The sequence below is a fragment of the Ammospiza nelsoni genome, chromosome 10 (genome assembly GCF_027579445.1).
Source record: "Ammospiza nelsoni isolate bAmmNel1 chromosome 10, bAmmNel1.pri, whole genome shotgun sequence".
Classification (NCBI taxonomy): Eukaryota; Metazoa; Chordata; class Aves; order Passeriformes; family Passerellidae; genus Ammospiza; species Ammospiza nelsoni.
The window spans coordinates 8,609,134-8,860,681 of record NC_080642.1 but is presented as its reverse complement, the minus strand read 5'-3'; the positions used below and the strand labels follow the sequence as shown (position 1 = coordinate 8,860,681).

The 251,548-nt window shown below is 57.1% G+C and overlaps 20 protein-coding genes and 2 non-coding genes across 34 annotated transcripts; 14 read left to right on the top strand and 8 right to left on the bottom strand.

Moving 5' to 3' along the window:
• Positions 1-16,570: 16,570 nt before the first annotated feature.
• EIF2B5 (eukaryotic translation initiation factor 2B subunit epsilon) lies at positions 16,571-34,570 on the top strand. The gene is made up of 16 exons (XM_059479335.1): positions 16,571-16,753; positions 17,822-17,946; positions 18,292-18,477; positions 18,566-18,743; positions 19,940-20,020; positions 20,671-20,748; positions 20,829-21,141; positions 21,602-21,747; positions 22,040-22,175; positions 22,633-22,734; positions 23,375-23,482; positions 24,370-24,460; positions 25,238-25,361; positions 30,052-30,177; positions 31,671-31,781; positions 32,852-34,570. Exons 1-16 carry the CDS (start codon positions 16,601-16,603, stop codon positions 32,915-32,917), a joined length of 2,124 nt encoding a protein of 707 aa, XP_059335318.1. The 5' UTR covers positions 16,571-16,600; the 3' UTR covers positions 32,918-34,570.
• Positions 34,571-38,107: 3,537 nt separating this feature from the next.
• DVL3 (dishevelled segment polarity protein 3) lies at positions 38,108-71,621 on the top strand. 5 transcript variants are annotated; one of them, XM_059479641.1, is made up of 17 exons: positions 38,108-38,329; positions 59,506-59,575; positions 62,909-63,030; positions 63,424-63,530; positions 64,106-64,241; positions 64,506-64,599; positions 64,979-65,048; positions 65,341-65,480; positions 65,678-65,754; positions 66,257-66,324; positions 66,685-66,735; positions 66,857-67,006; positions 67,726-67,857; positions 68,087-68,254; positions 68,866-69,078; positions 69,367-69,765; positions 70,216-71,621. In XM_059479641.1, the coding sequence occupies exons 1-17, from the start codon at positions 38,163-38,165 to the stop codon at positions 70,245-70,247; spliced, it is 2,196 nt and encodes a 731-aa protein (XP_059335624.1). In that variant the 5' UTR covers positions 38,108-38,162; the 3' UTR covers positions 70,248-71,621. The 5 variants fall into 5 exon arrangements, with proteins under 5 accessions (XP_059335624.1, XP_059335626.1, XP_059335625.1 ...); XM_059479643.1 differs by lacking the exon at positions 66,685-66,735; XM_059479642.1 differs by having other exon boundaries at positions 69,367-71,621.
• Positions 71,622-72,219: 598 nt separating this feature from the next.
• AP2M1 (adaptor related protein complex 2 subunit mu 1) lies at positions 72,220-99,067 on the top strand. Its single transcript, XM_059479002.1, has 11 exons — positions 72,220-72,297; positions 82,676-82,788; positions 88,131-88,396; positions 89,779-89,861; positions 93,146-93,281; positions 93,378-93,519; positions 95,835-95,954; positions 96,453-96,588; positions 97,294-97,391; positions 97,535-97,646; positions 97,951-99,067. Exons 2-11 carry the CDS (start codon positions 82,715-82,717, stop codon positions 98,083-98,085), a joined length of 1,302 nt encoding a protein of 433 aa, XP_059334985.1. The 5' UTR covers positions 72,220-72,297; positions 82,676-82,714; the 3' UTR covers positions 98,086-99,067.
• Positions 99,068-99,863: 796 nt separating this feature from the next.
• On the top strand, positions 99,864-110,534 carry ABCF3 (ATP binding cassette subfamily F member 3). 2 transcript variants are annotated; one of them, XM_059479469.1, is made up of 22 exons: positions 99,864-99,985; positions 100,167-100,314; positions 100,388-100,467; positions 100,801-100,856; positions 102,537-102,634; positions 102,750-102,872; positions 103,143-103,409; positions 103,614-103,694; positions 104,245-104,304; positions 104,635-104,691; positions 104,891-104,913; positions 105,479-105,534; positions 105,668-105,868; positions 106,011-106,087; positions 106,330-106,374; positions 106,685-106,817; positions 107,403-107,491; positions 107,633-107,724; positions 108,241-108,373; positions 108,729-108,816; positions 109,619-109,782; positions 109,859-110,534. In XM_059479469.1, the coding sequence occupies exons 1-21, from the start codon at positions 99,913-99,915 to the stop codon at positions 109,775-109,777; spliced, it is 2,139 nt and encodes a 712-aa protein (XP_059335452.1). In that variant the 5' UTR covers positions 99,864-99,912; the 3' UTR covers positions 109,778-109,782; positions 109,859-110,534. The 2 variants fall into 2 exon arrangements, with proteins under 2 accessions (XP_059335452.1, XP_059335451.1); XM_059479468.1 differs by having other exon boundaries at positions 109,619-110,534.
• A 2,245-nt stretch (positions 110,535-112,779) lies between these two features.
• On the top strand, positions 112,780-117,126 carry LOC132077757 (PHD finger protein 13-like). The gene is made up of 5 exons (XM_059479628.1): positions 112,780-112,948; positions 114,470-114,562; positions 114,873-115,485; positions 115,799-115,837; positions 115,954-117,126. The coding sequence occupies exons 1-5, from the start codon at positions 112,847-112,849 to the stop codon at positions 116,178-116,180; spliced, it is 1,074 nt and encodes a 357-aa protein (XP_059335611.1). The 5' UTR covers positions 112,780-112,846; the 3' UTR covers positions 116,181-117,126.
• LOC132077755 (uncharacterized) lies at positions 117,074-120,053 on the bottom strand. 5 transcript variants are annotated; one of them, XM_059479623.1, is made up of 2 exons: positions 119,903-120,053; positions 117,074-118,938 (listed from the first exon to the last, which is right to left on the bottom strand). In XM_059479623.1, exon 2 carries the CDS (start codon positions 118,912-118,914, stop codon positions 117,790-117,792), a length of 1,125 nt encoding a protein of 374 aa, XP_059335606.1. In that variant the 5' UTR covers positions 118,915-118,938; positions 119,903-120,053; the 3' UTR covers positions 117,074-117,789. The 5 variants fall into 5 exon arrangements, with proteins under 5 accessions (XP_059335606.1, XP_059335607.1, XP_059335609.1 ...); XM_059479624.1 differs by having other exon boundaries at positions 119,744-119,932; XM_059479626.1 differs by lacking the exon at positions 119,903-120,053 and adding an exon at positions 119,356-119,380.
• A 6,206-nt stretch (positions 120,054-126,259) lies between these two features.
• On the top strand, positions 126,260-134,538 carry VWA5B2 (von Willebrand factor A domain containing 5B2). The gene is made up of 21 exons (XM_059479481.1): positions 126,260-126,398; positions 126,720-126,887; positions 127,183-127,408; positions 127,513-127,667; positions 128,093-128,224; positions 128,337-128,461; positions 128,655-128,831; positions 128,914-129,024; positions 129,145-129,347; positions 129,616-129,730; positions 129,802-129,987; positions 130,082-130,241; positions 130,317-130,606; positions 131,692-131,917; positions 132,000-132,344; positions 132,413-132,550; positions 132,627-132,746; positions 132,984-133,061; positions 133,261-133,330; positions 133,555-133,663; positions 133,930-134,538. The coding sequence occupies exons 1-21, from the start codon at positions 126,260-126,262 to the stop codon at positions 134,536-134,538; spliced, it is 3,882 nt and encodes a 1,293-aa protein (XP_059335464.1).
• Positions 134,539-134,978: 440 nt separating this feature from the next.
• ALG3 (ALG3 alpha-1,3- mannosyltransferase) lies at positions 134,979-138,003 on the bottom strand. The gene is made up of 9 exons (XM_059479447.1): positions 137,853-138,003; positions 137,340-137,439; positions 137,106-137,253; positions 136,798-136,958; positions 136,543-136,663; positions 136,075-136,280; positions 135,765-135,841; positions 135,436-135,580; positions 134,979-135,337 (listed from the first exon to the last, which is right to left on the bottom strand). The coding sequence occupies exons 1-9, from the start codon at positions 138,001-138,003 to the stop codon at positions 135,148-135,150; spliced, it is 1,299 nt and encodes a 432-aa protein (XP_059335430.1). The 3' UTR covers positions 134,979-135,147.
• A 113-nt stretch (positions 138,004-138,116) lies between these two features.
• On the top strand, positions 138,117-142,146 carry EEF1AKMT4 (EEF1A lysine methyltransferase 4). The gene is made up of 3 exons (XM_059479707.1): positions 138,117-138,288; positions 139,176-139,459; positions 141,844-142,146. Exons 1-3 carry the CDS (start codon positions 138,117-138,119, stop codon positions 142,144-142,146), a joined length of 759 nt encoding a protein of 252 aa, XP_059335690.1.
• Positions 142,147-143,139: 993 nt separating this feature from the next.
• Positions 143,140-147,008, bottom strand: CAMK2N2 (calcium/calmodulin dependent protein kinase II inhibitor 2). The gene is made up of 2 exons (XM_059479246.1): positions 146,765-147,008; positions 143,140-144,465 (listed from the first exon to the last, which is right to left on the bottom strand). Exons 1-2 carry the CDS (start codon positions 146,931-146,933, stop codon positions 144,395-144,397), a joined length of 240 nt encoding a protein of 79 aa, XP_059335229.1. The 5' UTR covers positions 146,934-147,008; the 3' UTR covers positions 143,140-144,394.
• A 5,335-nt stretch (positions 147,009-152,343) lies between these two features.
• LOC132077584 (mitochondrial ubiquitin ligase activator of nfkb 1-A-like) lies at positions 152,344-155,772 on the bottom strand. The gene is made up of 5 exons (XM_059479392.1): positions 155,692-155,772; positions 155,084-155,221; positions 154,768-154,855; positions 154,567-154,687; positions 152,344-153,823 (listed from the first exon to the last, which is right to left on the bottom strand). The coding sequence occupies exons 1-5, from the start codon at positions 155,770-155,772 to the stop codon at positions 153,124-153,126; spliced, it is 1,128 nt and encodes a 375-aa protein (XP_059335375.1). The 3' UTR covers positions 152,344-153,123.
• A 523-nt stretch (positions 155,773-156,295) lies between these two features.
• On the bottom strand, positions 156,296-164,369 carry ECE2 (endothelin converting enzyme 2). The gene is made up of 19 exons (XM_059479152.1): positions 164,328-164,369; positions 162,594-162,680; positions 162,082-162,226; positions 161,688-161,903; positions 161,489-161,613; positions 161,203-161,349; positions 161,061-161,126; positions 160,701-160,889; positions 160,184-160,326; positions 159,953-160,067; positions 159,594-159,704; positions 159,301-159,399; positions 159,136-159,213; positions 158,848-158,951; positions 158,460-158,570; positions 158,098-158,165; positions 157,257-157,447; positions 157,081-157,176; positions 156,296-156,956 (listed from the first exon to the last, which is right to left on the bottom strand). Exons 1-19 carry the CDS (start codon positions 164,367-164,369, stop codon positions 156,780-156,782), a joined length of 2,310 nt encoding a protein of 769 aa, XP_059335135.1. The 3' UTR covers positions 156,296-156,779.
• A 2,067-nt stretch (positions 164,370-166,436) lies between these two features.
• Positions 166,437-173,633, top strand: PSMD2 (proteasome 26S subunit ubiquitin receptor, non-ATPase 2). The gene is made up of 21 exons (XM_059479153.1): positions 166,437-166,594; positions 167,321-167,377; positions 167,747-167,911; positions 168,159-168,280; positions 168,653-168,877; positions 168,980-169,138; positions 169,404-169,548; positions 169,732-169,792; positions 170,052-170,198; positions 170,369-170,475; positions 170,852-170,979; positions 171,059-171,146; positions 171,488-171,650; positions 171,733-171,834; positions 171,922-172,067; positions 172,232-172,315; positions 172,448-172,616; positions 172,714-172,808; positions 172,976-173,102; positions 173,190-173,308; positions 173,389-173,633. The coding sequence occupies exons 1-21, from the start codon at positions 166,460-166,462 to the stop codon at positions 173,569-173,571; spliced, it is 2,727 nt and encodes a 908-aa protein (XP_059335136.1). The 5' UTR covers positions 166,437-166,459; the 3' UTR covers positions 173,572-173,633.
• Positions 173,634-174,863: 1,230 nt separating this feature from the next.
• Positions 174,864-193,045, top strand: EIF4G1 (eukaryotic translation initiation factor 4 gamma 1). 4 transcript variants are annotated; one of them, XM_059478985.1, is made up of 35 exons: positions 174,864-174,930; positions 175,965-176,025; positions 177,305-177,413; positions 177,511-177,597; positions 177,897-177,929; positions 178,512-178,532; positions 179,067-179,240; positions 179,600-179,699; positions 181,415-181,527; positions 182,580-182,672; positions 182,753-182,819; positions 183,192-184,073; positions 185,023-185,111; positions 185,314-185,500; positions 185,867-186,000; positions 186,255-186,392; positions 186,584-186,757; positions 186,837-187,034; positions 187,298-187,444; positions 187,538-187,774; positions 187,855-187,959; positions 188,370-188,523; positions 188,631-188,728; positions 188,836-188,938; positions 189,058-189,160; positions 189,760-190,016; positions 190,109-190,224; positions 190,379-190,551; positions 190,685-190,810; positions 190,894-190,975; positions 191,192-191,290; positions 191,405-191,539; positions 191,628-191,709; positions 191,785-191,925; positions 192,041-193,045. In XM_059478985.1, exons 3-35 carry the CDS (start codon positions 177,339-177,341, stop codon positions 192,220-192,222), a joined length of 4,905 nt encoding a protein of 1,634 aa, XP_059334968.1. In that variant the 5' UTR covers positions 174,864-174,930; positions 175,965-176,025; positions 177,305-177,338; the 3' UTR covers positions 192,223-193,045. The 4 variants fall into 4 exon arrangements, with proteins under 4 accessions (XP_059334968.1, XP_059334967.1, XP_059334970.1 ...); XM_059478984.1 differs by lacking the exons at positions 177,897-177,929; positions 178,512-178,532 and having other exon boundaries at positions 191,628-191,925; XM_059478987.1 differs by lacking the exons at positions 174,864-174,930; positions 175,965-176,025; positions 177,897-177,929; positions 178,512-178,532 and having other exon boundaries at positions 177,309-177,413; positions 186,273-186,392.
• On the top strand, positions 185,156-185,232 carry LOC132077900 (small nucleolar RNA SNORD66). Its single transcript, XR_009419161.1, has one exon. It is a non-coding gene; the product is annotated as a small nucleolar RNA SNORD66 (small nucleolar RNA).
• LOC132077901 (small nucleolar RNA SNORD66) lies at positions 186,435-186,509 on the top strand. The gene has a single exon (XR_009419162.1). It is a non-coding gene; the product is annotated as a small nucleolar RNA SNORD66 (small nucleolar RNA).
• A 1,741-nt stretch (positions 193,046-194,786) lies between the features above and the next one.
• FAM131A (family with sequence similarity 131 member A) lies at positions 194,787-199,575 on the top strand. Its single transcript, XM_059479544.1, has 6 exons — positions 194,787-194,926; positions 196,445-196,569; positions 197,346-197,439; positions 197,701-197,883; positions 198,137-198,265; positions 198,606-199,575. Exons 1-6 carry the CDS (start codon positions 194,896-194,898, stop codon positions 199,046-199,048), a joined length of 1,005 nt encoding a protein of 334 aa, XP_059335527.1. The 5' UTR covers positions 194,787-194,895; the 3' UTR covers positions 199,049-199,575.
• Positions 199,576-201,005: 1,430 nt separating this feature from the next.
• Positions 201,006-202,954, top strand: LOC132077541 (heat shock protein beta-7-like). Its single transcript, XM_059479319.1, has 3 exons — positions 201,006-201,186; positions 201,954-202,105; positions 202,615-202,954. Exons 1-3 carry the CDS (start codon positions 201,045-201,047, stop codon positions 202,801-202,803), a joined length of 483 nt encoding a protein of 160 aa, XP_059335302.1. The 5' UTR covers positions 201,006-201,044; the 3' UTR covers positions 202,804-202,954.
• On the bottom strand, positions 202,936-215,600 carry CLCN2 (chloride voltage-gated channel 2). The gene is given in 25 exon segments (XM_059479318.1): positions 202,936-203,613; positions 203,693-203,779; positions 203,851-203,955; positions 204,212-204,250; positions 204,769-204,819; positions 205,160-205,233; positions 205,298-205,403; positions 205,483-205,634; positions 205,746-205,879; positions 205,977-206,190; positions 206,425-206,535; positions 206,720-206,789; positions 207,233-207,388; positions 207,465-207,549; positions 207,633-207,734; positions 207,852-207,936; positions 208,004-208,129; positions 208,704-208,782; positions 208,889-208,966; positions 209,052-209,185; positions 209,712-209,840; positions 209,969-210,100; positions 210,576-210,720; positions 215,062-215,390; positions 215,393-215,600. Coding segments are annotated over 25 exon segments (3,138 nt in total). The 3' UTR covers positions 202,936-203,406.
• Positions 215,601-217,357: 1,757 nt separating this feature from the next.
• Positions 217,358-227,159, bottom strand: CHRD (chordin). Its single transcript, XM_059479370.1, has 24 exons — positions 227,138-227,159; positions 224,848-225,130; positions 224,410-224,513; positions 223,766-223,892; positions 223,262-223,390; positions 223,064-223,181; positions 222,103-222,199; positions 221,858-221,999; positions 221,646-221,786; positions 221,077-221,159; positions 220,843-220,990; positions 220,639-220,745; positions 220,438-220,554; positions 220,194-220,350; positions 219,863-220,104; positions 219,663-219,776; positions 219,249-219,461; positions 219,073-219,166; positions 218,913-218,969; positions 218,714-218,817; positions 218,483-218,585; positions 218,226-218,380; positions 217,971-218,064; positions 217,358-217,820 (listed from the first exon to the last, which is right to left on the bottom strand). Exons 2-24 carry the CDS (start codon positions 224,975-224,977, stop codon positions 217,753-217,755), a joined length of 2,844 nt encoding a protein of 947 aa, XP_059335353.1. The 5' UTR covers positions 224,978-225,130; positions 227,138-227,159; the 3' UTR covers positions 217,358-217,752.
• A 5,080-nt stretch (positions 227,160-232,239) lies between these two features.
• THPO (thrombopoietin) lies at positions 232,240-234,288 on the top strand. The gene is made up of 5 exons (XM_059479645.1): positions 232,240-232,436; positions 233,185-233,312; positions 233,396-233,482; positions 233,688-233,852; positions 233,950-234,288. Exons 1-5 carry the CDS (start codon positions 232,397-232,399, stop codon positions 234,130-234,132), a joined length of 603 nt encoding a protein of 200 aa, XP_059335628.1. The 5' UTR covers positions 232,240-232,396; the 3' UTR covers positions 234,133-234,288.
• A 369-nt stretch (positions 234,289-234,657) lies between these two features.
• On the bottom strand, positions 234,658-237,034 carry POLR2H (RNA polymerase II, I and III subunit H). Its single transcript, XM_059479390.1, has 5 exons — positions 236,918-237,034; positions 236,482-236,565; positions 235,697-235,790; positions 235,250-235,333; positions 234,658-235,134 (listed from the first exon to the last, which is right to left on the bottom strand). Exons 1-5 carry the CDS (start codon positions 236,988-236,990, stop codon positions 235,017-235,019), a joined length of 453 nt encoding a protein of 150 aa, XP_059335373.1. The 5' UTR covers positions 236,991-237,034; the 3' UTR covers positions 234,658-235,016.
• Positions 237,035-251,548: the final 14,514 nt, after the last annotated feature.

Sequence of the window (251,548 nt, the reverse complement as noted above, 5' to 3'; positions counted from 1 at the left end):
AGAATCGGGGTCCGCTCTGTTCGGACACCGCCCGCAGAGCCGAAGGGCTGGCTCGGTGCTGGAGAGGGCGAGCGGTGTCTCGGTTCCCTCCCGGCAGCGGGGGTGCCGCCGAGCACTGCCCGGTGTGGCGGACACAGCAGCGGCTGCGGCCTCGGTGTCCGCCCCTCCCGGCCGGCCCGCGGCTCGCAGCAGCCTGTCACTCACTGCCGGTTACCTACAGCCCCTCGGCCGGGGAAAGTGCTCCGTGCCCTTATCTGGGGCTTAACCTCGGCCGGGGCCGCGGTCAGCAGCGGCTCCTGTGCGCAGCGGCCGTGCCCCCGCAGCCGCTGCCGCAGGCCTGCGACGCGCTCCCCAAGGAGCCGGGCACGGCTCCCTTGCCAAGCCCCCGCTGCCCTTCCAGCTCCCTCAGACCACCTAAAGGGACGGGGAACTTGTCCCAGGGCTTTCGCAGCCAAGCTTTGGCGGCTGGAAGGGATGGAGGCTGCGGCTGTGTGTCCCGGCGTGGTGGTGGCTGAGGGCCAGCAGCCCTGCTCGCCCCAAAGTGTGACACAGGGCGTCCAGCCCCCGCCTCAGGGGAGCCACTGAAGGAGATGGACACAGCTGCGTTTCCTCTCACAAAGGGCTGTAAATATCCTTAACAAACCCTGAGCTGTAGCTTCTCCCCTGCTGCGTTTAAATACCCTGTCCTCAGCTGACATCCTCCTTCCACCAGCCAGATTTGGCTGATGTCTCATTTAAGTGGTTTATGTAACGAGTGCCTGTTTGCACCGCAGTCCTTGCTCTCCTGTCAGGAATGTTTGTGAGAGTCAGTTTGATAGAAATGCTGAAATGAACTCAGGTGAACGAGGGAGATGGGAATCTGGAAATAAAAGTGGACCAGAATATTCCCTCCAAGCCCCCAAGCCAGAGGTAAAGGTAAAAGGTGTCACTGTCCAAGTAACAAGGACAGCCTTAAGGTACCAAAGAATCCCTGTAGAGCTCCCTGACACACATGGTCACACACCCTGCAGATCTCTGACTCTATTTCTGGAAAAAATTAGAATCAGTTCTATTGCAGGTGCTCTTGACATTTTGGGACAGGGGAACTGACAGACAGACATACCTTGCCCAGATACAGGAGCCAAGAACGAATGTCACTGTAACTACTGCATTTTTCTGCAATCTCTTCCCCAGACAGGGAAATCACGCACAATCACAATCATGCAGTTTCAGGTTGGACTAGCATTTTGTTGGGGAAGACTCTCAAGGTGCACTTCATGCTTTATAATGCTATGTCCCATCAAAATGTGGATTTTAGGATGGAAGCCAGGAGGCAATTTACAGTAAATCCCTGAACAGTCATTAAACTGATGTTTGTTTGCACCAAACACTCTGGAATGTAGGGGTAAATAGATGTCCAGATACTGAGCTGTGTAGTTAAACAGCATAAACAGAAAGGACAAAGAATGAATGATGGGGAAAATTAAGCTGTGTTAAAGCTTTAAGGTGAATCATGGGTATTTTTGGGTGTTGACCTGAAATTGTTCTGAGTGTGAGCATGTCTTTGGGCCCTGAGCTGTGGAGGCAATCAGAGCTGCTTTTTGGAGGTGGCTGGCTGTTTTTTGAGCTGCTGACATGTTGAAGCCCAAAGGCTCTGCATCACATGCCTGTAAAGGAAGAAGAATATAAACCTCCATAATGCCAAAGTCATTACAAAATGAGTTCAGAAGGATGAGCAGACACTGTTGTTTAAGCCAAGGGAGCCAGAGCCCTGCCTACACTTGTTCTGTCCTCTATTTCTCCAGTACTGAAAGAGATCTGAGAATAAAAAGGGAGGACATGAGTGCTAGTAGAACACTGCTGGTAAATAATGATGTGTACACTCAGACTAGCTCTGGGCAATGGGCTGGCAGCAGCATCAGGAGGATTTTCACACCTGTGGTCCTATGAGTACATTCTCCCTGAGTACAGTGGTGGCATGAAATGCTTAAGTAGGCATAACCCACTTTTTAGTGTGTCACAAGTCTCCTCCAGCATTTGTTCTAAAGGCTATAAATGTACTGGTGCTACCAGCCAGAGGAGTTACATCTTTAGCTCCAGTGGCAGCAGCTAATGCTTTTAGTGCTGCGAGTTCTGGATTCATCCCTGAGGGATGGGAGCTGTTACATAAACAAGGCCTGTACAGTATTAAAACTTGCCCTGATTCAAGATCTGGGATTTGCTGTAATCAGACCTGACTGCAAAAGAAAAGCAGAGCCAGACCAAAGAGCCAGCAGCAGCTTCAAAGCCAAGGCCTGCAGACCGGGGTGAGGAGGCAACATCTGACAATTCGTTTTCTTAGAGGTGTCCAGGAGCTGCTCCCCTCCATACCAAAACAACCATCAGCAACAAACCTAAAGCGATGCTTGAAAAAAATTGATTTGAGCCATTTGAGCAGAAAATGGAGCATCTCCAGATTGATCAGGAAAACCAAGGTTCAGTTTGTGGGAGTGTTGGTCTTTGTTCATCTGTCTCTCCTATTACATCTTCCCTGTAGGACCTGAGGACCTGCATCTGCCCTTTGGGGAACTGGAGCAGGTACTGCCCAGGTGAATAAACTGAGCTGAACCCTGGATGAAAACAGACTTCTCAGGACATCTGAGCTTGAGGAGCATGGCTGCACTCAGTGCTCAGTGTTTGGGTTCACATCATTGCAATTAAGACCAGCCATGAAAAACCCTGTTACACACAGGAGTAGGAAGCAGAGAATTTCTTATGTGCTGAAGGAGGTGTCATGCTTTGACACAAATCTGGACACTGGGAAGAGCAGTCCTTCCCCCTCTCCCAAATCCCCTTTCCTATGTACCTCATATGCAGAGGACATCATCTTCTTACTCTTCCCCACTGGGATGCTTGGTGCAGGGTGCTGACACTTGCATTTTCAGCGTGAGTTTCCTGAGTGTGTCCCTCCTGATGAGCACGCTGGCAGTTGTTATGCTTGCTAGTGGTTTTCTACTCTCTTGCTGATCAGAGCTCTTAGCCATGAAGTGCAGAACTCACAGATTAATTGGACAGCTCAAGTAGAAGTCCCATGACCAAATTTAGCCTGTAGCACTGCAAACAGTAACAAGCCCAGAAATAGGGAGGTCTGAATAGACTGCATTATCAGCTTGTTCATGATTCTCTATCCCTGTGCAGTGGCCAATCTTTTATTGTCCATCATGTCCAAGTCTCCCTCCCACACACAGCCTGTTCAGGATTTTGAGCTCCCAGAGCAGTCCGAAAATTTTCCCATTGCACTGCAACTACTTCACGTCACTCTTCTGGAAAGTAATAACTTATCCTCAGCTGGGCCACATGAGCCATCAATCCATGTGGGCAGCTTGGCAGATTAAAACAAGCTGCCCACATAGGTAGGTATAAATTGCCAACAACTGGAGGGCAAAGAGACATTGCTATTCATTTTCCTTTGTATCTTGTATCCACTTTCACAGTTCCAGAGGAAATAAAATTTTTGTAGCAAAAGCATCAACAAGATCACTGAGGATAGTCATTCTTAATCCATCATACTTAGGCTACAGAGTTAATATCCCATTGTGGAGACAGGGAGAGGGGCAGAAGTCAATGTGATACTTGCAGCAGGGCTGTCACAGACTGCTATGGCTTGCTCAATCATTCCCTTCTTCAATCTCACTAGAAAATAAACAATTTGGGGACATCAGCGGGCTGGTTTGTCACGTGAAAACCACAGTCCAGTTTCCTGCAAACAATTATGTTAATAATCATTAATAACATTGCACAATAGGTCATTATTGTTACCACAAGAATTGGGTACTATTGCTTTTAATTCAAGTAAAGTTATGATATCTAATGGGTTTGATCATGTCTTGCAATTGAAGAACTAGAGGCACAAATACTCCCTCGACATATTTAGTGCTGGTAGCATCAGAGTCTTCCTAAATATCCTTCTGCATTGGTCTGAAGAGGATCATGAGCACTGCCCTCCAAGCTGCCTGTAGCAACACCTGGATAGACACAAGTGTCCATAGAAACAACTGTCCATGCTGTGCCAGGCATCTCCCTGTCTGCTGGATGTGGGTACTTGTCTACAATACTATGCACACACCCACCATACACATTCATGCCTACCTGGTTCCATCCAAACACATAGCATGGGGCTGATACCCTCCCTACATGGATGTGGTACCAAAACCTTTCCCCCATCCCCGTCACAGCTGCACAGAGAGAGGTTAGCATGCTTGCAGCACTAAAGACCCAGTGCCACGATCCAAACATTTCCTGGAACTCAGCATTTTCCATGCAACTGCTCTGATTGTCAGGGCATGTGAGGCACACGACTTTGTGGGATGCTCAAGACCTACTCAACACCACAGGCATCTCTCACTTCACAGAATGGGCACTCTCTGAGCTCTCACTTTTTCATTACTGCAGTTTCATTGTGCTTACAGCTCTGCAAATGACTCATCCAGGCATTGAAGTTCATGTGCTTTCTGTTGGTTCAGTGCTGAACAATCTGTGTTGCTGATCAGAAACTGGTGAGAGTGAGGGCCAGCTCACACAGCACACTGGAGAGCTATTATTTCCTCACCCTTTCCCCAGAAAAATTCTCAAGAGGGATATGATGTATTTGGAACTAGAGAAAACAGGAATCTTTCTCTTTCCTTCTGACCTGTTTTAGCAGAAGGAGCTCATTAATATCTTAATATACCTGTGCATTTGGCTTTCCTGGAAACAAACTGTACTTGCCTGATGTTTGTGCAAAGCTGTTGGTAGTGTGGGCGTTCACATTGTGATTATGTTGGAGAGGATGAGGCTCCTAAGCTGATCCAGGCAGAGATACCACTCCAGGCTACAGCAGTACCACCCATGGCCTTCCCATCAGTTCATGTGGGAGGATGAACCCTCCTAGCCAAGCTAATGGTGTTTTACTCTTGTTCTCAATAGCTTCTACAAATAGCCATGTTTTTGCAACAAATATCTCTTGGTGTTATTTTTCTTTTTTCAGGTTTCGATCATCCTGCCCTCTTTCTGCAGCATTTATGCTTGTGAAAATGCAGAAGTAAAAGGTGCAATTCTGTGCTGTATCACACAGATTAAATTTGTTTGTAATTCATCATTCAGGTCAGGAGGAGAAAGCACTGAAAAAGTATCATATTTCATATGCTACTTTCTTTGGGTTTTGGGAGAGCGGGATACAAATAAAACCCTTCCAACACAATTAGCAGCAACTTATTCAGATCTGGTTTTTCTTACAGGGAAAAGCAAGAAGGTTTTAAAGCTGTTGCAACGTCTGAAGTGTAATCCAGTGCAGAAAAAAAACAGTTCAAGGCAGTTCATACGTGGACTGATTGGTCGATTTTTCTTCTGTAAACCTGATAATTCAAAGGACAAGATCAATTCAAGGGCAAAGCACTGCCCAGGGACCAGAAGCTGGTGCAGACCTACATGGGTAGCAAGTTTTGTGATTCCTACGCCTCGCACCACACCCACGGCTAATGAGTAATCGATAGAAGCCGGCAGCTTGGGTCAGGCTGGAACCTGCCTGCTCTCACTGGCACAGCAGACTGTGTTGTGTGGCTGGTTATTTGATGAAATTAGTGGAAAGGACAAACAGTGCTGTGATAAAAAAGCTGTAGATGTGTCTGGATGAGCATTAACGGGCTGGGATGCATTCTAACTGTACCACTCTGGCTTTAGGAGTTAGGTCCTTTCAGCTGGACCCCTGGTTCATTTCCCATAGTCTGCAGATGTGCAGCAGTGGCTTTGGTTAGCCTGAGGCACGCAAGGAAAAGCTCCTCTAACCCCTCTCCAAAAGCAGCCCAGGATTGTCCCCAAGCCAGGGCATGGAAGAGGGAAACAGCCAGATCAGAATGCTATGTTCAGTTCAGTTTGCTTTCTTGAAACAGCTTTTGGGTTGGCCAAGCAGCCATGGCTGGGGCCATACGTAGGCTGTGGCAGGAGGAACTGGTTTCAACAGCACAAAACCCAGAGCTTGTGGCCAGAGCATGACACAGCACGACCTTCCCACTGGCTCCCAGGGACAAGGTCACAGTCTGCTGCCAGGGCAAAGCACCCTCTGTCCACTCCTCCTCTGCCTCTGTGAAAACAAAGCTGTGGGTGCACTGAGGTGAAAGTGTCACTGCTTCCAGCTGCACAGACAGAGCAGAGCCAGGCACAGCCCAAGGTCACTTGGCTAGCCAGTATTGGGATGTGGGTTTCCTTTTGTTCGCTGCTTACGTGGCTGTGCAGAGCTCACTGGACGGGCACCATCAGGATGTACCGTGGAAAAGAGATGTGTGTGGATGCAGCAGTGACAGCCCTGTGTAAAAGTGCAAAGTGCTGCCTCCTGCTGCTCTCTCTGCCAGCACCCACAACAATGCAGCTCCTCTGAGCAGCTCCTGGTTCGTGAGCTGCAAATCAAACGTGGACAGACATCACCTCTTTCACCTTCCAGCAGATGAGGAGCTTGCCACTAGCCATGTCTTCACTCCCATTACCCCAAATCCTCCCCATCTCCTATTTGTTGCCATGTGACCCTGCCAGCAAAGGGTCTTGGGGATGCTGCAGAGCAGTGCCATCCAACACCTTCCTCTGCTGCTCTCTCCTCCCCCAGGACACAGTTCACAGGTGCCATCAGCTCCCTCACCACCCTTTCTCATCCTCTGCTTGTTGATGACAGCTCAGTTGGTCATTACATATGGGAGAAGGTACTACAGGGACTGCCACTACTACTGGAGACAAGGTCTCTGTTTCCTCATGTGTCCTAAAACCCTGGGGCTTTTCCATAGTGGAAATACAGCCAGCTTGTGTTTGCCTCCATGCTCCCAGGTGTCCCTCTGGGATGCATGGGAAGGATGAGCCAGCCTGAGCAAGCACACAGCCAACAGCCTGTAGGGAGAGGGCCACCCTGTCCCATTGGAAGCAGCATAAACAGCATGAACAAAAAAGGCTTCCAAAAAATGAGAAAAATAATTAAAAATCCTGTGAGCCCCTGGCGGTGCATGGAATCCCACGTGGTGGAGAAAAGGCCGTCTGGGATGCCAATTTTGGAGCTCGCCAGTGTGATCAGCCAGTTTTAGAAGCAAATGAGGACAGCCAAGGTCAGAGAGCTTTGGGCCTCTGGGATTGTCGCTGTGCAGCTGAAAACTGGGAAAAAGGGGAAGCTGCAAGTCAAACACAGCTCTGTCCCTGCTGCTGCAGCTGGGGCTGGGCTCTCCCAGCTCTCAGGGTGGCCAAGCCCCAGACTGGCCTGGCTGCACCCTGGGATAATGGGGGCAAGAAGCTGGGGTTTTTTGGAAACTCCTGCTTGGGGTTGCAGGGGAAGGCAGGCAGTTCTGTGTTCAGAAAGCAAGGTGATGGGAACTCCAGGGAGCAGTGAGTAATTGTCTGGGCTTGGGAGACTTGCTCTGTTCTGCTGCTGGGGGAGAAAGCAGAAGAGACAGTTGTCTCCTGCTTTCCCCTCCCAGAAAGAGTACAAGGTTTCATGGGGGTTCCTCAGACAACCTCCCTGAGTACATCTTGTTTTGCTGATCTAATTGCTTTTGCTTCCTCAGGAAGTGCTCCTGAGCCCCAGCAGCCACCCTGCACTGCTGTCACAGCCCCCAGGCTCCTCAGGAGCCCCGTGCTCCCCTTTGTTAGCGTTGCTAACCCCAGCCCCTAGAGGAGTTGTGTGGGACTGGCACGGTGAGGGGTGGATGAGTGTATGGGTCCTGGTGGACTCTTGGCCCCTGAGCTGTGGATTAGAGCCACAGTGCAAGGAAGCTGGGTCTCAGTCTGGATGGCCATGGCACTTGTTCAAACCTCCTCTCATTGCTTCACTTAGTGGGACCATGGGGATGTCCACTGTGGGACACCAAAAAATTTGGGACAAAGCCTAGGCAACAGCCTGGGTTAGCCATGGTGGAGCCTGCAGTGAAGATCCCCCAGAAGGAAATACTGATCAGTCTGAAACTCAGAGGCTGTTGAGGCTGCAGAAATGCCTGAAAAGGAAGGCGTATGTCTCGTGTGCGTTTGTTTTGCCACACAGAGCCATGTCATGTGCCTGTCCCATGTGCTGCAGGCGGGGACAGTCCCCCAGCTGTTCTGAGCTACAAATAGGAAAAGCCCCCTGTGTAATCATGGCTTAGGTCAACTGGAAACAAAGCACTCCAGCTGCTGTGTACTGCTCTCCATCATGACTTGGGAGGACAGGAACCCTCCCAGCAGGGATGAAAACAGTGCTTGAGGAGTGGGAAGCAGCTCAAAGGCTTGCAGCCTGGTTAATTCAAAGCACAGCCTCACAACCCCACAACACTTAGAATAACAGCCTAATGCTGACAACCAGAAAATAGCCCAGCCTCCAGACTCCCTCTGCCCTTTCCCCAGGATTGGGAGTGCAGCACGTGGAAGCTGAGGGATGTAAAGCCCTTGAAGCATCAGGACCTCCTCCTCCAGAATGCAATTACAGGGTGAGAGCAGGGACACAGTGGTGAATTCTTGGGGTGGTCAGCAGCTTGTTATGTGACCACAACTGTACCACATCTCCAAACTGTGGCTCAGTTCCTCCTCCTAAGAAATGTGTGACTGCTGGAAACCATATGATAGAGGCAAAAGAGAGTCAGTGTATGAAAAGCAGAGCAAGGCCTCAAACCACTGCTGGGCAGAAGATCCTCCCCAAGAGGGAGCAGCCTCTGGCTTCTTCTTAAACACAAAAGACTGAATAGTTTGAACTAAAGAAACATGCACTATTCAGACCCAGCTCCTTGTTGAAGTGAGGCACATGTACCATCAATCACCAGCTGCTTCTAACTTGAAAATACAGCAGCTCCTCATGTGGGTGGGAAAAATGGGCTCCAGCATTGTACAGCTTTTGTGAATCCTACTGCTGCCTCCTCTGCCTTTAAAAGAGCCAGAGTCTGCACTCTGCAGTGCACTTAGTGTGGCTACAGTCTGGTCTAAATTAAGTTCAAATCTCAGTGTTCATTTGTCACCTTTCTGTTTCCTCAACGTGTTTGCAGTGATGCACAGAGATGGTGTGAAACAGATTTTACTGCAGGCATTTATCAGATTGATCAGATAACACCCTGATGTCCTGGCTGCAGGCAGAGATAGGATTTAGATAAAGTTTCTGGCTGAACACCTGTGTCACCTGAAGGTAAGAGTAGGCCTGGGTAATGTCTCTGCAGGGAGAATCCCTGCACCATCCAGCTGTGGGGGGAAGAGCTGGGCCCTGCCTGTTCACTTAGAGCTCTGGGCTCTCTTCTTGCATCAGCACGGATAAGTTACTGCAGTCATGGTACCTTGGGCTTACCTTTGCCCTGTTTTGCACTTATGTCATTGCAAACACCCTTTCAAAGTCCAAGCCAGGTTTTCACACATGCCCCTACCCAAGAGATTGTTACTCCCTGAACTGCAGGGGTCAGAGCTGTTGTTATCTCTAAGGACCGGGGATCAAAGCTGAGTATTATGGTCCTGCTAAGTGTGTTTATTCCCATATATAGTATTGGCACTGCAGTCCTGTCTGGAGTCCCTCCTTGGAAGTGGAGGCCCTCCAGTGGGGACAGACAGCCCCAGAGGCAATCCAGACTGGCTCTGACAGCATTCATCAAGTCTGGCTGGGTCAGCAGCTGTCTGAATTCTGAGGAGGGGGCGTATTCCTACCTGGTGGAGATCATAATTTTATTTCATCTCAGGTTTGTGACAAGAAACAATTTAGATAACTATAAGGCAGCAGGTGTCAAAGCTTGTGATTTGTGGTATCACCAGTGTTTCAGATTGTGATTGATTGCAAAAGGGTGAAAAGAAGTAGAAATAACACATCTGTTTAGGGCACCCAAGCCAGCACTGAAACGAGAGAGCTGCAGACAAGGGGAGACTGGGAAGCTGTTCCCAGAGAAAAAACATCCCAGCTGCCTGTGCCTAATACTCCCACTGATGTGACAGAAAAGTGATGGGAGCACTGAGATGAATTCCTCCATGTATCAGGTACAGACTCTCCTCACATGGCTGAGCACATTGTGTTATAGCATTATTAATTGCTTTGACTTGGAAGAAACAGAAAAAAATAATCTTTAATCTAAGATACTTTATCTTTTCCAGTGTATTACCTTTTCTTTGGTATCTACTACAGCTGGAACAACCACATCTACAGTACTAGGAAAAAGGCCATTAATCAGCAACTTCCTTCAACTTTTCTGCAACCATATGCATGTTGCACTGTTGCAGCTCAAAAAAATATATCCCTGACAAATTAAAAGAAGTGTTGGAATGAGTCCATGGGAAACATAAGTTCAGTAACCAGATCTGTAGTATACAACATCTGTCAAGATAACGTGATCTCTCAGCAGCTTTGATGTGGTGGAAGGGGGCCACTGATTTCCCCTGAGAAAGTTTGCCTTCATTCTCTCTATTAATTAGATCTGTAGGCAGCCTCAGCACAAAGATTTTCTAAACCAAAACCCTGGGTGCATGAACAACTGAATGGATCCTTGAAAAGGCAGAGTTAGTAAACATCACTCAGTTCCCAGACTTCCCTAGAAATGTGAGGCCCTTTGGGCTGAAAGTTCTAATAAATGTGCCTCTCTTGTGGAGCTCCAGGCTGGCAGGGAGAGAAGGGTTAAAGGAAATGTGCCCTCTCCTCTGAACAGGGCCTTGCAGGAAAGGCAGCGATCAGAGCACAGATAGTGGTGCCTTGATCAAAGCTCCCCCTGACTTCTGGCAGACCAGGCAGTGGGAAGCAGAGCTGTCTCCTTCCTGAAATGATGCATCTGGGGCCAGCAGCAGGGAGAAGGCTGAGGGATGGACTCCTCCTCACTCAGCATCTTCTGGGGCAGCTTTGAAGGGAATGCTGCAAAAGCCCTTTTCCTCCTCTGGACAAGTTGAGGGATGAGGAATGCACAAGGGAGGAGCAGCCCCATCTCAGAGCAAGGGAGCAGGAACAGAGCAACAATTCTGGCTGGTGCCTGCTCTGTGTTGGGGACATAAGGCCCCAGGTGGGAGGAAGAGGAGGAATGGGCTGGAGTCAGATAAATTGCCCTGGAAATGAGGGCCTGGGTCATACAGTGGCCAGCCAATCTGGATATTTGTCCTGGTTATTTAGAAACAGGGAGTTGCCTCCTTTTCCCTGGCAGCCCTGACTTGGCACCATGGGCTCCCTTCTCGTGATGCAGGTGACACTAGGCCTTGTCCCTGTACTGCTGTGCAATATGGCATTTCTCTGCCCATCTCCACAGTCCCAAGGCTGTGGTTACCCAGCCCCACACCTTTTTTTCTCTCAGCCCATGGATCTCTTCCTTGGACAGATTATTGAAGTGCAAGCCTGTCTGGGCTACCCTGCTATATCTCCTTGGGGAGTGCTCTTCCCAGCTTCTCTTGCTACACATATCCACACATATCAGAGCTGGAAATGGGTTAGCTGGGGAAACAGGAGGCAGCTCTGCTACCTCCCACCTTATGCACCACTGAACTGGGAAAAAGAATCTGCTCAGAGGCTGCCCCCCCACTTCACATGGCTCAGTGCAGAGACAAACAGGAGCACAAGACAGGGGGTAAACCCTGGACTAAGGTAGGGTTTGAAGGCCAGAGACTCCAGGGAAGGAGGTGTTGCTGGTGCAGCAGCAGTGCAAAACATTGTATGTGAATAAGGAATTCAGAAATTGCAGGGGAACTGTGCAGACTGAGGAGCCTTGCTCCAGGGTGTTCCTGCTCAGGCAGTCCCATGTGACTGGGAGTGCCTGTCCCTGTGACTGCTCCAGCACTGTCCCCCACGGGAAATGTGCTTTGCTCTTCTGGCTTAAGCAGCTTCTGGGGTCACACGGGGTGGCTGCCTCCAGGGACTGCTGTCCCTGTGGCTGGAGCACATGCCAAGCTCAGATGGCCGCTGACTCATATTCGTCCCCTGGACAGGGTGTCCTCACTGAGCTCACTGAGGAGCCTGTGCCTGCCATGGCCAAAGCCTCCTCAGTGTCTGAGAGTGACCAGAGGGATGAGTCAGCAGAGGATGGGGCCAGGGCATGAGCAGAGATAGTAGAAGGGCAGCACAGAGATGCTCCTGCATTTGCACCATGGTTACCTGGGCAAGACCATGTCTCTGTGTTGGACATGAGCATCACCATGTCTCATCTCTCTGGGGCTGGTGTTTCTCCTCAGGACAGCTGCTGGTGGGGGATAATGGAAGCAGTGTCCTGAAGGATGAATCACATCACACAGAATTTATCCATGAGCTGCCTAAGAATTCTGGAAGGAACTATTGCTTGTTGAGGCCATGTGAAGGAAGAAAAAACACTGCAAGCAGGAGAAGTTGGAGAAGGCTTGGAATGGAAACTCAGCTAAAATATCCAAGGCAGTATATCCTACTGCTCAGCCTGTGCTATGAGGGCAGAGCCTGGGAACAGGAAAAGTCCCAATTAGAGAGAAGTTTACCCTGGGACCTTGCTGTGCTTTCCCTCTCATTTCAGGTTCCTGAGCTCCAGGCAGGGCTGGTCAGTAGCAGACAGACTGTCACATGGATGTCCCTTCTCTAAGTAAGTAGAGGGGCACTTCTGCTGCCCCCTGCCACTGTGGGGAACCTGCTCAGCTTTACATACCTGTGTGGTATCCAGAGACAGGGATGAACACCCACCAGCAGCACCCCTGTGCTGCAAATGCTTTGCTCCTTGAAAATGGACCCCTCCAGTCCCATCTCCATATTCTGGCAGCTGGGGAAGTGCTGATGCAGCTCCTGTCTCGTGTCAGGTCCCAGCTGGTACAGCAGCAGCTGAGTACAGGGAGTTGTGGTACCCAGAGCTGAGACAGCAGCAATGCATTCTCCCTGCTAGCAGGTGAGGGATGCTGGGCACATGTGGTGGAAAGGAATACCAGGGAGTTCAGCAAGCACTACCCCAGAGGAGCTGGAAACCCAGGGGGATGCAGACAGGGTGGCCTCATGTCTGGTTCACCTTCTCAAGTCTGTCAACCCAGGATCCAAGAGTGGACAAGGCCCAGCAGTTCATCTGGCAGAAACCTTCTGCTGAGAAGCACAGGAGAAGCCCAAATGAGCAAAGAGAAGATGAATAGCCTGTGAGTCAGTATCCCTGCTGTCCCTGCTTGGCCAGAGCCCAGGGCGTGGGAGGGAGGGAGGCAGAAGGGTTGGGGTGTAGAATCTGTCTGGCTTTCATGCTTACTGACTTACTCGTGGTCTGCAGTTTTATTTTTCCCTGCAGAACTTGGTTCAGTGCTCAGGTAAATTTTGTGTCAGGCACAGAGTCATTCAGGTATATAAGAGGACTGGACAATGTCCTTGTCCTGGCCATTGCCTATCCCTTCCCCCACGGCCAGGAGCTCCTCCAAGGGTGCTTGGGGCAGGCAGATCCCTCTCTAGACCTGCCAAGTGAGCATCAGCTGTCCTGGGTGAGTCCAGGACACTGCCCTGAGTGCCCAGGGCTCTGTGTGCCAGGGTTCATGCCCTGCCCCTGTCACCTCTGCCACTGTGTGGGAATAGCCCCAACCAAACCAGGCTCCTTGCCAGCATGCAGTGGGCCAAGAAGAGCTGAGTTTAGGCACTAATTGCATCCCTGACCTGGACCTGAGATGACAGAAGTCTCACAGCTCTGTTGAAGGCACAAAAGGATGTTCTAAGGGCATCAGAGCTGCTGGCACCAGGCAAGACGTGAGAGGAAATGACCCTCGTGTTAGGTACATGGTTCTTCCATGCAGATTTCCTGTGATCCTCCTCATTGCAAGTCTCACCACTCTGGGGACCTCCTGATTCCACTCAGCCCCTGTGGGGCCCTAAAGCTGTCTAAGATAGGACCAGACCCAGAGCTACCTGCCAAGGCTTGGAGGTGCCTCATGGGCCATTGTGTCTGCAGAGAGAAAAACCAGGAAATAACCAAATGCTTAGAACCAAATGAAAAGAAAAAAGGGTTTAAAATGCAGGAGCAGGGACCAGAAAGATGTCCCAGAAAGCAGAGCATCCCCAACAGGCTCATCATTCCCAGAGTTGGTGTATGCTGCCCTGTCCAGGGCATGTGCTCTGTTCCAGGATATCCAAGGATGAGGCAGCAAGGAAAAGTCCCATAGTCTCTGTGTCTTCCCACCACCCTGCCCAGCCACTGTGGGATACCGGGATTGACAGACCTCCAGTCAAACCCAGTTCCATCTCATTTCAATTTGCATGAGGTAATTTTAGTTTTAAAAGCTCCCCTGGAATTACATTGCTTTCAGAAAATATTTGGCCTTGGTGCTGCTGGCCTGCAAGTTCCTGGTGAGTCCAAAGGAAAATGTGTCTGCAAAGCCTGAGGAAAAATTATCAAGCTGGTTTGAGTTTAGTTCATTAGCAATTGCCTTGATTTGTCTTCCCCTGTTCTTGCCAATTTACCAGGGCAACGTCTTGGAAAGTCGCCTCATTTGGAGAGAACAGGATGTAATTAGCCAGATAATCTGCTGATTCCCCTGTCAACCTCTCTGTGCCCGGTCCCAACACACACAGTGGCTGTGCAGGCTGGATCAGACCTGATTTCTGGTGCTGTTTATGCACTTAGTGCCACACAGGCAGGAATTAAGAGGCTGTCCTGCCCTCAGGCAATGACAAATCCACCTCTTGGATCACTCCTCAGGCTGTAACCCCTGGACTGAAACCATCTGGGAGCTTTTGTTCTGGAGTTAGTTCCCCTGCCAGGGCAACAGAATTCCCAAGGGTATGCAGATACCTATTTTTGAAAAGGATGAGATTATTTACTTCCCATGGGCAGCTCATTTCTACTTTCTTGCTGTGTCCATCCTTGCTGCTTTTTTCCAGACCACCAGCTAAGGTCAAGCGACTCAGCCGCAAGTTGCGGCACAGCAAGGGCTCAGTCACAAATCACCGGGCACAGATGGCACCACCTAAGTGATGCCTGAACATTTTAACTGCTCAGGGAAATTTCAGGGAATACCCAATGCTGCAGAGTCCTTCAGGAGACAGAGGAGACTTTGTTTTCTACATCAGTCCTGGACCTGCAATTCAATCAGTGGGGAGGAATACTGCATGTTGTCTGTTACAGCTTTCTTCCCTTTACTAAAGACCTCTCAGCAGTGCCACGGGGGCTGTACAGCACTGCCCATGATATTGGGGCAGTTTTGAGAGCAGTTATTGCTCTAGGTCTGTGGTTAAGTGGTGCCTCCCTTAATTTCCTTGCCTCTGCTCATACTGTGTGCCTTGGCCTGATAAGCACGTGCCACCTTTCGCCCTTGGGAGAGGCCCTGACACAGAGGTGGGGCTGCAAATGCCCTGTGTTTCTCTCAGACCAGAATTGAATTTGAGACTCTGAGTCTTTGGCTTGTCACCCAGTAGCAGATGACAGCAGTGAGGACCAGAGCAGGGTGTCACAGTGGGTCAGTTTGTGGGGACCAAGGGGCACCAAGAGAGGCTGGTGAGATGACAGAGCAGGGGTTGTGACTGCCTGTCCCATGTGGAGAGGGGCAGAAATGTGACAACGGGGCAAGGCAGCGAGCACCAGGTCCTGCAGCAGCCAGCACTGGAAAGGGCTGTCCTGCTGCCAGGCTCAGGGCTCTCCATAGCCCTTCTGCTGCCATCCAGCTAGGAGCTCCCTAGGGAAGTATTTCAGCCTGTTTTCCTGGATTTGAATGTAGGGTTACCACATAGCTTTTCCTCGGTGACAGACGAGCAGGTGATGGTGGTGTGTGGACTGTGCCAGGCAAGTCCTGCAGCCCTGGGACGGGCGACAGGGAAAGGCAGCAGAGGGCCCCGCTGAGGGCAGGTTTTCTGTGCTGAGGGCTGTACATGGCCCATCCCCTTCTGAGGACCAGGACAGTACTGAAGCACAATCAGAGCTGTGTGAGGATGGAGTCTGGGCTGGGGCAGGAATGGCTGCAGGGGATCGGGAATCCTTGGAAGTGACAGTGTCCGAGCAGGGGGACAGACAGCACTGCAGCATCCCAGCTGCTTCACCGAGCTGAGGGGAAGAAAAATGCCGCCCCCACCCTCAGAAACCACATCTCCTTTCATCCCATCCACTGTGGAAAGGTCTCTGAGCGGGCTCCGGGGTTCCCTCAAGGGCTGCGGGTTTTGGGGACAGCTTTGATGGCAGGGGTGAGCTGTGCGGTGACGGGCTGCTTCACATCAAGGCTGTCCTTTGCAGGAGAAGTGTCTGGGCATTTGGGAACGCAGCACAAACACGTAGCTGCTAGGAAGTGTATCAGAAAACTTCACTGTTCCCAAAACCAGACACCACCAGGGTCACATCAAAGTACTACACACAACCCCGAGACCACGTGGGGCTGTCTGTGGGGACATCCAGGCCTCCCCCAGGCCGAGTCCCGACCGTGCCCGGCCATGGCGGGGAGCTGCGCTGCTCTACCTCCGCTCCCTGCTCGGGGGACGGCGATGAAACGCCTCTCCCCGCTCCTCAGGCCGTGCACACGGCGGACCTTCGCTACGGAGGTGATGCCGGGAGGAAGGAGATGACGGGGAGGCAAAGAGCAGCTCTCGCCCCGCTCCCGCCCCGTTCCCGCCCCGCTCCCGCCCCGTTCCCGCCCCGCTCCCGCCCCGTTCCCGCCCCGCTCCCGCCGGGACGCGCCGCCCCGCGCTGTTGTGTCCCCGCCGGGCGCCCGTTGCCGCTCCCGTCGCGAGCGGAAGCGGAAGCGGCGGCGGCCGCGTGCGGCGATGGCGGCCCGCGGTACCGCGCGGCGCGGGGCGGGCGGGGGGTCCGCCCGCGGCCCCGACCCGCAGGAGGAGCCGCCGCCGCCGCTCCAGGCCGTGCTGGTCGCCGACAGCTTCAACCGCCGCTTTTTCCCGATTTCCAAGGACCGGCCGCGGGTGAGAAATCCCCTCTGGGTGCTTCTGCCTGCGCCGCGCCGGTGCCTCCGGGGCCGCCTGTCCGGTGTGCACTGTCCCCGGGAGACCGGGGCGCGCAGGGGTCTGGCGAGAGGCCGGGCTGGGTCGGGAGGGGGAGAGGCTTCTCCCGCGATCCTGCGCTCCGGCAGCTCTCGGCCGCAGGAGTTCGTGTCCCCCGCAGGGGAGGAGGCGAGGATCGATCGCTGCTGTGTCGGGCTCTCCGCTTCTCCATATGGCGTGGGAGCTGCGCTACCGGCTCCTGGTCTGCGGCTGGTGCGGGACCGGCAGCGGGTTTGGACATGCTTGTTTCTGATAAAGGAAAGAAACGAAATCTTGGCCCTTGCCAGCTGTAATGAGTGAAAGAATATGGCCAGAAAAATGGATGGGGGTAGTGCTTTCATCCATCTCAAAAGGCTCTGTGTTAAAAGAACATAAAAGGCTTCTGGAGACTTTAGGTCTTAATAATTGTCTCACCTTATTTGCTGATTAAGTGTTGGTGGTGCTTGTAATTATACACGCAAGCTCAGGCCTGAAATGAAACAGCACGAAAAATGAATTGAGGAATGGTATGCTGTCACTCAGGTGTGACTCAGTAATTCAGTTTAATAAGTATGAGTTGAATCTCAAGTCAAGAGAGTACTCACTTCACTTTAGGTTGGGGTTTTGTTCCCCTTGTTTAATTCTGGACACTCATATTACTATGGCTTCATCATTCATGTCTGACAGGTTTTTCTTGAAGCAGTTGAAGCCGGAGTCAGGGAATCAGCACTTTTCCAGTCTCTGTCATTTATCTGAGTCTTCTTGAACAGTTTTCAGTGATAACTTCATTTTGTATGCCTTCCTTTCTGAACTGAGGATCTGCCCCTAGAAGATCACAAATTAGCTCTTACTGTTTAGATCAACTCCAAAAGATTTTTATAAAACCTGGTGGGGCAGTTACTTGTGTTATGTTTCTGAACATTATATCCCCAAGCTGGAAGGGGCTGTTTCTGATGTTGGGGTACTGAGTGTTTGTTCAACTATCTCTATGGTGTTTTGGTTTTTTTTCAGGCTCTTTTACCTATGGCAAATGTGGCCATGATTGATTATACATTGGAGTTCCTAACAGCAACAGGAGTGGAAGAAACCTTTGTTTTCTGCTGTTGGAAGTCAGCTGAGATAAAAGAACATTTGCAGTAAGAATCTCTTACTCTTTCCAGTTTTATGATGGAACGTATTTGTCTGCCCTCCAACAAGCCTCAGAGGTTTCACTGATTCATATGAAAACTGTAAGAGACACCCTTTCAGCAGTGGTCTCCCAGCATATCTCAGAAAGGACTGTCCCTGCTGCAGTGTTAAAGGGTTGAGTGTTGTGGGACTGCTCCTCAGTTCCCCTTCTGAGCGTACCTGAGCCTGGCAGTAGCAGGCTCTCTGTCACAGCGCTCCCTTATAGGTGTGCCACTCACTGGGGACACTGTCCTAGTGTGTCTGTGGGAACAGCCTCGTTATGCCTTCCTGATGGGTTTTTTCCCTTCTTCCAGAAAATCCAAGTGGTGCCGGCACACGTCTCCTAACAAGGTGCGCTTTGTCACCTCGGACCTGTACCGCTCCCTTGGGGACGTGCTGCGCGACGTGGACGCCAAGTCCCTCGTGCGTTCCGACTTCATCCTGGTCACTGGCGACGTGGTGTCCAACTTCAATATATCCAAAGCCCTGGAGGAGCACAAGTAGGTGCTGGAAGAGTGAATCTTGCCTGGTGTGCTGCAGGAGTAGCTCCCTGAGGAGTGTTCTCATAGCTGTGCCCTCCTTTTTCAGGTTGCGTCGTAAGATGGAAAAGAATGTGTCTGTGATGACGATGATATTCAAGGAGTCCTCGCCTGGCCACCATGCCAGGTGCAAGGAGGATGACATTGTTATTGCTATGGACAGTGCCACAAACCGTGTCCTTCACTACCAGAGAACGCAGGGGCTGAAGCGGTTCCGCTTTCCTATGGTGCGTCTGGAGCCTGGCAGGTGGAAAAGGGCTGTGGTAGTGAGGCAGCCCACCCAGGGAGATCCTCCCTGAGTGAGGGCTGGGGAGCTGTCCTAGCTGCTCCTCCTGGAGGAGCAGATGATAGGACATAAATGGGGGTAAATGGCTTTTTTCCCCCTTGATCTTTATTTGAGGCTTGGTGAAATCATGCTGGGACACGCATGTTTGTGCCTCATTCCAGTTTGAGCACGAGGCAGATGATTTCTCAGAGTTCAGGTTTTGACCTTTATTTCCTTGCCATGATATAAAACAAGGGAGGGAAATGATTTGTGATATCACAGAGACTCCCAGTTTGGGGTGCATATACCACTACCATACAAAGACCATTTTTACCAAATCATTTAGGTTGGAAAAGAGCTCTGAGATCAGAGTCCAGCCTTTGATCACCACATTATCAACTAGACCATGGCACATCCAGTCATTTCTCGAACACCTCCAAGAGTGGGACACCAGCACCTCCCTGGGCAGTCCATTGCAGTGTTTAACAATCCTTTCCTTTTTGAAGTGTTGTTGAGCCTGACATGGAGTGGAATTACACCACCTTTTACCTATTTGTTCACCTAATAATGTAGTAAATGCTCTGTAAATGTCTGTGAAGGCACTTTCTCCATGAGACAGATGGACCAGATTCTTTCTTCAACTCATAACTAAGGCTGTGATTGTACAATATTCTCATCCCCACATCAGTAATCAGGAGGTTATTTCATGTCTTCAAATGGAAGTACAAACCACCATAAAAAAACAAAAAAGGAAAAGCCAGAAGAGACAAAATGCAACAATACAAAACTGACCCCCAGCTGTAAAAATTGTATTTGGATTTATCAGTGGTTTTTTGTACAGTTGTAGCTCCCAGAGACTCCCAGAGGTAAGGAACCTCATCAAAAGTGATTGTTGGAAATACAAGGTGTTTCTGGGAGACCTGCACTGTGTAGGAGCAGGGGCAGTCTCTGCTGGCTGACACTCAGCTCTTTGTGTGGTCAGTCTGTGCCTGCTAAGATTGGGTCTAGTGCAGATTGTAGATTTCTCTGATCCTCAGAGAAATCTACAATTTCAGCTAGTTTAATAATTCAGTCAATACTGCCCCTGGCTTATAGAAGGCTTTTGGAGTTTGATACTGCATGAGGCACTCAGGTCACCTGAATTTTTTCCTCTTTCAGAGTCTGTTCCAGAACTCTATTGAGAACGTTGAGGTGCGCCATGACTTGCTGGATTGTCATATCAGCATCTGCTCTCCACAGGTGAGCCCTGCCCTTCCAAGGGTCCCAAATCCAGTCTGTACTGCTCCCTTGGTACTGCTGATGTGCAGGGTGTGTGTGGCGTGAGTACCAGGTTTGGGAAACAGAACTGGCTGAGCTGATGGCCTGGGTGACCATGTGGTGGAACACATGGGGGGGTCAGTCTGTTTCTGGCATCCACTGCTCAAGCCCAGACAGAACTACATGGTGGGTGCATCCAGAGACTGGCTGGTTTGGCGCAGAATGAAACTATTTCAGAAATAAGTTATTTCCCTTTGGATATAATAACATCTGTGGAGCAGTAGTGGTGGCTGTGCTGTGGAGAAGTGTCAGTACTTTTAAGCTGGTACCATGTTAGGGTTATTCTAGCTAAGGCTCGCTAACATAGATAAAGTTTGTATGCAGCCTTCCTTTGGGGGTGAAACTACAAAGTGAGGCTGGGAAAACTGCTTGGAAATGCTAAAGCAGTGTCTTGCCCCTTTTGAAATCAGAATCTGTTAATTGATTCTGCAGGAGTAGTAGGGGGAGGAGATGGGAGGGTCAATATTCCTAGCAGAAGGAGTCACAGCTTTATTCAAGGCAAGACCATCACTTTCCTGTATTGTATAACTTGGCTCTAACTATAGTATTTCCATGTACTTTACTCCTGGCAGGTGGCTGAACTGTTCACAGACAACTTTGACTACCAGACACGGGATGACTTTGTGCGTGGCCTGTTGGTGAATGAGGAGGTAAGGAGAGGGTTGTTACAAGGGAGATCCTGTTACTTTGCCTTAGAGAACCCTCTGATGTGCCTCTGCCTGTCTGCCAGGTCCTGGGGAACCAGATCCATATGCATGTAACAACAGAAGAGTATGGTGCTCATATATGCAACCTGCTGATGTACGAGGCTGTGTGCTCTGACATCATCCGGCGCTGGGTTTATCCTCTCACTCCAGAGATGAACTTCACTGATGACAAGAACCAGAGTTACACCCACTCTAAACACAACATTTACCGAGGGGTGGATGTGAGCCTCGGCCACGGCAGCGTGCTGGAGGAGAACGTCCTCATCGGGCAGGGAACGGTCATTGGCAGCAACTGCTCCATCACCAACAGCGTTATTGGGCAGAACTGCAGGATAGGTGAGTGCAGGAGTGGGGCATGTGCCAGCCATGCCAGGCCAGGGCACACATTTGCTGGAATTCAGTTTTTAAAGTGCGTTTTGCACTGATAGGTGGGTACTGATTGATTGCTAATGGGGAGAAAAGAGAAAAGCGTGGTTTTCCAGCAGAGGAAATAGATTAAAGTTTCCAGGGTACCATAATGAAGCTGGAAAGTACTTCATGCAAATTAGTTGTTTCAGCAGCAGAGAATGCATGACCTTTACTGATCTAGAGTTATCAACCACCACCATCCTGCAAATGAGGGACATCTGTCCCCATTTTCATGAGCTGTTTCTTCCCCTATCATCTAACATCCATCATGCATCAAGGGGGTTGGGAGTCAGTAAGATGTAAGGCTTAAGTAAGCCAGTAAGACTCAGCAGTGTCAGAGCACCAGACAGCCTTCCTCAACATATTTGTCCTTGGTGGTGTGTAACAGGTGATAAAGTGACTTTGGATGGAGCTGTTCTGTGGGACCGAGTGCACATAGCAGATAATGTGGAGATCCGCCATTCTGTTATCTGTGATGAGGCTGAAGTGAAGGAGAAAGTAAAGCTAAAGCCCCGCTGTGTCCTCTCTTCTCAGGTGAGCTGATTTATGTCTGTTCTGCTTTCTGCCCCTCCTGGCAGGTCACTTATCTTACACTGTACTATTCCAGAACACAGGGCTGCCCCAAGCCTTTTTGCAGAGGTGGAGATTGTGCTACTGCTCCCACCTTTTTCTTCCCTCTGCTTGGCTGGGGCAGTATAATATGGAAAGTGGCAGTGCTGGTGTCTTCAGTTACACTTATTAGTGACAGCTTGTCTGCAGCTGCTGGTGGACGTACAAAGGGGCAGTCACAGTGTTTGTTATTAAGATGTGTTTCACATATTTTCAGGTAGTAGTAGGTCCTGGCATCACCCTTTCTGAGGGCACAGTGATCTCTCTGCACCCCCCAGATGAGGAGGAAGAGGATGATGACCAGTTCAGTGATGATTCTGGTGTGAACAAGGAGAGCAAAGTGAAACTGAAAGGTATGAGAGTCTCTGTCTCCATGCACTAAAGCTGTGCAGAAGGGTTTGTCTTCCATTATTTTCTGGGGTCTTTACCAGCACCATTCCAGACACTGCAGTGCCAGGGTGGAGCTTAGAGCTGCATTCAGCCTGGAACCTATGGGTTTTCATCAGGGCAAGCAAGGATACTCAGCTGAGTCCAAGGGCTTTGTCCTTGTGAAGTGCTGTTGCTACAGTGTGGGTTTGTCAAGGGATCTAAACATGGTCTGCCAAATGTTGCTGCTGTAAGAAGGAGTAAGTCACTTGTCAAGGCATGTGAGGAAATGAAAGCTGAAATCCATGTGCATCTGCAGGAGTCCCAGCTCCCTCTTGATGAAGGTTCTGCAGGGGCAGTAACATGCAGGTTATACAGTCTATTTCATCTTTGCCTGTAAGCAGGTATCTGCTACTTCCACACTGATTCCTGATTCTTTTCCAGGTTACAATAAAAAGGATGTAGGCTCAGAGGGCAGAGGCTATCTCTGGAAAGCAGATGACAAGAATGAAGAGGATGAAGAAGAGCAGAGGCAAAGCCTATGGGGTGAGAAGTTTAGTGTGGTCACCTGGGGCTGAGCAGACAGGTGTGTGTTGGGGAAACCAGCCAAATGGGATGCTGGTGATTGTGTCTAGAGGAAGACCTTGGCTTTGTGAAGCAGACTGGCTCCAGATAACAGCTATGTGTGCAGGGAAGGTGAGAGTTAAAAGCAGGTCGTGGACCAGATTCTCTCTACCTGTGCTCTGTGGAAGGTGGTTGTTAGATATTTGCCTTGCACCAATACACAGAGCTGTCTGTGCTGGCAATGCTGCACCATGGGGCACCAGCCCCTCCCTCAGATGGGAATATGCTTTGGCTATTCCAGGTGCTGCTGGCTTTCTTCCTGCCAGTGGCAGTGTCTGCTGACATTGCTCCATTGTGACTCAGCATTCTGCACAAAATGCAGTTCCTTCTGTCCGTGTCCTTTGTTGTCTGCCTGCAGACTCCCAAAAATCCCATTATCCTCGTGCCAGCTGTAGTGTTCCCTCTGCAGCAAATCTAATCATCTGGGCCTGTAAATAGAAGCTTCCTTGCAAGGACAGATAGTTGCTGACTTGGTTGGGAAGCCCCTGGGACACCTGGTTCCTCGTGGCATATGATGGTTGCAGCTTTTGAGTGCTGAATGCTGCATCTTGTCCTTCCTCAGGCCCAGCTATGCCCTCAGAGGAAGAGAGTGAATCTGACAGTGACCTGAGCATGGGCTCTGAGGAGCCAGACAGTCGGGCAGCTTCCCCTCAGCTGGATGACATCAAAGGTGAGATGGCCTCTGAAGAAGTACAGTGATTCTGTAGATACTGCAGTGTGTGAGGTTTGTGCTGCCTTCTCTGGATGTATTGGAAAATTTGTGCACCTCTGTGATATGTTGTTTCCTGATCTCACTTCCTGCATTTTCTGCAGAGTTCATTAATATTCCCTGTATCACTGCTGGGTTAATCCAGAGCAGTCAAGGATAAGAAACTAGCAAACAGTCTCCATCTTCCTCATTCCTCATCACTGGACCTTCATGAAAGAACCTCCCTGAGTTTTCTGTTTAAATGGCAGTGTCATTGCCCAATTTTAGAGACTATGGAAGGTCCACTAGAGTTTCTCTGTATGGACAGCTTAGTACTGTAATCACTCTGGAGAAGTAAATGTCCTTGTAGGAGTTTCCTCTTTAGGCAGAGATGTTTTGGATTTTTGTTTTGTTGTGTTAAGCTTACCTAGATTTGAAAGAGGTTCAGGCCAAATTGGAAAAACCCAAAAACTCTCTCATGTTGGAATATCGCCTCAAAGGAAATAAATCAATAAATTTTAGATTTGAATTAATACTTTCAGTTATGGGAAATGAGGTTTGTATGAGTAAGAAAGGCTAGATTGTGAAAGTATAATAGAAACTCTGCTCTAAAAGGCTGCAGAGGTAAATAGCTTTGTACTGCTTTCTGTGGATAGATCAGTGACATGTAGTAGGTGGTTTCCTTTGTTTGAATTATATCCCACTATTTATAAGTATAGTTGCTGTGGGTTTGTGTCACTGTACAGAGAACAAATAAACATCTGTGTCAGGATGCCTTTTTTGTGAAGGGCATCATTCCTTCAGTAATGAGCAGTTTGGAAATCTGTGCTTTTCCCTCGTGTCTAACTGCCTGTCCTTTCTTTCATTAGTTTTCCAGAACGAGGTTCTGGGTACGTTACAAAGGGGTGAAGAAGAAAACATTTCCTGTGACAACCTGGTCCTGGAAATCAACTCCCTCAAGTGAGTTGGGGATGTCCTTAGGGATCCTTGGGGTGTCCTTAGGGGTATTGTCCCTTATGCTAAACAGTTGGGATTGACAGCAGGCATGTCAAAAGAAGAGGAGAAACCACGTGAATTCCCATTGTTAGACATTTTATCAGTAAGGAGCATGAGAAATGCAGCTTAGACATCATGACTGAATGACAGCAGGAGTTGATGGGGAGCACCAGCTGCACCTCTAGCATCCTTGGTGGTTAGGCTTTTCCTGCCCCCTCTCTGTAACAAGAGATTTAATTGCTGCTGAATAACTGTGGACTGAAGAGAAAAGGCCAGTTCTTGGCACGACTGCCTGGAAGTTCATGCAGGGTCTGTTGCTCTGGGCATTGCAGCATTCAGCCAGCTGCCTGCAGCTGGGGCTGTGCTGTCGTGTGACTTGTGCAAAGTATTTTTACAGCAGCAAGTCTACAACACATATTTAGAGTGCCTTTTATTTAGTGTTTCTCAAATCCAAACCTGTGTGCTTGCTTTTGTGCAAGAGCATTCCTACAGCACTCTGCTAAATGTGAGGGTGCTGTCCCTGCAGCAGCTTTTTCCAATTGTGATAACAGATTTTCAGGACTTATGGCCTTGTGCAGAGTCTGATGCAATACAAAGTGATTTTATTATCTGAATATTTGGAAAACCAAATAAACAAATAAGAATATGAAAATCAGATTTTCTACTCTATCTCTGTGAATAGCCACAGTCTGCAGAGATCAGACAGTGTGAAATGTTGAAATGTTGCCTTTTTCATTTTAGGTATGCATATAACATTAGCCTGAAGGAGATGATGCAGGTGCTCAGTAAAGTGATCCTGGAGTTCCCACTGCAGCAGCTGGATGCAAACCTGGACTCCCAGAACTATTTCTCAGCATTACTTCCTGTGAGTCCTGCTCCATCTGACTCTTCTTTGGGCTTGTCTCCTAGTGTGTAACAGTCTTTCTGTGTGCCCTAGGTAGTTCCTGCCTGAGAAATCCCTTTTGTTTAACCCTGGAGCCAATTGAACTCCTTGAGTTCATGAGCCTTTTTGTCTTCTATAGAAATAAAAATGAACTGAAACTGTTGTTCCTGTTTGACAGAGCTCAGCTGAGACTGTAGGTGTGGGAGCTCTAGTTCAGTACCTGTGGTTGTTTCTGTTGCCTGTGTGACACAGTAGAAGTGCATAATTTGTAAAAGAGAAAAGAGGAGGTCTGTTAGAAATGCCTTTAGAGGCTTGAATTCCAGCAACCCAGTTCCAATCCATCTCAAGTCCTGTCCCTGGGGCAATGGGGAGCACTCCTCTCCCAATGGGATCCTTTCCAAGGTCTTATTTTACTGCATACCATAATTGGTGCCAATTTTTTTCCAGCCAAATGCCAAGGCACGATATTGTTGTCTTTGTGCAAAGATAAAGTTCTGCTTTATTGCTAGGGACATGGGTTGTATAGTTGGGTGTACCAGTTTCAATTTCCTGCCTTATGGCAGAAAAAATAGGGTAGGACCTGTTTTAAAAAGCAGATAGTCTTCTCTTAATGGTTTTGTTCATCCAAGCTGAAGTCATTGTAGTATCTTTGTCTCCTTGTTACAGTCCATTTATGTATTTGACTTTGCAAACTACAGATTCTGAAAATGCTCTTTCAGAATGAATAGGTCTGACACATGTTTGGGACAGACTACTTCATTTTTTTTAGGACTACTTTTTTTTTTAGGAGATTGAGAGAAACACTAGACTTCCTCATAATCCTTTCTCTGAGGAAGTATGTGCTTTCAATTGATGGGAAAGGGTGGAAAACTAATTCTCCTTTGTGTAGGTGTAAGCATGCTACTTAACTTACCTCTTGGACATGTGGAGATGCCTTCTGCAGAAAACATCCATGTAAACTGATCTGTTCTTCAGATGGCTTAGTGAGGTTTTGCTGCTCACTCTGTTTAAATTCTGCTTGCTTTTGTTCATTTTTCCAGACTGTTTTCTTGAATAGCATGTCCTCTCCTTGAAAAAGAGAATTGAAGGAGGAGGACCAAAGAAGATGTTGGAGCAGGTGTTAGATTCTGAGTGGAAAGCAGTTCATCTAGACAACAGCTTGTGTGGAATTCGTAGCTATATAGGATGGGGTTTTTTAATCCCAGCTGGGATATGACATCTCTTGATCTCTCAGATTAGGCTCTTAACTGTAGCATGAGTGGGAAAGGAGAATTTCACTGCAGCACTCAGTCAGAAGATGTTCTAGTCTGGGATTAAGCATATAAATGCATGAAGTTTTGTGCAATTGCCCCAAACCCCTAGAAGATGAAGACAGTGGTAGTAGGTGAAGAGTTTCTCTGGGTAACTTTGTCCATATCTTTTTCATCAAAGGAAAGTTAATGCTCATGTTTAGCAGCAGAGAGAACAACTTAGCTCACCTTTTGTGAGAAGTAGTAATAATCAAAATGTGATGTTTAGAGTGGCCATGTGTCATGTCATGGGCAGGTGGCATTTGTCTAGGCAGGGAATTGTATTCATTTATGAAAAAATTACCCTTAGATTTATCAAATAGAGCCAGGTGTCAAACCAATTGACCATCATGGCAGCCACTTTCTCCAGATTCTCCCTTGTAAAGAACCACCAGGAAATTTCTTAGAGAATCCTTCACTGTGTTCAGGATTGCTGTGCTGGCTTTCTGCACTGCATTCAGCATGATCACAGTGTCCTGGTGAGCTACAGGTGTGTTCACTTGCACTCATGGTGTTTGTCACTGTTACAATAACCCAGTATTTGGGGTGAGATATACCTCAAATAGATGTAGTGACCCAGCCTTCAAAGGCTTATTAAACACACATCACTGTTCTTCTGAGACAGCAGCTTTGTGTATTACCAGCAGTGCTCTGCAAAGATCAGTTCTTCAGGTAGAAGTTGTACAGCATCTGGAACAGTGGCTTCTCTGCAGCTTGCAATTCCCTGGTTAGAAAAAAGTGCACTCCATTAATTTACTAATTCTTATTTACACTCTGCAAATCCCAAGCACAGTCTTGGAATAGGTTAGTAAATAATGAAAGTAGTTGTTGCTGAAGTTTGCAGCTAAAACTGCCTCAGGCAATAGCAGGTTTGGGCTGAGAGCTGCTCATGATGGAGTAGTTATGGAAAAATGTTATTTTGTGTGAGATGGGGCTACTTGCATTCTGAGAGTGATGGGTATCAGGAGCCCACTGAACCTTACAGACCTCTTTATGTTTCTCACTCTCTTTGTAGCTCAACTCTGACCAAGAGATGCTGAAATAAGATGGGTTGCTTATATAAAACCTATGGTAGAGCAGTCCCAGGCAGCTCAGGAGGGGAAATTGTGGGAATGCCATAGTTGTGATGTATGATTTGACTTGAAACCACACTATGTGGTCTGAAGTGCTGGCCCCTGAGCATGAAGCTCTGAAGTGTTGCAGCAATTTTAGGAAACAAGCATCTGGTAAAGGATATGCCCATGGGTATTTTTTTCAGATGAAACATGGAGGCTTGACAAATAGAGGTATCCAGTTTGATGTGTGTCAGAGATCTCATTCAGCTCTTGTGCAAGTTGTAAAGCAGAGAAGGTGCAGAAATAGACCTTTCCTAGAACTACAGACCTTTCCCAGAACTGGGATTCTGTAATGGAGTGCATGTGAACACACTGTGGGATTGCTTATTTGGAGACCAGATGGATTTCTGCTGTCACTGAAGCCATTTATGGTGATCAGCCCAAATGCTGTTGTGGTCTAACTACCCCCACCAGCACCAGTTACAGTGCAGTGCATGTTCTCAACTCGACATGGTATATTTTTTCTTCTTTCCCTTTTCCAGCAGCAGGCACGCTGAGTTGAGTCCTGGGGTTGTGAGTGTTTTCTGTATAAATAACCTGCTTTCAGAAACTCAGTAGCTTCTGGTTAGGTTTGTGCCTGCTTATGATTTAAAGATGTTAATAGAAAGGTATTACAAAGTGTTTCTTAGCCTGGAATAAACTTTCCAGTAGGATAACTTTCTTATCCAGTAGTAATAAGAATGGGGAGATGGTTGTAGAGGAGGGAAGAGTGTTTAGCATTAAGCATTTTGCTAAAGTACCTCCTGTAAATATGCCACAGAACCCTCAGTTGTTTTATTATCATACCATGATGATCAGGATCATTCTGTGCTGTTACTGTTGTTCCTCAAACCAGTCAATGTACCACTGTACAGATGAGTTTGCTTGGACTAATCCCCTTCTTTGTTTCTGCTTGAGGCATGCAAGTTCCAGGAGGGTTGCAGATCAGATGTGTCTGCAGAGGTGATGGAGTGCAGTACTACAGAGTAGATGAGCCCTGTTACTGTTTCCTAGCTGAGGCTGTCTCTGGTGGCCCACACCAGCCTGGACTATCCCCATAGCCTGGGTTGTAGCTCTGCTGTGTGTCCTGGAGCTCTCCCTCTCCCAGGTCTGCTGCCTGTTAACAGTTATCCTGGACAGTAAAATGCTGATTAACCCCAAATTTACGTGACTCAGAGCTTCATCACACCCCAAGCCCCTGTGAATTGCAGTTTCCCTTCAAAACAGACCAGATTTGTTCTGTAAGGAGACTCTGCTGAAGGCACAGCAGACCTGTGTATCTGTGCAGGCATGCCAGGGGTGTAGTTCCAGGATCACCTGCTGTTGAATTACTCCATTTAAAAAGATGCGGAACTCTCATTTAATTTCCTACAATGCTTTTGTAGGATGGTCAGGTCATGATGTGGCCAAAGAAGAATTTTTGTATCTTATCCAAGTTCTGATACCTTTTAAAATTTTTATGGATTGGGATCTAAGTATTACCTCCTATCCCAGATTCAGGTCAGTCTGTGCTGCTTTGCAGAGCTCCCTGCTGCATATTTCCCAGATATGTACAACAAGGGAAAGAGCTGTGAGGGACTCAGAAATATTGTTTGAAAAGGCAGCACTAAAATCATTAAACTTAAGACTTCAAGACAAATAAGCCTTGGAGGAGAGAACAACTAATAGTGTAACAACTTCTTGTCCTTTATCCTTCCCACTCGTTCCCTGCAGCAGGCTTCAGGATCCAAACAAGCCTCTGGGCACACAGCAAATGTGTGATTTGCACTTAGGGGCTGCTCTGACATGTTCCTGTTTTAGGGGTGGTTGTTTTTCACTGTTCAGTTCTACTCAGCTGGTAATTAACCTGGCATTATCTTTTTCTATGTTTCCTTATTCGTCCTTCTGCTTTGAAGGAAAATTCCACTGAAATGTCAGCTGCTCTGTGGGGGGAGGCTGTGAGTAGCATGTAGGTATCTCTCCTTATCAGTCTGCAGTGAAGAGATTTTGTTTGAACAACAGACTCCATTGAACAACATTCATTGTGATGATCTGGTATTCCATCTAGAGAGGCAAAAACAGGAAAGCTAATAGATATTCTGAAAGCTTAGTAAAACCAGGTTCTCTTCTCACATGTGAGACTCAATATTATCTGTTTCATGGACAGAGAGGGTCAAATACCTGAAGTAGTTAGCTGAATAGCTTCATAAAATGCTTCCCTGGGTCACTTGGTGTAACACAGCTGAGACATGGGGCTGAGTGCACCCATCCATCTCAGCTCAGGAGCTCTTCTGTATTTTCTCCCTGCAGCTGTTGAAGAACTGGACCCCGTTGTTTAAGAACTACATAAAACGAGCATCAGATCACTTGAATGCCTTATGTGCCATTGAGGAATTCTTCTTGGAACATGACAGTCTCTGCACATCGATAGCTAAAGTGAGTATCCTCTCCCAAATCTGTTTTTGCTAGATTCACAGTGGAATGCATCCTATTTATATCATCACCTCTCTGCTTTAAGGGAGAGAATTTTGGAGTCTCAGTGGAGAGGGGTGTGTAGAAAATCCATTTATAACAATTTCTTAAAAAAAAAAAAAATAGTTCTGTGTCTGCCTGTGCCTCTGAGGGAGCACAGCTGAGGGTGAGTATTAATTACCAGCCTGCAGCCTGTGGGGAGCTATTATTTTGCAGCTTCCAACATAGATGCCCTTGTTGTGTGACACTGGAAGAGGCGAGGCCAGAGACTCGCTCTAGGAAGAGCTTCATTTCCTTTATCTCTCCATGGTCCCTGGGATCTCACTGCTAAATGGTTTATCCTACTTTGGAGTGCAAAACACAAAAGCTGGGAATAAAAGTGGAATTTTATTCAGGCTGAGCTAGTTATGAAATAGGGAGTAAAGGAAAGCTGTCATGTGGCTTATTATCTGTCTCCCTACTTCTGAGAATTTTCATATATTCCTCCTCACCATCCTTTACAAATATTTTGTCCCTACATTCTGTCTGCCTTATCACATGGAAAGCATTTGACTTGGATTACAAGGCTCCTTTAGCAGCAACTCAGGAAGCCCCTGTCTGTTTTGGAGGAGCTCTCCTAGAGCCTGCTTAACTCTTGATTCCTCAAAAAAGAGTAATGCTAACTTCTCCTACCAGTGCTTCTGGCTGATGGCAAAGCACTTAGGACTGGAGCCAAAAGCCTTCAGTTTGGTGAGCCAAAATGTCCTTGAATTACAGCAATTGTTTGGCATGTGTCCATTGTTCTAGGGGCCTGAGTTTCCCTAGAGGCTGGGAATTGAAGTGACACTTTATATTTGGAGTTGGCAGCCAGCTTTGTTAGCGCTCTGCTGCAAGGAGGCCGATGCAAAGTGCCTGCTCTGCCTGAGCACAAAGGCACCCTGAGAAAGCCTGATGGCCTCGCTCACAGGGCAGGGGCTTGAGCTGAGCAATGACCAATTGCTTTGACACCTGCCATAAGGCACTGCAGAGAGAGAGCTGGCAGGAGGAGGGGCACAGCTGGACAGGTTCATGCTCCTCTGCACATGTCACTGCTGAATGTGAGCCAGCATCAGTTGCTTGTTGGATCTGCTTTGGGGATGGTGTTTGGGTTGCTTTAAAAAGAGAACTTAGGTCTTGAACTGATGTCCTTTGTGACCCCTCATTGCCCACTGCTCTCAGTCCTACCCAGCATCCTCAGAGCTGATGCTGATGGAGCTTGAACTTTGACTCATTATGTGTCACAATATCTGTCCGGAACATAAGGCTTGGTAGGCGAATCACGGTTATTTTAAACAGCAGAAGGAAAATGAAGCAGACTGAGTGCCTTCTGGTGAAGATAGAGCTGAGAGACACAGATTACGTGCAAACTTTGTACTTGGACATGAGCTAGTCCCAAAAGAGTTTATAGAGAGCCTGTTGCTCTTTTCTAATTGATGCAGGTGTTGATGACATTTTACCAGCTGGAAATTCTGGAAGAAGATGTAATTCTCAATTGGTTCTCTTTGCGGGACACGTCTGACAAAGGAAAGCAGCTTCGTAAAAACCAACGGGTGAGTCCCAAAGGTGTTGGGAGAGGCTGGGCTGGGGGGAGACAGACAGACAACAGGTGCTGAAAGAAACTTCCAGTAAAGTTTGGTGTCACTGTCACCTTCTGTGGAGCAGCTGCCATAACATGGTAGGCCAAGAAACACACCAGTGCACTGAACACTAATCAACACAGATTTGTTCTCCAGAACAGTTTCTGTGCATTCTGCCATAGTCATCCTGTTTGGATAAGGAATGGAGGTAGTGTGAGGATTGTTTCTAGTGGGCTCTCTGTAGCACTCTGAGGCCAGCACTTTCTGGAGTAGCAGCAGGGTTTCTCTAAGCCAACACCCATTTGAAATGGGCTTTAGGCCAATGCCCTGTGTGCTGGCCCCATGCAATGCCTTTGAAGCTTTCATTCCTGGCTCAGCAGTCCCTTCACATATATTTCTAAGCATTTGCTGTACTGAGTAGTTTCATTTGGCTTCTGTTGCAAGGAGCATATAAACTTCCCTCCTCCATCAGGCAGAACTTTGTGCTGCAGTTTGGCTGAGCCCTGTTCCAGTCTTCCTCCCTGGATCTGGAAGAGAAGTAGAGGGAAAAAACCATCTAAAGAGCAACTTTGTTCAAGACCTTTGCAAAGTCAGCTATTAGTATAGGTCAGCAGTGCTTTCAGCTGCTTGTTCAAGCCCAGTTAAAACGTAAAATGAGCTGCCTTTTTAATAGCAGTTTCTGAGGGACAAGTTTTTTTCCCAACAGAGTTTTCCTAACATGTCAGCTAAGGTGCAGCTGCCATCTCTTTGCCCTGAAGCTCTGAAAACCTCTCAAGCTTTTGTCTTTTTGCTGAGTGTTGGAGAGATTGTCTGACTGGAGGAATCTCCTTTAGGAATTTAATCAGTCTGCATTTGTCTGTGGCATCCCAGTGGTTTTTCACCTAATTGTCTCTTGCTCCCTCAAACTGCCTCCATTTCTGTTTCTCCTGGAAATACTTTCTTGTGCATGGTGGTCATGCTCACTCACACAGTGTATTGGTTGAGCATTTCCAGGATCTCCTAGATGTCAGTTGTTACCCAATTATGTTTCATTCTCTCTGCAGCTCCAGAAGTTTATCCAGTGGCTGGAGGAGGCAGAGGAGGAGTCGTCTGACGGCGACCAAGACTGATATGGTGGCTCAGCATGAGAAGAGGCTCTCACTGCCTTTCTGGGCCAAGTGGGCAGGGCAAGATCAATGCCAGTGCATGGTGTATAGATGTGGGGCCTGACATCGAAGTGACTGACAATCCCATCATTAATTCAGTTGTGTGTTCCCGACTTTGCCACTTCCCTCCCTCCCTCCCTCCCTCATTTGCACCTTATGTTGCAACCCAGTATAAAAACAATAAGGGAAAAGCAGGAGGCGGTGATACCTAAAATCCCTCTGGAGCCTGGATATGATGTACTATAAGCTATCTTTTGGGAGGTCCTTGTTACTAATACAAAGGGAGAGAATAGATGCAGATGTATACAATGCCCCTGTAGATCTAACCATCAGGGTTGTGGAAGAATGGTGGTACAGCTGAGGTATTTGGAGTCATTGTTGTTTCTGGAGCTAAGGGAACTCCTGCTGAAGAGACACCGGCAAGGTTGGTGAGTAAGAGCATGTGGATTAGCATCTGGAGTGCAGGACTAGAATTCAGGAGTTCTTGTGCCTAAAGAAGATGCAGCTGTCTGAGGACGCCCAAGGCATTTTGCAGCCTAGAAGGCACTTCTGTGATCTTTCCAAAAGGGAAAATCTCTTGCCATCTGCCATGCTAGGATCTAACACAAATTGCACAGTGGAGTTGGTAAAACCATGTGTTTCCTGTGCTGTAGAACTGGGGGTGGTGTGTGCTCAGCTTCCCCACAGGGTTGGTTGATGGCTGTACCAATCACCATATCCTGCATGTGATCGTTCTTCTGTGCCCCCAGCTTAGCAGACAAGGCTTAGAGAAGTGTCTGTTTCCTAATTTTTTTTATGAAAAGGGAGCAGAGGTGCCTGGCTCCTTGTGCTGCACCAGCTACACTTGTATTTTGCCCTGGGGGCTTTGACTGCACCAGTTGCTTTGAGGAGAATGCAAGTTACTAAGTTCTGCTCCAGTGTGAAAAGGAGTGAGTGGTATTTCCTTCAGCAGCACACAGCCTGTGTATCCACATGATTTCAGTTATATAAGCTTGCTTACTTCATGGCCGTTTATTTATTTGAAACTTCCCTCAGACAGCAGGGAAAGTGCTGCAGACCCACTGTGAGGCTCTGCAGCTGCAGAGCAGCTCGGCAGGCAGCAGGGAGTGAGTGTGCATCTGGCTCACAATGTGTGGCAGCAGCAAGGCTCTTAAGAACAGCTTACTTGGAAGTGTCACTGTGCTGCATTCTCCCTGCTCTCAACAGTGAAAAGGGTACTGCAACCATCAGCTTGTGTTCATAGGTGGGTTATTTGTTGGATGTGCTGACCTAGCCTCTGCCCCTTCAGGAGGAGCATGGGATAAATCCTTTGCAGGGGGAAATGCACTGGAGCTGCCCACTCAGGATATTTACTTGGCCGTTCCGTGGTGCCACAATTGTCAGTGAGGGGACAGCATTGGATGCTGGAGACCAGGGATACTGCCTCTAAAAAGCTGATGTTCAGGCAGGGCCATCTTGTGCACTCACACTATCAGTTGCCAGGATTGTGCATAAATGTCCTTGTTTTCTGACATTGCAAACTCAGTCTTGTAAATGTTGGGGAAATAGTCGGTATCTGAATTTTCTGTATCTGCCAATATTTAATTCAGGGAGCAAATAAAAACTATCCTGGTGTTACCATCTTGTTTGCTTTTTTTGACTTGAAATTGTATGTCTCCAGTTTTACATGCCTGAGCAGGGCTTCATGTGTAAGTTAAATAACTCATCACTGCTTTTTCCTCAGATTTTAAGCACACAATAGCCAGGTAGGAAATCAGCACAGCATTGCATTGGTGAAAGTGTTTGATGGTAACTCATGAGCCCTGTCTGCAGCTAGAGAACAATTCATTAAAACTTCTGAACTTGGAATCCTGGAGTGGGTGAGGTTTGGTTTTATACAGAATTATGTTGCAAAGATGAACCTTAAATCCAAAGAAATCTGTTATCATTTGTCATTATGGGAATTTATAGGAATGTTGGCTGATACGTCATGCATTGTGTCCTCCTGATGCTGGGAAATAAGAACTGGCAGAGGCAGAGAACTGGCAGAGGCAGCTACAGAAAAACCATTTACAAACCAGCTGCAAGACTTGATAATTTTAAAATCTCCTTGGACATCTCAAATATTATTTTTTCCTTTTACAGGGTAAAGATTGGCTTAAGAATAAATTTAACATGTAGTGTTGTAAATGGCTCTTTTTTGCCAGAAGTTCTTGATTATTTCTGCCAAGTAACAATTCCACTTTTGTTTTTTCCACATTCCTTCCTCCTTTGCTCCAACTCTGTGGTATGAGCTGCTTTTTACCTGAGAGTTAAAGTCCAAGGGGAGAATGTTGCTCTATGGCCACATCCTTCAGGCATTGGTGGTGTATGTGGTGGGGTAGTTTTACAGATGCCAAGAATAGAGTAGCAAAAAGAAAACAAATTAGAACACTTGATACTCTCCAAGGTGGAGTTCTGGCATGGTGCAGCATCCTTATGTACTGATACGTGTTGTACTTTTTAAAGGAACACTTATTCCATTGCTGAAATGTAGGGTGGGCTTGGTGCTTTGTTGTTGCTTCAGTCAATATGGGTTTTTGTTTGGAAGACTAGAAATGCCTTTGAGAATAATTTTGAATGTGGAATCATTGCTGCCCATCTCTGAGCAATGTAAGCAGTTAAGTACTTTATTTTCCTAAGGCTATAGTAATCAACTTGTCTGCCTTCCCATATGACAGGAATGGATGGATGGATGGAACCTGGTGTTCCTCTATCAAACCTACAACTTCAGTTAACAATAGTAATCCTTCTAAAAGAAGATAATAATTTGGTTTTGCTTAAAGCCCAACTACATCCACCTCTGCTTTGGGCTGTTCCAAGATGCACTAAAATGTCTGAAGCCTGTGTACTCTGTAAAGAAGCAATTTTATCAATGCTGCAATTTTTAAGTTGCCATAATTGCAAAAATAAGCCACAGGCAGTTCAGAAACTCTTCCTTGTGGACCTTGGAGTGCACAACACAATCCCCTCCTGCTAATTTCTTTGGCACTGTGTTCTTCCATTCAATGAGTCATACAGCACAAGGCCTCTGTGAGTAGTGAAACTGATCTATCATTGAGTCTATTCAGTCACTTGGCTTGTTTTAAAAGAAAAGGCAGCTGTAGCAGTGAGATTTCATCTACTACCACCCCGGGGGTGTAGCACCCCTCCCCTGAGCTGCATGTGCTCCCTTGGGAGCTCAGCACTACTGAAAATTGGTCTTTTGGTAACAAAAGTGTCTGATGTGTACAATACAGGCTCTGAGGTGCATCCACAGCTGTGCTGGAAGGTGGTGAGACAGTGGCCCTGCCAGGGACACACCAGGATTCTTTCACATGCGTCTGCTTTGGGGGCAAGGAGGTGTTGCAAAAGGATTTTAACTCTGTCACGGTAGACACAGGAAGAAGCAACTTAAACTAAACTTTTCCATTCCTGACCTGGATTCTTCATTCCAGGTACACCAGCTTTTACCACAGAGCTCTGAGCATAAGGAAATTACAATCTTCCAAGAGCTGATGGGAGACATGGGAGAGTCTCAGACCTCCTACAACTTCTGCTTACCTGAGGACTTCCTTGGAATTTTTTTTTTTTTTTTCAGTTTAATGTCAGGTTCTTCCCCCAGTCTAGCAGTGCTGCCCAGGTAATTACTAGCAATGCCTGCAGGACTCTTTATTGCATTCGAGGGCTTATTTAGCTCAGCCTGCCTGTTCCCTGCAGGATCTCTCTGGCTCCTTTTCCTACGGCAGGGCAGTCTAGTCTGAGGGCTGATCTAGTCTCATGCCCTGTGCAGGCCCATGGTGTGGTGCTTCCTCCGCGTTTCTTCTTTCTAATACAGGATGGTGCAAGGCAGTTCTTGCCCTTCCTGTTGGTGGGTGTTCCCAAAATTCCATCCACCCCAGCTTTGCACTCAGCCACAACTCCGGGAAGCTGCTGAGGGAGATGGTTCCTTGGTGCCTGCTGGGTGCTGGCAACGTGTGCAGAGGGGAAACCGGACAGCCTGAGACTGCTGTGGGACAGAGGCAAGTCCTAGGGGCTGGGATCACAGTGCTGATGATTGTAGGTGAGAATGTGCTGGGGTCTGGGGAGATGGGATGGGAAGAAACACACAGCCAAAGGGTGCCCAGTTGATGAAGCCATGGTACATGGAACAGAGGAGTCTCATGAAGAGCAGAGGAAAGAGTCTGCGTAGTGAGGAAAAGGTTTGAGCACTGGGGTTAGTTGTTGGATGGTGACAAGGGGTTCAGAGGGAAGCCTTAGCTGGAGAGGAGCTGGGGTGAGTGGTAGTCCCTGTGTGTGGTGGCCATCTGAAACAGTACGGGAGCTCAAAGGGGTCTGTACATGGGAGGATAGGGTAGAGATGGATATGCCTCATGTTTTGTAAGCTGTACTCATGGGGCACATAGCTGGATGAGGAGCATGGAGAAGACTGGGAGGTGTGTGATAAAGGACTAGGGCTGCAGAGATAAAAGGGGAGGCCTGAGGTGTGGACAGAAGCAGAGGTTGTGGGACACAGGAATGACCCTGTGTGTGAAGCAGCATCAGAGGGTGTAAAGGGGGTGTGAAAGCCGAGTGGGGACGGGGAGCCTGGGAGAGGTATATTCCCAGCTGGCCTTGGGAATGTGGGTGCACCGGGAGTACCAGGCTGTGGACAGGAGGATGTGGATGTGCAACATAAATCCCAAGGCACCTACGGGCGATGGGGCTGGGGTGGGGCAGTCCCAGGGGCCGTGCACCCACATGGGCAGAGCAGTGGCGGGGTGGATGGGGGTATGTGGGGGATCCGTTCCGAATCAGAGGGTCAGTGCCCGCCAAGGGGGGTCTCCTATGGATGCGGGACCTGGGCGGGGGCAGGGTGCGGGCCAGCATCATGGCGGGATCCGGGCCCAAACTCGCGGGCTGCCCGCTGAGCCCGGTCCCGGCCCATGGCGGGCCCCGCGCTGGCTCCCGCGCCGCGGCCCCACCGGGCGCCGGTTCCGGTTCCGGCGGGGCCGGGATGGCGGGCGGGGCGGGGCCGGCCGGGGCCGAGCCTGCGCCGTGCAGCCGGGCGGCGCTGCGACCCGGAGAACAAGGGGCGCGGGGGGACCGGGTGTGCGGAGGCCGCAGCCGGGCCGGGGCGCGGGCGGGGGCCGGGCCGGGACTGGGGGTCCGGGCCGGGGCGGAGGAGGCGGCGGAGGCAGAGGCGGAGGCCTGGCGGCCGGGCAGGGGCGCCATGGCGGCGGCCGAGACGAAGATCATTTACCACCTGGACGAGCAGGAGACGCCGTACCTGGTGAAGCTGCCGATCCCGGCCGAGCGCGTCACCCTCGGCGACTTCAAGGGGCTCCTCAACCGTCCCAACTACAAGTTCTACTTCAAGTCTATGGACGACGACTTCGGGTGAGCGCGGGCCCGGGCCCGGTCCCCCGGGGCCACGCGTGGAGCCCGGGCCCCATGGGCCTCCCCGGGGAGCCGGGGGGGGTGGCTGGGGAGCGCCGCCCTCACGGCGAGCTGCTGCCCGCTCGGCCCCGGGAGCGCCCCCGGGACGGTGGGGCCGGGACCCCCGGGATGGGGAGGTGCCCCTCTGTGCCCGGCGCGGGGAGGGGGACCCCGATCCATCCTCCATCCCCGTTGCCTTTCCTTGGCGAGGATGGGGATAATGACCCCCTTGGGTTCTGTGTGGACGGACACACCCTCCGTGCCCCCCAGGACCTTACCTGTGGGGGGCTGGTGGTGATACCCCCTGTTCACATTCTCTGGGTTCGTTGTTCCTGGGTGCTGTCTCCGGGGCAGCCGCACATCCTCGGATCCCGCATCAGCTCTGGGGAAGCTGCGCCATGCTAACTCCTCGGTGAGGGAGCTGGTGATACCCTGCTTCAGCTGCCAGAGGCACCTTGGGGGAGACCATCATCCCCATCTGAGGGTTACGTTCTCCCCCTACTCAGGATGTTTGGCCAACACCTTGCCTGAGGTGGTGTCTCCCATGCAGCCCACATTGGGGTGTCCAGGGTCTCACCCCCAGGTTGTATCCAACTCAGGACTGTCATTCCCCACCAAAAGGGCCTGGGCATCTCCCACTGTGCCTGCCTGGGGAAAGTGCCCCTTTCTCCCTCCTTCAAAAAGGTGTGGAGGTAGTCCCACCTCCATCAGCCCTTTCCATGGAATGGATTTGGGGACAGTTTTGCTCTCCTACCATCCATTTTGGGGAGGGACATCCATTTTGTCAGCTTTGTCCTCTGCATCTCATTTTTTGGAAGAACGTGTAGAGAAGACCAGCTTTCTCCTCCCTTACCTCCATGGAGAAGGAGTGAGAGCTCTGCACGTGCTCTCTGAGCAAGGGGTGTGTGCAAGACCCACTGTACCCATGTACATGTCTCATCCTCAAAGATGTCCCATGCTCAGTCTCTGGTATGGAAGGAGGTGCAGCCCTGCCTCCATATCCCATCTCCTGCAGGGCAGCTGTCTTCTGACACTGGTGTTTCCATCACTTCTTTTGTGATGCCCTTTGATTCCTCCCATCACAGGTAACTCTTTGGAGGTGAGGAGGTGTGTTCTGTCCCTTGTTTGGATGTTGTACTCACCAGTATTCTGGGCAGCCCCCGCTGTCTCCTACTTGCTTAAAGTTGGTTACTGTTCTGGGGAGCAAGTACCATGTGAAGCCAGCTCCCTGTAAGACCCTTTGTCCAGATTTCCTCCAGCTGACTTTCCTTTAGCCTTTTTGAGGATCTCTTTTTCCATCCTGGTGCCCTTTTGGTTTCTACAGCATGCGATCCTTTACCATTCCTAGGACTTTGGTGTTTGAAGGAGTTGTGTGATCCTTCCTCCTTTGAAGATTTAGTGTTTACAGTAGGTCTTGTGTAGAGCTGGGATTGCAAAGTGTTTTTAGTTTTATAGTCTTCCCAGTGTCTTCTCACTGCACCAAATACCTCTCTAGGCTGTGATTTTGGCTTGTACCCCATGTTGAACAGGGCTGGGCCTGTTTGGGGCTTGGATGAGATCTGTGTGGCTGCCTCAGCAGGGGGTGCTCTCCCCTCCTCAGCCAAATTATCCCAATGCCCAGGTTCCCGTTAGTTTGGGAGGTGCCAGCTTTCAGATGAGGCTTGAAATTTGGAGTCAGTCCTTTGACCGCAGTCTGGGACGCTTTGCCTCCCTAAATTCCTCCTGACCCAGTGGAGAGCTTTAATCCTCAGAAGCTTCTCCATTCTCTCCTGGCAAATAGAGGTCTGCAGCCCTCATTTTCCATAAATTTCCTCAGCAATATCAGTTGTCTGTGGATCGTTTCCTGTCCCTCAGCTGTTGAGTAGCGTTGGGTGCTATGAAACAGCTGCCTCTCCCTGTCTCGGAGGGGACCACGTTCATTGGTGGGAGAAGTGAATTCTCCATGCATGCTGTTTGTAAACAAATGCTTTGGGATCCTTTGAAATGTTGTTCTTGAAGTGAATTCAAACTTGTCTTGAATGAAACATTGCCATGTGGGTGGGAGGGTGCGCAGCTATAAACAAAGTTTAGTAATAAATAGCATCTTGTATTGGGAAGAGGGGTCTGGTGGCAGTGAGGTTTTGTGCTGTGCCTTTTCATCCTCTCTAAGGTTCTACAAGAGGAGCTAGATGATAGATTAACAAAACTCAGCGATAAAGCAGCATAGGGAGTTATAGTGGGTGATAGCAGGGAGAGGGGAAAATCATTCAGGAAGTCACCACAAGATCAGAAATGCATGTGATGAGATTTTTGTTGTGACCAGTTTGGGAAGCATAAACTGCTGTGGAAGGGAAGGTGCAGCTGAGAGGGGGTCAGGGGCTGTGTGTGGGCAGCCTGTGCCTTGGAGAAGTCCTGGGCAATGAGTTGAAGCAGCATGTGGAAGACTTGGGGTTTGAGAGACAGAGCAAGACTGTCACCATGGATGCTTCATCAGGAAAGCTGTCTCTGCTGCTTTCCAGAGAGCTGAAGAATGTGCTGGTGGTTGGCTGGAACATGGTGGGAACAACCAGAGCAGTCCAGCCACAGCCTTATCTTTGAGAAGCCCTGAAGCCCCAGGCAGCACACAAAATTTCATGATCCCTGGTAATTGATGTCCATGAGAAAGTGAGCCATTGGCCTGCAGGGAGAGTCAGAGACAGAAGGGCAGGAGGCACCTTGGCTGCTTGACTGCAAATGCATGGGCAATTAGTGAGAGCTACACTGGAGGTTAACAATGGTGGCATTCAGAAGCTGTGTGACAGGGAAAAGCATTTCTCTCTCTCACACACATGTGTTCCTCTCAGCTCCTTCCCAGGGGGGATTCCCTCAGGGTGCCTTCTGTCTGGCTTGTGCTGGGCTGCTGTCTCTCAGCTGGGCAGTGTCCAGGAGTAGGACCCAGGTCAAAGCCCCCTCAGTGAGAGAAGAAGTAGATGGCCTTAGGGCAGCTGATCCATGAGGAGGAGGCCTGCAGGTCCCATGGTTCTGCTTTGGACCTTCTGCTGGATCCCTGTGGCATAAACCAAACTTTTCCTCTCATCTTATTAGGAATGGAGACATCTCATCTTCCAGAGCCAGCTGGAGCAGAATCTCCAATGTTTCCTCTCACCTCTGTAGCCCAGTCTGACTCTTTCTCACTCTTCCACCTTTTATTCCAGGCTGTGGATCTCCAGTCTGGTATTCCCTTCAGCTAACCCCATCCCCAAGGCAGTATTACAGCCTCAGTCTTGGTGTGTGGGATTTTTCATTCTTTTGTTTATCTTGTTAATATTTGTTTGCTCTGAGAATCAGAGTAGTGATGGAGCAGCTTCAGTGTTTACATCTCCTTGGAAATATGAACTGAGGTTCCCCTGGCTGTGGAGTTGTCAGGCTGTGGCAGGAGCTAGTTCTCAGCTTCAAATAATTAAGACCCCATAGTGGTGTCACTTCTGGGTGGCAAGGAGGAGAAATGAGAAGAATTCCTGCACCTGGTCCTGGGGAGAGGAGTTGTGAGCAGCAAGGAAGGCTGCAGGGTTTTGTTCCTGATGCAGCTGCACATAACAGGGTGCAGATATTTGTGCCCTTGTTGGCTTTGTGTGCTGCTGATCCCAGAAGTGGAGGCACGTGAAGGTCAGCTGAGGGATGGTGTGAATATGGCAGTGCACAGGTGTGGTGGACTCTTCTTGGACTGGAGATGCTTTGTGTGGATGTGTCTCACCATGAAGTGTGGAACTACCCTTGGCTGCTAACACTGCACTCATTAGAGAGGGAAGGTTTCTTCCTGCAGCTTGAATCTTTTCATTCAGTGTTTCACAGGTAGGAGCTGTGTGTTGATCAGCAGGAGAGCATCTTAGATCAGTGCAGTGCTGTGACTGCTTTTGAGATCCATATTCTCCATCAGACCTCCCCCAGGTTTTTCATGGGATTTTGAGCAGACTTTTTAATTTCCTTTTTTTGCCTTAATCCATAAAATGAAATCTCCAACTGTGCTTTGTCTTGTCCACTTGACACTGGGAGCTTCTTGGGCAAACATTTGTGTGTCTCTTAGCATGACAGAGCTCTCAGTTCCATAGAGGTGCTGCAAGAACAGAACTGTAAATTCTTTTGGGCACCTGTGCAGTTGGGAGAGGAACAACCCCGCTGATGGTCTGTAGTTTGTTGTTTGCTGGCACGTGGGCTTCAGTCATGTGTAAAGTGTTGTCTCCTACCCAAGTCCATCATGAGAAATGCACCTGGGCAGTGTGGACTTCTCACCAGCCAGGTATTGTGCCTGTTTGCCTCAGCTGAACTACAGATTTGTCTTTTTATCTGGTACAACTCTGAGAATATTCTTATATCAGCTAAAATGTGATTTCTTTTAATTTGTTTTCTGTGTCTTATTGATACTGCTCGTTCTCTATTGATCAAAATGTGTTTCCACAGGGGCATGCTAAAGTTTAAGCTAAACTTCTCAGAGCATTTTAATGAGTGCAAATTGTGTGTCCAGGTAAATCCTTAGCGCCTGGTCTGAAATTCTGCCTTGTCTTTCCATAAATTATGAAGTGCTGAAAGTTGAAATTTCTCTTGCCTGTGAAGAAATCACTTTGGTGATCATTTTGCTTATCTTTACTCGGCCACCTCTCCTCTTCTAGACTGGAGAGCAGAAGGGCCCCCATTCTTCTGCAAGGGGAGCACTCCTCCCTCCCCATCCTACTGGTTCTGCATTGCTGGGAGAACACCAGTGATTTGAGGTACATGGTGGGACGGTACTGCTCCTCCTGCTACTGCTGGTTTCTCCCTCTTGCAGGTCTCCATTCCAATTCTAGTTTCATAGCTGTGGTGATTCCTTGGTCTCAGCTGTGAAGTGAAAATTGGTATCCAGCTAATCACTGGCCCAGTATCTTATCCAGACCTGCTTAATTATCACCTGCTCACCAAAGCTGGGTATGAGGCAGTGATTAGGATGGGGCTCTGGAGGCAGAACAAAGCGGGCGCTGCGGGAATTCCCAGTGCAGGGGTCAGATGCCATTGGTATTTGGCAGCCTCATCTCTGCACATGTGCATGAGGAAACGCGTTGATGCTCTCTGAAAGGCTGAGTGATTTATTTTTATTGCAGGGTCTTTTTGAAATTGATACCAGTGGTGACTGTCCTTCTGGCTGGAAGTGCTGGGAGCTGGGGAAGGGATCCTAAACTTAATAAGCAGTGTCAGTTTCTAAGCAGTGGTGAGCCCTGGCATGGTGCCCCTGCCTTTCCTGCCAGCTCTTTGTAGCATGTGTTGGGGGAGTTGTTTTATTTTGATTTTGGGAACTTTTTAAAATTTATTTTTAATTGGAAACTTTTGCTGTCTCCAGAAGACCTTTGCCTGTCCCATGCCCCCTGATAGAGACTGCTTCCATGTCAGCATGAATTTCATGCTGAGAGAGGTTGGCAAGAATTTTGTGAGTGAAAGGGCCTACAAAACTCCCTTGCATGCTCACATCCTTTGTGGTGGTCTAGTGACAGCACTGGCCCTACTGGAAGGTGGCCATCACTTTTTTCCAGTTTCTAGTCAGTCCCTGTCCATTCCATGTGGAGAGGAGCACTTTACACATGAAAGGCCACAGCAGCCCATCTGTTGTGCTCCAGAGGATGTGTTTCCATGCCTGCTGTGAGGGGAGCTGCCCTGGTTAGCAAGGGCCCACCAGCAGATAGTGCAGACATTTTGCATGTAGGTTAGTGCAGCCTGTGCCTCTGTCTCCTGAGCTGCTGAGGATTTGGCAGAGAGCTGCTAACCACTGTCTGCATTTGTGGTGGGGAGTTCCTGTAATGCTGCCCGTGCCTGGGGTGGCCCATGGACACCAGAGCTGATTCTGGCTGGAGCTGCTGCTGGAGGCCCTTTCCAAGTGTTGTGGTGGTGGGGGCTACAGCAGTGCCAGGGTTGAGGTGAAGATGGAGATGGTTGGTTGACAATATTCCCTGCTTCCCTGGGTTGTATTGTCTGTGCCTGGCCCTGTGTGTCCCGCTGCTCAGACCCAGCTATTGCTGTCTCTGTAGGTGTCCGGCGTCCTCAGTTGTGGTTGGAGCTGTGCTCTGAAGGCCACATGGATGGCAGTCACAGCCTGGTTTCTTTGCCCAGGGGTGGTGTTCAGAAAGCCAAGTTAGCCAAATCAGGCTGCAGACTAATTTCCCTAAGGCCTTGTGTGTCCTATGCAAACAATGAAGCTTTATAACAGCTATTGAACTAGTTTGCAGCCAGAACTGGTCAGAAATTTTTTTTGACTGAATGTATTTTCTCCCAAAATACAGTGTCATGTTGAAGCCAGCATTTTTCTTGGAAAGGCATTGTTTTCAGTTATGTGTTTGATGGGAATGTTTCTTAATTTTTAGCCTCTTTTGTCATTTCTGAAAAAAAGAAAGAAAGGTCAAGAAACCTTTACTCAGCCATGTGAATGCAGCTGTTTTGGTGCAGTTCACTGTTCTGAAATAATGTAGAGGCCTCTGGTCCTCCAAATTCCTGTACAGAGCAAAAACTTACCTTGATGTCTCAGAAATTGCTGCAAAGTAAATCAGTGTGCCCCGGCTCTGGTACAGCTGTGCTCCTGCATGGTTCAGTCTTGGAGATCAAGGCAAAATGCCAAAAAAAATGTGGCTCATAAACCACCATAATTTGGGTCACAACCTGAGCATTTTTTGTTGTTATGATATGATAGTTGTGGCCCCACTGCTCAGTTTTCTGGTTCCTGCTGAGATACATCTTTTTTCTAAAGTGAGCTCTAGAATTTAATCTTTGCCATTTCCAAATCCCAGACATTGGCTCACCCGCAAGGTGGGTACTGGGTCTTTGGGTGGTAGTGTAAGCAGTGATGTTCCTTCCTGCATGGCTGCAGTGAGAGGAGGATGTTGCTGGGGAGGCTGCATTTCATGATGGACTCTGAGAAGGAAGATGCTGGTGTGCAGGGGTGGAGGTAGATGGTCCCTGAGCCCAAGGTCAATGTGCTTGGAGGACTGAGCTTTCAGTAAGTTCCTCTTCTCCATCATGCTCCTGGCTTCTTTCTCCTGTGATTTCTTCACCTGGTCTCCTAGCAGTGTGAATTCTTCAAGGTGGAGGCTGCCACCCAACCCTGTGCAAGTGGGGATGCTCAGGAAAGAAGGGTCTGTGAATATAAGCAAAGAAAATCTGGTTTCTCCTGCAGTTTTCCTGCTGCACACATGGGTTTGGCTTCAGTCCTCTGTCAGGGTGGGCATCAGGCCCTTCATCTACACTTGAAAGCTGTATATGTAGAGGTGTAGGGAGCATAGTTGAAATTCCTGAAGTCCTTTTTGAGCTCAGTGTACTTACAGGGGTGGGAAGCCTCTTCCATGTCTGCATGGCAGTTGCTGAACTGTTCTGAGCTGAGGGTACCTGCTGTAATGAATTGCTACTTCTCCACCCTTGACTGCATCCAAATAGATAGAACAATGTTGTGGTTTAAGATATTTGATCTGTGAAAATGCCCATGAAGAGGAGCTGGGCTTGCAGAGCACAGCAGATACTGAGTCTGCAGGAAATTGCCTTCATGTTGCACCAACTTTGCATCGTGTTGCACATCTGATGAAGCAGCAGTCAGGGCTGTGTGTTTTTGGTGTTTCCTATTGATTTCCTCCTCTCTCCATCCCTTGTTTGTTATTCAGAGCCTGCCCTTCTGACCTGTGCTGGATGGATTGTTGTTTTCCAGAAGGGGGATGTGGCACCACGTGGCTGTGTTACTGTTTGTCCCACTGGTGCTGGCTTGTTAGGCAGCAGCTGGCAAGTTAAGTAAAACTTAATCCCGCTGGTGGCTGCCGTTGGAAATTTTTGGACCAAATCCTTTTGTAAAGGCTTTTTGGAAGGCGTTTCAATAAGGTACAAATAGGGGAATTAGTCTAATCTCTGTGACTTTGTCTGCTTTGTCCATGTGCTTATCTGTGTAATGCCATGGTGGCCTTAGGAGAGAGTGTGAGCTTTTGGGCTGTGGTCTCTGAGGACTGCATTAGCTCACAGAGCTGAAGCATTAGTGTTTCCCTGAGCCCCAAAGCTCTTGGTTTCACTTGTTTCCATTGCTATGTTGTTACTACTGTAGCACTAATATTAAACCCATCCAGGAATGGGCTGGAACTCTCGGGAGGCTTTGGCAGGCAGAGATGCCTGGCGCTGACCTTCCTGTGCTCTGTAATTCTGTATCTCAGTGGAGGGTTGGGACTGCTGTGGTTGTTCTATCAGTTATTTATTAAAGGGGACATACCAGAGGTGTTGTTTTTTCAGTCACAGCTAGCTATGGAAGGCAGCAGAAGCACATTTGGGTACCCTGCTCCAGAAATCCTTTGTGGTGATTATCTCCTCGCTGGGGTATTTGTTCTTGTGTCTTGTTGACTAAAATTTTTTAGGATGTTAGAGATGGGGAAAAGAGGGTGCAGCGTGAGCAGTGACTGAGTTGCTACAGTGGGAGTCTGTCCTTCTGGTCCTGGCTGAAGACAGAAGCTGAAGTGAGAAAGGCTTCCTCACATGACTTGGAGCAAAGCTGTTTCTGGAAGAGCTGTCGCTGGCTGCTGTGTGGGAAGGTCTTTCCTCTGCTGGTTTTTGACCTGCCCCTAGGGTTTGGAGAGGAATTTATTTGCTACGTGGCCCCTCTGATCGCTGGCAGCTGTCTCTGTGATAGGCTGGGAGTTCTGGGTCTGAGTAGCAGAGTTTGTGGACTTTTCCTTGTTTGCTGGTGGCTACAGGCTGGTTCTGGGAACACTGAGAGTCTGCCAGAGGGGTCTGTGTTTCAGGAGCTTTGGCTGTGCATGGATTGTTATAGCAGGGAAGCTGGTGTTAGCACAGTAACCTCCCCTGCCTGGGCTTCAACTCTTTCCCTCAGCATTACTCTGACTACCTGCTCATGGTGTTTTCGTGTCTCATGGCCTGCAAGCAAATAGGCTGTCCCCAGTACAGTGCATTGTGCTGTGCTGCTGTTGTTGACAGCCAGAGCAATGTCAGCAGCAGGTGACAACCTTGGCTTGGTGGCCTGATGCCATCAGGGCAGGGAGAAAGTTGCTGCAGTGCTGATGGCTGCTGCCTGGTTGGCCCCAGGGAGCAGCAGCTTCTCAAACTGAAGCTTTTTCCAGAAGCTGTGATGGATATGCAAACTCCATACTTGTGTTTGCATACAGCTAACCAGCTGTCCCAGTTCATTCAGCCCTGCCTAGCTCAACCAGTATGTTAGTGCCATTCACACAGAGACTTGCCTGTGGGCCCTGATGGGGCTGTGCCATACTGGAAATCCATATAGGGGCTCAATGCATGGAGTCTTGCTCTTGTACTGTGTTCATTTGAGTTCTCTTACTGTTTTTTGTGGCTCTGAGAAGGGTGGATTTTCACGGGTCTGGCTGCAGAGCTAAGTCCCTTATGGCAAACCTGCCTTAGACCTAGAGCTGGTTAATACACCTTTAGATCCTGAAGAGGGTCCTGTGAGGTGGATTTTTCTTCTGGTCATCCTGGAAGTGTCAGGGGATTTTGAGGATGTCAACATCTGCATCAGTTTAGGGTAAGCTCTGGATTTCTTTGGGGCAGTTCCAAACTAACACAAGGTGTGTAACATCTCTGCCAGGGTGCACTTAGCTGTGCCATGTGGAAGGGTTTGTAGATGTGAGGTGGGGACTGTGTCAGGCCATCCTGACTGTGGGGTCCAGCTGTGCTCCTGGTTGATCAACATGCGGTGTTGGTACTAAGTGTTTGTGGTCACTCTACATGTAACTTACAGGAGAGATGCTTCAAGGGAACTTGGTGTCAGTATTGCAGATAATTAGGAAGCTCAAAATCAGGGTGGTCTTGTAACTTGACTTACCACAGCAGATCCACAGACACAGGATGACCCTATTGCAGTAACAACACTTGACGAGTATTTCTGGATTGCCTTTGGGAATAGCTAATGTGTAGAATGACGGGTTCAACACAGTTACTGAGCTCATGGGATATTTACAGACTTGTAGATAGGTTGTGTGTCCTTCCCCTGCACTCTTCTGTCCTTGAAGGACTTGGGAGTTGGCAGCTGTGGCTTTGAGACCCTCCACAAGAGAAACATTCCATGTCCTGTGATGGTGATTTCTGGAGGTCAGTGGCCATTACCCAGCCTTCGGTGCAGTTGTCAGAGACAGCTGGTGGAAGGTTTTGCATGGCATGTGACAGGGTCAGGTCCAGGAGTTCACAGTGTCAAAGAAAAGCAGCAGTTGGACCTGGTGCTACAGTGATCCAAAACACTGTCCTCTTCTAAACTAGAGGAGAGGCTTGCTCTGTTGGAAAGGAAGATGATTCCTGGTGTATAGATGAGTCCTGGTAGGACCTGAACTGAATTCTGTACATGGCAATTGTGAAGACTTTATATTTACAGTAATGTATTGGGTCCTACTGTATGGCTTTCATCTGCTTTTTGGACCTCAAGTTGAGAAAGTTGTGTGCCAGCACATGATTGGTTTGGTTGGGACTGGAGCACCTTTCTTGTCTCTTTCTTCCAGCAGTTGAACAGTGTTTTCTTGCTTGCTGGGTTGTTGGCTGAAGGGCAAGCCTGGCTGGCCTGGTAAAGGATGCTTGGTAGGTTACTTGCTGTATTGTTGCCCTGTGTCTTGAATGGAGTTTGGTGAATAAGTCTGGTGTTAGTGAAATTGATGAAGTGTATTAAAGGCTACTGAAACGTGCTTTATTCGCTGGGAATTTTTTGTGCCATCTGCATGAGACCATCAAAAGCAGATGAGGAAGAAAAACAATTAAGTGTCCCTGGCCTAGCAATGGTCAGAAAAGTTTTTTATGAGTGTTCAGACCCCTCATGCTCTCTTCTGCCTCCTGCATTTTAGGACCAGAGGGATGTAGTATCAGTGTTTGCCCATTTTTCACAGTACTGCAATAGCTTGCAATCTGGGACAGAGTTCTGTCTTTGCCACCATGCAGCTGTTGTGACACTGAAAGGCTCTTCTTTGCGTGAGTCCTTTTCATTGTCTTTGGCACATGTTTTGTGGTGAAAGTTTGTTGTGAGCTTTATTAACAGCCTGTTGGTTTTATGGGGGCTCTCTGTATGTCTTACAGACCCAGTTAGCAGAGCTGTTGCTGATGGCAGCCCAGCTGGATGTGCAGAGTAGGTGCAGCCATCTACAGCCTGTCATGCTTCAAGACCCCTTCCCATCGGATAGGAGGTTGAGTCGGTTTCCTAGGGAGGCTCTTGCAAAATTGTTTATGCAAGGAGAGAGTAATGTGAGCTGGTCAGTGTCTTGAGGACAGGACACATGTGGAGGCTGCTTTGTCATTTCCTCGTGGAGATCTGTCATTACATTAAATTAATTATTAACATGATGGGGGGGAATGAACCTTGCTGCTCTTCCCCACAGACATCTGCCTTGGTCTGTGTGGTCCCAGCTCTGCTCTGGAGGTATCTGGCTGTCAGAAGGGTCCTCCTAGAGAGCTGGTGCTGGGTAGGGCTGTTGTGCTGGCAGCCCGCGAGGAGGAGGTGCTGGTGAGCAGACTGCTCTGTGCTTCCCCAGGTGTGGAAGTCCCAGACTTTGTTTCCCACCCTCCCCCTCTTCCCAATTTCCCCCTGTTCTCCTCTCCTTGGTCTCCCGCTGAGTTGATGCTTTTCCAGGAATGAGCTGTACTGCTGGCCCAGCACATTCCACAGCAGCAGCGCTTTCTTGGCAGGAGCCTCTCTCGCTGTTAGAAAAAGCAGGGCTGACTTGGTGTCCCTCAGCTGAGGGCCAGAAAAGGAAGGCCTGGTCTCACATTCCCCATGGTGCATGCAGAGCCTTCCCAGGCATCACGGCCTTCTCCCTTGCTTGTGGTGTATGTGCCAACTTCATACTGCCCCCTCAGCAGCCCCTGGGGCTCTTTGCAGCTCCTTACAGTCTCTTATCCAGTGTGAAGCCCCTGGACATTGCAGGGCAGGCTGTTGCTTTTCCAGTCAGCCTAGAAAGGGGGAGTGACTTCTCACTCATGGGGAGTTGCAAGGAGCTCCCTGTGGGGTGCAAACACCTCATTCACAAGCTTCTTGATAAGCTGGTGTTGTCCTTTGCTTTGCAACCAGCAGTAGCCAGATAAACCCTTTGTCTATCTCTGCACTATTTTCACCTCTCTCCCTTTCCCTCTGTCGGCAGGAGCTGCTGTTTTGCAGCTCTGCCTTGTGGGCTCTTCCTGTTGTCTGTGTCCAGATGGAGCCGAGTGTCACAGCACACCAAGCCTCCTTCCTCCGGTGTGCTTGCTGTCTCACATCAGTGTGAGCCACAGCAACCACATCAGGATTTTACCCTGTCTCATACACAGCTCTGCCTGGGGCCTCTTTGGGCCTGTTTCCTCTCCCAGCCTGAATACAAGCCCAGCTTTTGGCCACTGTTACTATGTCTGTGGAATTGTCTCCATTCCCTGAAGGTCATTTCTGCAGATGTTTAACCTCAAATCTTTTTTTCTCACCGTGAGTCCCTGCACTTGTCTTGTGTCTTTGTGTTGTGTTGTATTTTTATGCAAGCTTTTTGTTGTATCTTTGTGCAAGCTTTTAGCAGCATGAAGAACCTGACTTGGCTTCTGCTGGAAGTTCCCGTTTGTCCTGATTTCCAATTCAAAGAGACTGAAAGTGTCACTGAACCTTCGGGGGCCTGCAGAATGCTTTCTTTGATGATGTCTGTAAATGTCCTTCTGGAGGTTGGAAGCATGGCTTGGGCAGGGCAGGATTAATTAGCGTGGAGGTGCCTCCTGCAGTCCCTGTGCAGCTTCCTGCTGCCAGCAGGTCGGTGGAGGACAGGCCTGTCGGGCTTGTTTGCAGAGCAGGGCTGCAGCCAGATGGTCACTCTGGGATCAAGGTGGGAGGGGCTGCCAGGGCTCTGCACTCACCGTGAAATCAGTCTGTAGCTTTGCTTTAATAAGTGCTGCTCCTGGGCAGGCCTCTGAGCCTGGGTGGCTCCTTCCTAAATGTCATTCCTTTTCCAGTCTTTGGACTAGGTGAACAGAAGGTCTGATCTCTGTCATCTGCCACCCAGTGATACCTGTAGGGCTGAGCACAGGTCCAGCTGGAGCCAAGCATTGCCCAGACTTAGGGGCTCTGCTTGTCCTGGTGTTTGTCCAGTGGAATGATTGGAAATGTGTTGATGAGGGCTTCTCAGGGAAAACAGTTGGCATCTTGGATGTCTGACTGATCGTGGGGGGAAAGCACAGAAAGCTGGGGATGGTGCATGAGGAGGCTGTGGGGCAGCAGAAGTGAACATGGTTGAGGGAGGCTCTAGGCCCCTAGCAGGGGGACTGGGACTCAATGATCTTTAAGGTCCTTTCCTACTCAAACCATTCTCTGAAAACTAAAGAGCCTATTCTTGAGGAGTGCAGGTAGTAGCTTCAAAGGGAATCACCTTTGAGGAGTCCTCGTGATGCTCCCTGGACTTGTTAGGAGGGCAGGAGTGGCCATTCCTGCACAAGTACAGAGGTGTGTTACTGGTTTGGTAGTAGGACAGCTGTTGATGATTTGTGCTTCTTGATTCTTGAGAAGCACACCAGGTAAAGAGAGTGCTGCAGAGGAGTTCGTGTTCACATGGAGTGCAGGGACAGACAGGACAGCAGGTCTGAGAATGAAACCATCTACAGATCTGCATTTCCCCTTTTACCTTGTGCTGCAGCACAGAGGAGCAGTACAGAACACCCTGTCTGGGGGCTTGGAAGGGAAATTAAATGGGAGAGTGACAGTCTGTTTATGGTCAGAGAACCCTTCTCACTCCAGTGTAATGCAATTTGTACTCCTCTTCTTTGCACAGGAGGTGAAAATACAGTGAGGGAGACCCAAAGAGTGTGTTGGCTTACAGAGACAGACGGCTCAAATCCTCTAATCCTGTTTGATTCATCCTGTTTGCCTGCAAAGCCCGAGGTCTCACTGATACACGAGTGATCACTGCCATGTGTATTCTTTGGTTGGGTCTGTAGCTCTTAGGTAAATTGTATCCCCTTGGGAAATACACACACATCATATCTGGGCTTAATCTAACAGGCACATATTTCCCAACTGAAATCCCAGCACTCACAGAGAATTGCCCTGTCCGGTTTTCTAATCTGGTGAAATGGCTGCAGAGCTCATCCCTGTGGCTTCAGCACTATCTTACAGAATAGATAAGGATTTTGCTCTAGAGCCAGGAGCTGCTCATATTTGAGTAGTAAAGCATCAAGGTGCTTCCTTTTGCTATGCAGTATTATTAATCTATATAATCAATTGGAAACAAGACATCCCTACCCTAAGGGGAGTGTACTAGAGGTCTTGAAAATGAGATCACATTTCTAGTGTGTAAATCCCTGAAGCTTGTGCTGTTGGGCAGAAGTGTTTCCTGATTTTTTTTTGTTTGGTTGGTTTTGGGGTTTTTTTTCTTCCTTTGTGAGCTGTAGGAGATGGGGGCTGTTAAGGTTACAGGAATGACCAACCTAATTGTGCACTTCTGGAATGTTGTAAGAGAAGATTGTTTATAATTTAATTCCTGGACTTTCCACTGTTGGAAAGAACGTTGCTGCTCTGTAAAGGTTTTTCCTCTTAACACTTGAGACATCTTAGTTCTTTAATCTGTTCTACTAACTTTGCATCTTTTCAGTGTGAAATTGTCATTGCTCAGTTGTCTTCTCAATCTCTGCACATCCCCTGTTTTTCGTCCTGGCCATCAAGCTGTCCAACATGCTCGAGAGGTCCCCAGCCCTACCTCCCTTCTTGGTACTGACCCCTCTGATGCCAGATACAGCTTTTGTGTTTGCCACCACGTCTGTGATTTCTTCTCTCTGAGTATCCTCCCTGCAGCAAGCCCTTAGATAGGCAAGCTGTGGGACAGGACTGCCAGAAACAAGCAGTAATGGCTGCTGAGCTCCAAGCCTGCTTCCAAATCTGAGGTTCAAATCCTGTGGAAGCCTTTGTCCGTGCCTCTTGGATTTCTTCTTTCGCTGGGCTTGTATTACTCCGTCAGAGTTCTTCTCAGGGACCTCGCTGTGGCCAGTGGATGCTGCTCAGGAGAGACCAGAGCTGGCTGAAGCTAGAAACTCGCTTGTATCCACAGCCTCAGCCAGTCTGGAGGCCACCGAGGGGAAACGAGGAGGCTGGAGCGGAGCAGCTGCGCTGGCGATGTGTGCGCAACCGGGGGCTGACACGGCGCAGCCGTCTCCGTGGCTTGGGGTTTATGGCCTCCTTTCTCTCCTGTGCACACTCTTGTTCCCCACCTTCCCTTCATTCCTAGGACATGACTCTGTGATATAAAATACCCTCTAATTTCCTGAGCCAGGCTGGAACTCCCCGGAGAAGGCAGCGTCTGCCTGCCTGTCCCTCACCCGCCTCTGCATCCATGTTCCAGGCTGCCAGCTGCTCCTGCCGGCAAGGCAGCGGGAGGGAAACTGGGAGCGTGGCACCTTCCCAGGCCGTGGGGAGAGGGTCTGCTGGCTCCAAAGGAGGAGCTGGTGGGAGGGTAGGGATGGAGCCAGGGTTGGAGCTGAGTTTCCTTTGCTTCCTTCCCTGCTGCCGGGGTTGTCCCTTCCCCTCCCCCAGCTGCATGGGAGCAGATGTGCTGCTTGTGTCAGCCCTGGCAGCCCCCTCCGCACACCCCAGCCGGGCTCCTGCACAGCTAGAGCCTCGTCCCCTCCTCCTCTTCTTCCTCCTCCTCCCCCTGGCTTGGCCCCGTGTCACTGGGGATGGCGGTGGAATCATCCGCCCACTCGGCCTGCCTCCCCTGTAACCCTCCCTCCTTCCTCCCTCCCGCAGGTCTCTTTGTTGGAAAATTCAAGGCAGATGAGTGCCGGGGAGTGCGGGGCCTGCGTGCCAGGCACTCAGCTGCAGCTTGGCCTCAGCATGTCTGCTGGCCCCGGGATGGGAAGGGGGCCGGTGAGTGCCCGGCTGCAGGGCAATTCCCTGGGCAGGGCAGCAGCACCGAGGGTCCTGGACTCGCACTCGCCTGGGCAAGGCTTGGGCTGCTTCCACATGAAAGGGGTTTTTCCTGGCCACCATTCTTAGCCATGTTCTACCCAGCCCCCAGCAGAACATTGGAACATTCAAAACCTGACAGTAAACTCAAAGCAGTCCCTCTGAAATCATCCTTAGGCAGATGTTTTCCCTGGGCTCTGGGAAAAGGAAAGGCTTGGTGAGAACCAGAGAGCCTGAACTCCTTCTGGGTCTGCTCTTTCAGGAATCGCGGGCTCAGACCCCATCAGGTGGGGGCTGTTCCCAGCACATTCAGAGGATGGCTTTCCCTGCCAGCACATCCGCGGGACAGTTTCATCTCATGGCTGCCTCCCCATTCAAGCGCAGAGCAGAAACGTGGCACTGCTCACAGCTCCCCCAGAGGCTGCTCGCTCGGTGGCTTCTGACGAGTGAACTTGCGGTCGTGTCCGTGCGAGAAGTGTGACTGGAAGAGTGGTGAGAGGTGGGAGGAGGAAGGCTGCAGTTCAGGCTGAGGCTGGAAAGGAATGCAGGGCACGAATAGCTGGGATGGTGTGAGGGGTGACAGATGTGAGCAGCGCTGCAGAGATATTCCTGCTCGGCATGTGCCTGACTCCAGCACTATCAGTTTTTGCTCTGTAGAGTCTAAATATATAATCCTTTGTGCTCTGGCATCTGGGCGATAAATAGTGATAAATAATGTAGTGGCTGGAGAAGGAGGCAGAAAACTGCTCTGGGGTGGAGCTGACCCCTGGGATGTCTGGGGCAGCCGCAGGGTAATAAGAGTGAGGAGGGACCAGTTCTCAGGACAGAGGGAGCTTGTTCTCCATCAGGCATTGCAGCTGAGGCTGAATGGGCGTGTCTTGGAGTTGGTTTCCTCTGTCCCCACTGAAAGTGGAATAGTTGACTTGTGCTGAGCAGTTGGTCACCTTGACCCAGCAAATATATCACCCTGTCCCTTCAGCCACAGGCAGGGCTCTGTGTCCCTGAGCAGGCAGCATGTAGCACTGAAAATTGGCTCTGCCTGAAGTTCTCTCTAGGAATTGGATGCAGTCCAGGCTGCTGGCGACAGTATGAATGGATGCTAGTGCAGCCAGGGCAGGGTGCATGTGTGTGCACACTTGGAAGTGAGAAGACGACAACTTGCCTGCATTGGAAAGGGCTGGTGTGGGCAGCAAAGGGGGTGGGTCCCAAGGGGGCTGCCTGTATCTGACATTCATCTGGGCTGCAGGGGCTTTGGGCAGAGGCTGGCACAGAACATGCTGAAGAAGCGTTAAGCTATCAGGGTTTTAATCCATCGTCACTGCTCCTTTCCTGCTTTTCCCGCTTCTCCATCTGTGCAAGAAGAATTAACACACATCCTGGGAGTGGATTAGACTGCTCAAACCGTGACCTCCTCATCTGTGCCTTCTGGGGAAGGGTAGCCTTTGTGCAGTCCCTTTGCTGGCTCTCCAGTTTTGTCAGGGATTGTGAGTGCCAGCTGCCGGGTGACATGCTGCCTTTCAGCCCTGGGACAGCCCTTTGCTGAGCGTGTGTGACACCGGCGCAACCAGTGGGGCTGGCAGGGTGGAGCGGGCCTGCTCCCAGCTGTAGGTTTCCAGCACTGTTCATTTGCCTTTTGCTGATGCCTTGTGAGAGTTGGCAGGCCTTGTCTCCTGTTTCTGGGGACAGCTGGGGCAGCTGTTGGGACACCAGGGAGCACAGCCAGGAGCCCAGAGCGCCTGTTTCTCCAAGCCCCAGCGTGCTGCGACCTGATGGCTCTGGGGCAATGGGTCACAGCTCCGTGTCCCACCTGTGCGTCCTCTTCGATTCCCCGTGAGCTGGGGACTGGCTTGGGGACCTTTCAGATCTGTTTATAGGATTCCACTTCTGAGTAGTGTTAGATACTTATAATCTACTTACTTTTAATACATAATTTCTCTTGGTTTCACATTCTTTGTTCTTTTTTCTTTTTTGTTGGACTCTCTCCCTATCCCCATAATTTATTCACCATCTAGTTACCTCATGTTTTAAGCATAATATGTGTCAAGCTACCTTAAATATAGGTTGGAAGGGGAACACAGTATCACAAGCTAATTGTAATATATCTTTGTATTAAATAAGAGTGCTTAAAATGTTGTCATTGGATAGAAAAGGAAATTAGCTTGTTAAAGCCTATTTTGATATTTGATTTATCAAAGATAGTAGAAATTGAATCTTCTGAATTTGCAAGTTGTTTTGATTGCAGATTCTGTGTGGAAAAAGTATTTAGGGATCCAGTGATATTTAAAATAAAAAAAAACCTAACTTTCTTTCTCCAAAGAAAAGTGATTTTGTTTTTTTACTTCTAGGGAAAAAATAAAGTTAGTGCTTCTTTCACTGTGAAGGCTGATAATGTAGCTGTTTGTGTAATGCAGGGATGTGACATTATGGCACCACTATAAAGCTTGAAATGATGTTGAAATATTATGCATGTAATTAAAAAGCAGCAGTATCATTTAGTAGGCAGCGTGTTTAATGTATTTCACTTTCATCTATTAGAAATCTCTGGCATAGTTTGTGATTCTTTCAGATCATTATAAAGAGGCTTAAATTATGTATTTCTTTAGAAATAAGCAAACTGGTGGAAATATGTCTGCTGGAAATGCAGTACAGCAGGAGCAGGGAGGTTGCTGGAATGTGTGGAAGAACTTCCTGATACAGTGTGTGAGGGAGCCAGCTGGGGAAGGCATGCACTAGACTTGTTTGTGAACAGAGAAGAATTGAGGGGTGACGTGGTGGCTGGAGGCCACCTTGTGCACACCAACCACAACGTGATAAGAGTTTTTGATTCTCAGAGGAGTAAGGAGGAGGATCAGCAGAACTGCTGCCTTGGACTTGCAGAGGGCAGACTTTGGCCTGATTAGGAACTTGTTGACAGAGTCCCTTGAGAGGCAGCCCTGAAGGGCAAAGGAGCCCAAGAAAGCTGATATTCTTCAGTAAGGAAATCTAAAAGATGCAGGAGCAGGCCGTCCCTATTGCTTGAAAGACAAGCCAGTGGGGAGGAAGAATGGCCTGGCTGAGCAGGCAACTTTGCCTCAAACTCAGGAAAAAATAAAATATTTTGCCTTTGGAAGAAGGGGGAGGCAACTCAGGAGTGCTACAAGGATGTTGTGAGGTTATGCAGGAAGAGCTAGAAGGGCCAAAGCCCAACTGGAACTTACCTGGCTACTCCTGTTAAAGACAATTAAAATGTTTTCACAAATAATGTCAGCAACAAAAGGAGGGCCAAGGAGAATGTCCATCCTTTATTGGATGTGGGGGGAAACAGTGACAAAGGGTGAGGAAATGGCTGGAGTACTTAATGTCTTCTTTACCTCAGTCTTTAATAGCAAGATCAGCTGTTCTCAGGGTGCCCAGACCTGTGAGCTGGGGAACAGGGACAGGGAGCAGAATGAAGCTCATGTAATCCAAGAGGAAATGGTCAGCAACCTGCTTAAACACACCAAAGTCTATGGGGTCAGATGGGATCCACCCAAAGATACTGAGGGAGCTGGTGGAAGTGCTGACTGAGTCACTCTGTCATTTACCAGCAGTCCTGGTCAACCAGGGAGGTCCTAGGTGAATAGAAGTTGGCAAATGTGATGCCCATCTACAGGGAGGGCCAGAAAGAGAATCCAAGGGAATTACAAGCCTGTCAGCCCGACCTCAGTGCCAGGGAAGGTCATGGGGCAGATTATCTTGAGTGCCATCATGGGGCAGGTACAGAACAGCCAGGCAATCAGACCCAGCTGGCATGGGTTTTGGAAAGGCAGGTCCTGCTTGACCAGCCTGATCTCCTATGACAGTGTGGCACGGTTAGTGGATGAAGGAAAGGCTGTGGTTGTTACCTACCTGGGCTTCAGTAATGCCTTTGACACTATTTCCCACAGCATTCTCCAGGAGAAACTGGCTGCTCATGGCTTGGACAAGTGAGCTGCTCCCTGTGTAGGAAACTGGCTGGGTGGGCTCAGGAGGGTGTCAGGAATGGAGCTGCATCCATTGGCTGCTCACAGTGGTGTTCCCCAGGACTCAGTGCTGGGGCCAGTCCTGTTTAATATCTTTATCAGTGATCTGGTCATGAGGACTGTGGGCACACTCAGTTCACAGATGACTAAGTTGGGTGGGAGTGTTGATGTGCTGGAGGGTAGGACAGCTCTGCAGAGAGATCTGGACAGTCTGGATTGATGGGCCAAGGCCAGTTGTATGGGGTTGACAAGGCCATGTGCTTGGTCCTGCACCTGGGTCACAACCCCACACAGCTCTGCAGGGTGGGGGAAGGCAGCCTAGAAAGCTGCCTGGTGGGAAAGGACCTGAGGGTGCTGGTTGCCAGTGGCTGAACATGGGGCAGCATGTGCTCAGGTGGCCAAGAAAATCAATGGCATTGTGGGTTGTGTCAGCAGCAGTGTGCACAGCAGGACCAGGGCAGGGACTGTCCCTGTGCTTGGGACCAGTGAGGTCACACCTTGAACCCTGTGTCCAGTTTTGTGCCCCTCACTACAAGACAGACATTGAGGTGCTGGAGTGCATCTAGAAAAGGGCAACTTTTCTTCCCCAGAACTGGGGAAGGGTCTGGAGCACAAGTCCTGTGTGGAGCAGCTGAGGGAGCTGGTGATGTTTAGTCTGGAGAAAAGGAGGCTCAGGCTGGACCATATCACTCTCTACAATTCCCTGAAAGGAGGCTGTATCCAGGTGGGGATTGGTCTCTTCTGCCAATTCTTCTGCTAAAAGGAGGCAACAGGACAAGAGGAAATTGCCTCAAGTTGTGCCAGGGAGGTTTAGATTGGACATTAGGAACATTTCTTCACCAAAAGGGTCAAGCACTGAAACAGACTGCCCAGGGGAGTGGTGGAGTCATCATCCCTGAAGGTATTTAAAAGTTGTGTAAATGTGGCACCTGGGGACATGGTTTGGTGGTGGCCTTGGCAGTGTTTGGGTAATGGTTGGACTTGATGATCTTAAAGGTCTTTTCCAACCTAAACAATTCTATGATGTGCACCTGAATTTTGGCTTTACTGATTAAAATGTGATCTGGGGAATGAAACAGCTGTATGCACATAGAAAGGCTATTCTGTCTTTGGCTTCTCTTCAGGCTGCCAGCCATGGCTGTGGGCATAGGAACCTGTGGCCTAGCAGCAGGAGAGGGCTACCAGTCCTCTCCTGCTCCATCCCCAAGCCTGGGCTGCCTGGTGTTATATGCAAATACCCATCTGGGAGTCTCCTTTTCCTTTGAAGTCCTGAATCCAGCTCTGACTGCCTCCTCTCCCCTCTGCAGGGTGGTGAAAGAAGAGATCTCGGATGACAATGCCAAGCTTCCCTGCTTCAACGGCCGGGTGGTGTCATGGGTAAGCAAACCCCTTGCTTCAGTGTGTCTCAGCCTGTTTATGCCCTCCCTCTCTGAAAAATGTTTGAATGTGGTGTGCCAAGTAAGGCACAGGGGCTGCTCAGTACTGTTGGTGTGCTGGCTGCTCACGAAGCTGATGAGCTGGATCCCCACACTGCAGTCCCTCAGCTGGAGAGGGGGCTCTGTGCCAGGGAAGATGTGGGATACCTCCATGAAGAGCTCATGGTGACTGATGCCTGGCAGAGATTGTGGTCATGGCCTGTCCACAGCGTAACCCCTGTGCCCCTATGGCAGGGTCAGCTTCCCAAGGAAAGTCCCACTCCAGTGACTGGTGCAAAGGGCTTAAGTGACTTTAGTGCTGGTGAAGCGGACTGGATTTGACTGCCCTGAAGACTGAAGGTACTGCCTGGGCAGCTGCAGGACAAGCTTTTCCCTCAGTACCATGCCATGCACATGCTCTGCTCCCTGCTCGCTTGCTTCCCTCTGTCCCCACGGGGACCCTCTGTTAGTGGGGGGAGAGTCTCCACAGCACATCATCCAGTTTTCCCTCTGCTGAGTTGCAGTTTGTGCTGATAAGGGTGTGTGGATCTACACTAAGACTCAAGTGCCTTTTTCCAGAGGCCTCTGAACAGTAAAATCCTCAGCAAATCAAGCCAGGTCACACCTAATTCTGCTTCTATCCCTGCACCAAACAGTGACGGGGCAGGCAGGTACCCCCTGCCGCTGGGATTCCAGCCAGGGGAGCAGGGTGCAGGCTGGAGCAGGAGGAAAGGCTGTGCTGGGCTCTCGCACAAAGAGCCAGGGCCGGACGCCTGCCATCCTCCCTCTAGCGGTTATCCAGGCCCTTCGGAAATCAGCTGTGGCCACCACACATTCCTCTGCATCCATTCCGCTGCTGCTGCTGCATCTGCCCCAAGATGTCCCACCACCCCACCCTTCCAGCTGCTCTTTGCTTTCATCTGCCCTATGTGGAGTTCCAGAGTCTCTGAATCCATTCCAGTGCTCCATTTTTATCTGGTGTGCTTTTCCTTGTGATCCTTGTGTCCATGTAGCTGCTGGCTTTCCTTGCAGGAGCTCTTTGGTTGTTCAGTGTGTGAGATCTGGTGTGTCTGTCTGGTGTGACCACCCTGCTGCTGCTCTGCTGGGCTGGATCCTTACAGTGAACTCGTGCCCAGCGTGAGCATCACTAGCAGCTCTTGTGCATGAAGGGTAATGGCAGTCCCAGAGGCCTTTGTGCATCTGATGATCCCTTTTTCTACCTCTGCTGGGAGTCTCCTAGTTCATGGGTGGTTTGGGGGCTGAGAGGGGAGCACTTGCTTTGCTGCTTCTGACAGAGAGGCTGGGATGATGCTATTTTAGGAATTCAGTACTAATTTTAGCAACAGGGAAAGACAGGGGCTTGAATCCAAGTGAGTATTTCCTGACAGTGTAAGAGGCAGAAAAAGTGCAGGATTGTTATCAAAACCTTCCTGGGAGGAAATCCCAGCCTTGGGAGTGTTAGAGAAAGATAGCATCAATCCTGCCTGCTAGGGAACACCCTCCGCTCTCTTCACTGCTGTTTGACAGCTGCCTGTGGCTAGTTCCCTCTGTCCAGATATATTTGCTTGATGTTGCCTTAAAATTTTCAAACATGAAGTGTTATAAGACTTTTCCCTAGGCAATGCTGGCCACTTCCAGCGTCTTTTCTACCCTGTGTTCCCGGGCAGTGGCTACCAGAATTGAGATGTGGCCCTTAGGGAGGGGGATGTATCCTGGGAAAACAAGTCACCAGGAAGGTGCCAGGAGCAGAGCCAGGCGTGTGCCTGGGCCTTGCTGGAGGGAGGGAAGCTGACCTGAGTGTGAGATGAGCTGCTTAGACAGTTGTGAGAGCAGGAGCCGTTGGGCTTGTCCTGGGGCTTGTGGGACGGGCTCTGCAGCTTTTGACACCTGAGGCTGCTCTCTGCCCTGTCTGCTGCCTTGGCTCTGCCTTTTTCAAGGCTGCCCTGTCTTCCTTGCCCCAGCTACATCCCTTTGTTTCCAGTATCTCTGACAGTAGACCTCCCATCTGCTACTGGGAGGTAATGATGATCTGTGGGGTCCATACCCCCCTTATGAGGGTTTCCCCAATTCCTGAAGGTGGGCAGGGCACAGCTCATTCATCAGTGATGCTGGAAGCACTCAAGACCTGTATAAATTCTATCATCTATGTTGGCATCTGCTCTTGGCTCCATGCAGATGTGGTTCCCTCACCAGCAAGCAGTAGTGCTGCCTCTGAATTTACACTGGGTATTATGGTTTGGACAGGAGCTATCCGCTTTTTTCCAGCTTATGTTTCATATTTTGTCTGTTCTGAGCAACAATGGGTATCCCTCACCTCTGTTAGATCCTTTCTGGGCCCTGTCACCTCTGCTCTGGAGGTCCTGAATGCTTCTGTCAAGGAAGAGGCTTTTTTGTTGCTTACTTGTTTGACCCTATTGGGATTAGCCCAGTTCATTACAGCTTGAAAGTAAGGGAGAGTGCAAATTTGGACAGGGAGCACTATTGGGGAGCAGCTCATTTGGACTGTCCTCTGTTTCATTCCACTGGTGAGCCCATGGCCCCTGGGAGAGTCTCCAGCTCATTTCCTGAGCCCTGAAGTTGATGGTTTATTATGGAGCCAGAATGATGGTGTGCTGGTGTGCCTGAGCTGCTCCACAGCATGGCTGGCATAAAGAGTCTCTAGGGTTTAGCCCTTTCTTGAGTTTCTGCACTGGGGAATCCATTGAGCATCCCAGAGATTGGCTGAAGGTTGTGCTCAAGCTGAACACAGCATGAAAGTTTGTGAAGAACATATGGAAGCCAGAAAAAGCCTGTTTCAAGAGTATTTCAAAGCCAGCCTTGGCCCTGAGCTCTGTTACCCCCAGCTTCTGAGGGTTGTGAAGGTGAAAGTCCTGCTGAGTCCCAGAGCTTGAAGGCAGAAGTGTAGAGGCTGCTAGAGCTGAGGAAAGGAATGACTGGTAACTGCCTTTCCCAGTGTGAGAACTGGGGGAATCCAGTCCCTGCTGCAGGATGTGTGCTGGAGGTTACCTGAGTGTGTGGTGTGGGTGTGCAGGTGATGTCAGTGTCCAAGCTCAGCTGTCACCCTCCCAGGCTTTACTGCTGGGTCAGGAGTTCCTGAGCCATAAATAGCCAGTGTCTGGGAAGGCCTTGGGGGGAAGTGTTGCTACATGCTTGGCCTGTTCCATACCTGCTCCTGGGCATCTGCTGTTGCCAACTGCCAGAAATGAGATTCTGGGCCAGGCAGGCTTCTGGCCAGCTCCTTTGGCCACTCTTATAAATGTTTCTCAGTTTCCTTTTCTGTTTCTCATGCCTCCAGCTGGTGTCTGCCGAGGGCTCCCACTCAGATGCTGGCTCGGTCTGTGCCGATAACCAGACAGAGCTGCCGCCCTCCATGGAGCGCACAGGAGGCATTGGAGACTCCAGGCCCCCCTCTTTCCAGTAAGTTACACAGACATCTGTTCTGGTTTCCAAGGGCCACATGGTGCATTTGCTGTAATCCAGACCAGTATCCCAGACCAGCCTGGGATACTCTTACCCAAACTGTCAGGGATGACAGCCAGCAAGAGGGGAGGAGAGTGGGGCTGAGAGCTGATTTGAAGTGGAGCTGTGTTATTTAACAAACAAGGGCATGCTGAAAATAATGCAGGGAAAGAGCCAGCACAGCATCCCTAGTCCTTTGACCTGCACTTGTAGATGTGCTGTGGTTGTTCCTGTCCCTCAAGAAGGAGACAGCTGATGGCTGGAACCTTGTGTAGGTCAGGCCAGAGGTAGAGACAGCCGTGTCAAGTTGTTCCGTGTTGAACATATTTGTTTGCTTTTATCTCATCACAGTCCTAACACTGGGGGCAGTCGAGAAAACTTGGACAATGAGACAGAGACAGACTCGGTGGTGTCATCACAGAGGGAACGACCTCGTCGGACAGATGGGCCTGAGCATGGTGAGTGTTGGTAACATAGTGAGTGCTCTGCAAGGGCATGGCTGGGGCATGGTGGCAGCTCCAGCTCCAGACTTGGGGCAGCTTTCTCTGCTCTGCAGAACATTTCCAGCTCAAAAGGGCTATTCTGTAGCTTTTAGGAGGGCCATAGCCTCATGTTAGAGGTAGGAACTAATACCTGTGTTACATCAGAGCTTGGTGTTGAACCCTTTGGGGTCAAGGGAGATATTTCCTGTAGAAGCCCCAAGAGCTGGAGACAGTTGTGCCTTTGTCTTCCTAGCTGAGAAGCAGAATGAGCTTTAGCCTTGCCACTTGTGCTGCTTCTTGCTTTACCAAGGAAACAGCTGCAAGTCTTCCACAAGTTTAGCAGCATTGTTCCTACTGGGCCATCAGCCTCTTCCTATCCTAGTTATAGAAGAGGTATCCCATAGGAGGTGGATCTGATCCCAGGGTAGACTGGGAGTTATTTGGCACTAGATGGGATTGACTGATGGCCAGATTTGTTCTGAGGAGATTGATGTGAGCCCTGCATAGGGGAAGGGTTTCTCTCAAGCCCACTGACTCTTGTCTTTTCACAGCACCCAGGGTGAATGGGACAGTGAAGGGAGAGCGGCGCCGAGACCTGGGTGGGTACGAGAGCTCCTCCACACTCATGAGCAGCGAGCTGGAGACCACCAGCTTCTTCGATTCAGATGAAGATGACTCCACTAGCAGGTAGGAGAGCTTGGGTCTTGGGGAAAACACTAATTTCCCCCTGACTCTCAGAATAGAGAGATGCCTTTGCCGGGCTCAGTAGTCCTGGGCTCAGACCTGCTTCCATCTCACCCAGCAGACCCCTCTGCCATTGTCTGTCCCCCATGTGCATGTTCTCCCCTCTGCCCCTGCAGTCCTCTATTCCCTGTGCCATTTCCATGGCTCTCTTTCTGCCAGAGCCACTACTATGGCAGCAGAAGAGCTGACTCTTGCTTTTGCCTGCAGGTTTAGCAGTTCAACAGAGCAAAGCAGTGCTTCCCGTCTAATGAGGAGGCACAAGCGCCGCCGGAGGAAACAGAAGGCTCCACGCATTGAACGGGTACCAGGGAGGGACTGGGTATCCTGGGGAGGGAGGGCACTGCAGGGCAGGGTGGGCTCACAGGGATTCAGCTGGTTTTGCTGTGGGCATGGCTTTGGTCAAGTGTCCAAGTGCTGAGACTTCAAAAAGTGCTGTGAACCTTTTCCAAGTCAATATAGCCTCAAGAGCTGGGACCACAGGCCTTGTCCCAGATGTAGAGAGGTCGTAAGGACCACGGCTGTTCTCTGGATCTGCAAAGCTCCCAGCATAAGACTGGAGTTGTGGGTGGTGGCAGTGGTGGCACAAGGAGAGGCAGGAAGGAAAGGACAAGTGGAGGAAGTTAGGGCTGGGAATGTTACTGAGGCACAGGAGGACAACTCATGTTTTGCTTACATTGCAGTCCTCGTCCTTCAGCAGCATCACAGACTCCACCATGTCCCTGAACATCATCACGGTCACGCTGAATATGGGTGAGTGGGAGGTGTGCATGGAGCCTGCAGTCCTTCCAGAGCAAGACTGGGTCATGGAGAGGGAACTGGGGAGGGGACAAAGAGAGCACATGGGGGAGGAGTGAAAAGATGGATTCTGTAGGAGATTGACTTCTCTTGTAGAAATTGTCTCTCAAGAGTTTGTGTGTCCCAGGACATCTCTCTGGAACAGGGGTGCTAATCACCACCATTAGGATGTAGTTTTACTGAGGTTAGGTCTGCTCATGCTTGATGCATTGGAGTGACTTATTTCTTTCTCTTTTCATCCCTGCAGAGAAATACAACTTTCTGGGCATTTCTATTGTGGGACAGAGCAATGAGCGTGGGGATGGAGGCATTTATATTGGCTCTATCATGAAAGGAGGCGCTGTGGCAGCTGATGGCAGGATTGAGCCAGGAGACATGCTCTTGCAGGTACTTCACACCCACATATCTCCATCTTTGGACCTGGGAAAGCAGTAAGAAAAGACCCAGAAGCCTCCCTGTGAACTTTGGCAGGCTAAACCCAGGAAGTCATGCTTGGAAGAGGGAAGCTGAGTCACTGCTGAGCTGAGTGGGAAGCTCAGCCTCTGGTCACATCTCTGGGACTCACCTTTTTGTGTTTTTTGTAGGTAAATGACATCAACTTTGAGAACATGAGCAACGATGATGCTGTGCGGGTGCTGAGGGAGATCGTGCACAAGCCGGGGTGAGTACTTGGGTTGTTCCTTCCATCCAGAGGTATCTGCCCAGTTTGTGCTTGGAGTGTGTGAGTCGTATCTTTCAGGCACCTCTGCCAGTACCTCTGCACAATCTCAGAACTTAGGTGTTTGGTGTTGCTTTGATTCCTGGGTTTTCATGTCCAATGACATGAAAGAATTGCAGCCAATGGAATTGCAGGGAATTGGGGTCTGTGCCCCTTTTTTTGTGGGGATGCCCTGTTGCTGCTCATTGCAGGGCAGTTGGACTGGATGACCTTTAAAGATCCTTTCCAAAACAAATTTTGCTGTGATTCTCTGATTCTATTTGGGTCATCAGTCACATCATTTTGTTCATGTCGGTAGGGGAAACCCATAGCTGGAGGGGAGCAAAGTCACTATACTAGCAGCTTCTCCCTGTCTCCCAGGAGAGAGCTGGCACACAGCATCCACTCATCATGCAGGGGTTTGTGTTACTGTGCTCTGGTTCTAACTCTCACCTTTTTGTTGCAGGCCCATCACCCTGACAGTGGCCAAGTGCTGGGACCCCAGTCCGCGGGGCTGCTTCTCGTTACCCAGGAGTAAGTGGATAGCTGACCCACCCTTAGTGCTGGTGCCCAGCTCATGTGAGAGCCCTGCCTTAAGCACTTACTTGGTTGTTGTCTCGTTCCTCCCCTGTGTGTGTGACTCCATGGGGCACTGAATTGGGGTTTGATGGGGTTTCAGCTCTCCATTTTGGAGGCTGCTATGTCCTATTTCCAAACCAAAATGCCCATAAGCCCAGCCCTTCTTCCCACATCACGCTGGGGACGCGTTTCACTGGGGCAGGGAGGTCACTTGGCTCGGGGCGCCAGAGGAAAGAGAAACCCCCCTAAAGCCATAGGGGGATCTCTCCCTCTGCACCTCTCCTGCTGACCCTCCCTCTCTTCTTTCTCTCCCAGTTGCTCCCCAGCGGATCTGGGCTGGGCCAGACTCTCCATGCTCCGATCCGGGTGAGTCCCGGCAAATACTGGGGATGGAATGGGCTGTGCTGCGTCCCTGTCCCTCCCTAGAGGTTGTTTTGATGAGCTGATAATTTCTTACAGCTGCTGACAGCCTCTTTCTTCCTTGCAGGTGAGCCCATCCGGCCCATCGACCCGGCAGCCTGGGTGTCTCACACGGCAGCGATGACTGGCACCTACCCAGCGTACGGTATGAGTCCATCCATGAGCACAATCACTTCCACCAGCTCCTCCATCACCAGCTCCATCCCAGAGACCGAACGTAAGTCCTTGTGCCTCCGTGCTGCACCCGCTGCACGGCCCCCTCACCTTCACTCTGCAGTGAAGGGAGCAATACATCTGCCTGGGGACAGCAGGCAGATCTGCCCTGCCAAGGGACTGGGAGGGAGGCAGCTCTTGCTGGGCCGGCACTTTGATCAGTGGAAGTTCTGCCTGGGAGAATTAGCATGTTTTTAAGCCTTCTCTGTGAGGAGAGTAGAGGAGCCTGGCTGCAATCAGGAGCTGTGGCAGGTGTAGAGGAAAGGCTGAGACTAGTTAGGGGTTGGCTGCTGAGAATGTGGAGCCCGAGGGATTCAGCATGTCCCTGGAGCAATTGAGGGCTCCTCCCAGACAGCAGAAAAGAGCCTTGTTGGCAGGGCAGGGTCCTGCTGAACACAGGCTTCTTGGTTGCTTTTTGAAGGTTTGGGATGATTTGGTATGTAGAGCCCTGAAGCAAGGGTCTGCAGAGCTTGGGTGAGGCAACAATGCAAGAGTTTGTTGTAAGTTTGTGACTCTTGCCTGGGCTTTGCCCAAGAGGAAACTGCTAACATGTGAAGGATAACATGGGAAGGCTGGAAGGGAGGTACCACTGCATGTACCCCAAGGCTGTCTGCGATGTATTGTTCCCTAGCCCATTCCTCCCGTGTGTGATGCTTACATGTGGCCCTCTTGTCTCTTCTGCTCTCTCTCACCTCTGCCTGCCTTTCTTCATCCACACCACAGGCCTCGATGACTTTCACCTGTCCATCCACAGTGACATGGCCACCATTGTCAAAGCCATGGCCTCACCAGAGTCAGGCTTGGAGGTGCGTGACCGCATGTGGCTGAAGATCACCATCCCCAATGCCTTCATTGGTAAGAGACTGTGCTGCCTGCAGCAGAGGCAGAGGCTGGGGAATGGGTGGCCAGTTTTCAGGCAGATGTCCAAGGGAGCATCTTTGTCACCATAAACAAACTGTTGACTAGGCAGGAGTCAGAAATTGAACCTTTTGACCCACTTTGTTTTTGCTCCAGCATGGCTTACTGCCTCAAGGGCTGCCATCTTCCTCTCTCTTGCCAAATTTAACTCTGTATTTGGTGGCAGGTTCGGATGTGGTAGATTGGCTCTATCACCATGTGGAGGGCTTTACAGACCGCCGTGAGTCCCGCAAATACGCCAGCAACCTGCTCAAGGCTGGCTACATCCGACACACCGTGAACAAGATCACCTTCTCAGAGCAGTGCTACTACATCTTCGGGGACCTCTGTGGAAGTATGGCTCTTGGTGTGGGTGGGAGGGAGAGGATTGAGGGGTAGTGGTCCTGGAGAGCCCTGCTGGCACCATGGGGACACACCTACGGCCATTGCCATCAGGCTAGGCCCCTTGTTCTACAGAACTCTGTTAAGGGAGTGATTAAGAGTATCCCAGCTCCCTTGTCCTACTGCTGAGGTAGTGAAGTTGGAAGCAGCATTGACAGTGTCACCTACTATGTGATCTTTTCTCCTGGACAGTCATAGCAGAGTCTTAGTCTTTACTGACTGTCTCCAGGCTCTGAATTTTAGTGCTGGCAAGGGGTTGGTGCTGAGGGTTGGCTGCTCAGATAAAATGGGGGAAGGAATTGGCAGGGTGAGCTGTAGCTCTCATGTAGTCCTTTCCTAGCAAGCTGGTCTCTGTATTAGAGTGGCAGCTTGGACTCCCACAGCCTGGCAGTTGTACAGCCAGGAAGCCCAAATGGTGGCATTGACTAGCAGAGAGAGTGCCAAATTCTTGTGTCTCCTTGTGTATCCTGTCCTTGTCCATCAGCAAGAATGGACAGAAATCTGCTTCACCACACATGGTTGTTTTTCTGCTTGGATTAACCCCTGTTTTCTGCTTTCTTGCAGACATGGCTAATCTGTCTCTTCATGATCATGATGGCTCCAGCGGTGCCTCTGATCAGGACACTTTGGCTCCGCTCCCCCACCCAGGAGCCGCACCCTGGCCTATGGCCTTCCCATATCAGTATCCACCACCTCATCCATACAACCCCCATCCTGGCTTCCCTGACCCAGGCTACAGCTACGGAGGGGGCAGTGCAGGCAGTCAGCACAGTGAAGGTGAGTGAAAAGGACTAAAATATGCCTGTAGGTGGGCAGATGTCCTGTTCAGTACAGGGCAGCAGCAGGAAAGGGCTGCTTAGGCAAGGCCCTCTGTGGGGGAAGCCAGGGTAGAAGCCGTCTCACAAGGGTCGTGGGACTCACTGCTGAAGGGAGACAGAGAGCACAGACCGTGCTGGGGCCTGGCTGTGCTGGGGCATGCTGCAGTCCTCCCTTGGCTAGGGAGATCCATCTGTTCTTCCTGACTGGTCCGGGCTCGCACCTAACCTTGCCTCACATGCTTCGCAGGGAGCCGGAGCAGCGGTTCCAATCGCAGTGGCAGCGAGAGGAGGAAGGAGAGAGAGAAGACCGGGGAGTCGAAGTCAGGCGGCAGCGGGAGCGAGTCGGACCACACCACGAGGAGCAGCATGCGGCGCGAGCGTGCGGCCAGCGAGCGCTCGGTGCCGGCCAGCCAGCACAGCCAGCGCAGCCAGCACTCCCTGGCGCACAGCATCCGCAGCCACCACAGCCAGCAGTCGTACGGCCCACCCGGCCTCCCCCCTCTCTTCAGCCCCCCCATGTTGCTGATGCCTCCACCGCCGTCAGCCATGGGGCCCCCCGGGGCGCCGCCGGGCCGTGACCTGGCCTCTGTGCCCCCCGAACTGACAGCCAGTAGACAGTCCTTCCGAATGGCCATGGGCAACCCCAGTGAGTTCTTTGTGGATGTAATGTGAAGCGCCCATCCCCTGTCTGTCTGCTGTCCCTCCTTCCCCCTTCTATCCCTGTCGTTTGTTTCCTAGGACCAGCCCTGGCTTCACCCCTTGTTTTTTTGGGGGTTTTTTTTGTTTCTTTTTTTTGTCTTGATAACGAAAAGAAAAAAGGGAAAAAAAAAAATAAATGGAACTAAACCTTGATTCTAATCCCTCCTCGAGCGGGGTGGACAGGCCTGGCAGGCCTGCTGGGTGCTGTCAGCCCATCCTGCCCCCAGACTTGTGTATTTCCGATGGTAATTCCCTCCTGCCATCCTCTCTAACCCCATTAATCCGCATCCGTCCCAGCACCCTGTGCTGCTTGCCCGTGTGTCACTGCTGCCTCAGTCCTTTCACCCTAAACATCTCTTCTTTCTTTTCACCCTTTTGTGTTTCTTCTATCAAGCAGCAAAGAATTACGGGGTGTTTGACTTTCTCTGAGCCTGCCGCCCGTGGGGGGGAGAGCTGGAGCATGGCGTGGCCCGACAGCAGGACACAGAGCTCCAGGGGCGCTGGGCACGCATGGCGCTGAAGATGGCTTCTTTCCTCTCCCTCGCGGAAGATGCCCTGCCCTTCCCACAGCCCTGAGAGGGGAGCAGGGACCAGCCTTACATATGTATTTTAAATCCCGTTGTAGTTGCCTTTTGGCTAATGCATGAATGTTCCAGGGCTTCAGTGCCTCCAGGGAGTGGAGAGATGCTGCCACTTCCCTCTTGCCTCCCTTCTCTTGCCCACATATTGGGCCAGGTCCAAGCCTGACACTGACCCATGGCAGGACCCTCCTTCACCTTGGCCAGGTCTCAGGGCTGGGGCTGTACCTCAGCCCAGAGAGGCGGTGATTGCCTGTGCACAGTCTCTTGCGTGACTCAGTGCCCTACACCTGCCCTGCGGTTCTTTGGGGGGGATTTAAGGGCAGAGCTCTGCTCCTTCCATCCTGCTCTTTGCCCTGCTGCCTGCAATGTGCTGCTGCCTGTCCTGTTTGTAGGGGCTGTCCTGTGCCTGGGGCTGGCGGTGGCAGCTGTGGCCTTCTCCCTCCTCCTGTCACGCTGCTGCTCAGCTATGTGGTACCTTCAGGACTAAGATAGAAGGTGAGGGCGGGGCACAACTGGTTCACTTTCATGCTTTGGAGAAATGTGGAGGTCCCCTGTATTTGCCCTCTGAAGGGCCTGAGTCTGTCTTCTCCTCTGCCCAGTGCTGCTGGCCTGGCTGCTGGGAGGGACAAACCCCGGGGACAGCCCCACTCCCTCTGGTCTCTGAGCAACACGAGCTCTCCAGGGATGAGACTGCAGCCTGAACCATGGCCTCTGGGCTCAGTGCCCACAGGTGTGCTGGGACAGTTGAGTCTGTTTGCTCCAGTGCTCCCTGCCTTTCTTCCTTCCACTTCTGGGTACGCGGAGACGTGCCTGGGGCTGGGGCAGCCCTTTCCCCATGCCCAGGGCCGAGCACGGTACAGTATGGACACGTCGACCCTGCCGCTGTTGGTGCTGGCGCCCCGGCGCCCTCTCCTCCTGCCACGCCGTGGCTTTCTCTCCTTTGGTCTTTCTTGTGTTCAGTTTTTATACGATGGAGTTGAATTGTATTTTGCTCCCTGGGAGTCTGCATTGCCCCTGCAGCCCCCCTGCCAGCTCTCACACGCCATCCGTTCATCTTCCTGACTCCCTAAAGCCTCTCCTTCCCTCAGCCCGCTGGAGTCAGACTGTCCCCAGTAGCCTCCCCGGCCACTGCGCACCCCTTGCCCTGCCCTGCCCTACCCACTGGGTTTTATAAAACAACACCAATCTCCTTGTTTTTATTTATAAACATAGTTTTATTGGACTTCTGCCTCGTGTCGTTCGTTTATTCTTTTTCCCCCAGCCTCCTCCATCCTCCTGCCTTTCGCTCTACAGCGAGATCCCAGCAGGATGAGGGCAGCCTGTGTCAGTGTGCCGGCTGTCTTTTCCCGGGATGTCGAGGGCGGCTGCGGGCTGAGTTTCTCCGGAGCAGGGTCTGGGCGGGGGCTCTCGGGGTTCCCTGGGTGGGTCCCCGTTTCCAGCGGCAGCACGGCGGGGAGAACCAGGGGCCGGTCCGACCGCGGGCGCTGGCCCTTGACGCAGCAACGCGGGGCGAGGGAGCGGGATGCCTGGGCGCGGGGCCAGCCAGAGCTAGCGGCCCTCTGGAAGGGCGCGGCGAGCTCAGGACTCCGCAGGGCGAGCGCGGCCCCCTGCCGGGGCCTCCTGCCCGGCCCAGCCGCGCTCTGAGCGCGGCTGCCATGCTGTCCCCGCCCAATGAGAGACTACAACTCCCAGTACGCCCTGCGCGGAAATGCAATTCCCGCCCCCGCCGCGCGCCCCCCTCCTACCCCGCGGAGGCGCATGCGCACTGGTGGGGCGCGGGCGGGGCGCGCGCGCGGCGTCTCTGCAGTGCGCGGGGGGGCGCGGGGCGAGGGGGGGCGGCGCCGCCATCTTGGGCGCGGGGCGGCGAGCAGCGGTGGCCGCGGCGGCTGCAGCGGCAGGTGAGGCGCTCCGCTCCCCGCCTGGCTGCGCGGCCCTCGTCCCTTTTCCGGGCGGCTTCCTGCGCTTGGGCTCGCTCTGCGGCCGCGCCCGGGCGGTGGCCGAGCTGCTGCGGGTGACGGCTCCCTGGGCGCTGGTTGGGGGTTGGGGTCTGCAGGCCCAGGGGCGGGGAGGCGGCTGGGTGCGGTGTCCCCCGGCTGCCCTTGGGAGGGACGCGAGAGTGCCCGCGGGGCCGGGAGGGAGCGAGAGAAGCGGGGCCGCCGGCGGGCTTTTCCTCAGCTTCTTCTGAGGGGGTGCCGGGAGACCCCGTCATTCACTCACACTTTGCTTGTGGCTCAGGGGGTTATTAACAGCTGTTAATTTGCTCTCTGGCTGGAATAGCTGTGTGGCAGCCCTGCGGTGCTGCACCGGCCAGGGTGGGGACAGGGGCAGGGTCGGGCTGTGTGTGGCACGGGAAGGCCGGCACCGATGCGTCAGGTCAGCCTGAGCAAAGGTTTTTTCAGTCGGATCGGGCTGGAACTTCACCGAAAATTATTTGTCCGTACTGCTGATCCAACCGTGAATTAGCTGGGTCATGGCTTGCACTCTGCTTCCTCCCCGGAAAACCTGCTGAGGCAGAGCGCAGCGCTGCTGATGCCCAACTGCTGCTTATTCTGAGGCTCAAAGCAGGCTCCTATCCAGCGGCTCTTCTGGATCCTTTTCCACATCCATTCTTCCCAGGACTAGGTTTTTGATTCAGTAAAACTGCAGGAAGCGCAGCCTGTGTTTATCAGCCAGTGCAGTTGACTTCTCTCCCCACTGGGAAACGACTTGCTTTTCATCTAGCGTTCTCTCCATAAGCTGTGTGAGTGCACGATCTGTTTTCTGCTTGCTTTAGTATGACAAAGCTGCTATCAAGTTTTAGCCTCAGGCAGCCAAAATCTGAGCCTGGAACTTGCCCAGATAGGTGAGTCTGGATGGCTTCTGTGGCTTGGAAGTCTCGGTATTGCAGGATTCTAACTGTACATGGGCTCATGGTGGTGTTTGGTTGGGCAACATTAACTTGAATGCTGTCAAAGCTGTAGCTACTGTTTTTTCCCGTAGTAAAAGCTCTGTGTGTCCCTGTGAGTTTTGCTTGGAGGGACAATCTCAAATCTGAAGAGATGCTGCCAAACTGTCTACTTCCATATTTTTCCTGTCAGAAGGGAGGCATCACTCCTCTTCTGTAGAAAATGCCATGTTACTGACATCTAGTGACAAAGATACCTGGTGTTCTTTGGGCTGCACAGTGGCCATGTTCCAGGGAGAGCATTGGGGTGTCTTTGAAGGGTATCATGGCCAGCTGCTTCCTCCTCCCAAAAGAGCCCAGTCCTGGCTTTTGGAGAATTGACTCTCGAGGCTGTGAAGGATTACATCCTGAGTTCTTTGAAAAACAGAGGACTGGACATACATTCTTGTTTGATACAATCTCTTTTTTTTTTTTTTTTTTTTTTGGTGGAACAGCAGCAGTCACCAAACAAAACAGGCTTTATAAAGAAACTTCCTGTAACCCTAGTTAAACTTTTCTTGCCTCATCCCTGCATCAAAAAGGTAAAGTCATGCCTGTCTTTTGCAGCTCAATATCTTGCACTGGTTTTCTAAGCTTATTCTACTGAAGACCATTAGAGTATTTAAAGGCTGTTCCTGGGGCCAACTGGAGGATGGCCTGTGGTGCCAAAAAATAATTGGTTTGTGAGGCAGAGTCTGCTTCTCTCCTTTAGTGAGTGACCTACTGAGTCAGAAGTTACTGGCAAGTCATGTATTATTTTGATCTTGGCAGGAGGTCGGCAGCTCAGCTGAAAGCTTGCAGGCAGAGGCACAGAATGTGAAATGCAGTTATCTGCTCTCCAGTAGGAGTAGTGAGAGAAAAGCTGACACATCAGGGCACCTAGACCATTAGTGGTCTGCAGAATACAAGCTCTTACTCAAACTCCACTCTGTGCCTCGAACCTCTTCTGTAGAAGATGCATAGGAAGCAAATCACTGTAGGTTTCTAGCTCAAGAGTGAAAAGCAAGTAGTTCAAACTGACTTTGGAAATGCTTTGGTAGAATGGGTAGAAGTAGAAAAAGGCAGTGGGCTGTTCACATCAGGTTGGACTCAAAATATTCCTGAGAGATGTGTTAAATGCTGTACCTGTGATGCTTTACTGGAGTAAGGGAGCTTCTTGTGTTTCCCTGTGCCAGTATTTAGCTCTTGTGACTCCTCAGAGTGGCTGCGTGCAGTATGGCACGCAGAGGGGGCTGTGGGAGGAGAGCCTGGTAAGAGAACGTGCTTCTCTTCCTGCCCACTGGTTATGGGGATTTATGGGATTGTGTTTAAAATAGGAACAGTTTCTCTGAAACTGATGGGTTTATCTCAGGAGCTCTTTAGCTCAGGGTATGCCCCTTAAGTAAATTATGCAGCCTGTCTTCCCCAGGATGAAGTGATTGCAGCTACTCTTGTTTGAAACCAAGTGCAGCCCGTGGCCTCCTGGAGAGTGGCTAATGCAGCCAGCTGAGCAAAGCTTAGGTGCTCAGATTAGCTGCTGGGGTAATGGCATTGTTTTGAGCCTCAAGTCTTGGGTTGACGATGGCTAGTGCTAGCTAAATGGATGGGTTTTCTCAACAACTTCAGTTTGCCAGAGCAGCCTGACTGATCCCTCTCCTGCTTCCACTGCTGTCACTTGTCCAAGATCATACTGATTTCTGGAATGCAGAAATGGCTGCAGTTGGTGATTTGCCTTCAGTACCTCTCCTGATTTCTTCCTGGATGAAAACTCAGCAGCTAATGTACCTTGAACTGCTTACTTAGATAAGCTCATTAATGCACAGAAGTCTTACTTACTGTTAAGTCAGAACCCAAACTGTCTTTTAATAGACTGCTAAAGGGGTTGGTTGTTTTACACCAGCTTATTCACTGACTTGTGATTGCTGTTTCCTGGATGTGCTCTGTAGATTACAGAAATCAGCATTCCTGTTTGCATTCGGGCTAAGTGATGTCTGTGCTGTAGGAAACTTTCAGCCCCTTAATGGGAGTGACAAAGTCCAAGTAGCTGAGTCTTGGGCTCACTACTGATCAACGTGTGTTTATTTGTACCCTGTACTGGATGAAGCTCATGGCTTGTCTCACAGTGGGGCTGTGGCCAAAAGGGCTCTGCAGCTTAGCAGCAGTCCTGGCATCTCATCCAGCCTTGGTCAGTGCTGGTTGAAGGCTTTATTTTCCACACTTGTAGGGCCAGACTCTTTTCTGGACAGGTAAAATCTTATCTCTATGGTAAGAGTATCACCCACACAGCTGGCTTGGGAAAATATGGCTGATCCCAAAGCTGCCCCCTAAAATGAGTGGACAGATGTGCTCACTGGTGATGCTGCTGGTGCTCATCAAATCCTGCACAGCTGGGGTGATAATGTGAAACTGTGGTTATGTTGTTACAGGCAGCCTAAGAACTGCTGCAGTCACATTGCTCCTGAGCAGTTATTCTTGAGCTGCTGTGTCACCAGTGCACCTCTGGAGAGAGGACACAGAGGATTTGCTGAGTAGATGCCACGAGAGCAAACAGGCCTGGAAACAAACAGTTCCTCAGCTTTGGCCTGCACTGAACATAGAGAAGCTGGTGTGGAAGGATACAAAGAACTGTATTTGTACTTTCCTTAGGCAGAAATACCAATATACACCAAAAAATTATGGTGACTCTGGTACAGTCAGGCTGTAGGTGCATTACATTACTAGTGACACATTTCTTTCAGACAATTCCTAATTCTTTTGGAGCTGGAGCAAGTACTTCTTGCCTTGCATGTGAAACTGGAATTACTGCAGCTATGTTCCTTTTTCCACTGAAGAAAACTGACTAAAACTTCACTGTTCTTCCTAAGCAACAAATTTGAGCAGATCGGCTTGTTTGTTTTTACTTGTGCAAATAGAGCTACAAAAGGCAGAGAACTGTTTCAAGGTTTACAGTGTAGGTTGAAGCTACCACTGTCTGCTGGTGCAGGGAATGGTTAATGGTCTGTGTGGTGTCGTGTGAAAGACCTCAGGTTGTGGGACAAAGGTATTGGAGAAAATCACTCATTTGAATATCTGTGTATCTGGGATTTAGGCTACAATTCAGCTTAGTCTTTCCTAGGTTAATGAGCAAATGACTGATACTGCAGTTGTGTCTTATTGCTGGTGTAATGCTTTGGCTTCTCAATTAGAGACACCATGGAAGGATGCCCTGAACAGAAACCACATTGGTACTAGCATTGGTACTGTGTGCTGTGTGGTTCTGAAAGAGTTGCTGCAGACAAACAGCTGCAGAGAGAATGAGCTGTGCTGGTTAGTTGATTCCTTACATGTGCCTTGTTTATTCCAGGAAAGTTCCATGCTGTGTGTTGTTCATTTTTCTGCAGCTATTACAAATCAGAATTGATGAAGAGGAAATGGAAGAGGAAGGCTGGGCTCTGACATGCTGCAGGAGGGAGCTGCTGTATCTCCACTTGATAAATGCAGGTTTAGTGCCTCGTCTCACTAGGTAGCTCCCAGTGCAGCCACTTGTTGCACCCCACAATATGTGAAGCTGACAGGTCTAGGTCCAGTCCAGCAACAGGATCCTGCTGCCTGAGCTGGTGCTCCTGGCTTCACCCATGCATTCCATGGGTGGCACACTGAAAGGATGAAGTCTGACTTTTGGAGAGCCACCTGTTTTTAGATCAGACCTGATAAACAGAGCATTTTCCATCTCTGATGGAATCAGTGGACAAAAGGAGTTTTTCAGATACTGTGCTTTATTATGTCTTTATCTTTCTCTTGACTCTTTTAGTCATGGTCTGCAGCTTACCTGCTGCAGACTGACTTTGGGGGCCTCCAGCATCTCCTGGTTGTTTGAGAGAGGGGTGGTTATTGCACATCCCCTGCCCAGTGGGAGCACTGAGATATGATTTGAGGCAAGTATGTGTGATTCTTAGGAAAGTGCATGTTACCATGTCAGTCATTGTAGGCCCAGCTAATCCTGCTGCTTTTCTCTTATGTAACTACTGAAATGCATTAAAATCTTTATCCCAGCCTTTGTTTTTATACATGTACTTTTTTTTTTTTTTTTTTTTGCAATTGGTGGTGTCTGAATGCTGTAACTTTGCCACAATTGCTCTAAAGGTATATTTTAATGCTCTCATCTTCACTTGAGTAAAAAAGCATTCTGAAAAGTCATTTCCATGTAATCTTAACTCCTGGTGGGTTTATAACCATATATAAGTGGGTCTGTCTGTGATGTTCTTTACTTTCCTTTTCTGTTTATGGGTTGAAATGGAAGTATTTAGGAACGTGAACACTTGGCAGGAGGGTAGGAAGCCTACTGGCCTTAGGTATTTGTGGGAGCTGAATTCAGATGTTACATCTACCCTAGTAGCTGCTTGAAGAATGCAGAATGTCTTGGGAGAGGGCTATTGTTCCTAAATTAAGGTGATTAGTCACCAACTGGTGTGAATTCAGCATACATGTGGATTATCCCTGTACCTTAACTAGAATAAATCCATCCACACTGTAAGTAGAAAACAGGGCTGTAGCTACCAGTTTGGAGCAGGTTGCCATATGTTCAAACTAGTGAAACAGAAGGAGTGAAGCTGGAAAGCCCTGAAAATGCAGCTGATGGATCATTAACCCAAAGGTTTCAGCTAGAGTCATCTTGGATTCCAGGCACTTTGTGGTAAACAGTTGAAGAAATGGTAGGCTTTGCCCTTAAGCTGTGTCTGCCAGTGAGATATTAGGCTGAGGAAACTCAGAAGCTCCCTAGGAAAGGCTGGCTGGAGAGGAGCAGAATGAGTCACTGAAAGCTGATTGAGCAATGCTTTCTGAGTCATGTTGCTAATGCACAGGGAGCAGATGAACCCATCTCCTGTGCTGGAGTTTTTATTCTGAGGCCTTCTGATTCCAGCAGCCATGAGTCACACTGAATGTCAGTCTCAAATTAATTTCAACCCTGTTCCCTGCATTTCTTAACCACTGCAAGAACTAGGATCTTTAACTTCCACAGCTGATCTGTAAAGAAAACTATTAATTATTTTAAAATATGTGGAAGATTGTGCTGTGTCTGAACTGTACCACTAAAATCCTCATTCTAGTTGGAATATAACCTTGAAATACTTGAAAGGAGTATCTGTGAAACTTGAAACACAAAGGAGGATCAAAACAAAGCAGGCTTATTTTCACTGCAGCCACTTCAAGAAGAGGCATTGTCATCTTGAAGAGCCATTCTTCTTGCTGAGCTTTAAGCAAATTTCTTTTGCATTCTGCCCTTTGTATAGCTTTCTGCTCTGTTCATAGATCTCTGGGCTACTTACTCCACCTCTTGAGTTTCCAGCTGTGTGCACATGCTTCCATTAGCTGATGGAAATAATTCTGTGTGGAGAGGGAGTGTAGTCATTCTGATCTTGTGTCTTGGAGGGGTGTAATGCAAGCTGTGAACAAAAGACTGGAATGTTGTCCATGTTTCCTGAAGTCCCATCGTGGGCAAGCTTGGTGGAGGCTGAGAGCAGCCCAGCACCAAACTGAACTTGCTGGGGGTTGTGTTGATGCCGTTGTGCTGCCTGTGCTTGTGGTGCCTGGAACTCTTCAAGATGCTGAACTGCAGAAGTTGAGCAGACCAAGGGCAATCTGATTATAAATAATTGTGTTAAATGCCTTGCATAGTTGAGACCTCCTTGTTCTCTGATGCTATTAGAGAGGAGTGCAGCTGGAGGTTTGTACTGCTTGTGTCCTTCAGCTCCTGCAAATAACTGATTGCTGGCTGGTGCAGTTGGGTAGGTCATCTAAAACCCTTTCCTTACAGTCACCATTTTTAGCCCATGTGACTTTGTTGGTACCTGGAAACACTTTACCAATTGTCTGACACATATAATTAGATAAATTGTACTTAAATGTGAATTCAGGTTTCATTTTTAGAGCTGTAGAATTGCGGGTTCTTTCAGACTTGAGATGAATCCTAACTCATTGGAGACATTCTGCTGCTGCATGGGGAATAATGCTCGTGCGTGTCTCAGTATGGGTGGCTGCCCTTTTAAAACAACCTGTCAGAATGATCCTGATCCTGTGGCCAAATCCATAGTAGTAGGGGAAAGTACAAGCTCAGGTGTTAACCAGGGCCTCACATAGCAGCCCCTTTCTGACTTTGAGCAAGTTCATTATCAAGTTGTTTTGCCAGTGTAGTACAGCAAGCACACATCAGCTGGTTGGTGGCAGATCTCTGCAGGCTTCTGGTTTGTACCATACAAGAATTGGCAATAAGAGCACTCCTGGCCAGTAGTCGTGGCAGTGGGATGTGTGTAGATATGAGGGTAATCAGAGTAGATCAAAGACCAGAGAGGTGCAGATGGGAGTACAGAATGGCACCCTAAATCCAAGATACCCAATTGTACAACAGTGCATATAGGAGGTGTGTAGATGAAGTAGCAAGGGCAATTCTGGCTTCACCTGTACCTCTGAATATGAACCAACGTAGCTCTTAAATGTGCCAGTGAAGGTGGAACCAGGAGCTGACTTTACATGGGTGGTCTGAAGCTTGAACTCATCTTCTGGGATATTTTGTATAAGGAAGAAGCCTAGCATTTAATTTCATTGATGAAGAATTTTTGAAGACTAAAAGCCTTTGAATCATAATGTATCTTCTTCATCAAACATGCTTTTACTAGCATGTAAGATGAGGAAGCAGTTGACTCTGCTGCCTTGTACTGTGATACAACTAAAAATACTCTCTTTTTTTGCCTGTAATTTCAGCAAAGCTGTTACAGAATATGTTCTAAACTAACATGAGAAAGCATGGCATCATTATTTCAGACAACATTTAAAGTTTGTAGATCTTCCTTAGAGAAGGATTTTAATTTCCCATGCAAAGCTTCATCAGCAATCTTCTACATGTTTTATAGTAATGCAGTAAATACTCAAATCAAGGCTTTTTCAAAATTGATTGGCTTGTCATGCTGGCAGAGGGCTTTGTCTTGTTTATGCTGCATGTCTGATCCTGTTGCTTATCAAAGCAGACATTTCCTTTGTACTAAAAATAGCAAAACAAATAACTTAAGCAGCATTAAAACCCAGAGGGAGATTATTTTCTTTTTTTTTAAGACTAGGATGTGCTTTCTAGGATTCTTCTGGAAAGGGTTTGTAGGATTCTTATGATCCAGCTTTGACCAGTTGCATAAGCTTTCAGGAAGCTGCTCTATACAATGCAAGTCTTAAAAAGAATGCAAGAACTCTTCATCTTTGATTGCAGTAGTCTGTATCTGAATGTGGAAGCCAGCACTGTAGAATTCTGAAAACACATGCTTGTTTCTTATCTGGAGTGAAAAAACTAGTAAATAGGAAAGAATTTTCGGGAGTGGGCAACAAGTTGTTTTCACTGTCACAATGTTTCTCATTTTTTTCAATGTTTGACCACCGGGAATGACCTTGCAAATGTTAAATGTTTCAGCTTCTGCCTGTCTTGTTGGGCAGCTGGGTTCAATTCTCCATGTTTTGGATTTCAGCCCTGCATGTTACCTCCCTGTGGCCTTTTCATGCCTGTTAGGGCTGTGTGTGCTTTGTGTAAGTAGTTGTGAGTCTGTGGTACAGCCACTTCCTTTAGTCTGAGAAATTGGGGTTGTTTGGTTGACCAGTGGAGTTGTCTTCTGCTGTGGGGATGCTGACATTGCTGCCCCTACAGTTAGTTTATAGCCTTGGTCACAAAACTGAGCAGCCACAAAAGGCTTTTCCCACTCTACATGGGAATCTTGGAACTGCCTATGTTTTAATAGATTTGGTTACAGAGCCTTAGAAGTAAATTAGTACTTGTATCCCAAAGTTATGAAGTGTTATGGTGGGGAATAGAAGAAAAACATATTTGGAAAGCTTTTCTGTGCTAATTGGAGTCTCAGACATGAAAATATGTTGGTGACAGTGCCACAAGAAGCCACTGAAAAGTGGCAGAAGGCAGCCCATTAGTAGCCAGAGATACTTGACCAGAATAAAAGCCAGAAAGCTTACTACTGAGCTTTGGGAAAACTGCTTGTTTCTTTCTATTTTGACTTAACTAACTTTTGTGCTCTTTTTTTCTATTAATAAGCAGAAGCACCCATCTGGAAGCTGAAGACCTGTAGCAGAGAAGTATGAATAGTGTTATTCTTTGAGGATTCACTAGATGTAGCTAAAACTGTTGGTGTAAAGGCTTAGGAAATTTAAAGTTTCTTTTTTGTCTTGCTGAAATTAAAAGCACAGAACTCACATCTGCAGTACTTCCTTCAGATGGCCAATTACTGTAGTTTCTTGGGTGTAACTTCTAGAGGATACATTACTTTTGATAATCCAAAAGTCCTTTAGTCCCTCTGATGTGTGCATTGTTTTTGTATTCTCTTTTTTCCCTGACATTTGAAGTGGTCCCAGGCTGGGTCACTTCAGCTTTGTCATTGCAGTGTTCCTGAGCAGGCACTTATCGGTTCTCTGCCAGCATCTGTCTCTAGGTTGGCCTCTCCCTATCCTGTTCAGCCAGCCCATACTAGTGGATGTAGGCTAACCCACCCAAGGAGCAGTGTGGAGATGGTTGTTATCGAATGCTCTGCAGTGCCCCGGCTAAGCTGTTCTGTGGGATCACCCCAAGGCCTGCCCTGTCAGGGTTGCACTTCTCTTCTTGCGACTGAGCCAACCAAGCAGGGTGTTATGACTTTGACCTAATGAATAGGAGTGCGTAAGACTCCAGGAATGGGGTCTGGTGAAGCAGCTGTATATTTTAAAATGTCTTCTCTATCAATAATATCTAATGTCTTTGGAGAGAGCTTTGTAGCTTCCTCCAAAGCAATCTTCCTTTGAATCAAGAGAAAATTAGCAGTTTAGGAGGGCAACTTCTGAGGGACTATCTCCCCTTTCAAATGGATCATGATTGTGACCACTCCAGTGGTACCTTGTAGCCAAATGGCTCTCAGTTTGAATTCTGAAGTGTGACTTGATATGGCGTCTAGGGATTATCAAAGGCTCTTACTCTGATGTGCAAAAACTATGTAAAAGTGGTAATAAACAGAGGTGTATTTGCTGCTAGGAACCCTGTGTCATGTGGTGATAGGCTTGGTGACATGTCAGACATTTGTGTGAACCTCATGTAAAAAGACTTAGGAATTTTGTCTGATTTGTATCTCAGTCTTTAGGGAGATAGACACTTTATAGTAAAGTAAGGGGTCTTTGATTTTCTTGTAGTTCCAGGCCTGTGTTTTTTCTCACATTCAAGAGGTATGTTTTGGATACTTGTCCTTGAGGCTTAATCTGTCCGTGCTGATTTTTGGAATGAGAAGTAAGGCAGCTTCTATTTCAGTGCCAACTTTAAGCTTTAGTCCTGGCTACAAATTGTTTCTGTACAGCCTACTTAAATATGCTCTTTTCTGCTTCAGGTATTAAGCAACATGGGAAGTGAAGACTAAAGTTCCATCATGATCGGAGGCTTGTTCATCTATAATCACAAAGGAGAGGTTTTAATCTCTCGCGTCTACCGGGATGACATCGGGTAAGTGCTTCTGTTGCATCCCCAGTTTTTGCATTTTTGTCTCATTTTGGTGCAGTAAACAATCCAGAGCTGCTTTGTTCTGCATTAGCTGTGCATGCATGTGAGACTGCAACTCAACTTGCTGCTCTAGGCTTAGCTTAGAATAAAGAAGTTTAAGCCCTGGTCACCTACAGTGAAGGATGGCCTGCAGCCAAACCTGGGACTATATTTTGGATGGTGGGATCTGGCCATTATTCCAAATGCTTCAGCAGCATGGACTGCCACTGTGGGAGCCTACCTCACTGTAATTGCTAAAACTTTACAGGAGCAGTAATGTGAGAACTGTCTGCCACACACTATAGCCAGGGTTCTGAATTAGTTACAGGCCCTGATGTCTAACATCAAGTACAGGCGTGTAGGAGACTGGTCTTGGAAAGTTTTATCTGCAAGCAGTCTCATGGCTGTACTGCTACAGCTGGCTTTCTGTCCCCCAGCTTTGTATGGCAGCCTAGTATGAAAAGCTTACATTCATTGGGTAGTTAAAGTTGTGGGAAGCCTTGAAAACCTTCAGTAGATTATAAGTGTCTTGTTGCACTTTTCTGAACTGTTATGATGCTCACTTAGGCTGGATCTGTGCAACCCTTAGGCTGCTAGTTTCCAGAAGGCATCTTACTAAAAATACAGTGCCTTGTAGGCAGTGGATAGTGCTGTAGGGAACTGTAAGTGATGGTGCTGCTTGAGCTGAAAACCTTAAATTCAAGGGGTTTGTGCACAACAGTACTCTTTCTAGTGTGTTTTCATAGTGTCAGGCATTGGGTGGAAGTTAGTAATTAAGTTGGCAGAGTTAAGACAGAGCTAACAGAGGCAGAGCTGTGGTAGGTGCTAATTCAGAGTTCAGTGCGAGAGAGCCTTCAGGCCAATTTAGGAAAAAGTAGTTTGTACCAGGTCTCCACAATGACTAGTGGTAAGATGTGCTTCAAAATAACTTGTTCCCATAAATTACAAAAAACAGTCAAGCCAGTCTGCCTTCAGATTGCTCTGGTCTGAAGAGTATGTCCCTTCTGGTTATGGATTGTCTAGTGGAGGTTAAAAGTTGAGGTAGAACTAGTGGCTAGTCAAGGCTTGTACTGTTTCATCGAGGGAGTAATCAACACAGTGTCTGTAATGAGGCTTCACCTAATGAGCTTTTCAGTCTCTTGCCTTGTTCTAGGTCAGCTAAGGTGAAGTAGCTGTTCTAAGGTTGACTGAGTTATTCCAGGACTTCCATACATAGCTGAGCCAAGGAAGCATTGTATTTCTCAAGCAGAAAGCCAGTGGCTGTGATGCTTTGCCTCTTTTCTACTGTACAAACTCTTAATCAGTCTTCAGTATTTGTTAGCTGAAGCCCTTCAGAGCAACTCATTTGACAGGACTGACTTTGTAGAGCTGGTATCACAGTGGCTGAGCCAAGCCAGTCTGGATTATAGGTAACTTTGGTGAATATTTCAGGTGGGGGCTAGAATCACTTTCACTGCTGTTTCTGGCAAAAATATTTTGTTGTTTGCAAACTTGAAACACATACAAGATTGTTCTCAAACTGATGTTTATTCAAGAAGGTCTCTTGATTTAAATGGCATTATGGCTGTGGAGATGCAAACTAGGGAGCAAAGTAGGTATTTTTAATATGCTCTTCTACTGCTTTTTATCTTGGCTCATTTCTCTTACAGAGTGAGTGCCTTATGTTCAGTACGTGATAAAGTACTTCCTGCTGGCTGGCCAGACAAAGCTAGAAAATGGGATTTCCTGCCTGATCCTATCTTAACTTTTTCATTTGGAAGAGTGCCAAAATATTCCAGTGTTTTCTCTAGTACTTAAGGAGCTGGTGTTCCTTTCAGTGAAATCATCCATTCAGTTCTTGTGAAGGTGTCAGTCTTGTGACTTAGGTGGAGCTGGTGTTGGCTTTTGACAGAGCTTGCTCCCTAGGTGCTGGATTTTTTTTCTCAAACAGGCCTTCAGTTTGGACTTTTTTTAAACATGTAGCCTTACACAAAAAGTTTTTATGAAATGACTGTGTCTCATCTTGTGTAATCAAGAAACTGAGAGTCTTTCCATTTCCTAGTCTGAACATTAGCATTAATGCCAGATCTATTTAAAATTTTTAATATTCTAACCCTCAGTGGGAGGTAAGGAAAGGAATAACTATGATACTGTAGCTTGTACTCAACTTTATAGGAATTCTGTCTCTAACCACACAGCTGAATGATGAACTTCTAGCATACCATACAGTGCTTAGATCTTAAGCAGTAGGTCTGAAGTGCTGAGGGCTGAACCCACCCTGCTTGTTGGGAGGTAATTGAATAGGAAAAGAGCAAAACTGCTCCCTGTCTTCATGAGTGATTGACCCACAGGACTCCTTAGTCTTGGCCATTGCCTTTGGCATTCTGAAGCCTCATTTTCTGAGCTGGGAGATAAAGGTCATCTGTGGTTATGAGAACATCTCCCCTTGCAGTTTAAGGGCCTTAAGCACATGGCTCAGATATAATGACCAGAGTGACAAACAACGAGGATATCCTTCTTATGACTTTGTTAAAGGCAGAAGTACCACTAAACTTGAACTTTGTTTGCTTGCAACTTAGAATGGCTTTGGTGCATGTAGCGCATCTGTCCATACAGCAGCTAGCTGCATGTATAAGCAGCCTTATTAAAAACAAAAAAAAAAAAGGCAAAACACCATGCATATAATTCAGGACACCATGGAGGGTTCTGCTGTAATTTTTGAGTGCCTTGTTCTTCAGTGACTTAGTCGTTGGGGAACCTACCTGCATTTAAGAATGCAGCTCTGTAATAAAACTTCAGCTATTTGAACCGGGGCAGCTTACATGACAAACTGCATGCACTTTAAATGTAATAGATATTGGGTTTCTGAGCTTCTAATACATCATATCAGCTTCGTGGCTCTTGATCCTTAAGGAAAAAGTGCAAGCTGGATAGAGCAGTGTCTGAATCTGCAGGATGTGCCCTATCTCTCCAGATGTGCTCCAGCTCTATCAAACTTGCTGTATTTCCTGTTGGCTGGACCAAACCAGAAAGCATCGACCCAAACACCTTCAAATGAGAAGCACTCTCACAGAAATTCCCACCCAGACTTGTAGCCCTGTCCTGAGGCAGACTGGGAAGAAGATGCTTGATACTCTGCAGTCCCCAGGTGATGCCTCTGACTGAGGCTTTGGGGTTTTTCCACACCAAGGCCTGCTACCTCTATTAGCAGAGCAGACTGGGTATCACTGTTGTGATACAGGTGCAGTTCACCTGGACTAAATGCCCAGTTATCCCTAAAGTTCAGCCAAACACAAATCTGTCCATGCTGACAGCCTGACCATGGCATGTCAGTGTTGTACCTTGTGAGGGCTTCGTTGCTGCTGTAGCTTGTTACTGTCCATCCAATACTACCTTGGCCTTCTGTGCCAAGGAGCAGGGGGAGGGGGTGCTGTTTGGTCTCTTCTTATCTCTTTGGATTCATTGTGCCTTGTGTGTGTGTTTCTAACCCTTTCTCTTGTTGCTGTCACTCCTCCTTTCTCCGCTGGCGCCATTTCTGTCCATCCCATCTCATTGGCTGCTGTAGCAATAGGTAAGAGACGCGTGGTAGGCCACGACTGGCACTGCACAGTGGGCACCTGGTGTGCTAGCAAAGCCTCCCTGACCTGAGGCTTCTCCTCTAGTGTGCACCAGTCTGGTGACTGCTTCTGGTGCTACTTTTAGCGGGTTAGAACCTGAGGCTGGGAGGGCTAATGCTCCAGAACAAGCTGAACTTTCTTTGCAAGGCTTACTGGAGGGGAGGATTTGGGTTTCAGCTATTATTTTATAGTAGATTAAATTACTTTCTTATGGAAAAACTAAAGTAGGAATGAAATATTAATTTAACTCCAGCTTGCAAACTTTCTGGAGCAATAAAACCTGAGAAGTATTTAAAAGCCAGAATTATGCTTATGGGGGAGCGTGTTTACTGATGAAACTTCTACATATGTCCCCAGACCTTCAAGGAGCAAACACCTGCTGTGGTAGCATATGTTCCTTGGAATATCCTTTGTTTTCTAACTTGGAACTCTGTGTTGGATTGTTGACAACCCTCAGTGCCTACAAGCATTTGTATGCCTGTATCCTTGCTTGCAAGGATGATTTTACTGTCTGCTCTCAAACGTGTTTCTGCGTAATCAGTACCATGGCCTTGATGCTGCAGTCAAACCCCCTGTTCTACAGAGTGCCTGAGAGTATGAGTAATAAAGCACGACTAAATGAGTCTTGGCTTTGTGTGTAGACTGTTGCTTGAAGTTTTGGTCTTGTCATATAAAGCACTTGGGCTTCCTTCCTATATTCTCAGGATTGGTGGACTTAATTTGGGAAGTTTATTCTGACTTGTAGTTACAGGATAAGGAGACCATTGTGCAAGAGCTGGCATCCAGAATGTCACTTGGACTCCTTGTGTGTAAAAAGGAGGGCTTTTTCCCCTGTTGCCAGTGTATAGACAGTTTGGATCAAAGAGGGCAGCACCTATGGGCAGCTTGCACAGCAGTTTTTCAGCACTGGGGCAGGACCCTTGACTGTAAATGGTCCTGGACCATGCAGTACTGCTGACATGTTGCACTCTGGGGACTCTGAGTCTGGGTGCAAGACCCCTGTTCTGAAACAGAGCAGTCTTGAGGTGACATGTAACGGGAAGTCAAAGGGTGATTCTAATCCTCCTGCTGCTTTGAGCCTGACATCCAAGGTGTGTGGGTTATGGAGGTGAGCTGGATCTGAGAACTGAAGCTCCCTTCTGGAGTGTGCCTGGGCACTGACATCTCTTGGGTGGCCCAGGCAAATTTTGCTGGTTTTCCCTTGGTTGTATGTCTGGGAGCAGTTGCCATTGACACGTATCTTGGGAGATTACAGCTTGCTTTGGAGCAAGAGTGTGAAGGCCTGGGCATGCAGAATAGACAATAATTAGGTGTTTGGTCAAAACTGGACTCTCTGAGCCATGTGTTGCTAATGTGTTTGTTTCCTGCTATGACAATCAATTGAGAGTGCTGTCCAAATTAATTGAAGGGAAGGTTTCTTTGCCATTTTACTCCAGATAGAGGTTTGCTTCTCCTTCTGACTACATTTACACTGTAGTCCAAACCTCCCCAGAGACCAGTAACTCTCTCTCTCCTTGAACTTGTGCAGAGTTTAGTGGGTAACTCTGCTCAGAGCCTTCACTTGCTGTCCAAGAGACATCCCCAGGCACCCTCCCTAGGTGAGCTTGGTGTGTGTAGTTCAGTGTGTGACCGTAGTGGCAGAAGCAGAGCTGTGCAGCCAGCTGGTGTCACATTTGCTGTGCTGACTCGTCTGTGGTGGTGCTTTCGCAGGCGCAATGCCGTGGACGCCTTCCGCGTCAATGTCATCCACGCGCGGCAGCAGGTGCGCTCGCCCGTCACCAACATCGCCCGCACCAGCTTCTTCCATGTCAAGCGCTCCAACATCTGGCTGGCTGCTGTCACCAAGCAGAATGTCAATGCTGCCATGGTATTCGAGTTTCTTTACAAGATGTGCGACGTGATGACTGCCTACTTCGGGAAGATCAGTGAGGAGAACATAAAGAACAACTTTGTGCTGATCTATGAGCTGCTGGATGGTGAGATGTTTCCCTTATATGCTGTGGCCTCTTGCATTGGTTATTCTGAAATCCTTAGCTTAGTATGATGTAGTAATAATCCTTGAAGTATTTTTAACATGTGTGACAGAGTTCAAAATTACTTGTTTGGCTTTCTAATGCCACCTGTACTGCAAATGTGAGTGTCCAAGTCCATAGCCGTGTGCAGATTCCCTTCCCTGAAATGGTGGGAGCTGTGCACTTGTACGACTGAGACAGTTGGTGCTGGAGCTCTGAGGGGATCCTGTGTAGATGCCAGGCTTTCCTTACCCCGAGGTATATCAAGAGGACTGTCAGTAGCACCTCTAAGGCCAGCTGGTGCCCAGGTGGCTCTAGCAGTGTATGGAAGCAGCCACCCCAGGCTTAAGTTGATTGTCCCTAGTAAGTTGCCTTTTGGCTCAATTCTGAACAGAAGGAAGTCAATAAAACACAATGTGCTCTCTCCCAGCCCTACCTCCCCCACTGATACAGCTCCAAATTTCACCACAGATTAATAATAGTGTCCCTTCAGCTGCTTGTGATATCAGCCTGCTTGTGGAGGTTGCCCTTGAGCTGCCCCTGTTTCACATATCATGAGGACCTTGTGTTAGTTATGTTTCAATTTGTTTTCCAGACAATGCACCGTACGTGTGTGTCCTGGGATTCTTAACCAAGGGTCACAGTGACTGATGTTTTCCCTGTTCCCTCAGGGCACACCAAGAGACTGCCTGTTCTCTGCTTTGGTCAGTCACTGCTGCCTCCTTGCAGGCACAGTGAGATCAAGCCTGCCACTGTGGTGGTGCTCAGTATCATGTTAGTGGTCTTCTTTCCCCTCTAAATCTCTTGTGGGTTGTTCCCTTTCTCTTTGAGGGAAGTAGGTGTGTACTGTTCCTTGTGTGTAGTTAACATCTGTTTCCCTCCTACACTCATCCTGCAGTGCCACTACTCAGCTGTTGTTTTAGGTTTTATTACATCTTCATAAGAACAAAACTTGGAGGAAAAAAAGCTGCAAAGATAAAACTGCTGTCATGTTTTAAAAACTCTCTATTGTCCCTTGGATGTTTTTGGAAAAACTCTTCAGTGTGCCCTGTGCAGATAGCTAGGTTAGTTGATATTTACTCCTGAGGTCTGGTTGTGTTTAAAAACTGGCAAATTCATCACTTACACAGCTTTTCATCACCCCTTATCTCCAAAGTATTGCTCCAGGAGCTCAGTGCAGCAAAAATTATTCATTCCCTTGGTAAAGAATGCTGCAGCAACTTACCCAGAAATTCAATGTGTAAGCAGTATCTGTGCACTGATTGCCTCTCTCCTTATAGTAGCAGTTAGCCTGGTTGATGTGTTTATTCCTTGTAGCTCTGAACTAACCTTTTACCCTTCTCTAGAAATCCTGGACTTTGGCTATCCTCAGAACTCTGAAACAGGGGCCCTGAAGACTTTCATCACTCAACAAGGCATCAAGAGTCAGGTAATCAGAGGAATTTGGGGTACAGCTCTGGTCTGCTGGTTAATTTTTACTAAACCTGTTCAAGAGAGAATGGGCTTAATTACCATCTAACCATTTGACCCCTATGGGAGGAAGGTGCCTGAATAGGTTGTATCTCAGTGGCACGTTGTTCTAGGTGTCCCTGCACTATGCTACCTCATGTTCCCTGGCACATGATAAGATGCAGGAGGAAGAGCCCAGAGCTAGGATAATGTCAGTCCCTTGCATGTAAATATGGTTGCTGGCTTCAGGCTCTGCTCTGTGTCAGCTTCTGAGAGAATAAACAAATCTACCTTGCTGAACCAGAAGTAGCTTTTTTGCATGTGAATCTCACTGAGCAAGTCTGTTCTCCACCAGAGCTGTCAGGATTTCATGCCTGCCTTATAAATGAAGTATTCTTCAGCCTTGTGAATCTTGCTGTGAAGTCAGGAAGCTCATGTTGCTCTGTCTCTGCCTGTAACATCCTTGCAGGTCAGCGTCAGTACAGCCTGAGCGTTCTTAGGTTAGAGATGAGAATCTCTGCTGTGCTTTTTGCATAGTGTTAACCCTTGCAACAAAGTTTGCATAGAGTTAGAAGATAAGGGATGTGTTGGGAAAAAGATGGTTAGTTGGACTGGTTTGGGGAATGTGTCTAAACTAGTTCTAATCCTTCTCCAAGTACAGCCCTCGAAACTAGGCTTCCTGTCTCATGAGCTCATGCTTAACCTCTGAATTCAAAGGAAACTCATAGTCTGTTTCTCATGTCCCCAAGGAATCTTGTCCACCTTGTCCATCTGACACAGCTGCGCAAGTCAATAATAAGGACTCAGCCTTAAAGTTAGTCCTTTCCCCTGCACAGCAATGAGTCAGGAAAAAAAAGCTGGGAGTCCATAGTGAGGCAGTCTGTGCCAGAGTAAAGCTTCAGCCTTAGCTACAAACAGAAGCAAAGGGCAAACAAGAGCCTGCAAAGAGACTGTTCTTGTTTAGGTTAGCAGAGGTCAGTCTCTGGAGGCTCTGTTTCAACTCAGTTCATCAGCTCTGATTTCCTGAGAATTCCTTTTTAAACTTTTAATCTAGTAGCAAGACTAACTGCATTTCAAGAGGAGGTGAGAGAGAGAAGCTGCCCCTGAGCAACATATTTCCCGCTAGAACAGCAAACTGTTTTGCAACACGGCCAGATGTGATTGCATCCGGTCTCAGTCCCCATCACGAGTCCCAGTGTAAATCTCTGGCCTTCTGCAGTCTGACAGTTTGGGCAGTCAGCACTGAAGATAGCTGAATCAGCTCCTGTTCCTAGGAAAACTCAAAACTAACCAACTCCCACACTTCCTTCCCTTGCTCTTTTTTTTTTTGCTTTCGTTGGTTTTAACAAACTTCTGTGCTTGTTTGTGTGCAAACCACTGTCGCAGTGTCATGCTTAATTCAACAGCAGGTTTAGTCCTTTCCTTACAAAGAGGAGTATGGCTTTCAGCTTTACACAAGTAAGCAGTTCTTCTGCTCAGTATTGGCGTTTTGTGCAGCCCAGTTCAAAAACCAGAATTAATCTATTGCAGGCACAGGATGGCAAGGGCACCAGTTGAAACAGTACCTGCCATGTTTCCTTATCTGCTCTTTACTCTGGTCCTTCTAGCCTTCAGCCCCTCATTGACTTAGAGCCAGTTCACACAGGTACCCAGGACCAAAATCTGGTCTGAATCATCTGGCCTATCATCTGTGTTTCCTATCTTCACGTAGTTCCTGGTGATGCTTTTCTTGGGCTTGTGTCCTGAGGAATTTAAGGAGCAAAATCCACTCATGGCAGACTTTCCAAACTCAACTTTTTGACTTTGTTCTCTATGAAAGATTGGAAATGAAACTTCAAACCCAGGTGTCTTAGTGCCTCTCTTAGAGAATACTCATGCTGCTGGGTGGTCTCAACTTCAGCAGCTGCTTCCAGATCTGTCTGGTCACTTTACAGAGTAATTGTCAGGTCAGGGTAGTGGTGCTGTTGCAGGAGATGAGAATGTCATCACATGATCAGTGTTCCTTTGGAAGACAGAGCTCTGGGTATTAAATCTATGTATAATTCTAAAGCCTGAGCAAAGCACTGAACAAGACAGTGCTTCTTTTGTGGGACAGACAAGAGAGGTACTTTGTATACTGTATTGAGCACTTACCTAGGCAGTTCTCAGGGGAATATAAAACTCTGTCTCTTAGATAATGAGACAGTGCCGGTGCTTGCTCAGGAACTGACCCTGTCTGTGGCAAGAGCGTGTGTGAAGCTGAGATCATGTACTGCCACCCTGTGGGCCTACTGCAGGGCTGCTGTGGGAGAACCCACTTGTGTCTTGGGCCATTGTTGTGTGGAAGAGCAGAATTAACAAGGATACCACTTTATCCAGGACCCAAAGTGCCTGTTACTTCCCATATTCAAGGCATATGTGACATGGTAGACATCCAGGATTTGCATTAGGAACACCAGCATGAGTCTGTTCCTAAGAGAAACGTTATTGGGAGTGGTATTTTGCTTGTCTCTCCCTCTGCTCCACCTTGCATTGGGATTGTCAGTAATGGGCCAAGTCTGAAAATTAATTTCACTGCTTGGAGTGCTGGGTTTCCTGCAGAGAGCTAAAGGTCAAAACCCCTCATCTTGTTTGTGCTAATTAGCTCCCTAATTAACAAAGAGCTGACCTGCTTTTTTCCTGTCCTCAGGTAGCCTTAAGCCTAATCTGCCTCTTTCTCCCTTCCTCCCTTCTCTTGTTATTGACCTGCTTGCCTGTTAACCCTGTCTACACTGCACTTGCCACTATACACCTCCTTCTTGGCTTTCTGCGTGTGACTGGACCCCACCTCTAGCATCAGGTAGGAAATCTCTCTGTGCCTCTCAGCACAGCCCTTGGGACTCTGGAGGCTTAGAGCCTGGGTGCTGTTAGATGCATTTTGGGTTTGTGTTGGTATGTAACTTTTATGACTGCAGTTATTAAGAAACAGGCCTTGGGGATTAGCTCTCCTGTGGCCTTAGGGTTTCATGTTGGATAAGGGTGTGAACTGCTACATCAATCCATGTTAAACTTCTCTGCTTAGTTTGGATTGATGTGACAGTCTGAGATATTTGAATGCCGTTGGTGAAGCCCATGCCTCCCTGCACTAAGAGTTAGCCTAAAATCATGTGAGGTGTCACAGCACCCGTATCTAAGTGACAAAAACTTTTATGTGTAGTAAATGGCAAGTGTTTGCTCTTAGATTCAGAGCAAGGTTCCTTAGTCTTTGAGTTTATTTATGTCTAAGATGTCATTTCTTCTCTTCAGACCAAGGAAGAGCAGTCCCAGATCACCAGCCAGGTGACTGGACAGATTGGATGGAGACGTGAAGGAATCAAATACCGTCGCAATGAACTCTTTCTTGATGTGCTGGAGAGTGTGAATCTCTTAATGTCCCCACAGGGTAAGTAGGTGGTGTTGAGCTGGCATCCTTCTCCTGCTCAGGGTTTGTGAGTGGTGACTCTTGTAAGTGTTCTGAACTGTGGTCTTCTCTAACCAGGTCAGGTTTTGAGTGCCCATGTCTCTGGCAGAGTGGTGATGAAGAGTTACCTGAGTGGAATGCCAGAATGCAAGTTTGGCATGAATGACAAGATTGTCATTGAAAAACAGGGCAAAGGGACTGCGGATGAAACGGGGAAAAGGTAAGAGGTTTGGACCTGGTGACCACTTGCCACCAGGGACTCTTATGAAAGGGCAGCCCTTAATAGCTTTTCTGATCTGACAGACTAAAAGCTGGGGTTTTTTCTTCCCTTCAGATGGTACTGCTAACTTTGGGTAGATCAGTTGTCATGCAAGCTACCATCCTGAGGGCCTCAATACAGAGGGCGTCTCTTCAGCTCTATAAGTATTAAGATTCAAACATAGTTTTAAGTGTAGACTGAAAACACCTCCCAAGATGGATTGTCCTGTAATCTGTGTCTCTAGCAGTTTTGCTCAGTGCTCTTTATCATAAAAGCAGTAGCAGTGCTCCCAAGAAATAGTTAAAGAATCCCTCTGCCTGCTTTACCTGGACTGTTCCCACAACGTAGAACAGCAGCAGGAGGGAAGCCCCTCCTGCTGATTACAGGTGATCAGTGGTTGTGTGAGTAGGAGGCACATCCTTTCTGAGAGCCCAGCTATGTTCCCTCCTAGCTGCACCTCAGTCAGTACCCACTTTGAAGCTGAAAACAGCTCTTAACCCCTTCTCCAGCTTTCCTGCTTGGGGTGAAGAGATAAAAGCAACGGGACTGCCACTTTCGTCTCACTAACCATTTGCAACTCATCTGTATTTCTCTTGGTTGTCTTTTTTTTTTTTTTTTTTGCTGACCCCCAGTGAATTGGGAAGGTAGATAATCTGCTTCAGCTTTGTGTGCACTCTGCTCTCCCTCTGTCTCTTGCTTTGTGTGACTTGTGCATGTAACTTGGATCTCAGACACTTTCCATGATGGTTCCTGTAAATGGAGCTGAGCTGCTATTTGCCTTTTCTCTCAGAACCAAGCCAAGAGCTATCACTTCACTGTCACCTTTAAGCCATCTTTCCTGTAACTGAATTGAGCTAGTAAAATGGATGAGCCTGAGATGGCTGAGGATTTACTGTAGTGAAAATATCAACTGCACAGTGAGGATTTACTCTAGTGAAAATATCAACTGCACAGGCCTTGAAGAGTCAGTACACTGTCCCAAAGCTCCTGTGCCAACTGCCTTTGCCAGTAAATATGGTAGTTTTTTAAGTTACAGAAGTAAGATGAGCAAGGATGCTTGGTAGGTGGTTCTGTAATTATCCAGTGGGCATCCAGCTTGGAGACATTACTCTCCAGAAGGATTTAGGTATGAGGTGACCAAAAGGGACAGCTGCTATCAGTTGCTTTTTGGGATCTAGCTTCTGGCAAGGCCAACCCTGAGTAATGCTGCCTGAGACCTGGAGCAATCCTAGGCAGAGGCTTTCTCAACTGTTTTGCAAAGAAATAGAAATCAGTTGACTAAGATTGGTTGTCATCTGGGCAGCAGATTAGGAAATACTAACTCCTCCTTTTGAAGCACAAACCAGACCACTGGTGGTTGTGTAACTAGACAGCCAGTCAGCCTGGGGTCAGTCTGCTTCCCCTTTGTGTAGGGAGTGGTGGTTCCTAAGAGAGCTAAACCTGCTGTAGTTCTCACACTATCTTGGCATATTGGCATGGTTGTCCTGTTGCTTCCAGCAACTGAGGCAGCCTAGATACCATAGTGATACACTGCTGCACCTTCTCTACACTGCTGCCTCTTCTGTTGCTGCTGCCTTCTGGTCCCTCTCAGTAGCTAAGGGGTTTTGGCTGGCCTAGGACCTGTATTTTCAGGAATCAGTACCTGGCACAAGTTCAGTGCTGGCAGGTTAGGCTGGTGCATGTACATGGACAGGTGGTAGCTCTTCAGATTTTTAGGAGAGATACAGACTTGTATGTCACAATGTCATGGTTTTGGTGATTTGGTTCAGAATCAAACCACCTGCTGGCAGTGTGGAAATGAACAGCTGTGAAGAGATTTCTGAGCAGGAAGACTCTGAACCTGGCATTTCCTGGCTGTGTGGCAGTGGGATAGCTTTGTGGACAGGAAAGTGTTTTCTCTCCTTTGAACTGTGCTGTGGGAAGACTTGGGCTGGCAGAGTTGCCTCTGCAGTACTGAGTGCTGCTGGCAGGCAGACCCAAGCATTGTTGTGCTGGCTATGACAGAAGGGTGCTCTTCTAAGCTCTCTCCTCTTTGGGGAGAGGAGGGAGAAAATTCTTTCAAACAAGCTTCCTGAAATCTGATTTTTGTGGTGGTGAAACAAGGAAAGTCTGAGCCAAGAGGCTGCTGTCCCCTAATCTCTCCCTGCCTCCCCATTTCCTGGACACCTGCGATGGCAACATGCTCTGTAGAGTAGTTTCTGCCTGGACAGATTTTGACTGCACCAAGATACCAGAGCTGCAGCTTGTGCTTCTCTAACTGCGTTTTGTGTTTTCAGCGGCAAACAGTCAATTGCCATTGATGACTGCACTTTCCACCAGTGTGTGAGGCTCAGCAAGTTTGATTCTGAGAGGAGCATCAGCTTCATTCCACCAGATGGAGAATTTGAGCTCATGAGGTACTGTGGGTGGAGGGTGAACAGGCTGGTGTTGGCATCTGCTTGCTGCTACAGTTGTGTTGCTGCTCCCAGGCAGACTTGCAGCCCTTGAGCCCTTAAGAAATACACACCACCCCCTTTTCAGAGTGGAATCTGTAGGGTGTCCCACAAATCCATCTGTTAGAAATGTGGAAGCCCAGCTGTGTTTAGTTTTCTTTGCCATAACCATGGTGTGGATTGGGTTTTCTTGCTTTTGAGCTTCTTGTATCTGTTGTTTTTAGTGTTTAACACTGGTGTCCTTGAACAAGACTGTTGGCAGGAACCAGATACAAAACTCGAGACACAAGAAACCATTGCTGCCCTACAGCAGCACAGATCTTAACTGCTATTTCCTTCTGGCATGTTTCCCTTTCTGGCTGATGTTTCCAAGCTGTTTGGCATATTCAGAGGCTGTCTCTTTAGGAGGGTGATACAGAGTTAACTCCTCCTCAGAGTTCACTGTAGTTTCCATCCCTGCAGATACCGAACCACGAAGGACATTATCCTCCCCTTCCGTGTGATCCCGCTGGTGCGGGAGGTGGGCCGGACCAAGCTGGAAGTGAAGGTGGTGATCAAATCAAATTTCAAACCTTCCTTGCTGGCCCAGAAGATAGAGGTAAGAGGAAAAAAAATAACTGTGGTATCTTGTGCCTGGAAGTCATGCCTCTAGTTTATGTCCACTGCTGTAGAGTTCTCACAGATGAGTCTTCAAGCTTGAACAGGGCTAAAAATGTGAACTCATTTATCTCTTTTGATGTGTGGTGCTGCTGTTTTGTGGGACTGAGGTGCTGTAGAGAGGTGGAAGCTCTTGTCATTTGCACAGCTGCCTTGGTAGGGGCCTCATTCCATCCCTGCAGCAATTGTTCACTTAATTCCTCAGCCACTGTGAAAATTTCATGTTCTTCTGTCTGCATGATCTGATGGTATGTCAGACAGGCAGCAGGCTGTGAGCTGTGTAAGACAGGCTAGGGGTGGCTTTGCAGCTTAGTCCCCATCTGAGAAGGCTTACTGCTGCAAGGTTGGGCTGTCCAGAGCCTGCTGCAATGCCTGGCATCCTTCCTGAGCTCATCTTCCCAACGTTACCCAGGATTCCTGCAGCATGGCAATCTCTGCCCTGTTCCTTACTGACTTTGTGTATTATGTAACTGTGAATGTGTACTTCAAAGCAAGAAACTGGAGAGCTAGCCTAGGATGCCTTGTGATGGCCGATGTTCTCTGGGCCCTGAGCTGGGAGAGAGAAGGCCCAAGGGGTGCAGGGCAGACTGCCCAGAGTGCCCAGGCTGCAATGTCCTTGCCCTGCTTACCAGACTGTGCCTTCCAGGTCCGGATCCCAACGCCCCTGAATACCAGTGGAGTGCAAGTCATCTGCATGAAAGGGAAGGCAAAGTACAAGGCCAGTGAGAATGCCATTGTTTGGAAGTAAGTGAGCGTGTTGGGGCTGGCCTGCTTGGGCAGGCCTCTGGGAGGCAGGGTCTGTTCAGTGCTCCTGTCTGCCCTGAGATTATGTAGTGATGGGGAGCATAAACCCTGGCACCTTCTGATTTCTGAGCTTTCTCCAATAGGATAAAACGTATGGCTGGAATGAAGGAATCCCAGATCAGCGCGGAGATCGAACTGCTGCCCACCAACGACAAGAAGAAGTGGGCTCGGCCTCCCATCTCCATGAACTTTGAGGTGAGTACCTGTCTGCCTTTCAGGATGCACCCAACCTTGGAGAAGCTTTGTCACTCCCTCTTGGGAGTTTGAGTGTCGCCTGTGACAAGCTGCCAGATGAGGTCAGCCAGATGGTAGAGCTAATGGAAGAAAATTGTCCTTAGAGCCACAGGAGTTTGGCACTGTGCCTGCAGGGAGCAGGGAAGGGAACAGTGGCTCTTGATGCGTTTCTAGATGCATTTCCCAGGGGTCCTCTGGCGTTTGTGTACAGAGAGTATCTTACCCCCATTCCAATGCTCTCTGTTGCCTTTCCCTCTCTTAATAGGTCCCATTTGCACCCTCTGGGCTGAAGGTGCGCTACCTGAAAGTCTTTGAGCCAAAGCTGAACTACAGTGACCACGATGTGATAAAATGGGTGAGGTACATCGGCAGGAGTGGGATCTATGAGACCAGATGCTAGCCCCAGCAGGCTAGCAGGCTCCCTCTTCTCCAAGCCATGCTCTGCCTCTCCTCAGTCTTCAGCTACATTCAGAGATGTCTGCCTGGCCCCTCGACGCAGATTGAAAGACCCTGTGGCTCACCCCGGGAGTGGACTCGCCTGCCTGTGTTCAGTTACCACCCACGCTGCAGATGAAGTTCAGAACCCAGTCGTGTACAGGGTGCAGTCAGCTCCTGCTCCCTGTCCCAGGGTGGGCAAGGGCTAGTCTAACTCCCATCTTCTCGTGATCTTTCTAGGGAACGTCCACCATTAAACTCCTCTTCTGTTGGTGTCTCACTACTTGCATCATATCCTAGTATTTTTGAAGTTCTTGTGCATATGTACTCGTAGAATAGACCTAAACATAGACTGGACAAATCTGAGTTGAAGTTACCCTGGCTTCTGTACTAGCTATTGCTGTTGTGGTAGATGTTGCTGGCCAGTCTGAGATGTCTGGGGTGGTGAGTTTGTTGGGCCCCCACCAAGGAAGATGGTGGGCTCACCACATCTCACCACCACCTTATTTCTAGCAAAGTTGTCAGTATAGAGTCCTGCTGTGGGAAGGTTTGTGACCAAAAAATGATGATGAGGGTTTAGGCTCTTGCTGGTGTGTATGTGGGTGGCACAGCATTTCAGGTCCTTGGAGCATTTACCCCTACCCACTGCTGGCTCGATCCAGTCTGTCCTTTCCAAACAAATTGGAGACGTGGCCCCACTGTCCCAGGGAGTGTGGGCCAGCTGAGCTCTGTCAGGATGTGAATAGGGTCTGTTCTTGGGGAATCTCAAATGCAGTTGGCAGTAAGAGCACCCTGACCCAGCCTGCCCTCCACACTTCTATCAAATGCTTCTGGGCCATAGGAATGCTGCTGCAACCCACAATCCTGCTTCTGGTAGTGTGGTCTCCATTTTGTACACTTTGTGATTTGTCCAGCTCTGAATCTAATAAAGTATGTAGAATGGAGAAGGCTGCCTGCGCTGCTCTTTGGGACTGGTGCTGCACGAGCCTGGCCTGTGCCACAATGTCTGGGGGCTTGCTTGTGCTGCTTCCCAGCCCTGGGCTGCTTGGGGGCTGGTAGGTGAAAAGGACAAGTGATGCTTTTGTTTCCATCTGTGCCAGTGCTGCAGATCCCTGGAGAAAGGAGGATGCTCTGGGCTTTCCTTGGGGCTGCAGCTGGGATGAACTGAACTCAGTGGAGTGCCCCAGCCCCCTGTAAGTCAGGCTCCTGTGCCCCAGCCAGGCTTAAGAGAATCTTGGCCATCCTTCCTTGCACTCACCTGAAAAAAACTCAAAAGACAATTTCTGCTTTTAGCTTGGCTTTTGGTGGTGGGGGCCAAGGTGGGAGCTGTATGGGGTAGCTGAGTCAGTAACTGCTGAGCAGCTGGAGCTGCCTTGGCTCAGTCCCTCTGCCTTCAGTCTGACCAGGTGAGGATGTCCAAGTGGTCATTCCCCATCGGTGGATGAAAAAATTCAAATCCAAACCCCAACCTGCAGTGTCTTGTGGTTTAAAAGCAGAAACTTTTTAAAAGAGAGAAGAAAAAAATTCCAAACCCTGTTTCCCTGGGCGCCAGGACGAGCAGGGGCTGAGCGGGGTCCGGGCCCGTCCCGGTCGCTCCCGGTTGCCGCCGTGCCGGCACGTGGCGCCGCGAGCACCATCCTGGCCCCGGCGTGCGCAGGCGCAGTCGGGCCCGGACTACATCTCCCGGCGGCCCCCGCGCCATGGCGGCCGCCCGCCTCCTTCCCGGCAGTGCCCGCCGTCCCTTCCGGCTTCGAGCGGCGGCGGCGGCTCCGCGGGGCGGGCCCGCCCCGCCATGGCGTCCTGCGCCGACATCCTCCGCTCCGAGTTCCCCGACTTGGACGGCGAGCTCTTCGCTTACGTGACGGGTGAGCGGCTCCCGCCTGCCCGCTGTGGCTCGGCCTCCCGCGGCGCCGGTTGTCGCGACACCTCCCCGCTGTGGCGGCAGCGCCCGAATCGCGACAGGCGGCGGGGAGGGGTGCGGTGGGGGGACCGGGAGGTGCCACCTGTCGCGACAGCGGCGGGGTCTGCAGCGCCGTGTGCCCGCAGGGATCCTGCACGGCGGCGGGGCGGACTTCGAGTCGGTGGAGGAGCTGGAGGAGGCGGTGGGCGCTCTGCTGCGGGAGGTGTCGCAGGACACCAAGGACGACGGCGCCATCAGGGAGATCTGCCAGCGCCTCTTCAACACCCTGCAGCTGTAAGGGTACCCCGCGTCCCCTCGCACCTCCTCACCCCACTCACGCACCTCACCCTCCTCCTCCTCTCCGCAGGGACGAGGGCCAAGCCCAGCGCTGCAGCCGGGTGTTGCTGGATGCTCCCATCCAGCTTTCCCAGATCACCGATGGATACGGTGAGTGATGCCCTCGGCTCACGCCCTGCCATCGGGGTGCTGGAGCTCGGGAGGGCTCGGGGCGCTGGGGATGCTCTCCTGACTTTGGGAAGGGAGCCTCAGGCTCTCCCCCACAGGCACACATCCGTTTCCCGTTGTGCTGCTGAGCTCCGGGCAGCAGTGCCCAGGGGTGAGCTGGGGTGAAGGTGGAGGTGGAGAGATGCCCTTTGCTCCCCTCATGCTGTCAGGGGAGAGATCAGTCGTGTCTGGGCATGGGTGGTCATTGAGGCAGGGCTTTGCAGAGCCTCCCTGGCACACGTGCTCACCAAGCCCAACCCCACCGTCTCCTTGCAGGCGACGCCAGCGCGGATCTGCTGCCGGGGCTGCTGCTGAAGAGAGGCCAGAGCTCGGTGAGTGAGGGCTGTGCCCTTCCTTGTGGGAGCAGCTGGCACGTGGGGCTGCAGGTGCCCTGCCCTGCTCCAGTCCAGGTTGCCCTTGGAGAGCAGCCAAGGCAGGCAGCAGCCTGGTTAGGAGTATAGCTGCAGGGGGAACTGCTCCTCCTTGTCAAGCTCTCTATAATTTGGGGAACTCTTGACCTTGGTCTGGTGAAGAGGCTCCAGATGAGTTAGTAGCTTATTAATCTGACGGGATCTGTTTTGCTGTAATTTCTTAGTGAACTCTGACTTTTGCGAGGACCTTTGGCTCCTACAGCAAATAGGATGTCCCTGAATGACATTTTGAATATTCAGCAAGGGGTAAAGCCCTGCTTTAATTGCAGGAGAGGGAGGTGTTACAGGTGGAAAGTTAGCAGAGGGCTGCTGCAGGGATATTTTAAGCTCTAGAGCCAGGTAGATTGTTGTGGTTTGGGAAATAAGATCAAGAGCAGAGAAATTTGGAAGTAGTTCCACTCCATGACCTGAGGAAATCAGGATATCTGTATTGAAGGAATGTGTAGCTGCTCAGGAGCAGCCTTGGCTTGCTGTCTGTGTTGGATGTGCCAAAATCTGAGGATGGGTGAGGTGCAGGTGTACATCCACCAAGCAAGGATAGCAGTAGCTCCACAGTGTGGGCAGTGTCATTGCAAGCTGGTCCCTCCCAGAGCTCCCTTTCCATGGGTTAATGTGTTGAGGATGAGAACCCTTCACTTGGAGGCTGAGACCTAACACAATTCCCACGTGTCTGAACGGGAATCTTTACCAGAAACTGGCAGCTCTGGCTGGTTTTGGCACCAGAGTTGTTACAGCTGGATTCACTTTCCAGCTCTCATGTCTGCAATTCAAAAAAGAATCTTCAGAAAAATTGGAGGCCTGGGGAGGCCTGTCAAGCTTTGCAGGACATGTCTTACTAGGAGATTCAGAGAGCTGGGTATGGTTTACAGAGTGACTCTGTCTGTAGGTGTGGAGTCACAGCTCTAGCAACAAGACTCTCTTCAGTGTGCCATGCAGGTCTTTAACGTGCTCCAGTGCCTGCAGAGTTGCCTAGAAATATCTAGGAGTGTTCTTTGTCAGCCACAAATATTTGACTCTGTGCAGGAATAAGCTGGATTGGGCTGAAAGCCTGGCCAAGACCAGAAGCCAGGTTTAAACACTTGGCGCCTTCTTGCCTTCAGGGTTAATTAAATGCTTTTTGTCTCTGATCCACTGCTCAAGAAGAGTTTGTTCCAAAATGGCTAACGTTTAATGTGTTGGAAAGGGAAACACCTCATGGTGCACTTCAAGGGTGGGTGCAGGGTATGCCAGAAGAAGTACTGGGATGGCAGGCTGCTGCTGTTGAGGTGACTTGGCTGATCCAGATCCCTGGAACTACAGATACTGACTGTATGAGAGGGTCAGCCAAAACCACTGCCTTGCTGAGGCAAAACTTGTGTATGAGCTGTTGATTTAGGACTTCATTCCTGGGGTAGCTTCCTGGCCTGATTAGCCTCCTCAAAATATGGTTGGATCTGTCCCAGTTTCCCTGTCCTTCCTCCCTCCCTCCCTCCCTTTCTCCCAGGCTTGAGAGGTTGATTGATCTTTTTTCTCCCAGAGCTGGGCTTTGGGGGTTTTTGCTGAAGATGCTCTGTCTTCTTCAAACTCTGTTCTATGTCCCAGATGGTGAATGCCAAGAAACTGGAGAAGGCAGAAGCCAGGCTGAAAGCCAAGCAGGACAAGAGGCTGGAGCGGGATTCCCTGAAGTCATCTGGCCCTGTGTGAGTGTGCAGGGCACTTTGAACATCCCCATCCTGCTCTGCTGAGCATGGCTGGGATCTGGCTGTACCAGAGCTTTCCTGTTGAGCCCCCTCTCTGTGTTCTGCCTGTCCTCAGAGTCCTTGAGGAGGCGTCTGCCAGCCAGGCTTCCAGCAAGAAGGAGACTCGCATGGAGTCGTCAGGCAAGAACAAGTCGTACGACGTGCGCATCGAGAACTTCGACGTGTCCTTCGGGGAGCGGTGAGTGCACTGGGGACTGGGACAGAGCCTACCTGGGATTCTGGACCATGGGGGATTGAGGCTGGGTTGGAGAGCAGTTGAGAAGTTACAGAGGGTGTGGCAAAGATCAGGCAGCGAGGTGGGCACTGACCATATTGGCTTTGGGCAGCAAAAGCCTGTGATTTTTGCTTGGCTGCAGCACAGCCTGAAATACAGCAGGGGCAGGTGGCTGCCAGTTATCCTCTCTTCATGGGACAGTCTGAGCAGGGAGCTGCCTGTTCCTTGCTGCAGTGTCCTGCTGACGGGAGCAGACCTGAACCTGGCCTTCGGGCGGCGCTACGGGCTGGTGGGCAGGAACGGGCTGGGGAAGACCACGCTGCTGAAGATGATCGCCAGCCAGAGCCTGCGCATCCCCTCGCACATCAGCATCCTGCACGTGGAGCAGGAGGTGGCAGGGGATGACACACCAGCGCTGCAGAGTGTGCTGGAGTGTGACACCACTCGTGAGAGCCTGCTGCGGGAGGAGAGGGACCTGACAGCCAAGATCAGTTCTGGCAGGTGAGGGCATCCCCTGGATTTCCAGCCCTTCTGTGGCCTCTTCACCACAAGGTCTCATTCTGAGGTCTGTCCTTTCCAAAGCCAGGCTCTGGCAGGGGTGGGCTGTATCTTCCCCACTTTAGTCCTGCCTGGGGAGATCAGCGTCTCCCAACACTCAAACCCTGACTTGGTGAGTCCCACACACTCCTCCTTTTTCTGCCCTAGGGGAGAAGGGACAGAAGGTGCCAGACTGTCAGAGATCTATGCTAAGCTGGAGGAGATTGAGGCAGACAAGGCCCCAGCAAGGTGAGACAGCCCTGTGAGCACTGCTGTGTGTTGGCATGGCCAGGGCTGAGCAGTGGTTTGGGGTATGGAAGGGTCATGGTGTAGCCCTGGGATCCAGCATGTGGGGATGGGGTTTTCCCTGTTTTTCTTCTTGTCTCTTCTCTGTCACAGCTCTGCTGGTTTAGGAATAGTTGAGCTTTCTGCTGAAGCTGGGGGGATTTTTTTTTCCCCCAAATTTCTTGTATTGTTGCTGCTGCTGCCATCTGACCTCCCTAGGTACTTGGTGCCTGGGGAGCATTTTTGGGATGGTCGTGGTGGTGTGACTCTCTTCCTGGCCAAAGAGATGAAAACTCTTTGCAGATCTCCGGGGATTTCACGTGGATGCTGTGCCCTGCTGGGCTGCATTTCCTAGCCAAATGCTTCTCTGGGGTGTGCAGGGAAATTTTCCTGCACCAGAATGGCTTTACAATATGCAGCAGAGATCCCTTGGTGGTTGTGGGTCTCAGACCTCAGACTGTGCCCTGCCATTGGATGCTGTAGCTGGATTCCAGTTCTCTCCCCTTTTCCCCAGGGCGTCCGTCATTCTTGCTGGGCTGGGCTTTAATGCAAAGATGCAACAACAGACAACCAAGTAAGTTTCCAAACTTTGGGCACTGAGGCAGTAATGAGGTTGGGGAAATGTTCCAGTTGAGCCCCCAGGCACTGCTGTGGCTGTAAGGAAGAGAAAGGGTTTATTTTTGCCCATCCAATGTGGTCTTCTGCCCTGGGGGTGCCTGTGGTCTCCTGCCACCTTCCTGCTGGACCTCAGATTTTGTGCTGTGCCTGAAATCTCTGCAGCGACAAGTTGTCTCTGGGTGACAGCAGAGCCAAAAGAGCCATGGGGGAGCAGGGATCCTGCAGGCAGGCAAACACAATGGTTCTGTGTTGGACAGTAACCCCTCTCTGCATCTTCTCTCCTCAGAGAGTTTTCTGGAGGCTGGAGAATGAGACTGGCCTTAGCCAGAGCCCTGTTTGCCAGGTTGGTGTCCAGGCTTTCATGCTCTGGGGTTAAGCCTCCTTGTTGTCCGTGCTGCAGGGGTGCTGCCTGGGGGCCCTCTCAACCCAGGCTCTTGAGGTGGGGGGTGTTGGAGGCACTGCAGCTCTGTGTCTGTGATGAGACACTCTGCACTGACCCTGTGCCCCTTCTGCTTCTGATACCCATGTCTTGTTTTCCCCAGGCCAGATCTCCTTCTCCTGGATGGTAAGTTGATACTGTGAGTCTCCCTCTGACACTGCTGTGCCTGCCTGTGCCTTTCCTGGGGTTGAGAACATGCCATGGCCTTTATCTGCCTGCTCAAAATAGCCCCGTGTGATGGGCTGGCCTGGCAGCACGGTTGGCAGCAGTGGCACGGGGAATTCTGCCAGGGCAGCAGCTCTCACTGTGCTCAGCAGATCCTTGACCTTTGCTCCAGCCAGGTGATCTGCATGTCATCCTGCCCCAAGTTTTGTTCCCTTTCCCTTGCTAGTCCCTGGAATGCACCCTGGCTGCCAGTCTGTGCTGGGGGAAGCCCCTTCACTGCAGAGCATGCCCAGGTTGGGTTGGGAGTTTGGGTGAGATGCTGCTGTGAGGAGCATCCCTGCCTGAGCCTCAGCCCCCGTGCACACACAGCATTACACCCTACGCACGTCCCCAGAGCTGGGCAGGGAACGTCTCCAGGCAGGCTCTTTCCTGCCCAGTGCAGATCACTAACCTTTCCTATGGAAAAAAAGTATAATCCAGCCATGCCCATCCCTCCTGACCTCAGTGCCTTTTCCCCTTCCCTCAGAGCCAACGAACATGCTGGATGTGAGGGCAATTCTGTGGCTGGAGAGCTACCTACAGGTATGGGGGGGGAGAAGACCTTGATACAAAGAAAGGGTGAGGGAGGACATGTCCTCACCTCCCTGGGTGGTGGCACCAACCCCCGACCTCTGGCTTGGTGGTGCTCAGGCCTCCCTCGTGCTGTCTCCTCCAGACCTGGCAGTCGACCATCCTCGTGGTGTCCCACGACAGGAACTTCCTGAACGCGGTGGCCACAGACATCATCCACCTGCACTCGCAGCGGCTGGACATGTACCGGGGGGACTTTGAGAACTTCATCAAGATCAAGGAGGAGAGGCTCAAGAACCAGCAGCGAGAGTACGAGGCCCAGCAGCAGTACCGTGAGCACATCCAGGTACTGGGAGGAGCCAGTGGAGCTGGGGCATTCTTCTCCCAGCCTTGTCCCTCTCTCTCTGCCTTGCTGCTGTAGGTTTGGCAGTGAGCAGGGTGGCTGATGCTGAAGGGGATTGAGGCTCTCTGATGCTTTCTCTCTCCAGGTTTTCATTGACCGCTTTCGCTACAACGCCAACCGGGCGTCCCAGGTCCAGAGCAAGCTCAAGCTGTTGGAGAAGCTGTGAGTGCCTGTCCTGCTCCTCTCTGGAGGTGGGAAAGGGGCGCTGCTCATGGGAAGAAATGGAGGTTCTCAGGGAACCTGGCAGATGCAGTTGTGGTTTGGGCTTTTTGGGTGCCTGTCTCTTGTCCAGAGGCTTTGGTCAGGATGAGGTGCCACAGAGCTAAAGGCTCTACCTGGGCTTTTGGTGTGGGAGCAGACCCACAGTGCAGAGCACCTTGGTTATATGTTTCCCCTTCTTTCAGGCCAGTGCTGAAACCTGTGGACAAGGAATCTGAGGTGATCATCAGGTAAGTGTCCCCTGAGCCATTTTTGGAGGGCCCCTGGCTCCATTTCTGACATGAGCTTCTCCAGGGTGTTGTCCCAGCTGGGACAACCACCCCTTTGTGTGGGCCAGTTTTACTCTGACGGGGAGACCAGACAGGTTTCCTCATTCAAGCTGGGTTCCCTCTTGGGGCCAGGACTACAAGTCTTTGTTGCTTTTTCCTTCCCTGAGGCCCTGCATGGCAGGGAGCCCTCCTTGTCAGCTGGGAGGTTGTTCTGGGTGGTTGGGAGTCTCTGAAGTTCCTGGCCATCTCTCTCCTGTTCCTGCCTCCTCAGGTTTCCCGATGGCTTTGAGAAGTTCTCCCCCCCAATCCTGCAGCTGGATGAAGTAGATTTTTATTATGAGCCAAGTCACTACATCTTTCATTCCCTCTCGGTGTCTGCCGACCTGGAGTCCCGCATCTGTGTGGTATGTGGGATTGCAGAATAATGGAGGCTGTGAGGGACCTTGGGAGGACCCTGCTCAAAGCAGGGATAGCTTTGATTATAGGTCAGGTTGCTCAGGTCTTTGTCCAGTTGAATTTTGGATGATTCCAGGGAGGACCATTTCTTCCATTCAGCTGGGTCCTATCAGAGCATTTTGATCATCCTCATTTTGAGGAACACTGGGACATTTTTCCTAGTACTGCTTAGAACTTGTGATTTCATCCTTTTACTGGATACCTCTGGGAAGAGACTGGATCCATGTACAATTCCTGTTAGATGACAGCAGCATGTAGTGGGGGCCCTGCTGTTGGATGGGGCAGCAGACACTGTGCTTGCAGATGAGGCTGGGACTAGGTAATCCTTAGGCTTGAGAGTTGGAGAGGGAACATCTGGCACTGCTGCCAGTGCTGTTTGTCAGTGATAGAAATGCAGCTTCCTGGTACACCATTTGTGCTCTGTCCTGCTCCCCCTCATCATCTGCCAGAACTCAAATTCCCTGATCATTGCCTCCCTCTCTAAAGTGCCTTCATGGATTTCACATTCTTCAATTCTGTTGCTGCTTCTCTAGGTTGGGGAAAACGGAGCTGGCAAGTCAACCATGCTAAAGATCTTAATGGGAGAGCTGGCACCAGTCAGAGGGATCAGACATGCTCACAGGTACCTGGTTGGAAGGGCTGGAGGACTGGGAGGAATGGTGCAGCTGGGGGACACACATGTGCCCCCTTATGACACTGCAGCTATGAATGCTATGTTTGTAGGGTCTGGCACCAGCTCCCAATTGTTCTTCTCATTCTGCAGAAACCTAAAGATTGGTTATTTCAGCCAGCACCATGTGGATCAACTAGACTTGAATATCAGTGCTGTAGAGTTACTGGCAAGAAAGTTCCCAGGTGAGTTTTTGTTGATCCCAGAGGTCTCCTGTGCTGTGCATGGAGGAGCATTGATTTGTCCATGCTCCTGGGCAGAAGGCTCTGTCCCATCAGTGCTTAAGGGTCACTGCCAACGCTGGTCCAGCCAAGTTCATTCATCAGCCCTGAGAAGCAGGGGTAGCGGGTAGTCTGTAGATCTCAGGCTGGTGCCAAGTTTTGGGGGCAGATGAGCTGCTTTCCTGCTCATAGGATGAGCACTGGGTGCCCCTTTCTCAGTTTCCAAAACCTCTGGTTCCTTCCTGGTTCCTTTCTCCATTACTTGACACAGTGACAGGGACTTGGGAGTAGCATCACTCGCTGTCAGTCACCAGCCCTGCAGCTCCTGTCCCGATTGTGTCAGTCAGGTTTTCCCTGCACGGGAGGGAATTGCCTGGAAGTGCTGCTGATCTCCCGTTTGCTGGCCTGGCAGAGGCTGTCCAGCTGTGACCCTGTGTCACACCAGGTGTGCCATAGCTGTGTTGTGACCTGATCCTGCAGGGAAGACGGAGGAGGAGTACCGGCACCAGCTGGGGAGCTACGGCATCTCGGGGGAGCTGGCCGTGCGCCCCGTGGCCAGCCTGTCCGGGGGCCAGAAGAGTCGGGTGGCCTTTGCCCAGATGACCATGCCCTGGTAATGTTCTCCCCAGTGCTGTTCATTTTTGCATGGCTTCATCCCTGGAGCTTCCTTTACCAGGAGTCTACTTCATCCATCATCCAAGGACTTTCTGCTACCCCACAGAAGCCTTGTCCTTGGGGGTTTTTATGGAGAGGGAGGTGTAATCCTGGGGGGACTGTGTGGAAGGAGGCAGGTGGTTTTCTCCCACTGCTTTGGGCTCACCAGGGATAAGAAGTGTCCCTGGGACTGGGCAGTGCCAATCCTGGGGTCAGGCACATGCCAATGGATGTGGCTCTAAGCAGCTAAAGCAGTAGTCAGGGTGCATACCCAGCCTGTTTCACTGCATCCTCAGAGCTGTTTTCTCTTCCAGTCCAAACTTCTACATCCTGGATGAGCCAACAAATCACCTGGACATGGAAACCATTGAGGCACTGGCAAAGGCACTGAATAAGTTCCGGGTAAGGTTCTCCCAGCAGCATCCCTTGTTTTTCTAACACCTCCTGCAGCCTCCAGCTCAAGTTACTTGGTATCTCAGCCGGAGGTGGATGGTGAAATACCAGCAGTGACTTCAAGTCTGGGACAGAATTTGGGAAATCAGTCACATGTCTGCCTTAGCCATCCATCCTGGTGGCTTGTTTTCATGATGGCTTTGGCTAGGAGTGGCTGAGAGGGGCAGTAGCAGCCCAGAGAGCACCTTGTCCCATCCTCACCTCCACTCTGGCTTCTCATATGCTGTGTGCAGCTCCCAGCCTTGCCTTGAGGCCACTCAGATCTTCCATAGGCACATTTTATGCCTGATCTCCAAAGACTCAGCCTCCAGATACCACTGTGGTCAACCTGGATCTCACTGGTTGTTGCTCAGGATGGGGCAGTTTTCCTGTGACAGAAATGCTTAGCTGAGGCTGCTCAGGGCCCTGCCCAGACACCTTTTCACTGTTACTGACTTTGTGTGGATTCTCCATCCTTGAAGTTGTTGGAGACCTGGAGAGCCAGTAACAAACCTTGCACTTGCCTTCTGAGAGAGGAGATTAAATATGTTACTACTGCACATGGCTCCTCCATAGGTGATCTGTCTGTCCCCCTGAAGGGAGAAAAAGCTGGCATGAGCTCCCTGCCAGTAAAATACTGTTAAGTTTTCCTGGGAGCTGATGGAAACCTGAAGTGCTGGGTACAGGCTAGACAGAGGCACAAGGTCTCCGTGCCACCAGTCCTGGGTTATGCTCCACTGAGTTCCCAATTTTCCCAATTGTGTATTGACAGGGTGGCATAATCCTGGTGTCCCATGACGAGCGCTTCATCCGCCTGGTGTGCCAGGAGCTGTGGGTGTGTGAGAACGGCACCGTCACACGCATCGAGGGTGGCTTTGACCAGTACAGGGACATCCTGAAGGAGCAGTTCCGCAAGGAGGGTTTCCTATAAGGCAGGTGGGAGCCGGACTGTGCCAGGGGCTGGAGGGCAAAGCTCAGCCACCTCGGCTTCCATCCCAACTGTGCCTGGCAGAGCGCCGAGGACGCTGCTGCCCACATGGACCGTCAGCCATGCCATCAAACTGCCACCTGAGCTGCTCTCCCCTCCCGGGGCCGGCTGGAAGGACAGCGCGGAGCAGGAGCCCGGTGTGCGTGGCCAGGGGCACGCCAGGGCTCTGGCACTGGCCAGGGCTGTGCCTGGCACTGGGTACACTGGGAAGGCTGTGCCTGGAGCTGCTGCTGTGCCGAGAGGAGGGAAGGCAGAGCACCCTGGCCCTTGGTTTAACTCCGTGCTCTGCAGGGCAGAAGAGCTGTTCTCCGTGTTTCTTCGCTTCACCCTCTGCCTTTTTCTTTCTTTGTTTTTTTGTTTAATTGCCTGAGCACTAGTCCGGCTCCATCACATGCCACTGTCCTCCCTGCTGCCTTGGAGGGAAACGAGGCATTTGCTGCTAAAAGTGACCCCTGCCTCTTCCCCAGCCCCCCGATGCCGGGGCTTGCTTACGTCTGTAGTGCCAAGGGAGCCAGAGCCCGGTTCTGCCGGGCGTGCTCCCTGCTCCTTTCCCTGTGCTGCTGCCGGCACCGCCTCACTGCCTGCCTTGCCTTTGAGCCGGCTCGGGGGTGACTGCCCTGGGGTGGGCTGCCCAGCATCCCTCCCTGCCCACCCACACAGAGGCTGTGGTGTAAATAAACCCGGGACGCAGTGGGTGCAATGCTCTCCTTTCCTTGGGGGACTCTGGGGCTTGATTTTGGAGGGGAGAGGGCGATTGTCCTGCCTTTACCTCAAGCACAAAGCTGGGGAGGGAGAGATGGTTTCCAGATTATTCTCTGTGAGTTAAATGGCAGCTCTGTGGTGCAAGTGAGGCTGTGACCTCCTGGATGGAGCGTGCCAGTGTCCCGCTGGGCAGTGGGAGACGACCAGCCACCTTTCAGGGCATGGAGCCAGTGTGAGGCTGGGTTGGATGTCAGCTCTAGAGGGTACCGGATTCGGTTGTGGTTTTAGGGGGAAATGGGCCCAGGGTGGGCAGGAGGAAGGGGGCAGAGCTTTAAATTACATTGAGCAGGGAATGGGGATGTGTTTCTGGGTGTCAGAGAGGAACCAGGAAACATCAACACCTTAGGAAGCAATGGGGTAATACCCATAAATTGTCTCCAAGGAATTATTAGGCAGGGCTTCTCCCAAATGGTAAAAGGCCCCCAGCTGAAGTGTCTCCACACGAAAGCATGCAGCATGTGGGTAACAAGCAAGAGGAGTTGGAAATCATGGTGCAATTAAAAATCTATGACATAATTGCTATCAAAGAAACAGATGTGCCACACAACTGGAGCACTGCAATGGGGGCTGCAAGATTTCAGAAGATAGGATGGGAAGGAGGGACAGGGGTGTTGGACTCTCCTAAGGAAGGGACAGGTAGTGAAGAGCTGCCTCTGAGTAACAGCCATGAACAGGCTGAGAGCCTGTGGGTAAAAATCAAGAACAGGACCACCAAAAGATATCCTTGTGTTTGGCATCTGCTACAGGCTGCCCAGTCAGGGGGGGCTGCTGATAACAGCTGCCTTGCTTCAGATATATTGGCAAACTCGGTGTATCTTCAAGTCCTGCATCCAAGTTGTTTATGAAGATTTGAAGAGTACTGGTCTTAAAATTGAGCTCTTCAGAACCCCACCAGTGACTGGTCACCAGTCTGATGCCACCCCATTCACTATAACCTGACCCATGAGCCTGTTGCTCACACATCCCATGACATTTATCCAGCTGTGTGCTGGACGTTCTGTCCAGAAGAATCCTGGGAGAGACTGTATTGGAAGCTTTACTGAACTCCACATTTTATATCAAGGCTTCCCTAGATCAACTGCTTGAGTCACCTTGTCCTTAAAGGAAGTTTCTCAAGCAGAACTTTCCCCTCATGAACTTGTGCTGGCTGTGGCTGATGCCTGCGTTGTCCTTCAGGTATTTTTCCATAACTCTCAGAATAATCTCCATAATTTTACTAGGTACTGAAATGTGACTGACAGGCCTATAGTGCCCAGGATCATTCCTCTAGCTCTTTCAGGGAAAATGTTTGCCAGTTTCCAGTCAAGTGGGATCTCTCAGATTCCCGTGGCCATTCAAAAATCGTTGAGAGGGGTCTCATGATGATATCCACCAGCTCTTTTGAGTACTCATGGATGAATTCCTATAAAGGGATTCAGCTGGAACACAGATCCTGCACAAGTTTGGGATCGACTAGGAGTTTATCATTCTCACAGCCACGGTCCTCCAGCTCAGGGACCCCTAGAGCCCATCACTGGTGTTGAAAGTTGAAGTGAAGAAGGCATTAAACATCTTTGCCTTGCCTATGTTCCTACTTGTGGGGTGCCCATCCTCATCTAGTAACGAGAAAATGTAAATTGTGGGGTGGCTTTTTCTGTTGACATATTTTTAAAAGAGGGAGTGACTTTTTTACACAGGCGGATAGGGATGAGAGGAGGAGGGATGGCTTTAAAGTGAAAGAGGGGACACTTACTTTGGATATTAGGATGAAGTTCCTCCCTGGGAGCGTGTGGCGGCAGTGGCACAGGTTGACCGGAGCAGCGGTGGCTGCCCCAGCCCTGGAGCTGTTCCAGCCCGTGTCGGACGGAGCACCCCGGTGGGGTGGGGTGGGTGCGGGCCGGGCCCGGCGCGCGGGGACCGTTCGGACGCGGAGTTCCCCCCGAGCCCCAACATTCCCTGAGCCGCGACCCCGCGCGGGCGCTGGGCGGTGCCGCGGCGTTGCCGTTGGCGGCGGCGGCGGGTCCGGGCGAGTCCAGCCGGGCTGCGCTCCCGTACTCGGTACCGGGAGGGGCGGACACTCACCGGCACCCCCCCGCACCGGGACGGCCGGCGCGAGGCCCCGCCCCCGCCTTCCCCGCCACCAGGTGGTCCCGCCCCTGCGGCCGGGGCGGCGCTCGAGCCTCTCTCCCACCGGCGGCGGGCACCGCACCGCACCGCACCGGGACTGCTACCGGCACCGGGACTGCTACCGGCACCGGCACCGGCACCGGCATGAGCGCCGGCGGGCAGCCGGCGGACCCCTGCCCCCGCGGCGGGCCGTGCTCGGCGGGGAGCAGCCCCGTGCCCAGCCCCGCGTCCCCGGCGCCCGAGGAGGTGAGCGGGGCGGCGGGGAGCGGATGGTGGTGGGGGGCGGCTGCGAGCTGGGCATCGGGGGTGCGGGGTGCCCTCCGGAGCGGGGGGATCGCCTGTGTGTGCGCGGAGGGGGTGGGCTCGTGTGGCTGTGTGTGTGTGTGGGGGGGGGGGGGGGGGGAGTCCCTTCTGTGTGTGTGTGCTGGGGGGTCCCCTCAGTGTGTGTGTGAAAGGGGGAGGGGGGTCCCCTGTGTGTCCGGGCGGGTCCGCTCTCCGTGGCTGTGTGTGTGTACGGGGGGGTTCGCTCTGCGTGTGTGTGTAGGGACAGGGGTGCCCTCTCTGTGCTGTGTGTGTACGGGGGGGTCCCTCGGTGTGGCTGTACGGGGGGGTCCCTTCCGTGTGGCCGTGTGTGCGCGGGGGGGCTGTGGGTCCCTCCGTGTGTGTCTGTGTGTGCTGGGGGGGGGGGTCGTGTGTGGCCGAGGGCCTCGTGGGGGAGTGCTGTGTGCGGGGGGGTGGCGGTGCCGGAGGGGGAAGCTTGGTGTGGAGGGCTGGGGGGGCTCCGTGTGTGTGTGAGTGTCTGTGTGTGCGCGGGGGGGGCGGCTCCGTGTGTGCCCAAGGGGGCTGTGCGTGGGAGAGGAGCCCTCGGGGGGCGGCTGTGGGCACGGGCGGGGGATGCCGCCCCGCGGGGGGCTGTGGCGGCACTCGGGGTCCCCATGAGGGGGCCCGGGGCGCTCGGCTGGGCTGGGGGCTGCGGGGGTGCCGGGGTGCCCGTGTGTGTGCAGGGGAGCGGGGGTGCTCCGCGCCGCTCCGGGGGGAGCGGGGGGTCCCGTGCCGGCGCGGTTGCCGCGGGCGCGGGGGTGTCGGTTTGGGGGGCGGGGTCCCCCCCGGCCGGTCGGCCGGGGCAGGACCGGCAGCGCGGCGCCATCTTGGGAGCCATCAGGTGCCCGGCGCGGGGACGGGCGGTGCGGGGGGGCCGCTACCGACACCCCCTCCCATCCCCGGCCGCCGCCGCGGGGGCAGCGCCGCGGTCCGGCCCCGGCTCCCCCTCCATCGGCCGCGGGGTGCGGGGCTGCCCCGGCGGGGCGCTGGTGCTGCCGGCGGCGCCCGGCCCTCCCACCGCTCCCCCCGCGGGACCGAGCCCCGAGCGCGCCGGGCGCTGCCCCGGGAGCGTCCCCCGTCCCGGAGTCACCGCCCGTAGGTGGGCATGCCGGCACCGGGCCCCGAGCCGCTGATTCAGGCTCCGCCAGCGGCCGCCGGCTCCGGGTGTCCCGGCATGTCGTCACGGTGTCGTCGCGTGTGTCCGGCCCTCCCTCCCCCCCCGCCCAGCCCCGCCACCACCCCGCCCGGGATCGGGGTTTAAAGGGAAGGGCTGCATTTTCCTCGGCAGATGAGGAAGAGTTACAGGAAGGATGGGTGTTTGGGTGACCCCGATATTCTGTGCTTGTAAAACTGCGGGGTGGTCCAGGGCTGCCGCCAGAGCCGGCTGTGATGTCGGCTTGGTTGGGATATCCCGGGAGTTTAATCCACTCGTGGTGTTCGTTGCAGCCGCTTCAGAAACGGCGGAGAACTGTGGAGGATTTCAACCAGTTCTGCACCTTCGTTCTGGCCTATGCAGGCTACATCCCCTACCCCGAAGAGGTAAGTGGGCTTGCACAGTGTTCCTCTACAAAGACACTCGTTCTCCTGGTCTCCCTGCCATGTGCAGACTCAGCTCCTAATCTTTGAGAATCATGGATTGGTTTGGGTTGGAAGGGACCTTAGACATCATCTAGTTTCAACTCCCCTACCATGGGCAGGGGTGCTGCCCACTAGATCAGGTCGCTCAGGGCCCATCCAGTCTGGCCTTGAAGTTTGGTTAGACACTGCTGGAGAGTTGTTCTGTCCTTACCCCAAATATCTGTGCCCTGGTCTCCCCTGCTAATCCTTCATCTTCCCCTCTTGCCACTAGTATGTGCCCTGGACCCACGGAGGCAGCATGAGCCCCCAGAACAGCACGGGGAGCACTCAGGACAGCGACAGCTCAACCTCATCTCACTCCTCTGATGGCCACATGCCCATGGACAATTGGAAGAGCAGGAATGCTGTGGCCAGGGGGGCTGTGGGGAGTGGCCTGCTAATGAGCAGCCCTGCCTTTTCCACCGCCTTCTACAACGTCCGGCCCCAGCAAATCAAACGGAAGAAGCCACCAGCAAAGAAACGCATTTTGGAGCAGGAGGTGAAGAAGAGGGTGCCGCTGAGTGCTTGGAAAGACTTTGGGGCAGAGCAGGACGGGGTGAAGCAGCTGGCTGCGCTGGCAGGACAGCTGTCTCCTGTGAAAGAGGAGCTATTGGAGCCTTCCCTCAACCCACCTGGGGACCCCCAGCCCAACTCCCTCCTGGAGGAGCCAGTGATGGAGGAGAAGGACTTGATGTATGGAGCACAGGGAACTGAGAAGCCAGCAGATGATCCTCAGCTTAAGGAGCATGACTCCTTCTCTGGAGAGAGGAAAAGCCCTAGTCCCTGTAATACCTTGGACCAAAGCACAGGGGAAGATACAAGCAGAGACACCTCCCAGCTTAGTGGTAAGTGCCTGGGGGACTGCAGGGGGTCCTGTTGTGCTGCAGCCAGTGCCAGACATTGTCCCTCCCTCAGCTGGAGCCACCCTTGCTGGCCACAGGGAGGGCATGTCTGTAGCCCAAACTTTTCCCAGTAAGAAGAATACTTTTGGGACCTGGGGGACTGAGAAGCAGAGGGCAGGAAGCTGACCAGCCCTTTGGTAGCTCTGTTCTGCAGAGCAAGCCATGCAGACCTGAAACAGTCTGAAGTGGGGTGTGGGGCTGCCTTACTCATCTGATTTTGATTTTTTTTTCCTTTTTCCTACTTTTGCAACTTTAGCAGTCGAATTCGCAGAAGTTCCCAACACCAAAGCAGAAGGTGAGTGGGGTCTGTCCCTTTTAACAGCAGTGGAACTGGCTGGTGTGGCCACAGCCAGACCTGCAGCTGCTCAGGCGGTGTCTGACTGGGGTCTCTCTCTCTCTCTCCCTGAGCAGATGACGATGCCTGGGATCTGATCACTTGCTTCTGCATGAAGCCCTTCGCAGGGAGGCCCATGATCGAATGTAACGAATGCGCTACCTGGATCCACCTCTCCTGTGCCAAGATCCGCAAATCCAACGTGCCTGACATTTTCATCTGCCAGCGGTGCCGCGATGCCAAGCAGGAGATTCGCCGCTCCAACCGAGCGCGGACAGTGCCCCGCAAGCGCCTCGTTGACTGATGCTCCTGCAGAGCAGGGAGGCCGGGGGTCCCTTCTTAACCTGAAGACTTAGACAATCACTGCACTGGCAGGGGAGGGGCTGGGACATGGGGCTGGACTGTCCCCCTCACACCTCTGGCCCCTGAAAGCTGCCCCGCGTGCTCTCCCCGAGGATCGGATCGGCCACAGAGCTCCGTTATCCCAGAAGTGTGCAGGGGATGGGAGGGTGGTCCAGATGCTCGTCCCTGTGGGTGGTGTGTTAGTGTTTGTGATCTCCTGGGGCCCCACATGCACTAACTGTTGGATCCCACCTCCTCCTCGCAGCCCCTCCAAAGAGCCCTGCCCATGTGCCTTCTGCACTTTCCCTGGGGGATGCAGGCCCCGCTCCTGTCCTGGTGACACTCAGCTCACTCCCTACCTGCCAGTCCCCATGACTATAATTCTTAACTGGGTTCTTTCCTACTTGCACATCTGGTTACTGTGGGACCACAGCTGGGGGCAGGGTGTGGGGCAGCCCCCTGTCACACAGCAGCCCCCAGGCTCGTCCCTGTGCCTCTCTCCTCCTGTGGAAAGCCTGGGCCCCAAAAGTGCTTTATGTTTTTATAGTTAATTTGTATTATAGTTAATTTGTATTATAGTTACTTTGTATTATAGTTAATTTGTATTATAGCGAATTCTGGTCCTTGCCCTGTGGAGTGTGACTGGAGTCTTATGTATATAATAAATACTTTTGCCATAACAGTGGTGGCTTTGGCATAGGTCAGTGACCTTGATTCTCATGTCCCTTGGGGACCCAAGTGCTCCCCTGCTTCTCTTTTGCTGTGGCTGGGAGGGGACCCAGTGTAGGGACACCTCTCAGCCCTGCTACTTCCCCAGGTAAATCCCAAGCTGCAAAAACAACAGGAAACGAGCAGACCAGTGCATCTATGTTTAATTTGGCAATGACCACCTCCCACACTACTGCAGTTTACAGGGATGCTCCATGGGTAGGTTCTCAGGAGGTGCATGGCCTGGGGGACAACCTCTTCAGTAGGAATCATGGACCAGAGCCTGCTGCCATCTCGCGGGGAATGTCGTGGGTTATTCCACAGGAGCAGCAGGTCCAATGGCTCAGGGAGGAAGGGTGTCCTTGTGCCTTTGCTCTGATGCTTAAGGCACATTACTCGCTCAAAAGGAGTGTTTTGCTCTTGGGCTCTGACAAATCTTCCTTGTCTCTGTCTCCACTCTGGAGTGCAGTTAGAAATTAGTCCTGACAGCAACTGAGGTGCCAAAGGTTCCAGTTTTCCCCACAAAATAAGCCTCTAATTCCAACACAGAGATGTCATTGGTTTCATTTGCAGATGCAGACACGTGTCAGCTTCCATCTGGCATGCTGTTGGGAGGTGGGGGATGCAGTGAGGGTGACAGGACAAGAAGGCTCTGGGGTCTGAGTGCTGGCCTGGCTGGGGCAGCAAGAAGGCACTGTTTGTGGGGACCCTTACCAAGCAGGGTCCTACTGGTACAACTTTACAGTTCTAAAGCTGTAAACGGTTCAGGAACAGCAACTAACTGGGTATAACTTCTATGCTAGGGAACAAAGCTGGAGTTATGCAGCCAAACAAGTATCCAGTCGAGGTAGGCAGGCAGTGGTCTATTCCTCCTTGGCCCACGCAGAGCTGCCTGCCTTCTGCTCCAGGTGGGGAATCACTGCCTCCGTGTAAAACTTCTCCAGCTTGGGCACTGTCTTCCCCCAGAACTCCCTGTCAAACTCCACGGGGACCACAGCTGTCTCCTTGTTGGTGTGCACCACAAAGTCAGCCCTCTGCAAGCCAGTGGTTCCCAGCTGGCACTGGACCTGGGTAAAGTAGGGATGATTCTTCTTCAGGACATAGGAATCCCCATCCACCTCCAGGCAGAAGTCCTTGTCCTTGCAGGCCTCACGCACCGTCCTGTTCCTATGCTTGTAGGGACACTTCACCTCCAGCAGCCCCAGGTCCTTCCCTGTGGCTGGATCCTTGATGATCCCATCCGGGCTGGCAGCAAGCCAACTCTTCTCAGGGTGGATGAAGAGGCCGCAGTCCTCCACTTGCACTGGCTTGCCCCCCTTCTGTAACTTCTGCTTGTAGGCCTCCACAGCCACCTTCTCGTTGCGGATCCCCCAGGACATGGCTGGGGTCTGCACCTTGGAGCCAGAGCCCACCACCTCTTTTAGGTACGACTTGGGCACCTCGTCTGTCTTGCTGTTGGCGAACTTGCTGTTGGCAATTTTGGGGGCCACGGAGGCGGTGATGCGGTTCTCCCGCCACTCATACCACTTGGGGTTCTCCCGCTGGCCCCGGGTCTCCTTCTCCACCCTCGGGATGTCCTGGCTCTTCACAGGGGGCAGGAACTGGTCACAGGCCTTGCTCAGGTCAGTCCCAGGCTGCTTCTTCTGTGGGTACAGCTCAGTCCTGGCAGGACCAGCGGCTCCCTTGGCATCAGGCGCCTTCTGGGCTGTAGAACTCCTGCTGGGTGCTCTGCTCTTGTCCCCAGCATCTCCTCGGGCTCCGCGGGATGCCGTGGATCTCGGCTGAGCAGAGTCTGCCTTTGTGCCCCGGCCCTGCGTGGGGGTGGCAGCCTTGGCAGCCGGAGTGCTTCGGGACTGGCTCCCCGCAGCCGCGGCCTTGGCCCGCGTGGCTGAAGTGGAAGGCGGGGGTGCAGCGGGAGCAGTTTTGGAGGCGGTTGTGGCCGCTCGGGGGGACAATGTGCCAGCAGCCTCCTTCCTGGGTCTCCCCATTGCTACAGGTCAGAGGATCTTGTACTGCGGAAATAGAATAAAGTTTAATGCAGATCTTCACAACACTTATTTCCCTTTCCTTAGCCCTCCCTGCGCCTGCTCCAGGGCACACCGTGTCCCTGCCAGAACTGCCGCTCCCACACCTTCCCTGGGCTCACGTGTCTCGGTGGAATGGCAGCAGGCCCAGCTGGGGCGCTTGTTCTCACCCCCTTCCGCATCCCAGCCCGGGCCGCCCCGAGGACAGGGCGGGGGCACAGCGGAGCCATCCCCGCCGGGAGCGGTGCCCGCAGGAGCCGCTTCTGCCCGGGGACCGGGCGCGTTCCCCGCGGGCCCATCCGCTCGGCCAGAGGGCAGCCGGGAACCCGCAGCACCACCCCGGGAACTCCGGGCGCGCTCCGGGACCGCGGTGCGGAGCTCCCCGCCCGCTGCCGCCGCTCTCACCGCTCCGCCGCCGCTCCGGAAGCGCGTCCCGCCTTCCCCACGTGCTGCAGGGCGGCGGCCCGGGGCTGCGGGGGGCGGTGCGGGGCCGGGCCGGGCCGGGCCGGGAGCAGCCGCCAGCCAAGCCCCCGGTCCCCGCTAGAGGGAAGCAGCCGCTCGGCATTGGCGCCGCGGGATGCGCCCCGGCATGCCCGCTCCGCTCCGGCCCCGCATCCCCCCCCTTCCCCCGCATCGCGCTCCCCGGCACCCCCGGACATTTTACGCCGGGCTGGGGACAAAGCCCGCAGTCCCGTCCGTACGTACGGGTCCGAGCCCGGCCCTCGCGTAGCCCATCCCCGCCCGTGCGCAGAGGGCTGAGCCTCCCGCGCTCCGCTGTGAAGGGACAGCTGACCTGGCGCGACCCCGCCGAGCCCCGGTGGCCCAGGCTGATCTGAAGCCGCACGTCCCACCGCGAGCAGACGTTCGGCAGAAGGGCGGGAGCCGGAGCGATGCCCACCCGGAGCGGCGATGCCCACCCGGAGCGGCGATGCCCACCCGGAGCGATACCCACCGGAGCGGCCGCTGTGTTGCTGTGAGCGGGTTCCGGAGCAGGGGTGGCTCAGCCCCACCCCGAGCCTCGCCGAGGGCTCGGTCCCTGCGAGAAGCAGAGAGAGGCGTCACGGCACGGGACTTTCGGGTTCCTCAAATCCCGGCAGTTTCGGTTTCTCCGGAGAGGCTGGGGCTGCTGAGCTGCTGCGAACTCGATCCCCCTGGGCCCGCCCCGCGGCTGGGAGCCCCTGTTGTTTTCGCCTGCCGAAAGCAAATCCAGCAGCCGCCAATGCGTGGCCTGGGTCTGTGTCAGAGCCATCCCCACAGGGGCTTCCAGCCCCTCCATCCACCTCTGCCAGCATGCCGGGAAGATTTCAGTTGGGCAGGCTGAATGCTGGCAGCATTCCCAGCCCCTCTCCCCAAGGATCCCAGATGTCTCCACCAGCCATCTCTAGCTCTGCTGATGTGTCCTTTCATTTCCCCTCCAGGCCCTCTGTATCTCCCTGTAGCTGTGCAGACCAGTGTTACCTGGGTTGAGTCACAGTGTGCCTGATTTTGACCAGAAACACCACTGGCACCTTCCTCCTCCATGGCTGCCCATCCCCAGGATTTTATTTAGTTCTTGTTTATTATGGAGCAGCTAAACAGACGCCCCTGCCCCTCTCCCTGCAGGCAAGCCTGTGCCATCTTCAGCAAGGTCTGACGAGTTGCAGCTGCATTGGCACAGCTCCTGCCAGCCCGGGTTTTGGGTTATTTCCCAAAATAACTCAACTCACACTACATTCACAGGGTTTGTCAGCTACTCAGGACCTGAGAGGAGCATCTGTAAAATCTCTGCGGTCTGTGCCCCCTCCAGCAAGCCCTATCAATGGGTGATAATTCGGCTCCAGGGAGAGGTGATTTGGGGATAAATACCCAGATCCTGATTGGTCCCTTGGGCTGTGCTGCAGCTGCTGCTGAGGTGTTACTGGGGTGTGAAGGCGCTGAATGGAGCCATTGGGCTCAGCTGGGCCTCTGTGTGCAGAGTTTAACGTGTTTTAGCTCAGCACTCTGCTGAAGAGCAATGCCAAAGCCTCCAGGTCTGTTTGTGTCTGTGATGAGCTGCTGTGGGGAAGCTGAGACAGTGCAGAGCAGGGACACAAACGCCTGGTGCTGCTGGGAGCAGATTGGGATGGAGCCCTTCTGTGTCTCCTGCTGAAGCTGCCAGCACGCAGGGGCGACCCAGCTGTGTCCCCAGCGCTGCTCAGGCCGTTGTCACTCACCTGCTGTGACCCCCGGGCCCGCGTCTGACGCTGGGGGCTGGCCAAGCTCCATCACCCCGGCTGGTGGCTCTGAACCAGGGCTCGCATTTGGATGCTTTTCCTCGCCTCAGCTTGGCCTAGAAATGATATCTCAGAGAAAAATCAAAGCTTGTGGGTTTTTTTTTTTTCTGGGGCTGGAGTGGCTGTGGCGCTCGCTGTGATGATGGGAGCTGGAGTCCTGTGCATGTTGCAGGCTGTGATGATGTGTTGTGGTGTGTGGGGGGCCTCCTGCAGCTCCCAGAGCTGGTGGCTGTCGCGGGGGGATAACACATGGATTAGCATCCTTCTCCTGTGGTCGTAAAGCAGAGGGAAGGGGAGCAGCTGCACGCTTCAGCTCTCCTCTGTGCACTGGGAGGGGAAGGGATGTGCTATGGGGCATCTCACACGGGGGAGGGAATGGCTCAGAGTGCTCTAGCAAGGGCCCTAGGGATGCACAGAGTGCCTCTTGGCCAGATAATTGCTGGCTAAAACTCGGGGTGAGGGGTCAGAAGGGAGGAGTGTGTCTCAGCTACCGTGTACATCCCAAGGGCATCTTCCAGCACGATTTCCCTGCCTTGCTCCTGCTGTCACCTGTGAAACCCGTGTCACGGAGCTGCAGCTGCAGTGGCATATGGGCCAGCTCAGAGGTGAGATCTAAAAATACCTGCTGAGGGCTGGGGACTGCTCCCCCTGTGGTGCTGCTGGATTTTCTGCCCCAGTTTGTGCTGGACTGGCTCCAGGCTGGGTGTGGTGGTGGGTTCTGTGTGCAGGAGTGGGTGGGGGGGCTCCTTTCTGTGTCTCTATAAAAAGAGCTGCAGCAGCACAGTCCTATCTATAGCACAGGGAAAGGCAGGACAGGATTAGCCCAAATCTGATGGATCTCTCTGGTCCTGGTTGGGAACGTGGGGCTGTCAGTGGCTGAGGGATTCCCAGCGCGCCCCGGGCTGTGAGATCTCCTGCCAGCAGACATGTCCTGACTTTGCTGGGATTTCCTGATTGCCTGCACCTTCCCCAGGGGGGCTTGTTGTCACACTTGTATCCCAAAAGCTGCGCTGTCCCTGGATCCCCCCTCGTTCCTGCTCCTCAGGGCTGTGATTTCACTGCAGCAGGTGGAGGCTGAGGAGGAAAGCCCAGTGGTACCCAGGGCATCTGGGTTTGGGGTGGATATCGAGCACCTACCTGCTGCCAGTCATTTTGTTATGGTCTCGGGGCAGCTGAGACCTTTCCTAGTGAGGCTGGTTGTGACACTTGTGGCCAATGTGATTTGTGCTGGAGAGTTCAGCTGGTTGATGGGGGCTGTTTTGCCTCATAATCTATTGGGGGGCACACAGGGGGTGGTTACATGTCTCAGTCACACAAACCCCGTGTTTTTTCTTGCTGCAGCAGGGTCTCACCAGCACCCCAGTTTGCCTGGACACTGCTATTCTGTGGGTCCAGAGCAGCCCACAGCCATGGACTGTGCTCCTGACCGGTGCCTGTCACTGTGTGAGGGTGCTGGCTGTCCCCTGAGCCCCCCAGCGTTCCCTGTGAGAGCATCCCCCCGCCCCCCCGGGTGCCGGTATAGGGAGTGTGTCTCTTTAATGAGGCTGGGCTTGGAGCAGCTCTGCTGCTGGCACAGGGAGTGAGGGATGGAGCGAGGGCGGTGAAGGAGCCAGTGCCAGAGAGGGAGCCTGCAGCAGGGAGAGGCGGGGAGGGAGCGCTCATCCCCCGGGTACCGCAGCCACCCTGACGGAGGGAAACCCATCCCCAGGGAAGGGGCTCTGCAGGAGGCAGGGAGCAGCGGGTGCTGAGAGGAGCCTGCAGCCTCTGTGTCATCCTCATCCTCCTCCTCCAGGTAAGGAGCAGGGCCAGGCAGGGCAGGGACCGTGGTGGCTTGGGACCCCGAGGGTGTCCCGCAATTCCTCGGTGTCCCAGGGCTGCGCATCCGCTGCCAGGGCAGCTCTGGGTCATGGGAGGGGTGAGAGGTGGAGATGAGACAGCAGGGCCACAAAAGTGCTGAAATCACCATCGGGCAGGGACCAGACTGGGCTGGCTCCAGCAACTGCTGGGAACACGCTCCAGGTTATCAGCAGCCAGTCCCTGGGCCAGGCCACGGCTGTCCCATGCTGGGGGACACTGGGACCCTTCTGTGGGGCTGCCCTGCCAGGATTTGCCCTTGTCAAGGGAAATCCATGGGGCTGAGACTTTTCTTTTGGGGGGTGCCTGTGTTAGGGTGCATTGAGGACAAGTAACTCCTGATCCCTGACACAAGGATGGGATTTTCCAGGGGTTTTAGTGGCTCTGGGGAGGCAAGAGCAGCAGCTCAGGTCCTGGGGGTGGTGGTCCTGGATGCGGTATCAGAGTCAGGGTGTGAGTGCCAGCTTGCACGTGTGTGTGCAGTGGGCTCTGCTCTCTGTTCCCACTCCCCAGCAGACAAAGCAGGAGGCACCACAGATGGGGACAGTCCTTTGCCCCATCCAGCAGTTCCTTTCCCCTTCACTCCTCTTTGGCTCTGCAAAGTGATGTGTCCCATGGGTATAGGGCAGCAGCACCATCACCTCCTGGCTCCAAGGCCTTCTCCAAGCTCCCAGAGTTTGGATGGATCCTGCTCTCCTGCCTTTGTGCCCCAGGGGATATCTCGCAGGGAGGGGAGGCCAGGGAAGCTGGGGTAATGCAGCTGAGCAGCAGGGGCAGCAATGGCTCCTCGCTCCAGGCACTCTTGCAGAGTTTGGGCTCCTCTCCTTCCATCCTTTCCATTGAACCTGCCTGTGTGTCTGTCACCAGTGGAAATTTCCGCTGGGTTTGCCTGTGTCGGGTTTGGCCTCTTCCTTCCCCGGCCGGTGCTGAGCCCCGGCTTGGGCAGCTGCTGCTGCAGCAGGTGAAACTCTGGCAGCTCCCCCAGCAGCTGAGGAGGGGCTGCTGGGCTAAGGCACCTGCCTCCCCTTCCAGCCTGGCTGGGAAACTCAGCCTGCCCACAGGCGAGACGAGAAACATTGATTTACTCTGACCCAGGGAAGAGTCAGCTCCGTCTTGCCTTCACAGAGAGTTTGTAGCTGCCAGCACAGAGAGCAACCCCAGCCTGCTGTAGCCCCTTTATATTGGGGTGCTGCCAGGTAAACCAGCTCCTGCAGGCAGTAGGTGGAGGGGAGGAAGAAGAGAGGGCTGTGAAGGTACTGGAAATAGTGCTGGGCATGGGGAGAGGGCTGGGGACCTGTTGGTGATGGCACATTGGACTCTGGGGACAAGTTGCTGCCCCAGGGAAAGAGGATGAAGAGGCTGGGGTGAGGACCATCAGGTCTGGTTTTATTCATTAGCACAGAGCTTAGAGCAGCAAGCACAAAGCGTGGCAGGGCCAGATGGGGCCTGTTTACCCTGTGAGGTGAATGTAAAGAGCAGTGATAACACGGGACAGCCTCTCCAGCAGTCCCTGGTAAACACGGCAGTGACCCGGCCGGCAAACACCAGCACGTTGCTGAGCATCAAACTGGCTGCCTTGGGAACAAATTAAACAGCTCTGGGCAGAAATACATCTTTAATGCTCAGTGTGGCTGGGTTGGAGGCACCCTGGTCTCCAGATCCCATCTGGGTGCTGTGGCCAGGGCAGGAACCAGCTGTTGATGTGCCCAGCTGTGGAATTGCCAGTGTGGAGGAGCAGCAGGCTGTGCAGGGACCCTGTGCCACCTCGAGTGCTGGGAGCACAGTTTGGGGGTGCAGCAGTGAGTGCAGCATCCTGCACAGAGGGTGGAGGGCTGGTGGTGATGGGGTGTGGTTGGGTGGCAGGATCTGCCAGCATAACCCTGCAATGCCAGCTGAGCAGGTAAATGGCTCTCGTCTGGTGTAATGGACTGATTTTCCTGGGATGCAGCCACGTTGCTAATGCACTTCTGCACTTCTCCAAGGCTCCCTGTTTTGTGCAGCTGAGAGTTTTGTCCCGGTGCTGCCTCCAAGGATGCAGCCCTGCTCCTCTTGCAGGGATGCTCTGTGAGAGGCACTCTGTGACCCCAGCCGAGGGCACCCCGAGCCTCCCATTGCCAGAGCTCTTAGGAGCTGTTCCCAGGATGAAGGCCACTGGAGAGGGGGCACCAGATGGCTCAGCTGTACCTGGCTGTGTCCTTGCCCTGGGCACACTGTGTGCTGCAGCACCAGCACATGGCATGGGGCAGGGCCTCGCTGGGCACAGGTGCTTGGGGCAGAGCAGAGGTGCAGACCCACGTGTGGGGCAGACCCCATGCACACTGTCCACACATCCACGCAGCCAGGGCTAAGGCTGACAGGAATATTTTACACAAATATTTGATGGCACAGGATGGGCTGATGTTGGAGAGAGGCTTTGACTCCAGACAATTGTTTGTGATGTTGCTCCTGGGTGTTTTCCCAAGGGGAAGAGAGGTGTGGAGTGGGTTGGTGCCATGGTTGGAAGGCATTCCCAGCCACCTCTCTTCCTGCCAAGAGCTGGGACCCTTGACACATCCATTTCTGGGCAAAGAAGGTGATAATCATCCCCTTGTCGGGCTCCACCCTGCAGCGCATTCCCTCTGTGCTGTTCTTCCATGCAGCACTGACCTTGTTGTTAATTATTAAACCCCCAGCAAACACTGCTGGCTGCTTTGTCCTAGTTACACTGTGGGCTTCTCACCCTTCTGGTTGGCTTTTTTTTTTGACAAATTACCCTGGTAACCTCTGTGGATGAATGGAGATGGGAGCAGCAGACGCTCCAGTGCAGGAGATGGCCTGGAGAGGCTCTGGGGTGGCTGAGAGATGGGCTGCATGTGGTTGGCCATTACCCATTCTGTCCATGAGTCCCTGTTTGTCTGCCAGGGCTTGGGGCTTGCCTGTAGCACTGCCCACAGGAGTTTTGTTGCCCTCTCTGTGGGCTCCTGTGGCTCCAGACCTGGTTTGCAGGTGGGCTGGTGTCCAAGGAGAGACCTGGGTCCAGGTCCATGTGTTCTGTGGAAGCTGAAGAGCAGCCTGGTATGTGGGAGGGCTGGAGAGAGGGCTGCTCCCTCTCTCAGGCTGGGCAGATGTAAATGGCCTGTGGGCAGAAGCCCCTTCCAGCAGAGCCTGTCCCTGGGCATCCAGTGCCTGCCTTCCCTCTGCTCACAGCTGCCCACTGAGGGACCATGCCAGGCCTCTACGCCCTCGTGTCCTGGGAGGCTCTGCCCCTGAAGAGCTCCACGGTGAAGGCTTGTGCCAACGGATACTCCCTGAGCATCACCGCTCACCTCCTGTACACCAACCCCCACAAGGAGCCCGTGGAAGGTAAGGGAGGGCTCTCAGCTGTGGCAGGGACTGCCCTGAGAGCCCCAGTGCTGGAGAGCATCCTGCCTGCTGCCCATCTGTGTCCTGGCCCCCAAACCTTGCTCAGTCTGGGGAGCAAAGACGGAGGCCACTGTCACACACTGTGGGCAGGAGGAGAGTGAGACTGAGCAAACAGATTGCCAGCACAGAAGAAGAGGTTCCATCCTCGCTCTGGGTGGCTCCTGCGTCTCGCTCACGTGCTGTGAGTCACACAGGGGCTCCCATGGGCTGTTCGTGCCACAGCCGTGCCGGCTCTGCCTCGGGGCTCTCCTCTGCCCGCAGGCATCTTCATCTACCCGCTGGAGGAGTCGGAGGTGGTGGCTGGCTTTGAGGCAGCGGCGGGCAGCCGGCGGGTGACGTTCCAGCTGCAGAGCCGGCAGCGGGTGCAGGAATGCTGCCTGCAGTGCGGCCCCGGCATCGGCCCCGGCCGCCCGCGCCGCTGCACCAGCGGTGAGTGCCCTGCCGTGCCCTGCCACGGGTGCTGCTCGTGGGCGCTGCTCGTGGGTGCTCCTGGCCAGCAGGCTCAGAACGGGCAGGGGGTGATGTGTGGTCTCTGGGGATGGAGATCTCCACGTCTTCTTTCCCCTCCCTCCACCTCTTCTGGGGCTCTGCTGCCATGTGCACAGCCTCTGTGACACCTGTGCTCTGCTGTCACCCCTGGGAACGAATAGGGCCACTAATGACCTCCTCCACAACCCCACATATCTCACTGACCTCCCCCATCCCTCCTCCCTCTCCTGCCCAGGCCACCTGGTCTTGGATGAGGATGTGGAGCGCACCACCTTCATCATTGTCACCGGCACGCTGTGCCCGTCGGAGAGCCTGGCTGTCACCCTGAACACGGTGCAGGAGCTGCCCACGCTGCCAGACGGGGCCCTGCGCCTGCTGCTGCCCCCCATCCTCACACCCCACGTCCCCGCTGACCCCGAGAGCGAGCCGGCAAGCTTGTGTGACGACAGGTTGGCCCTATGGTGATTTTCATGGCTTCCTCAGTCTCTGCCATCCCAGGGGGGCAATGCCAATGCTGGGCGAGCAGGCTGGGGGGCAGGAGCCATCACCCCCTCTCCCCTTGCAGCCCCACAAGATGTTTTGGGGGGCCAGGTGCCCGGAGCCAGTCACCCACTGTGGTGCCTGTGGACAGCGTGGATGTCTTTCGGGGACGACCCTACAACCCTTTTCCTTACGAGTTCTCCTTCGAGCTGCTGGTGAAGGGCCCCTGCTTGCTGGCAGGTAGGGGTGTGGCTTGGGTGTTATCAGTTGGTTGCGTAAAACCTCCTCAAAATGTGGTGTTCCCTGGTCCCTCCTTTCTAGGAGGATGTGAGGGCCTGTTGCTGGGCATCCTCTTGCACTCCCTCCAGGTGAAGAATCCCTTTTTCCATTCCATCCCTGGGGCTGGGACCCCTCAAAGTGACCCTGCCTGTGCCTTTGGGCAGCTCTAGGTCAGCAGCCTCCTTCCCTGGGGTGATGTGATGCACTGAGGAGAGGGTGGGTGAGGAGGGGAAGGTGGTTGGTTGGTGGGGATGTGCTCCTTGCTGCTGGCCCAGTCAATCCCATCAGCTCTGTCAGGAACAAGCCACTGTTTGTGGGGCCTGGTGGGTGGGGGGCTGAGGAGGGGGTTTGTGGGGGGCTTACCTGCTGCCTTCCCTTCTTTGCAGGGCTGGAGAGCCCATCACATGCCCTGAGAGCTGATGCTGATCCTTGGGCCAATTCTGCCACCACCACCTGTGTCACCTTAGCCGAGCCCCACCGCTACGACAGGGACCTGGAGATCATCCTCTATCCTTGTGGTGAGGGGAGACGGTGCCCTGGGAGGGTTTGAGGCATCACCCCAGAAACATCCAGAGCATCCCCCAGCCCCTTGCAGCACAGGGTAACTCTAATCTCTCCTGTGCCCCCCAGAGCCCCACAGCCCGCACCTGGTGATTGAGGATGGCACCATGACGTACCCCGAGTACGAGGCGCACATCCGGAGCCGCCGGGACTACGTGCGGATTGCCAGGAAGGACAGCAGTGGCGAGAGACAGGTGACAGGGCAGGGCCAGAGGGGGAAAGGGGAGGTGGGCACAGCCACTGCTGCCCTGCCAGAGGAGGAAAGGGAGGTGGGCACAGCCACTGCTGCCCTGCCAGAGGAGGAAGGGGGAGGTGGTGGGGTGTGGGTGAGGCAGACCTTGCTGTGGTCCGAGGGTGTGAGAAAGCTCTGACCTGCCTGGCTCGCAGGTGGCTTTCGTGCAGAAGCGTTTCCACAAGGACATCTTCCCCAACCCTGTGCTGATGCTGAACTTCTGCCCGGCTGTGGAGGGCGTCCCCGGGGCCCTGCAGAGCGTCACCCGTGAGATCCTCTTCCTCATCGACCGCAGCGACTCCATCAGTGGCCCTGACCTTGACAAGATCAAGGTGAGGCACAGCCATGGGTCTGGGGGTGCTCCCTGGCTGGCCAGCCCTTAGCAGCTGTCCCTGGTCCCTGCTGTCTCCTCAGGAGGCTTTGCTGGTAGCCCTGAAGAGCCTCCCATCAGGAACACTGCTCAACCTTGCCAGCTTTGGCGCTGACATCAAGCCGCTCTTCCCATCCAGTCGCCTCTGCAGCAACGTGAGTGCCACGGGCAAATCCTGGGGATCCAGGAACCCCTCCTTGTCCTTCTCCCAGCTCCTTGACTTGGGCTGGGCACTGGTGAGCCAGGGGATGCTGCAAGGCTCTTTGTGCTGACAGGAGACGTTGCGCCGTGCCTGCGAGTACCTGGGTGGGCTGCGGGCAGACCCTGGTGGCACCAACCTGCTGGCAGCCCTGGGCTGGGCGCTGGCACAGCCCCTCCACCACGGCTACCCTCGCCAGCTGTTCCTGTTCACCGGGGCAGCAGCGGGCAGTGCCAGCAGGATCCTGCGGCTGGTGCGCAGGCAGGCCAGCACCGTCAGGTACGGCACCGGCACTGCCGAAGGACTCCGTGTTCCCTAAATCCCCCACGCTGTTCCCACTGATTCTCCTTGTGCAGCCCCAAATCTTCCCTGAGCCTGCCCCAAGGGTGTCCTTCACCCATCGCCTCGGCTCTTCCTGGGGTGCCCCAGAACAGAGCCAGGGCAGCACTCTGGCTCTCAGATCTGCCCATCCCTGCTAAAGGGCTCATCACTGGGTTTGCCAGTCCCCAGCCCAGCCATGGCTTTCCCTCCCCTGGCTCTCCTGCAGGTGTTTCAGCTTTGGTATGGGCCCGCGGGCGTGCCGGCGGCTGCTGAAGGCCATGGCCAAGGTGAGCCGTGGCCGTGCCGAGTTCCTGAGTCCCTCTGAGAGGCTGCAGCCCAAGGTAAGGCCCAGGCAGGGCAGGGGGGCACTGGGGGCACCGCCGTGTGTGACACTGTGCGCACTCCCCCCTAGCTGATCAAGTCCCTGAAGAAGGCGATCGAGCCGGCCATCAGCGACATCACCATCGACTGGTACGTCCCCGACAGCATGGAGGCTCTGCTGTCACCCACCGAGCTCCCGGCCCTGTACCCCGGGGACCGCCTCGTCAGCTACTGCGTCCTCTACAGCATCGCCCGCTTCGGGGACAGGCGCCCGCTGGTACGGCTGGCACGGCCTGGGCAGGGTGGCCTGGCCCCTGTGCCAGCGGCTGCTGCCCAGCTGGGGGCTGATGGTGCTGTCCTCTCTCTCCCAGGGCCAGGATGGGGCTCGGCAGAGCTCCCGGGGCTCAGCCTTTCTCTCCCAGCAGGACGTGCCCAGTCCTGGGGAGAGCCACCAGCCATCCCAGAGCCACCCAGGAACTGGAGATGCCTCCCTGGACGTTTTCTCTGGAAGTACAGAGGTGTCAGAGCGGAGTGAGTGGGGTCCAGAGCTGGGGCAGGGGCAGTCGTGGGAGCCACGGGCTAACAGGGCATGTGCTCACTGGGCAGGTATCAATCCTGTTTCTGGGGGAGACATCTGGAAGCGGATCTACCAGCCCTCGTACATCCAGGAGCAGTATGTCCTGACACACTGCTCTGTCAGCACTGACCGCAGCCAGGGGCTGCTCTCCCGCAGCTCCACCAGCAGCGAGTCCACTGGTTCCAGGGATGTGGCCCTCGAGGGTGGCTCCTCGGGCCCTGGTGCTGATGTCACCTCCCAGCAGGGCCAGAAGAGCCTGTCCCTCTGCGAGTCCTCCACCAAATCTGCCCCGCTGCCCTCTGCCCCAGCTGGCACCAAGGTAAGGATGCCAAGGGGATGCAGGGGCTCATGGTGTGGAGGTTGTTCATGGCTTAGCTGGGGCCTGGCTGCCCTGTTGTGCCCAGGCATCTGCCCACTGGGCTGGGAAACAGTGCTGTAGCCTGAATTTTAAGCAAGGATCAGCAGTGGATGCCATGAGGATGTTCCTGGGTGGTTTTGCCCTACTGCAATGGGACAGCTGGGGACCAAGCAGCAGGTCCCTTAGTGTTCCTAGCCAGCAGTCAGCTGAGTGTCTAACAGACTCCTGAGCCAGCTCAGTGATGCCTTAAAGCTGCAGAAACCAAATGAAGATAGCTGGGCTGGCATCACGTAACAAATCTGTTGAGCCAGAGAGGAAAGGCTGCCTGGCTGGGCTTCAGCCTGGCTCCTTCAGCCCTCAGCCAACACTCCAGACGCTTCATTAGCAATGGGCCACATCCCTGCTGCTTCATACCTGGGTTTAAAACCCAGCTGGGTTGCTGGGGGAAGGCAGCTGCCCCAGTGCCAATGGCCCCAAGGCTTGGTGAGGCCAGCTGTCACCCAGCACCAGGACACGCTCCCTCCCAGTGGCACGGCTTAGGTAACCCACTCCTGTCACACAGCAGGCACAGCTGGTGCTCTTTGCTGCTGAAATGTCAAGCGTAAGTGATTTCCCTGCAGAGTAAATGATCCTCCCAACTCCCTGCTGCCAGAGCGAGAGGTGGCATGGGTGCCACTGCCCTGACTTGGCTTTTAGGGGAAGCATCTCAATGCAGGGACACCACTCTGCACTGGAGAATGCAACCCATTGTAACATCATCCAGCCTGAGTATTCTAGCTAATCTCACTTCTGCACACACACAAATCCCTGGCAACTCCAGCACCAGCCTGAGTCAGTCTCCAGGGATGTTTGCAAACTCCTGTGTGGGTGCTTCCCATGTCTGTGGTGCCAGGGCAGCATCCCTGGGAAGCAGCTGGTGCCAGCCTGCAGAGCACTGACGACAGCCAAGGCTCCAGCCAGCAGCAGGAGGGGTGCAGGTGCCCATGGCAGCTCAGGGCAATCTGGGCTCCGTGCTGGCCTTGCCAACAGCCCTGTCCCCACCGCAGGTGACAGTGGCCCTGAGCACGGAGGAGCTGGCGCGGCAGAAGAAGGCGCTGGCACGTGCTGCCCTGGCTGGGCGCAGCTTCTCCACACCACACGGGGAGCTGGATGCCCATCGGCTCTGCCAGGCCCTGGAAAAGGTGTCTCAGAAGAGGAACCAGTCCCTGGAGGGGCGGCTGGATGAGCTGGGACCGCAGGCACGGCAAATGCTGCCCGGGGCAGCGGAGTCAAGTGTGTGCTGGCTCTGGGACCAGGGCGGTGGGGTGGGGCCCGGTGCCCCCGCCTTGCTGAGCGCAGCCTTTGCCGTTCCCAGATAACCTCCTCTCGCCCACCCACCTGGACTGGGACATGCTGGTGGAGCCCTCCTACCTCTTCAGTGCCTCGCCAGCGCCCGAGGCGGGGCAGCCCAGTCTGGGTGATGCCAGCACGCCCCTGCGCTGCCAGGTGGTGATCCACGCGCTGCGGGCCGGCACGCCGGTGTCCTGGGAAGTGACAGCTTCCCTGGAGCCCCTGCTGCAGCCCCAGGAGGGTCTGGGCAGGGGGGACCCGCCGCGGAGGGCGGCCAAGGCCTGGGACAAGCCCCTGCACCGCCTGGCAGCACGCTCCGTGGTCCGGGACAACGAGAGCGTGGCGCAGCGGGAAGCCAAGCTGGAGCAAGGTGGGTGCTGGCGCGGCTCCCCGGGGTGGCCCCGGCATCCCCCCGCCCTAACTGCCTCCTCCGGGCAGGTCTCGCCCGCCGGTTCCGCCTGAAGGCCGTGCAAACCAGCAAAGCCTGCAACGTGCCTTCCCTCTACACTCGCCTGGTGCCCGTGGACGGTGCCACACAGACAGCCCTGCCCGCAGCCCCCGAGGTGTGGGGCGTAGGTACGGACAAGGGCCTGGTGGCAGGGAGAGGGGACAGCAAGGGGACAGAGGGCTGACGTGGCGTCGTCCCTTGCAGCTGGCTCAGCCAGCCGGACACGGGCTGCTGCGGCAGGGAACTGGCACCACCGGAGCTCCTCCGCGGCTCAGGGGCAGCAGCAGGAGGCAGCGGAGCAGGATGAGGCCCCTGGCACTGCAGGTACTGACTCAGACCTTTATGTCAACTTATCCTCCCCAGGGATCCGCACTGGGGTCTTTGGAGACCCTCAGCTGGTGGCTGTGAGGGGCTGGTCCTGCCTGGGGTGCTGTGGAAATGTGGAAAGAGGCATCTGGCTGTACTGGGGAAGGGGAGGACAGCATAGCAACCCCTGAGAGCAGCTGTGAACCATGAGGGTCTCTGGAACCTAGGACCCCACAAGATTTTGCTCTTTTGCAGAGCGAGATGAGATCACCAGGTCCCTGGGCAGCATCTCCTCCCCTACCTTTGGCTGGGAAAAGCAGAACTACTCAAACGGTGTGTCCAGGCTGGAGGGGGCCAAGGGCTGGATCAGGGTGGGAGATGGGCTACCCTCGATGCCCTGCCACAGCTGGAGCATCCACTGTGCCCTCAGTACCCTGGGCATGTGGGCTGACCTGCCCTCCCAGGTACTGGGCAGTGGGACACTCCTCTGTGTGCATCATGTTCCCATTGTGCTTAATTCTCCCCCTTGCAGGGCCTCCATCCAGCCCCTCCACCACCTCCATGGGCTCCCAGAAATCCACAGAGAGCATCGCAGGCTCCAGGTGACACTGTGGGATGGGGGGATGCAAGGGACCACAAAATGGCACGTTGTGGGGAGAGGGGGACAGTGACACTTTTGGGAAGCTGCTGGTCCCCTGTCCCCTGCCAGCTCCTGCAGCATAACTGGGGGGGTTTAGCACTCCTGCCCCTTCCCTGCAGCAGTTTGGTGTCCAGCTGCCTTCCAGGAATTCCTGCCAGTCCTGTTACTTTGCCTGTGACCCCACAGGTTTAGCCTGAGCAGGCGCAGGGGCCCCAGCCTGGCGCTGCGCCCGCAGTGCCTCAGCCCAGACAGCGAGCGCTCCAGCAACCACACCAGCCATGACTACCTCCCGCTGGTAAGGGCCTGCTGCCTGTCCCCTGTCCCCATCCCAGCGGGGGGACCTGCCCTGCTGGGTGCCAGCTGAGCCACCGAGATCATGCCTAGCAGCACAAGCAGTGGAAGATGCTGCGTCAGCCCTGCATGGGGATCTGGGTTGGCTTTTTGGGGGGCATTAGACTGTCCCTGTGCCCCAGGGACACTCCTGCAGCCCCAGTGTTTGGTGCTGTGGTGGGTCTGCACCCCTGCCTGCCCTCCCCACTTGTCTGTGCCCCCTCCTTGCAGGTGCAGCTGCAGCAAGCCCGGGGGCCCTTCCAGCTCACCGAGAGCTTCTCTGAAGTGGTGCAGATCCCCCTGGACCGCCTGCGCCGTGCCTCCCCCTATGCCTCCCACCGTGCCAGCCTCAGCCCCATGTCCCCAGGGGCCAGGAGCCTGCCTGAGGCAGCAGCTGGGGCTGAGGAGGGCGAGGAGCCCCTCCCAGCCCCGCAGCACAGCTCGCCCCCGTCCCGCAGCACCTGCTCCGAGGTGCCCAGCGCGGCCGCGTGGGCGCAGGCCGACAGCGGGCACGGCTCCGAGTCCGACACCGGGCCCCACTCGGCCGCCCCCTCTGAGGCCGGCGTGAGCTGCCAGGACGTGGGGCCAGAGGATCTGGAGAGTGCCAGCTGGGCCACGGCGGTGGCCCTGGCGTGGCTGGAGCATCGCTGTGCCGGGTTCTTTGAGGAGTGGGAGCTGGTGGCGGCCAAGGCGGACGCGTGGCTGTGGGCGCAGCGCCTGCCCGAGGGGGTGGACGTGGGCTGCCTCAAAGGGGCAGCCAGGCACTTGTTCCTGCTGCTGCGTCACTGGGACGAGAACATCAAGCTGAACATGCTGTGCTACAACCCCAACAATGTCTGACAGCCGCCCAAGGGGCCAATAAAGACACCTGGCTCCAAGCCACCTGCACTGGTGTCTCTGTTATCAGCAGAGAGCTGCTGGCTCCCTTCAGGCCATGCCAGGACTCACGAGAATCATAGGAGGGGCTCACCCCCTTCCCAGCCATCTCTGGTGAGAGGGAGCAGGCAGGGGAATAGGAAAAGCTGTACTGGAGGGACTCCTGGGCTCCATCAAAGCAAATGAAACAGTGAGGCAAAGCAGTTCTGCAGCTCCTCTCTTCTAACCTCACCCCAGAGGCTACTGCCTAGCCCTGGGCACCCCTTTCCCACAGCTGGAAAGCCAGAGTGCTCATGGCTCTAGAAGATGCTCTGCCTTCCCTGAAGTGGGGAAAGTCCAGGGACAGCTGCTCTGACATCATCACAGGACAAGGGTTTTGGGCAAGGGCACATAAAGCCCCCTTTATTCGGGAAGTCCTGCCTTTTGGGGGACCCCACACCTGCCCCCTTTGCACAGTTCCAGGGCTCATGGCCCTCTTGGGATTGCTGTGGGCAGCCTGGAGTCAAGTGGGAAAAGAGCAGGCAGATGGGGCAGTTCCAGAGGCCAGTTCCCACTGGCCAGCCATCCCCACTCTCACTGGGCTTTCCTGGACGTGGCTGTGGGTTTCCTGCTTGGTGGAGGGGTGTGTGACACTGGCGTGGGGGCTGTGCCGTACCAGAGCTGGAGCAGGATGAGTCCATGGCAGATGTGCAGGGAGAGGGAGCTGCACACTGTGGAGGGGTAGGTGTTCCAGCAGAGCTCGATCACGCCCAGCAGCAGCACCCTGTGCAGGGGAAGGCTAGGGGTCAGCATGGGGGACACACCAGCCATCCTCACTCCCAGGGCCCCAGCAGAGGGGCTCCCCTCCCTGCCAGCACGTACTTGGGCATGTGGGCCAGCTTGGTGGTCGGGGTGCACCAGAGTAAGTAGGGCAGAGTGTGGAAATACCAGACGTAGAACTGGTAGTGCAGGGAGCGGCTGCAGCAGACACCCAGGAAGTTGGAGGAGAAGAGGATGAAGACAATCCATGCATTGGCATTAAGGGGGCAAACACAGGAGGCCGAAGGTGTGGTCCCACAAGAGCTCCCCAGCATGGCTCCTTTCCCCGGGGCAGGCTGGTACAACAGCACTGCATGACCTGGGACCCAACCAGGCTTCTCCCTGCCCTGCCTTCTCCCTCTCTCCTTGCTGCCCACGCTGCCAAAGGATATTGTTGACAGTCAAGCGAGGGGATGCAGGCTTCCTTTTGGCAGGATCCTTCAACAGAGTCAGGATGTTCTCTTTGGAACTGAGAGGGAAGAACAAACATTGATCTCAGCTACTGAAAGTCTCTCCCACCCCAGTGTTCCCGTGAGCCACAATGCCTGGGCCATATATTCCCCAGAATAGAACAGTAACTGCCCTCCAACTCACAGCTGCAATCCCAGGACTGCAGCACTGCAGGGGCAGGACAGTCATGGATCTGTATCCTGCACATGGGATTGGCAGGGATCAATACCCGTGGGGAACCCCAGGTCTCACCTGTGCCACCGGTGCAGTGCAAAGAGCCCCAGGCCTGCCAGGTGAGCCAGGAGCAGAGCAGCATGGAAGACTCGATTCTTGAAAACCTCTTCTGGGAGGAAGCGCCAGTTCACCGTCCATTTAAACTGGAACTGGCGGCCCAGGTCAAAGGAGCGGGTCAGGTACCCCACGGGGTTCACCAGCAGGAAGGGCAGGCCCAGAACCACCTGCACGGACACACCAGCACCATCACAGAGCCCTACACCAGGATGCTGTTACCCCAGCTACCCCCTGAGAAGCCCAGTGCCACGTGTGGTGACAGGGACAGTCAGCCCAAGAGGAAAGTCACGTGAGTTAGATTATTTATCAACGCCCAGCTTGCTGTGAGAGGCCACAGGTGCTGGTGCCACTGTCTCCACCCACGGCTCTGCAGCCTGGTAAGGCAGCCCCCATTCCCTGCTGCTGCAGCTGGTGCAAACAGGGACCCACCTGGACCAGGGCACAGATGCAGAGCTTGGGGATACAGCCCAGGAGGCCAAACTGTTGCAGGAGGAGAAAGAGGAGTCCAGGGGCGAAGAGCAGGATGTTCATCTTCACGGACACAGCCAGGCTGAGCAGGAAGCTGCATTACCACTGCGGAGCCCACACGGAGCCCCGGCAGCCCCTGAGCCGAGCACAGCTCCTGCTGGGGCTGAGCTGGCTCACACACCCAGCAGCCACGGAGAGCAGCTCCCAGCCCCTCACCTGAAGAGGAGGCAGCCCCAGGACCAGCGCTCCTCCAGGAAGAGGTTGATGGCGAGGAAGAGGATGGCCATGGCCACAGGGTCATTGAAGAGCCGCAGCACAAAGATGGAGTGGATGCGGTATGAGGCGCAGCACATGAAGAAGAAAACATACGGAGGGACCTTGCAGGGGACAGAAACACAGAGGGGTCAGCAGCAGCCTGTCCTGGGCTCCCTGCTGCTGCTGCTGCTGACCTCCTCCACACCCCAGCCCTGAGCCCGTGTCCGTTCCACCGGGGTAAGCGCTCAGGAGCCCCGGCCTCAGGGTACCTTGTTGGTCCGGCAGTAGATGCGGAAGACGAGGAGCAGGTTGAGGAGGTAGAGGCCGGCGAAGAGGTACTGAGCCAGGCGGATGTCGGAGCCACGGCCCGTGGCATGGTAGAGCCCCAGGAAGATGTACACGAATCCGGCGGGGTAGCTGTGAGGAGACCGGAGTGAGGGGCCGGGCCCTGCGGCCCCTCGGGGAGCCGCCGGTCACGGAGAGCTGGTGTCCCCGTCACTCACACCAGCGGGCCGGTGTCACCCTTCAGCTGGGTGTAGTCGCGGGTGCCGTTGGCGAACCCCTCCACCTCCTGCATGTAGGCCTTCCAGTCGATCTCGGTGTCTGCGGGACGGCGGGCTCAGCGGGGCTCGGGGGCACTGCGGGGGCTGCGGGGACTGACCCACTTCCAATGCCGCAGCCTGACCCCGTGCCTCGCTGCCACGCTGTCAGCACGGGCTCTCCCGAGCCGCCACATCCAGCACCCCCGGCCCAGCCCCGCGTCCCTCCCTGGCCCGGCCCTGTCCCCCTGCCCGGGGATGCTGTCACCCGAGGGGCCGGGACAGCGCTGTCCCCGTGCCCGCGGCATCCCCGCCCCCCTCGCTGCCCCGGGACAAGCCCCGCCATCACCGCCCACCCCGGGGCCGAGCTGTCCCTGTCCCTGTCCCTGTCCCCGCACCGCCCCGGACCGGCCCCGCCATCCCCGGGGGCAGCCCCAGGCAGCGTCGGGCCGGGCCGGGCCGGGCCCCGGCACTCACAGGGGACCCTGCGGATGACCCAGAGGTTGACGCCACCCTCGGCCAGGCAGAGGCAGGCGGCCACCAGCGGGGTGTAGCGGGGCTCCAGCAGCGCCGCCCGCCGCTCCCGCCATGCCCGCCGCAGCACCGCCGCCCCCCGCCCCGCCGCCATTCCGCTCCGTGTTTCCGCCCGGAGCGCTTAGCGCGGGCACCGGCCCGGACCGGAAGGCGCACGTGGGGCGCGGGCAGCACGTGGCGCCCGGTGCTCCCGCCCCGCGCGCGGGCATGGAGCGGCGGCGCGCATCCGCCGCCCCCCCCCGGTACGGGCGGCGCCGGTTCTGGGACGAGCTGTACCGGCGGGAGGGCGCCGAGACCCGCGAGTGGCTGGGGGGGCTCTCCCGCTTTCTGCCGCAGCTGGAGCCCGAGCTGCGCCCCGGTGACCGCATCCTCGTCCTCGGTACGTGCCCCGTGCCCGGCGTGCCCGGTGGAGGGCGGGCGGGCGGGGCTCGGGGCCCCGCTGGTGGATGCGCTGGCGCTAGCCGCCAGAGGGCGGTGTGGCACCGGGCCGGTACCGGGAGCTGCGCCCAGCCCGGCCCGCGGGGTGGCCCCGGTGCGGTGGTATAACCGCCCCGTAATCCCACCTGCGGTCTGATCCGCCGGCGGGATTAAGCGGGTGTAATCACCGATCCTGTTAGCGGATCAGCCGCTGCCAGCTGCGTTTAATAGCCCCCAAATCCGCCCCCCCCTCTGTGGGATCCCCCTCGCCCCGCCGGTGAGCGGCCGAGCCCCGGTGAAGCGGCTCCGAGGGGAGGGCTTGGTAGCGGGGCACTCCCCGTGTCCTGTTGAGACACCAGTTCTTCCATCCCTCTCGCCATCGCACCCGGTTAAACCCCAGCCGAAGTTCCCTAATTTCCCACTGGAGTTATCCAGCAGGCTCTTGGGACCGCAGCCGGCTCCACTGCGGGAGGGATAACTGGGGACGCCCCCTGCCCCTTTACTGCCTCCAGCCTCCCCCTGCCTCCCACGCCAAGGTGAGGGGATGGGGTGTGCAGAGCTGCCCCAGGACAGGAGCCCAAAGCACCCACCTGGCAGGACAGGGGTAATCAGGGACTCGCCCAACCCTCACTAGCTGGCATCAAAGCCATGACCTGCCCCTGCCCAGCAGCCCCAGCCCACCCACACCCTCCCCTGTCCCTGTGCTCGAAGGGGTGAAGCTTTTCCCATGCCAGAGTTGGGTTTCTATGCTGTCTGCTGTGGGTGGGAGTGAAGCGTTTTGGGGTGCAGGGACAGAGTTGGGGTGCTGGCACGGGCACCCGAGCCCTGTGTGAGCTGTGCCCCTCACAGGCTGTGGCAACAGCGCCCTGAGCCACGACCTGCACGAGCTGGGCTACACCGACGTCACCAGCATCGACTTCTCGGCCGCCTGCATCGCGGCCATGCGCGCCCGCTACGCCCGCTGCCCCGGCCTGCGCTGGGCCGTCATGGACATCCGCGCCCTCGCCTTCCCCGACGCCTCCTTCGATGTGGTGCTGGAGAAGGGCACCCTCGACGTGCTCCTGGTGGAGGAAACCGACCCCTGGCACGTCTCGCCCCAGGCGGCCGCGGCGATGCGCCGGGTGCTGGCGGAGGTACGGGCTGGGGGGACCTGGGCAGGGGTGCAGAGGGTGGGACCCCATCCCCTTTTGGGCTGGGGGAAGGTGCTGAGTGCCTGCTCACCACCCTGCTTCCCTGTGCGTGCCCCAGCCAGGGTTTCTGCCCTCCCAGCCGGTGTTTCTGTCCTGCCTCTCAGGTGTGTTGCAGGGGGACACCTGGGGAGCTCCCAGCACGCCTGGGAGTGGGAAACTACCCCTCTTACAGCCCATCATCTCCTCCCCAGGCAGGTGGACGGAGCAGGATGTGTCCCTGGGTCCTGCTGGATGGCCCCTCTCGTTATTTGCATGCTAAATGCAAAGAGTTGGCTGGAAAAATGGGCCCATCCTAGCGTGGGTGGCTGTAGGGGTCCCAGGGGGACACACCGAGGTGGCCCTGCCAGCCCAGGGCAAGGTGGTGACCGTGGGGCTGTGAGAGCTCTGGCCCCCCCCGCACCCCCCGCCCCAGCTTCGATCGCCTTAGCCGGGGTCCCCATCATCTGGTCTGGTGTTGCCATGGCAACTCCCATCAGCATCGACAGGGCCATGGCGTTGCCACGGGGACGGGCGATGCCTCGGGGCCCTGTTAATTGGCGGCGGGACCGGATTGAACCTGTCCCGGCGCGGGGGTGCGGGTCCTGGCAGCCTCTCCCACCCTGCGGGAATAACTGCCAGGATAATTAATTGCTGCACCTCCCTGGCACCCTGGGGTTGCAGGCACGGGGTGCTGGGAGGGTGCTTGTGGCTGTTGACAGCCCTCCCAATCCTCTCTTGCCTGGCTGAGCCTGGGAGGGAGCTCCAGCCCCGGCAGGGCAGTGGGGCTGTGCTCGCTATCCGTGCTCTGCCCTCCTTGCCAGCGCTGCTGCCTGTCCTTGTCATTTTGCCAAACGGCAGGGATTTAATTTTCCCTTTTTTTTTTTCCCTTTTTAATCCTCTGCTCAATCCCTGCCCTCCCCCAGCATCGCTGGGTACCAGCTTCCACCCGCAGCCTGTCCCTGCTGTCCTCATCCCCAGGGGGACTCGCTGGGTGTTCCCACTTGCTCCCTGTTTTGGAGATCCCTTCAGAGGGGTCTGTCTGTCCGTGGTACCTCCCTTCCCACCCCCATCACCCTTCACTGGGGGGTTCACAGCCTCTGTCTTCCTCTCCCTGGGGGATGTAAGAAGTGGAAATCCACCCTGCCTGTGGGGACACCGCAGGGACGCCCTGTCCCAGCTTGCTGGGGACAGCGGGTGTGGCGGGGGCGGCCCCTCGGCCCCCCTGCTCCCGCTGATGGATGGGAAGGATGGGAAGGTTTCCTGCGCTTGTCTCCAAGCAACGGCCATTATTGCTCTATTAACGAGGGATGGATGTGGACATGCGGGATGCCTCGCTCAGTTCCAGCCGGAGATCCCTGCCTGCCCCCACCTTCGGGGACCCCCTCCCCGCCCATCGCTTGGGAAGCTCTGGGGTCTTCCCAGGGCAGATTTTCAGGCACTTAGCAGGAGGGATACTGAGCCAGGTGCCCAGAGAGGGATGTAGGGACCTGCCTTCCCATTTTCCTGGCCAAAACCGGTAGGGTTTGGTTCAAAAGCCACCGCTGCAGCAGGGGAGGACACGCAGGCTGCCTGTCCCCTCCACTGGCCCCAGCCAAAGCTCCCCTGCTGGAGCTTCCCAGCAGGATTAAAGCAGAACTTGGGAAACCCCCCAGTTGGCCTCCAGCCCTGTCCCCTGCAGCGGGGACTCTCTGCCCTTGCCGGGGGGGTCTGGGGTGTCCCTGCCTGGGGCAGGGTGCGGGGAGGGGGCTGGATGCCCGCCCGCCCCGGGCAGTGCCTTTGCATGCTGAGCACGCGGGCGCTGGCCGTAAAAGCCTTTTGACATTGGATAAAGCCAAGCAGGAAAATTGATGTTCTTTTCCATCCTGTTAGCGGGGCTTAATTCCAGCAGGGAGAAAATGGTGATTAAAAGGGTTGAGTCCTTTCCCATCAAACACCCCCCGTGTTCCCCTCTGATTCTGGGTGTTGGTGGTAGTGCTGGGTGGTCTGGGCAGGGGTGGGTGGGATGGGTGTCCCGTGCTGTGTTTAGGGGGGCCCTGCGCTCGAAAGGATGAAGCTTTTCCCATGCCAGGGTTGGGTTTCTATGCTGTCTGCTGTGGGTGGGAGTGAAGAGTTTTGGAGTGCAGGGAGAGATGGAGCATGGAGACCCCTGTTCCATGTGGGTGGTCTGGGGACAGGTCAGACCCGGGGTGTCTCTTGGGGGGGTCAAGGTTAGGACAAGAGGTTTTGGGGTGTGATGGGAAAGGCTGGGAGGGGTCTTTGGCAGATGATGATGGGGTCCCTGAGAACAGAGCCAAAGCAGTGACCCTCACTGGTTTCCCCACCCCATTCCGGGGCTTTTCCTGCCGCAGGTGAGCCGGGTGCTGCGCCCAGGGGGCTGCTTCATCTCCATCACCTTCGCCCAGCCCCACTTCCGCAAGCCCCACTACGCCCAGGAGGCCTTTGGCTGGTCCCTGCGCCACGCTGCCTGCGGGGACGGCGACGCCGGAGCCTTCCACTATTTCCTGTACGTGATGCGCAAGGGGCAGCCCCTGGAGCCCCAGGATGTGGCCCTGGGGCGCCGCCTGCACCAGCCCCCCCCGGGCCCCGCCCCGCCGCCGCCCCCCGCCCCCCCGGACGATGATGAGGACTATCTGCTCGCCATCCAGCTCTGACCCGGGGCTCACCCAGCTCCCAGCAAAGCCTTAAGGTGCTCCATCCTCACAGGTGGGAGACAGGGGACCGGTGCATCCCCCTGCGAGCTGCCCAGTGGAGCGGGTGATGGGGGGCAAGAGGGGGATGCTTGGCCTCCTCTGGGGGGCACAGGGATGCTCTGGTGATTCTGTGCCCCCTCCCTGGCCTTTCCTTGCTGAGCTGGAGAGCAGCCAGGGCTCCAGGCTTTGCAGCCAGTAATGAAATCAAATCGGGTTTAATTTCACCCATCCATCTTGCAGGGAGTGGCTCCCTGTCCCCCATCCCTTCCCCTTGGCACGGACAGCCAGGCTCAGGGCAGAATGGGGGTGCTAGCACTGGCTATGGAGGGCAGGATTGGGGGTGCCCACTGCTCCACCCCCCCACCCCATCCTGCACCGGGACCTAGCCCTTGGGGGTGTGCAAGGGCACCGTGTCCTTGTCACCCCCTCCAAGTACTGGGGGGCCCAGGCTGCAATGTGCCAGCATGGGGCAGGCGGTGCCACAGGACAGGAAGGGCAGCATATCTGCTTCTTTCTCCATCCATCCCCACTCCTGCCTGTGGTGACAACCCCGGTGTCCTGCACACGCCTGGTCCGTGTCCCCCTGTGCCTGGGGCCAGCAGCACAGTGACACGTGTGTGCCAGGGTGGGTGACGGGTGAGCCACTGTGTGTGTGTGCTGCTGGGGCAGGTGCATGGCAGTGCACTGGCAGTGTCCCCAGAGGCTCTCTGGGCACCAACTCCCCCTGGGTGGGCTAAAGGGACCCTCCTGGGCAGTGACAGCACAGAGGCCGAGCTGCTGGGCTGCTGTTTTGGGCAGAAGGTGTAAGTGGGTCAGCCAGTGGCTCCCCTGCACCAGGAGCCAGCCAAGGGCCCTGGGGTCAGCCCCCATGCTGGCCATGCCACCCCATCCCACAGGCACCTCAAAAACCAGCTGGCACGAGGAAGGGACAAAAAGGAGCAGGCGACTGCTGGCTTCACCTGGGTACATGAATGTATTTTATTCATTGCATTTTGTTCACCAGTACAGTGAAAAATGGCATTTAAATTTACAATGGATCATTCGTAGAACATCATGACACAAGTATCTTTTTTTTTCTTTTTTTTTTCTTTTTTCCTCAGTTTTTTGTTTGGTATTTTTGTTGTGGTTTTTTTTTTTTTTTTTTTTTTTTTTTTGCGTCGTTGTCTCCATAAATGCCACTCGTAGGTTATTGAAAAAGATGACAAGTTTCTCATGCACATCAGAACCCCCCGAGAAGCTTCTTAAAAAATAAAATTAAATTAAAGTATAAAATTAAAAACAACGACTCAGGCCGGTCCCTGCCCTCCCCGCTCTCCCCCGACCCCAGCACCCTCAAGCGAGGGGCAGTGCTGGGACCCCCTCTGGCACCTGCAGCTGGCCCCGGTGGGCTCTGCCCCGGTGCTGCCGGGAAGGAACTGCAGCGGCCGGTGCTGCTGCCAAACCCGCCGGTGCTCCTGCTGCCTGCCAGCGGGGGTCGGGCCAGGGGTCCCTGCTCCCCTCCCTCCTCCTGTGGCTTTCCTCATGCTCCCTCCATCACTCTCGCCCCCCCTTTAATTTTTGCCCTCGTTTTTTTCTTCTTTTTTTGTCTTTTTTTTTCTTATGGAAAAAAATATGAACCTTTTTATTTTGTTGTCGGTTGGTTGGTTGGTTGCTTTTGTTTGTTTTCTCGATGCAGTTACTTTGACATCTCAACGTCAGCAGATCGTTTTTAACAAAGATTCGGATATAAAAATACAAATATGAGGAGTTTCTGTTTTAAAAAGAAGCGTGCCGGAGTGGTGGGGCTGACCCTCGGCCCCCGGGCCGGCCGCCCGGGCCACCAAGCTCATGCAAAAAACGATGGAGCAAAAAATGTCTCTGGACAGCAGCGCTCCCCCCCCCGCTCATGGGGCCGGCTGGCCCCGGAGTTCGGGGACCCTCCGCCGAGGAGGATCGGGGGGACGCGCCGCGGAGCGGGGGGCTGGGCCCCTTCCCCGGGCAGGGGGGTCTTCGCCCAGGGCGGGGGGCTCGGCGCTTTGTCCCGGCCCCGGGGGAGGCGGAGGGGTAAAGTGCATGGCTCGGGGGGGGGTGGTGGTGGCTGCAGGGCCCCCCCCCGGGCCGGGGGGGGCAGCGGGCATGGCCTCCCCCTCCTCGTCGGCGCTCCAGCCAGCATGCGGGGCGGCGGGCTGGAGCGGGGCTCGGCCGGCGGGTCCTGGCGGCGGCTCCCGGCTTACACCCCCGGCGGCGACTTCTCCGTCATGCCCTTGAGCACCTCGTCTATCCGGTCATCCTCGATCACCACTGCGGGGACAGCGGGGGCGCGTGGGCGAGGGGACGCGACAGCCGCTGCCCCCCTACCCCGGCTCTCACCCCCGTCAGGCTCCAGGTGTGCCCCCGGAGCGGGGCAGGGGGGTTCGGGTGGGCACAGTCGGGATGAGGGGTGGGGGATCACCCCTCTGCCCGGCTTGGGTAGGGGCAGCATTCCCCCCGCAGCCAGCCGGCTGCCTCTGGATGGGTGATTAGGGAACGGGGGGGGCAGGAATAGACCAGGAAGGACCCCCCCTCCTCTCTGCGGCAGGCGCTGATGAGAGCAACAGGACTGGAATGGGTAATGACCCAGCGGGGGGGGCACCGCCTGCTCGGCGGGGGTGGCAGCCAGACCCCCCTGAGCATCGCCCGCTGCGCAGGACACCCACCCTCAGCACCGGCATCGCCGGGGGGGCCGGACAGCCTCCCGCGGCACGGCGGGCTGCACGGACCCCCATCGGCGTCACCGTGGGGGGCTGCAGAGCCCCCCGTCATGTCAGCTTCCAGAGAGACCCCCTCAGCATCACCCACGGGGCAGCCCCCTCCCCAGCAGCAGCGGTGGGAGGCTGGACAGACCCCCGTGAGCATCACCCGGGAGCTACACACACACGCACCGTGACTGCCGGGGCAGCTGCCTCCCATCAACATCACTCTGGGGCTGGGGGGCAGACCCCCACCCCAATACCACCACTGGAGGGTCAGTAATCCCCCACATCGTCCTCCTGGGGGTGGATTAACAAGACCAGAATGACCGGGAGAGCAGATGGACCCCCCAATACGACCGAAGGAGAAGCATCCCCCCATCAGCCTGGGGGTGCTGCCAGAGCCAGCCTCCTGCACTGCAAAAGGGGGCAGTGGAGCAGGCAGTGCTCACCCCCCGTGGGACTGGGGGGGAACTCTCCCCTCCCTCCTCATCCCTGCAGCTTAAGGAGGGGTGTTTGCCTATGGAGGACCCCCAAGCAGGTGGGATGGGGGCTGCAGGAAAAGAGGGGGCCATTTTTAAGGGTCCCCAAAGCATTGGGGAGGATCAATGGTGACAGATCAGGGTGCAGGAAGGAGAGGGGGGCAGTTCTGTGGGTCCTGATGGAAGCAGGGGAGATGGTGCTGGGGTCTCTGCGGGGGCAGGACACATCTGGGCTCACGGAGTCCTGGGGGGACAGTAAAGTGGGGGGGATTTGCTGATCAGCACGGCCAGAGGCTGCTGGGGTCTCTGCGGCAGGCAGAAACGGGTAGGGAGAGAGGTTCAGGGGGCCAGGAGGGCTGTTCTGGGGATCCTCGGGTACGGAAAGGATTGTTTATCCTCAATGAGAAGGGAGCAGTCCCGGGGGTGCTGAGGAGCAGTCCCGGGGGGTCCCAGGGGCACCGTGGAGGCGCTGGGGGACAGTCCCGGGGCAGCCCCAGCGATGCTGCAGGGCAATCCCAGGGGCAGTCCCGGCATGAGGCGGGGGCTGGTGCAGGGGGAACAGCGTGGTGGTGTCTGGAGCAGGGATGGGGGAGCCTGGGCTTCTGGGGGCGGGCGTCAGTCACAGAGCTGGGGAGGCTCAGGGTTGCCGGGGGACAGTGCTGGAGCTGATGTAGGGCAGAGATTCTGGGGATGCTGGCGGCAGTGCCGGGGGTGGCCGGGGACAGTGCTGGGGACGCAAGGCAGAGCCGGGAGCCGCAGGAATGCGGTGGAGCAGTGCTGGGGATGTTGCAGGGCAGAGACAGGGGGTGCCGTGGGGCAGAAGTGGGAATACAAAGGCAGAATCGGGAGTCTGGCGATCTCGTCAGGCGATATTGGGGGTGCCAGGGATGCACTGCCCGGTGCGGGGAATGCCGGGGAAGCAAGGGCAGAATCCTGGATCCTGGGGCTGCTGTGGGAAGGTGATGGGGATGCAAGGGCCAGTGCCGGGGATGCCGGGGGGTAGTGCCGGCAATGCTGCAGGGCAGATCCGGGGACGCTGCGGGGCAGAGCCAGGGATACTGCAGGGCACAGCCGGGGATTCCAGGGCACAGCCGGGGATTCCAGGGCAGAGCCGGGAACGCAAGGACAGATGCGGGGGTCCCGGGGATGCCGTGGGGCAGCGTCAGGGATGCAGGAGGCAGTGCCGGGGACGCTGCAGGACGGATGGGGGGTTCCGAGGATGCCGTGGGGCTGTGCCGGGGATGCAGGAGTCAGCACCAGGGATGCCGGGGATGCTGCAGGGCAGATCCGAGGGTCCCGGGACAAACCCGGAGATGCTGCAGGGCAGATGCGGGGATCCCGGGGGGGGCTGAGGCGGGGTTGGGGGGCAGAGGTGGGGGTCGGCGGTACCTCTCTTGGCGCGGCCGATCTGTCCCAGCTTAGGGGGCCGCTTGCCCTGGTTGCCCCCGAAGAAGGCGTTGGTGTCCTGCAGGCGGCAGCTGAAGGGCAGCTCCCCCGCCTCGGGCTCGGCGCCGTAGCGGCCCACCTTGTCCTCGCCGTAGGGCAGCACCTGCGACATGGCGGGGCCGAGCGGGCCGAGCCGCGCCGCGCCGAGCCGGGAGCCGGTCTGCGGCGGCGGCGGCGGCGGCGGGGAGGAAACCCGGGCGGAAGGATGAAGTCATGCATCCGGGGGGAGCGGGGACCCCCCCGGCGGGGGGCGGCTCCGGAGCGCCGCGGCCCGGCCCGGCCCGGACAGGACAGGGACGGGGGACCCCCGGGGCCGGTGCGCGGGGAGCGCCCGCTGGGGATGGGGACCCGACCGCGCCACCGGGACGGCCCCAGAGCGCAGTGCTCCCCCCGGCACAGCCTTTCCGAGGCGGCCGCCTCTGCTCGGGGGTGCCCCCAAGCACGGGGTGCCCCTGTGGAGAGGGGAACCCTTGTCACAGCCGGGTGCCACTGGGCCAGACAGCTGAGGACCACCGGACACGGCTGGGCCCTCCCCTGGCATGCAGAGGTGATGCCAAACAGATCCCCAACACCCTGCTCCAGATCCCCCCACATCCTGCTCCAGTCCCCAGCACCCCACAGACCAGAAAGCTCAACCCTCGGGATTCCAGGCCAGCTCCCATCCTGGATCTACCGCAGCCCCTCACTTGTGTCTCTTTCCCAACACCCATCCAGGCACCCGCTCCTGTAGCCCCATTCAGTGCTGGCGTTCCCCCTTGGAGCCGCACCAGTCCTGCCTCAAGCCCTGCCAGTCCCCTTGGCCCCCACGTGTGCGTGTGTTTGTACACATCCTCCCATTCTGTATCCTTGCAGGAATGCAGGGGCACACAGGTGTAATTCTGCAGGTGTGTGTAAGTGTGGCCACGTGGGGACTGTGCCCTGGGACACCCCTTGTCCCACTGACCCTTCCCTGGGGGCTCTCTGTGGAAAAGGGGAAGGATTATCCCCTGTGGGGACCTGTGATGGGGCAGCAAAGGGTGACCCCAGTGTCCCCCCAGAGCCCCATTTGATTTACACACCTCTACCCCAGACCCACCCTGGATCTTTCCTCCCACATTGTTGACAGCCAGGGCAGTGATTGCATTAATTGGCACTGGTGGTTCTGAGCAGCCTCACCCAGGACCTCCCCCATTCAGGTCACCTGGGGCAGCTGGGGGGCTATTTAAGCTCAGGATGAAGTTGATGCTTCTTGAGTGGACTGTGGCTACAGAGCTGTGACCCCTGGATCTTGGACTGATGGTGACAGCAGCAGTGGCTATGGCTGGTTGGAGAGGACCATCCTGTCTTGGAGCAGCCCAGTTCCTGCTGTTCCCTCACATCCAGGTCCCGCTGCTCATGCGGGGGTCCTGGATTGCAGCAAAGCCAGATCCCTGAATGGAAATGGCATTTCATTCATGCCAGCCCACAGCCCAGTGAGAATATCCTGAGGGGGTGAGAGTGGCATTTTCCAGACAGCCCTGTGGTACATATTGCTGTTCCAGCATCGCCATAGCTGAGATCTTGTTGAAAGGTGCTGCAGAAGAGCATCCGCTGGGCTGGTCCATGAGGGAAGGCAGGTTCTTCTATTTTGGGAAGGCTCAGCCATGCTTTTACCTTTGTGTCTGGATCTGCAGAAGATCGGTCCCTGCTGTCCCCTGCCAGAGCCAGGTCGGGACAGTGGTACCTGCTCTCCTGGCAAGGCAATTCTTTTATTCATGCCTTTGCTGGAGAACCAGCTTTAACTTTTTCATGTGAAAGCTCCTGCTCCTGTGAAAAGTGCCTGGGAAAATAGGCAAGAGGCCCACGCTGAGATGTGGCCTGCTTTTCCCGTTGCTGAGCCCACGTGCCCTGCCCGTGGGCAGGGACAGGCAGAGCGTGGCACGCGCGGGGCCGGGGCTGAGCGAGGAGAGGAGCAGATGGGCTGTGTGGGATGTGAGTGGCACCGGTGCAGCGCTCCAGGAGGGCTCCCAGCCTGGCAGGCTGCTGGGGAGAGGCTGGAAAGGGGTCACCCTGGGAATGGCCCCACATACCCCACACCTGTATCTGCACAGTGCCTCACACCTGCGGGAGCTACTTGACTTGGCTGTGGGGTGGAGCTCTGTGACGGTGCCGGGGATTTGGGGTGTGGGAAGGACTGTCTGCACATCCCAGGCAGGAGGAGGGCTGGATTTGTGCCAGCACAGCTGGGCTGTGGGTGGGACAGGGCAATGCTGTGGCTCTGGGCTCTGCATCTCCTTGGGACAGCTCTAGTCTCTGCTTCCCCAAGGGTGCTGCTTGTCATGCATCCCTGAGCAGCAGGGTAGGTACCCAGGACCTGGATGTGAGTGGGCTGGCAATGGGGTGCATAAGAGACCCCCTCATCCCCTGCCATTGCATGTGGCATCCCCCCTGGTGAGCCAGATGAGCACCCTCCTTCCCCTGGCTCTTATCCCACCTTCCTTATCCGTCTTTTAGCAGCCACGTAATCTCCTTTCTTGCTTCCTTTGCAGCCTTTTGTCCAACACAAAGCCAACTCCACCGGAAAGAAGAGGCTGTGGGGGTGGGAAGCAGGGTGTTCTTCCTGCCCTGGCTCCTTCAACCTGGGCAGCAGCCCCTGGGCTGGGACACCTTGGGGATGATGCAAGGGCTGGAGGTCAGCCATGCCCCCCCCGGTGGATGTGGAGGTAGGGTAGGAGGGTAGGAGGCACAGCATCAGGCTTCCAGCTGCACTGGAGCTGGCAGTAGAGGTTGTACTCCATTGCCCACACTTGGCCCATGGTCTGGGAGCTCACCAGTCCCTGCCATGCCCTAGCTCCACACCTGGATACTGCCCCTGAGACCTACACCCCTGTGGGTGCCTAGTCCAGGTGCTGTGATGGAGGTGAGAGCTTTTCCTGCAGTCACTGATGGTTCAAGTGGTTTTATGGTGGAAAATCACCCTGTGTGTGTGCAAGTGGCCTGTGGTGGAGCACCTCCTGCCCATGCTCTGCAGGGACCCCGGGCAGCTGGAGCTGGGAACCACCAGGCACTGCAATCCCGTCCAAGGCCTGGCAGGAATGGGGTCAGTGTCCTGGCAGGCAGTGACTGGATGCCAGGGAGCTGAAAGGAGGCAGGAAGCATCAGCCACAGGACCCAGGGCTTTCCCTGCTGCACGTCTGGAGGTAGTGCTATCACCTGGGGCTGGTGCCACAGAGCTGGGGGCTGCCAAGGCATGCCAGGAGGCCAGTGCGGGTGCCTCCATCTGTGTTGCTTCCAGCCCTGCCAAGAAACGTGAAATGGCACTTCTGTTTCACAGCAGCGGCAGCCACTGGGGGTCTCACTGAGCGCCTGCTGTTGGCACTGGTGCTCTCCCTGAGTCCCCATCCCAGCACAGGGACTATGTCACCGGTAGGACTGGGGATGTGCCCGTCCCTGGCTGTTGCTGCTGGCTCTCAGTAGCCACAGCCCAGATGGGGATGCCACTTTGTGTGCTGCCTGTGCCACAGTCCAGCTGTTTTGGGGGAGCAGAGACAAACACTGGGCTGGGTACAGGCACTGGGGATGACCTTGTGAGACCATGGTTGTGGTGAAAACTGTCACTACAGGGCAGGGATGTTGGGGGACAGGTGTCCTGCTTGGCAGCTGTCCTGTGGGTGAGCCCAGGGCAAGTGTGCAGGAGTGGCGTGCTCCTCATCTTCTGCTGTTCCTGCAGCTGCTGCTGGGGGAAGATCAGGCTGTCCCTGCCGGGACAGTGCCTCCCCCTGGGAAGAAAGACAGGTTGTCATTACTGAGATGGGTTTGTCTGTCTGTGCACAGCCTGGGAGATGCCCTGTCAGGGCAGGTGGAAGGAGGATGGCGCTGTCGCCATTCCCCACATGAGCTGCCTGGGACACAGCTGCGATCCTGGCATCTGAGCAGATGGAGCCCCCCCAGCACACTGCCTGGGGCAGGGGCTCCACGGAGGGTCCCCTGCCGAGGCCCAGGGGTGACAGGAAAGAGCAGGAAGGGGGGGAGCCACCCCTTCTGGGCAAACAGCCCTGCTGGGGTGTGAGGATCCATCCTCGCCTGTCACCACATATCTGGTCACCATGACAACAGACAGGGAGGCAGGCAGAGCGGGCTGGCAGCCCTGGGGGGAGCGGGTGGAGGCCACGGGCATGGGCTGGCACACAGGGCACCCTGTGGCTGTGAGGAGGCAGCTGTCAGGATGCGTGGCCTGTGTGACATGGAGGGAGGCTGGGCAGTGCTCAGCCCAGGCACTGTGAGCTCCCCACTGTCCTGCTCCTGGGCAAATACCCATGAGGGGCACACAGCAGGTTTATCTGGGGATGTGGGCACTGCAGCGTGGCCGGGCAGCCCCTGTGCCACCTCTGTGCCAGCCTGTGCCGTGGATCTGGCACAGCAAATCTCTGGCTGGTGGTGAGCAGAGGGGGTGAGTCATGCTGCTGCCCAGAGCCATGCCAGGCAGGACTGGCAGCTGGGGCTGCAGCCAGGCCACTGCTGGGCTGGTGGCTCCTGGGAGTGGCAGAGACCCGCGTGGGGCTAGAGTCAGGCTGTGCCCCAGCACTGGGGGTGGCAGCCTCCCTCCACAAGGGATGTGTTCCCTGCCCTGGGCACCTTTGGGGGCAAAGGGGAGTGGGGGGCTGCAGACCCCTCTCTATTGTCCCATCCTTGTGTGGCTGCAGGGCCCTGGGGAACGAGGTGAGCAGTCTCGGGGAGCAGGGGCACCCCCGCCCTCCCCGGCCCACGCGCCCACTCGCGCCAGCAGCTCTTGGCATGCAGGGAGTGTGTTCCTGGCAGCCCGGCCCTCTCCCATCTGGTATTTATCTCCTTCCCGAAATCCCTCCTGCTGCGGGGGGGATGCCCGATGCTGGGGGGGTGAGAGGGGGAATCTGGGCCCCACTGCTCACTCTGCAGCCCAGGGAAGAGGCTGGGCTGAGAAAAAGGCGGGGTGGGGGAAGAGAACTCCCCCACACATCCCCACCCCAAGAATGCATGTGGGTCCCAGGAGACCCTATTGGGTCCTCTGGGACCTCCTGTCTGCTTTTAAGTCCTGGGGGCAGCCCTGTCAAGGTACCTTTGCCCCAAGCAAGCTCCCAGCCCAGCTGCAATTGTGGCCACTGCCCTGGGGAGGGGGCACATCATCCCCCTCCAATCCCAACGCTGCTGCCTGGCTGACAGTGGCCTGCCAGCACTGTCCCCCACCCCCAAACCCTGGGTGCCCCAAAGCTGCAGGAGCCAGGAGAGCCCGTGGGTTGCCTGGGCAACTGCAGCCAGGCAGTGATGGGGAGCAGTCCAGGGGAGCAGTTGCCATGGAGACCCGAGGAGCACAATCACCTTGGCAACGGTCCTGTGTGTCCTGCCACCCCCCACCCAGGGCTGCATCTGGAGGAGATGCACCTGGGCTCCATTGTAAACCTGGGCCAGCTCCCTGGATGAGGAAGGAGGGGAGGCAGTGGTGCCCACCCCTGCAAGGGGACAGCCTTGGCTCCCAGCACTCACCCAGCCCCCAGCTGAACGGCGCAAAGGAAGAGGGGAGGCCAAGCTCAGCTCCTTGGCTTTATCACTCACACACCACTGCAAGCCATTCCCACACCCAGTCCTGGCCAGGAGCTCAGCAGGAAAGCCGGGTGCAGCGGGACTGGACACGAGGGCAGGCTCTGTGGCACCCTAAAGCTGTGCTCCCTGCAGAGAGGCACAGAGGGCACAGAGGGACACACCTCCCATCTTGGTGACAGAGCAGCTGGCAACGGGACTCATCACTGCCAGCCCCTGGGTGTCCCCAGTGTCATCTGGGCAGTAGCTGTAGGCACACGGACTGGGGTGGCAGGACAAAAGTGGCACAATGGTATAACACTGCAGTGGGTCAGGGGGGTTTGGGTCTCTGCCACTCCACTGTGCCTGCTGTGCCCCAGCAGCCCTGGCTTGCCCTAATAATCATCCCCATAAATCCACACACTGGGAAAAAACCACAAGGGAGAAGTCCTGCGTGGCTTTTGGGAGGTCATGGCTCAGAAAGAGACACAAGTCCAATAGCTGGCAGCCAAAGTAGTGCCCCAGTGTGGGGTTGGGGTCTCAGCTCCTCAGCTTAGGCATTGTGTAGATTTTCCCCAAGCTTCCACGTTTAGGGGGGGCCTTCTGGCAGACAAAGGGAGGATGAGGAGGCTGTAATTCCCCTCCTCCCCAAAACAGACTGAAGGGCACACCGAGACCCCTCCCTCCCAAAAGGAATTGCACAGCTGCATAGGAGGAGACAGCTGGGATTTCTGCAGGCTCCAGGCTTGGCCCGGTTCATGCTGCCCCTCCCTGGGCACCCCCAGGTGCTCTCAGGCCTGGTAGAGGGGCACCACGCGGTCAATGGGTCCCCGGCAGATGGGGCAGAGGCGGGTGGGCAGGGCTTGGAAGCAGCGGAAGCAGCAGCAGATGTGGCCGCAGCCCAGCAGGACGCACTCACGGGGCCGCGACAGGCACACCACGCACGAGTCCTCGGGTGCTCGGTCGCTGCCCTCCTCCCCATCCAGCTCCTTGTCCTCCTCCGGCCGCTGCCCGGGCCGGGAGCGGCGGTAGGCGCGGCACAGGGCGTGCAGGAGCACGGCCAGCCCCGCGGCCGCGCACAGCAGCGCTGCCCCTTTCCAGAGCCCGCTGGCCGACTCCAGCTCCGCCAGCACCGTCTGCCAGTCCCCCAGGCAGAGGAAAAACTCGCCTCCCTGGGCCGGCGGCTGCAGGTGCAGGGAGCCGTCGGGCTGCAGGGACAGCTCCCCGATGCCCGTCAGCCCGGCCCCCACCCGCAGCATCTCCTCCGTCTCCAGGATGCCCTTGGGCTTCTCCCCGATCAGGTACTGGCCCAGCAGGTCGCGGAAGCCGTGGGACGGCTGCTGGAACCGCTCGTACACCATCTCCAGGGGCAGGCACACGGCTTGCAGCGGGCTGTCCACACTCACCTGCGTGGCTGCCTCAGGGCCCGGCGAGGCCAGCAGGAAGGGGACGGTGTAGATCTGCTCCGAGAGCACCCGCTCGCTCTCGCTCCTGCAAGCACGGAGGGTTGGGGTGTGGAGAATCACAGCATCAGTCAGGCTGACCTCTGAGATCATCATCTTCAACCCATGACTGAATATCAGCCTGTCAGCTAGAGCATGGCACTAAATGCCATGTCCAGTCTTTCCTTAAACACCTCCGAGGATGTCAACTCCACCGCCTCCCTGGTGGTGAAACCTCCTGCTCCCTGGACAGCTCATTCCAATGTCTAATCATCCTCCATGTAAAGTTCTTCCTAATCTCTAACCAAAACTTCCCCTGGCATAGCTTGAGGCCATTTCCTCTTGCTTTGTCACTGGTTGCCTGGGAGGCTGATCCCCACCTGGCTACAGCCTCCTTTCAGGGCGCTGGAGAGAGCAATAAGGCAACCCCAGAGTTTCCTCCAGGCTAAACATTCCCAGCTCCCTCAGCTGCTTCTCATCAGACATGTGTTCCAGCCCTTCACCAGCTCTGCTGCCCTTCTCTGGACCTGCTCCAGCAGCTCAATGGCCTTCCTGAGTTGAGTGAACTGGACACAGGACTCAAGGTGTGGCCTCACCAGTGCTGAGTACCAGGGGATGATCACTGTCCTGCTCCTGCTGGCCACAACACAGAGAAGCTCTGAGCTCTTGGTGCTGAGCTAAGCAGAGGGACTAAAGTCTTTAACTAAGTTATTTTCTGCCATGTGGCCCCAGATAATGGGGTCTGGACTCACTGCTGCAAGCCCCCTCCTGCAGCCCCTTCCCATCACTCACCAGCTCCGGGCCAAGCTGTTCCAGATCAGCCGATGCTCCTTCAGCTGCAGTTTCTGGATCACGCCCAGCAGCCCCTCATGGTAGTGGCTGGTCAGTGCAGCCTGGGCTGGCAGCACTATGCCTAAGGACAAGGGATGTGTCACGGCCAAAACAGGAGATCCTGGCCCTTGTCCCTGATGCAGGGCCACAGGGTGTCCTTACCTTCCAGGGCAACATAAGGCAGGCACCGCCCCTCAGCTGCAGACACCAGGGCTGGCAAATTGTCATCGACCTGGAGCTTTGGGGCCTCCTGGAAGAGCATGGACTGAGTGTGAGCGTGGGCAGGGACAGGGCAGTGAGCAGGCCAAGAATGGTGCTGTGGAGACCTCTGGCCTGCAGCCTGCTCAGATCTGCATGTCATGAGGTCACCAGAGGATGGAGCAGGCTGCAGGCATGAGTGTGTGCACCTAAATCAAAGCGTGGAGGGCAGTAGGGAAGAGACACTGGTTGGGAAAGAGCATCTAAGAGACAGGGCTACCTGTATGCGTGCCACGACTCTGGATTTCCTCCTGTACAGGTAGTAGAAGAGGCCAGAGAAGGCGAGGCTGGAGCCCAGACACAGCAGCTCCCCTGGAGTGATGTGTTTGTCCATGGTGCCAGGCTTGGGTGACAACGCCTGCAAGGTGAACATGTCTGGGGAATGGGGCTGTGTCACCCATGACAGGGACATCCCAGTGCCCCTGCTCTGAAGACAACATCCCTGGATCCCTGTCCCCAAGGCAGCGCTTTGTCTTGTTGTCCCCAACCCCAAGGCAGAGATGCTCCTCCACCCCTGTCCCCATGCTCTGCCGCCCCAGAGCCAAGCCTGCCCACGGTCCCAGAGGGGGCAGTTCACCTCCAGCACCCACAGGTGCCCGGTACTCGGCTCGGCCCTGCATCCTGGGCCCAACCGGGGCCCAGTCCCACATCCGGGATCGGGCCGAGGCCCAGCGCCCGTGACCCAGCCCTGGGCCTGGCCCAGGCTCCCACCCGGGTCTGGCCCCCCGATCTGTCCCGGCCCAGCCCTCGGCTCGGTCCCGGCCCGGCCCCGCCGCCCCCGATGCCCCCGTACCCCCGAGGCGCCCGAGGCCCGGACCCTGGCCCTACCGCGCTTCCTGCTGGGAAATGTAGTCCAGCCCTCGCGGTGAGGCGGCGGCCCTGCCGTGACCGAACTGCCTCTCCCAGCATTCCTCACGCTGAACTACAGCTCCTGTCGTACTCTGCGTCGTCCGCAGGCAGAACCACAACTCCCCGCAGCCTTTGCGAGCGGCTCTGTCCGCAGCCGAGGCGTCCCGCGGGGTACCGGTACCGGGAGCTCGGGACACCCCGGCATGGGGCTGGGGCCGCGCTGTGCGGGGCGGGACCGGCCGGGCCGGGGCCCGGGAGCTCGGAGTGAAGGCTCGGGGCAGGCAGGGAACTCCCGTGGCTCTGACTCGTCCCCACCAGCTTTGCAGTGTTCTTCCCCACCTCGCTTCCCTCCCTCGGGGAATGTCCCCCCAGACACGCCGCCCCCGCTCCCCTCCCTCGGCGTGTCTCACCGCCCACGTGTGCCCAGCCCTGCAGCCGCCCCCCACAGCGGCCCGGATCCCCCTCTCCCCCCGCCCCGGCACCGCCAACGACCCGGAGCTGCTGGAGTAAGTGGAAACTGCTTTTAATCGTTAAATAAACTCGGCGACAGCCACCCACAGCTGAAGGCACCAGAGTCCCCGCTGCCGCCCGCTGGTCCCAGCAGAGGTGGATGGGGAAGCCAAGCTGGACTGGGAGGGGACAAGGGAAGCGCGGAGCCGGGTGGCCCCCAGCCTCCATCTCCGGCAGGCTGGGGGGCAGGAGCAGGGGGATCGTGGCTCTAATGCTTTCCCCGGGACCCCTTTGACCTACCCGCCTGAGGGGGGGACGCAGCGCAGGGGCCACTGAGCTGTGCCCGACTCAAGCACATCAAGGCTGGGGGGCAGAACTGCGTTTTGGGGGTGCCACAGCCTCTCTGCCGGCCGTGTCCAGCCCCAAGCCATGGATGGGGCTGCGGTGGGTGCCTGGTGCGGGGCCGTGTGTGCCGGGGAGGGTGCGGAGGGGTTGTGCGGTGTGAGCACAGGAAGGGCACTGCGCTCTGCCCGTGGCCAGCTCCGACAGCTACTGAGGTTTGGGGAGGGGGAGCACAGCAGAGTATCGTCCCTCTGCCCCCGGCACCCTCCCCGTCCCTACCACACCTCACAGTGCTTGCCGGGGTTCATGGGGGAGCCCAGGGGGCAGCCGAAGTGTTCCACAAAGTCCCGGGAGTTGCTGAGGGTGCCGATGACACGGTACTTGTCGGGGCTGTGCGGGTCGGTCACCAGCCCTTCGTGGGAGCTCTCGGGCGTCCGGACGGAGCACCACACCTGGCGGAGCGGGAGCAGCCTCAGGGATGGGCACCGAGCACCTCCCGGTGCGGGATGGGGAGCTGCGGGGTGGCTCCGAGCAGCCCGGGAGGTACGGGAAGCCCATCATCCTGCTCCGCCCTACCTGCGCAAAGCCCACGAAGAAGAGCTGGTGGTTGGTGAGCCCCAGGGCGGGCAGGCGCTTCTCCTCCCCGTTCTTCTGCAGCCAGGACTTGTAAGCCTGCGGGAGAGCCGGCCTGAAGCTCCGCGAAGGGACAGACAGGCACGGGGTTCGTGTCCCCTCCGGATGGCGGCACTCACGTTGTAGGCTGCCTTGAGCCCGCCGTTGTCGGCGATATTCTCGCCCAGGGTCTGCCGCCCGTTCACCTTCTCGCTGTGGACGGTGTAGCGGCCGTACTGCTCCGTCATGCACGCCGTCCGGTTCTTGAAGGCCTCCAGGGAGGAGTTCTGCCACCACGGCCGCAGGTTTCCCTCTTTGTCATATTCCCGTCCTGCAGGACCGAGCCGTGGGTTGGGGTGGGACTAGGGGGAGCCGTCCCACTGCAGCCCCTCTGCTGCAGGGGTCCCGAAGCAGAATGGGGCGTGGTGGGGGAATGGGCACCGGGGGATGCCAGGGGGACCTGGCACCTTGGGCCCATGCCCAGGGGGGATGGTATCCCCCAGCCCCTGCTGTGGGCAGGCTCTGCCTGGGGCTCAGCCATGCACTTGGGTCCCCAGGCATCCCCCAGTGCATTCTCACTAACCCAGCCCAGATCCGTAATCCCAAATTCCCTCATTGACCCCATGTGGACTCCGAGGCTGTAGTGAAGGTGCAAAGCAGAGTGGATGCAAGAGGGACCCATCCCACGCCCGGGAGGGAGGAGGATGAGGAGGGGGCTGGGGCTGCAGACACTGTGTCCTCACCAAGCGGATGAAGCGAAAGCTGCACAGAGAAGCCGGGGGAAGGTATCGGCAGGTGCCACCTGGGGAGACAGGACGATAGAAGGGGGTGGCCAGGGGGGCACGAGCACACATGATGCAATGGATGGCAAAGCAGGACCCCTGTGCTCCCAGGGCACCTCTTCCCCATGCCAGGGGCAGGGGCTGGGGGGGGACAGGAAGGTGACAGGGTTAGGGGCTGGTGCTGTCTGTGGGCTCTCACCTTGGTCATCAAATGCATGGGTCAGCTCATGCCCCATCACCACGCCGATGCCACCGAAATTAAGGGCTCTGTGGGGCCATGGGAAAGAAACAGGTAAGTACAAGATGTGTTAATGACGCCATTGCAGCCACCCCATCTCTGTCTGGGCACCCAGTGACACTCTGCTCCAGCTGGGACCCAGCTGGGGATCACTTCTGCTGGGGACACTGCTGGCCCCAAGGGGACGCAGGCTGCAGCATGTTAAGCCTTGAGAGACAATCAAGCCCTTCAGGGCTTTTATTTGTCACTGTGGGGGGACTCTGTGGCATGCTGGCCCTGATCCAACCCCTGGCTCCAGGAGGTGCCCCCCATGCCAGACTCACTTGGGGTGGTTGCGGGCGTAGAAGGGAGCCTGGAGGATCCCAGCAGGAAAGACGATCCCATTCTTGGTGGGCAGGTAATAGGCATTGACAGTCTGTGGGGTCATGCTCCACCTGGGCAGGGAGGTGGGACAGGGCACAGGCAGGGGTGTGTCCCTCTCACCCCAGCCCCCTCCTGTGCCACTGCCCACCACAGGGCCCTGCCCAAGGCTGACATTTTTACCAAGGACCTTGCTGGGGATAAGCTACAGCTATCACAGGTGACCTGTGCTACCACAGGTGACCTACTGTGCTGTGCTAACCACGAGGGTGACCTCCTCCCCACTGAACAGCACCATCCAGGCACCCAGAGTCCCATCCTCCCCTCCTCCCCCCCAAGCCCACCCCTTACTGGTCGCGGTTGGGGGGTTTCCGGAGCTGGTCAGCCATCACTTTGGCAGAGAAGTTGTAGAAGTTGAGCATGTTCTGGAAGAAGGAGTCCTCAGAGACCTCGTACTGGTGAGGAAGAGGAGGGATGAGGACAGGTCCACTGGGGTGGTTCCCCACACCCTGGCCAGGATGAACTCAGTACTTGGGTGGCTTTGCACAATGTCCCAAATGGGGACATTGCTCGACAGTGGCCCCCCCCCCAAGTTTGGCATGACCAAGCTTCTCCCCCCCAAGCCAAGGTGCCCCCTACCCCATCATAGACATCATCCAGCTCCTTGTTGTCCAGAATGAAGTCAGGGAAGCCAATCATGTCATAGATGGCATCCGCCTGTATGGGGAGAGGCCCCAGAAGTGAGATTGGAGAGCTTGTATGGATAGGGTAGGGTTTCCCATCCACTTCCCTCCCTGGGGTCACCTTCTCCTTTGCAGCCTGCCTGGTCTTCTCGTCCATCCAGTCCAGCTGGTCCAAGGATACCTCGAAGGCTGCACGGATCTCGCTGATCATCTCCTCAGCCTGGGGAAGGGAGGGAATGAGGGCCCCCTACCCCCACAATGCCTCAGTGGGGACAGGGTGGACAGGGTACAACCTCCCCAGGGCAAGAGATCTCATTTTCCAGCTCCCTGCCTTCCAGCCCTGGGCTTGGGTGGAATTGGGATTCTCATGGATGGTGATGGGGAGGGAGGGGATGGGGACAGAAGTATTCTCACGATGGCCTTGCTGTCCCGGTCAAAGGTGGCTTTGACGAAGAGGGAGCCCAGCGCAAAGCCCAGTGTGTCATCCGTGTTGGAGATGCAGGTTTGCCAGCGGGGTGTGCAGGACTGTGGGAGCGAGATGAAGGTCAGTGAAACCCTCAGCCCACTCCTCTGCTCTCCTGCCTTCACTCAGCCTGGCTCTGCCTCATCAGAGGGGAGATAGGCAGCAGCAAAACCCCCATCCCAAAAGATAATTGTGGGTTCCCGCTGAAGCATCCAGGTCTTAGCATGCCAAGGGCATCTGAAGGACAGAGGAGGTCCTGGCTGCTTCCAGGCTGAGTGTGGAGGGGCCTGATCCCAGGGCCCTCCGTTACCTTCCTGGTGCCATAGAGTGTCTCCAGCAGCCTCTCCTGGGCTGTCTCGAAGCGCTGGTCCAGGCTGGAGGCCGTCTTCTGCACCAGGTTCCAGATCAGGTAGTTGTTCAGGATGCTGCAGGGGCGGAGAAGATGCTTCAGCTCACCACAGTCTATGACTTCAAGACACTGATGAGCCCAAAATGTGTCTCTGCCATGGGGGCCACAGCCAGGGATATGGAGGAACCTCACCTCCTGTCAGTGTCATTGATGAGCTCAGAGACCTGCTGAAGGTAGGTGTCCCCATACACCACCACAGGCTCCGTGTCTGCCAACTCCAGGGGGGCCAGGGCGTAGGAAAGGTAATCCAGCCAGTCAATGGCAGGGGCCAGCACCTGGAGGGGACACAGGAATGTGGCACCAGGGCTATGCTTCATCCTGCTCAGCATGCTCAATTCCTGGGGCAGGAACTGTGTTTTCTGGGAAAGACCCAAAGTCCCTCACCACTCCAGATCCTTCTCTGCACCCTTAATGCTCTTAATGCTGCAGAACAAGGAGAGGACCCCTGGACCCTACAATATGAGGTGGCAGCTTCCCCCAAATGGTAACAACTAGGGGGATGGACATCCAGTGCATGTCCCATAGCAAATGTGGCTGCCCAGGGTGTCCCAGAGTCAGGACAGCAATGGTCACAGATCTCTTGGTGCCCTCTGGACAAGTCCCATGTGTCCCAGAAGGGTGTCCCCAGGCTGCTCTGGGCCATGCCCACCTGCAGCTCGGCGATGCTCATCTTGTGGTAGATCTTCTCGTCGTCTCGCCGCTCAGCCTGGGGCACGGTGATGTTGGCCAGCTGGGTTTCAAAGTCCAGCACCTGCTGCATCTGGAGGCGGGTGGGCTCCGGGGTGCCCCCCAGCAGTGTGCCCAGCTCCACCATGTAGTCCAGGTATGCTGCCAGAACCTGTGGAACCCCAGGCCCCGCCTCAGTGCCAAGCACAGCTCATCCCACCTCCCTGGGGTGGGCACCCAACAGGCAGGATGGAGATGCCAGGTGTATCCCAGTGCTGCTGGCACCGCAGTGCCACGGGTTTGCCCTGATTACTGTTGGCAGCATGCCCAGCAGCCACCTCACCCTCTCGTTGGCAGTCTTGTTCAGATAGTAATCCCGGGATGGGAGGAAGAGCCCCGACTGGTCCACCTGTGGGGAGAGAGGGGCAGCATAGACATTCTGGTGTGCCCTGGTGTCTGCCACCCCTGGGGGCCAAGGTGCCAACCTGGATGATGTTGCTGTTGGAGCTCTTGGAGTCTGCGCCCACATACACCGTGAAGAAGGGGGTTGCCCGGTATGTGCCTGACACGCTCTTGAGGACCTCCATGAAGCTGGTTTGGTTCCAGGAGCCAGTGATGTTCCATCCCCCGATCTGCCAGCAGACAGAGCTGGTACCTCAGGGAGGGATGGGGTGCATCCCAAGGTTACTCCCTCCCTGGTTACGTGAAGAGCTAAGCAGGTGTGCTAGGCCGAGCCCTGTCAGCTCAGCTCACGTGTGGGTGTGTGCCCACCTTGTCGATGAGCTCCATAAGGGGCTGGGAGCCCAGCTCCTCTATCCTCTGCTCCTTGAGGCAGGACAGGTAGTACCGCTGCGTCTTCCGCTCTGCCTCGCTGCTGGAGTTGAAGGTGGTGTTTTCTGTGGGAGGCTGTGGGTCAGCCCCAGTGACACAGAGGTCACCCCCTTGGTGTCTGCAACCCCTTGGTGCCCACCTAGGAGATGCTTCATGATTGCCTGGTTCTGGTCCCAGATGCTGTTGAAGGTGCTCCACTTGGAGCGCCCGTTGGGCAGCGGGTTCCTCTTAATCCAGCCCCCACACGAGTACTGGTAGAAGTCCTGGCACGGGTCCGTCTCTGTATCCAGGGCCTCCAGGATCTTGCTGGCCACCCGGACACAGGCATCCGTCAGGCACGTGCTGTGAGAGGGATCTGGCAGGGAAGGCATGCCTGGGGCTGGGTGAGTGTACTGGGGGAAACCGAGGCACGGAGCGGGGCCAAGCCCTGTCTGTACCCCAGGATGGGCAGAGCACCTGGAGCAGGTACCCTGGGCTGACCCATCACTCCTCATCCTCCCGGGTGTGGGGACACAGCTGCCATGTCTCCCTACCTCTGCGGTACTGAATGGCCAGAGTGACGACGGCGACGCTGAGCAGCAGGGCCAGGGAGACGGCGACGGCGCAGAGCACCAGCTCCAGCTGGCTGCGAGAGGCCAGGCGGCTCAGCAGCGTCCCCGGCCCCTTCCGGAACCCCACCTGGGCAGGAGGAGCAGGACCTGCCATCGCACCGTGGGGGGCCGAGCATCACTGCCCCCCTTCCCTCCCGCCACTCCCCAGTGCCTGGCGGGGCTGCATGAGGACGTGGGGACCAGGGCATCGCTGCCCACCAGCCCTGGCGAGCCGGTGGTGGGTGCTGGCAGCGCCCCCAAGCCACAAGGAAGGACCAGGCACGCTCTGTGCCGCATTTTGGCTGACTCCCAGCACATCCCTGGGGACAGCCGTGTCTGGCTTGGCTCCCAACCCTGCTCCCAGTGCCCACTTGGCTGCAGGCAGGCCCTGGGGTGAGGATGGGGGCTAGAGGGGATGGAGAGGGGGAGGATGGAGGAGCCGGGGCACAGCTCACCTCCACGCTGTCGGGAGAGGTGCTGCCATCCCCCGCTGGTTCTGGCCCCTCCTCGTCCTGCAGTGTGGCACGCTTGTAGTTGGGCATCTGCTGAGGGAGGGAGCGGGCTGGTGCAGGGGCGTGGGGGCTGCTCCCCGCCCTGCCACACCCTCTGGCTCTTATGGCAGGGCCCAGTGCCTGCTCAGTGAGTACACAGCCGGGCTGAGGCAGGCCCTGACCCCCGCAGTGTGCCTGGGCCTCCCCCAGAGGTTGTCCCCAGCCCTGCGTGGCCCTGGAGAGCACGGGGAGAGCTGCTAATGAAGGACCTGGGGGCCGTCACCGGAGCATCCCTTTGCATAGCCATGGCATCAGCCCTGCCAACAGGTGACACATCGCCACGGAGATATGGTCCCCGTCACCAAGCAACGGTTTCCTAGTGCTGCTGTCTCACTCCTCCTCCCCTGACTGGAACTTTCCATGCAGATGTGCACAGGTCTGAAACATCTGGAAGTGCTTCCAGCCCCATCATAGCTCCGGGGGTGACCAGGATGCAGGACAGAGCATGCAAGGGGAGAAGGGGCACTGCAGTGTGTACCAGCCAGCGGGGCAGGGTCCCCCTTACTCCTGGCCTTGCCAGGCAGCTTGCACAAATCCAGCCGTGAGGGCTGCTGAGGACTCAGCCAAGAGGGAGGTGGTGGAGTTGAGCCAGCAGCATTGGAGGGGGGGATATGCTAGAAGAAAATGCTGGAGGTTTTGGTGGAAGAGAGTCAGCAATGCCGCTGGTTGTGAGCTATCCTTAGGCTTCAGAGCTAATGCCTGGGTGGGTTGCAGCTCACCCTCCAGTCTGTGCTGCAGACTAAAGTGAATGCCCAGCCTGCAGGGCTGCTGTTATGGGTCAGGAAGGAGCTGGGGTGGGATGGATGATGGGCAGGGGGGAAAGCAAGGAGAGTGCCTCATGCCCAGCTCTGCCCACTGCCACACTGCTGGGATAGGGAGGGGGCATCGCCAAGGGCTGCAGCAGGAGGGTGGGATTGGCAGGAGATGGCAGGAGCCCCCGCTGAGTTGGGCTCCTGGAAGGTGCTGGCATTAGGAAGGATTGCTCAGCATCCTGAAGGAGCTTGGCCAGCCTAGCCCCCCCACCGCCCCAGCTCTCCTCAACGTGCTCCTTTCTGCTCCTGGGTGGTCCCCATCCTGGGCAATAGCCAGCACCCCCTCCCTAGCATCTTCTGTGGCATCCTCAAGGCAGGAGCCTATTTCTGGGGCTCCTCCTACCCCCTCTGTAGGGCTGAGACCCATGGGGACAGGGCCCCCTGCCCCCTCCAGAGGTGCTGTCTTGGGGTTCACCCTATGAGCAGCATTACTGTACTCGGTGGAGTGGGGTTTATGGGGCCATGCCTGAATGAACCACCCCAGTTCTCTGTCCAACCCCAGGCAGGGATTTGGAGGGGGTCCTTCCTCCACCGTGGGGGACAGGGACCCTCTGGCCGCTGAGTTCCCTTAGCCCCGGCACCACGCAGCCCCTGCATCCCATAGGCTCTCGCCGCCCCCCGTAATCCACCAGTCCCCCCCTCCCTCCCTCCCTCCCTCTGGTTCCCGAAGCGCCCGCAGCCCTGGCAGCTGCTTGAGTTCTCCAGCCCCGGGGCTCTCCTGTGCCCCGACCCCCTCCTGTTCCCCTCGCCGAGCCCCCCGCCGGTGTCCCCCGTCCCCCCCTCCTCTTGCCCTCCTCCCCGCCGCGCCGCTGCCCCGGGCACTCACGGCGTGTCCAAGCTCCTGTAGGGCCACGTTCATCCTGGCCATCCCGGGCCGCCTGCTGCCTAGCTCCGCTCCCCGCCCGGGCCGCGCCGGGCCCCCGCCGCCGCCGCAGCGCCGCCTGCCTCCGCCGCCGCCATGGCCCGCACCGGGCGCCGCGCTGCCGCCGAGACCGGCACCGGGGTCTCACAGGGATGGGGCCGGGCGGAGATGGGGCCGCGCCGGAGGGATGGAGCCGCAGGGGCTGAGACCGGCGGCGCGCGGACCGCAGGCACCGGGCGGGGGCGACGGGGGCCGGCGGGCCGGGAGGGGCTGGAGCGGGGACCCCGGTGCCCAGCCCAGCGGCACCGCTCAGCTCCGCTCGGCCTGGCCGCCCAGCAGGGTGACCGCCGTGCGCACGGGAGGACCTCCGCGCCGGTATCTGCACCGCCGCTTGCACCCCCGGAGAGCCGCAAAGGCACCGCAGCCTCCCTCACCGGCACCGGCACCGGCACCCGGACCGGCGCCCTCACCGGCACGGGCAGCAGAACCCGGGCTCACATCCGGCTGCCCGCAGCGGGTACCGGCGCACGCACACAGGGACACAAGGACCGGCTCCGGTCGTGAGCGCTCATGGGGGCACAGCAGCGCCGCACGGTACCGGTCACCGGCAGCGGCCGGTAATGGTGCACAGCGGCAGCAGCACGCCGTGCTCCGGCACGCGGGCACACCCCCGCGCAGCACCCGCACAGCTGGATGGATGCACACACGCACACCGACAGCCCGTCCCCGGTACCCGCACACCAGGATGGATGCACACACGCACACCGACAGCCCGGCACCCCGATGTCACCCTTAGGCCCGTGCCACAGCACACGCACCCAGGGTCGCACAGCCGTGCTCAGAGCCTTGGCAGTGGGCAAGGAGAAGGCCGGGGCTGTGCACAGCTTCACATCCTGCCTCCATAGTTCCTAGCGCTGTGTGACCGCCTGTCCGGGACAGGGCGTCCCCGCAGGGCACCCGCTCGGCGCCCGGGGTGCGGCTGTTCCGGGGCTGGAAGCGCTCCCCGGGGTGCCAGGGGGACAGGGTGAAGGCAGCGCCACCTGCCCCGGCTGCGGAGCCGGGGACACAGCACGGAGGGTGTGTGTGAACACAGGGGCTGGGCCACCAGGCTGCCCACGGGTGTCTGTGACATGCGGGGGCGGCCGCGAGCCTGCCAGCAATGCTGCTGCACTGGCCCAGCTCGGGGGGCAGCGCTGCCCATGGCAGGGTGGTGGAGCCCCGGGTCTGCAGCTGCCAGTGCAGCGGCCGGTGCCAGCGTCAGTGCCGGTGCCGCTGTTGGTGCCAGTGTCGGTGTCAATACCGGTGTGCCACTGTCGGTACCGGTGTCAGCGTCAGTGCCGGTGCCACTGTTGGTGCCAGTGTCGGTGTCAATACCGGTGTGTCAGTGTCAGTACCGGTGTCAGCATCAGTGCCGGTGCCTGTGTCGGTGTCAATACCGGTGTGTCAGTGTTGGTACCAGTGTCAGCGTCAGTGCCGGTGCCACTGTTGGTGCCATCGTCGGTGTCAACACCGATGTGTCAGTGTCGGTACGGGTGTCAGGGTCTGGGCTGGTGCCAGTGCTGGTGCCAGTGTCGATGTCCGTGTCAGTGTCCGTGTCAGTATCGGTGTCGGTGTCATTGTCAATGTCGGTACTGGTTTCAGCGTCAGTGCCGGTGTCATTGTCGGTGCTGGTACCGGTTTCAGTGTCAATGTCGGTGCCGGTTTCAATTTCAGTGCTGGTGTCAGTGTCGGTTTCAGTGTCGGCGCCGGTACCGGTTTCAGTGTCAGTGTCAGTACCGGTTTCAGTGTCAGTGTCGGTACTGGTTTCAGTGTCAATGCCGGTACCGGTCTCAGTGTCAATGTCGGTACCGGTCTCAGTGTCAGCGCCAGTGTCAGTGTCGGTACCGGTTTCAGTGTCAGTGCCGGTGTCAGTGCCGGTACCGGTTTCACTGTCGGTGCCGGTACCAATTTCACTGTCGGTGCCGGTACCGGTTTCACTGTCGGTGCCGGTGTCCCCGCACGTGGGGCCGCCCCGCCCTTGGCCCCGCCCCCGGCGCCCGGCTGTGCCGTCACGGCGTTGCGCAGGCGCGGTGCGGCGGAAGCACGACCGGGCGAACATGGACGCGGGCGGCGGCGGCGGCCAGAGCCGGGTGCAGGGCGGCCCCGGGGGGGGCGGCGACGAGAAACCCACGCCGCCTTGGGGCCGGGACCGCCGGGACCCGCCCTCCGGGCCCGAGAAGGAGCAGGAGCTGGTGAGTGCCGCCGCGCCGCGGGCCGCCGCTGAGTCACGGCCCGTTCGGGCCCGCGTCACCGGCGGGGCAGGACGTCATCCCGCGTCACGGGGCTGGCCGGCATCCCTCCGGGAACGGGACGTCATCCCGCGTCACGGCGGCGGCCAGCATCCCTCCGGGGACTCCCTCCAGCGCGGGCATGTGACGGCAGCGAGGGGTTCCCTCCGGCGGGGCCCCGGCACGTCATGGGGTGCCCGCGTGACGCCATTGAGGGCTCCGTTCCCGGGCGGGGGGCGCGGGGGTCTCAGAGGAGCGCTGGTGAGGGAAGCCCTGGTGTAAGCAGGCTGTGTGTGTGTGTGACACTGGGCACTGTGCAGGGATTCCCAGCACGGCGGTGACCTTGGCTCTGGGGCTCCCCGTGGGCTGGGGGACACAGTGGAGGGGCTGCTGTCAGTGCCCCAGCTGGGCTGTGACCTGACGTGCCCCTCTCTGTGGGGTTGTTTTCATACAGCACAGAGGAATAGGGGAGGTGCATCTCACACCCCGGGAATGGGTGGTTTCTTAGGGAAGGTATCCCCAGGAATGCGAGCATTGCTCCACCCTGGCAGCACTGGGGCAGGGTGGTGCCCTGAGCAATGAGTGCATCACTTTGTCCTGGTACCCCTGTGGCTGGGGGTGACATCCCTGCCTCTGTCACACTGGGAGTCCTGTGCCCTTAACTCTGCTTTCTCCTGTGCGTTTTGTCAGTCTGAGGAGGACAAGCAGCTGCAGGATGAGCTGGAGATGCTGGTGGAGCGCCTGGGGGTGAGTCTGTGCTGTGTCCCTCAGCAAGGAATCCTGGCCAGGATTTGACTCTGTCTCTTGCTTATGGCTGTTCCTCGTGCAGTGTAGATAGATAGGGGGATTTTATCTTGAGTGGGGTGGGCCCCTGCTTGTCTGCTGTGATCTGTCCCCCCAGCCTTGTTTCCTGTCCGACCTGTGCCCAAGGGACCTCTGTGTCTCTGATGTGAGAGAAGCTTTCTGCTCTACTGTGCCCTCCTTCTCCAGCTCTTGGGCTGAAGGAGGCAGCTCAGGGTGGGGGACTGTTCTGCTAAGAGCCATGGCTGTGTTTGGGGAGGGCTGGTGAGGGCGTGGCTCAGGAGCCAGCCCCTGACAGGCAGCTTCCCTCTGCAGGAGAAAGACACGTCACTTTACCGTCCAGCCCTGGAGGAGCTGCGGAGGCAGATCCGCTCTTCCACCACCTCCATGACCTCTGTTCCCAAGCCCCTCAAGTTCCTACGGCCCCATTATGGCAAGCTGAAGGAGATCTATGAGAACATGGCTCCAGGAGAGAACAAGGTAGAAACTCTTGGCCCCACCATCCCATGTGATTGAGGGGACAGTGCTGGGGCAGGCAATCGCAGAGCCCTCTGGACCCTGGGATCTAACAGCACTCTCTGTGACTTGCTCCAGAGGATTATAACTTGTCAGGACAATACCTTTGCCAGCTGTGGTGGTTTTCAGGCACAGGGAGGGTGTGGTGTCTCTGGCTGCCCCTGGTTCCCTGTGCCTGGCCTGTGTCTGGAGCTCTGCACTCTTTCTGCAGCGCTTTGCAGCAGACATCATTTCTGTCCTGGCCATGACCATGAGTGGGGAGCGGGAGTGTCTCAAGTACCGGCTGGTGGGCTCCCAAGAGGAGCTGGCATCCTGGGGGCATGAATACGTCAGGTAAGCCTCAGGGGGACCAGAGGGGAAGGATAAGGGCTCAGGGGAATTTCCTGGAGTGCTTTAGCTCTAGCCTGGCTGGGATGTTTCTTGACTAGCTGGTCATGTGTTCAGCTGCTGCTATCACACCTGCATATGTGTCACTTCATGCTCTATTCATGATGGTTTTCTAGCTGCAGAGATCTTGCTGCTGTGGCCTCTGAAATCTCTGGTCTTAACCCTGTTTCTCCTCTGGCCTTGTCCCCCATAAAGTCTGCAGAATGTAGAGCCTCCATAAACAGTACACAACCCTGGCTAACTGGGAGCAGCTGCTCCCTGTTCTCACAGCTCAGTGAAACTGATTTTTGTAGTGGTGACGTCCCTTTGTTCCTGCAGGCACTTGGCAGGAGAGGTGGCCAAAGAGTGGCAGGAGATTGATGAAGCTGACAAGGCTCAGAGGGACACACTCCTCACCCTGGTCAAGGAGATTGTCCCCTACAACATGGCCCACAATGCAGAGCACGAGGCCTGTGACCTGCTCATGGAGATAGAGCAGATGGACATGCTTGAGAAGTACATCGATGACAATGCCTACTCCAAAGTGTGCCTCTACCTGACCAGGTGAGGGGGCTTGGCAGGCTGAGGTGCTGGATGGGGCCTGATCCCTGTGGGGCCTAGGTTGCCTGATCTGGTTGTCACCTTCATGTCTGTCTCCTCCTTAAGCTGTGTGAGCTACGTCCCAGAGCCCGAGAACTCGGCTCTCTTGCGCTGTGCCCTGGGCATCTTCCGCAAATTCAATCGCTACCCTGAAGCCCTGCGCCTGGCTCTGATGCTCAATGATGTGGAGCTGGTGGAGGACATCTTCACTTCCTGCAAAGATGTGTAAGCAGAGATGTTCCCTGCCCTCTGCAGCCTTTGCTCATCCTGGTGGGGCAAGGCTCCCCATCTGGGCAGAGATAGGTTGGGTCTGTCACTGTTAGAGGTGTCTGGGGGTTTGGACTGAGACTCTTGTCCCTGAAATGAGGATGGGCAGGAGTGGGTCTGTATGCCCTGGGCAGGGCAGGTAGGCTCACTGCTTGGTGAACCTGTGTTTGTGCTGGGGCTTGCTGGGTTCTGGGCACTCAGGAAACCCCTCCCCTCTGCACAGAGTTGTCCAGAAGCAGATGGCCTTTATGCTGGGCCGCCATGGGGTCTTCCTGGAGCTGAACGAGGATGTGGAGGAGTACGAGGACTTAACAGAGATCATGTCCAATGTCCAGCTCAACAGCAATTTCCTGGCCTTAGCCAGAGAGGTGAGTGTCCCAGCCTGGAAAAGCACCCTGGGCTACCTCCAGCTGTGGCTGCCTGGCTGCCAGGCTCTGTGGTAAGATTTGAGAAGAAATCCATCATCCCTGTGATTTGGGCTCCTCTTGGAGAGGTTGCCATTGTAGGATGTGCTGGCCGGGTGGTAACCTCCTTCTCCCTTGTCTTTGCAGCTGGACATCATGGAGCCCAAAGTGCCAGATGATATTTACAAAACCCACCTGGAGAATAACCGTAAGGGCTTGTGTTGTGGCTATTATCATCCCTGCCTGTGTGGAGTTCTTGAGGCTGCCAAGTACTCTGAGCCTGTGTGGTCAGATGTGTATCTGAGGTGGGCAGGTGGCCTGCCCATGGTCTCTGGCCTGTGGATCTGGGCTTCTCTTTCCTGCTGGTGATGGGGACGGGTCCTCGTTCCTATGGTGTGGGATGGCTGCATGTTGAGGGCTGGCAGGGCTTCTGTTGCTGCTTTCCTCACCCTGTCATTGTTCCACAGGGTTTGGGGGAAGTGGTTCCCAAGTGGACTCAGCCCGGATGAATTTGGCCTCCTCCTTTGTGAACGGCTTTGTGAATGCTGCCTTTGGACAGGACAAGCTGCTGACAGATGATGGCAATAAATGGTTGTACAAGAACAAGGACCATGGTGAGTTAGCAGGCTGGGCAGGGCTGGAGGTGCCTCTAGGCTTGGGGTTATCACCCTGTCGCTTTTAGGGTAAGGGTGGCTGAGCTGTCCTATGTCCCTGGCTTCTGCAAGCCCCCCACAGGGCACATCAGTTCAGGCCTGATGAGGGCCTTTCTTCCCTGCAACCACAGGGATGCTGAGTGCTGCAGCCTCGCTGGGCACAATCCTGCTGTGGGACGTGGACGGGGGGCTCACACAGATCGACAAGTACCTGTACTCCTCAGAGGATTACATCAAGGTCAGTGACAGATCCTGGCTCTGTGTCTGTGTGGGGCAGTCCTGCTGTGCAGCTGGCTGGGGAATGGTCCTTGCTTTGGTCCCCTGTGCAGCTCAGCTCCTGCACAGAGAAGCGTTGGATGCCCTGTGTCCCAGGCTTTTGAGCAACTCACAGTGAAGTGGTGGTCTTTTGGGGACTGCCTGAAGCATCCTGGGGGCTCCCCTTGTCACACAGCTATGAGCTTTGGAATTCTCACCTTGATCCAGGGTGGCATTGCCCACTTCATACCAACTTGCCTATCCTGGGGAGGGGTGTGATGTGTGAGGTGACATCAGTCACTGGCTGGCAGGGAGCTTTGTGTTGGTGGCTAGTGTGTGACAGTGCTTCTGCCTTGCAGTCTGGAGCCCTCCTGGCCTGTGGCATCGTCAACTCAGGGGTGAAAAATGAGTGTGACCCTGCCCTGGCCCTCCTGTCTGACTATGTCCTCCACAACAGCAACACCATGAGGATTGGAGCCATTTTTGGGTAAGGGCCTGGCCCCAGCCTCCCCGTGCTGCACAGGGTGGTGCAGCTCCTCCCTCACACCCCTCTGCACTCTCTGCAGGCTGGGACTGGCTTATGCGGGCTCCAACCGTGAGGATGTCCTGACTTTGCTGCTGCCTGTGATGGGAGACTCCAAGTCCAGCATGGAGGTAGGGCATGAGGCAGGGTTTGCCTGTGATTCCTGCTTCCCCATCCTGTGCCCCAGAGCTCCTGGGAATACAGGTGCTGTCCTGCAGCCACCTTGAGCTCCAAGAGCAAGGCCACATGTCCCTGCTCAGCATTGTGCTGTGCCAGAAGAGCATGACCCTATTTTCCTTATCTGAGCTGCTGCCACAATGGGATTACAGCAGGTCTAGGAGGATAGGAAACCATCAGGTCCCCCAGTAGCCCAGATTTTCATAGAAAGTGGAGACCAAGGGTACCTAGTGTTATAGGCCAGCTTACTCTGAGCTGTCCCTGTGTATGACATGGCTCTTTTCCCCATCACTAGGTGGCTGGTGTGACTGCCCTGGCCTGTGGGATGATATCAGTGGGTTCCTGCAATGGGGATGTCACCTCGACTATCCTCCAGACCATCATGGAGAAATCAGAGACAGAACTGAAGGATACCTACGCCCGGTGGCTGCCACTTGGGCTGGGCTTGAACCACTTGGGTAAGGCTGGGCAGTGCCAGTGGCTCATGGGGTGGGAGCATCCCTTCCTGCTGTCCTTTAACCACTATGCTTTCCTTGACAGGGAAGGGAGAGGCAATTGAGGCCATCTTGGCAGCGCTGGAGGTGGTGTCGGAGCCATTCCGCAGCTTTGCCAACACGCTGGTGGATATCTGTGCTTATGCAGGTGAGTTGGGCTGGTTGAGGTGAGGGGAGGCAGGAGCAGGTCCAGGGTCCTCTGCATGCTGATCCCGGCCCTCCACTTTCTGCCCAGGCTCAGGGAATGTCTTGAAGGTGCAACAGCTCCTGCACATCTGCAGTGAGCATTTTGACTCCAAGGAGAAAGAGGAAGACAAGGACAAAAAGGACAAGAAAGAGAAGGAGAAGAAAGAGAGCTCAGCTGACATGGGTGCTCACCAGGTGGGGAAATGTGGGCTGGGGTTTGTGTGCCTGGAGCAGGAACTGGATTTGGAAGGGTTCCTAAGGCCCTTCCCCCTAGGCCTCGGGTGGGCACAGAGGCTTAAGAGCTTGGGTGTTGGGCTGGGTGCTCTGTGCCTGGCGCTCAGGACCTGTGTCCCCCACAGGGCGTGGCAGTGCTGGGGATCGCGCTCATTGCCATGGGCGAGGAGATCGGGGCGGAGATGGGCCTGCGCACCTTCGGCCACCTGGTGAGTGACACCAGGGGGACAGCACAGAGCCGGGAAGGGACCTCGGAATAGAAACTGGGTATTGCCTCACATCTCAGTAGGCCTTGCTGCACTGGGTGATCTGAGTCTAACACCCACCTCCCCTCTGTGCAGCTGCGGTACGGAGAGCCCACCCTCCGCCGGGCCGTGCCCCTGGCCCTGGCTCTTATCTCAGTCTCCAACCCCCGGCTCAACATCCTCGATACCCTCAGCAAGTTCTCCCACGACGCTGACCCTGAGGTCTCCTACAACTCCATCTTTGCCATGGGCATGGTGGGCAGTGGTAAGCCTGGGGACAGCCTGGTTTGGGGTTTGTTTACGGGGAAAGGTGAGAGACTCGTGCCTTGTACACTACTGTGCCTGCACCTCCTTGTCCCCAGGTACCAACAATGCCCGGCTGGCAGCAATGCTGCGGCAGCTGGCCCAGTACCACGCCAAAGACCCCAACAACCTCTTCATGGTGCGGTTGGCCCAGGTGAGGATACTGTGCTCACTGCTTGTGTGTGGAAGGGGAAGTTTGGGGTCCCTGCCCTGGGTGTGGGAGGAGAGTGGTGTCCTGGGGGTGTCACCCTCTCCTGAGGACAGGGCTTGGAGTCCCAGGTTACTCCATCGCTCTTTTATGTACTTTCTCTGCCACACCAGGGCCTGACTCATCTGGGCAAGGGGACACTCACCCTATGCCCATACCACAGCGATCGCCAGCTCATGAGCCAGGTGGCTGTGGCTGGGCTGCTGACTGTCCTCGTGTCCTTCCTGGATGTGCGCAACAGTGAGTGCTGCTGGCTCTGTCCCCCCACTTCTCTCTGCCCTGCAGCGTGGGCATTGCTCAGCCCCTTTATTTCTGTCTTCCCTCCAGTTATCCTGGGCAAGTCCCACTACATTCTCTATGGTCTCGTTGCTGCCATGCAGCCCCGCATGCTGGTCACCTTCGATGAGGAGCTGCGGCCTCTGCCCGTGTCGGTTCGGGTAGGACAGGTAAGGGGCAGCCCGGGCTGGGGAGGGGCTGTGCTGATGTCCCTCTGTGTCCCTGGCATTGATCTCTCTCTCTCTCTCAGGCTGTGGATGTGGTGGGCCAGGCAGGCAAGCCCAAAACCATCACTGGCTTCCAGACTCACACAACTCCAGTGCTGCTGGCGCACGGAGAGCGGGCAGAGCTGGCCACAGAGGAGCACGTGCCTGTGACGCCCATCCTGGAGGGATTTGTTATCCTACGCAAGAACCCCAACTACGACGTTTGAGCCAAGGGGAAACTGGGGGGTGGGTAGGTGGTTTGGGAGGGGAGGGAAAAACCCTAGTTTGTTTTTGTTACCGAGAGTCAAGGAAATAAACTATGTGGAGACTAGTGCTGCCCTCTTCTCCTTGTACTGCGAGTGTGGGCTGGGCTTTCATCCTTTTGGGTGTGCCTGTGGCCCATGGAGGCTGTGCACAGTGCAGATCCCAACACGCAGGGCATGAACACAGAGTTGTGGGGTGCCGTGGGTGCTCCATGGCTTCAGCATCCAGCGGTGCCCTGTGTGTGTGCCTGGCACAGCCACATGTGCTCAGAGTGTGCAACTCCCCTTTAGCCCAGCATGGCCTGTCCCTGCCTGGCTTTGCCCTCCTGGGGGGTCTTGGCTGGCAACTCCCAACTTTTAACTGCCCTGCCAGATGTGCTGGACTCTGCCATCATTTGGTGCTGCTCCAGAGCTGACATTGGGGTTAAAAGCAGTCAGGGAGGTGGGGACAGAAGCCACATGGAAAGTATTTTTAGCGAAGAGGAAAGCCCCTGCCCTGTTTCCAAAAGTGACAGTGTCTGACACCTGCTGTGTCCCAGCTGGGTGAACACGGGAGGCTGTGTCTGGGTGGGAGTGGGGTGCTGAGTACCAAAGGGAGGGGGCTGAATGCAGGGTCGGGGTAAGGTGCTGCATCCTGCGGGGTGCAGGGTGGGGACCATGTTCCTTGTGGGTGTGAGGTGCTGGGTGGGCTCTGGGCGGGTGCAGCTCCTGGCCGGGCAAGTCCCACGTCCCGGGAAGGTGCCGGTGCACGAGGGTGCATCACGGATGTGGCCAGGGTTGGATGGAGCACGAGTGGCTGCCCGCTGGGGCAATGTCAAGTTCTGGGTGAGGCCGGGTCCCGGTGGTGCCAAGCACCGAATGGGTGCGGGCGCCGCTGGTCCCTGGGTGGCTGTGGGACGCCGGTGGTGTCAGGCCCCGGGTGAGCGTGCGTCCCGACCGGTGCCGGTGCCGGGTGCGCCCACTCCCCTCGTGACCCTGCACAGGGCGCGCGGCGGCGGGACTGGTCGGCACGTCGGGCGTGGCCGCGGGGATGGGGCGTAGCCGTGCGGCCCCCGGCCCCCTCCGGGCCGCCCGGGCCTCGCCCCGCCCCGTCACGTGACGGCGGCGGCGGGGCGGGCGCGGCGGCGGCGCAACGTGCGGGCGGGGGCGGGGCCCGGCGCGGCTCTGGGCGTGGCAGCCCCGCCCCCGTGCGCCCCTCCCCCGCGGCGGCGGCGGGCGCGCGGCCCCGCGGCCCCGCCCCCTGCGCGCGGCGCGGCTCCGGAAATGGTCGTGCTGCGCTGCGCTGCGGCTGCGTCGGGCCGCGCGCGCTGAAGGAGACTGAAGGTAACGGGCGGGGGCGGGGCGGGCGCGCGCCCCGCGGGGGGGGGGTGGGGGGTCGCCGGTACCGGGGCCGCGCGTGCCGCCCTATTCCTCCCCCTTCCCCGTGCTTCGCTTCGCCGGGCCTTGTCGCGCCGCCGCCGCCGCCACCACGTGGGTGCCGCCCCGCCGCCGCCACCCCCCTTCCCACGCCCTGTCCCGTGCTTCGCTCCGGTGCTGCGCCGGGCCCCCCGCTCGTCCCGATGGTCCCCACGTCCCGGTGATCCCGCGGCGGCCGCGTCCGTCCGCGCCCACGTGCCGGCCGGTGCGCCCCGCCGCCACCGCCGCACACGTGCTCCCGGCGCCGCGCCCGCCTAGGCCCGGCGCCGCCGCCGCATGTGTTGCGAGCAATGCCGCCCCCGCCCCGCCGCGACCGGCCTCTCGTGCCGCCGCCGGTGCCCGCGGGGCCGCGGTTGCGGCCGGCAGTGACACGTGTCCTTGGCAGAGGCCGCCGCCGCCGCGGGGGGGAGCGGGGCCGCCGGATGCCGCACCGGGCACCGCACCGCGCCCTCCCGCCGCCGTGATGGTGGTGCCGCCGCCCCGAGACGGAGTCGGTCGCAGCCGCCGGTTTGGCCGCCGCCTCGGCCTGGGGGCGAGGCCGCGCTTGGGCCTGGCGGGGCCGGCCGCTCTCGGGCCACGGCCGCGGCCTGTCCCAGCTCCGCCGTCGGTGATTCTTGTCTTGTCCCCCAATCCCCCGTGCGTTCCTGCCTCCCCGAACTGCTGCTCCCGTCCCCCGGCCCCTCACTCGGACCGAGCTGGGCCTTCCCGGAGTCCCCCCGCCCCGTCGCCGGGCCCAGCACAGGCCGCGGCCCGGCCGCTCCCGGCGCAGGAGAGGCGGCCGCGACTCCGATTACAAACAGCCGCGCGGGGCCCCGTTGTCCCCCCGGGGACGGAACCCGCATTCCCCGGCCCTGCTGGGCTACCCGGGCCAGTGCGAAGCCGGGGCCAGGCCGGGCTCCCTCCGCGGGGCCCGGCCTGATCTCTCTATCTCTCTCTCCCAGTCAGTCGGATGAACGGTCTCTGCAGGCCCGCTCAGCCGGCCCAGGTTTTTCCCGCGGGGGGGTGAGTATCCTGCTCGCTCCTGGTTGTGTTTGGTGGAGGAGACCAGGTCTGGCTGTCCCCGGGTGTCCCTGTCCCCTGTGAGACAATCCTCCCCCTCTTTTTAGGGTTGATTGTTCTCAAGGCCTAGCTAAGCTGGCTCAGGTACGGGCTGTCCGTGCCGGGTGCTTGGGTCGCCGGTGAGAAGGGGCCCGGGGAGAGCACTGGGGGTGCAACCCAGCGCCTGCCACCTCCTGAAACACTGGCAGGGCCCATCTCCGCTGGGTTGTGGCTCGGGGGATCCCTGGGATGGGGTGGCACCCCCATACCGAGGCACAGCCATGGGGGGATTGGGGTGCCCCATTTCCCAGTGTTGGTGGGACGTGTCTGGCAGTGCCCGCAGCGGGGCTGGGGGCCGGCTATGCTGACGCGTCCCGGCGTCAGATTACAGGAGGCACCAGGGCCGCTCCCTTGGGTGTCTGGCCGGCAGCGGGCTCACTGGGTGCCGCGGGGTGCAGGGGACCCCCGGCAGTGTGCGGGGTACTGCCTCTCCTCCCTGCCCCTGCGGCCTTTGCACTGGGGCGGGGAGAGCGGCACTGGCTGCCAAGTCCTTCCTGGGACAACCGGGAGGGTGTCCGGGCTGCCTGGGTGCTGGCGGTGCCGGGGGGCTGCAGACTCCCCTGGGCAGGGCAGTGGGCAGGAGTGTCGGGGGCGTGGGGGGACGAGGGAGCTGCTCCCTGCCTTCCCTGGTAGGCGTTTGTGGTGTGGGCCGGGGACCCGGCGCCACCGGCAGGAACAGGTTTGGCCGGCCGGGGGAAGCGCTTAGTAGGTCAGCCGGGGTGGAGCTGGGCACGGCTGACGCCGGGGTGCCGCCGGTCCACCCAGCCCCCCGGAGTTAGTGGTGGCCTAGGTGCTGGTGGCAGATCATGGGCGCTGGTGCCCAGTTTTGTCTAGGGCCCAGACAGGCTTTGTGGGGTCACCTTGGGTGGGTCAGTCCTGCTGGTGGGCATGGCTGGGTTTGGGGCATGATGAGGGGTCTGCTCAGAAGGGTGTGAGGACCTGCCCAGGCTGGGTGACTTGGCAGTACCTACCCCATCTTCCCCATGGCCCAGTGGGGCAGGAGGAGGTGGCTGGGGGTCCGTGCCTTGGTGGGATGCTGTCTGTGGGGCATGGCTGATGCCTGGCTTTACAATGGTAGGCTGTGGGGCTGGAGATTTGCAGATTTTAGTGCTGACATGGACAGGAGACAGATGCCTGGGGTGTTGCCATCTCCAGCTTATGCCCACTCTCCCTGTTCCTGCAGATAGCGAGGGGATCCTTATGCACAACCCCATGAAATGAACAAAGCTCCACAGCCCACAGGAGGAGCCCCGACTGCCCCGCACCCTGCCCCTTCTCCCGGACTGTCGCAGGTAACTGTCCCCTGCAGGGCTGGGGGACCCAGCTTTGCCACCCCAGTTGATGCCAAGGGCAGTGGTACCATCTCTTTCCCTCCCTGCCTTCTTCCAGCCGACGTTCCCACCTGGTCAGACGGCACCTGTGGTTTTTAACCCGGCACCGACCTCACAAATGAATACGCCTTCTCAGCCCCGCCAGGTAAGAATTTTGTCCAGAGCTGCAGAGGGTGGTAAGGGGTATCCAGCAGCTTTCTGCTTCCTGGCCGAGTAGCCCACACTGCCACGGAACCCAGGGGTGTTAGGAGCAACGTGGTGCCCCTTGGGTCTGGTGTGTGCCTGTGAAGGGGGAATGAGCCCATGGTCTGGACCACGACTGCCATCTGAGGACCTCCTGGCCCTGGGGTGGGAGGGCAGGCGCCTCCAATGAGGATGCCCACAGAGTGACTGCTCTTCTCTCCTTCCTCCCCTGCCCCAAACCTCCCTTTCCTCCTCTCTCAGTTTCCAGCAGGGCCTCGGGCTATTCACCAGCAGGTACTAACCCGCTTCCCCTGCCCTGCATGCTGAACACCCTTCCCCGACACTGCACAGAAACACCCACCTTGGGCATGAAGGGGCTGGGGAGCATGTGGGGACCCTGGACTCTGGGGAAAGTGCGGGATGCCTGCTCGACTTTGGGTAGGTTTCTCTGCAGTGTCTCCCCAATTCCCTCCTTGCATGAAGCCTGCAGCATGTGGCTGTGCCTGTGCTAACTCCAGCCCAGGCTATTGCTTCTGCCTGTGCCCTTCCTCATCTCCCTCTTCTTCCCTGCTTTGCTCGGTCTCCAAAGGCCCTGCAGTGGCGTGCAAGGCTCTGGGTTCCATCAGCCCTCTTGTGTGGAGGAGCTGTTGGGGACAGATCTGGTGACATCCTTGGCTGTGCTGTCTGGGAGCTCATCAGACCCATCCCTGCCCCTTGGAAGGTCCCTAGAAGGGATCTCAGTATATTTGGGATGTGGGCAGAGAGCACAGGGCTCCCTGACTTCTTGTCCGTTCCTCTGCTATCCCTGTCCCAGTGCCAGTAACTCCTGTCTTTCTCTTTCCCCCTTTCCCTCTGTATGCGTGCGCTTGCTAACAGGGAGGATTCAGGTCTCTTCAGGTAACGCTTTCTCCTTGCCCCGGGGGTGCGTGCGTGGACCCTTCCTTGCCCACTCGTTGCGGGGCTGGAGCTGCTGCTCCCGGGGATGCTTTTGCCCGGCAGACAAGCTGGGTCGGGATGAGCGGCATTGGCCGGGGTGGGAATGCGGAGCTCCACATGTTGTCCGGCTCCGGCATGGCGGGACTACAGGTCCCAGCATCCCCCGCGAGCCGGTGCAGAGCACGCCGGGACCCGCAGCCGCCGAGCTGCGTGCGGCCGTGGCCGGCCCCGGGCACTGGAGCTGCCGGCCCCGGGAGGGCTGGGCCGGGGCCGCGCCGGGCATGAGCTGGGTCGGGTGGACCCAGGCGGCCCCGCAGGTGCGTGGGGACAGGGTGGTGCCCGGGCGGGGGGTGGCCTTGCAGGCTGCCGAGGCGGTGCTGTGTGCCGGCAGCGTGGGGGGGGGGGGGGGGGGGGCTGGTGTCTCCCCCCGAGTGCGGTGGTGGCAGACGAAGGTGTTGGAGCTCCTGCTGACGCTGTGCCCCATCTCTCCCCAAGCATTTCTACCAGAACAGGGCACAGCCTCCTGCCAGTGCGTCCCGCGTGCAGAGTAACACGACGGCTCGGCCCGGCCCTCCTGCCCATGTGTATCCAGCTGCTTCCCAGGTGATGATGATACCCTCCCAGATATCCTACACACCTTCCCAAGGAGCCTATTACATTCCCGGACAGGTGAGGGCGATGCTTTGGGCTCTGTGGGGGGTGGGGGGGGCAGGTTGGGATGGGCACTGGCAGGAGGTGTTGCCTGGGCTTGAAGCCCAGGTCTGTTCTGGTGGGGTGGAGGGGGTCCTGAGACTCTGAGCACCCACTGATTTGAGCAGGGTGCTGCTGGCTAGGTAGAGATGTGGCAGGCAGTACTGGTCCCCTCCCCAACAGTTCTCTGAGCCACCTGGTGTCTGCTCTACCTGTGTCCTGCTTACTGCCCTGGTGTACAACTAGTTCACAGTCAGGTTTGGGGTCACATGAATGTTTTGGGGGTATGTCCATGCTCTGCAGGGGACATAACTGACTTATTTTCTTTCCTCTTGCAGGGTCGCTCCACGTACGTTGTCCCGACCCAACAGTACCCGGTCCAACCTGGCGCCCCTAGTTTTTATCCTGGAGCCAGCCCCACAGAGTTCGGGACTTACGGTACAGACAGAGGGGTTGCTCTGCTCCACAGTGCTCTTTCAGTCCCAGCACATCCCTGTTTTTTTACTCTCCTGGCCTCTGTGTGTCCCTCTGAGCTGAACACAGCTGACTGGGGCTGACTGTGTGACCCCATTGTAGTTTTGGGGGACAGTTCCTTGTTGCCCAGCAGCACATCATGTCCCACTGGTCCATTTGTACCAGTCCACTCACCCCTGTCCTTTTCTAAATTGGGGCTGTTTAATATTTAACTCTGCTGGCGGAGGGCTGGGGCAGACTTTATCCCCTGCTCCCCCTCCCTTGCTGTCAGGGTGGTGAGCAGCTCAGTGCTTGCTGACCCCCCTGAGCTGAGCTGGGGTGCTCCATGGCTGCCCCCTCCTGGTGCTTGGGGAGTGCGATGTGAGCAGCCCCTCCTCCTTCCCCCTGCTGCATGTGGCCACCCGGGCTGTGACTATATTTAGGCTTGGTTGGCCCCGGGAGGCCCAGCAGACACAGAAATGTGAGCCGAGGCCTCCGACCTGGCCCCGGCACAGCAGCAAAGCATAACCGGGGCAGAGATGGGCTTCTCCTGAGCCAGGTACGTGCCCGGCCTCCCTCCCTCTTGTCTCAGGGCCCAGCCAGCCCCTCAGAGGAGGGAGGTGGCTCCTGGCTGTGGCTGTCTCCTGTGCTTGGGCCAGGACACTGCTGCACCTTTGTGCACTGAGCACAGCCCTGGAACATGCTCTGGGTATCTCTGTGAGGTTCTAGGATGGGTGTACCCCCAGCCTCTGCTTTGGGGCTGCTGTGGCTCTTCCTGGGGAAGCTGGCAGCACTTGCCTCTTGACCACAGGACTGATAGGGTGACCCGACATGGTGTGACCCTTGACAAATGAATCAAATTGGGTCTCCTGTCTGGTCCTCAGGGCTAGGCAGCTCAGGGTCTCCTTCCTTTCCCCCATGCCCAGCCCATCCTGACGTGTGAGGCCCATTCAGCGTCCCTGTGAGTCCCCCAAGCAAAGGGAGGGTCCCTGACTCAGAGATGAGGCAGTCACCAGAGCACCTTCGTTGACTTTCAGGGTCAGTGCAGCAGGGAAGGTGCTGGAGCCAGAGGAGGCCAGGACCCAATTGTGCCTGTCCCAGCACACCCGTATCCCTGTGGCACTGCTCCGGGGTGATGCTCACGGATGCCCTGGGAGGAGTGGAGCACCTCTTAAAGGCTGTGCCAGCCCTGGATGGAGTCCAGCTCTGCCTCTGTCCCTCAGCACAGCTTCTTCCTCTGGGCTGGGCTCTCCAGGGACTTGGGCTGCACGGGGAGCCTGAGCCCCTCAGCCTGGGTGTGAATGGAGGCTGCCTGGTGCCGCCCTCGGGCTGGTGCTGGCCCTGGGGAGATAAGGGCGCAGGCAGGAAGGCGGCCACCAGCAGAGCCGGGAGTACCTGACATGGCCGAGTGTCCAGGCAGGGCTCTCTGGTGTGGAGCTGGTGGGCACGGTGGATGCCTGCGGGGCCTGCCTGGGCGTGGGGGTGGCGCGGGGACGCTCTCTGCTTCACAGGGAAGGAATTCGGTCAGGCCTGTCAGGCGGGTTGGGACAATCCAGGCCGGATGCGATGGGGGTTCGCAGCAGAGCAGTGAGGGCTCTCCGGGCTCCTGACAGACCCCTGTGTTTGGGAGATCAGGCAGTCTTCAGGACAGGCTTGGAGGATCTGGCTTGGCTGCTCTGACGCTCTCTCCTCTCCTTCAGCGGGTGCGTACTACCCGGCGCAGGGGGTGCAGCAGTTCTCAGCGGGGGTCCCCACTGCCCAGGTCATTGTGAGCCAGCAACCACCGATCCCCCCAAAACGAGAGCGCAAGACGGTAAGGAGCCATCTGCCTCCAGGCGTGGATGGGGGTGCTCGTGTGCGAGAGGGTGTGCTCGTGTGGAGGAGGGGGATGGTGTCAGCCCCGGGTGCTGGTGGTGTGTGGGATGGGACGTGGTGCAGCATGCCAGGGAAAAGGGTTGGCACAGGGCTGTGTCCCCACAGGCTGGAGGGCTTAGCAAGGGAACTGGGGTGCACGGTGGGTGCTGGCGACCTTGGTCGTCCCGGCGGGCAGCGTTGTGCTGAGTCACAGCTCCCGGGAGGGCGGGGGTGCCGCGGCTGCCAACTGCTGTCTGCTCCCGGAGATGCCGGTGCTCAGAGGCCTCGCATGGGGCCTATTTATAGCGGGGAGCCGGTGGCTGCCGGCATGGCCCTGTGCTGGGAGGCAGGGGGTGCCACTGGGAGGTGGGATGCTGGCATTTTCTCATCAGAGATGGGTTGAGCTCTGCCCTTGATGTTCTGGGAGTAGGTCGTGTTCAGAAGGTAGAACAAGGTTCCTGGCTGCGCTATCCCCTGCACTGTAGTCCCAGCTAGACTCACGTGTACCCCTCCAGTCACCCCACAGCTGGGTGCCCTGTAACTCATGCTGCACCCATGACATGGGGCACGTGAGGCTCTAGGCATATAGGGTGTGCCTGGGGTGACACAGAGCTCACTGGGGTTTCTGTGTGCTGAGGTTAGTCCTCTGTATTGTCCTTAAATGAGGGGGTTCTTGTAGCCCCTGTGCCAGCACATGATGTATTGGGGTCCCCTCACTTCTGGAGATGGGCACTGGCCTGGGGACCTGCTGGCTCCAGCTGTGTTGCAGTGACTTGCAAGGCACTGGAACAGACCAGTATCTGTGGGACACTGTGCCCTCTGGTGAGGGGATGTGGCACCCACTGTTCCCCAAACTGTGGGCCAGGACAGGCACTGCAGTGAATGAACTTTCCTTTTCCCTTTGGAGAAGGGTGTCCTGTGGGGTGTTGGGCTCATGGAAAGGGGGTGGCCCATGTGTTGTGTCCTGAAGTCTGCCAACAGCTTCCTCACTCTGCTCTGATTCTTGGACAGATCCGAATACGAGACCCCAACCAAGGTGGCAAAGACATTACAGAAGAAATTATGTCTGGAGCAAGGACCTCATCCACCCCCACTCCTCCACAGGTAAGTGGACCCTCTGACGTCGCAGCTGCAGCAGCGGGAAGTGCACATGGCCCTGTTCAACTCCCTCTTTGCCCCCTCAGGCTGGAAGTGGTTTGGAGCCCCAGGCCAATGGAGAGACCCCCCATGTAGCAGTTATTGTCCGGCCTGGTAAGTGTCCGTGCTAGGGCTGGCTGTGCCAGCTGGCATGGCTGCAGCAAGGTTCCCCTGGTGTTGGCACTGCAGGATATGAAATGCCAGCCCCGCTGTTCCTTGGTTCTCTTGACTCTTGTGGAGTAAGAGGCCATCCCTGCATACCCGGGGACCTGTGTCCCCTTGTTGGATCCAGAAAAGTTTACGGGGGCTGTTTATTCATCTCAGCTGTCCTCTGGGCACTGGAGGACCCCTGTTGTCCCCATCCCCCATTTGTGATGTGGCTTGGCACATCTGTCCCTATGTCTCCTGAAGATATAGGGATCTGGGGAGGAACGTGGGATGAGTAGGGAATCAGAGAGTCATCCATTAATGTCATCCACCTTGCAGATGACCGCCCGAAGCCTGCGCTGGTGGTGAGCAAGCCTGTCTCCCTGGAGCCCAGCAAATCGGCATCCCCGTCTCCTCCCCCTCCCCTGATCCCCGAGGTGGAGCCCGTGGTGCTCTCGCCCGTGACGCTGGTGCCAATGGAGCCTCCTGTGGACACGGACACGAAAGCGGAGCAGGGCGAGGCGCCACCTGACCCGCAAAAGACGTTAAGCGCCATCACTACAGTGCCAGGGGCTGCGGAGCTGCCCCTTGTGCCCGCGCCCAACATGGACACGGTGGCTGCGGGGGAGGAGGAGGAAGAGGAGGGGGAAGTTGCTATTTCCCTCCCGGAGCCCACTGTGCAGGAGCCTGTGCCCCCCGAGGTGCCACCGGTGCCCGTTGTTCCCTCGATGCCAGCCGTGCCCCCCGTGCCGGCTGCGCCGTCGCCACCGCCCGTTGTACCACAGGCCCCTGAAGCGCCTGCCAAACCCGCCTCCCCCAGCCCCCCTCCGCCCCGGGAAGAGCCCTGCCCCGAGACCACTGCTGAGGCCAATGGGGTTTTGGAGGAGACGCCTGAGACGGTCCCTGAGGCGCCCGTGTGCCAGCCAGTGCCGGTCTCTGAGCCGGTGCCTGTGCCCACCCTGGACTCCCCCGTTGCCCAGCCTGAAGAGCTGCCCCTACCCAATGGTGTGGAGGGCACCAGCAAAGCGGAGCCGAGTGAGGAGCAGCCCGAGTCAGATGTCAGTCCCATCTCAGAGCCTGAGGAGCCAGCCCAGCCTGGCACCCCTGCCTCCCCACCTGCAGAGGAGGAGGAGGAAGAGGGCGAAGGCTCTGGTGAGACCCAGGAGCGAAGCTTGAGCCCAGCCCCTGCCCCTTCGCAGATCTCGGAGGCGACCGCGCAAGGTTGGGAATGCTGGGCTGCAGGGTGCCCCAGGGTGGGTGTTGGGTGGTGGGGGGCATCGCATGGCATGAGGTACAGGGAGGGTGTTGGAGATGTGGTTAGGGATACAGGATGTGTAGGTATGGGATGCTGAAGGGGACAAGGTGGATGGTGGGATCAGGGAGGTGTCTGGGGAGTACATCTATGTGGTGATGTATGGGGTGAGCATAGAGGGCTGTGTGTGGGGGATGTCACAGGGAATGGAAGTGTGTTTTACATGATGTTTTGTGCAGGGGTGTAGGGTGATGTATCAGGGTTGTATCTGAGGATTGTCCCCAGTCATTGAGGACACTGGGAGGTGGCTGATTGGCAGGGAAGATGTAGGGCATGCTGTGTAGGGGTATGCAAGTACACAGGGGTGATTGAGGAAAGTGGGGTGCCCTGGGGATGTGTTAGGGTTTCTCTTTATTTCTTTAAGCATCCTGCACAGGAGTGTTGGGGTTGCATAGGGGTGATGGGGAAGATGGGCTCACAGGATGTGTTTTATGGAGTGCCTTGGGCAGGGATATAGGGGTGCTCTAGGAGGGCAACCTCAGGGCAGATAATTTCTGGGGAGCACGTGTAAGGGCTGGTGTATAGGGGTGCCAGTGAGGGGAGTGTGTATGGGAACAGAGATTTGTATAGGAGTGTCTCTGTAAGGGCTGCCTGTAGAGCAGTGTCTGCAGGGATCCTCTGACAACATGGGGAGCCCACACTAGGGCAGTGTGGATGGGAGACTTTGATGAGGCACATGGAAAATCAGGGTGTGTTTGGGGATGGGGGCTATTATGGGGTGACAGGACCACATCCTTGTGGCTGCATCTTGAAGCTCACCTGCTGTTACTGGGGCCTTGCTGGTGACCCCATAGCTATTGTCAGGGTGCTGGGGACTGGGAGGGTTCCTGTCTTTCACCTTCCTGCCTCTCCTCCCAGTCGCCATGTCGGTGCCAAAGAAGAAACGAAGGATGAAGGAGCTGAACAAGAAGGAGGCAGTAGGTGATTTGCTGGATGCCTTTAAAGAGGTGAGTGTCCTGGGGTGTCTGGGGATCACCCTGTGTCCCATCTCCTCCTGTGATGAACTCTGCTTTGTGCCATCGTGTCTGGGCCACTGATGCTCTGTGATGGTAATGAGGATCTGAGGTGGGGTGGACACTGAGGAGTGGGGTGAAGGGGACAGGAACAGGCTCATGTGAGTGACTGCTGTCCCTGTCCCCTCTGCTGCAGTCTCAGACTGGTGATAGTGCCTCGGAGGTGGAGAACAAGCCCCCCGTGTCTGCCCCTGCTAGTGAAGCAGAGGATGTGGCTCCTGCCCGTCCACAGGAGGAGTCGGAAGAGACGTGGGAGGAGAAGGAAGACAAACTGGCCCCGGAGAAGGGCAAGGCTGCCAGCCAGAAGTATGGCTACAAGGAAGGTAAGCTGTGCCTGGGCACAGTCCTCTGCTGGCAGCCACCACCTCTGGACCCAGCGGTAGGGAAGGTGTGGGTGGCATGGTCCCGGTGTCCTAAATTTTACATTCTCCTCCCATCTTGTCCCCAAGCTTGGCATGGGATGGGGAACAGAGTTCCCAGCATAAGGGTCTAGGCAGGAGGCAGGGACCTGATGGAATCAGGCTTTCTAAGCATGCATGGTTTTGCTCACGGTGTACTAGCCTGGGACAGTTCTGTGGTTGTCTATATCTCACCTTGCTTGTCCCTGTGTGGACCCAGACCCACCACAGCTCAGGCTGCAGAATATGGGACAGGCCACATCAGAGTGTCCCTCTTGCCCCTCACTGCAGAGCAATGGAAGCCATTGAACCCTGAGGAGAAGAAGCGATATGACCGGGAGTTCCTGCTGGGCTTCCAGTTCATCTTTGCCAGCATGCAGAAACCTGAGGGGCTGCCCCAGATCACAGATGTGGTGCTGGACAAGGTTGGTGCGGCCCTGGAAATTGGGGAATTGTGGATGGTGGTTAGGTGGGGATCTGGCTCCTCTTTGTGCCTTGGGAAGGTGGGGCAGGGACTTCACTTTTGTGCTCAGGGTCTTGTTGCTGCATTTGCAGTGACCTTTGAGCCTGGGTTTGGTGGGTGTGGGGGCACCTCTGGGGCCTTTTTTCCAGTTCCTTGTCCCGGCGCTGAGGCTGGGGGATGGATCCATCCCGCTCCTCTGCCCCCGGGCATCCTCAGCCGTGTGTACCTTCGCAGGCCAACAAGACCCCACTGCGGCCAATCGACCCCATCCGCATCAATAGCATGAACTGCAGCCCCGACTTCACCCCCTCCTTCGCCAACCTTGGCCGGCCTGTCATGGGCAACCGGGGCCTGGTGAGTATCTCCTCACTTCATTCCTGCCGTCCTGCTCTGCCTCTCTGTGATGATCAAGCTTTTGAGCCGCTGTGTCTGGGCCACTGATGTCCATGATGGAATTGAGGATCTGAGTAGGTGGACTGGAGACTTCTGGGAGCCAGCTCACTTGGTTCCAGAGCAGAGAGCTGAGTTTCTTCTCCGTGTGTCAGCCCTCAGGGTTGGGTCCCCGCCGCTCCCAGCCGAGTCAGAGGAAGGAGCCCCGCAAAATCATTGCTACTGTGTCCCTCAATGAGGATGTCAAGCTGAACAAGGCCGAGAAGGCCTGGAAACCCAGCAGCAAACGTGCTTCCGAGGAGGAGGATCCTGAGAATATCAAGACACAGGTGGGAGCTGGGGTGGGCAGGCAGTTGGAGGGCCTGGGGGAAAGGTGCCCAGCTCTTGCTGACCCTGTTGCCCTTGTAGGAACTGCTCCGCCGTGTCCGCAGCATCCTCAACAAGCTGACACCCCAGATGTTCCAGCAACTGATGAAGCAGGTGATGGAGTTGTCCATCGACACGGAGGAGCGGCTCAAGGGTGTCATTGACCTCGTCTTCGAGAAGGCCATCTCGGAGCCAAACTTCTCTGTTGCCTATGCTAACATGTGCCGTTGCCTTATGGGGGTGAGCAGAAGCTGGGTGGTCTCCTGTTGAGCAGGCAAGGTTTTTTTGGCCATCTCATCTGAGCTTAGTAGTGTGCAGGTCCTTCCATGTGGAGTGGGGAAACTGGGGTGTGTGGATGGAGGACTGTGTTCAGAGTCTCAGCAGGGCATCACAGTGTTGTAGGGTGGCTTTTCACTGATTTGAGTAATGCCACCTTATTTGCCCAGCTTTTGGGGGAGACACAACTCATGCTCTTTCTCTGGGTTATATACCTTTCCCTGCAGCTTAAAGTGCCCACAACAGACAAGCCCACAGTGACTGTGAACTTCCGCAAGCTGCTGCTCAACCGCTGCCAGAAGGAGTTTGAGAAGGACAAGGATGATGATGAGATCTTTGAGAAGCGGCAGAAGGAGATGGATGATGCCAGTGCTGTGAGTTGTGGTGGGAGTCTGCTCTGAGGGCTGGCATGGGTGTCCTTGGCTTGGCTCTGTGCCCTGAACTGGCCTGTTGTGCTTTTCGTGCAGCCCGAGGAGAAGGCACGTATGAAGGATGAGCTGGAGGAGGCGCGGGACAAGGCCCGCCGACGATCCCTGGGCAACATCAAGTTCATTGGAGAGCTCTTCAAACTGAAGATGTTGACAGAGGCCATTATGCATGACTGCGTGGTGAAGCTGCTCAAAAACCACGATGAAGAGTCTCTTGAGTGCCTTTGCCGCCTGCTTACGACTATTGGCAAGGACTTGGACTTTGAGAAAGCCAAGGTACTCCTTGCCATGCCCTAACTTGCTTGCTCTTCCCTTGCCTTTAGAAGGGATTTGACCATGGCTCTGTCCCTCTATAGCCCAGGATGGACCAGTACTTCAATCAGATGGAGAAGATCATCAAAGAGAAAAAGACATCATCCCGAATCCGTTTCATGCTGCAGGATGTGATTGACCTAAGACGGGTAAGGTTGATGGAATGCAGTTGCCTGGGGACTGTCCTCCATCTGCTACTTGGTCCCTTGGAGCTGCTGGCTTATGTCCTCTGAGTGCCAGCACTCCATGTGTTCCCTCTATGAGAGAGGTGGGTATGTGAGCTGTGGCCAGCCCCAGAGACACCATGCTAGCCCCTGCTCCTGGTTATCATGGTAGTGGTAGTGGGCACACAGTAATTGGCGGCTGTTTAATGCAGGGGGGCTCTGGAACCTGAGCCTTTTTGTGCCAAAAGCTGCCACAACGCGTGGAGAGTAGTGATGGCCTAGGCTGGAGACCAACCTGAGACTTTGAGAGTGGGGTGGCTGGGAAGGGGGAATCCCTTTCCCTCCATCTTTCAGCCATCTCAGTTCCCTCTTCCCTTCTTCCCTGCCCTCTGCAGAATAGCTGGGTGCCGCGGCGGGGAGACCAGGGCCCCAAAACCATCGATCAGATCCACAAGGAAGCAGAGATGGAGGAGCATCGAGAACACATCAAAGTGCAGCAGCTCATGTCAAAGGACAAGAGGAGAGGACCCCCTGGGCCATCCTCTGGTGGTGAGTGTCTGGGCTTGGGGGCACTTGAGTTTGGTAGGAGTGGGTTGCTCCTGCTGGACTCTGCTCAAGGCTGGTCTGCACCTTGTGACTGTCCTTCTTGTGCTCAGGACGCAGTAGCCTGGTTGCAGATGATGGCTGGAACACGGTGCCCATCAGCAAGGGCAACCGGCCCATTGACACCAGCCGGTTAACAAAGATTACCAAGGTGAGCCTGGGCATGCGGTGGGGCAGCTGAGCTGGCTGCCTGGCCTGGGTCATGCCTTGGTGGGGGATCAGGCCTGACTGTCTCTCTCTCTCTCTCTCTACCTGCAGCCTGGATCCATTGACTCCAATAACCAGCTTTTTGCACCGGGTGGGCGGCTGAGCTGGGGCAAAGGCAGCAGCGGAGGGTCTGGCGCGAAGCCCGCAGATTCAGGTAGGCAGTGTGGGACTGGCTGGGTGCTGTGGGACAGAGTGGGAGGGGTGATCTTTCCCCTGGCAGTTCCTCTACCAGGGAGTTGCCGAACTCTGAGACTTCCCTCTTTTCACGCCCAGCATCTGATTCAGGGCGACCAGCCACGAGCACCTTGAACCGCTTCTCAGCGCTCCAGCAGTCAATGCCTGCCGAGAGCCCAGAGTCCCGCCGTGTGGTGCAGAGGTGAGGGGCCAGCCCTGCCTTGGTGGATGGGTGTGTGGGGTTGAGGGAGAGCCCCTGATTCAGTCTTGTGGTTGATCAGTGTATAGGCAGGTTACAGTATCACTTGCCCCTGTGGCAAAATGGGTCCTTGAGAGAGCTCAGAGTGGTGAATCCTTGTGGCAAGGAAGGTTGACCTCACTCTGGGTGTCCTCCCTACTGTTCAGCACTTGGGTGACCACCCCTGCGTGCTCAGTCTGGCCCGAGGGTCCTTGGATAGACATTAATGGGTGGGAGCGTGAGGTCCCTAAAGAGAGCTGGAGTTTGGATTTGTGTGGGAGAAGAGGAAAACAAAGGGAGGCTTTGCCACAGTCTGCGTCAGAAGGAAGGTGTGGGTAGGACAAAGGCAGGCAGTGCTCAGCTGTGCCAAGGAGCAGAGTAAAAGGAAAAGGGTATGAGTTGGGACAGGAGAGAAATCAGGAATAAGTTTTCCCCCAAGAATGGTCAAGTGCTGAAAGAGAGGTGGGGATTGGAGTGGCACAGCTTTACTTTACAGAGCTCTGCAGTCTGGGGTCAGGGAGGGTGGTGATGGGTTCTTCACACTGTGTCTTTCTCTCGCCCAGGAGCAGCTCCAGCCGTGACAGGTCAGAGAAGGCTGGGGACAGAGGGGACCGGGAGTCACGTTCGGAGAAGGGCAGCGACCGTCTAGAGCGTCTTGACCGGGGAGAGAGAGTAGACAGGAACAGATCTGCCCTCACCAAGAGGAGCTTCAGCAAAGAGACAGAGGACAGGAGCCGAGAACGGGAGAAGCAGGGCGGCCCCGAGGCCGTGCGCAAGGCTGCGAGCATGACGGAGGAACGGGACCGGAGCCGAGAGACCGGTGAGCTGGGGAGCGCTGATACCCCAGGCTCTGGCTGCTCCTGCAGCTCTGCCTGTCCCAGGTGATGCCTGATCCTTGCTCTTCTCCTGCAGTTAAACAAGAGCCAACACCTCCTGCAACATCCACCAAGCCCGCGCTGTCGGAAGAGGAACTGGAGAAGAAATCCAAGGCGATCATAGAGGAATACCTGCACATCAATGACATGAAGGTGAGAGAAGAGGGTGGCCGTGTTCCTCTGACATGCCAAATGCTCCCCTCCCTGTGTGGTAGCACTGTTGGGCAGGGTTCTGGTGGTACCTGGATGAGGAAGGGGGGAGCCAGAGCTGGCTATAGGGCAGTACTGACCCCCCTTTTCCCTGCAGGAGGCCCTGCAGTGTGTGCAGGAGCTGGGCAGCCCCTCCTCGCTCTACATCTTTGTGCAAAATGGCATCGAGTCCACGCTGGAGAGGAGCACCATCTCCCGTGAGCACATGGGGGCCCTGCTCTGCCAGCTGGTGAAGGCAGGCACGCTCTCCAAGGAGCAGTACTACAAAGGGTGAGGGGCTAGGGCAGCCTGGCTTTGAATTTGGCCCTGCCTTGAGTAGGACTCAACACTGAAACATCCTGAAGTCCCTCCTAGCCAAGGGTATGGGGACTGCTGGATCCCAACAGCTCCCTCTGCTCTTCAGGCTGCGGGAGATCTTGGAGATCGCAGAGGACATGGAGATTGACATCCCACACATCTGGCTGTACCTGGCTGAGCTCATCACACCCATCCTGCAAGAAGAAGGCATCCCCATGGAAGAACTGTTCAGGTGAGGGCTGTGCTCCTCAGCAGGGCTGGCACAGGAGTCCTCCTTGGAGCAGGTAGCTCACCCAGGTCTCTTGTGCTCCACAGGGAGATCACAAAGCCCCTGGTGCCCATTGGGAAGGCCACCACGCTGCTGGTCGAGGTGCTGGGCTTGTTGTGCAAGGGCATGGTAAGTGCATGGGACTTGTGGCTGCTGGCTGCAGTCTCAAGGACTGGCATTCTGCCTGGAGCCCAGGTGGAGATTGAACTCCCCTGCCACAAGAGAGGATGGTGAGGGGCATCCCTCTCAGTGTCTGGGCCATGTGGCTGGCATGGCCAAACCACAGTATCTTCCTCCCTGGAGATGGAGGGCATGCCGTGCTGATGCCAACTGTCTGTCCCACAGGGCCAGAAGACCGCAGGAAAGCTGTGGCGGGATGGGGGCCTGAGTTGGAAGGAATTCCTGCCTGAGGACCAGGATGTCAACAAATTTGTCACAGAGCAGGTGGGGGCTTGGTGGCAGCAAGGGGCAGAGGTGGGCCGTGGGCAGACCTTGGGCAGTGTGAGAGTGGCACTCCCCTGTGCTGCCTTTAACAGCTCTCTCTGCCTGCTTCCCCAGAAATTGGAGTACACAATGGGGGACAGCTCAGACATGCCAAGCCGCAAGGAGCTGACCTCAGAGGAGCTGTGCAAGCAAATGGACAAACTGCTGAAGGAGAACCCGAACAACCAAAGAATATACGACTGGATTGAGGTGAGGGTGGGGACACAATGCCTGAGTGTCTGGAGGCTTCCTCTTGGCTCCCTCTCCAGCTCACAGTACTTTACCCTCCCCCCTCTAGGCCAACCTGAGCGAGCAGCAGGTCTCGTCCAACACGTTTATCAGGGCCCTGATGACGTCTGTGTGCCACTTGGCCATTGTCTGTGAGTACCAGGGTGAGGTGGGAGCAGGGGGGTGCCCCTGCCTGCAGTGCCCCTCTCACACCCTGTCCCCTGCAGTTGAGAACCCGTACCGCGTGGACGCCATGGTCATCCGCAACCAGGCCAAGCTGCTCCAGAAGTACCTGCGGGATGAGCAGAAGGAGCTACAGGCACTCTATGCCCTGCAAGCCTTGGTGGTGAAGTTGGACCAGCCTCCCAGTGAGTATCGTGGGTGCGGGTGGGGCAAGCAGAGGGTGGCAAATGTGTCCCCACCGCAGCAGAGTGGCCGATGGCTGGAGAATAGCAGAGGTTCCCCTTTGTCCCCCCACCCCAGACCTGCTGCGGATGTTCTTTGATGCCCTCTACGATGAGGATGTCATCAAGGAGGAGGCTTTCTACAAGTGGGAGTCCAGCAAGGACCCGGCCGAGCAGCAGGGCAAAGGGGTGGCTCTCAAATCGGTGACAGCCTTTTTCACCTGGCTCCGGGAAGCTGAGGATGAGTCGGACAACAACTGAGCAGCTGTGAGGAGGAGGAGGAGGAAGGGGGGAGAGAGAGTGGGGCACCCTGGGGAGTGATTCCATCCCTTCCCACCCCTGGCCCCCATGGACTTGCTGATGCCAGGGCTGAGGGACTCGCTGTTCCCCTTGCAGCCCCCCTCTCTTTTTTTCAGTTCTCCTCTCTCTTCTTCCTCTGTCCTGGTTCTGTTTGTAAGGCCTGTACGAGTTTGTCATGATGATAATAAACAGATGCTGACTGAGGCGGTGGCTGCCATGGGTCCCCTTGGGGACCCTCCTCGCCCCCCTCCCAGTGCAGGCACACCAGGTTTCTGGGAGTGGGGCAGAGCACCCCTGGATTCATGTCATGGAGAGGGGGGGATGGGATGGGGACATATCTCTCCCCTCCTCTCCCTCCTCCTCTTTCTCCTTCCCGCCTCTTGATGAATATAGAGAGATTATATATATATAAACTTATTAAATTTGGTTTGGGGACAGGAGCGTGATTTCTCCCCCTCCCCTGTCCTCTCTCTATTCCTCCATCACTGCCTGGACCCCCTCCCCTCTATGGTTTTTAAATTTTAAATATAAATCATTCCCCCCCCAGCTCCTGCTCTGACACCTGGGGAGGGTGCCGGGGAGGAGGGGGGGTGGCCCCTTCTCTCTGGGCCAGGCTGAGTCCCCTCCACGACCCCAAAAGCCCCCGTCCTCCTCCCAAACGTTTAAGGCCACAATTGGGCAAGCGACAGGGCGGCCCCCTCATCCGTGTCCCCTGTATTTATAGAGCGCCGGATGTGACGAGCCGCATGTGTAATTATTAAAACAAGGATTCAATTACTGGTCACGTGAATTTGTAAATAATTTTTTTTTTTGCTTTTTTTTTCTTTTTCTTTATGGAGTATTTAATTGAAGATTTAAAGGCATCTTTTCACCTTAAAACTGGAAATAAAAGAACATTGCTAAATAATGCCCCGTGTGCCGCTGTTGCCGCCCCCCCCCCCCCCCCCCCCCAATGTCCCTTGTGCCTGGGCTGGTGTGGGGGTGCCAGCCTTGAACATGGGCACCAACCAGCCTCCCCTGTCCCCTGTAAGGCAGGTAGGTACTCCCTGCTCCAGGGTTGGAAGGGTGGCAAGGGGAGTGGATGTGCCTGGAGCCAGGCCCCCTGGACTCCCCTTGCTGGCATTGCCCAGCACAGTGTCTCTGGAGGTGGAGGAGACAGCCCTGCTAGCACCCTGGCTGTGGAGCAGAGCCCTGATGTCCCCAAATGTCCCTTTTCCTACAGGCATAAGTGGCAGAACCTGTGTGGTCTCCTTGGGGCAGGAGATGGGAGGTGTGCCAGGTGCCCCCTGCACCTTCCAGTGTGGGAGGGCATTTTTCTATCAGCCCCTCCTGGCCTTGTCTTGCAGTTGGAGTGGAGATGGGGCACAGCTGGCCCCTGCTGGGGTTCCCCTGTGGGGTATCCCTGCTGGGAACAGAGGCTGGTCCCCCTTGGAACTGGAGGCTGGTCTTTGCTGCCTTGGGCTGCCTCTTGCTGAGTCACCCTGGCCATGGCCCAGAGGGTACAGAATAATTAACTGGAGGCTGTTCCCCAGATTAGAGGCTGATCTGTCTGAGCTGTAGCCCTGGCATCGCTAATGCTGGGAAGCATTTGGCAGGGAAAGGCCTCGGGATGGGGACTGGGCAGGAGCTCCCCCTGACTGGGAGAGGGAGTAAGGAGGGAGGGAGGCCCTTGGAGCTGTTTGGGTAACCTGCTTGCCAAGGGACAGAGGGTGGCACCGCAGCAGTGCCCTCCTGTGCCAGGGCCAAGATACCACAGCGTTAATTGCCGTCAGTTGGTTCCAGAGTGAACACGGTTGACCATCAGCCTGGCCATCGGCGCTGGCCTGGCTCTGCTGCAGGGGCCGTTGCCGTCAGACGCGGTGTTCCAAAGGCTGCTCCCACCTGTCCCCAGCCCAGCCCCATGGGGTGGGAGGCTGTGTGCTCCACCAGGCCCTCGGGGCAGGCTAGGGGCAGGCAGGTCGGGCTGAGGGGTGCCCTGTTTCTGCAGGGTCCCAGCCAGCCCTTGTCCCCCGGGGCTGTACGGGGGCCGGGGCCGGCAGGGGCGGCGCTGTCCGCGGTGCTGGCACGGCGCTCTCCGCGGTGGCCGGCCTTCTTCCCCTCCTCCTCAGCCCCCTCCTCTTCCTCCGTCCATCCTCCTCCTCTCCGCGCCCCCTCCTCTTCCTCCATCCCCCTCTTCCTCTTCCTTCAGCCCCCCTCTTCCTTCATCCTCCCCGGCTGCCTTCATCCCCCCTTCACCTCTCTCCTCATCTCCCCTTCCTCCTCTTCCTCCCGGCCTCCCTCTCCCCCGTTCTCCTCTTCCTCCCTCTCCCTCATCCCTTATCCCCCTCCGCCTTCTCTTTCTCAGCCTTCATCCCGCACATTTCTCCTCCTTTTCCTCCTCCTCTTCTTCCCGCCTCCCCCTCTCCCTCCTCTTCCTCCCCCAGCAGTGACGTCTCTGGACGTGCAGCTCCCGGCCCGGCGCAGGCACCGCTCGGGGCTCCGGTACCGCTCGGGGCTCGGGTTCCGCGGCCCGGCCCGGCTCGGCAGCGGCTCCGGCGGGGCGCGGGCGCTGTCCGGGGCCGCCCATGCGGCCGGGGGGCGATGTGGGCGGCGCGGAGCCGGCGGTAGTGCCCGCACCGGGGCCCCCCCGGGAGCATGGGCTGCATCGGCTCCAAAACCACCATCGGTGGGTGAGCGGCGCCGCGGTGGGAGCGCGGACCGGAGGGAATGGGGGTCCCAGGGCACGGAGGGTGTTAGGGGGACTCGGGGATGCGGGGTGCTGGGCACGGTGAGGGGCTGGGGGTGATACCCTAGGGTAGTGGGGGGCTGGGGGATATGGCAAGGGGGAGAGCAGGGAGCTGAGGGGGACCCAGGGGATGGGGCAGTGGCAGTGGTATATGGGGACTGGCAGGCTGTGAGGGATGTAGGGTACAGGGAACTACGGAGGTGAGAGAGAATTGGGGTATCTAAGTGTGTTGTGTATGCAGAGGACCTGAGGGCTCTGGGGGACTTTGGTACGTCAAGGATGATGGGGGCTATAGATGGGTGGGGGTTTGGGAGCTGGGGGTGCTGCTCTGGGGCAGCTGGGGGGCCCAGGGAGGGAAGGAAGATCTAGGGGAGTGTGGATGTGTAGAGACTGCGTCTCTGGGGGAGCTGGAGGTTGGGGTGAGGGTGCAAGGGGACTGGGAAAGGGGTGTGGGACTGGGGTGCTGGTTCAAGTCCTGAGAGGTTGTGGGGTGGCTATGAGAGAGACAGAGTCGTTCAGGGGGGTGTTGGAGGCTGGGGCTTGCTGCAGTGTGTGGGGTGCAGCGGGGGTGCTGCAGGAGCGATGGGGGCTGTGATCAGAGGGAGTTCTGGAGGCTGGGTTCACGGGGGCTAGGACAGCACTCAGAGTGTTGCAGACATGCTGGAGGGGCCCTGGGGGTGTTGTTGCTAGGATGTCACCACAGGGTGCCCCTGCCCACAGCTGGGAGTGGGGGCGATCCTCTTTGCAATTTCCCAAGGAAGCCAGGGTGTACCCTCAGATGTAGGTGGGAGGCAGCACTTTTAGCTCCCCTGTATCCCACTTCACAGCTGGTCTATGTCAGCCAGGCCCATCTTAGTGCAGGGGAAATGAGGCTCTTGAGAGATACCCCATCTTGCCCCCTTTGGGACTGGCCTTTCATGGAAACTGCATTGTCAGGAGCCCCCAGTTCTTGGGCATCAGTGCCTGAGGGTGTAGGCACCCATCTGTTTGAGGTGCCAGTGCTGGAAGGTCAAGCTGTTGTGGCAAAAGATGGGTGCAGGTGCTTTTATTGACCCTATCCTTTCTTGCTCCTTCCCCTTCTGATCCAGCAGGGAATTGGAGAGGGGGATTATGGAGATAGTGGAGGAGCAGCAGCCCCCAGCAAGTTTGGCCCAGTGCTGCCTCCCTTCACACACCCAGCACCTGGCTCAGTCCAGCCCAGTCCAGCTGCCCCCACCCCTGCCAGAGCAGCTGCCAAGCTGGGACAGGTGCCTGGTCCCCAGTGCCAGGCTGGGGACGCGCGTTACCGCTGACACAGGCGGAAGAGGTGCCCGGGCGTGAGTCACCAGCGCTGCAGCAACGAGTTGTGTCTGGTCTCAGACTGGACAAGAAGCTGCCACCACAGGGTCAGCGGGTGGGGGACTGAGAGGGCTGCTGGGGGAATGGAGGTGCTGAGGTTGGCCTCGGCTCTTCCTGCAGTGGCTGTGGACACAACGCTGTGTGTGGAGTGGAAGGAGGTGAAGGCACTGTCACCCCTGAGCGTTGCCCGCCCGCTGCCCCGGCTGGTGCGCCAGGCCTCCTTCGACAGCCAGGACTTCCTCCAGGTACCCCCGAGCCCGGCCGTGCCCAGCTGAGGTGGCCGTGTGCCCGTGCCCCGAGGTGGGGCACCCGTCCTGGCCATGGCCCTGCCAGCTCGCGGTGGCTCGGGGCTGCTCTGACGTCAGCCATGAGCCGGGCTGTATCCTGGGAGAAATCAGTCCACGGTGCCTCGTTGCCATGGCAATGCAATTTGTTGCGCGCCTCCAAATCCCACATCGCTTCCCCCGTGGCCATGGGCTCGGGGCCTGGCATGGCTGGGATGGCAATGGGCACATACAACAGGATGCCCTGGCACGGTGTGTGCTGCCAGGCGGTGGGTGCTGGGGAGCCAGGCCGTGGTGGCCTTGCACATGCACGTGTGTCGGCACAAGCTGGGGCGGGCACAGACTGTGTGTGACACCACCCAGCACAGGGCACAGACACGTGTGAGAGCACACAAGTGTGCAGGTGCATGTGTCTGTACAGTGGAGTTCAGGTGTGAGTGTGCAGGTGTGTGTTTGTGGTCAGTTTGTGTTTGGGTGGCTGCCAGTGTGTGTGGGCACACATGGTTACCTGAGCGGGCACGTGCAGGTGTGTACACAGTGCCAGCCTGTGCTGACATTGTGGGAGTGTGTCCTGCTGTAACCACCCCTGCACACACGCGTGCCTGTAATGTGTGTGTGCCCGAACACCCCAGGCCCCCCGGGCTGGGCACCAAGCAGGGCCAAGCCCTCTCCTGCAGTGTGGGGCTCCCAGAAGGGAAATGGTGCCAGGGCTGTGACCCCGCTGCCCGCTCTGGCAGGTCAATGTTGAGGACACTGTCGAGATGCTTCCCAAGTCACGGCGCACGCTGACCATCCAGGAGATCGCTGCCCTGGCCCGCTCCTCGCTGCACGGTAACTACTCACCCAGGGGCTCAGCTGGGAAAGGGGGCTCTCCTGAGCTGAGGGCTCTGGGCCTCTTGGGGAGTCCCTGGGTATCCCCTGTCTGGAGTTTTGGGGAGAACCAGGGGGTTACCGGTATCACTCAAGAGGAGGACATGGGGGTGCCAGGTCCCATGGACTGCAGGTGGGGAGTGCTGGGTCCTGGGGTTATGGGCTCTGTGGTGGGGACTTGGGGTGCCCCAGGGCATGCTGATGTTGGGGCACATCCCATAGGCATCTCGCAGGTGGTGAAGGAGCACGTGACAAAGCCAACGGCCATGGCACAGGGCCGTGTTGCCCACCTCATCGAGTGGAAGGGCTGGTGTAAGCCAGTGGAGTCACCTTCTGCCCTGGAGAGCGCCTTCAGCTCCTACTGCCACCTGAGCGAGGGCGAGCAGGAGGCGCGGTTTGCTGCCGGTAGGAACTGTGGGCACGGCCGGTGGGCTGCTCCCGACTGCGGCCCAGGGTGGTGGGGTGGGTTGTCTCCATCCATCCATCCATCCATCCATCCATCCATCCATCCATCCATCCATCCATCCATCCATCCATCCACCCATCCACCCATCCACACACACCCATGCCATGGCACTGTGGGCATAGAGGTGCCAGGGCAGTGAGGTTTTGGGAGCACCTCCCTGTGTGTGTTTGACCCATGCCTGTCCCGTGCCAGGTGTGGCGGAGCAGTTTGCCATTGCTGAGGCCAAGCTGCGAGCCTGGTCCTCAGTGGATGGGGATGACTCCAACGATGAGTCCTATGATGAGGACTTCATGCCCTCCACAGAGAGCTCCCAGCCCACCGGTAAGTGCTGTGGGGAGTGGGCTGGGAGTGGTGGGGTGGGTGACCCACCCCTGAGGGACAAAGGAATGGAATGCCCACTGCCTGGCACATTCCCCAGCCTGGTCACTCCCACAGAGGGCAGTGCCTGAGCCAGGGATGGGGAATCCCTTAAATGCAACACCTCCGTGCTGCCAGAGAGCGTTTTGCTTTTCCTTTGATGATTACCAGTGCCACGCATGCAACAATTTGTGGGCACAGCAAGCACGGGACTTCTTCCAGCCTGTGGTGCACAGGCAGGGGGCAGCTGCCATCCCCGGTGCCCTCAGCTGTGGACTGACCCAGACGTGCTGCTTTCCCACAGAGCTGCCAGGCACGATGCCCGCCAGCGCACTGCTGCGAGACCTGCTGCAGGGCCACCTGTGCCAGCTGGGCGTGCGGCACGGCTCCTGCGAGCCCGAGAGCGACTCCTCGCACACCCTCTCCCCCGAGACTCTCTGCTCCAGCCTCTGCAGCCTGGAGATGGTGTCCCCCTCCGAACTCACTGCCAAACTGCTGGGCTCCCTGGGGGGAGAGGACCTGCTGCTGCCCAAGCTGCCGCCCCCAGCCAGCCAAAGTGCCTTGCGGGGCCTGGCACGGCTCCGGTGCCAGGACTCCCTCTACTCCGTGTCCTACGCCGAAGCCTGTCTCTCGCCCACGGAGGACGAGGTGGTGCTGAGCAAGGACTTCCCGCTCCGCCGGAAAATCTCTGACGTCGCCTCCTCCGGGGTGGCATCGCTGGAGGAGGAGGAGGCCGAAGAGCCCTGATGCCCTCTGGGGTGCCCTGCCTCTCCTGGTGGGGTCCAGGTCCCCTGCTGAAGCCCTCTGGCCAGACCCCACGCTGGGTGAGGGACGGGCCCTGCCACTGCTCCCCCTCGCTACCCGGCTGCAGGAGGGGTCCGGGGGCCGCTGCAGCCCCCCAGCCAGTGTGCCCCCACTGTGCCCCGGCCCTGCTTGGCCACATCGTTGCCCTCCTGGATTTTTGCATGAGAGCAGGGAAGGGGCGCAGGGAAGGGCTTGGAGGGGTCTGCCCTGATGCCCAGATGTGCCCCCAAAAACTGACAAGACTAAATAAGTGGGGCTGGTTTTTCGCATGTTCTCCCCCAAACGACCCTGGGCTCCCTTTTGGGCACAGTTCCCTCCCCCACAATGGCATGGCTGAAAATCTCCAACCATCCTGTGGTGCCTCTACCACCCCAAGCCAGGGTGGTGGTGGGGGTTTTGCTGTGGGAAGGGCTTTTCTCCTCTCTCCCTGGCCAACTTCTATTGGACCGAGTTTAAAACTGTGAACTGCTGCCTTGGAGCATGGAGCTGCTGGAGGGGTGCTCTGGGGGTGCCAGGGGTGCTGGGGGGCTGTGGATGTGCCGCGGTGCTGGGACTTTCTATACTTTTGTAACTGCATGGGGCTGACACAGTCAGACTGCAGGGCCAGGAGGGTGCAGGCCCCCAGCCAGGGGGCTTTGGGCCACCAGAAGAGCAGTCCCAGTCCAGCCCTGCAGCAGGGGGTCAGCCCAGCCAGGCGTCCCCACGGCTGCTGTGAGGAATGCAGGGGGCAGAGAGGGGGTAGGACGTGTCGGCAAGTCACTCACCCCTAGCAGGGAACCAAGTGCCTACATGAAGGGCGACCAGCCCCCCCCGTCCTGGCTGGGGGTGGCACCCCCACTCGAGGACCCCCCAAGCCCACGTGAGGGGTTCCAGGCACATCGTTTGGGGGAGGAATGCCAGTTTTTGCCAACGCTTGCGCGCCCCTTCCCGCATGGCACGTGTTCTCGTGGGGCCACTCTCTCCCCCTGCATGCTGCTCCTCACCCAGCCCGGTCACTGTTCCCTGTCCCCACAGCCCGGGATGTCCCCAGCACCCACTGCACCTCTGCCCCCTGCATCCCCCAGCACCCCACCGACCCCTGCCAGGCACAGCTCCTGTTCTCCCTCCCTGCCATGGGGTGCCCGCTGTGGGGCTGGCCCCCTGCCCTGCATCACCGAGGGGCTGCAGGGGCCAGCAGGCCCCACACCATCAGCTACCACTCACCCCGGGGGCAGCGGCTGCTCCCCGTGGGGCTGGGGGTGCCTGTGGATGGCGGGGGGCTTTGCTCTGTGTGTGTGTGCATGTGCACACCTGGCAGCGCGTGGGCATGTGCACGCGTGTGCATGTCTGGGCCAGCTGCCCGAGCCCCTGTGGGCACCTGTGGAGTGTCCGTGGGGTGCCCACACTGCGGCACCCCCTCCTCCATCCTGCCAGGTCTTGAATAAAGTCACTTGTGCGAGCGCTGCACCGGGCGGGCGCCTCTTCTTGCAGGTGGGGGGAAACTCCTCCCCGGGGACCGGCGGGTAGCAGGCAGCGGTGGCAGGGATGCAGCCCCAGGCACCGGGGGTGGCAGGCAGCGGTGGCAGGGATGCAGCCCCAGGGACAGGGGGGTGGCAGGCAGCGGTGGCAGGGATGCAGCCCCAGGCACCGGGGGTGGCAGGCAGCGGTGGCAGGGATGCAGCCCCAGGCACCGGGGGTGGCAGGCAGCGGTGGCAGGGATGCAGCCCCAGGCACCGGGGGTGGCAGGCAGCGGTGGCAGGGATGCAGCCCCAGGCACCGGGGGTGGCAGGCAGCGGTGGCAGGGATGCAGCCCCCGCCGCGGCCCCACAGGGTGACGGAGGCCTCGTCCCTTATCTCACATTCCTGCGGACAGGGTGCCTAATTATGGGCATCTGGCGGTGGTGGCTGGGGCGGCTGGACCCTCCCCGGGCAGGGCGCGGGGGCGCGGGCAGCAGGAGCCATGGCATCGCTCACGTCGGCCTCCACGTACCGCGCCGAGCTCCTCAGCGCCTACGGGCAGGGGCTCGGCGAGCCCCGCTTCGAGGGCGACCTGCGGCATGGAGCCTTCGGGGCACGGGGACAGGAGGCGTTTGGGTACCCAGGTACCGGGCGGGGAGGGTGGGGGATGGAGGAGCGGCGCTGCTACCCTGGGGAAGCCCTGCTGCCTTGGGGATGGTCCCCCCCAAGGGTTATCCAGCTGACCTGTGCCTGGGGACAGCGTGGGAGTCACCCCAGTACCGGCTGGGAGGGCTCAGAGGGGCACCCTGACTGTTCCCCGGTGCCCCATGGCTCTCTCTACTGTCCAGCTCCCACTCCCCAGGTGCTTTTGTGCTCCCCCTGTAAGTCCCCAATAACCCCAGTGTCCCTGCTGCCCCGAGGACCGCCATGCTGCCTCCTCCCCCTCCCCAGACCCTTTTGATTCTCCTTTTGTCCCTGGAACACCCCATAGATTTTCTTCCCCATCCCAGACCATCAGGGTATGTCCTCAGCTCCCCTGTGCCCCACACCCTTTGATGTCACCTGCTAGGTTCCCACTTTCTTGTACATCCCAAGTAACTCTAGTGTCCTTCTCTGCCCCAGCCCACTCCCCCCAGACCTTTGTGTATTCACCCTCCTGTGCCATTCCCCTGCTGTCCTCAGGTTGTCCAGTGCCCCTGGAATCTCCCAGTGCCCTCAGGTGCCCCCCCACTACCCCTCCAGGCCCCCAGTACCCCTTTACCCCTGAGACCCCCAGTTCCCCCTGCAATTCCTCAGCACCTTCAATATCCCCAGACCCCCACTGCCATCTGCTACCCCCAGCCCTCCCCGCTCCAGTGCCCAGCCCCTGGGTACTGTGGCCCCATGCCCAGCAGCCCTCCAATGCCCACAGAGTCCCCAGGTGCCATGTACCCCTGCAGCCTGGGCACCTGGGTGCGTGCCCAGGGTGACACCTACCAAGTGGTGGCCGACGTCAGCCAGTTTGAGCCCCCTGACATTGTGGTGACCACCTCCAACTGTCACGTCACCATCCAGGCAGAAAAGGTGAGGCATCCGTGGGGGCAGCACCCCTCTGACTATGGCACAATGGGGGTCCTGTCCCAGGACACCCCTCCTGTGGGTGGTGGGGATGGGTGGGAACTGGGAATAGCCCTTGGTAGCACTGGGGTAAACGGGAGCTGTGCCTGGTGATGGGACAACAGGCAACTCCTGCTCTACTGCACCTGTCCTTTACTGGTGTAACTGGGAACTGTCCTCACTGCGAATGGGACAAGTGGGAACTCCTGCTCCATTGCCTTCCCTGCTAGACGTGGCAAAGAGGAACAGTTCCTGCTGGCACTGGAGTAGCTGGAATTTACCCCACAAGCCCAGACTTGGGCAGCAGAGGCCTGCTTCCTGCTGGCAATGGGGTAACTGGGAATTGCCCTGGAGTCACTGGGATCTTTCCTGGGCGTCTGGGACTGCCCATTAGAAGCACTGGGGTAACTGGGAATGTGCTGTGGAGCCCACCGTGCCACACTGCGTTCCACCGCACCGCTGCTGCCTCCCCGCAGGTGGCTGAGGATGGCACCGTCTGTGACACCTTCACCCACAAGTGCCAGCTGCCCGAGGACACGGACCCGCTGTCGGTGAGCTGTGCCCTCACGGAGATGGGCACACTGGTCATCACTGTGCGGCGCCGTGCCAGCCCCGGCCCCGGGCAGCGCCCGCAGGGGCTGCACCGCAGCGAGGCCGTGCTGTGAGCGGGGACAAAACGCTCCCTGCCCGGAGCCTGCCAGCCCCAGCACCGTGGTGAAGCTCAGCTGGTGCCCACTGGCTGTGGCCCTCTCCACCTCCAACCCCACAGTGCTACAGCTCTGTTTATAAAGTCCTTTTATTAAATTAATATAAAAATCTCTGTATTTACAAGGGGAGAGGTGCACAGCAGAGAGGCAGCAGGACCCCCTGTTCCCAGCCATGAGGGGCTGAGCACAGGGGGCAATGCCCACCCATGTCCCCGTAGACACCCCAACCTGAAGCCCCCTCCGCCCCGTGCCACCCTGAGAAGGGACATTGTGGTGCTGATGGAGGGTGTGAGGGCAGTGGCCATTCTGGGGGGCACCGGGGGCTGGGGGGGTACAGAGGTAGCAAAGTGGGAAGCCCCAAGAGCTGGCAGGTCGCTGGGGAGCAGGGGCTGGCTGGGATCATTTGGCTGCTCCCCAGCCCAGGGAGGGGCAGAGGCACTGGATTGAGAGTGCCCATTGCTGTGCTGAGCCTGGCATCAGCGGGCTCAGGGTGGGCACACCCCAGCACCTGCCAGGGGGCCCTTGTGGCTTCTGGGGACACAGGGGTGGGTCTCAAGGGTCTCACTGGCCCTTGGGGGTGTTGTCATCCTCGTCGCCGCCAGGGCCAGCCTCGCGGGGCATGTGGTGGTGCTGGTGGCGTTCCCAGAACCGGCGCAGGGCCGTGGTGTCGGCCTCGCTGGAGCTGGCGGTGCTGTCGCGGAAGCTGGCGAGCGGCGGGCGCACCTTCACCCCCTTGCCCGTCAGGGAGCCCTCGATGGCCTTGCGCAGCTGTGGGGACCCCAAACCCATGGGCAAACACCTCCAGGTGCTGCTCTGTGCCCCCCCAGCTGCCCTGTCCCCAGCTCACCTCCTTGAGGGACACCATGCCCACCAGGCGCCCAATGCTGGTGACGAATGCGTGGTCCAGGCCCAGCAGAGAGAAGATGGTGTGGGTCTGCAGGAGGAGGGGATGAGTTGAGGGTCTGGGGGTTGTGGGTGGGGATCTGGGATGGGGTGAGGGTGCACCTTGTGCAGCGAGGTGTGCTCCACCAGCTGGAAGGGTGCGGGGTCGATCTTGGCGCTGCTGAAGTCCACCAGCTGGTCCAGCTGCTCTTCTTCCCACTCCAGGATCTGGGGAGGTGCCATTGGGCAGGGTAAGGGGTACAGCCTCCCCACAAGGGCCCTCCCATCCTCCTTACACCTTACCACACCTCTCATCCTCCTTACACCTTACACCTTACATCCTCCTTACACCTCCTTACACCTGGTCTTATGGAGAAATCTGGGTTATCCACCCCCTACCTCCCCATGCCCACCTCATGCTCTGGCACCGCTTTGAGATCCCTCTGAGCAGGAGGGTCCCGCCTGTCTCTGCCCAACCCCTCACCTCTGCTGGGGTCATCTTGTCACCCAGAATCATCTCCTCCTGCAAGAGAGGTGTGTTGGCACAGCCCTGAGGCTGCTGTGGGCAGAGTACGGGCAGGAAGCGGTGGGGAACAGCGAGGGTGGAGGCAGCACATGCAGGCAGGGCACAGCGAGGGTACAGGCAGGGAACAGGCAGCACGTGGGCAGGTCAGAGAACGTGATTGGTTGACAGGACATCGGTCACACCCTGATTTGCTACAGTTGGACAAGCCAAGCATGTGATTGGTGGAGAGAATGCAAGGTGTGCCATGATTGGCTGAGCAAAGTGGGGCGGATCTCGCGGTTGTGATGGCTGGAAGGCTCCACATCCTGATTCCTGGGAGGGTTTGGAATGGGGAGAATGCACATCAGGATTGGTTGGGTGGAATCGTAACTGTCCAAGATTGACTGCACAGATACTGGCCCAACATGATTGGCCAAACAGAATCTTGCCAGGCCCCTGATTGGTTCAGAGAACTCCTGCCAGGCTCTGATTGGCTGGGAGGAGTTGTGCCCAGGCTGCGATTGGCTGCAGCTTACCACAATGGAAATGCGGACGCGTTTGGCCTTGTGATAGGCTGTGCCCTGGGCCTGGCCCGGGAGAGACAGCAGTTAGGGGATGGGATGGGATGGGATGGGATGGGATGGGATGGGATGGGATGGGATGGGATGGGATGGGATGGGATGGGATGGGATGGGTGGGATGGGATGGGATGGGATGGAAAATGATGGAAAGGGATGGGAAGGGACAGGCAGGGTTGAACAGGAATGGAAAGGGATGTGACAAGAATGGGCAGGGCTGGGCAGGGCCAGGCAAGGCCATTCAGGGATGGGAAGGGCTGGGCAGGGCCAGGCAAGGCCATTCAGGGATGGGCAGGGCCAGGCAAGGCCATTCAGGGATGGGAAGGGCTGGGGAGGGACAGGCTCTCACCTCGGAGGGCTCTGGGGTGGCATTGGCACAGAAGAGGCTCTTGAGGGCGATGCCAGTCTGGTCAGTGCCGCCAGCTGCGGGAGGAGAGGGGGTGTCAGTGGTGGGGACATGGGGGCCAGGGGCCACATGCAGACTCACCTGCGGGGCTGTCGGCCGGGCTGCTGGGCGCCCGCTTCAGTGCTGGCTTCAGGGGCTTGCGGAGTGAGGTGCGGGCAGGGGTGCCTGAGGAGGTCTCTGTGCTGATCTGTGGGGGGATGAGTGTTGGGTGATGGTGGTGGGGGGCACCCTGGCCAGGCATCCCCCAGGACGGCTGCAGCCCTCACCTGGAAGCGGATGCTGGAATCGGAGAGCTGGTGCCCGTCCTCGGGCAGCACGTTCTGCCGCAGCATCAGCAGCCGGCGCTGGGGGCTGAGCTGGGTGCTGAGCAGGGCCCCCACCTGCGCCCGCTCAATGGAGCCCAGCAGGATCATGGACTCTGCAGACACAGCAAGGCGCCACGCTGGCTCCTGATGTTCCCTCTGCCACCCACCCATGGCACGCTCCACAGCGGCCGTGGATGCTGGCAGAGCTCCTGCCTGTGTCTCACCAGCTGACTCCACCAGGGGCAGGTTCTTCATCTTGGTGCTGTTCAGGACCTGCTGCAGGTCCCGGTACTTGCAGTTGAGGGTGACGTAGCGGATGTCCCGCACCATGATGTCCTCCACCCGCACGTTGTATTTCCTGCCCAGGACAAGAGCAGCGGCCTCAGAGTAATGCCACCACCTGCCCTAGTGCCTCGGTGAGGGGTTTGGGGTTGGGACAGGGGACACAAACTCACTCGTGGTGGCCCCAGCCCAGCTCAGGGAGGTAGGGAAGCTTCTTGATGCGGATGATGCTGTCGTAAAGGGAGGGCTGGAGGCTCTGGGCGACGGCATTGGCCAGGATGACAGCGATCATGACAGGCAGGATGTGCGACATCTGCCCTGTCAGCTCGAAGACGATGACGGCCGTGGACACCGTGTGGGTGACAGCACCCGACAGCGCGGCTGCTCCTGCGGCCACCGCCAGGAGATGGGGGAGGGCTGTCAGGTATTGCCCACCAGGCTGGGTCCCCGCCCTGGGTTCCCTCTCCAGGGCATCCACCACATATGGGGAGCCCTTGGGACCATGCAGGGACATTCCCAGTGGTGGCATCGCTCCCAGTTCCAGGGATCATCACCTCAGCTGTGGGGCAGCATCTCCAAATGATGCCCACCAAGGTGTCCCCATCCCAGCTCAGAGCTTACCCACCACGGCGTAGCCCCCCGGCACGATGCGGTAGGTGTTGCTGTCCGTCTGGATGCCATCAGGGAACCAGGCTGCCATGCTCTCCCCCACCAGGCGCCCAAAGGCTGCCCCTGCAGGCACAGAGGGGCTGGGAACGGGCTCAGGACTTTCCCAGTACCAAGCCCAGCCTCACGCCCTCTCCTCTGCCTGGTGCTACCAGGGAAGGGGACATCTGGGGGCACCCACGGGTGCCCAGTGTGGGCTGAGAGGTGGCTCCCTCCTCCCACTGTGCCCACACAGGGGGCAGGGTCTCACCAATGACGAAGACGGGCATGAAGGCTCCACAGGGCACTGGGATGGTAGTGGCCAAGGCTGACATCCAGAACTGTGGAGCAGACACCCATTAGTTGCCCTCCCTGACCCAGCCCTGCCTCCTGCCCCTTCTGTGACCCTCAGCTGGGTGCTGTTGAGCAGCACGTGGACACCACACCCTGCAATGGGGCATGGCCTCCTCCCAGGGGCACCCTGCCAGTTCCTTCCTGGTGGCACTTGGTGGCATCTGGCCAGCACCTCCCTGGTGGCACCTAGGAGCAAGCAGCCAGAACCTCCCTGGTGGCATGTTGGTGGCTCCCAGCCAAGATCTCTTTGATGGCATGCCAGCACCACCCAGCAAACTCCTTGGTGGACTCTTGGAGCAGCCACCCAGTACCACCTTTTCTGGTGCCACCTTTCTGGTAACAATCTGGCACCTCCCTGATGGCATCCAGAAAATCCTCTCCATTACCTCCTGGTGGTACCTTGGGGATGACAGGGGAAGTAGGCACCCACCTTCATGAGGATGAAGACAACAAGTGTGACGAAGACGTTGGAGCGGGGATGGAGCCAGGCCTCCAGGATGCCCAAGTACTCAAACTCATCATTGATCCCCTGCTTGGCCCACGTCTGGTTGTCAAAGAGTGTCACCAGGGTGTCCTTCTGGGTGAGCTGGTGATGGGCAGGGGTCAGCTGTGGCTTGTGGTGGCCCTGGGGTGGGGACAGGTGTGCCACCCACGGCAGGTACCTGGCCAGCCATGAACTGTCCAAAGCCGGGCGGGAAGGTCAGCGTGGAGATGATCAGCGTCACCAGGGCGGGGAAGAGCAGGCGTCTGGCAGGGGGCACAGAGCAGGGGGTGATTTTCGTGCAGCCCCAGCTCCACCACCCTGCAGCTGGGCACTGCTGGGCACCTACTTCTTCATGAGGAAGCGGTTGATGGCCTTCTGGCGGCGCATGAACTTCACAATCTTGCGGTTGAAGTAGACGAAGAGCGCGCCCCCGAAGCCGCTGGCGATCCTGGGCAGAGCCAAGGGAAGAGGTGTCCTGCTGCCACCACCAGCACCACCAGTGCCACCAGCGCCACCACTGCCACCGCTGGGGCCACGGGATGGGTGCTGAGACAGGCACACTCACCCAATGACGGCAAAGGCAGGCAGCTCCTGCAGGTCGAAGGGGAAGTCGAGGCGGAAGCGGGTTTTGAACAGTGCCGTGATTGTCTCTGGGGGATGGTGGGGCTCAGTAGGGCTGGACAGGGGACCCCTGTGCCCCCACCCTGCCTGAGGTACCTTCATCCTTGTTCCAGACAGCAAGGACACGGAAGATGAAGGCGCTGAAGGTGGCAGCAAAGAAGCCGCGCCAGTAGTTGCGGACGGCAAAGAAGGTGGAGGTGACCTCGATGCTGAAGAGGACGCCTGGCATGGGGGGAAGTGCACCAGGGAGGTGGAGAAACCCAGGCAGGCCCTGGTGCCTGGCACGCGTCCCACCCAGAGTCCACACTCGTGCACAGCCCACGGGGGTCTGGCTGCCCCACGGACACACTACAGGGCGGTTCCAAGGATTCCCTGGCAAAGCACAGAGGGCACAGCACAGCGGGCACAGCACAGCGGGCACAGCACAGCGAGAGGGCAGCACAGGGATGTGGGCAGCGACACGAGGGGTGGGAGTGGGGTGCACACAGATGGACAGACAGACAGATAGGGCAGCAGGCAAAGGGCAAGGAGAGAGTCAGACACGTCACCAACCTACGGGCAGGGCTCAGCGGGGCTGGAGCGGGGAGCTCCCTGGAGCGCAGGCGGCAGGGGAGAGGACAAGAGCGGACGTTACACATCTGGGAGGGTGCTGCCCGCTCCTCCCTTCCTCCTCCCTGCTGAGCAGCACTGCCCTCTCCCATGCCAGCTGTCCCGGGGTCCTGCTTGCCTCTCCAGGTGGACCCTGCTGCCTGGGCAGGAGGTGTGGGGGTTGTGGGGCGGCCCAGGGTGACCCTACCTCCGATGGGGGCGGCGAAGCAGCAGCCAACACCGACAGCACAGGCAGCTGCCAGCATTTCAATGTTTCTTGCCTCATTCTGTGCGGGAGAGAGGAGTGAGTGGGCACTGTCCCCCAACCCTAGGCACTGCCAAACCTGCTGTGGGCACAGGTTGATCCTTCTGGGGCCAGCCTGCCTTGCTCACCTCATAGAAGCCCCCAAAGAGGGAGAGGAAGCGGCTGAGCAGGGTTGCACACATGCTGGCGATGTGGACAAAGGGACCCTGAGGGGACAAAGGGAGACTGAGGACGTTGCCCTCAGCCTCACTCCCTTGTCCCCTGCTCACCCTGCCCCGGCACTGCCCTCACCTCCTTGCCCAGGGGCATGCCACTGCCCAGGGCACACGTCAGTCCGATCACCTTGGCCACAAAGGTCTTGAAGGTGAGGTACTCCTTTAGCACAACGCCCCGCAGGATGGTCTTCATCTCGGGGATCCCTGAGCCTGGTGGTGTGGGGACAGCCTTGATCAATAGTCATGAAGGGGGGACAATGCCCCATGCTTCTGGGGGCTAACACTTGATGCTTTGCCATAACCCACTGCCACAGGAAGGTCCCAGAGACTCCTCTTCCCACAGTACAATTAGCAGGGACACCCCTATGGTTATGTGGTTACGAAGCAATTCAACCCACAGCCCCACAGGGACCCCAATTTCACAGCCCCCAGGAGACCCTCTGAAGATCAGGTATTAGCCCTAGGAAGACCCCCAAGCCTGCAAGCCTCATAGCCCAGGAGGAAATCCACCCCTCAACTCACAGAAGACTCTCTGAAGGCCTCTCTCTCTCATAGGCCTTAGAAGTTCCCCAACCCCATAGCTCAGGAATGCATCCAAACCATAGTCCCTAGGAGACCTTCTGAAGACCAGCCCATATCCCTAGAAAGGCTCCCAGGACCTCCAGGGAGACACCCAGGCACAGCCCCAGGGAGTGGACACCCAGTTTAGGGTACAGGCAGCCCCTTGATGCCCTACCCACGGCCTGGGGGGCAAGGATCTGTGTGAAGCCAGCAGAGAAGGTGATGAGCACAGTGGGGTAGGTGACCCAGGCCATGTACTGCAGCAGCACGTTGGTGTCCAGGCCCCCGTACATCCACTTCTGAGCTGTGGGGACAGCCAGTCAGAGGTGTGGTGGGTGGCAGGGCACATGGCATGGCCCTATGGCACATGGCATGGCCTATGGCATGGCTATTCCCTGCCATGGCCCCAGGAACCCATGGGTACCCGCCTACCTTGGAGGCAGGTGGCGATGGCGAAATCCATGGCCCAGCTGACCAGTGCCATGACCAGTCCCAGCAGTATGAGGAAGACCCAGTCCTCACCCACCCTGGAGATGAGGAACCGCTGGCACTGCAAGGCGCAGACTGTGGACACAAGGGCAGGTTCAAGGCTGGACGCCCCAGGGATGGGGACCCTGAGGTGGCAGAGGCTGGCTGGCAGCAGCACTGACCCAGGAGCACCGACCCAGCACAGCTGGCACCGTTTGGTGCAGGAGCACTGCTGTGTCCAGCTGCCACAGCCAGCTGACTGCACAGTCGCACACTGGGCATGCACCTCCCAGCAGCTCGGCCTCCCTGGCACGGCCCCAGGCACAGGGGCTGGGGGCCCCCATCCCCGCAGCGTGCCCGGCTATTTCGGGCCATTGTGTCCCTGCTGCCCGGCGGGCAGGTGGCATTGTCCTCGGCGCCGGTGTCCCATGACAGCCGCAGAAACTCTACCCGCGGCACCGCGGTGGGGTGGGAGCCCAGGGAGTCGTGGCAGTGGGGTGGGAGCCGTGCCCGACTGCGCTGCCGTGGCCGGGGCTGTGCCCACCCGTGTCCGTGTCCCGCTGACCCTTACCCCGACAGGGGCCACAGCGGCCCTGCGTGTACTCCAGCAGCTCGGAGGGGCTGCGGGGCTGGGGCGTGTCCCCCTCCTGCAGCCGCAGCCGGGCTGCCTCGTCCTTGGCAAAGGTGCCCAAGTCCTGCGTGTAACGCCCGTACATCTGGGGGAGAAGGACAGACAGTAGTGTCAGGGCAGCTGGTGCCCCAAACCCGGCAGCCAAGTGGGGAAACTGAGTCAGGGCAGCAGTGGGCATACTGGCACGGCCTGCCAGGTAAGGGAACAGCCATTGCATCCCAAGGCTAAGGGGTGGAGGCACCTGTGGGAGTGCCCGATGCCCTCCAGGGCGTGGGAAGGAGCCAGGCAGATAAGGTGAGTGTGGATCAATGGTGATTGTTTTGCCTGCATGCCCCAAGCAGGCAGCTGAAACGTCGGTACCAGTCTCTGGCCCTGCCCAGGTGCCCCAGGCACTGCACTGGGGTGGAGGGTGTGGAAGGGCCTCCGGTGATGGGAGCGTGGCCAGCTTGGCCAGGAGACTCTCTGAGGGCTGGTACTGGGGCTGTGCTGGAGCTCTGCAGGCACCACACTCCCACATTGCTAAGAGCAAGGCTGGGATAGCCCCTCCAAATGCAGCTTTGGCAGGTCATACGTGACATGAGCTGGCTGGTCTCAGCTGGCAGCAGGAAGGCAAAAGGACAGTGAGGGACAGGATGTACCCCCAGTTCCAGGAGAGAGGGAGCACAACATCAAGCTCAGGGCAGTCCCTGGGCTGTGAAGAGGGGGATCACATAGGGATCACCCCCTTTCCTCGGGTGCCTCCTGCCTGGCTGCGGCACGTGGCCTGGCCCTGGCAGGGGGTGGCCCTGGCAGTGCCTCTCACGCTGGCCAGGAGCTCTTTGTGCCCGTGTTCCCCGCTGAGCCGGGGGCATTTGTCCCGCGCTGGCGGGCACTGCCAAGGACTCGGTTGCTTGGTTTCCGCCTCGCTCCCCCCGCACGACCTGAATGCCAAGCACCAGAGGTTGGCCCGGCACAAAGGGAGGCTTCAGGACGGCGGGGGCCCTGCCAGGCTCCCACGTTGGGACAACGTGAGCCCCATGCCGATGGCGTGCCCACCCGCCGTGCCAGCGCAGCGCGTGGCTGCCCGGCCGGGGCGCAGCTGCCCCGCTCCCGGCACGGCCCGTGCCAGCACCACGGGTGGGCACCGTGCTCGGCACGTGGGCAGCCAGCCCTGGCTGCTGGGGGCAGTGCCCACCCTGCATGCCCGGGTCCTGTTCACAGCCCCCTGGCACACGGCAGCTCCCTGTGGGGATGGCAGGAAGGTGCAGACGGGGCAGCACTCCTGCCCAGGTCCCTTGGGCAGAGAGCAGACAGCAGCCAGAGCGGCGCCGGGTGGATTCTCTGCTCTCTAATACCCAGGTTGTGCCCAGCAGCAGGAGGGAGGGTGGGGATGTAGGCACAGAGAGGAGGGTGAACTAAGTTCCATTGCTGACCCTGTCCTGGCATGGATTTTCCCCAAAACTCCTGCTCAGCATGGGCTCAGAGACTCCTTGCCTTGTGGAAGAGAGCTGGGGGGAAAGGCACGACCACCTTGAGGGGCCAAACCCAGCATCAGCTGCCAGAGGAGGACCCCGGCCCCGCATGGGATCTTGAATTCAAAGGCTCCCTTTGGAAAACGCTTGTTTGCTCTGGAAGATGAAATGGGCCGGCACCCCAGGAGTGCTGTCACCCTGCCAAGCACTTGCCTGCCTGGCCCCACTGCTGACCCATGGCCAGCCCAAACCAAGATGGAAGCACCCCCAGGCTGAATGCCCCCCAAACCAGCTCTGTGTCTACCTCCTGAGGCTGTGCCAGGGGCTGCCACACTGTCCCCCCAGGTGCTGGGGCACACGTGGGATGCCCAGTGCCAAGTGCTCCAGCCTGGTTGAGGGTGGTGGGATTTGCTCCCCCTCTGCCTCCCTTTGGAGCCCACCCCACTTATAACAACAGGGATACAAGCAAAGGGGCCATGCCACCCTGCTGCCACCTGCCACCCTGTGCCATCCCCTGCCACCCCTCTGCCCCATGCCACTGCCCCACAGGCGGGACATGGGACCCCCATGGGTGCCCAGTGCTGAGCAGCCACAGTTACTGTGCCCACAGCCCTGGCATGGCTGTGAAAGCCACTGGTGGGCTCTGTCCTTCCTCCTCCTCCTCCTCCTCCCCTTGGGTTATTTTTCCACAAAGGCCTTTTGAAACACAAACAGCCCCGGGACTCCGGCCTCTGCCGTGAAGCAGCTGAACAATCACAGTGCCGGGCGGGCAGGGAGCGGGCACAGGGGGGGCTGCCGGGGGGCACTCGGGGACACGGGCACGGGCCAAGGCCGCTGTGCTGGTCCTGAGCTGCTGTGCTGCAGGCACTGCCTGTGCCACAGCCCCTTGGCTCTGCCAGCCCGTGGTGCCCACTGTGCCCGGGTGATGCTGCGCCTGGGGCGGGCACTGGCATCTGGTGCTGCTGTGTCCCCGTGCCAGCCTGTCCCACAGCACTGAGCTGGCCTGGCAGTGGCGCCCACCTCCTCATGCCCAATGCCAGCCATCCTTCTCCCCTGAATTTCCCCCAAGAGAGCTTTTAAAGCTAAAGGGTTGGGGGGTCCTCTGGGCTGGCAGCGGGCAGGCAGAGGCCGGGGGTGTGTGTCACGCTGCCCGTCTTAGCCTGGCTCTAATCACCCTGAGCGGCTCTGCAATGAACATGTGCAGTTTGTCAAGCTTAATCCCCCCCACGGGGCCCGTTGCTCCCTGCCACAACAGCCTGGCATGTGGGGGACACTGGGGCTGATGTGCACCCCAGCAGCCCTGGCATGTCAGGGCTTCCCACAAACACCTGTGGAGCATGGGGACTCCAGGGAGACCTTTAGGTCTGGGGCCCCAAGACCCATGGCATCCCAGGGCTGGTGAAATCTGGTGAGGGAAAGGGCATGGGGTAGGGACAAAGGCCTTTGGACGTAGCTGGGCACAACCTGCAGCCTGGCTGTCATGACTTGGCTGTGGGCACAAGCAGCAGGAACTGTCCCCAGGCTGTCCAGCTCAGACCAGCCCATGCCAGGCTCCAGCTGGATCCTGATCTTCCTGCCAGGTGCTGGCAGGAGCTGGTGGTGCCTCAGATGCACTGGGGAGGGCTGGGCACTTCTCCTGCCCAGCATGTGCCCAGGCAGCTCCCAAAACGCAGGTGTGAGGTTATGGGGCAGGAGCCCACGCCCAGCCTCACCCACGAGCCCCAGGCACTTCCACGGGCCTCACGGAGCCCAGAGGCCATGGGGATGGGCACAGGAGCACTCAGGGCACGGGTGCTACCCTGCCCAAAGAAAAGGAGGGCAAAGTCTGCCGGTGCTGAGCACGGCTGCCCTGATGCCAGCCCAGCGTGCCTCTCCCCTCGCTCTGCCCACAGGCTCCTCCGCCCTGCGGTGCCCGGCTGGCACGGCCTCTCTGCTCACCCACCGTGACCAGGGCGCCCAGGGGGGCCCTCCGGAGCTGGCGGCAGGGAGAGGCACGGCCAGCACTCACCCCTGTTCCTGCCCCCGAGTGCTCCCTGACTCAGCCCTGCCGGGAAGGACAGCGGGGTCAGCAAGGCCGTGGAGATGACGGCACAGCCGGGGCTCCCACGGCCGGCTGCTGTCCTGCAGCCACCTGGCAGGGGCAGCTTGGGGTGAGCGCTGAGGGGCACGGCCAGAGGAAGGGTTTGGGTGCTGGCAAAGGCAGTGCCGAGGGTACACAGAGCAGCAGTGCCCTGACGCTGCCCAGTGTGCCCATGCTGGGTGGGTAAGGCTCAGCAGAGCCCGCCTTGCACACAGCAGCCGGCCTGGGCAGCCGTGGGCACAACTCCGTGGCCAGGCAGTCCCTGCTTCCCTGCACAGCTCCCTGGCCCTGCCTGTCCAAATGCCTTTGCCAGGGCAAAGTACCGTCCGCCTTGGGCACCGTCCCAAGCTGGGGCCAGGGAAAAGAACCTTTGCCCGTGGTGTCTGAGGGCCGTGGGCAGCGGGGCGGCTGGGAAAACAACGGGCAAGGAAGACACCCCAAGACAACGGGACAGCCTGGTGCCAGTGGGGAGGCCTCTGAGGCAGAGGAGCTGTAAACATGGGGCTAAGGTTGCAGGCTGGGGAGATAGCGTATCTCGGGGGCAGAGTGCCGGGACGGGCAGCGCGGGGCAGACAAGTGTGCCCGGCTGGCGCCTCCGGGGCCCCGCAGGGTGGGCATCCCCTCCCGGGGCAGAGGGGTGTGCCAGGGGGTGGTGAGGGGCGTGCAGAAGTCCTGCCCTGGGGGTAGGGGCTCAGCCAGGCTCCTCCACAGCCGGAGGGGGCTGCGGGTGACATCTCAAACAGGAGGCAGCATCCCAAACAGGGCCCCGCGCAGTTCTGCCGCCCTGAGCGGGGCAGCACCCCCAGACCCCCCCAGCCCCCGGGCGTTCCATCGCGCCCCGTCCCGTCCTGTGCGGCACAGGTGCTCGGTGCCCGCCCGGTGCCGCGGTACTCACCAGGGTCTGCTCATACTGCAGCGCCCGCTGCGCCTCGCTCTCGGAGGCCATGGTGCCGCCGCTGCCGCCGCTCCGCTCCGCGCCGTCCCGGTGCCGGTGCCGCTGCCGGTGCCCGCGGCGGCCGCGGCTCCTCCCGGACCGCTCGGGGCGGGCCCGGGGCACTGCCCGGGGGAGGGATCGGCCGCGCTCCGCCTCCGCCGGCAGCGCCCGGCACCGGCGGCGCCCGTTACCGGCACCGGCGGCGCTGGGCACGCGGTGCCCGGCCGGGTCAGGGGCAGTCCGGCCGGAAGCTCCGGCCTGTGGCGGGACTCCATCCACAGCGGCCTTTGCCAGGATGGTTCCCCCGGGCAGCCGGTGGGTGCAGGTGGGGGTAAAAGCTGCCGTGGGTGAGGTGACCACGGGCCGGCTCCCCCGGGACACCGTGCGCCCTTTCCCGCAGGTACAAGGGGCTGCCGTGGGGCTGGCGCTGCTTCCCCGTGGGTTCCCCCGGGTCGGATGTGGGATGACCCTGCAGACGGTCACCCCAGGCTCATGGCCATGCCCGGCTGGGGGACAGATTGGTGGGGGCAGAGTGCCTGAGGTCTGTCTTGTCACTAAGGGCACGGGGGCAGCTGTCAGTGCCCAAGGAGGGCAGGGCACCTTGGCACTGTGGGGACTTCACCACGCAAAGCTGTCAGGGAGCTCATCCTTACCGTGATGCTGCTCAGCGTCCCGGCACTGCCAGCCCCCAGCGAGACAGGTGGGCTCCACTCTTCCTTGCTGAAGTCGCTGGGCAGCAGAGGCTCAGTCCTCTCCAGAGAGGCACACGGGTAGACCTTGGCACCAGCAATCCCTGGGGAAGGCGCTCCGGCATGGCAGGCTGGCTGCTGGGACCTCTGCCTCACTGCCACCACGGGCTCAGGGACAGGGCACCACGGCAGCTGGCAGGGCCACGCTCACCCTCCTCCCCAGGGCACAGGATGGCACTTTTGTGGCAGGAACTGGGTGCAGGGAAAGGCAGAGCTGTGGCACTGCTGGGCTGATGCTGCGGGATTGGGAGCGGGCTGGTTCTCACTGCCCAGGTGCCACCCTCTGGTTTGACGTCGGCACCCTCAAGGGTGGGTGACAATGGCTGGGCTGGGGGCTGGGATATCTCCTGTGCCAGTCTGGGAGGGTTCATTGCCCGACGTGAACCAGTTTGAGGCAGGGAGGTGACAAAATGGGTTGCCCGCTCATTGTATCCCCAAGCACGGAGCTCCCTCTTGCTCGTCAGCTCCTGGCACTGCCCCGTGGCAGCAGGGATGTTCATCCGGAGGGGAAGCCCTGTGCCAGGACACATCTCTGCCCAGTGCCACCAGTGTGCCTGGCTGTGGGCCACCAGCATACTGCAGGGCCACCACAGGTGATGCCACCCTGCTGGCACAGGTGTCTGCATGGCTGTGGGTGCATGCAGAGCAGGACACCCAGCTTGGCATGCAGGGCTCTGTCCCAGCCCAGTTGTGCCCCAGTGCCATCCTTCTATTGCTCTACCACTGCTCCAGTCTAGCCCAATGCCATCCTGGATGCAGCCCCAGTACAGGCTGACACTGTCCCACTACAGTGTTGTGGTTGTGCCACCATCCCTTACTGCTATCCCAGTAAAGCCCAGTGTTACTGTCCCTACAGCTCTAGCACTGTTCCAGTATAGCCCAGTATAGCTCTGAATGTCCCAGTCATACCAGTGTGTACCAGCACAGTGCAAATGGCCCCAGAGATCCCTCAGTTCTCCACATTAGGGATCAAAGGGCAGGAGGCAGCATTGGGTCTCCTATGGGCGCCATGAGGCCTTAGCCCAGTGCAACTGCACTGGGGTCACCGGGGTTGTGCTGCCCCAGAGGACACACAGGGGTCTGCCCTGCACAGCCATGGGTGTCTGTGCCCAGCCCTGGGCACGCAGCTGGTTGTGGGTGCTGCAGGACAAGGGCCTCCATGGGTGGCAGCTGGATTAGGGCCCCAGGCTGGACTCTTTTTGACACCAGAGTCCTGGCATCCCTGTGCTAGCAGGCACCATCTGTGTTGGCAGCCTCCGCTGTGGGCAGAGGTTGGCATCGGGGTCCAGCTGTGGGCACTGTACACTGCTCTGGTCTTTTCCAGTGCCAACCCACAGCCTATAGGGTGTCCTCATCCTGGCATTGGCTTTCACACCCCATATCCCCAAACATACATCCCCAACCCCAGCAATGTCACAGCCTGCAAGTTCCCCATGGGATGGATGGGCACAGCCTTGTGCCTGCTGCTGCTAGGAAGAGACAGGAACCAGGTGGGCAATAGCTCTGGTTTTAATAAATACATCTTGACCTCCATCCACTGGCACCATAAATTATGTGAGAAACCCGGCTGAGACAGGGTGGGTGCAGCAAACAGGGGCCAGAAGGACTTTACACTATGTACAACACGGGCACGATGCCCGCCAGCCAGGGGCACTTGGAGTGCCAGGGCAGCGGGTGCCCCAACCTCCATGAGCCTGGCCACTGCCCCCTGCACAAGGGCAGGGCAGTCCTGGCATTGCAGTCGTGCTGAGATGGGGTGGCCAGGCTGAGGGCCAGGCCCTGTGCACCCCACTGTGCTCCTCTGTGCCCCCCACCCTGCACGGGCAGGGGCAGTGAGCAGTGGGACCCCCAGTGCCACCCAGCGTCACCGCGTGCGTGCCCCGCTCTGGGCAGCAGTCACTGCTCAGTGGCTCCGTGACTCCACCTTGGCATCCTGGACCTTCTCCCGTGCGTCTGAGGGGGCATCAAGGGCTGGGGGAGAAAGGTGTGGCTCAGAGATGGGCACAGGGGGTGCCAGCAGGGCACTTGGGGTGGTTGTGCCAGCACCAAGGAGACTGGGAGGTGCAGGGAGTGCCGCTGAGCGTTTGGGCAGTGGTGCCTGTGTGTGAGCGCTGCACTCACCACGACACTTGGCACAGCAGGGGTTGTCTCTCGTGGCAGGGCTGGCGCAGGCGGATGGGGGGCACTCCTGGCGCTGGCAGTGCGTCTCCCCCGACTGGGGAGCAGAAAGAGGGGCTGAGCACCAGGGCGGGGGGACAGCAGCTCCTCAGGGTGCACTGCGTGTCTGAGCTGCTCTCCCACCATTCCCAAAGCCCTGGGGACTGGCACAGTGGCGCCCTCCCTTCCCCTGGAGGTGCCCTAGGCTGGCACACTCACCACACACCAGCACAGGATACACTTCATTTCCCCAAAGGGGGGCACAGACGGGTGCCAGCTCTCATTGTTGAGGTACCAGCGGCGCCCGAAGCGGCACGACCGCGGCGCGTCTGCCTGCATGGAGTCAGCCAGCTCCGGGACACTCCTCTCTGGGGCTGCACGAGAGGCCACTGGGACAATGCCCGCCTGTGGCATTGCCAGTGGGGAACATGGGAGCTATGCAGGGAGAGTGGAGGGCAGGAGAGGGGTGCAGGTACCTGGGCACTGCTTGCAGCAGTCAGAGGGGCTGGCGCGCACGGGGTTGGCACAGGTGAGCCGTGGGCACTGCACTTTCTCGCAGTGCACTTCACCTGTAGTGCCCTGCAGGGAGGGCACAGGGCAGTCAGCTCCCCATGCCCTGGGCTGAGCCTCAGCTACAGTGCCTGGGAACTGAGAGCCCCCATAGGTGCCAGACCAGGCTGGAGGGCATGTCTGGAGCCCACACCCACCTTGCAGGTACAAATGGCACATTTGATGAGGCCAAACGGGGGCACGACAGGGTGCCAGCGGGTGCCAGAGCCTCGCCATGTCTTGTCACCGTCGAAGTAGCAGCCTGGAAGAGGAAGAAGAAGAAGAAGAGGAAGCCACAGCCCTTGTGACTCAGCCTTTGCAGAGCTGCGCCCTCAGCCCATGCCCACAAGGACTCACCCTCGCTGCTGTCCCGTGCCCGCTCCAGCTTCAGCTCTTCCTGCTCTGTCTTCTTCTCTACAAGGGAGAGGAAGGCCATGAGTGGGTGCAAATGGCAAAGTCTCCAAAAGGGACCCCCACCTTCTTTTCACAAGGACCCCCCCAGCCCACCCCCAGGTACCTTCACAGATGGGGCAGCACAGCTCTTCAGGGTGCACCTGGTGGGTACAGTTGAGGGGCTGGCACAAGATGGGGTCGCAGATCACTGTGCGCTTCTGGGGACAGCAGAGATGGGGCTCATTAGAGAGGGGCATTACTGATGGGTGCTGCCCCTTCAGCACAACCCCCAGCTCGTACCTGGCAGCTGCAGATAGAGCACTTCTTGTCATAGTCAGGTGCCCAGCGGGTGCCATGTGCCCGGTGCTGACCCTCAAAGAAGCAGGAGTTGGGGTCCTTCTTCAGCTGCTCCTGGTCCCTGGTCTTGGTGCTCTCCAAGAGCTCAGCCTGCCCCAGGGACTCCCCTGGGGCCAGGCGGGTCCCTCCTGCATGGCACTGGTTGGGAATGTGCACCTGGAGAGGGAATGAGTTCCCATGCTGGTGCCTGGCTGCCTTCCATGGTCAGGCTGGTGAAGGAACCATCCATGACCACTAAACACATCAGGACCTGGTAACAGAGTGATCCTGTGCCCTTCCACCCTGCTTCAGGCAGTGGCATCCCGCCACAGGCAGCAGTGGGGGTGGGCAGGGTGCCCTGTCCCGATGAGGACCTACCCGTCCCCGCATCTCCCCATTGGGGTGAGCTTTGGTGCTGACTTGCAGGAAAGCAGTGCCCTGGGCCAGGTGCTGCAGCAGGTCGGCATCCAGGTCCTTCACCACGCCCTGAGCCTGTCGTGGCGAGAGGGGCACCAGGGTGGGGATAATGTCTGGCCCAGCCCCTGCTGTGTGGTGCCCTGAGCAGGTGCTTAGCTCACCTCAGTGCTGTAGAAGCCCTTGAGCAGGCGCTTGTGCTGGTGGGGGCGGGTGCCCATCTCCCCCAGCTCGGCCACGCCGTGGATGTGGGCGCTGATGGTGCCGTCGCTCGGCCGTCCCAGCCCCGCCACCGAGATCTCGTAGTGCAGGTGGCAGTGCTCATCCAGCGAGAGCCAGGCGTGCCCCCCCGCGCCGCTGGGCACCGGGGGGGACACCAGCTGCCCCGCCAGTGCCACGGGCATCTCTGTGCACAGACAGGGACCGTGGCAGGGCATGGTGGTGTGTGGGAGGGCTGCCCCACTGCCCCCGTTATCACCCACGTGTACCAGGTACCTGTGTAGCGGGCGAGCAGTCCACTGTAGGGCAGGGAGATGATCTGGCCCCGCAGCTCACCCTCTGCCCAGTCTTTGGTGGCCACGTTGAGGAAGAGCTCGTTTTGTAGAAGCATGTGGGCATCTCGGGCGCTGGGGCTCTGCCAGGCACCCCAGGCCTGCCACCAGTGGGAGACCATGCAGGTTGGGACAGGGACTCGCCCAAAGTCTCCACGCCATCCCTCCCAGCATCAGCCAGTGCTCACCAGCCCATCCTTGTAGCTGGGTGTCATGTCAAACAGGATGTTCCTCTTGCTTTTCCGTCGGGGTTTGGTCTCCAGTGTGATGCCCACCACCTCACTGGCAGTACCCACCACCTGCACCTGTGGGTGCAGTGCCAAAGGGCAGTGTCAGGGTGGCAGATACACCTGAGACCCTCGAGAGGGAAATGGGTGCCCACCACTCACCTGGTACTCCAGGGTGCCATTCTCATGCAGCGCCAGCTTGGCTGAGCCCACAGCCCCGGTCTTGGTCGGAAGCAAAGCGTCCGCTCCACATAGCACACTCTGGATGGCTTCAGCCCGGGGAGAGAGGCACAAGGATGGGTGAGATTGGCACGGGGGTGAGCACAGCAATCCCCCTGCCCCCTGGCATGCCTGCCCTGTGCTCACTGTCACAGCTGCGGCGGGTGGTGATGGTGCCAGCCAGCTGCCGTGCGTGCCGCCCCTCCGTCTCGGCCACGATGCGGAGCTGCCCCTGCACCAGCCACTGCAGCTCTTGGGCAGACAGGTCATTCAGCACCTCTGCAAAGTCAGGGTCCTGGCAGGGGGATGGAGTGCCATGGATCAGCCCTGGTGCTCTGGCAGCGTGGCTGCCAGGGCCTGGGGGGGATGAAAACGCTTTACCTGCACAGTGATGTTGGCGTGGACCTCGCGTAGCGTCTGGCCCTGGTGCAGGATGCGGACCCTCAGCGGGACCCACGGGGATTCTGGACATGGCAGAGGGGAATGGACCCACCGGACCAGGGGTCTGCAACCACTTCAAACCCACACCTCTGTGCCTACCACCTCCAAACCCCTGGCACTTTCTTGCCAGTTCTCTGCTCCTGTGTGCCCAGGCCCTCATCATTCCCTCCAGCATGCCCCAAATCCTTGCAAACCCACATTACAAACCTATCCTTCTTGCACACCTCATATGCTCTGCAGCCTCCCCAGCCCCCCACCATAGGTGCGCACCATCCCCTCTCCACCAGGTGCACCCCAAATCACACAACACACTGTATGCACACCTCACCCTCCACCCCACCCCACAAACAGCCCCCATACCCATCCTGAGCCCCACACCCAGCCCAGCCACCCATCCTGACCCCACAAATGCCAACCCATGCCTCCTGAGCTGCAGACATGCCATGCACTCCTTCAGGTCTACGCAGCCCCTGCTGTGGGCAGTGCCTCCCTTCCCTGCCCGCCCTCACCTCTTGCTCCAGGCTCCAGCAGTCCCCGGGCCATGAGGATGAAGTGCAGGTTGTTCTCTGTGTCACTCAGTGTCAGCATGGCCATGCCCCCAGCGCCCAAGTGCAAGGGGTTCGACGAGGTCAGGATGGCACCGAATGTCTCTGTGCAGGGACAGGGGCATGAGGGACATTCTGGTGGCACCACTGGGTGTGCATGCAGTGGCTGGACTCACCTGCAAAGAGTGCCCGGTGCTTGAGGATGTGCCCATGGACCTCTCCGGAGGGCTGTGCCCGGGTGATGAGGGACACACGGAGCTGTTCCCGCCGCAGCAGCTGGACGTTGGCTTTGGACACTGTCCTCCACATTCCACAGAGCTGTGGGTGATGGATGGAATGGCTGGGCGGTGGCTGGGGGGCACCACAAGCCCAGCAGGGGTTGGAAGTGGCACTGTGCCCCCTGCCCTCGAGCCCCTCTCACCATTCCATCCTCGGGGGCAGCGCTCCTCTGCACGGGGTGTTCAAACAGCACGTTACCCTCGGGGTCACTGAAACGCACCCGGCTCGGCCGCCCCAGCCTGCGAGCACCCGGAGGTGAGCAAGGGCCACGTGCCTGCCCTTCCCCTCCCCTCACTCAGCACCAGGCACAGGGCTGTGTCAGGGAGGGCACACGGGGGTTTGGGGGGGCAGGAGAAGGAAGATGTTCTCCTGGGGTGCCCAGTGCTAGGCTCTGCCCGCCCATTCCAGGACTAGCCCAACACTGCTGCCCTGCCAAATGCCAGCTTGGCACGGGTTCTCTGGGCTCCCCTATCCTGGAGTGGGGTCTAACCAGCACAAAGCAGGATGAGGGTCTCTGCCAGGAAAGGCACCATGGCAGGACCCGCTGGGAGCTGAGCGCTCAGGCTGTAAATAAGGAGCATTTTCGGCTCCGCTTGGCTCCCCCTGTCAGAGCTGGAAATTAGTCACCACTTTACTATGCAAAGGGGCCTGGAAGCAAGGAAGAGCAGAAGAAACTGGAGCGGGAAGGAGGGAGGGAGAGGAGAGGCTGTGCTGCTGGCGGGCATCCGGGGAGGGCATGGGGAATCCTGGCAGCAGTGCCAAGGCACTGCCCCCGGCAGAGCCTGCAGGGTGGCACAACAGTTCTGCCAGCTGCACCCACGGGAGCCCTGGAACTGTTCCTGTTTTATTCCAGTCCAGATCTGGAGGCAAATGGGTGAGGCTGGGCCGACACTGTGGGTGTGCCGAAATTCTGGCTGCTGACCTAGGCTGGAGCCCAGCATGCTGCCCCCCCTTCTCCAAATCTCTCACTGTGTCCGTGCAAGGCTGTGGCACCACGGGGGAATATCAGAAAGGAAACTGAGGCACAAGCACGGTTGCATTCCCCCTTTTGCAGAGAGCTGCCTGCTGTGCCGGGCTGGGCAGGGCACGGGGGCAGGACTCACCGCTCGTAGCTGATGGAGAAGAGCAGGGAGGAGCGCAGCAGCGTGAAGCGAGCCTTGGCCACGGCACTGGATGTGGGGTGCCACGGCTCTGGGCCGCTCGTCAGCAGGGCCACAAACTCTGGGGAGGAGATGCTGCTGCTGAGGGGGAGTGTGGGTGGTGCCCCACGCTGTTGCTGTCTGGGTGGGTGGGGGGCTCACCTGTGCGGGCATCATCCCGAGCCAGGCCCTCTGAGCTCAGGTAGGAGTGGTCATTGTAGGGCTTGTCCAGGTCATCCTCCTTCTCCTGCAAGTACTCCAAGGTGTCAAACCGGAGTGCAGGGCTCTTCTCTGGTGGAGGAGAAGGAGACCATCACACGAGGCTGCTTGTGCCCAAGAGCTTGGGGTGGGGGACAATAATAAATCGCCCCTTTTGAGGCAGACCAAGATGTGCCCTGTGAATCACTGTGGGGCTCTTAGGTGGGGCGTGGTGTGCACAGGCACATGGACAGGCAGGGCATTTAGCCCTGTGTGCCTCCCCCGCACTCCTTTCAGGCTGTTCCCATCAGGGCTTTCCCCTGCCCATCCTATCATGGGCACTGCTGACTTTCATAACAAAGTGACCAGCCCTTTTCAGGGGGGTGGGCATTGCCCCCTTTCCCAGGCCAGTGGGGATCCTGGGGGTCTGGTGGGGTCTCCCTGCAGAGAAGCACCCGCTCTCCTCACCTTTGGGGCAGGTGTGACAGCAGTGTCCTGGCAGCAGCGTGGCCCGGGGACAGGCAGGCACAGGGCAGTCCTGCTTCATGTTCTTGCAGTTCACTTTCCCCACGGGCTTCCCCCGGTGGTTCCTCTGCTGTGGGGGGCCAAGAAGACTCCAGAGGAGCCGTGCCAAGGTGTGCCAGGCCATTTCTAGGTGTGCCAAGTCGTGCCCTCCCAGCACAGCATGGCTTCCCCCATCTTTTTCCATCTGGAGCCTGGACACCTTGCAGAGTCTCCAGATGCCTGTACGGCAGCCAAACCAGGGCCCCCTCCCCGCAGCCCCCAGCCTCCTGACCAGCTGTGCGTGGCCCCACCAGCCCCGGCCTCGAGGAGCTGCTTGCAGGGAGGGAGGGAGGGAGGGGGCCGGAGGCCATCCCCGAGGAGGGGGAGGAAGAATGAAGCCTGATCCTTTAAACCCCCCTTCTCTCCCCCCTGCCGCGGGGGAGGACATCCAGGTGTCCGGCTGGCTACAGGGATCCCGCTTCCCTCCTCCATGGGAATGAGAGGAGTGTACTGAACAGAGGGGTCGGACTCCCTCCTCGCCAGCCCCCTCCCCAGCCAGCCGGGTCCTGGGGGGTCTTCCAGGGAACGGGGTGTGCGGGGGCACTCACCGGCTCGCAGTGACAGATAACGCAGCGCATCACCCCGAAGGGCTCCCCCAGGTCCGGGTGCCACGTCTCCTCCAGAGCATAGAAGTGCCCCCCGAAGGCGCAACCTGCGGACACCCCACCGCCCCCCACCGCCGTCCCCGGTCACCTCCGGGCCGCGGGCACCCCCCTGCCGCAGCCCCGGGCCGGCCGGCACCGCCCCGCCGCCCGCCGCGCCGCCGGTGCCGGTCCCAGCGCCGGTCCCTGCCAGCCGGGGGGCCCGGGGCGGAACGCGGGGTGCCAGAGGAGGGGGTGCGGGCACGCCGTGCACGGACGGGGCTGCGGGCGGCAGGGAGGGGGTGCCCGACCCGGGATGCGTGACGGGGGGCGCGGCAGCGGCTCGTACGGGACCGGGGGTGCGCGGAGCGGGGGAAGGAAGGGCGGAGGGCGGGGGGCTCCTACCTGCCGCCCCGCCGGGGGGCAGCGGCTCCGTGTCGGGCCGGATGGGCAGGGCGAGCTTGGGGCGGGCGGCGCGGCCGGGCAGCGGCCGGAGCGGGAGCAGGGCGAGCAGCAGCAGCGCAGCGGCGCGCATGGTGCCGGCCGGCCGGGGCGGGCGGACCGGGACCGGAGGCGGCGGCGGGGAGGGGGGGCCGGGCGCTGCCGGGCGCTGCCGCCGCCTCTGCCCGGCTGCCGGCTCCGGCTCCGCTTTATAGGCGGCGGCATGGGCAAGCGGGAGCTGCGAGCCCTGTGCAAACAAAGGCCCCGCTAATGAGGCGCAGGCAGCGGCCGGCCGGGGGGGGATGCGCCCCCCGCAGCGCTCCGACCCCCCCACATATCCCCGGGCCCCGGCCCCGCCGCCCCCGCCCGGCACGGGACGTCCTGTCCCGTCCTGCGGCACCGGGACACGCCGCTGCCCCGCCAGGCAGAGGTACCCCGCACTCGGGATATCCTGGGGACCCCCCTCCCATTCATTGCGCCCCCTCTCCCCCGGCATGCGGGTCCCCAGAGTGCAGAGCATCCTTCCTCACATGCCAGCCCCAGGGCATGGGGAATCCTGAGGGAGGAGGCTGGAACTGGGTGATGTTTACGGTCCTTTGCAATCCAGAGCAGTCTATGGTACGATTGTATGATATAACCCTCCCTCAGAGCATCAGGCACCCTCAGGTTCTGGGCATCCTGGGGACATCCCCTCCCAGTTCACACAGCACCCTCTGGGATATAAGGCACTGTGGAGACACCACCACCACCATCCCACAGAGCCTGGGGTGTTCCTGAGCACATCCCAGGTACGCCCCCACTCACATTCCCCTCTCCAAGGGTATGAGCCCCACAGGAGTCTCCTCATCCCGATAACCCCCCTTGGGAATAAAGCATTTGCAGGGCACCCAGTCAATGCCAGTCTCCTCAGTCTGTGCAATCTTCCCAGCATGGGGCATCTCCTGGGCACAGAGCATCCTGGAGCCCCCATACCCACACAGTCCACCTTCAGTCATGAGCTCTTCCAGGGCTCATTGCCCCCCCCCCTCAGGTATGAAACATCCTGGGGACTGCTCCATGCACTCAGTCCCCTCCCAGGCCCCTTGGCACCCCAGGACAGGGCGCTGCAAGGCTCTGTCCATCTGCTGTTCCCCTGCAGCCAGCCCTTCCTCCACCCACTCAGCACCCCTGAGCATGGGCTCCCAAAACAGCCTCTCCAAATACACACTGCTCTCTGCAAAGGCACAACCAACACCCTCCTGCCTGTGCCTGCCACATTCCTAAATTTCTCCAGCTGCTGCCCATCCTGGGCAGAGCAAGGCTCCAGAATGGGACCCTGGGCTCCTGCCCACCAGTGACAGGGGCTGCAGGGGAACAGGAGCCTGGGTTCCCTTGTCCAGGGAGGGAGGGAGCATCTGGAGGGGGGATGCTGTGAGAGCAGCCCCCAGCACCAGCCCCATTCTTCACCCACACCTGGGCTGGTAAGGGTGGCAGAGGTTGGCAGTGAGTACACACCATGGAAAAGTTTGGGCAAAGCATCATCCATCTGGGGAAACTGAGGCATGAATTTAGGGGTGGGGGAGCCTATGAAGAGTGGGGGCGCTTTGTGTCACCCACGTCCCTGCTGCCACCCCTGCCGAGAGTGGCAGGGAGAGGCTGAGGGTGGCGGGTGCGTGGCAGGCGGGCGCCCGGCAGGGGGAAGGCGGGTGGGGAGGGAGGAGGGGGAAGCGCGGGGCTGCCAAAATCAACTCCGGGCGGTGCAAACACCCGGCCAGCTGCGCGGTGTAGCTAGGGAAACACGGCACAGCTGGAGCACAACAGGCCCCTGCCTCCCCAGAAAGCTCCTCCTGGGCCTCCCCGCAGCCCAGCGAGCAGCTGGGGGGGCTGCAGCCCACCGCCCCGCACCCCAGAGCCAGAATGGGGTTGTCCATCCCCATCTTATCCATGGCTGCCCCATCCCATTCCCTGACCTGGTCTGGCACAGTCTCCATGCAGTGGGACACCTCTCCCGGGGAGGGCAGAGGGACAGAGGAGGCTCGGCCCTGCCGGGACCTGGCCCGTGGCAGGAGCTGCAGACGGCAGCGAGGAGTGGCTGGGCTGACCCCAGCAGGACAGCCCGCTGGCATCACCAGCTGGGACACTGCCAGCACCTCGGGCATCCCTCGGGCATGGCTGTCCTGGCACCCTGCTGCTGCCAAGGAGCAGCGACCATGGCTGGCAGCCTGGCACCCCTTGGCCCTGTGCCCTCCCCGCGGTCCCCAGCGGCGTCACTGACCTGTCCCCTCTCCTCTCTCCCGAGGTCCTCGCTGGCTGGGGGTCCAGCGACGCGGAGGGCAGGGGAGGGTTGGGGTCTGTGTGGCTGTGCCAGCGTCGCTGCGCGGTGCCCGCTGCGGCACAGCAGCGGCTCCGGGCACGGCGGGACGGCAGCGGGGCCGAGCGGGGAGGAGGCGGGCGATGGCTCCCAGCTGTCCCGCCGATGCCAGGAATCCGCTGCTGGCTCTGTGCACCCAGAGCTCGTCACAGTCTCCTGGCTCGTCTGCGGGACACGGGGAAGAGTTGAGGGAAGCTCCCTCCCCTTTCCCGGGGAAAGGAAAGAGAGACGGGGAACCCGCCTGGCTGCAGCCCCGAGGCACCGGGGAATCCAAGGCACAGGGTGGCAGCGTGAGGGAGAGAGGGGCTGCAGGCACTGCCAGGCTGGGAGCAGGGTGCTATGCTGACATGGGGCCTGTCGGGTCAGGAGGGTGCTGGGCATCCCTGCCCAGGGAGGGGACATGGCCGCTGCAGTGGGGGCACATGGGCAGGAAGGAAATGGATGCTCCAGCTGTGCCTGGGCTTCCCTCGCCCACAGCCTGGGCTGCCCCTGGAAATGCCAAGGGGTGCCCTCATCATTAGGCAGAGGAGGCTTGGCAGAGCCTTGGGGGTCCCTGTACTCTTGGAGAGGGGATGGTGCCCGCCAAGGGCAGTGCTGGCAAAGGGTCCTGGTCCCAGCAGCTGCTTCCCAATGCCCGCACATGTGTGTGAGGAGCTACGCCCTGCACAAAGGCACCTCTGAGCCTCCAGAGCTGGGCCTAGCACTGGCACATCCCCAACGGGGCTGCCAGCTGTGGGCAGCTGGAGCTGCACCACCACGGAGACAGCTGGCCACGGGCAGCCTCAGGCCGGGCACCTTCACTCCTCCACCATCCCTTCCCAGGGTGGGCACTGGCTTGTCCCCAGTGGGGCGGTGATGGTGCCATGGGTGTCTCCTGTCCCAGCAAAGTACAGGTGGGGTGCCCCAACGGTGCCCTAGAGAACAGCCTGCAGTTCTGCAGGGCTTGGTGGGCGTGTGCCCTGCTCAGTGGTGAGGGTCCCGTGGAGTGTTCCAGAGGATCGTGGTGGCAGGGCTATGCCATGCCTGGCGTGGGGGTGTCTCAGCAGGCCCTCACCCTGCTCTGCCCTCAGCAGCTCCCATTGTCTGCCCTCATTAGCTGCTGCCTGCTCGCGGCTTTGAACATGAGCCCGGCTCGGGGCGACAGGAAGGAGCCTCTGCTCCCCAGGGATGGGGTCTGGTGAAACTGCATGCCATGGGCCCCCCTTCTCACAGCCTCCCACTGCCTTCTGGGCATCCCAGCACTGCCTCCAGGCCTAAGCCTGAGGACAGCAAGGCAAGTGGGGCACCCCCTCTCTCCAAGAAGAGCCCCCCTCGAGCGCCCCGCCCCGTTGTGGGATGCAGAGCCTCAGCCTCCCCAAAGCTTTGTGCGAGCGTGGCTTGTGCCGTGTCTAATCCCCCGGCCTCACACACACGCGGTGGGGCGGGGGGGCTGTCGTAATGGGTGGAAATATCTCATAATTCACGTTGGACACAGGGATTACAGCCGTTCCGGCAATATTTGCACAACTGGTAGGCGACTTGCAGGGCTGGGCCATCCCAGATGAAGGCCAGGGCGCTCTGGGGATGGAGGGAGTTTTGGGGGTGGTAGGTATGGAAGGGGGATGCAATTTGAGGGCAATGGAGTGGGGAAGTTGGCTATTTTCTGTCTGTGAACACATGGAATTTATTACAGTGGGTGCATTGCTGACATGGTGGGGATGGCTGGGGCTCTTGCCTTCATCTCACACTGCTGTGGTGGCCAGGGCTCGGGGAGCAGAATGTAAACCCCAAAACAATCTCATCAGCCGCACCAATGTTCCTGAACAAGATACCTGCTCCAAGTGCCTGGTCAACTCCACAGAGCTCCCTGCTCATAGGAGCACCCAAAGGTGCTGGTGTCCCCCTGACCCCAAATGTCCCCTCCTCAAAGGCTTTGCAGCGTGACCCCAGCAGGAGGAAGACGGGGGGCATGTGGGGCATGTGGGGGCCTTGTTTGGCATGGGGATTAGCAAACTCCCAGAAGCGATGGTGGTCTCCCCCCTCCCCACCGGACATGCAGGCAAATATTTGTGCCCAGACTTCGCAGGACAGCGAGAAGGAATTTCATTCTTGCGCCCACCTGCGGCTCGGCTGCCTGGCATTAACCCCTTCTCCTCTCCATGGGATGGAGGCAGAGGGATGAGGTGCCCTCCCAGCAGGCTCCGTGTGCCCCATTGGAATGGGGAGCTTGGCTGGGAAGCAGGAGGGTAGAGGAGGCACAGGGGAATCGCCCCCGATGCCAGCAGAGCCACTGGCATCAGGTGCCCTTGTCCAAGGCAGGGAGGGTTTGCCCATGGATATCCCCTGGGCAGCGCCGAGGGCTCTGTGCTGGGGTGCTGGGCAGCATGTGGCTTGATGAAAATTGGGAAAGGTAAAACCGTGCCATCCTTCACTCCCAAGCTGCCGCACCCCGACCAAGGTGCCCCTTGCAGCTCCACCCGGCAGCGTGGGTGTTCTCCGGGGACGGCTGTCTGGGAGCAGCGCAAGGGCCGGGCTGCGCGGGTAGCAGGATTTGCCCACGGATGTTTATTGGCAATTTGCATATGTAGAAAAAGTGCCCGGAGGGTCCGGGAGGGATCCTGCTCCCGGGGGCTGCCCGTGCTCGGGGAGGGGCGGCCCGAGTCCCGGTCCCCCGCTGCCTGGCACCCGTAGAGCCCCGCTGTGCTCCTTTCCCTGGCCCCGGAGCCAGCTGCGGCCTGAGCAAACGGGGCTGTTTGCTCACGCCGGGATTAGCCGCTCTCTTTGTTCCTTTGACTTTCTCTTTCCTTTATGCCAGACCCTTTTATGGGGGCTTCAAAGGGGGCTAGGACCCCCCCTCCCTGTCCCTGGAAGGCCAGGTTTGCTTCCCGTGCTAGCACTGACATCCTGGGGGTGCCCACCGAGCACATCTGGGTGGCCTGCGGGGACAGCAGCTGTGCCACCGAACCACAGTCTCCCCCCCACCCCGGCGTATTCCTCCTCTCCCCCCCTTTCCCTGACTCCAGGCACCTCCTGCTGTCTTCAGCACCTTGGCAAAGTGGGTGCGAACGGCTGTCCCTGCAGCGGGATTCCCAGCACTTCGCACCCTGTAAGGAGAGGTGGGAATCTTGGCACCGGGATCCGACCAGCTGTGCAGCCCCGCGGCCCCCGCCGGGCTTCCTGTCCCCTGCCCGAGCCCGGGCTGCCTGGCCGGAGCCCCCGTGTCCCTCTGCGGTCCCTCTGGTGTCCCTGTGCCTCACTTACTGCCCCCATACTCTCCCTCTGCAGCACGCCACATCTGTGGGATCGCGCTGGGGCCAGAAGTGAGAGCTCTCCCCCACATCCTCCTCTGCCCCCCTGGCATGGGCAGCAAAAGCTGGCATTGCCCTTTCCAGCAGAGGAATACCAGGCTGCCCACGGGCACAGGCTCATGATGCCTGCCAGCTTCTGGCATTGTTATAAAGAAATATTTTGGAGTAAAGGGACTATTGTGGGCACCTTAGGCTGACCGTGGGGGTCCATTAGACCTCCAGTTTCCAGTTGCTCTCCAGTTTCCCCTGGTGGGTTTGTTTGCCTAATCAAGAAGGAATGCAGGGCACGGCAGCTCTCCAGCCTGGCATCGCCAGTGACTGTGCACCCAGGGAGGGACAGGGAATGCGCATGGTGTGGGCATGGCAGGGACTGGCATGGGGACGGCGGCGGGCCCGAGGCCAGCGCTGGCAGAGGGGCTGAGGGCGCTGACAGGAGTGATTGCGGCCGGGATTGCAGCTTGTCACGTCCGCAGGAGGGCCGTGTGGGGGAAGTCTGGAGGAGTTTGACCCCTGTGCTCGCGGGTCCCTTTGCTGCCAGATGTGCCCAGGCGAGCCGGCGCTGCCAGTCTCGACCCTGCCAGACCCCCCAGCCAGGCACCCTGCAAGGTGGGCTCCTGTGGGCTGAGCGGGGCACGGGGCAGGTGGAGCGGGGCACGGTGTTTACTTTAACTGCTGTCACCCGGCCAGGCGCTGCCGGGAACTGCTGTCCCTGTGGACACGGCTGGGAACGTGCGAGAGAGAGCCGGGGTGTGAGAAGGAAACGCAGGCGCTGCAGGGAGACAGGAGCAGAGGATGTGTGCTGGGAGGGGAGTGCTCCCCAAAGGGAAGCCGTGGGAGGCTCCCAGGGTGGAGGGTTATCTGAGCACAGGCCTGACGCGTGCCAGGGAAGCACACGTGTGTACACGCAGGTTTGAGGGTGCACGTGGTGGTGTGTACCCATGAGCAGCATGGGGACACACACGTACACATGGGCACGGGGATGTGCACCCCCTGCCAGAGTGCCCAGCGAGAGCTGACTTTGCCAGGGAATGTCACAGCCATGCCAGGGCATGGTGCTGAACAGGCCCCTGTGCTTCTCCTACCCAGGCAGGGGGCATCTTCTGGGTGCCTCACCCTGCCCAGTCCCAACAAATACCCCTGTGAAACAGCCCTGGGGCCATGCACTGGCCATAACCCCTGTGATCCATAGCCCTCTCCACTCCAGAGGGATCCCATGAACCACAGTGATCCCGGGGGTCTCCCTGAGTCACCTCTGGTTGATGCAGGGGTCAGAGCATGCCTCTGTGTGAGGGTCAACAGGGTAAAGGTTAGCATGGATGAAGTCCACCTCTGGGAGAGGGTCACCAGGATTTTGGTCCACCTCTGGGGTGGCTTTCATACCTGGCTGACACAGCTAGGAGCAGGACTTCATTAGCACTGATGCTCCCGGGGCTGTCTAGTGCAGGATCACTGACACCATCCCTTCTGCAGGTGCCAGGGCCACCCTCCCGCCCTGGACAGGCCCAGCTGAGGCGCTGAGGCACTGGCCGCTGAGCGCTCAGGCCCGGGGCCAGGTGAGCAGCCACGGAGGGCGCCCAGGGACGCCCTTCCCGTGCCCCGAGCCAAGGGAGGAAGCGGCCGGAGGCAGGAAGCCTTCCCCCGGGCCCGGGGCCCCCGCTGCGATTTTGTTGGAAGGTCAGGGCGACACAACAGGAAATTGTGCTGCCTCGGCGGGGCGGCCAGGCCGGAGGCGCGGAGCCACGCCGCGCTGTCCCGGGGCCGCCGCCGGCTCCGGCCTCCGTCCCGGCCGGGCGGCCCGCGGGGAACCCGCGCCACCGCCGTCCTCCATGGAAGGGGGACGGGAGCCAGGGAGCATCCGCCGGCCCCAGGGTGGAAGATGCAGGGCCGAAGCCCCCAGCCGAGCATGGAGCTGAACAGTGAGTGTGTGGCTAAAGGGGGGACCGGGTGCGCAGGAAGGGCCTATGGGTACTGTGGCCCCACAGCCAGAGCGTGCCCTGCACGATGAGTCCCACAGCTGGGCACCAAACCCCAAGGGTGGCTCTGGGCTAGTTGGACTGTGAGGGCAACCAAGCATCTCTCCATGCCCATCGCAGGTAAACAGGCTGCACTGAGGATTTTTGGTGTAGTGCCAGGGCAGGAAGCGAGGGAGGCAGGGGCTGCAGAGAGGGCATGGAGAAGCTGGCAGGGTGGGCAGTTGCTGGGCACAGTGGTGTGCAGTGGCACTGGGGAAGGCAGAGCCAGCAGGGGAGCGCTCAGCCAGGGCAGCAGCCAGGAGCAGATGTTCCCTGTGGGACACTGCAGGCTGGGATTCCCCGAAGCGCACATGACGCCTGGAACCGCTCTTGGCAGGGATCCGGAGGGCTGGCCCTGGTCTGCACAGGGAGTACAGCCCTGCTTCCCTGCCTGGAGCATGGCCGAAAAACCTGGCAGACGTGACTGTGCGGCCCCTTGGCACACAGCACCGGCACGGAAAGCGCGGCTTTCCCCCGTGAGCACCGGCACCCCTCGCTGGCTGACCGGAGAGCAGCACCGGGCCCTCCTCAGCCTCTCACACCGCCCCCTGCACCCCCTCCACGGGGCCGTCAGGACCACCAAAGGGCCAGGGAGAGGACTGCAGGTGCCTCTGGGCTGGCACTATGCACAAGGCAACCCTATCTCCTCCAGGACTGCTCCTCCTCACATCCTTCCTCCTGCACGTGAAAGAGGACCGTGCCAGCCCAACACGGCTGGTCTGTGACAACAGGCTCATCCAGAAGTACATCGTGGAGGCCAAGGACATGGAAAAGAGAGTGGTGAGGATCAGAGTCCCCACAAAACCCAAGACTAGGGACATGCACAGTTCCTGGCACCTCACCTTGACATCTCTCCTCACTAGGGCCAGTGCCAGGCCCTGCCTGCACTCAGGTGCCCTGCAGTGCTGCCCTTGGTGGACTTCACTTTCCAGCAGTGGAAATCCAAATCGGTGAGAGGGGCTGGGAGGAGGGTGCTGGCACTGGTGTGCTAACAGGACTGGAGAATGAACCTTGGGTTGGCAGAAGCACCAGAAATGCTGAACAAGATGCTTGTAGGCATATCTGGTGGCACTGGGAGGGTAGAGGACTCCATCCAGACCTAAGGTGAGCACAGAAAGCAACGAGGCCCTGGGGGGTCACTGTCTGCTCCCCCAGAACGAGACCAAGCGGCGGGAGATCCTGTGTGACCTGGCCCTGCTGCTGGGTGCTGCAGCAGGGGCCCAGGGCCAGGTGAGCGACGAGTGTGGGGCCAGGCAGCTGAGCCAGCTTTACCGACACGCCAACTCCTTCTTCCTGCTCCTGCAGACCTTCAGCTGGGAGGTGAGACCTCCCCACACGAGCCAGACCACCCCAGCACAGTGCCAGCTGGGCTGGGTTGGGTGCAGCAGTGTTTGTCACCCCTCTGTCTCACTCTCAGACAGGACACTGGGAGCCCAGCTGCTCCCCACACTCCATGGAGCAGACCCACATCCCCAGCATTTTCCTCACCTACCGGCAGCTGGTACAGGGCAAGCTGCGCTTCTTCTTCTACGACCTGGCCACGGTCTTGTGCAAGCAAGGACAGGGGGACAGCAGAGACCCTCCATGCGGGACCCAATGAGGCTGTACACAGGGTTCAACTACAAAGCAATGCTGGAGCAATCCTGCGGGACACTAAGCTGTGCTCTGGGTGCCCAGGAAGATGCCCACAGGGCATCAGGGCAACAGGTTGGCACCTGTTCCTCAAGTCTTCACAACTGTGCAGTGTGTGGAGGCAAACAGTGACACTCACGTGCCAGCAGGCACAGGCCCTGCTCCCAGCTGGGCAGGCACCTCTACTGTGAATGCTTTTTGATTAAAGAGCTATTTTTCTAAAGAGCTGTGTGTGTCCTTGTGCCTGGGGCAGAAGCCAGCCCCTCTGGACATGATCCCAGTTCTGCCCAGTGCCCACTCCCAGCCATGGCAGCTGCCAGTGCTGCAGGATCCCCCGGCACGGCCTGAGCTGCCACTCCTCCTCTCTGAACCCACCTGCTGCAGGTTTGGACTCCCCATCCTTTGGGAAGTGGCAGGGTCCCTCCCCCCTTAGCCCCTGTGCAGGTGTATCCACTCCCTGCCAGCCTTGTCTCTCAGCAAGCAGAGCCAGCTGTACAAAACAACCCAGTTTAATCAAAACCAAGGCAGCCTGCCTCAGGATGGCTCCTGAGGGAAAGGTCCCTGAGGGAGGTGGGCAGCTGTCCCAGACTAGGTGCTCCTGGACAGTGCCAGGGGTGTTGAGCACAGGTGAAGGTAAGCAGCAGCCAGCATGGTGTCCACTCAGATATCAGGCACCTCTCTCCTTGCAAACAGAGATGTGGATCCCAGCAGGAGTCAGAAGTCACTGGGATGAGGAGGGGAACTGCTCCTGCCTCCTCAGCTCTGAAGAGGCTGGGCAGCATGGATGTTGGAGCAGAATGTGGGCTCTCAGGGCTCCAGCTGGATGTCTGTGGGGCAGCCCATGAAGGTGTGCTAGAAGGCCAACTTCTTCATCAGCAGGTAAACACGAGAGTCCACCTCAAACCCGTGCAGGTTGTTCGCGTCTCCCTGCAGCCGCATGAGCAGCCCCCCGTAGGACACATAGGCAGAGCTGAGGTGGGAGGAGAGCAGTAGTGAGAGCAGGCAATCCCATGGGAGACCCCAGCCCAGATCCCAGAGCTCCCCACCCCACCCTGGTCACTGTGTCCCCCTCTCGAGGCACTCACAGGCGCGTGGCCGCCTCTGTGGAGGTCTCGTCGCCCTCGATCCGGTACACCTTGCCGTACATCACGTACTCAAACTGATCTGCCCTGCAACAGCACAGCCTCAGGTCAGCAAGGAATCAAACCTGGCCGTTCCCCCAGCTCAGTGTCCTCTAGGAGAAGGCACCTCCCAGTTACAGAGGCAGCTGGACTGGAAAAGACCTCTCAGATCATCAAGTCCAACCTGCAACTGAACACCACCTTGTCAACTCAACCACAGCACCAGTGCTACATCCAGCCTTTCCTCAGACAATTCTAGGGATGGTGACTCCACCATCCTCCTGGGCAGCCATTCCAATGTTTAATCACCCCCTCCATGAAGAAATTCCTCTTAGTGTCCAGCCTGAAAAATCCGGCCTCAGCTGTTTCTCCGTGTCCCTGTTTCCTGCCCGTCCCTGCCCGTCCCTGTACCTGGAGGGCCGGTCATCCGTGGGGTTGTACTCGCCATCATCCAAGGTGCCATCCTCGTACAGGGTGCTGGCGATGACCAGGCGGAATTTGTCACCTGTGAGGAGGCCAGAGCAGCAGTGAGAAGGGCAGAGCACAACCAGATCAGCAGCACACACAGCCAGAACTCAGGGGGGGCAAAGGGCCACCCTGGCAGGAGGAGCTGAATAAGCTCTGTCCCTGCTGCCACTCCTCCAGCAGGACTGTGGGGAATGTGTGAAAGGTCACACTGGATCCTGTGTGTCCTTGTTTCCCACATCACAGAGGAAACCAGAGCCAGAAGGACAGCACTGCTAGTGTTTTCAGGGGACACAAGAAAATATTCACTTATATCCCCCCAGAGAGCTTGGCTGGACCCTTGGGCAGGTACATGAGCCTCTTGCAGCATCAGCTTCAGCCCTTCTGCGTTTTATAAAGGGTAATATTCTCTTTTTCACACATTCTGTGTATTTAGCTGCAGAAGTTAACTTCAGGAGTTCTCCCTTAAAGCCTGGTAACCACCAGCTGAAGCAGCTTCCCCAGACAGCAGCTGGGGGGAAGGGACACAGGTGACCCAAATGACAGAGAGGTGAAGCAGAAACCCAGCTCAGCCTCAGTACCCTGAGAGCGCTCTGAGCCTTCTGTCACCTGGGGACAACACGGGGACACAAGGAAGCCTGAGGCAGCTTATTCCTTGATCACAGCAATTCCCTCCGCCGCCTCCTCTACCCTCGCCCACCCAAGCGACACCGGCTGTGCCGATGGCTCACCGAGATCCACGGGGTAGATCTGGATGTTCACGTCCAGGATGAGATCCATCTTGAAGGACTCGCTCTCGCAGTGCAGGCGCGACACTGGGGAGAGCAGAGAGTCAGGGACAAGGACACAGAAGATTCCCGAGGGCTGGGTGGGAACAGGGTCCATCTTCCCAGCCCAGGCTGGCTGGCACCGGAGCCGTGTTCGGTGGGCTCAGGATGGATGCCAGAGCCCGGCAGCCGACAGAGGCGTGCACAGGGCAGGGAGAGGAACACGGTGGGGCGAGGAATGCACGCCACAGGGCCCGCGGGGCTGGGGGCGGCACAGCAGCCGGGCCGGGGAAGCCCCGGGGAAGGGGGGCGCTCCCGGGGCCGCCAACACGCGGAGGGGCCAGCGCCGGCGGGAGGGGCGGACGGGGGAGCGGGAGAAGCGAGCCGGGGCCGCACTCACCGCGGTCGAACTTCTTTCCCTCGGGGTCGATGTCCTTCACGTCGAAGATGTCCTCGAAGAGAATCCCGGCCATGGCACCGGCTCCGCTCCCGCTCCCGGCGCCGCTCCGCCCGGCGCGCACTGATGACGCCACCGCACCGCCGCGGACGGGCGGAAGCGGCTTCGCGGTGGGCGGGGCCCGTCCCCGCCAGGACCGGCGGGAGCGCGCGCCGTGCCCGTGCCCCTGCCCCGCGCGCGGCCGGCAGGGGGCGCTGTGAGGCCGCGGATGGAGCCGCGCGCCAAGGCCCCGCCCCCGGCACCGAGCGGGCACCGCAGCGCCCCCGCGCGGCCGGAACCGGGACTCCCGGGAAGGGTCGGGGGGGTCCTGAGTGGGGTCCGGGGCATCCCGGGAGGGGTCCGGGTGTCCCGGGGGGAGTCAGGGATGCCCCGGGAAGTGTCAGGGATGTCCCGCGGGGCCCTTGCAGCCCATGTCCCACCCTCGCCGCAGGGACACAGGGGCTTCACCCCCGCCCCCCGATCGCAGTGGACATGGGTGTGATGAGCTGCACGGACTCAACCAGCGATGGGTCTCGGGGCTGCCGCCCCCACCGGCTTCTTCCTCCTCGCCCGCCAGCCACGGCGGGAAGGGACGTGTGACAGCGTCCCCCGTGTCCTGCCGGTGAACCGTGAGGGGAACAGGGGGGTCTGGCACGGCCGGGGGCTGCTCGCACGTTGGGCGCCACGGGGTGCTCCACGCTTGGCATGCGGTCGGGAGCTGCCGGTGCGGGTTCAAGAGTTCAGCCCTGTCCTCCACGTTCCCCGAATGCCACCCCCAGCCCGCCTGAGCGAATTCCTCCCTGCCTCAGGAATGGCCGGGTAGCGGGGACCCTGCTCCTCCTTTGTGCCATGTGTGCCCAGGGATGTGGCACAAGGAAGGCTGGTGGAGCTGGCAGGTGTCCCCTCCCGTGTGATGGGGACTGCGCAGGGCGGGTGGGACGGCGCTGTGTGTGAGTCACATGCCACCATCTCCCTGGGGACCACCAGGTCGTGAGCGGGGATATCTATGGGATTATGGCTCCCCGTGTGTGCCCGTGTGCCTGCAGCGAGGTGGCTTCGCGGGAACACAGTCCCTGCTGTCCCCAGGAACCAGACATTTCCAGGTCGTGGTCCAGGACGGCACCGGAGCCAGGTTGCCCCGGTATCCGCAAAGGGAGGCCTGTCACAAGATGCCCGTGCTCCCCAGACACACAGGTGTGACCTCTGCATGGCACATCCCCTCCGTGACACCGTGCCAGCGCATCCTCACGCATGCCTGGGGCGCAGGCAGCGGGACGGGGCGGGGGTGACACGCAGCGGGGACACCGGCGTGGAGGGCAGTGCTGCTGCCAGGGGTCTGGTCGGGGGAGCGTGGGCGGTTCACGGCGGGGTCACCCCGCGGCGGTGGCACTCAGCAGGGACAGTCTTAATGCGCTGGGACGGAACCTCGGCTCCTTCTAATCATCGCTGGCTGGCAACTCCCCCAGCCCCGCAGCCCCCTCCCCACTCTGTCCACCCTGGCTCGGGGAGGGCAGGAACCTCCTCCTGCCAGAACGCGGTGACCGCAGACAGGCTCCCTCTGGCGCAGGGCGAGAGGTGCGGACCCTTCCCCAGATTCCTAAGCCCCCTGGCATCCTGTATCCCGCTGGATGCTGGTTTAGGGGGCAGGACTGGGGCAGGGGACCCGGCACCCCTGCGCTGCGGGGGACACCCGAGGCTGTGCGGGCTGCCAGGGGGTGGCAGCAGCACACCGAGCATGGCAGGACAGCCCCGGGGTGTGCCGGAACGGAGGGAGAACTACCACACCCAGGCTCACCAGTACGACCAGTCGCCCTTTCCAGAATGGTCAGGGTGCCGTCCTGGATGGATGTGACCTGCTTGGTGCACACCAGCCGGCCGGGACAGGGAGGTGTGGGGGCCAGGGCTGTTTGTCGGGGAGGGGTCCATGTGCCAGCCCCCGCTGTACTCAGGGGTACTCATTGGGATCCTGATGTGATTCAGGCTGAGGGCCATGGCAAAGCTGTGTCCCCTGCTTGGATGCTCTCAGGGCCACTGTGGGGTGACACAAAGGGCTAATCCCACCTGGCTGTGCCTGTCTGCCCCTGCTGAGGCCTGGCACAGTGGGTACAGGCCAGCAGGCAGCTGGGGCTGTGCTCAGCAGCCAGCCAGGCAGCCCCAGAGTGCTGTGCCCAGCGACCCTGCCAGCCTGCCCTGCCGTCTGCCTCCCTGCCCTTGTGGCAGGGCACACCGGAGCGCCTGCCCTGGGCAGGGTCATGGGCATGCAGCCACCTCCAGGGCCAGATGGGGAAGGGGGATGGATTTCCAGATGCCCCACAGATGCCACAGGATCAGGGTGGCAGCAGGAGGCTGGCACAGCCTCCTGAGCTCTGGCTGTGTAGCAGGACCACAATGCCAAGAGCTGTCCTTGTCCCTAAGCCCTCTCCTTGGCCCCGTGCCCACACAACCCTTGGGGCAGGGTTGGCTGGGGGGTTGCTGGCCCTGGTGTAAATCTGGCAGAGGATTTTGCTTTTCCCTGCACTCCATGCCCATCTGCCCTGGCTGTGCCGTGTGCCGGCTGCTCCGCTGACCCCGTGCCATGTGCCATGCCATGCCATGCCACGCTGTGCCACACGAGTGTGGGTGGCCATGTGAGTGGCGTGTGAGGGCCTCATGTACCCAGCTAACAGCAGCCCTGTGCAGATGGGCCTGGCACAGGTGCTGGGGGGCTGGGGCCAGCACTGCCTTCGCTGCTGCTGCCCAGGGAGCGCCCGTTTGCCAGCCAGGTGCCTGTTTAATCCTTATCTGGGATTAAACAAACTCTCCTCAGATCCAGCGCCAGGTGCTGCCCCTGTGCCCGTGGGACCTGTCCTTCCCTCCCCTGTGCCCCTCCATGCCTGGGCCCTTCCCCCGTGCTGGGAGGTTCACATGTTCCTGGGGTGAAGAACCCCAAATACCAGACCTGGGCTGCCCTTGCTCTGGCTGTGCAGTAGCCCCTGGGGTCTCTGTGCAAGGCAGGCAGCAGCTCCAAAGCAGGGCACAGGAGGGACCATCTCTGGCTGTGCCTTGGGGCATCCCCAAACTAAAACGGGACCTACACCCTGGCCAGGGAGGTGTGTGTGCCCCAGTGTGATGAACCCTGGCAGCAGCAGCGCTGTGGTGCCAGACTCCCCAGAGCAGGGGTACAGCCCCCTCCTTGTCAGCCGCTTGTCTGTTATCTGCTGCCGATAAATTATACAACACAAACGCCTTTGAAAGGCAGCCAGGCCTCCATCCGGTGGGGCGGCCTTTGGGGGCCCCACATCAGCCATCGTGGGCTGCTGCCAGCTGCATTCCCTGCGAGGGGACAGGGACAGGGACAGGGCTGGGCACTGCCCTGGTGCTGGGTGCTGGCATGGGCTCACGGGCTGCAATACGGACCCAAGGCAAAGCAGGAGAGCAGAGGGGGTGAGAAAGCTGCCTGCACCCCGTGCCCACACCTGCTGCCTCCAGTCTGCCCGCACTGCTGCCCGTCCACGGGCTGGACTGTGGCTGCTGTGCCCACATCCTGGTGCCCAGCGTGGGTGCCGGCACTTCAGAGGAGCAGCGGTCCCTGTTATCCCTGTTATCCGCCGCACAAAGGAGCCGAAGGGCCGCCGCCGTTGGGAAGCAAACAAGGGCAGGGCGAGGCCAGGAAGGTGGGCAACGGCCGGCACCTGCCGTGTTGGCATCCCTGCCCATCCCAGTGGGGCAAGGAGCAGGGAGGCACTGTCCCATGCCCAGGAATGGGGGTGTCCCCTGCACCCCGATGTCAGGAGCCAAGGCCAGCGCTGTGGGCAGCCCCAGGCACCCAGTGCTGCCAGCCCGTGTCGTGCACCCCTCTGCTCTGCCAGCCCATGGGGTGCAGCAATGTGGCCTCTCCGGGTGCCCATCCCTGCACCCTGCTGGGCCAGTCCCCACCTGGGCTGGGGTCGGGCAGGAAGAGATGAAGCCGAAATTAAGCTGTTAATGACCCTGTCTGTCACCAGGCCACCAATTACCCGGGCTGGGAATGAGGGGATGATGGAGCATGACTGGGGGAGGGGGGCAGGATGCCGGGGTCTCCAGCATGGAGACAACTGGGGGATGTCACCATCTCTCTGCAACTTCTTCATCGCCACCAGGCACATCCTGTGGGGTGGCGGACAGAAGGGACCGAGGGGTGAGCATAACTATACCAGAAGCCCCAAGACATCTGGGAAGGGATTAGAACTTTCTGTCTCCTCACTGAGGAATGCAGCCGCAGCCACTGTCCCTCACCAGCACAGGGGGTGTCACCAGTGTCATGAGCTGGCTGGTCTCTGCAGTCAGAGCTTGGAGGGAGCTGTGCTCACAGGGAGCAGAGTCAGTGACTGTACCCTGGGGATACTCACAGACCCTCTGGGCTGCTCCTGGCCTCCAGAAGGGGCACAGCAAAGAAGGGGGCTCACACCACCCCCTCCTGCTTCACCTTGCTCAATTCTCTGTGGTGCAAGGCAGAGGCCCCCGTCTCTGTCCCTGTCCCCAGCTGGGATGGGCCAGGGAGGCCGAATTCCTCGGGGCTGATGTTGATGTCAGTTTTTCCGCGGCACCTCTCGGAGCGGGGCCGGGTGCCTGTCCGGGCTGGCAGAGGGACAGGCCATCTCCCCAGCTGTCATCACAGTCGCCTGTCCCCATGACGGCCCTCAGCAGCACCGGCCCCGGGAGGGACCTGGGGGCTGCTGGAGGCTGCTCTGGGAGTCTGCAGGAGCCCATTCATGATGGGGGTGTTCCGTGCTGGACACTGGCAGAGTCTGGCAGCTCCCTGCCGTGCCCCTGCCAGACCCATCGAGCTGGAGGGTGGGCTGGGATGAAGGCCGTGGGATTTTGCTGGGTTCGGAATTAACTTAACAGCTTTGGAAGACAAACAGATTAGGGAGCTGCAGGGATCGGGGCGAGGATCAGCTAAATTGGAAACAGAGACAGGCGGCAGATCCTGCACGAGCTGCACTGCCCCTGCCCAAACCCCCATCCCTGCAGCCCAGGGTGCCTCTGTGGCACCTCTCAGTCCCCTCCCATGACCAAGCTGATGGTGGGGCTGGTCAGGGCTGGCTCTTCCTTCCAGTCTGGGTCTTGGCCACACATCAGCAGCCTCTGAGCATTGCTGCCTTCCCTTTCCCCTTCCCTGCCTGTCCCCTGCCTGCTCTCAGTGCCCCCTTTCCCCAGCACCCTGCATCCCCACTGCATCCTCGCCATGTCCCCTCACACCTCTCCTCACATGCCATGAAGCCACAGTTCCGAAATAAGCGTTCCCAAAATAAGCTGCCTCCTTGAACTCCATAAATCTCAGCGAAGCACTGAGTCATGGGGTCACTCCTGCAGTCCCCTGTGCTGGCAGGGTGCCCTGCCTGTCCCCACGTGTCCTCCTGGCACCCCAGGAGGGTTTGGGGCTGTGTTGCTGCCCCGATAGTATCAGGTCCTGGGGGCAGCCCCACTCACTGGAGATCGGATCACAGTAATGAACAACAGCTGGGCATGGGGGCTGGGGACAGGGAACGCAGGGGACAGCCCTGTGTCCCCTCCAGCAGCCAGGCACACCTCTGGGCACACTGGGCAGCATCAGACCAACGGGCTTCACCGCCCTTTTTAGGGTGACCCCCCCATGGCAGCACCCCCAGTGCCATTCATGACCTGAGCCTGGCAGCTCCCAGCCAGGTTTTGGTGGCTCAGTGGGCAGAGAGTGCCTGGCCCGGGGGTGCCCAGGAGGAGGAGGGGGCCGTGGCAGGGAGGGCGGGATGCGGGCACAGCCTCCCGCTGCCGCGGCCCCCCCGGCGCCCCCGTCCCCTCCCTCCCCCGCTTCCTGCGCAGGCGGCCCGGGGAGGCGATGAAAGCAGCCCCAGCAGATGTTTCTGGCTTGTTTTCATCTCATTAACTGTTTCCTCTTTTATTATGGGATAAATTATTAATTGTTCAGCGCGAGGAAGAAAGGAAAGAGAAATCCTGACGGAGAACCCGCAGGCTCCGGGGAGGGCAGCGGGCAGGAGCTGGCACAGCCCGGGGCAAGGGGAAGGCAGGGGGGATTTGGGATCTCTGGGGTGGAGGCAGCCCCTTGCAGTGCCACCAGCGCCCAGGTGTCCTCCCGAGAAAGGGGGGCGATGTGGGGTGCAGGAGGCGCAGGGAGTGGGGCAGGGGCTGGCTGCTGGCACCTGGCCTCTGTCAGCAGCAGGGAAGGTAACTCAGACAGACAGGGCAGCGGGACAGACTGCCCACGTGGGACCCGACATCTGGGCACCAGACTTCAAACCCTCTGCCAGGAGACCCCCAACCCTCCCCATCCTCTCTGTGCCCCGTGGTCTGAGGATGGACACACTCACTGCACCTCCTGGCCAAGGAACGGGGCTCAGCCCTGTCACCCCTGGCCCCCCCAGCTCCCCAGCCCCTGCCCCCCTGAAATATTCATGGCCTGCAATGACGAGCTAATTTAATTGCCTTGATGAGAAGCTGAATAATTTACGTTCTTTTGAGCAGGGTCAGGAGACATCATTAGCAGCTGATCTGGGAGCAGGGAGGGGAAGTGGCCGAGCCCCGAGCCTGCGGCTTGGGGACACCAGGTGGGCAATGGGAACCCAAAAGCTTTCCCACCCTGGAACCCCCATGGCTGGGTGCTATGTGCTGAGGTCTGAAGCACCAAACCCCTCTGAGCATGCTATGAAGCCCCAGCCATGTGGGGTGGGAAATTGTGGCTTCCATGATCCTGGGATCCTGGTGGGCCCTGAGACACAGCCTCCCTCCATTCTGGGGCCTTGACACTGTTTAAGGCAGTTGCGATCTTTAAGTCTCTTACACATCCCCATCATTGTTGCTTTGGTTTGCAGCCAGCAGGGACCGCTGGGATGAAATATGGCCGGGAGAAGGGCCCGGCGCTCTCCGGATTCCTGAGATAAGGGGACAGGCGGGACAGGGACCTTTATTTACATTTTTTCCTGGAAATTTCAGCCTCTCTCTGGTGAGACCCCATCCGGCTGCCATGGAGATAAGAGGGGCTGGTAGGGGGGCTGCTGGGGGCCAGGATGTCTCTCAGGGGGCTTGTTACCCCCCCAAGCCTGATTCTCTCCCCAGTCTGTGTGCCCTGTGTGAATGGGGGGCACAGAGGAGCACCAAGGCAGGGCTCAGGACTGGCTTCTTTCCCATCAAAATCCATGTTTCTTCCTTTCCACTGGTTTGACAGGGATCTGGGGAGCCTGATCCACCACATCCCTCACCCCCAAGGTGTCGAGGGGAAGCTTGGCTGGACCCCACCTTGGTGAGGAAGGCACAGCCCGGGATAAATGCTGTTGTGATGGCCATGCCAGGAAATTTCGGGCCAGAGGCCACGGCGAGGGCTGCAGCCGGCTGCCTGATAACGCCTGCATTTCCTCCCAGCACTGCCCAGCGTCCGGCTGCTGGGGAGGGCTGTGCTGTGGGGCTGCCCAGCAGCAGCACCTTGTACCCGGCAGGAAGAGCCCCAGCTGGCCCCTGGGGACACAGCACACGGGTCTGGCAGCCTGCAGTGCCCCTTGCAGTGCCCCTTGCAGCCCTGGGAGCATCCCTGCCCCAGGGAGGGATGGGTGAGGGAGCGGAGCTGCCGGGACCTGCAGGTGCCTCCTGCACCTGAGGCCCCGAGGGTCCCGTCCCTGCTGCCCCCAGGGGTCAGTGGGGAGCCTCCCTGGGAGGTCCAGCACGGATGGGGAAGGGGGCAGAGCCAGGACCCACTGCAGCCACCCCAGACGGCAGAACCGGCTGGGTCGGGGCACAGGGGTGTCCTCACAGCCACCCGTGCAGCCACGGGCACACCTCTGCACACACACACACACAGGGCTACATGCGGTATTGATGTCCCAGCACGGACAGACACAGGCACCTCCTCCTGCCCCAGGCACTCAGACGTGCACAGGCAGGCTCACAGGTGTGCGCAGACCTCCATGTTTGCACACAGCAGCACATGTACACCGACACAGGCACACCTACACAGCCAGATGTGTGTGTGCACATCAGCACACAAGGGCACTCATGTGTGTGCGAGCACACCCCCAAACTCACACACGTGCTGTACATCCACACCCAAGCACACACACGGGTGCTCCCTGTGCATGTGCACCCCAAAACCGCACACACATGAACACACATGGCCTCACACACACAGACACAGCCTCTTGTCTCTGCCCTCACTGTTCTACCCGCCTGGTGCTGGAGGGTGCTCCCCGTGCAGCCGCTCCCCGGGGTTTGAGATCCAGGAGGAATTTTAAATGTATTAACCCCTGACCCGTCCCTGCCTGTGAGGGGAAGCCAGACCTTGAGCTGCCCCCAGCCGCATGGGGACGGGGAGCTGCAGGGGACAGTGAGCCCTCCGATCTTGTTCAGTGCAAAGGGGGCACCCTGCCTTGCTCCCCCTTTTTCTGCACCCCATGTGCCCCCCACCTTCGGGAGCACCAGGAAGGATCGCTCCAAAACCTGGCTGCCTGGAGCACTCACGGCCTGGGGATGCCACAGCTGTGTGCCCCACACCAGGAGGGTTTTGTGGGAGCAGGATGCCCCTGCCATGCCCTCTGCAAAGGGTTCCAGGCCCCCTACCCAGCTCCTGCCTGGCTCCCAGCATCCCTGCATCCCACGGAGGGGTTGCCGCGATGGCAGTGTAATTAAAAATGCAATTAAGCGCTGCCACTTAGCAGAAAAGTCATACAGTTTGGGGATAATTATCTGACAATATAACAAGTTGCCCAACATTAATCAGGCGCTGATCTGCTCCGGCAGCTGTGCTCCCAGCTCCGGACGCTGCCTTAATGGCATCCTTCAAAAGACAGCAATAAATCAGGCCCTTACGGGGCCCTGGGGCAGCACACTGTCCCCTGCCTGCTCCCTGCCTGCTTTTGGGGGCTTTTGGGGTGTCAGAGCAACATCCTTCCCACCGAGCCCCAGGGTGCTTTGTTCCTGCCTGAGGGTGCTGAGAGACACCCAGGGCAGCGGGGCAGGTTCCGGGGATCAGCCCTCACCCCGAGTGGAAGGGATGGTGGGACACCCTTGAGGAGAGACCTCCTGGAGGGGGTGGCTGTGGTGGGGGAGATGCCCCAGGCTGGGGGCTGCCCGTTCTTCTCTTTTTAGGGGCAGACAGAACCCCCTGCCCTCTCTGGGAAGGCATAGGGACCCTGATAGTTGGTGGACAAGAGTGAAAGGGGACGCACCGGCTGTCAATGCTGTCAGTGATGTGGGATTTTAACGAGTATTTATGGCTTGTGTTTGTCACCGCTAACGAAGCCTTTGCTCTGTAACAGTATGAACTCTGAAGCAGAGGCTGGTCCTACCGCTGCCGAGGCCCAGTGTGGCCTGGGGACTGTTTATTCATGCCGGGCCAGACCCACACATTTCCCCACCCTACTCCGGCTGCCCTCCCACTGCTGCTCCATCTTGGATGCTGAGGGGTCCCGGGCCACAGGGACCCCTCGGTGCCATCTCTCCCTGACCTGCAGATGAGGAGTCCTTTTGTGCCCCTTCCCTAAATGTATCCCCACAGCCAATGTGTTGGCACAACTCGCTTGCAGCACGTTCCTCCCATGCTGCTTTGGCACAGCCCCGAGCTCTGCCGCGCCATGTCCCCATCTCTGTCCCTGCCTGTTCCGGAGGGGGAAGCACAGCCCTGCACAGCTCTGACTTCTAAGGACCCGAGATAAAAGCAGAGCCTTTGTTCGAACTCCGGCCGGCGTGGGCTGGGGAGGGGGAACCACCAGAAAGAAACCAGCAGCTTAACACATTCACTTCGCCCCTAATTTGCCGGTTCTGCCACAAAATCCCATTACAAAGGGCTTAGCGCTGCGCCCAGGAAGAGGTCACCGCCGGGGGCCCCCGAGGAGATTTCGCAGTCACAAAAAGCACGAGAAAAGAGCAACCCCATGTCCCTCGGGCACTCCCCGGCACGGTGAGGGATGGGCACTGTGTCCCGGGGTCCCCTGGCCCTGCCCTTCTCTCCCACCCCGCACCTGGCAGCGGGGGAGGGCAGTTGCAGAGGTGCAGCTGGGTCAATTCACCTTTATGACTCCAAACCAAATAAAATGCGGATTGGCATTGATCCGCAGGTGTTGAGTAGGGCCATAAAACAGCGGTTCCAGCAAACGGGCACTGCTGCAGAATCAGCTGCACTGCTGGATCACCGGGGTCTGCTGCGGGATGTGGCTGGGGTCGGGATGGGGTGACCCCTCAGCTGGGTGTGCAGGGAGGATCTAGGAGTTGTGGGGAGCCCAGAGTTGCTCGCGGTGTCCCTGTGCCACGGGATCTGGCTGTGTTGGGCTGGACAGAGCTGCCTGCCATGCTGGAAGCTGTGGGGAGCCCAGAGTTGCTCGTGGTGTCCCTGGGCCATGGATCTGGCTGTGCTGGGCCGGACAGAGCTGCCCGCCAGCCCTGGGCACCCTGCTCAGCTGGGGTGGGGGGATTGGGGGGGACCCTGAGAGTAGGGAGTGTGCATGAGGGTGTGAAAAGGGCGGAGTGGGTACACATAGACTGCAAAATGGGTACACTCAGAGTGCAAAGTGGGTACACACAGCTGGGGCTGGCAGCAGGTGGGGGGCAGGTGCGAGCTGTGCACGTTGAAAGCACACACCCTGATCGTGGCAGCGCGACACCCCAGTGCAGGTGTGCACCGACCCTCAGGGGACAAGGACGGGGCAGCTCCACAAAAAGCACCGCACGGGGCAGCGGCACAAAAAAACAGCTCGGCACCCCGGGATGGGGCAGAACCCCCGGGATGGGGACAGTGCCGGGCTGGGGCACAGCTGTGCGCTCCGCTCGGCTGCTGCAGGCTCGGGCACGCTGGCGGAGCAGCGAACAAGGCTGTCGGCGCTGAAAGGAGCGAGGCGAGCGCCCGGGCGGGATGGAAATGAGCCCCCGGGGGTCCGCACAGCACAAAGGCGCCCGCTGGGGTGGGCCGAGACCTTCCCAGCCCCTCGCCACAATGTTTGCAAATACCAAAGGCCACTTGTGGCGGGGCCGCCAGCGGGGAGGGGAGGGGGCCTCCAGCATCCCCCTCTCACTGGGGGCTCCTCCAGCGCCGCCGTGCCCCACGGATGCCCCATGGCACCCCAGATGGTGGGGCGAGGTGGCAGCGCCTGCCCGCTGCCTTTGTCGGTGTCTCGGGGCTGGAGCCAGGGCAGCGGGGAGTGCCGGGGAGGAATGTCCCCGCTCAATGCCCACCATGCTGGGGCTGACAGCCCTGAAATCGGGTTGTCACATCCCGTCTGGGCAGCCCTTCACCTCCATTTGTGGGGGCTTGTTCGGCTCCCGCCTCATTCAGCCAACACAAACAGCACTTAACCCTCTGGCTCCCGCCGGCTCCGGGCGGGGAGTGCCGGCCCCGAGCAGGGAATTGGCCACCGGGATGTGCCACTGCCACCCTGCTGCAACATCGGAAGGGATGATGTGAGATGCCCCATGGAGCCAGGCTCTTTAGAAGGGAAGGTTAGGGTCCCCAGCGCCCCTCACCCTCCGCTCAGAGCCCCCAATCTGAGCCAGGAGTTGCTGCCAGCCCCAGGACTGGGGGGCTCACCCAGCCCCTCTGACACCCAACACCTTTCTGACACCCACCTCTGCCTCCCTTCAGCCCTGTGACCACCCTGAGACCCCTTCCCACCCCCCCGCAGGGACACCCACCCGCAGCAGCCCTGGCTGCCAATGGAAGCGGGAGCAGGAGCCTTTCCTTTGACACAATTAAGCAGCCCGGGGTCCCAGCGCCTCGGCTCGCCGCAGTGTGTTAAATTAATGTAGCAGAAAAAATCATTATGCGGGGACACAGATGGAAGTGACCAAGCAGAAAATGCGATGTGCAGCGGCAGAGGACCCCTCTTACCCGTGTAAACACCACGGGAGGAACAGGTTTCCCAGCTCCCAGGCGAGGAGGTGACCGCATCCTGCCGAGAGGTTCCCGTCCCTCGCTGCCATGGGGCAAGTCCCGGGTGCAGCCGGACACGGGGGTCCCATGGGCAGGGGAGGGGGCAGCAGTGGGACCCCCCGGGCAGCAGCCACCTAGCCGGGTCCGGGAGGGCTGGCCAGAGAGCCGGGCAGTGCGTGTGGCCGGGCCTGCGCTCACAATTACCATGTCATTATGTGCCGGCACAGCCGTGCCTAACGGAGCAGAAAAGCGGCCCCTGCTCAGCACCCGTGGGGAAAGGGCTGAGGGGGGAGCACCAGTTACACGTGTACTTGTCCCCAAACATGTACCCAGTGCATGTCCCCAGGGTGGGGGCTTATTCCCCAAGTGCCACCACCCAGGACACTCTCCTTGGGTGCGTGCCCCAGTCTCTCCTGCCTCTGTGGCCCCAATTTAAGGCATCAAAGGGACCTGCACTTACCCTGGGACCCTCTCAGCCCCCAAGGGAGTTGCCCTGGGGGAGCTTCTGCTTCCCAGGGCAGTAAACCCAGGGTACACACGGTCCTGGGGTTCGCCCCAGCCAACACTGAGGGCCACAGGGCCACTCCCAGACACCTTGCAGATCAGTAACCCCAAACACTGGCAAAGGGTCCCCGCACCAGGACCACACATGTTCCCCAAGCAGGATGCAGAGGGAATGGAGGGGTCCTGTGCACATGGGAAACATAGGGTTGGATGTCACCAAGGCAAACTGTCCTCTTCCTCTCTCATGTGTCCTATCTGCTGCTTGGGCAGGAGTTGGAGCCGCCCAGTTTGAATCCACAGGTGTTTTAGTGGTCTCAGACTGCCCCTGGATGTGTGGGAGGCTCCCACCACCAGAACCCAGCTCCCCTCCTGGCTGACCTTATACCCTATGGCCTCCTCCAGCCTGGATCATTCCCAGCTGGCCAACCTGTGGCAAACAAGGACTAGTTTACTCAGATGCCCTTGCTTGCCAGGAGCTCCCAAGTGCCAGTGCTCAGGTATTTCCTGTGCCACTTCCCCCTGGGCCTTGCCATAGTGGGACATGAGGATGGACACGGGGTCAGGGGGGTGGCTGGACGCTGGCGCAGGGTTATCGTGCTGGGGCGGTGGGGGATGATAACCAGAGCTCCCTCCTGTCAGCACTCTGCAGTGTGAGAGCAGGATGGGGACAGGGACAGTCCCCGAGCCCCTGTCCCCCACCCTGGGGACGCTGTGGGATGGCGGGTGCCTGCTCCCTGCTGCCTCCCTGTCTTCTGGCTTTGTTCCCAGTGGGCTGTGTTCCCACCCGCCCCATATTCATGTGGGCCCCTTCCCTCCCCGGGGGGCAGCTAATCCCCCCGAAACGGGCCAGGGATTGTTGACCGAGCTGCCGTATCCCTTGAGCAAGCAAGCCTGGGCCCCGCAGCTGCCGCCGGATTAGGAGTCACCCTTTGGCTGCCACAGCTCCGCGCCAAAGCCCTGCCCTGCCCCCCATGTGCTCAGCCCCATCCATGGGGGGCAGGACGCCAAGGAGATGGGCACCGGGGCCCTCCTGCACTCAGAACTGACAGGTTTAGTGTGGCTCTGCCAGCCCCCGAAATGCCTGACCCGCTGGGTCTGGCTCGTGTTGGCAGTGCCTGGGGATAGGGCCAGGAGCGTGCCAGCCTGCAGGAAGGAGCCCTGGCAGGGCGCTGGTGGCCTGACACTGGCACTGGCATCGGTTGTGCCCCTTCCTGCTGCCACCAGCCGTGGCAGGGGAACAGCTGCTCACAGCAATGGCACAGGGTGAGCAGCAGCTCTCACGCTCCAGAATTGTGGGTCATTGGAATTACATTAATTAGCGTGTGCTAATGGTATCTAATTAACACCCAGCTGTGCTGATGCAGAGCTTGCTTAGCCAGACACCTGACCCCTGCCCTGCTGCCTCAGTTTACCCACCTGCAGCAGGGTGAGCCTGGCACCTGGTGCTCCACGAAGCCAAGAGGCATCAAACCAACAGGGAAATGTTGCAGGGAGAGGGGACCAGCTGCTGGTTTGCTATCAGGTCAGCCCTGCCAAGTGCCCCATCCGGGGCAGCCTCTGGCTATCTCGCTATCTCAAGAGCTCGCTCTGGGTAGGGGTTGATGTGTCCACACACCAAGAGGGTGTTGCTGGATGCCCAGGCCAGGGTGGCTGGGGGAGCCCAGGCATGTCTCAGGGGGTGAATAAATAGAGGTGGGAAGAGCAGAGTATCATGGTTCTGTCTGCTCCTGCTGCAGAGAGGAATGGTGGGGGCTGCCCTTTGTAGGGGAGTCAGGGACCCATGGGTGCTATTCATACCTGGAGAGATTAAAAGACATCTTTCGACTCCACTAACAAGGCCCCAGAGCCCTGCAAAAGCTTTCATCCTGGTTAAGTGCACAGAGCAGATAAAGGGTCCTCGAGAGTCCCCAAGGAGCTGGCTGAGATGCTTGCTGTCCTCAGTGTGCATTTTTGGTGGCAAGCAACCTGTCCCTCCCTCACAGGGACCCCCTGAGCTCTGCAGCAGCCTCAGCAGTGGTGCTGGGCACCTACTACCATGGGCTGTAAAGACAAAGAGCCCTTTACTCATGGTGTGCCCATCGGAGCCTCTCCTAGAGAGTCTCTGCCTCCAGGCGACACCAGCTCCAGGACGAGCCCTCCTCCCAAACAGCTGCTGTAATGGGTGCCATCCCCTGGCTTGACCCCCAGGTGCTGTGGGGAGGCTGTGGCCTCACGGCACACAGAGGGCT

What these genes read in the sequence shown, in the direction of transcription:
- EIF2B5 (XM_059479335.1), top strand. Translation starts at nt 16,601, where the DNA reads ATGGCGGCCCGCGGTACCGCGCGGCGCGGGGCGGGCGGGGGGTCCGCC. An exon ending in AAAGCCCTGGAGGAGCACAA is followed by an intron (nt 18,478 to 18,565) that starts GTAGGTGCTGGA and finishes CTCCTTTTTCAG; the next exon opens with GTTGCGTCGTAAGATGGAAA. An exon ending in TCAGCTGGATGACATCAAAG is followed by an intron (nt 23,483 to 24,369) that starts GTGAGATGGCCT and finishes TTCTTTCATTAG; the next exon opens with TTTTCCAGAACGAGGTTCTG.
- DVL3 (XM_059479640.1), top strand. Translation starts at nt 59,282, where the DNA reads ATGCACATAGAAAGGCTATTCTGTCTTTGGCTTCTCTTCAGGCTGCCA. An exon ending in TCCAGGCCCCCCTCTTTCCA is followed by an intron (nt 63,031 to 63,423) that starts GTAAGTTACACA and finishes ATCTCATCACAG; the next exon opens with TCCTAACACTGGGGGCAGTC. An exon ending in GAGATCGTGCACAAGCCGGG is followed by an intron (nt 65,755 to 66,256) that starts GTGAGTACTTGG and finishes TTTTTGTTGCAG; the next exon opens with GCCCATCACCCTGACAGTGG.
- AP2M1 (XM_059479002.1), top strand. Translation starts at nt 82,715, where the DNA reads ATGATCGGAGGCTTGTTCATCTATAATCACAAAGGAGAGGTTTTAATC. An exon ending in AACAAGGCATCAAGAGTCAG is followed by an intron (nt 89,862 to 93,145) that starts GTAATCAGAGGA and finishes TCTTCTCTTCAG; the next exon opens with ACCAAGGAAGAGCAGTCCCA. An exon ending in TCTCTTAATGTCCCCACAGG is followed by an intron (nt 93,282 to 93,377) that starts GTAAGTAGGTGG and finishes TTCTCTAACCAG; the next exon opens with GTCAGGTTTTGAGTGCCCAT.
- ABCF3 (XM_059479469.1), top strand. Translation starts at nt 99,913, where the DNA reads ATGGCGTCCTGCGCCGACATCCTCCGCTCCGAGTTCCCCGACTTGGAC. An exon ending in TGAAGAGAGGCCAGAGCTCG is followed by an intron (nt 100,857 to 102,536) that starts GTGAGTGAGGGC and finishes TCTATGTCCCAG; the next exon opens with ATGGTGAATGCCAAGAAACT. An exon ending in GGGATCAGACATGCTCACAG is followed by an intron (nt 107,492 to 107,632) that starts GTACCTGGTTGG and finishes CTCATTCTGCAG; the next exon opens with AAACCTAAAGATTGGTTATT.
- LOC132077757 (XM_059479628.1), top strand. Translation starts at nt 112,847, where the DNA reads ATGAGCGCCGGCGGGCAGCCGGCGGACCCCTGCCCCCGCGGCGGGCCG. An exon ending in CGTCCCCGGCGCCCGAGGAG is followed by an intron (nt 112,949 to 114,469) that starts GTGAGCGGGGCG and finishes TGTTCGTTGCAG; the next exon opens with CCGCTTCAGAAACGGCGGAG. An exon ending in TCCCAACACCAAAGCAGAAG is followed by an intron (nt 115,838 to 115,953) that starts GTGAGTGGGGTC and finishes CTCCCTGAGCAG; the next exon opens with ATGACGATGCCTGGGATCTG.
- LOC132077755 (XM_059479623.1), bottom strand. Translation starts at nt 118,914, where the DNA reads ATGGGGAGACCCAGGAAGGAGGCTGCTGGCACATTGTCCCCCCGAGCG.
- VWA5B2 (XM_059479481.1), top strand. Translation starts at nt 126,260, where the DNA reads ATGCCAGGCCTCTACGCCCTCGTGTCCTGGGAGGCTCTGCCCCTGAAG. An exon ending in CTGACCTTGACAAGATCAAG is followed by an intron (nt 128,832 to 128,913) that starts GTGAGGCACAGC and finishes CTGTCTCCTCAG; the next exon opens with GAGGCTTTGCTGGTAGCCCT. An exon ending in GAGAGCATCGCAGGCTCCAG is followed by an intron (nt 133,331 to 133,554) that starts GTGACACTGTGG and finishes GTGACCCCACAG; the next exon opens with GTTTAGCCTGAGCAGGCGCA.
- ALG3 (XM_059479447.1), bottom strand. Translation starts at nt 138,003, where the DNA reads ATGGCGGCGGGGCGGGGGGCGGCGGTGCTGCGGCGGGCATGGCGGGAG. An exon ending in GGTCATCCGCAGGGTCCCCT is followed by an intron (nt 137,440 to 137,852) that starts GTGAGTGCCGGG and finishes GCCGTCCCGCAG; the next exon opens with ACACCGAGATCGACTGGAAG. An exon ending in AAGCTGGCCCACATGCCCAA is followed by an intron (nt 135,338 to 135,435) that starts GTACGTGCTGGC and finishes TCCCCTGCACAG; the next exon opens with GGTGCTGCTGCTGGGCGTGA.
- EEF1AKMT4 (XM_059479707.1), top strand. Translation starts at nt 138,117, where the DNA reads ATGGAGCGGCGGCGCGCATCCGCCGCCCCCCCCCGGTACGGGCGGCGC. An exon ending in TGACCGCATCCTCGTCCTCG is followed by an intron (nt 138,289 to 139,175) that starts GTACGTGCCCCG and finishes TGCCCCTCACAG; the next exon opens with GCTGTGGCAACAGCGCCCTG. An exon ending in TGCGCCGGGTGCTGGCGGAG is followed by an intron (nt 139,460 to 141,843) that starts GTACGGGCTGGG and finishes TTCCTGCCGCAG; the next exon opens with GTGAGCCGGGTGCTGCGCCC.
- CAMK2N2 (XM_059479246.1), bottom strand. Translation starts at nt 146,933, where the DNA reads ATGTCGCAGGTGCTGCCCTACGGCGAGGACAAGGTGGGCCGCTACGGC. An exon ending in GATCGGCCGCGCCAAGAGAG is followed by an intron (nt 144,466 to 146,764) that starts GTACCGCCGACC and finishes CTGTCCCCGCAG; the next exon opens with TGGTGATCGAGGATGACCGG.
- LOC132077584 (XM_059479392.1), bottom strand. Translation starts at nt 155,772, where the DNA reads ATGCTGGGAGAGGCAGTTCGGTCACGGCAGGGCCGCCGCCTCACCGCG. An exon ending in ATTTCCCAGCAGGAAGCGCG is followed by an intron (nt 155,222 to 155,691) that starts GTAGGGCCAGGG and finishes TTCACCTTGCAG; the next exon opens with GCGTTGTCACCCAAGCCTGG. An exon ending in GCCTTATGTTGCCCTGGAAG is followed by an intron (nt 154,688 to 154,767) that starts GTAAGGACACCC and finishes CCTTGTCCTTAG; the next exon opens with GCATAGTGCTGCCAGCCCAG.
- ECE2 (XM_059479152.1), bottom strand. Translation starts at nt 164,369, where the DNA reads ATGGCCAGGATGAACGTGGCCCTACAGGAGCTTGGACACGCC. An exon ending in TTATGGAGCTCATCGACAAG is followed by an intron (nt 161,350 to 161,488) that starts GTGGGCACACAC and finishes GTCTGCTGGCAG; the next exon opens with ATCGGGGGATGGAACATCAC. An exon ending in ATCAATGACACTGACAGGAG is followed by an intron (nt 160,068 to 160,183) that starts GTGAGGTTCCTC and finishes CCGCCCCTGCAG; the next exon opens with CATCCTGAACAACTACCTGA.
- PSMD2 (XM_059479153.1), top strand. Translation starts at nt 166,460, where the DNA reads ATGGACGCGGGCGGCGGCGGCGGCCAGAGCCGGGTGCAGGGCGGCCCC. An exon ending in TGGGGGCATGAATACGTCAG is followed by an intron (nt 168,281 to 168,652) that starts GTAAGCCTCAGG and finishes TTGTTCCTGCAG; the next exon opens with GCACTTGGCAGGAGAGGTGG. An exon ending in GTACAAGAACAAGGACCATG is followed by an intron (nt 170,199 to 170,368) that starts GTGAGTTAGCAG and finishes CTGCAACCACAG; the next exon opens with GGATGCTGAGTGCTGCAGCC.
- EIF4G1 (XM_059478984.1), top strand. Translation starts at nt 177,339, where the DNA reads ATGAACAAAGCTCCACAGCCCACAGGAGGAGCCCCGACTGCCCCGCAC. An exon ending in CTCGGAGGCGACCGCGCAAG is followed by an intron (nt 184,074 to 185,022) that starts GTTGGGAATGCT and finishes CTCTCCTCCCAG; the next exon opens with TCGCCATGTCGGTGCCAAAG. An exon ending in TGCTGGATGCCTTTAAAGAG is followed by an intron (nt 185,112 to 185,313) that starts GTGAGTGTCCTG and finishes CCTCTGCTGCAG; the next exon opens with TCTCAGACTGGTGATAGTGC.
- FAM131A (XM_059479544.1), top strand. Translation starts at nt 194,896, where the DNA reads ATGGGCTGCATCGGCTCCAAAACCACCATCG. An exon ending in CGGCTCCAAAACCACCATCG is followed by an intron (nt 194,927 to 196,444) that starts GTGGGTGAGCGG and finishes CTCTTCCTGCAG; the next exon opens with TGGCTGTGGACACAACGCTG. An exon ending in ACAGCCAGGACTTCCTCCAG is followed by an intron (nt 196,570 to 197,345) that starts GTACCCCCGAGC and finishes CCGCTCTGGCAG; the next exon opens with GTCAATGTTGAGGACACTGT.
- LOC132077541 (XM_059479319.1), top strand. Translation starts at nt 201,045, where the DNA reads ATGGCATCGCTCACGTCGGCCTCCACGTACCGCGCCGAGCTCCTCAGC. An exon ending in GGAGGCGTTTGGGTACCCAG is followed by an intron (nt 201,187 to 201,953) that starts GTACCGGGCGGG and finishes CAATGCCCACAG; the next exon opens with AGTCCCCAGGTGCCATGTAC. An exon ending in TCACCATCCAGGCAGAAAAG is followed by an intron (nt 202,106 to 202,614) that starts GTGAGGCATCCG and finishes GCCTCCCCGCAG; the next exon opens with GTGGCTGAGGATGGCACCGT.
- CHRD (XM_059479370.1), bottom strand. Translation starts at nt 224,977, where the DNA reads ATGCGCGCCGCTGCGCTGCTGCTGCTCGCCCTGCTCCCGCTCCGGCCG. An exon ending in GCTGGAGCCTGGAGCAAGAG is followed by an intron (nt 221,160 to 221,645) that starts GTGAGGGCGGGC and finishes TGCCATGTCCAG; the next exon opens with AATCCCCGTGGGTCCCGCTG. An exon ending in ATGGCACCCTGGAGTACCAG is followed by an intron (nt 220,555 to 220,638) that starts GTGAGTGGTGGG and finishes CTGCACCCACAG; the next exon opens with GTGCAGGTGGTGGGTACTGC.
- THPO (XM_059479645.1), top strand. Translation starts at nt 232,397, where the DNA reads ATGCAGGGCCGAAGCCCCCAGCCGAGCATGGAGCTGAACA. An exon ending in GCCGAGCATGGAGCTGAACA is followed by an intron (nt 232,437 to 233,184) that starts GTGAGTGTGTGG and finishes TATCTCCTCCAG; the next exon opens with GACTGCTCCTCCTCACATCC. An exon ending in AGGACATGGAAAAGAGAGTG is followed by an intron (nt 233,313 to 233,395) that starts GTGAGGATCAGA and finishes TCTCCTCACTAG; the next exon opens with GGCCAGTGCCAGGCCCTGCC.
- POLR2H (XM_059479390.1), bottom strand. Translation starts at nt 236,990, where the DNA reads ATGGCCGGGATTCTCTTCGAGGACATCTTCGACGTGAAGGACATCGAC. An exon ending in GATCTACCCCGTGGATCTCG is followed by an intron (nt 235,791 to 236,481) that starts GTGAGCCATCGG and finishes GCCTCCTCACAG; the next exon opens with GTGACAAATTCCGCCTGGTC. An exon ending in ACGGATGACCGGCCCTCCAG is followed by an intron (nt 235,334 to 235,696) that starts GTACAGGGACGG and finishes GTGCTGTTGCAG; the next exon opens with GGCAGATCAGTTTGAGTACG.